Source organism: Ambystoma mexicanum, chromosome 4q (genome assembly GCF_040938575.1).
Source record: "Ambystoma mexicanum isolate Mex_15411 chromosome 4q, UKY_AmexF1_1, whole genome shotgun sequence".
NCBI lineage: Eukaryota > Metazoa > Chordata > Amphibia > Caudata > Ambystomatidae > Ambystoma > Ambystoma mexicanum.
In genome coordinates, this window is record NC_090928.1 from 1253461913 (window position 1) to 1253750270 (window position 288358).

General features: G+C 47.4%; 1 protein-coding gene across 8 annotated transcripts; it reads left to right on the forward strand.

Annotated features, from left to right (window-relative positions):
* Nucleotides 1-57692: 57692 nt before the first annotated feature.
* Nucleotides 57693-202450, forward strand: LOC138468332 (uncharacterized). Of its 8 annotated transcripts, none has more exons than XM_069608848.1 (4): nucleotides 57711-57816; nucleotides 58344-58506; nucleotides 135838-135943; nucleotides 201136-202450. In XM_069608848.1, the coding sequence occupies exons 3-4, from the start codon at nucleotides 135850-135852 to the stop codon at nucleotides 201996-201998; spliced, it is 957 nt and encodes a 318-aa protein (XP_069464949.1). In that variant the 5' UTR covers nucleotides 57711-57816; nucleotides 58344-58506; nucleotides 135838-135849; the 3' UTR covers nucleotides 201999-202450. The 8 variants fall into 8 exon arrangements, with proteins under 8 accessions (XP_069464947.1, XP_069464949.1, XP_069464950.1 ...); XM_069608849.1 differs by having other exon boundaries at nucleotides 57770-58026; XM_069608846.1 differs by lacking the exon at nucleotides 58344-58506 and having other exon boundaries at nucleotides 57693-57816.
* Nucleotides 202451-288358: the final 85908 nt, after the last annotated feature.

Sequence of the window (288358 nt, forward strand, 5' to 3'; positions counted from 1 at the left end):
CGATGCAGTCCTTCATCAGAGTCTGATAGTTTAAATTCAGTGGAGTGTTAAGGATCTTAGTTCCATAATCTCCTTTCAGGTACCAGATGATTCGGAGTCAGAAGATTCATTACTATTTAGCAGATATGCAACATACGGTCCCCAGATGTCAGGGGGCGTGCATGCAATGGTAGGGTTCTTATAAATTCGCTTTCCACGTCCTGGCAGTATGTTATGTCTTTTTTCCAGTCTTCAATTTTGGGTAGTGGGCCTCGGCTCCATGACATGGCGATCCTCCTTCGTGCCAGCACCAGAAAAAAGGGGTTCTAATTTACGTGATGCGGGTTGAAGGTATTTAGTGAGACCCAGACGGGGCCCCAGTGGTAGCGGGGTCACCTGTTCGCCTATGATGTCGTCAGTTATTTGTAGAACCAAGTTCCAGAAACGCATTATTCCAGGGCAGTCCCAGGCTAGGTGGAGGAAGTCCGCACGAGCCGCCGCGCATCTTTCACATTGGGGCGACGTTTCTGGGTGAAGCTTGTGTTTCCTAACTGGGGTATAATATATTTGGTGTACAAAATTGAAATGTATTAGTTTATAGCCAGTGTTTAGTGCGACCTTTTGAGTTTGACATAGGATATAGGACCAATCCTCTGTGGATATTGTCTCCTGAATGGCAGTTTCCCATTTTTGCTGTGTTTTAGGGTTGGGTTTCCCAATATCGATCACCAGGGATTTATATAGCAACGAGACCAACCTCCCCTCCCCTTGCGCCTGAATTGTGTTATGCAGTAACTCCCACGTGGGGGGTTGTTTGGGAAATGAGGGAAATATTTTGTGTAAGGTGTGGCGTAGTCCAAAGTAAAGGAATACATCTAAGGAAGTATTTCCGCCCCTGTCTTTGGCCATTTGTGGGGTTAGAAAGGTGCCCTCTGGGAACAGGTCTCCGAAGGAGTGGACATTGACCTTGTCAGCCCATATTAGGAATACTTTTTCATTCGTGAGGGGGATGCCGGGAATAAATCTGATAGGCAATAGAGGGGAGAATCTCACGTCCACTCTGTATTTGGCCGCCATCGTTTTCCAGATTGCGTATGTAGACAAGACTGTGTTGAGCGTGCTGTACGGAACTGGGATCTGACTTATAATGACAGCACTTAGCAGGTCGGGTGAGGCCAGGGCTCATTCCACCTGCACATGTGGGCGAACAAAATGAGTCATATACCAGTAGCTCAGGAAGTGAGCCTGGGCCGCCCAATAGTATTTTTCTATATCTGGGCGCGCCAGCCCTCCCTTCGACGTTGGTAGAACTAGTGTGTTATATGGGTCACGAGCCGGTTTACCCGCCCATATTAGCTCCAGGACTGCCGACTTGGCTTTCTGGAGAAAGGATTTGGGGAGGAGTAGTGGGATGTTTATGAATAGATACAGAAGCTTAGGAAGAATTACCATTTTAGTCAAGGATGTTCTACCCCATAGCGTTAGCGGTAACGATTTCCACCTGTGTATATGTTCCTGCAGAGAGTTTAGCGTGGCAACATAATTATCTTTGTAAATCTCATGATGGTTACGTGACATGTAAATACCCAAATAGCTCACCTTTGAGTGCTCCCATTTAAAACCATAATCGTCAATAAATTCAGTTGTATTGGGAGTCAAGGGAAATACTACAGATTTGGAATGATTAGTTTTAAGACCTGACATTTGGCCGAATCTTATCACTTTGCGCATTACAGGGTTAAGATTCTCTTGGGGGTCACTGACAAACAACACAACGTCATCAGCGTAAAGAGAGACAATCAACCTGTGGGGGCCTAGTTTAAGACCTCGGTGCAGTTGGTTTCTCGTAATATCGATGCCATGGGTTCCATGATAAGGGCGAATATCAGGGCTGAAAGGGGGCAACCTTGTCGTGTTCCACGCTCTAATGATATGCTCATGGATCTAGTGTTTCCCAGAGTGACATATGACCGTGGGTCGTTATATAACAGAGATACTAAATTGATAAAGAAATTGCCAAAGCCCATTTGTCTAAGCGTTGCCATCATGAATGGCCATTCTACAGAGTCAAACGCCTTCTCGGCGTCGAAAAGTACCGCAATTGCTTGTTGCGTTGGATCTATGGCCTCAATGACCCCGAACAGTCTTCTGATGCCGTATGTGGTGCTGCGTCCTGGGATGAATCCGGCTTGATCTCCAATCACCAGAGCCGGCATGAGAGGGAGAAGCCGTGATGCCAGTATTTTGGCAAGGATTTTATTGTCCAGGTTGATTAAAGAGATCGGCCTGTAAGATGCACGGGTATGCCGGCCTTGTGCAGCACCATAACGTTGGCTTTGCGCAGTGTGGGGGGAAGGCTTCCACGTTCGATTGCTTCTTCGTAAACACAGAGCAGGAGTGGGGCGAGGATGGACGCGTGGGTTTTGTAGAACTCTCCAATGAGCCCGTCTGGCCCTGGCGCTTTGGAGTTTGGAAGGGATTTTATTGCTTCCAGAATTTCCTCCTCTGTTATCGGTGCGTTCAGTGGTTCTCGCAGGTCTGCCTCCACCCAGTACAACTGGGTTTCGTCGAGATATTCCTGTATAGATTTCGGATCTGAGTTACCTTTAGAACTGTACAGGCTCTGATGGAAGTTCCGAAATGCAAGAGCAATTTCCTCCTCAGTGTATACTCGCTGCCCTTGAGCGTCTCTAACGCATTCAACTCGAGTCAGGGTTTTGTCCATCGACAGTAGACGGGCCAACAGAGCGCCTGGTTTCTGTCCCTCCACATATTGCCGGACCTGGTGACCGCTACCCAAGAATTTTATCTCTCGTTCGGCCGTTTCCTTGAACTTCAGAAGTTCTTCCTTTAGTTTGGCTTGAGTGTGTGAGTTTGGAGCAATGAGGACCTGAAGCTCTAGTGCCTTCAGACGTTGTTCACTGTTTGATAAATCTTTGCGGATCAGTTTTAGTATGCCATTTTCTTTAGCTAGGCATATGCCACGTACGAAGCACTTTAGAGCTTCCCAAATGGTGCCGGGCGAATCGACAGAGCCAATGTTTGTCTCGATCAAGGCCATTATTTCTTTGCGCAGTTCATCTGCGAAAACTGCATCGGCAAGTGAGCCAGGTTTGAATCTCCAGTTAAGGCCGGGAACTGCTGTGCTCGCTAGGGAGACGTCGAGTGTGACCATTGAGTGGTCGGACAAGGTGCGTGGCAAAATCTGACTCATCCCTCAGACGAATGGGCTGTGGGTGGACGCCAAGATGTAATCAATCCGGGAACTGGTGGAATGGACGGCGGAGTAGAATGTATAGTCTTTCGCATCGCGGTTGTGGTGCCTCCAAGTGTCGGATAGGCCAAATGTCTGGCAGATCTCACAAACTTGAGCGCTGGCTCTGGACGGATTCACTGCTGTGTTGTGGGATTTACCAAGTCTGGGATCAATTGGTGTGTTAAGGTCCGCTCCCCATATAATGGTTGCTGCGTTGGTCTTTCCTAGTTGGGACATCACCCAGTTAAAGTTGTCTGGGCCATCAATATTCGATGCGTAAGAGTTCACAATTATTACTTCCTTTCCTGCAATTATCCCCTTCACCAGCAGGGCTTTCCCCTCAGAGGCTTTTTGCGAGTCAATTACACTAAAGTTCGTTCTCCTATCTATTAAGATTGCGATTCCCCTGGCATAGGAAGAGTACGATGAGAAATACCTATGACAGCCCCAGGATTTGGCCAAGTGCAGTTCCGACTTTGGCAGGAGATGTGTTTCCTGCAGTATGGCAATGTTAATTTTGTGTTTGTGGAGATACTGGAAGATTCTCCTTGCTTTCGCTGGCTGGTTACCCCCACGATTGTTCCAGGTGGCGATTTTAAGTGTTAGCACTGCCATCAGAGGGATCTGGTGAGTTCATATTTGATAGGTCCGGATGATGCGACTGATGACTTGATCCATGTGAGTGTCTGGAGGACTTGGCTTCTGATCGGACAGCTTCGTGCTGCGTGATTGTTGTGGAATGGGAGTGCGGGGTGTAAGGCGGCCGTGCTGAACTCATATCCCTCCCTTGAGTGGGCAACCCCCAACTGGCCCACGACAAACAGTCCCTAATAAACCAAACTGTCAACATTGCTGTGCAAGGGGCGCTGGCAGCCCTCCAAGAGGAGGTTTGCTCCCTCCCACTGTTACGCTTCTATTTCGTGGTGATGATTGTATTGCGTCGACGGAGAATGGATGACTTTGATTTGTATTTGCTCCTGGAGATAGCTTTATGGCGGGTCTCTCCTCGGTTGGTTTCCCCTTTCTGGGTGACCATTATTTTGGGCCGATCTGCAGCCAGCACAATCCAGATAGTCACTTGTTTCTTCAGGTGTGCTGAAAAACTGGGTTTTTCCTTCGAATTGGATGCAAAGTTTCGCCGGGAATAGCATCGAATATTGAATTTGCTTTTCTTGCAGCCTGCGTTTCACAGCTGTGAACGACCGTCTTTGTGTCTGGACTGCTTGAGAAAAGTCTGGGAAGAACTGTATCTTATCTCCCTCGTATAGTAGATCCCCTTTGTCCCTTGCGGCCCTGAGGATTGCATCTCGATCCTTATAGTTTAGCAGCTTAGCTATGATGGGACGTGGGTTTGTCCCCGGGATGGGTCTTGAGTTAGGAATTCTGTGGGCTCTTTCGACTACGAAAAGCTTGGACAGGATCTCAGGGCCAAACAAGTCAGTGCAGATCTTCTCCACGTGATCCTCCATCTTGGTAGTCAGTTGGTGCTCCCTGACTCCGATGATCCTTATGTTATTGCACCGGGAGCGACCTTCCAAGTCCTCATTTTTGTCCATTACTACTTTCATGTGTGCCTCGAGTGAGGACACTCTGGTAGTTAGGGCTGACACCCCATCGTCAAGGTCAGAGACCCTCTGCTCGACTGCATCCAGCCGGTCTGCGTGCTTGTCCAGCCGGTGTTGGAGCTGGTCCACTTTGAAGGAAAGAGTATCCAGTTTGCTTCCCAGGCCACCTATGCCGGCTTTAAGATCAAGTAGTATTTCCCTGATGTCGAAGTCCTGCGTCGCTTCTTTGTCATGTGGTGGGACCTGGGTGGGGGATTATGATCTACTGTTGGGGGGGGCCGTTTTGGTAGAGGAGCAGCTTTCAAAGGTCAGCTTTCTCTGCAACCTATCGGTTTTCCCCATTCTTGTTGTGGATAGGGATGTCTGTGTCCCCAGAAGCGGTGTGGCGCCACTCTGTGCGGCGAGGTGGGGTGGTTGTGTTTATGTTCTGCCGGGTAGAGTGGTGTAGTGACCCGGCCAGGAGTCAGGGCCCTGTGCTGCTTCCTATGGTACGGTGTTGTCGTTATACACTGGATATTCTTGCTTCCGGGTTGGATGGAAATGGTTGTGCCGTTGGGAGGTTTGCCTCTGGGAGAGCACCAGTGGCCAGACACCACAGGGAGCCAGCAGCGATTTTCCGGGCTCAAGTCCGTATGGAGTGCCTCAGCTGTATATTCGGAGCCTCAGGGCCACTAGGGCACCCCGCTATATTTCAGTGCTTGAGCCCGAGGGTACCGCTCACTGCCGAGTATTCCTCCCTGGCCCCTCCGACATGTGCATCGGTGTAACGCCTCGAGTCCCTCTCCGCAGCTCTCCTGGTCTCAGGACAATGGGCCTCCAGGCCGGCGTAGCCCCGAGAATTGTGCCGCCGGGTCAGGGGCCGGCACCGCCTGCTCCGAGCCCGCAGTCACGGGACCCGGCGAGGCCCCGGCGGCTCCGTTGGCTTGCTTGTCACACGGGGGCGATCAGGGTTTTCAGCCCGCCGCGCGTGTGTATGCGGCTTAGGGAAGTGCAGGGCGCTTGTACCTGGGCTCCTGCAGGTCACGGCCAGCTGCCTCTATGTTCCACCTGGCGCCGGTGTTGGACCGCTCGCTCTTCTCAGGCCGCACCCAGATGCAGCGGTCGCGGAACCGCGGGGCCCATCCAGCAGTCTCAGAGCTTATCCTGAAGCGGGCGCCACCCGGATGTTGCAGACGGGAGGAAGGCTCCTCACAGCTGACTGTCTTCCTGCGCCCCCAGCCCTCCGTGCCCGAGCAGAGGCCGCGTCTCCAGGCCGGCAAGGGGAGCGGGGGTCCTTTCCTCCGGGTGTTCAGAGGCGAAGCGTCGGTTAACAGGCAGATTGATCGCAAACTTTGGTTCGCAAACGCTCTGCCTAAATATTGCTGCTGTCAGAGCTTAGTATCACCATCACGATAGCTGCGATTTATCAGGATCTCGTGGGAGCTTCACGGAGCTCACAGGGAGGCCGCCATCTTGGACGGCTCTCTAGTGCCCTCTCGTCCATACCTCTTCGAATGAAGGAAGGGAAGGAAAGGAAAGGAGAAGGACCTAAGAAAACAGGCAGGAAGAAGAAGACAGAGACCCAGGATAGCTCCACTGAAGAACCAGGTGAGGACGCACAGGGGGAGGATTCATCGGAGCATGAGAGCTTGCAACGGCCAATGACACCCATGGCATAATTGGAGCAGTATCAGGAACTAGTGGCAGCATTACAAGGCCTGACTGTGGAAGTACAGTCCCTTCGTGCAGAGAATATAGCTTTACGGCAGCAGATAGCCATCCGTGAAGACAGCAGAGGAGATCTGCTGCCTTTGACCTTCCCATTTGGCAAGTACGACGGGAACCACAGACATCTTAAGAAATTCTTGGATGCTTGTCTTGTATACTATACTTTCCGTCCAAGGGCCTACGAGTTAGACCGAGCCAAGGTTGGCTTCCTCACATCCAATTTGGTTGGAAATGCCCTAGCTTGGGCCACTCCTTTGATCACCCATTCAGATCCTGCCATGAATGACTATATATTGTTCACACAACTATTCAAGGCTAGATTTGACAGACCGGAAGTACAATATCCTTCCTACGAAGCCATGCTGGACCTCAAACAAGGAACACCAGACGTACAATCCTATGTCTCTGCCTTTCAAAAGCTATCAGTTGATGCAGGATGGCCAGATTCGGCTCAGCAAACTTTGTTCCAGCGAGGACTCCACAAGGACATTAAAGATGAGCTGGCCAGAGTGGCAAGGCCGGCCACTTTTCAGGAATTAGTGACTTTAGCCTTACAGATAGAGTTCAGTTTATCTGAACGAAGACAAGAGAGAAGAAGAGCCAGAATTTACCAGCCGCCAACGGTCAATCCTTCGACTACTTTGGAGATATCCCCAGGAGAGGAGCACATGCAGATCGGCATTGCCCGCGGGCCTTTGACTTCCGAGGAACGCAAGAGGCACAGAGAGCAAGGTCTTTGTATGTATTGCGGTTCATCAAAACATCTGCTGAGAAACTTGCCAGAGGTTCCGCCTCGTCGACAGGGAAACGCTTCACCCTGACCCTAAACAAGGAGAGCATCAGGGGTGATCACTCAAAACCCTGTAATAATACTCAACAAGTGGAAGATAACAGGCTGATGGTTTTTGAAATAAATGAAGCTACGCGTCAATTCCTTGCCTACACTAGAGGTATTGTCCATGCTTGACTGCGGGGCAGCAGGCAACTTTACTGACATCAATTGGGCCAAAGACCTCAACATTCCCCTACATGAGAAACCAAAACGCATTCCAGTGGAGGGGGTAGTCGGCTCCCCATTGACATCGGGACCAATCATTCTGGAAACAAACCCCATGCAGGTATCTTTATTCACTCATCAAGAGAGATTGGTGTTTGATGTCATCCGTGCAGCCCATTTCCCGATTATACTGGGCATGCCATGGCTCAGTCGACATAATCCTGAGATCAACTGGACTACTAACACGATTAATTTCAATTGTCTATAATGCAGTCAACATTGTTTTGTCCAACAAGTCCAAGATCCACAGGAAAGATTGAAGATCTCTTCATCGACTTCGGTGGTACAGACTATTCCCCCACACTACCAGGAATTCACAGAGGTCTTTGAAGATCAGGTTCCTCGCATTCTGCCTATGCACAGACCCGAAGACTGTTCCATCGACTTGGCACGAGACGCTTCAGTGCCTTTAGGCCAAAAGTACCCTCTGTCTTTGCCCGAAAGGAGGGCTCTCAAGGAGTTTTTGGAAGTGAATCTGCAGAACAGACTCTTCCGCGAATCCCGATCCTCAGCAGGGGCGTCTTTATTTTTCATACCGAAAAAGGACACACAGGAGCTCCGCCCCGCCATAGACTACTGTGGCCTCAACCATCTCACGGTCTGTGACAGATACCCCATGCCATTGATCAAGGATGTGTTAGAGGCGGTGTAAGGCTCATCCATTTTCACCAAACTGGATCTCCGGGGAGCCTATCAACTGTTGAGGCTAAGGAAGGGGGACAAATGGAAAACCACCTTCAGGACACCGCGGGGACATTATGAATACCAAGTGACGCCATTCGGTCTTGTGAACGCACCAATGCTGTTCCAGCGTTTCATGGACGATATTTTCACGGAATTACTGTATGCCTCTATAGTAGTTTACTGGGATGATATCTTGGTATTTTTGACCACACTGCCAGAACACAGGAGACATGGTCACGAAGTTCTACGTCGTCTGTACAACCATCAGTTGTTTGCCAAGCCTGAAAAATGCGGCTTTGAAGTCTCCTTAGTCTCATATCTGGGGTTTATTCTCTCCAATGAAGTAGTCCAAATGGATCCTAAGAAGATCAAGGCGGTGTTCCAGTGGCAAGAACTCAGAAATGTCAAGGACATCCAACGCTTCCTTGCTAACTTTTACAGGTGTTTCATTCCCCAGTTTTCTGAGGTAGTTCTGCCCATTACCTCCCTACTAAAGAAAGGTGTGAAGTTCACCTGGAACAAGGAAGCAAGCATAGCCTTTCGTACTTTCATGTCTTCATCCACCACCGCTCCTATACTCACCCAACCAGACCAGACACAGCCATTTATCATAGAGACCGAAGCTTTGTAAGGGGAATTGGGAGCTGATTTACTACAGATTTCCCAGGATAGCTTTGAACATCCTGTGGCTTACTTTTCTCGGACTCTCACACCCAGCAAAAGCAACTACTCTGTTTTAGAGAAAGAGCTCCTAGCCATCCATCAAGCTTGTGAAGAGTGGATGCCGGTCAGATAGCACAGCGAGTAGGAGTGCTCGCTTTCACATTCATGCAGAGCCTGCTGACGCAGGTTCGAATTCCGGCAGGGCCAAATTCAGCCTTTCATCCTTGCGAGGTCGATAAATGAGCACCACACACCGTGGGTAATAATAAGCAGCGCTCAGATACCCGAGGGTTCGTAGCGCTATATAAATGCTAAATTATTATTATACATCTATTATAAGGAGCAGCACACCGGTTTCTGGTACGCACTGGCCATAGCAATCTGTGAATTCTCCAGAAAATGGAATGTAGGAATGCCTGTCATTCCCGCTGGGCATAATTTTTCTCACAATTCGACTTTAATATCACTTATCTTCCTAGCAAGGAGAACATCTTGACTGATACCTTGTCTCGCAGCCTTGGGGTAGAAGCAGGTGATGCTCGGGGACACGCAGGACTTCTGTCAGGCAAGAAGTTCTTAGCCACAGTCAACATATTGCTACAAGGCGTGAGGCGTGGTACCAATAAGGCATCTATTCCTAACTTCTCCGCTCATCCTCTGCAAGAGATCGACAGGCTCTACTTTTGGAACCATGCCTTATTCTTGCCCACAAGGGATCCTCAGACCCAAGCCATTTTCTGGTGTCATGATCTGCCAACAGAGGGTCACAAGGGTCAAACTGCTACTCTAGATCTGGTGTCTAGAAGCTTCTGGGGGCCAGCGGTCTACAAGGATGTCAAGACCTACGTGGCAACCTGTCCCATTTGTGCTACCAGCAAATACTCTACTTCCAAACCAGTGTGGTTGCTTCAACAAGAAATCCTACCTACCAGACCTTGGGATCATGTGTCTACTGACTTTATAGTGGCACTCCCTCCTTCACGGCCTAATACTGCTATCATGGTCACGCTGGATACCTACAGTAAGCTTGCCCATTTTTCTCTTCTTCATAGTCTCCCTACAGCATCAGAGACTGCCAAAGTATTCCTCAGAGATATAGTCCAACTTCATGGTATTCCCTGCACGATAGTGTCAGATCGAGGTTCGCAATTCACCTCGTCATTCTGGTCTTCTCTCTGCAAACAGCTAGGAATACAAAGGCCACCCGCAAAGCAATGGCCAGAGCGAACGGATCAATTCCACCCTTGAGCAATACTTGCGTTGTTTCTGCAATCAAGAACAGGACAACTGGGCAGATTACCTTCCTGTGGCAGAATTTGCATAGAATAATACCAAACATTCTGCCATAGCGATGAGTCCCTTCTTTTGCATCTGCAGGTATCACCCTCGGCACTTTCCCATCTTGGGAACTATGTCTCCCAAGAACCCAGCTATCGACCACCTTCTGAACAACCTGAAATAGACCCATAAAACTACACTTCTGTCCTTAGAGAACAGTAGAAAGGCTACAACACCTGGGCTAACAAGAAGAGGAGCAAGAAGCCTTCTTGGAACAAGGGGACACAAGTATGACTCTCCACCAAATTCCTTCCTAGGTAGGTTCACGCAGGAAAGTTTGCTCTACGGTTTCTCTGACCTTATACCATAAGTTCTATGATCAATCCTGTGGCTTTCCGCCTTCATTTGCCCACCAGATTGAGAAGAGTACATCCAGTACTCCATTCCTCTCTCTTGAAAGAATACCATACAGACCAATATGGATGCATGAGTCCAAGACTTAAAGGACCCAAATATCAAGAACCCAAAGAATATGAAGTCTCAAGACATATAGGCCCTCATTACGACCCTGGCGGAAAGTGACTGACCGGACCGCCACAGCGTAAATAGCGTTTCCGCCATTGCACGATGGAGCAAAGTGCGGCTCGTTCCGACCCATCGGGCACGAGCACCACGCCATGGCGGAAGTGCAAAGTCCGCGATGGTGGAAATGACCCCAAAACGGCCCACACCGCCGCCGTACGGCGCCCTAGGTGCAATACCGCCACCCATCTCAGCGGACACCGCAGTGAGCGCCAACCGGAAAGTACGGTGACCGTAAATATACGGAAACGGAAGTAAAAGCATGGTCCCGGAACGGGAAACATCACGCCGTACACCTATAAAACCACTAAATCCACACAACCATTAAAAATACTACCCTGAGACACATCCCAACCCGTCATCCACCCTAGTGAAACCAAGAAAAATGGGAAAAGTAGCGAAGAAAGCGTGCGACCGCAAGCGGCAGGTCCACTTCTCCCGTGAGGAACTCACCGTACTCACAGAGACCCTCCAGGAGAATGCAGCCGCCGTCTTCTCCACGCAAATGACCAGGACGGCACTTGCGAACAAGAAGGCCATATGGGCCCTGGTGGCACAGCGGGTAAGTGCGGTGGGGACCGCACCCCGCAACCCACAGCAATGCAGAAAGCGATGGGACGACCTGCGGATACGCGTCCGTAGCATACTGTCTGCCAACCGCAACATTGCCACAGCCACCGGGGGAGGATCGGAATCACCCATCAAGTTGACCCCCTGGGAAGAAATCTGTGCCTCCACCATAGGAATGGAGAGCATAGAGGGAGTCGGAGGGATGGTGAAAGGAGTGCAGACATCCGAAGAATCAGGTAGGTGGCCCAAATAAAACAATGCCAAAACCACAATGTCCAATCATGTGAAGTACCATGTGCCCACATAGTGCAACAGTAACACATGTCCAGGAGAACGTCCACATACATAGGCCTGATAGCACACATCAAAACTCACATCAAATACATAAATAATTAAAAATCCTAAAAACACCCTCTACACGTGCAGCAGGCACACCCTAACTGCAGGCTGCCAAACAACTGCACCCTCACACCACACACAAATGAAACCACCTCCAAGGCCCCGACCCAAATCACCCTCAGGTACCACCCCAATGCATGTGATACATTGCCATTCCAATTCCCACAGACCCATCAATAACGCTCGCCCTCCTTTACTCCACCACAGGGTCCGATCCAAACGACGAGCTCCAGGACACCCCTACCAGCACACCTGCAAAGAGGGCCAAGACCAACGGCCAAAGACCCTCCACCTCAGCTGCACGCATCAAGACACGGCAGCAGCACAAATCAAGTGGCAGCACAGAGGAGGGAACTCCAACAGGCACCCCAGCAGCCAGCATGCCCACACCACCACCACCACAGGTCCCCCCAATGGATGCCACAGTAGGCACTGCTTCTGGTGGCAGCAGCACCATAGGTGACACTGCATTAATGGCAGCATGCTCCGACACAGAAAACGGGGATGTCGAAGTCAGATCCATCCATGACCTGTCCCAATCCCCCTGTCTGTTCCATCCCGTACACCATGAGGATACCACGCAGGGGCACCCACAAGACGACGACTGGCCATCCCCCACAAGCCCTGTGGCAGGGCAACATGAGGCGAACAGCCACTCTGTGACACCACCGCAAATGGCCATGGCCCAGCAGAGGCAACAGTCCCTCGACCAGTTAATCGTGCAACAGCAGCAACTGGCCACGCTCCTCAAGGACCATGCCGATGAATGTGGGGGCACTAAGGCAGACATAGAAACATCAACTGAGACACTTAGGGCAGAAATGGAGAGAAGTACAGAGACACTAAGGGCACAAATGGAGAGTAGCACCGAGTGCCTGAGAGTCCAAATGGAGAGTAGCACCGAGAGCCTGAGAGTCCAAATGGAGAGAAGCACCGAGAGCCTGAGGGGGGAACTGCATGCGACGTCCAAAGACGTATGTGCCGAACTTGCCGCAGTGCGCCGTGTGCTCACTGAGCTCTCACAAACCCTTAGGGACATGCATGGACGTGAGCAGGCAGAGACATCATCCGTTGCAAGTTCCGTCCAGGGCAGCCCCCAACGTAGATCTGGGAGGAACCTGCGCTCCACAGGCAGGGGTGCCCCTGATACCCGCAGAGGGGGCTTGCAATAGCGACTGCCCACTGGCAATGAGCATCTCTGGACACTGGTGTTCGGGGGGGAGGTAGGAGGGTGGAGGGGGGGTGTTGGGCTCACTTGGGTGGCGGGTCGATAGGGTGTTTAACATGATATCACATATGCCATAAACAATGCACGATCAACCAATGAGATGTGTGGACATTGATCTTTGTGTACGAGGCCATTATAGGCGTACAGTCCATATTGTGCATGTACCATACACACACAGTGCCACGAGTCCCGTGTCCATGTATCAGCCACCAGGCGTGAGTGCTAGAAGCATGCATCTATGAGATGCTGACGAATGTCACGGCCCTCCTGTGCCTCGCAGACTCCTTGAGGTGCTGCCACATCCCCACCCTCATCATGACCATCTTCAGGTGCTTGCAGTTCTGCGTCAGGGGGCATGGGCACATTTCTACGTACGCACATGTTGTGTAGCATGACACATGCCATCACCATCTTCGCAACCTTCACATGGCGGTACAGGAGTGCCCCGCCAGACCTGCTGAGGCACCGGAAACGAGTCTTCAGTAGGCCGAATGCCTGTTCTATGACTACACGGGTACGTGAGTGGGCATGGTTGTAGTCCTCCTCATGCTGGTCCCGTGGGTTCTGGACTGGTGTGAGGAGCCATCTCTTCAGTGGATATCCGGCATCACCTGTATGTGGACGATAAACGAATCATGTGGAATGCCATTGCTACGTACGCACCCCCCCCCCCTTCCTGCCAGGTCATTGCCGCATCACATACCCCACATCATCATGCATGAAATGAGACTCACCGAGTAGCCAGGATCTGTTCCCTGCGTGTCGCTCCATGTAGCGTGGTATTGTAGAGTTCCTCAAGATCATAGAATCATGGGTTGATCCAGGGAATCGGGCACAACAATGTGTAATGATCCTGTTGGAGTCACACACCATTTGTACATTCAGAGAATGAAATTGTTTCCGGTTGCGGTACTGGGCCTCTATGGCATGTGGGACGACCAATTCCACATGGGTCCAGTCGATGGCACCAATGCAACCCGGTATGCCGGCAAGTGCATGGAATCCCACTTTTGTGTTCGTAATTTCCTGCTCCGAGCGTGGTAGAGAGATGTAGTCGTCTGCGTGCTTCAGGAGGGCATCGAGCACTTGCAATAGTGTCCGTGAGAACAGTGGCTGTGAAATGCCATGCAACTGTCCGACTGTGTGCTGGTAGGTGCCTGTGGCCAGGAAGTGGAGTACAGACACCACCTTCAGTAGGGGTGGGATGGCGGTTGGGCTATCTATCATGCTGACAAGGTCAACCTGTGTCATGTCCACAATGGCGGTTATGGTGTCCCGGTCCAAACGGTAGAGGGTGTGGATCTGCTCATCAGTGAGGTTGAACGGATGTGCTCGGAGGCGTGGGATTGCGGGCTGCCTGCGTGGTGGTAGTGGCTGTGCTGGCGGCCCTTGCTGGCCCTGCCTTGCCCTCCTCCTCCTCCTGCGTCTCCTCCGTGCGGCCGGTTGTAGTTGGTGTTCGTCTTCTTCTTGAAGTTGGAGTACCTGCAGTGCTATCAGGTCCCCCAGGGCCAACATAGCTAGTCCTGCCGGTAGCATTTCGGAGTGGGTGTGGGAGGAGACTGGGCGTGCAATTTATGTGTTTTCAGGCTGTATGGCCTCCACCTGTGGTGATTCATTCCACCTGTGCAAGCTGCTCTCCCCTTTGGGCGAGCACGTCCCGCACACAACGCTGCAATTCGACGAATGGCATCTTGCTATTACAATCATGTATTTGTACCCGATGGCAGTGTAACATTGGTTGATATGTTCATTCGGCTATGGTCCCATTGTTTCACATACTATCTTTGCAGTCGCGAACAGACTTGTGAAGGGTCAGTGGAACGTAGTACTCGAGTAACGGTGGACCCTCATGCATCACTGCACCAAGGTTCAACGACGGGCGGGGCGTCCCATTTGTGAGTGAAGGCAGTTGCCATTTTCACACACAGCCGCACTAGATGGATTAATTTGTGATTTCAAGCGGCCACAGATGCCTTTTCGACGTGATGTTGCAAATGAGGAATTCGAAGGGCGGCGCTTTCGGTTTTCAGCTAGCGGCGAGGAGATGCCCACAGGTCTGACTGCAAATATAACGTTCTATTGTTCAATGTCCTTGGGACAGGGGCCATGGCGAGGATGCAATGATTGATATGAATAGTTTGGGATGCGCAATGGCGAAGTGGACGATGAGGCCGGACGTTCCCAAATACATGTTACTTCACAACACTGGAATTACGGGCTGGGGCACAGTGGATTTTGCAGGCTGCATAACGCACAGACTCAATGGAAATTTCACATGTTATGTGAGTATGGAAACAGGCGTTCTCATTACGGGATGAGGGAATGATGAATGGATGCATGGACAGATGAATTGATACAGAGTTTGCCATGTACAGGGCTTCTTGGAATCTGTCCGCCTCCCCTGCGCTATGTGATGCAGGGCTGTCATAGTGGGACCATCGTCTATCTGGCCTTGTTGAGCCCTCCCTGTCTCGACGCGCCTTCAGACACTTGTGTCTATGCACGTTACCAATCCCATCTGATGGATTCTGTTTTAACAGACGCATGCACAGGTACACTCGTTTGTGATGGTGTTTTCACCTCGATATAGATAGTTATGATTCGCAAGTGGTTTTTGGGTGGTGATGATCCTTTGGAGTGGGCTAGCATGCATATGGCTGTGGATTTGGTGTGATCATTGAAGTGAGTAATACTAATGAAGTTCTGATGGCCATACTGTTCTTTTTCATTTCATTTGGTTGACAGGTATCTCCTCCCCTTTTGCCACTGCCATCTGTATGCCACTCCTGCAGATGGATTTTACTCCCGACACCTGCTGCTTCGTGTTCATCAGTGGAGCAGCATTACGATCTTATGGGACGATCGCCAATGGGCCACATGCCCTTACGCAGTACTAGTGGCTAGGAGCAACATTTCGGCCTTTCAGCTGGACTAGTGCCTCCCTATTGGGACGGCCCTGCGGTTCTAGGCGCTTCCATGTTGCCTTTTCGTACGAGAATGTAGCCCCTGTGTACCATGAAGGAACAGGGCGTCACACAAGAAGTAGCTGGTCATTTATTGCGGATGCAGCCCACAATGGTGAAATGTGTTTTGGAGTTCATGGCCTAATGGCTGTATGGGCTTGGTGAATTTGTTGTGCATTAAATTTCTATTCTGATATGGACCGTGTAGCGTTCTTCTTTGCAAGTGATGTGGCATATTCCTATTTGGGGAGCGATGTATTGTGAGGAGATCTGCATTGGGTTCCAGCTTCGGAGTATAGTTGCGTGGTACTGTGCTGGGCGCGTTTGCCTACGAAGCCCAGTGAGGTCAGGGATGAGGGCTGCCAATATGACTGTTTTAATGATGTCCTGCTCATGGGCGGGGGATTTGCTTTTGTGTAACAGATGCCGGTCAGCCAGGTGGATTGGTGGAATGATGTGATTTTCGGAATATTGCTGGTCACAGGTGCCTGTGTTTGCGTGCGTTTTTTTGGTGGGAGACTGAGGTCATGTCCATTGGGATGGCTTCTGTATTCGTGCCATCTGTGCCCTGCAGCTCCCATTGGCCCCTCTTGAGATTCATTTGTTCGTTGGCAGGCATGGATGACTAGTACATTTCACTGGTTGCATTGTGTGACTTCATTGCACCTACGGGGAGTTGTACAATGTGGCCAGGGAGCGGTGTACAGGCACTCAGTGGGGCCGTTTACGGTTGATTCGCGATGCCGTACTTCTCACCATGGCGGAATGGTACTTTCCGCCGTGCTTGATGGCGTTAGGTGCATGTCCGCTAGGGTCAGAATTCGCGTACCGTTGCGCCATGGTGGTAATTACGGTTTGGCATGGCGCGCGCGCGCGTACTTGGTGCAGTTAGCGTTGGCGTTCACTACGGTGTCGCTAATGGCATCGTACTTTGCGGTGACGTGTCATAGTCGCACCGAGCGCTATTCGATGGCGGTATTGCATTTCCGCCATCGTTTTTCGGTTTCCGCCAGGGTCGTAATGAGGCCCATAGACTCCCAGTACAAGAGAGGAACTCTCCAATATCTTGTGCATTGGAAGGGGTACACAGAGGCTGAGAGGACTTGGGAACCCTGGAGTCACATCCATGCCTCTCATTTTATCACACTGTTTAATCTGTAGCATCCAGGAAAACCACGGGGCCCCCAATGAAGAGGGGTCATACTGTCATGCTTTGCCCTTGGAAATGCTGGCATCAATGGCGGCTCCACTAACTGGCTGTCTTGTTGTTTACGTAACACTAGACACGGTCTAGTGTTTTTACCAAAATAGCCGCCGCCAGTTACTTAGTTGTTTCTAGTGTGCTGGTCGCTGCGTTGCAACCCAGTTTGCTCCGGGTAAGACACTAGTTGGTTCTCTGTCTATCCTCAGTGCTTCTGCCTATTGCTTAGCCTTGTCTTCCCCCCTTATGGTAGTTGGTTCTCTGCCGCTCCGTAACCTACCGTCTTGCTATATTGCTTGCTCTGTTTCCCCGCAGCTTTCCAGGTGCCGCGCTTACTCATTTTACCTTCTCGTTCTCTGTCTGCTGTTCTTCCGGGTATCATGGGAGTGACTCTTTGGGGTACTAGGATGCTCTCTCTCTCTCTCCTTTCGTTTAATTACAGCACCTCTTGTCCAGATACCTGGCGGCGCCTCCTCCATTCTGTCATAGCTGCCATTCCGACGGATTGACTCGCCACACCTGAACCTTTGATCTTCACCTGCCTTAAATAAAGTAAACCCCATTAAAGTAGATGTTCACAGTGAATGAACCAACTACCCACGAAGCACAGATCATCCCGATTGAAACCTGGACTGCGATCAGGGTTTTTTCTAGCCGCAAGGCTTTTTCCCTGGAAGCAGCGTGCTCCCTGGGGTTCCTCTTGTCTGGAGTCCCCTCATTCAGTCAAGGTGGCCTCCGGGGGAGCATGTCCTCACCTCTTTGAACGAAGGAAGGAAAGGAAAAGAACCTAAGAAAACACACAGGAAGAAGAAGAAGGGGAGCCAGGATAGCTCCACTGAAGAACCAGGTGAGGACGAAGAGGGGGAGGATTCATCGCAGCATGAGACTGGTACAAAGTAAAATGGCAAAATACACAATGAAAGGGGCAATGATTGTGCCAGATGCCGCAGCAGTGGTGCCTGCAACCCAGGGAGGTTTTCTCGCAGGGAGCATGCCGCAGCAAGGGAGATGTATGCAGCAACAATACACTCCACAATGGGGAACACCACTGCAAGGGAACTACATGCACAGAAGATTTTTTTTCCTATTGGAAGAGGGTACCCACAAAACAGAAGAGGAGGCTGTAGGTGATCAGGATAGAGGGTCTTTGGACCGTGTTATATATGTCAGAACATGGGACATCTGGCGCACACCTGCCCATTTGTGCAGCAAGCCCAGGCACAGGCGATCCAAGTGCACAGCAACAAAGGTTTGGCTTTGTACAACCGCAGTGGCAGCAGATGCAGCTTCTCCCAGCACAACCGGCACAGGTGCCCGCACAGCAGGGTGGAACACAGTTACTATGGGAACGACTGATGGTGGTATAGCGGTCCCCAGCTGTGACACAAACTCCAGCAGCAGTGGCAGGAACTACTGTGGTGCTGGGACAGAACATAGTACCACACTACACACAGGTACCACACTACACACACTACCTTCAACTCTCGTTTCCCAAATATCTTCCTTCCCGAGCCCTTCGCTCATCCGCCTCCAACTCCCTCAGGGTCAGCCGCTTCTCGAAGCAACGAGCTGGGGGTAGATCTCTCTCCGCGGCAGGGGCCTCCCTCTGGAACAGCCTTCCTGCCTCCCTGAAACTTGAGGAGAACCATCTCCGGTTCCGGAAGCACCTCAAAACCTTCCTCTTTGCCTCTGCTTTCTCTCTCCCTCTCCCCTGCTGAACAGCTAATATTCTTCACTGAAACTGCACTGATTCTGCAACTGGACCACTCTTAACGGCCTCGGTCCTGGGCCCAGCCACTCTCCACTTGCACTGATGCCCTGGAACCCCTCTGCACTGCGGGACTGTCTCTGTACCCCTACAGCCCCCCCCCCCTTTTCCAGCACTTGTTCTGCACTTACCTTGCACTTGCCACCAGCTGGCCCTATTTATTTATTACTTTACGCCACTTACCTTGTACTGCACTTCCCCCCTCCCCTTCCCCTTGCACTTTTCCCCCTCCCCCACCCCTGCACTTGCGCGATCTGAATGACACCTGGCCTAGTAGGATCGTTGTCTGTCTCCCCTCGTTTCCTCCCCTCCCTGCCTTGTCGCGCCTTGAAACACCTGTGAATAGGCGCGTTACAAATGCCATATCATATCATATCATATCAGGTCAGCGCTGTAGGGGTCAATCTTTTTCCTTTCCCGCCCAGCAACATGCAACAATAGGGAAGCCCAGAGAAAGCCAAAGTGTGTCCAGTACTAGCAGTAACTGATGACCCCGAAGAGGAAACCGAGGTAGCAGTGAAAATAGAACCAAGAGAATTTTCCTTTCTTATGGACACAGGAGCAACCAAATCCTGCATCAGAGAGGGCGAATTCCCATTATCGAACAAGGTGATGGACACGCAAGGGTTCTCTGGGACAGCGGTCACGATTTCAGTCACAAGAGACTTGACACTAACAATAGGAACGCAACACATTGTAGCACCACTATTGTATTCCAAAGATACTCTTATGAATATACTAGGCAGAGATCTGCTTAGCAAGCTAAATGCAACAATATCATTCACATAGAAAGGGATGGTGTGCACCACTCCAGGAATTTATAACACACACTTGGCAGAACCCCTTTTGGCAGCACACACACAGTGCACCCTGCGAGCATAGCCCTTATACCCAAGTATCTTCCTGTACGGTGTCGAGATCCTATTAGGATGGGTCCCGGGGATATAAGGGAAGGTGTTCTGATTGGCCTGAGAATATCTATTCAGACTGCAGTGCCAGAAGGATGACATGAAGAGGACAACAATTGTGTTAAAGCTAGAGAAGGTAGTGATACACAAGGACATGGTCATCCTGTGTGGAACAGACAGCAACAACATGGAGTGGCGCACAGTGCTATGCATTGACCCTACACTGACAATAACAGGAGTATCGGATGAACAATTGTGCTCCGATGAGGAAGAGAAGGTGAAGATGGTGTTTCAGATACAGATACCTTGCCCAGTTCAAATAATGGTGCCAATATTAATACAGTTAGTGAACAAATTGAACAAACACACAGAAGATCTAAAATAAAAGTGCCAGGGAAGTTGTGTACTAAGTGGCTCCATAATGTAGGGGTACTGAAAGGAGTAGGGGTACTGAAAGGAGTAGGGGTGGTGAAGATAAAAATAAAAGAAGGAGCGATATTGCCCCATATAAAACAATATCCATTTTCCAGAGAAGCAGGTGATGGAATACACTCCACTTTACATGCACTGTGGCAGCAGTGCATCATCCAGCCATCTTCATCGCTATGCAACATGGCGATATACCTGATAAAGAAATCAAAGAGTGGGTCATGGCATTTCATCCAGGATTTGCACCCTCTAAACGATGTGGTTGAGACAGAATGTCCCTTGGTCCCGAACCCTGCTACAATATTGTGCAACATCCTGACAAAGGCGAAGTACTTCACAGTCATTGACTTGAAGAACACCTTCTTTTCCATTCCATTGCACCCCGACTCAAGGTACCTCACAGCGTTTATGTATAGCAGAACCAGATTCAAGCACACTCGGCTGCCTCATGGGTACTGTGAGTCACCCAGTATATTCAAGGGGGTTATCCAGATGGACCTGAGCAATATACAAATGGCAAGCACACTGATCCAACAGGTTGAAGACTTGCTGATATGCAGTGAGACGGTGGAAGAGTGTAGAACCGATTTTGTTCACCTTCTGCAGACAAGGGGTATAGGGTGAACAGAGCAAAATTGCAATATTGTCAAGAAGAGGTTGTGAATCTGGGACAGATACTATCAATTGAGGGGCGTAGGATAACACCAGAGTGAGTACAGGCAATACACTCCACAGTTCGCCCACATACAGTAAAGGAGATGCAGAAGTTCTTGGGACTGTGCAATTACTGCAGGGAGTGGGGGTTCGACTACACCACATACATGAAACCCTTGTTGCAGGGCCTTAATGAAGCACAAAAAGAGAAGAGGGAACTGAAATGGACATCTGAAATGAATGAGTGCTTCACAGAATTGTAGGAAGCACTGGTCCATGCACTAGTGCTGGCCACCCCAAACTACAGGGACATTTTTGATCTGTTCTCACACTCAGATGGCTATGTGATGATGATGGTCCTCACACAAAAGAAGCTGCAGGGACACAAGCCACTGGCATATCACAGTGGTATTTTAGAGTCCCAGGGACACTTCAGTTGCGAACAAGCACTTGTGGCTGCAGTGTTTGCTATCAAGAAGGCAGCAACGATCACCATGGGTTTATTCTGTAATATTGTACATGGAGCACTCACTGTTTGCCATTCTCGGAAAATCCAAAATCACATTAACCACGCGAAGGGCTTCAGATTACAAGGTAATACTGACTAACCCAGTCATCGAGGTAGTGAGATGATGTGTGGTCAACCCATCTATATACTTAGCAATACCTGTACAGGAAGGAGATTAGATACGCGATTTTTTAGCCGGCAATGGACATAATGAAGGGTAACATACAGGTAAACCAGGAAATAGTAGGGGCAAACATGATTTATATTGACGGGTCATCGAGTATTGACCAAGAGACAGGAAGGAAACATACTGGCTGTGAGCAGACCGAGCACATACCAGTTCTGCAACGCCATTAACCGGATGTCCCACAACTTTGATCGTATTGAATCCTTGTTCAGTGTCGTTCACCAGCTGTATCAGTTTCCATCAAACTATTTCTAGTCATTTGGCATTGGCCGCTGTTTGTATCCATAGCACTAACAGAGAAACGAAAAATGTCTCTTCTTTGTTGTACAGTCTATATTGATCTGGTATTTCTTGAAGCAATTGAGCTGAGTTTTCAACAGATTGTTAAACCCCCTTTTCCTCTATAAACGTATGTTTTCCTTTTTCCTTTGCAGGATTCGGAAAACAGGGGACTGCAGTGGTGATGCTGAGGCAGTTGGCCCTGGCGGTGGCGTGGGGGTAACCAAGCTCCTTGCTTTCATAGTTAGGTGTGCTTCAGGGACCAGAAGGAGAGCTGAGTGCTGCGTAGCCAGCGAGCAAATGCCCCTCCATGATGGTGGGAGATGCAGGAACACCTGCTGGTCATAGACCCAGTACATATCCATCACTGCTGCTGTTCCTTTCTTGAGGTCTGGATGTTTATTTTCACATTACACTTGTCATTGGTACCCACCTCCTGCATTACAGAAGCACAGTTGATATTTCTCTTGTTTCCACACCTTCACCAGCTTCTCCTTTGGTTTAATCCATGTTAGCTTTGCCGCATGGTTCGACCAGTACCCTCGACATTCCTCTTTCTCCCTCTGAATGACTTCCTTTGCATATCCTATGAGTCCTCATGCCATACAGCTCATCACAGTCCCTTCCCACAGATTGGACACAAACTTCACTCCTTCCAGCTGCATGTACGTTCTTTGTAAGCACTGTGGGCTTTTGGCATTAATAGCACACTGCTGTTCATCTGGGTCCATCATCACAAGGTGTATGCTACATAGTGCTAGATGGACAAGACATTGAGCATCCAAAGGCGGATCCTCTTGCGTTATTAATACATTGAGGGCTCCCGACGCGTTTGGTATTAAGAAACAAATATAACAACTCACATTTACCCTCCGCTCCCCTACCAAACTCATGTCCGTGTACCAACTGTTACTCATCTCTGGGTGGTGCACATTCTCTATCATATCCGACCCCAATCCTCTGTATTTGTCATACCCTTTTCCGTTGGTCTGCCTTCTAAAGCGTTTGAATATGCTTTGCAGCAGTCAATTTATTCACATTTAAGTTTCATTTTATAAACTTACGATTTATTGATGTATTAATGTTCTTTCCCAGGGTTTTGTTGTCGCCATTCTGATATGTACACCCGCCCATGGTACACCTCCCTCGGATATCCACCTTTTATATGTTCCACCCGTATGAAATTACATACTAAATATGTTCCCAAACCAAACAGAAAAATAAAAAAAATTTTCAATGTAAAATGCATCACACACATATATGCAGATAAAAACACAGTATGATTAGCTCTCTTCTTGACTGCACGTCATATATCCCTATGAGAGGCCTAGATAGGTCATTGTAATTTCATTGTTAGATCAAAAATGAAAAAGAGAGGGGGGCGTGGCCGGGACCCGACTGAATTGCATGGCTCCATGAATGCTCCTGGTCAATCCCGCCGTCGTAGGGAATTTTAGCAACTTGGAGATCGCATTGGGCCCTATAAACATACCAGCCGAGGCATGAACATCTCCTGCCTCCAGCGCGCTGGGTCGGGAGCCGAGTAGGCCAGGCCCTGCAGCCTGATTCACCTCCGAATTATGCTCCCGGCGGGGGGAAAAAAACCAAGATGGCGAGCGGGCGACCAGAGCTCTCACAGCCACGGAGGGGCCACGCTCTCCCGGGCAGCCCGAACCTGCACTGAACAGCACGGCTGGAGCATCGGGCCGCGGGCCAGGGGGAAGTCCCGAGCCCATCGCTGCCGGAGAGAGCCATCACCGGAGCCCCAAGCGTTGTCCCAGCTGCATCTCCTGTGAGCCTCCGACACCAGGGGATTCCCCGCAGCCGCACACTCAGGTGGCTGGCTGGCGGGGCATTTTAGGCGGCATCTTCTCCAACTGAACTGCGTTGTGTGCGGATACGGCACCCCGGGCTCCGGATCTCTGTCGTGGGATAATCAAGGGGGCAGGGCCCCGAGTCGTTTCCTCCTCTCCCCGGACTGCTGGGACAGGCCGCACCCCATGGGGGGCAGGCCGTGGGGGACTCCCGAGCACGCCTCGCTGGGGAGGGACTCCTGGAGGTCTGGCCTGGGCTCCCCATCTGCAGCGGGCATTTCTACACGCCTGGAGGGGCCGAGGCCGGGCACTGTCTTGTGAAACCCAGTACTGCCAAAGGGGCGACTGGGGAACCCCCGCTCCCACAACCCCAGCTCCAAGCTCCTATGATGGGCCCGGGAGTGTTTAGCTGGCGGTGCTGCCTGGCTTGAGTGGATCGGGACTACAAGCATTAAAAGCACACACAGACTCTAAGCAAAGGACTGCGACGTAGCACCATATTCCAGCCGCACCCGAGACATGGGGCCCCGCACAACCTACCAGTGGCTGGGCCAGATGGACAGAAGCCTGCACCCGGTGGGACTGCCAAAAAAAAAAGAAATAAATTGAGGTATCACCAGACTGTTGCACTGCGGAGTCACACTGGCAGCGTCACAGCCGCAGACCTCCCCGGGGTAGCCCCTAATCCCCAAACCGGGCCGGCCGAAGCAGCACCAAGGGGGTGTGAGCGAGCACCCCTCTGCGTGGGGTACTCCTAGCAGTGCCCAGGCATATGCCTCGCTTGGGCGCCTCAGAGTTCTGAGCTCATATGGGAAGCCTTACCATGGCCATCTCCACCCGTCTACCGGCAGCACGATGGCGAAAAGCGGCAAAGCGGCAAAACAAGCTGACATTGTGGCAATGATGATCAACTCCAATCAGAGTAAAGCAGGAAGGCCCGACCAAGCTACGGGTGCGACACCTGGGAGCACCCACACAATGGAGGAATCGCAGGCTGACCAATCTGCTACTAAATCAGATCTAAAAGATCTAAAAGATCTTCTACTGGTGCTTACCAAAGAGATCTAGAAGGGCACAGACGAGGTCACCAAGAAGATCGCCTCGCTGGACAGGAGAGTAGAGGAACATTCGTATCCGCGGGATCACCACCACAATAACCAACGCTGAGCTTGAGGGCTTCACCAAAGACCTGTTCAGCTTTATAATAACACTACCGGACAGCGCCCCCCTAGAGATTGACAGAGTCCACCGCACAGCACCGAGACAAGCGTCAACTTCTCCACCGGACGTCCTCGCAGAATCCATTTCTTTAGAGTCAAGGAGGAGATAATTAGGGAGGCTAGATCCTCAAAGCAAATCACCTTCAGAAGAGCTACCATTGCGCTATATCAGGACCTAGCAAGTATAACTCTTCAGAAATGCAGGGCCTTCTGAAGCCTAATGGAATGGCTGCAAGAACAGAAAGTGCAATATTGATGGAGCCACCCAACAGCCTTAACCTTCGTATGGGAAGGAACCCGCAGGCAGATCCGCAGCCCAAAAGAAGCAGATTGTTTTCTGGGGAAAGGATCCATCAACGAGAGCTCCGAGCCAGACACACGTTCCCAGTCACAGCCCGGGTCGCCATCATCCGGCCCATGGTCACAAGTCAGCAGACGTTGCAAGCCCCGGGGCCCTCAGAAGCGGCATAACCCGAGGTGACTCGATAGGGCGCTTCGGTATGCTCAGGGCCGATGCGGAAGGTTAGTGCCACACCTCTCTACACACCCTCAGGATGCACGAGCACCCCTTGCACTGGTACCCTATTCCCATCATGGGGTGGGAGGTTGGTCTAATATCCTTGGATGTATTCCCACTTGTGCAGCTAGGAGGATAATGCCACACTAATTCCAACTGTACTCTCCCTGAGCCCAGGATAGCGAACAATTCATTTCTCGCCGCTGCCGAGGCCCCGAAGATGCTCTCCATAATTCGCAAACCGCAATTAACGGATAGCAGGGTTGGCTAGCAACCCCACGGAAGAGCTTTATGGTCTCATCCCAACAGTTTTTGGGAGGGGGAAGGGGGAGGGGTAGTTAAGGGGTCTGGGAACAGTTCAGAATCCCAGATACCACCGTTAACAGTTAATGTTTCGCACACAGACATCAGTAATTGCGGCACATTGACACACATGCACGGGAACCCTCTCATGGCCCCCCGCTTAGTGCACATCGCTGTCCACATAGAACCAGGCAATCTCCCATAACCAATAGGCCCGGACAACGTTAGAGATGTCAGCATCCTGACCTGGAACGTCGAGGGTCTTAACTTTCCTAGGAAGCGTAAATCGGTGGAGAATAGACTAGTGGCATTAAATGGGTACCTAGTAATTCTCCAAGAAACTCACCTCCTGCCAGCCGATGAGCACCGAATTAAATTTAAACACTTCAAACAGGGTTTTTTCGCCTCCGGTCGTGAGAAAAAATGGGGGGTGGCAATCCTGCTAAGCGATAAATTCCCTTTGAACGACCCCTTGGTCAAAAAGGACCCAGTAGGCAGCTATCTCCTATGAGGGCAAATTGCTGAACAACCAATTACAATCGCAGGGATATATGCCCCCAATACAAACCAGGCCAGGATAAGTTTCTATGGGAACTACGCCCAACACTGCTAACTTTCACTACGGGATACCTTCTCAATGGGGGGGATTTTAACGCAGTCCTGAACCCCGTAAGGGATAAATCACTGTCTCCGTCTAACTTAGACGTCGCCCGAGGGCAGGCCATAGCTAAGCTGTTAAGAGAGTCAGGCACGGTTGATATATGGAGAGTGGCTAACCCAGAGAGCCGCGACTACATCTACTATTCAAACGCACACGGGGACACTCACAAATCGACCTTTTATTAGCCACTAGTACATTATTCCCCTGCTTTAGTAAGATCGAAATCCACACACGCATGGTATCTGATCATGCACCAGTCTCGGCGGACCTCTCGATTCAGGGGGGTCCTAACCCACCTCCTAGATACTGGAAGCTCAATGATTGCCTACTGGTGGACCAGGTGATCAGGGGGGAGGTGGAAGACGCCTTGGTTAATTACTTCAAGGAGAACAAGAGCCCCAAAATCACAATAGGGTTATTGTGGAAGGCTTTGAAACCAGTAATAAGGGGAGTGTTTATCAGCTCAGCCGCCAAGCAACTTAGAATCTCCAAGCTCCACACGCTAGCCCTGGAATCCAAGGTCTCCACACTAGAAAAGGAACTAAAGGCCCAACACACCAGAAAGGCGGGCAGGGAATTAAAAAAGGCCAAAAGGGCCCTAGAGATGCACTGGGCCTACCGCACCGCAAAGACCTTGGCGTATACAAAGCAATTTTACTATCATAAAAATAATAAGGCAAACCGCATATTAGCATACAAACTACAGAAGACACACAGCAGGAATAATATCCCCCTTACCGCATTTCGGGTCCGTGTTCCCGGAATAGGGACTTACCGGGTCATTCTGACCTTGGAGGACCCGGTAAATCCCCATTCCAGGAACCATTCCCCATTCCCATTTGAGCCCCCATAGGGCTCAATGGGAATGGGGATGGAGCTAATAACGGGCCTGCTATGAGCGGGCCCGTTATTAGCCAGGCGTTAGGGAAGGGACCCGCTAAGGCACCTTGTAGTAGGGCGGTAAGGGACTACCGGCACTGGTGCCCTTACCGGTGCCGGTAATCCCTTACCACCTACCATGTAATGAGGCCCTATGTGTCCAAAGTAGACAGCAAGACACTACTAGGCTGTGCCGTAGCCCTCAGACTCATCCAGTTTGCATTTGGCGTATTCCTGGAAGATGTACAAGCACTGCTAAAAAGATTCCACAAGGTGTTCACAGGGATTAGTCAAATAGCGGGATAACCGATTTGCCTGCACCCCATGTACTGTTGTGGGGTCAGTGGCGTTAAAACACTGTTGTGTCCCTTTCCACTTTCGGGACAAAGTGAAAAAGGAGATACAGAACCTCATCAACCTTGATGTCATTGAGTGAGTGGAGGGACCTGCCTCCTTGGTGTCCCCAATAGTTATCGCCCAAAAACCAAAACAGCCCGCCAGTGTCCGCATCTGTGCTGACATGAGGTTGCCTAACAAGGCAATAAAAAGAGAGCAACACTTAACACCAACGCTGGATGACATCATCGCTGAAATGGAAGGTGCAACCTTTTTCTCTAAACTTGACCTCCTCTCCAGATATCACCATCTCCTGCTTCACCAAGACAGCCGATCCATCACCACGTTTACAACACATGTAAGTCTGTATAACTACAAGAGGCTCAATTTCGGCATCTTGTCGGCGGCAGAATTTTTTCAAATGCCATACGTGATGGGGTTGTCTGGAACCTTAATTGTGAGCAATGATATCTTGATGTATGATAAATCAGAAGGCGTGCATCTGGAGCGGCTAAAAAAGGTGCTAACCAAAATACAGTCATTGGGACTAACCCTTCACTGCGGAAAGTGTGAGTTCCTCAAGAGAAGAATAGAATTGTTTGGTTTCATATTTCAGGAGGGAGGTCTGTCGGCTGATCCAGCGAAAGGAAGAAACATACGGGAGGCCAAAGCACCAGAATCAGTTTCAGATGTTCATTGTTTTTTAGGAATGGCCACCTATTATGAAACGAAACCTTACGAAGCAATCCACGATGTGGAGATGGACAGCCCTGGAACAGAAGTCTTTCGACGACATCAAGGGACCTTATCAGAAGAATGCACCTTAGCATTTTTTTACCCTCGAAAGGACACTGAAATCATTGTTGATGCTAGCCCGTTTGGTCTAGGGGCCATCCTCACGCAAACCAACCAAGACGGCACCCCATGTACTGTTGCAAATGCCAGCAGTGCCCTCTCCCCAACTGAACAGAGGTAATCTCAGATTGAACTCAAAGCATTGCCGGTACTGTGGGTGTGTCGCCACTTTCACATATACATTTATGGGAAGCCGGTTTACATGTTCACGGACCACAAGCCCCTACTACCCATTATAATGGGCGGCTAGGCCAACCCACCACCACGAATTGAGAAATGGCTGCTGGCGCTCCAGGAGTATGGCTTCAACCTTGTCTACAGGCCTGGACAAAGCAATGCCATGGACTGCCTGACCTGACACCCGCAAGCAGAAAATGGAATCTTCCAAGCGGATGACGCAGATGCAAAAGAATACGCAAGACTAGTCACGGAGCACCAACCCCAGGTCCATGGATGTCAAAGAACTCATGCCCGCATCTCGAAATGACAGGGGTTTCAGGATCCTACAGGTTAGGTCACCCTTCTGAATGGCATTTTATGACCTCAGATGAGGTCTAGAGAAAGGAGCTTGCCATTGAGCATTCTCCAGAACAAACAGAGCTTTAAATTTACTGTTCTATATGTAATAATTTGTGTTGCACTACTACGGTACCTAGATATGTGAAATTATAACATGTATGATAACCTGTCGTTTGTATATATATATGTTGATGCACTGTTTTATGCACTGTTAATTGTATATTTAACTATGACAAAAGAAAAACAGTCAAATAGAAAATAGAATACAATTTCTTTAAAAAATACTTGCTGGAAAAAGGAAAAAAAGAAAATAATAAAAGATTCACTAGCCAAATAAAAAACGCTATGTGAACCTAATCAAGTATAGTGTTTTTCTAACTGCATGATAGTTACAGTAGACATAGAGATACCCATGTCAAGACAAACATGATAAATTAAAAACATTTGCATGAATGAATGTGAATATTGAAAAATGATGTGGCAGGACGCCCCCTCTTGTTTCAATTATACTGAGCCTATAGTCCTCTCACAAATAGGGCTGTCCCTCTTGTTATCCCCTAGGATCCTACAGGAAGCCATGGAGTCAGGTCAGTGGAAGTCAGCACTGGAAAACCTCGGGAACCGCACCCAGAAAGCTAAAATGACACTTGAACAATTATGGAAAGTGAGGAATGAACTAACCTTTACCAATGATGGTCTCCTTCTGAGAGGAGCTCACATGGGGATCCCCACAGAACTGACTGAAAGAGCAATTGTCATGGCACACTATGGCCACCAAGGGGCTGCGAAAACAAAGAGCTGATTCAAAATCAAAGTCTGGTTTCCTGCCCTAGAACTCAAATTTGATGAATTCGTTAGAGCAGACAAGCCTGTGTCTCTGCGGCATCTAACGACTCGGCCAAACTCTTTAAAATCTGCCAGGAGCTGGCCAATCCTGCCGCAGTCTATACCTCTCCTGTCACCTCTCAGGACCACTGCACGGCCCTGGCTTCTCACTTCATCTCTAAAACTCAGGACATCCTGTCCTCTCGCTCTTCCTCTCCCCCTTCTCCCTCTAGTCCCTGCTCTTCCTCTGGCCCTTCTTCAGCCACCTCTCCTGCTTCCTTCTCTGCTTTTCCCCTGTTCTCCTCAGACAAGGTTTCTAGAAAAGTCTGATCTATGAAAGTCTCGTAAAAACAGGTTCACCCCTGTTCCTCCAAAACCATCAAGGACCACATTGACAGCCTGGATCCTATTCTGGCTGATTTCTGCAACCACTCCTTCGCCACTGGAGTCTTCCCCTCCCCCCTGAAGCACTTCCTTGTGCACCCTCTACTTAAGAAACCCTCTGCTGACCTTTCCTGCCCGGCTAACTATCGTCCAATCTCCATCACTCATTTCCTGGGCAAACTCCTGGAAATGCTGGCCATCTCCCAGCTTAATCTTCACTCTGAATCTGTTGGTTTTCTCCATGATCATCAGTCTGGCTTCAGAGTTGCCAGGAGCACAGAAACTGCTCTCCTGAACATCTGTGAAGACCTGCTCTCCAACCACAATTCCAACAGCCCATGTGTCCTCATCTTACTTGATCTCTCGTCTGCCTTTGACTTGGTCAATCATGTCATCCTGCTCAACCTTCTCCGTGCTAACCTGGGTATCACTGATCAGGCCCTGGCCTGGCTGACCTCCTTCCTCCCCGATCGACCCTCCCAGGTCCAACTTGGGTCCTTCCTTTCGTCTATCTTTATGTCTACCTGTGGTGTTCCCCAGGGGTCTAACCTCTCTCCCTAGCTGTTCAACCAATACCTGGCAATTCTTGCCCACCGCATTGCTGCTCTCTGCCCCAACTTTCAGTGCTATGTAGGTGACACTTCGCTCATTTTCAGGCTCCCTTCAGCCACCTCTTCTCCTTCTCTCATCTCTGACTGCCTGTCTGCCATCCAGGAGTGGTGTGCCGCCAATGATCTCTTCCTTAATGCCAGTAAGACTGAGATTCTCCTCATCGACACACCTGCTCCCCCCTTTCCTGTCACTCTCTGGCCAGCCTCTCTTGGCCCTCTTCCTACTCCCAGCTGTGAGGCTAAAATCCTCAGGGTCATCTTCGACTCCACGCTTTCCTTCTATCATCAAATCGCTGACGTCTCTAAGAAGTCACACTACCAGCTGCACCTCCTCAGAGGTATTCTTCCTTTCCTCTCCTTCCCCCAGAATCTCAGCATCTCCAGAGCCCTGGTTCTCTCGAGGCTGGACTACTGCAACAGCCTCTTTCTAAATCTGCCTGCCTCTACTCTCCGCCCTCTGCAACTCATCCAAAACAGGACTGCAAGACTTATCCTTGGCCTCAAGCCCAGGGATCATATCTCTCCAGGACTGAAATCTCTGCACTGGCTCCCAGTGGCAGCAAGGATTAAGTTTAAAATCCTCTGCATTGTCCACAAGGCCTTCTGGGGCCTGGGACCTCAATACCTTCAACTCTCTCTTCCTAAATATCTTCCTTCTCAAGCTCTTTGCTCATCCGCCTCCAACTCCCTCAGGGTTAGTCGCTTCTCCAGGCAACAAGTTGGTGGTAGATCTCTTTCTTCTGCCGGGGCCTCCCTCTGGAACAGCCTCCCTGCCTCTCTGAAACTTGAGGAGAACCATCTCCGGTTCCGGATGCACCACAAGACCTTCCTCTTTGCTTCTGCTTTCTCTCCTCCTCTCCCCTGCTGATCTCCTGCCTGTATCTGAAACTGCACTGGTTACCTGGCTACCTTATGATCTCAGTCCCATGTCCCCTCCCCACCAGTTGCATACCTGCACTGCCCCCTGGCAACCCTTGCACTAATACTGTTTCTGTATCCCTACAGTCCCTACTAGCACTGTCTGCACCTACCCTAGCACTTGGCACCAGCTGGCCGGACTTTTATTATTGTCCTTATTTATTGTCCTTATTATTGTCTTATTTATCTTTCTGTTATCCTTTGTACTGCACTGCCCCTCCCCTTTCCCCTTGCAGTTCTCCCCTTCCCCTGCACTTGCGCGATCTCAATGTCACCTGGCCTAGTAGGATTGTTGTTTCTGTCTTCCCTCTCTTTCCCCTCCCTTGCCTCCTTGAGCCTTGAAACACTTGTGTATAGGTGTATTATAAATGCCATATCATATCATATCAAGTGGTGCCAAGCAGCTGCCCGAAAGAGAAGGAATCCATTATTCAGTGCATGCCCAGGAGTGAGGAGCTGTTGGAATGTATCCACATGGACTTCGGGTCCACGCAGCGTGACTCCCATTTTCTTTTGATGATAGACCAATGTTACCATATCCCGAAGTTTAGTTCATACCCTCCTTGGCCCTACGCGACTAGATACCAGCGATGGAGAAAATGTTTGCTACACATGGGTTCCCCAAAACGGTATGTTCGGACAATGAAGATTACCCCTGCTATCTGCACAGGGAGTATTAATTCTATTAAAGACTAGGAGGTGAGCATTATGCTTCAACTTCATTTATTTCTACTCTTCAGCAGTTCAACAAACTTATATATATAAAACTCTGAAAAGTGCCCATCAGTAACTTTTTTCTTTCCAAACTACAAAACCCAATAGTCTCTGTAGTCCATGTCCTCTTATCCAGTAACTCTCCAGTTCATGTGCCTGGACTCCTCCTCTGCTTTTACTCGCTCTGAAAAGTCCACCAACTCCATAACTGATCCTCGCTAACGGTGCAAAGTATTCCTTGAACTTAACAATTTAACTGCTGGTGCTCCTCTGGATTCCTGAGCCACTCTGCTCTTCCTCAGCCTTCAGCTATTCTTCTGATCTTCCCTATGAAACATACAACGGAAGATTTTAGGGTGGTGTCTGTGTAGCGTACTCATTTACATAATACAATGCATTATAAACAGTATCTACTCGGGTGGGAATTTAATGCTCGCTTCCTAGTCTTTAATAGAATTAATACTCCCTGCGCAGATAGCATGGGTAATCTTCATTCTATGACAAGACTGGAGGCGAGCATTATGCTTGTTCAAAGCTTCCCCAACACTGTTCCTGCTAGACTTTCTGTTGGTTTAAAATAAAACTCTTTAAATGTACGATCACTCGACCAGTCTGCCGCTAACATGATCTCCTTAATGGTACCCCTGCCATCACGGCTCTAGAAGCCAATGCTCCTCTCACTGAATGTGCTCCATAAACACTAACATTCACACCTGCTGCCTGCATTATTTCCTTGACCCATCTTGCGATGGTAGCTGAAGTAACTGCGTGAAAAGGCTTCCTACGCGCTATCAGCATCTGTGTGGTACTTACTGCCCTGTTCTCTGCTGTCCTGTTTTCTCGGAAAATAGGGGTAATGGACTGATTATAGAGAAGGTCACTCCCTCTGGCCCGAAGGACCGTCTGTTAATCTCCAGAGCTTTAATGTCTGATACTCGTTTACATGAAATTAGGCATCATAGCATTGCTAGCTTCTCTGATAACTGCGTAAGGGAGAGGTACCTATCCGCTGGCCAGCCCTCCAATAAACGCAGTACTGCTGACACGTCCCACATTGTACTATACCTGGGCTCTGGGGATACTCTGTATCTCGCTCCTCTGATGAGCCTCACTACTGCAGGATGTTCTACTGCTGGGTCGCCCTCTATTGGGAGATGCCCCGCTGAGATTGCTGACCTGTACACTCCTATCGTACGGAAAGCTCTTCCGTTCTGCAATAGATTCGCTAAGAAGTTCAGTATTTCCACTACAGGTGCTGAAACGGGATGAACACTTCTCCCCTTGCACCAGCTTGTCCACTTTGCCCAAGCTGCGTCATAGCTCCTCCTAGTGGATGGAGCCCAGGATTCAGCGATAAGTTCTGCAGCGTGCGCTGAAATTCCTGGCAGTGCCCAACGTTTCCTGATATCCTGCATGCGGCTAACGGGAGTGTCCCTCTCACTCTCAGAGGATGACACGACCCAGCTGGGTCTGTGAGCAGTCACTCTCCTTCGGGGAGGACTCTGGGTTGATCTGTCACTAGTTCCATCAATGTTCGAAACCACACCTGCGACTTCCACAATGGTACTACCAAGATCAGTTCCGCCTTCTCCCTCCGACATTTCGCTAGAACTCTGCTCAACATCATGAAGGGAGGAAACGCGTAGTGAGGTCCTCCTGACCAATCTTGCAGGAAAGCATTGGTCCCTTGCGCTCCCGGGTTCAGCCTCCAGCTGAAGTAGTGGCTCGTCTGAGCATTGAGCCGGGACGCAAAGAGGTCTATGTGTACTGGCCCCCATCTCGTGTTCAGCATCTGAAACACTGACGGATCCAGTCTCCAGTCGCTGGAGTCTGTCAGATATCGCGGGTTCCAATCTGCCACTATGTTCAGTGTACCGGGCAGATACTCTGCTGTCACGGACGTCTCCGAGCGTAAGCAGAAATGCCAAAAGTCCTTTGCTAGCTCCGTTTTCAGCAGAACACATGATTTCACACTTTCTTTTGTGAATGCCTTGATCGCGAACGACCCTGCTAGGAGCTCCAGACAGTTTATGTGAAGGCAAAGCTCCTCTTCGCTCCACTTGCCTCTGGTCTCCAGACTCCCACTTATGGCTCCCCAGCCCTTCCGACTGGCGTCTGATTCTATTATCAGATCCGGTCTGCCTCCGAATATGGCTCACCCATTCCAAGCATCCATATTCTTCAACCACCACTCTAGCTCCGTAATTGATTCTTGATCTAGGGGCACCTGTTGGTGATACCTCAGGCACTGCTTTATCTTCAACCTCTGCAGTGCTTTATCTTCAACCTCTGCAGTGCCCGGTAGTGCAGGGTACCTGGGAAAATGGCTTGAATGGATGCTGCTAGCAATCCTACTATTCTTGCCAACACTCTGAGCGATACTCGCTGTTTGTCTAAACATGCTCTGATCTCCCTTTAGATATCCTTTATCTTCTAAGCTGGAATCTCTAGAGTCGCCTTCCTGGTATCTAGTACGAACCCTAGGAAATCTAATCTCTGCGCTGGCATGGTATTTGACTTCTCTATATTCACAAGGAACCCTAGCGATCCCAGTCGGTCCTGAACCCATCTCATCTGGTACGCTAGTACCTCTCGATCTTCCGCTAGGAGTAAGAGGTTGTCTAGGTAAATAATCAGCCTGATACCCTTCTCCCTGATCGCTGCTGCTACTGGTTTCATTAGTTTCATGAATGCCCAGGGTGCAGATGCAAGCGTGAATGGCATCGTCTTGAATTGCCAGAATTGTCCTTGCCAGTGAAAAGCTAGGAACGGTCTGTTCTCCCCGAGTACTGGGACCGTAAGGTATGCGTCCTTCAAATCCAGCCACGTCAACCAGTCTCCATCTCTCAGGGAGTCTCTGAGCTGATGGATGCCCTCCATTCTGAAATGTTGATATATGATCCATCCGTTCAGCTCTTTGAGATTTATAACCGGACGCACTTTTTCTTTCCTGTGCACTAGGACTCGGGGTTGCTTTGCATCTCTCTATCGCCCCTTTGTGGACTAACTGCGCTAGCCCGCTGTCTAGACATTCCTCTTCTGCTTGAGCTACCCTCTGACTCTGTGGCCTGCTCAGCTGGACTGGGGTCTCTATGAAATCTAGCTGTAAACCTCTGACGGTTTGCAATATCCAGGAATCGCCAATTCTCTAAAAATATGTGCGTCCTCCCCCCTACGGGGGGGATGCTGAATTGCTCTCACCTGGTGTAAATCCTTGTCCTCGTCCCGATCCTCTGGACATGTGGCCGCTCGGGAATCCTCCTCTGGATGGGAAGAATGTGTCCTGGTGTTTATTTTCCCAGTATTGTGCCCTGGGATTCGGGGGTATCCTTCCTCCTTGACTGCGACCGGCTGCACGACCCCTGAAGCGGCCGGTCCCGCCAAAAAACTCTGCTTGGGAATATTTTCCGGATAGATGCCTGGGCTTTTTCTAGTGATGTGTAGGTTCTGACGAATCGGCCCATCTCCTTCCCAAAGGTTTCTCCAAAGAGGAGTCCTTGTGCTCCTTCTCCTGCTTCGTACGATGCTAGATCGCTACGTTTCGGGTCTATTTTCAGCAGCAGACCCCTTCTTCTTTCCGAAGCGATTGCACAGTTTGCATTCCCGAGGAGACAGGCCGCTCTCTGCGCCCAGCCGGCGAGAGCATCAGGGTATACTTCCTCCCCGGTATCTTTTGCCCTCTCTGTTAGGTCCATAATCTTGGCGAGGGGTCCTGCCAAGTCCAACACTTTCTCCTGACAGCTCCTCTAAGACCTGTCAATACCCTTGCGGCGGTCCTTGCTTGTCTTTGACACGAAGGTCAGCATCTTTGGATCTAGTTCGGGAGTCTCTGCTACCTTTCCTGGGAGATCTGGTCACGGGCATTCCGCTTGCAGGCGCTGTCTCACGTCCTTGTCAGCGCCTTGCGCAGTCTTATTGTCATATATTGTGCTACCCGGGGGGATGGCTGCCACTCCGTGGACCTTGGATTCTGGATGCTGTCTGGATCAAACATATCATCTTGGGCTTCTTGGAGGTGTTTCTCCTTGCGCGCTCTTTAACCCCCACTGGGCTTTTCCCAGTCTTCCTCTGTGACCTCTTCTCCTTCCTGCGAGGCCTGATCTTCTGCCTGCTCTTCTTCCGAGCCTGGGTCATCTCCTGTGTTATCTTCCCCTGGAGAGAGGGCCATGAGGTCTGTCACTGCCTAACGCTGAAGGTAAGCTTGTTTCAGCTTCGCGAAAGCATCAGCTACCTCTGGGGCCTTTTCTTCTGCCCCGTCCAATGAGCCCTGGGGGTCGTCAGAGGCTTTCCTCTTAAGGGCTGTTTTACTCCTCTTATGCCCTCCTTTCGAGGGTTCTGTGGGTGTGCGCTTCAAGTCCTTGGTGCTATTACTGGGTTGTGAGAGCATATCCTCTAATGTAGGGGCCTGACCCCTTCTGCCACTGCATCAATAAGGGAGCTCCCCAGCACTTCTTTGAAGCTGGCAGCGAGATCCAGAGGCTGTTCCTCCTCGCTCCACTCAAACTCAGACATCTTTCTCCTGTGCTGTGTGCCTAAATACCTGAATCAGGTGTCTTAGAACGCCCACTGCTCCCCGAGTGATGATTCTTTATGTATATATTTTTTTTTTGTTAGAATGACTGGAATTGAGTGGAGGGGATTTAAGTGATTAGGCACTGATTAGGTGCATGTAAGAGCCTCGATGAGTTTTTTCTGGGACTGCACCAGTTGGAATGTTTCACTGCCTTCAGGGCTATTGCGAGGGTCCTCGCTCCTTGCGCGCTAGTCCTTGCCCACTAGCAGCCTGAGGACCCTATGGAGCTCCCATCTGTATGTCCTGCTGCTCACGTTCTCATGGGCGGCTGCGCTTCAGCAGCTGATTGTAATCTTGCTTCTGGGAATTGATTTCACCTGCTGTGAACGTATGGCGCGTGCGGTCTATTTGAATTCTGTCGCTTAATAGTGACGTCCGCACCAGTGCACTGTGCTCGCAGCGCACTGACTCCTCACCCCCCGAGGGTGGGGGTCGGAGCGCCGCGCACTTCTCCTCGTGAGCGCCTGCCTCCGCCCTCTCAAGGGTGGGGGCCCGGCGTCGCGAGTGTCCTGCGCGGGCTGAGGGCTGGCGTTGCGCCCTGCTACTCACGAGTGCCTTGCCCCGCCTACCAAAGGGTGGGGGCCTGGCCTCGCGAGTGCTTACTCCTCGCACTGAGGATGCTGTGTGCCCTGCGAGGCTGGCCGCACCCCTGAAGTGCCAAAATTGCGACACGGGCCCGCCAGCCTCGCAGGTAAAACTTAATACTTCACCTGTTACTCGTATGCACTGGGCTAATTAGATAATGTCCGTCCACGCATGCGTGCATACTATATTTTTTCCTCAGACTGAATCACTTCAAAGTGCGCTTCTCGTTAAACACTCACTCATCGAGGCTCTTACATGCACCTAATCAGTGCCTAATCACTTAAATCCCCTCCACTCAATTCCAGTCATTCTAACAACTGTCATACGGAGAGGAATGAAATAGTACTTATCTGCTTGAAGGGCAGTAAAAGACGAGGAGTAGTCCAGGCACAGGAAGTGGATAGTGACTGGATAAGAGGGCATGGACTACAGAGACTATTGCGTTTTGTAGTTTGGAAAGAGAAAAGTTACTGTTGGACACTTTTCAGAGTTTTATATATATAAGTTTGTTGAACTGCTGAAGAGTAGTAATAAATGAAGTTGAAGCATAATGCTCGCCTCCAGTCTTGTCATAGAATGGGCCAGCCTTCCAAAGCTTAGGTCTTGAAGAGTTCCTCACTGAAAGAGGGATTACACACCTGAAAAATCACTCTGGTGTGGCCTCGCACGGACAGGGAAATGTGAACGAAGAGCACTTTTCAATTTATGCTCGAGGATAGAATCACTGCCCCACTGCTCCAGAGGCGTGGCCCCGGCAGAAGCCCTCTTCCGAAGATGTTCATGCACCCTCCCCCCTAAATTGGAAGGGAGAACTCCAGGAATTATAGACAACAAGGAGGTCCAGGCCCGAAGAGAGACAATGATGAGCAAGGAAAATACACGCCGAGGCCTGCGTGACCATGACTTGGTGGTAGGGGACCCGGTTTTCGTGAGAACCTGACACCCGACAGGGAAATCTTCCCTCACACATGAGCCAATGCCCTTTAAGGTGGTCCGGGTGCAAGGATCGTAAATAACGTCTGGAAATGACCAGGAGCTATTGACGACGAACTAGTTTCTTCCACAGACTCTCTACCCCCCCCAGCTCCCACTACAGACTAGCTGGTATGAACGGGAAGGGACTGCTGTAGCTCATCACTTAGAAGTGACACTGAAGACACGGAGCAGGAGAGCCTTGCAGAGAGAGCAGCAGAGCCGATACCCCAGGGGTAAGACAGCCAGGTAGGTGGTCTCCCAACTGAATGGCTGTATCCCAGCCGTGAGCAGAGGGGGCCACCTGTATGCTTGAGGGATTATGACCTTGGCACCTGAACTGTTGCTTGCGATAGAAACAGAACCTTCCCCATGCTCTTGCACAAACCCCTCAGTGCCAGTTCCCGGGTGCTGAGTGTTTAGGACATGTGTCTATTGTTCACAAATGTATTGTTGTTTCCGACATGTTGTCGAGTATGTTTTGCTGTAATACAAATTTGGGAGGAGTGTTGTGTCATGTTACTGCAAGCCGTGACGTGGCACATCACGACGTGCAGAGTAAATAAATAGGCCCGGCTTGGCGTACTTTCGGGCAGAACGGAGCGGGGACCTGTGAGACCCACACCTGTGTGTGCGTAGTCATTCCAGCGCCACGCTGTGCCGCACAGGTTCCCCCACTGGCATCACAACAGCCCAATACATTCCTATGGGGAAATGTACATCTCCTGATTTCCCTGGGGATATGTCCCTTCGAGGTGCGTCTGAATGTTGGCATGTATGCAATCCTGTTGTGCCTCGCATAACCTTTATGATTTAGCTCACTGCTCGTTTAATATTAGTGTGGTGCTGAGAAGGAGCTTCAGTCATTAATCAGCCCTGTATCTCTTCAGAGCAGTGATCATTTCACCATCCCCCTCCTATATTCACAGGAGGGGGTTGTCTGAACCTTGTGGGATGTATTTACCCATGCATCCGAGCCCTACCTCAAAACTGTGCAGTACTGACATGGAAAACCTCATGATGGCCAGAGCTTCCCAGAAAATGCACAGGGAAATGCATGAAGAATAGGCTGCCACCCATTTTTGCCGATGTTATGGGCACAGAAGGACACTGCCTAAAACCACCATTGGTCTACCCACACAGTAGTCTGAAACCATTGGGAATGGCAATGCTGATTGCCAAAAGCAAACCCATAACTGTTGGGAATTCATTTTCTTAAATCCCAAAAAGGGGTGCAGTACCAGTACTCACCACTATCCAAAAGCCGGCGTTTTAAAACCACCAGATTTTGTAGAAAACTGAATAAATGAACCCAAAACAGGCCAAAGAAAGACTTACTGAGAGGTGGATCCAATGTAAAGTTATATTCTGAAGTGACTTGAAGGTTTATAACAAGACTGGCTGCGCTGTGGATTTCAGCAGTTTAAGTAAATTTGGACTGAAAGACACTAAAAAAAATCTAAATGTTTAAATTGACTGAGTGACCTACTTTTGAGTGTCACATAGGTTGCAATTGTTTAAATGTCATAGTTTTAAACTTAGAATCAGCCTTCTAGCTGCATATGTGAAAATGTTTAGTTTTATTTGAATGCAGAAACTGGGGAACAGAAATGACAGCTTAAAGAGATTCCAATTTGCCTGGCAACTACCCCCATCAGGAGTGAAACTTGAGTCACAGCTGTGTTCCCAGGCCTAGCTGCCCTTTTGCTGCTCACACTAAGGATATGCCATCTATCTGATAATTGAATTACCTGTGCTCTGCAGGAAAGTGAACAAAGCCCTGTCCTGGCTCAGGCAAAGGTTTTATTGGCAGGAGTCGTAAATGGTCGTAAAAAGTGGCTTCCTCCTGAGGAAAGGGGAGGAGCACTGCCTGTGAGAGCAAGCTGGCTTGGCAGAACTGGAAAAACCAGAAATTCAATCTTGTGCTGAGGGTAAACCACACCCCTTTGGAGCCAGAACATAACTTTAAAAAGATGGATCATTCATAGAGCGGACATGTGAAAATTTTATAAATGATACCATAATTCTTGTGATTTTTCTGCCCACAGTTTAAGAGGTTTTTCGACCCGGTGGCGTGTTCAGGGGGGTTTTAGCGGAAAAGTGGATATTACTCTAAATGTATGCATGTTAAAAATCTGAAACTTCATCAGTTAATGTCCCTACTCCCTGCACACATGTATGTAAAGTTGGGTCAATGTCAGAAATTGAAAAATCAGTTAAAAAGTGAAATATGTGCCATTTCTGAATGCAAGCTCTTAGAAACAGCAGATTTGGACAGAGACATGGCTAAATTCAGCCACACCATGTATATGTAATTTCAAGCAACTGTGTAACTGTGAAATATGTCTTTTATTATCAAATATAGAATGTGTGCAATCTGACAGAGGAGTGTCCTATCTGCAAGCCATAAAAAGACATCCCTCTGACTCACAGTTCATTCCCCAATCAAATAAGAAATGGAAGTTTGACCAATTAGAAGCTGAGAGAGAGGTAGGGTCAGTGATGCTAGAACACACCCACATTCTAAACACATAAAAGCAGACAGACAGGACAGATAGGGACCTTCAATTCCATTTGCTGCAACGCACTCTGCCGGAAAAATCCATACTTTACCTCCATCAACCTCCAGAGAGCCAAACTAGAGACTTCAATCTATCCAGAACTAAGAGACCAGAGAGAAAGCAGTGCTGTACCCAGAGAGACCCAGACCAGCAGAGAGAGCTGACCCAGATCACTGTGAAGTGCAGAGGCCAGACCAGACCAGACCAGAGTTCAGTTTAAAACCCTGACCAGATCCGTGACGAGGCCCATTTAATTCAAGAATATAGTGTGAGTACATAGTAAAACTGTGTAGAACCCATCTCTTAGTTAAAATAATATAATTCAATCCATTTTAACCTAAGTAGAACTGCAGCTTAGCAATTGTGTTATCCTGCCATCATTTTTAAAGCTGAAAAAGTGTGCGTTTAAAATTTCAAATCTGAAAAAACGACCTTTATTCAATCGTTCATATCTCCGCAACCGTTTGTGCTAGAGACTTGCAGTAACTTTCATTTGGAAGCTGAGATCCTAGGCTTTCCTAGGACCCCAAAACGATAGAGATAGTCCTTGTGGTTCCTCTGTAATAGCGCTCGGCGCATCCGCGAATTTTGCCGCGATTTGCAAATTTCTTCACGTGTAAAAAGACAGCAGTTTTGCCTTCCATTTGCCAGAAATTCGTTTAACCTGCTAACTATCCCTGCCTCATTGCTAGTGTGAGCCTGGACTAATATTAACTAGATACCACTCACCCTGAACCTCTGAAAGGGAATTAAAAAGCATTTCCAGCATATTTCTCATCCATTGCTAGCACATATCAAAGCATTTGGGCCTGTGTTTTCAAAACTCCTATCTGTGTTTTCAAAACTCCTATCTGTGTTTTAAACTTCTGTTGTCTAAGCTTGGGGGGGATTGAACTGATTTACATTGATTGCATTTCTGAGAACTGTGTGTTTTCCTTCCATTTCCTTGCCTTGCATCAAGGGGGGGAGGGGATTGCCAGAGAAAAGTGATTACATTGTTTGGTTGAAATTATATTGAGTATTTTCTGTACTGCATTCATTGAATATTGCATCCACCTGAGCTTACATAAAGCATCCTCTACCACATTATACTTTTGTTCCTATTTACCAGTGTGCTACCTTATCCATTTCATGTCAACTCATTAGTGATTATAAGAAGTGTGCTAGTGCCAGATTCTCCGTTGTTGATCTTTATCATATCAGATTAAGTGTGCTATTCAATTATTAATTTATTATAAAGTGTGATATATATATATTTTAAATTATCAAATAAACCTTTTAAACTTGCAAAACAGAACTACTTCTTGGCTCAGTGGGGTCAGGGGGATTCCAAGAGAGGGGTGTTATATAGGGGTAGTCATCCAGAACGCATGAACTGGACATAAAGATATATCAATAAGGGTTTTCATTCAGTATTCTAGACTAGGCGTTAACTTAGCTGTAGTGCTGAATTGAATCCTCTTACAAATTGGGGGCTCGAGCCGAGACGTTGGGTTAGATTTACCACTTGTGCAGCTTAATACAGTGTGCTAACTGACGGGATACATACATCCGGTCGGATCACCACGCTGCATTACGCTGTGAAGCATTCCTCAAAAGGGACACTCCAAGAAAAGTTCTGTTCTGCAAAAATAAAATACAAACTTCTGTAAGTCAGGACAGAGACCAATCTCTAGAATGACGACCTTGGTAGATATGAAAATAGCCAGAGAGCACCTCTTGCATAAGCTATTTGTGAGAGGTGAATGGACCGAACAGGGCCAGAATGCCTGGTTGCAGGCTATCACGCGACAGGTCACTGAAACAGGGTCAGACTTATGGAGAGATCAGGGTCCATTACACGTGGCCCTGAGTGAACTATATATGGCTCCTAAGGCCAAAGATGAACACGACAAGATTGTTAGGATAGCGGCATACCTGTACCTATATATGGGAGACATGCAGGATAGATGTGCTGAAAGCCAAAATCTGGCAAATAGGCAACAGATGGCGTTAGAGAAGGTCCAATCTGACCTGGTCTCTTCTGAGCAGAGGCTGCAGAGGAGCCAGGAGTCAGAAGATGATAGTAGGCAGCACATCATTAAAATAAAGAAGGATATGGATGTGCTGCAACAGGAAAAGGTAGAACAGGATACCAGATTTCTGGCCTTGCAGAAGGAATACCAAGAAGGTTTGGACTCCCTACTGCAAAACCAGAAAAAGCTGGAGCAACAACTGGACTTCAACAGGGTATGTGCTGAGCAGGTAGTCACCCTGCAAGGCCACCTAGATAGAGTGAAGGCAGAGAGCAACAAACTAATTCTGAAAGACCTGGATACCCAGGCAGAGTTTGATCAGGAGCGCCAGAATGCTGGTGCCTTCCAAAGGCAGAGGGACGACCTGGCGGCACAAATGCAGGCTCTTAGTCAGGAAAGGGATACCTTAGGCCAGGAAGTCTGCCATTTAAAAAGAAAAATGGAAGAAAATCACCTGGCCCACCAGGGACTGGGTGACCTCCAAAAAGAACACCAGAACTTGCTAGAGCACACCAGGAGGGTGGAGGATGCTCTAGCAAGAAAGGAGCAGGCCAATAGGGACACAGCTCAGGAGGTAACCCTCCTGCAGCAAAGACTGGCCCAGTGCTCCAGGACCAATCAGGAAACACAGAGAGAGAATGAAGCTCTCTGCCAGCACAATGATAGGCTCCAACAACAGGTAGCGATGTAGGAGAGACTGATAGAGTCGAGTAAGGCCTTAACAGAGGAACTGAAAGCACAAATGCAGGCTCTTGCATTGCAACAGGGAGCAGGGGCGGATAGAGATGAGGTCCGCTGGGAAAGAGAGATTCCTGACCATAACCGCAGGAGCCCTACCACCAGGGGCCTTCATCTCCCCCAGTCCCTGGACTCTACCACCCCCATGTCCCCTGGCGCACATGAGCACAGGGCCACAGGGATGGCAGATTACTATCCAGCTAAGAGTATGGGGCTCATAGGCCAGTACCACTCAGGAATGGAGGGGTGGGCATCCGGGTATGGGCACCCAAGTACAGTACAGTTCAATGGGGAACCCCAGGAGAGTAGGCCCATTAAGGGCATCCTGAAAACCTCTGCCCAGTTAGGTCAGTGGAGGGGGTACCCATCAAATCCTGGCAGCAAGGAGGAATCTGAAGACTCCTCTGAACTGCGCAGGACACAGGAGACCAGGTCCCCACATTCTGCCAGCCATTCCCAGGCTCGCAGAATCCGGGAAAACCTGGAAGAACAGACGGGAACCTCTGGGAGCAGTGCCTCTGAGTCCGAGGAAGAATGGGCAAGGGTTACCCGAACCAAAAAGGCCAATAAGGCAAAAAGGGCCTTGCTTAAGGACCCCTTAAAGCAGATTAAGGCGATCAGGAGCGTCATCACGCCTTACCATAAGAACGCTAAGTATTCTGTTTGGGAGCACTTAGAGTTGTTTGAACAAATGATGGAGACTTTCCATTTGAAGGACAGCCAAAGCTGTATTCAATATGTAAAGTGGACCTTCTCCCCGGAATACTCCAGTTTCTTTGCGGGGCTGGAGGACCAAAATCATTTAAGATGGTCCACCTATAAGGCGGCCATCTTGAAACATTTTTCTGTTCACAGAAATCCTCAAGAGGCTCGCAAGGCAGCCTACAATTTGCAATGTGGGGAGGATCAGGCCCCACAAGAATTTGTGCAGGAGTTAAAGCGTGCTTTTGCACAGACCACAAGAAGGGTGCGCACGGATAGCAGGGAATTTATTAATACGTTTTTCCATGCCTTGCCCAAATATATCATGACCCAGCTCGTGAGGGATTTTCACGAGAAAAGATCTTTAGACTGGGTCATTGAACAGGCTACCCGGATCTATGAGGTGCAGAAACCGATAGATAGCAAAAGTAATGCCCAGAAAAACCCCAAAGCCAACAGCACCCCTGCTGCTGCCAAGGTGGCAGAGGTAAAGGTCACCCCCGTTTTGGATTTGGAGATGGGGGGGCCTAAAAACCTGCCTGCACCTAATAATGCTAGGCCCAGGAGGTCCTCGGGTCAGTCACAGACAGGGAGCCAAGGAGGCAGCCCCACAAATGGGGTCCCTCGCTCTCCTGATTATGTAAGTCCCCGTTACATGGGAAATCGACCCATCCTGGGTTATGTGTGGACTCCTCCAGCCCTAGGGGGGGGATCCAGACAAGCACCTAACCCAGGGAACTTCCCTCCAAACTTCCCACAGGAGGGCAGAAATTTACCAAACCCTGGGCAGAACTTTTTCCCCAGATATCCACCCGACTTCCAGCCCCAAAACCATCCATCCTTCTTTCCCCAATTCCCTGAGCCCAGACCACTGAATCCGGGAGAGGGGAGGCCAAGGGTGGAGGGGTACCCAAATCTTCCCAACCCGGGGTATTACCAGAGGAGGGACAGCTACCCTTCCCGGGATCAGCCCAGGGGAGAAAACAGGGCCCCGTATCAGCCTGAGCGGGTTTCCCAGTTAGAGCGCCAGGTTCAAAACATGGCGCGGGACCTGGGTCACATACTGAGGGCTCAGCAGATCCCTCAGATGGGCGTGCCGGCGCAGAACGCACCCAACTCTGGACCTGGTGCTCCAGAACAATGACGGGGGCAGCACCCCGATAACTCACCGGTTCCCAGGGAGGAGGCACAAAGGGAAGGGGGGTGTAAAGCCTTGGAGGAAGCTTCCTTCCTCACTTGTAAACAGCCCCTGGAAACCCAGGAACCGGAAACGAAATCTCTTGCCCCTGAAAGTCTGCCTCCTAAGGAGCAGAGGGGGGGTAGGAGAAACAAAAGACCCAAACAGACTCAGTTTGAGGAGGAGGTACAGATCTTCCAATTTGAGGGAGAGGGATCCTCAGAGGATCCTGGGAAAAGGATCTTCTCCTTCAGAGAGGGGGGAACTCCTCCCAAAGAAAAATGGGTCCCTAGGGATGCAAATCCAGACTGGGGAGATGGGGAAACTGAGCTACCGCCGCCCACCATCTCATCCCAGAACCAACAGCAAGAAAATCCCCTGGTTGAAACCCATCCTGGGGACTGCCTCCAAAAAGGGGGGGGCGGCCCAGAACTGAAACCAGGGGAACCCACAATGGCTCTGATCTCCAGTTGCCAACTTTTTCTTTCAGATTCCCAAGACTCTCCACAGAATTCTGCCCAAATCTCTTCGCTAGCGATGTCCAAAACCAGAAAATTAGCCCACCAGTTGTCCAAAAATGTGCATTATCTGTGCCCCCTTGAGGAGAAGGAGGGAAGATATTATGCCCCGGTACAAGTACAGGGGCAGGGTACAATCTCGGCACTGGTGGACACTGGATCTCAAGCTACCCTTCTGTCCAGAAGGGCCTTTGATGAACTGAATGCAGGAAGGGGAGAGAATTACCAAATTCCTCTCACCTCTCTTCCGGGACAACTACAGAACTTTGACGGGAAGGAAATTCCCGTTGAGGGGACTGCAGACTTGGACATTAAAATTGGGCGACATAAGTTGAAACACCCGGTCATAGTTGTGACTCCAGAGGGCACCCCTTGTTTACTAGGGAATGACCTCCTGAGAAGGTTGTCACCCCTAATAGATTGCGTAAACAAGGTCCTCTGGACCCAGACAAGCCGACCAATAAAATTAAAACAGAGTGTCAACCATGTTAGTTTAAACGGCACCTGCCACATGGTTGAACAAAAATCTGACCAAGTAGAATTTCACTTCCAGAATAACCAAATTCCAGACGTGACAGTAATAGCAGTAGGACAACAGACTGGTGATGGGGAGTCCTCTCTCTTTCTGAAAATCAACCTTCCTTCCAGTCTAAAGTGGTATTCCACGCTGGAAGGAAACACTCTGAAATTCTATACTAATCCACAATCAGAAACTCCCACTCCTATAGTCCAGAAAGATGTGAAATCAGCTCAGAGCCTGGCTGATATTCAGCAAATTGGAGAGCAGTTGTTCATCCCTGTTCAGTTAAATGATGGGAAGGACTCTGTTATCGCTCGAGTGTGTGTGAACAACGGTAAGAGCTTCATCAGCGAAGCCATGTTTCGCCAACTCCCAAAAGATCCAGCCATTCCCCCCTTCAAACTGATAGACAAATGGGAAATGGACCTGGAAGCACCTAATTCCAAACATCTCCTGCCAAGCAGGTGTATGCTCAAAATCTCCATTGGCAACAAGAGCATAGTCCACAATTGTTGGGTCGTGCGAGACGTCCCTGCCGCCTTTTACTTAGGCAGTGACATTCTCAATCGCTTTGCCATTAGTTTGGACCTAATAAACTTCAAAGCTTGGTCCCGATTAGCGGATAATCCCATGGGCTTTGATGATCCAGAAAAAGCATTTAGGTCAGCTCAATTGCTACCTTATGCAGTTGAAATTCAGATCAAAGAGGAAGTCACCATCCCAGAAAGGACCCGACAATTCTCCCTGGAAGTGAAAGTTAAAAGAGGACAATATTTGCAAAACCCTGATGCTTACATACATCTAAATGCTTCTCTCCAACAGCAAGGGTTGGGGGTAAACCCAACTCCATTAGTCAACATAGAACATGACACCATTCCAATAGAGGTGGATAACAGCGACTTAAAGAGTATTACTCTAGCCGCAGGCACCATTATTGGAATGGCGGTTGATGACCGACATTTCTCCATTGATCTTGTAAATGAACTGTTAGGGCCAATCCCCAAGGACTGCGTTGACAGTGACAGTGATGACAATACAACACCAGACAGGATTTTCACCCGGCATGGGGGGAACTTCCTGGTGTACACTTCCTGCCCCTATGGTAAGGAAGATGTGACGTGTGACTTCAGGAGGGATGAGGTGATTTTCCAGGTACATGAGGGCTGCCTTTCCCACCTGAAGCCTCCGGTCCAAATCAGCACTCTGACCAGGGACTTCTCCACCCAGCTGGAGGAGGCCGCGGAAATAGCCAAACCAGAAGTCTTTCCAGGCTTCAGGCAGATGGTGGAAGAGAGAGTCAACCTAGCTGATGCCTGTGTGACTCTGCAACAAAAGCAAAAGTTGAAACAAGTTTTCTTGGATTTCCAAGATCTCTTTGCGGTAGACTCATATGACTGTGGTCGCACTGACATCCACACAACAACAATCCCCACGGACCCTGGCATGACTCCTGTGTTTGTGAAGCAATATCGCTTGCCTCTCGCATCAATGGAGTCCCTTACTGAAATAATTAAGAACCTTGAGTCCCGGGGAATAATCCGTCCAGTCCACAGCACCTTCAATAATCCGGTGCTGGGAATATTGAAGCCAAACGGCCAGTGGAGACTCTGCGCCGACCTCAGGGAGCTCAACAAACGGGTCCATACTTCCCGATGGCCTCTGCCCTACATTGACCAAGGGCTGGCCCAGATCCAGGGGTCACAGGTATTCACTGCAATAGACCTGACCAATGGATACTGGACTGTGCCTGTCAGTAGGGAGGACCAATACAAACTGGCTTTTACCTTTGGGGGCCAGCAGTACACATGGACCCGGACTCCCTTCGGATACCTTAACTCCGGTAATGAGTTCAATATTTTCCTACATAAGGCCATGCCCGACCTGGGTGCGAGGGGTAACCTGGCTTATGTAGATGATGTCCTCATCAAAAGTTCATCTGTGGAGGAACACATAGCGGAGATCCGTTATGTTCTGACACAGTTGAGGGCCGCCGGAGCAAAACTTTCCTTTCAGAAAGCACAGTGGTGTAGAACCCGTGTTAATTTCTTGGGGCATGAGATTACTCCTCAGGGTCTTTGTCCCCAGGAAAAGAAAGTGGAAGCACTTCAGAAACTGAAAGACCCCACAACGCTGCGGGAACTAAGGAGCCTCCTTGGACTGACTAATTACAGCAGAAAGTTCATTGAGGGCTACGCAGAGATCACCAGACCCCTGATTCATCTCCTGAAGGGGGGGGGTCAAGTGGGAATGGGGTCCAGAACAATCCGAGGCAGTAAGACAACTCAAGAGAAGCCTCTCACAAGCGCCTTGCCTAGCTTACCCTGTCAGAAACAAGGAGTTCTTCCTGGAGACAGGGTTCTCTAATACGTGCTTGACGGCCGTATTATACCAAAAGCATGACAAGGTCAATAAAGTTATCTCCTATGCGAGGAAAACTTTATCCTCTGTGGAGGAAAAATTCAACGATTGTGAGAAGGCACTCCTGGCAACGGTGTGGGCATTGAAGAATTACCGCCCGTTTATCCAGGGGGAACACATCATAGTGGAGACTCCACACCAGCCTCTGCAATATCTCCAAAGTGACAGAATCCGGGCCGGAAATGTGAGTAATTCCCGAATTACTTCCTGGATTCTGTCAATGCAAGGCTTTCCTGTGGAGGTCCGATATGGCCAAAACAAGAAGAGTCCCCTCGCGCAAGGTCTGGCTGACTTGCATGATTGTGCCAGAGAAAACTGTCTCGAGGACGAAAGTCTAAAAATCAAGGACAACATGGAGGCATACCTTAATTCCCCACACAAAGTCTTTGAAGAGGACAAGTGTGAGGGAATGCCCACTGTCTATGTGGATGGATGCTCTTACCATGTTGACAACGACGGGGAGAAAGAACTGGTGGCCGGCGTAGGGAATGCATGGGTGAATGAGTCCCCAGAACCCTCCGCTGGATACAAAATTGGTCCCCGAAGTAGTCAGGTGGCAGAATTGATGGCTGTGCATCAGGCCATCCTCACTGCTGTCCAGCATCAACTCCACGAACTGGTCATAATCACAGATTCGGATTATGTACGGAACGGGTTCGTGGAGCACCTGGTTAATTGGAAAACCAGAGGCATGTTATGTGCTAACAACAAACCCTTGAAACATGGGAAGTTGATCCAAAACATTGATGATCTGGTCACATCGAATGAGATGACCATCTATTGGAAAAAGATCAAGGGTCATTCCAAAGTAGAGGGACCAGACAAAACTGGAAATGACTTAGCTGATCAGCTGGCCAAAACCGGGGCCATCCAAGGGGATCTAATTGAGATTGAGTCCCTGTTGGGGGAAATCCAGGTCACTGCCATCACTAGGTCCCAGACAAATGCTCACAACGACCTTTCAATTGCACAATGGAGTAAGGAGACCCCTGATGCTGATTTGATTACTGCTCAGAAGGGGGATCCAATTATTGGTAAATTTTACCAGCACCTTGAGGACCCTGAGAACTTTCCCCTGACGGATACCGATTACATTGGGAAAGAGGACCTAAGAGTGTTGATGAAATGTCCAAAAATGTTCCGAATCCAAGACGGTTTGCTGGTAAGGAAATCCAAAGCTGGCCACGATCAGTGGGTGGTTCCTACCTCATTCCGAAGCCTGATGTTAAGTCACGCCCATGATGCGCCCACTGCCGGTCATAGGGGGTTTCACACAACATTGGAAATCTTAAGAGAGGTTGCATACTGGCCACACATGGGGCAGGACCTCGACCAATACTTGAAGGGGTGTCTTGTGTGTGCACAATTTCAGCCGACATCCCTCACACACCGGGCGCCTTTACAAAAGAGGGGAATGACACTGCCATGGTCAGATTTACAAATCGACTTTGTAGGCCCTGTGATTCGCTCGGCTAGGGGGAATAAGTACATGTTGACTGTGACATGCTTGTTTACCAAGTGGGTGGAATGTCTCCCAGCCCCAAATTGCAAGGCAGAAACTGCAGCTGCCTTGATGATTAACCACATCTTTTCCCGTTTTGGTCTACCTCAAAGGATTGAGTCAGACAGAGGTAGCCACTTCACCAGTGAAGTAATGACAAAGATGTGGGAGATACTGGGGGTCAAGAGAAAGCTGCATATTGCTTATAGACCAGCTTCTTCTGGGGCAGTAGAGAGATATAACCGGACAATTGTGAGCATATTAAAGAAGTTTGTGGCAGATTCTGGGCCAAGTTGGGATATCCGATTACCTCTGGTCCTAATGGCCATCAGATCTACCCCTTCATCTGCAACCAAAATGTCACCATTTGAGTTGATGACTGGGCGCAAGATGGTGCTTCCTCAGCATTTGCTCTACAGGACCCAAGAGCAGACACTGATAAATGCCTCCACTACTCATGAGTATGTAGAGAATTTAAGGAAACACCTCCAACATGCTTTTGCTTATGCTCAGCGGAATCTAGAAAGATCAGCTGATAGCATTAAGACCCACTATGACCTGAAAACTTCCAGGAAGGAATATCAGGTGGGAGACCGGGTCTATCTATACAACTTCCAAAGGAACCAGGCCAAGCAGCGCAAATTTTTGCCTACATGGAAGGGACCCTTTGAGATCATCGACAAGATCTCCCCTGTGGCCTACAAAATCCACATCCCCAAAGGTCCTTTGGCAGCGGGGGAAGACAAGTGGGTCCACATAAACCAGTTGAAATGTTGCCATCCCAGGCACACTCTGCAACAACTGGAGGAATCCTCTGGAATCCTAGCGGGTACTGTCTCAGACTAATTCAGTTCCAACCATAAAACATACCATATCTAGTCTCTAAAATATTGTGATTTGCATGAAACTGTCTCTTAGTTATACTGTTTTTATTTTTTTTCAAAATAAGAATGTAATGTTTCGTGATGATGAAATGCATATGCTGCCCCACTATCTCAACAGTGGTGGAAAAAGTCTATGAGTAGGTATTGCCGCTCTTCCTTTGTCGTCCTAGGAGAAAGAAAACCTGAAGCCGGGCCAAGGAGGATGATACGGAGACCGGGAACGAAGATCCAATGGGCCCAGTGGACCGCCCAATACTCCCATCAGGACTGGCGAGGAGAACCGATCGATCAGTAACGGATGGAGAAGAAGATGCTGAACTGTGCCATCTATTGGAAGAAGATGAGGAAACATCCCAGGTCTTGCGAGTCCCATTCGTGAAATAGAATGGCCATCGCAAGAGGGGGGCTTGTGGGATGTATTTACCCATGCATCCGAGCCCTACCTCAAAACTGTGCAGTACTGACATGGAAAACCTCATGATGGCCAGAGCTTCCCAGAAAATGCACAGGGAAATGCATGAAGAATAGGCTGCCACCCATTTTTGCCGATGTTATGGGCACAGAAGGACACTGCCTAAAACCACCATTGGTCTACCCACACAGTAGTCTGAAACCATTGGGAATGGCAATGCTGATTGCCAAAAGCAAACCCATAACTGTTGGGAATTCATTTTCTTAAATCCCAAAAAGGGGTGCAGTACCAGTACTCACCACTATCCAAAAGCCGGCGTTTTAAAACCACCAGATTTTGTAGAAAACTGAATAAATGAACCCAAAACAGGCCAAAGAAAGACTTACTGAGAGGTGGATCCAATGTAAAGTTATATTCTGAAGTGACTTGAAGGTTTATAACAAGACTGGCTGCGCTGTGGATTTCAGCAGTTTAAGTAAATTTGGACTGAAAGACACTAAAAAAAATCTAAATGTTTAAATTGACTGAGTGACCTACTTTTGAGTGTCACATAGGTTGCAATTGTTTAAATGTCATAGTTTTAAACTTAGAATCAGCCTTCTAGCTGCATATGTGAAAATGTTTAGTTTTATTTGAATGCAGAAACTGGGGAACAGAAATGACAGCTTAAAGAGATTCCAATTTGCCTGGCAACTACCCCCATCAGGAGTGAAACTTGAGTCACAGCTGTGTTCCCAGGCCTAGCTGCCCTTTTGCTGCTCACACTAAGGATATGCCATCTATCTGATAATTGAATTACCTGTGCTCTGCAGGAAAGTGAACAAAGCCCTGTCCTGGCTCAGGCAAAGGTTTTATTGGCAGGAGTCGTAAATGGTCGTAAAAAGTGGCTTCCTCCTGAGGAAAGGGGAGGAGCACTGCCTGTGAGAGCAAGCTGGCTTGGCAGAACTGGAAAAACCAGAAATTCAATCTTGTGCTGAGGGTAAACCACACCCCTTTGGAGCCAGAACATAACTTTAAAAAGATGGATCATTCATAGAGCGGACATGTGAAAATTTTATAAATGATACCATAATTCTTGTGATTTTTCTGCCCACAGTTTAAGAGGTTTTTCGACCCGGTGGCGTGTTCAGGGGGGTTTTAGCGGAAAAGTGGATATTACTCTAAATGTATGCATGTTAAAAATCTGAAACTTCATCAGTTAATGTCCCTACTCCCTGCACACATGTATGTAAAGTTGGGTCAATGTCAGAAATTGAAAAATCAGTTAAAAAGTGAAATATGTGCCATTTCTGAATGCAAGCTCTTAGAAACAGCAGATTTGGACAGAGACATGGCTAAATTCAGCCACACCATGTATATGTAATTTCAAGCAACTGTGTAACTGTGAAATATGTCTTTTATTATCAAATATAGAATGTGTGCAATCTGACAGAGGAGTGTCCTATCTGCAAGCCATAAAATGACATCCCTCTGACTCACAGTTCATTCCCCAATCAAATAAGAAATGGAAGTTTGACCAATTAGAAGCTGAGAGAGAGGTAGGGTCAGTGATGCTAGAACACACCCACATTCTAAACACATAAAAGCAGACAGACAGGACAGATAGGGACCTTCAATTCCATTTGCTGCAACGCACTCTGCCGGAAAAATCCATACTTTACCTCCATCAACCTCCAGAGAGCCAAACTAGAGACTTCAATCTATCCAGAACTAAGAGACCAGAGAGAAAGCAGTGCTGTACCCAGAGAGACCCAGACCAGCAGAGAGAGCTGACCCAGATCACTGTGAAGTGCAGAGGCCAGACCAGACCAGACCAGAGTTCAGTTTAAAACCCTGACCAGATCCGTGACGAGGCCCATTTAATTCAAGAATATAGTGTGAGTACATAGTAAAACTGTGTAGAACCCATCTCTTAGTTAAAATAATATAATTCAATCCATTTTAACCTAAGTAGAACTGCAGCTTAGCAATTGTGTTATCCTGCCATCATTTTTAAAGCTGAAAAAGTGTGCGTTTAAAATTTCAAATCTGAAAAAACGACCTTTATTCAATCGTTCATATCTCCGCAACCGTTTGTGCTAGAGACTTGCAGTAACTTTCATTTGGAAGCTGAGATCCTAGGCTTTCCTAGGACCCCAAAACGATAGAGATAGTCCTTGTGGTTCCTCTGTAATAGCGCTCGGCGCATCCGCGAATTTTGCCGCGATTTGCAAATTTCTTCACGTGTAAAAAGACAGCAGTTTTGCCTTCCATTTGCCAGAAATTCGTTTAACCTGCTAACTATCCCTGCCTCATTGCTAGTGTGAGCCTGGACTAATATTAACTAGATACCACTCACCCTGAACCTCTGAAAGGGAATTAAAAAGCATTTCCAGCATATTTCTCATCCATTGCTAGCACATATCAAAGCATTTGGGCCTGTGTTTTCAAAACTCCTATCTGTGTTTTCAAAACTCCTATCTGTGTTTTAAACTTCTGTTGTCTAAGCTTGGGGGGGATTGAACTGATTTACATTGATTGCATTTCTGAGAACTGTGTGTTTTCCTTCCATTTCCTTGCCTTGCATCAAGGGGGGGAGGGGATTGCCAGAGAAAAGTGATTACATTGTTTGGTTGAAATTATATTGAGTATTTTCTGTACTGCATTCATTGAATATTGCATCCACCTGAGCTTACATAAAGCATCCTCTACCACATTATACTTTTGTTCCTATTTACCAGTGTGCTACCTTATCCATTTCATGTCAACTCATTAGTGATTATAAGAAGTGTGCTAGTGCCAGATTCTCCGTTGTTGATCTTTATCATATCAGATTAAGTGTGCTATTCAATTATTAATTTATTATAAAGTGTGATATATATATATTTTAAATTATCAAATAAACCTTTTAAACTTGCAAAACAGAACTACTTCTTGGCTCAGTGGGGTCAGGGGGATTCCAAGAGAGGGGTGTTATATAGGGGTAGTCATCCAGAACGCATGAACTGGACATAAAGATATATCAATAAGGGTTTTCATTCAGTATTCTAGACTAGGCGTTAACTTAGCTGTAGTGCTGAATTGAATCCTCTTACAACCTGCCGTTGAAATATTAAAACATTGCCTTGACTTTTTGTGGACAGGTGGGGTCACCCCATGTTTTGGCCATGGCTTCAAACGCAAGTCCAAGAGCTAGCAACTTGGCCCTAGCTAATAGAGACTAACTGGGCTTGCCCTTTGCTACCCTAAAACAGAGCCAGAAAGAGAAGCTTATTCACACCATGGTTTTAAGGCTTAAAAAATATATATATTGGACTTCAAGTAGTTGCCTAATATATACTTCCAAGCTCTATTTTCTTCTTATAAAAGGCGGGGGTCGGTAAAAACACAGCAACATGTTCAATTTTTACAAATCTTTTCCCCTTTGCCCCTATCCACACAGAATTGTCAAGTTTTAAAATTCTGTTCATGAGAAAGCCATCCAGTCCCAACCTTTCCTTGGAATTCTGGGATTTGTAGTGATATACTTAAAATCAAGAAATAAAAATACAAATCCCAGATTTTCAAGGAAAAAACGGGACTGTATGGCTTTCTCAGGCATGGAACTGGAAATATTCCATTCCATGAGAACTCTGTCCACCTGTTTCTTCTCACCCCCCCCCATCCCATGTGATCTCAAATCTTGAAATGTTACATGACCCTGGATAATTGTTTCACTTATGAAAACTAACATCCAAAAGCACACAATGCCAATTCTGTCTTCTTGGAATAATCCCTGGCTTTTCAACCAATACCTGGCAACTCTCGCTTACTGCATCTCAATGTTCTGCTCAACTTTCCAGTGCTATGCTGACGACACCCAACTCATTGTCAGGCTTCCTTCAGCCTCCTCCTCTCCTTCCCTCATCTCTGATTGTCTAATCGCCATTCAAAATTGGTGTGCCGCCAATGATCTATGTCTAAATGCCAACAAGACTGAGATCCTCCTTATTGGTACACCATCTCCATCCTTTCCTCTCACCCTCTGGCCGGCCTCCCTTGGCCCTCCTCCCATCCCCACTTGCGCGGCTAAGAACCTTGGGGTTATCATTGACTCTACACTTTCCTTCTCCGCACACATCTCTGATGTCTCCAAAAAATCTAACTTTTTACTCCACCTCCTTAGAGGTACTCTACCTTTCCTCTCCTTCCCTCAAAAGCTCACTGTCTCCCAAGCTCTGGTTCTTTCCAGACTGGATAACTGTAACAGCCTCTTCCTAAATCTACCTGCCTCCACTCGCCGCCCTCTACAACTAATCCAGAACAGGACTGCGAGACTTGTCCTTGGCCTCAAGCCCTGAGATCATATCTCTCCAGCCTTGAAATCCCTTCATTGGCTCCCAGTGGATGCAAGGATTAAATTTAAAACCCTCTGCATTGTCCACAAGGCTTTCTGGGGCCTGGGTCCAAAATACCTTCAACTATCCCTTTGTAAATACATAGCTCTCAACTCACACGCTTTTGGCAGGTGTCATCCGCCTTGTGAAAGGCTGACTCACCCTCTCACCTGCCAAAAACAAAATCGGGTGATTACACCCGCCTTTGTGACACAAATGGTTGAGAGCTATGGTAAATACCTCCCCTCTCGGGCCCTTCGCTCCTCTACTTCAAACTCCCTCAGGGTTAGTCGTTTTGCAAAAAAACAAGCTGGGGGTAGGTCTCTGTCTTCGCTGGTGCCTCCCTTTGGAACAGCCTCCTGGCCACTTTGAAACTTGAGGAAAAACATCTTCGGTTCTGGAAACTTCTCAAGACCTTCCTCTTTGCTTCTGCCTTTGCCCCCCTTTTGATCTGTTTCTTCTCATGGTATTGTGCACCTGGCCACCCTCTGTTATTTCGGGCCCAGGTATCTGCTCATCCTGCCACCCTCCTGCTCTGCGTCCAGGCCACCATCTGCACTAGAGTTCTGTATCTGTACCCATACAGTCCCCCTCCCACGTTTCCTCTGCACTTATCAGATATACCTTTCTGACTAACTTTCACCTGCCACTTGCTGGCTGCACTACCATGGTTTAAAGCCCTTATTTATTATTTATTCTATTTAATATTTATGTTTCCTCTCCTCTGCTTGGCACTTTCCACTCTCCCCACCCCCTGCACTTCTCCCCCATTTTCCTTTCCCTTGCGCTTTCTTAAATGTCACTGGGCCTGCTAAGATCGCTGTTTTCTGTTTTTTTTTGTTCCCCTCCCTTTCTGCCTGGTCGCGCTCTGAAACACTTAAAATATCATTTCATTTCATTTGGGAATGTATAACCGCAGTTCTCAAGACCACGCCCAGAACAGCACGCTACTCAGCTGGGCATGCTCAATGCAAGCGCCGGGTCACGCTCAAAGGCAGCACCCGGGCACAGCACCATAGGAAGACACTACTCACTCACTACTCTCGCGCATGCTCAGAAAGGACGGCGTTGGTAAGCACTATGCAAAGAATCATCCTGACTGGGGCGTAGAGCGCGGCCCGGCAGAGCATGCGCATAAGAAGGAGATACTAGTCACCTGGCGTGCTCGAGCCCGTTGCCGCGTACCGCAGTAGAGCGCAGGCGTAGAACTTGGATACTTTGCCTCGGAGCGGGCATCGGTGACTAACGATACAGAGCATGCGCAGCACTACGGAGGACGTTTTGACGCGTGCGCAGTAATACAGGAACGACACATTTGCGCGTGCGCAGTGATACAGATACTACACATCGGCGCATGCGCGGAGGCCCGATTCGGACTGCTCTTACGGAGCATGCTTACACGGCAGACTTGCGGGAACATGGTCGGGGGCAGAAGCCAAGTTCAACTGCAGGGCAAGCCGTCGGGTAAGGCATTCACCCGCACTCGGCCTGTGACCGGCCAACGGTTCTGTTGCCGCTTTGCGAGCCCGACTTCTGGGTACTCTGTTAAGTTTCTAGGCGATATCCAGGAGAGCTAAACGCTCGCTGCCGATTCGGGCCTTCACCCTGAAAGTGAGGGTCGCATCCCTGGGAACACGCAAACTAGTGCACTACAGGCCGTCTCGGTCCATAACCGTGAGTCGCTCGTGCTATATTGCACTTTTTCTGTTTGCATTCTGGGACTTGCAGTCCCGCATTTTTCAATGAGGGAAATAAAACCAAATAACAACATTGAACAAGCCGCATTGTATTGCCCACTCATGCCTCACACTGGCAACCTCGGGGCCCGGAAATCGTTCTGTATTTACTTGAATATAGTGCTAAGAAAGCCGCAGTGGTATCCAGGCACTTTATACATGCATCACATATTTATCCTATTGTCAAGTTTGGGATATGTCAAATGTTTGGTTGGGGTTTTTGAGTGATTTTTTTTTTTTTTTTTTTTGTAATAGGAAACCTACACTTTTGAAAGAAGCTGCGTTGCGCGTTTTCCATAGTTACTACCAGCAAGTGCAGGCCCTGAGTGACCTTTTTTACTCGCCATGAACTTATTTTTATTTTGGTCTACAACTCAAAATACAAACGTGGAAACCGTATTGAGAGCAACTCAACGAGGTAAGTATTTACACTTTAAAAACGTGTACTTATTCCAAATTTTGTTTGGTTAAGTTTTGACTTCCTATAAGCAAAATACTGCCTGGGCAATGGTCGCAAGAGCCCCGTGGAGAGCAGGGCCCATGGATGCATAATAACTGCTGCAGGCTGGTTTCATATTGCGACTGTAGGGCAAGAAGCTCCCATTTGCCCCATCTTGTTTCCTTATCTCCCGGGCCCCATTTATTTCAAGGTCCTCCTCTGGCACAGTCTCTCTGTTGTTGTCCTAGTTTCTCATCTGTCTGGCTCCTCCGTTTCTCGCGCCCTCGAGGGTCATTCATCTACCCCCATATGCATAGCATGGTCTACTCCTGCTTTGCCTGCTCTCTGGGCGCATGGATCCATCCTTCTTTGGATATCCTCTCTCCCCCCACCCTGTGTGACAAGGGCTGGCTTCTCCACTAGGAGACTGGTGCAGGTATGAGCAGACGCTGTGGTTTTCTTCCTGCCTCCTGGGTTCCAGTGCCCTGCAAACAGCAGAACCAGCTGCCAGCTTTCTAACCTTGAGGCTGGGTAAGGGCCCTGCAGCACGTCAGAGCACCTGCTCTGGTAGCGACTGGGAAAGTGCGCAATTGTTGCCCTGCGGCAGTGGCCCTCAAACGTGTTTGGGGCCAGTTGCCCCTTTTAACAAATGTTTTTTCTACAATCGGTTCCCCCAGTAACTACCAGCACTATACTCTGATCCTGGCCACCAGAAGAGGGAGGCACGCAACATGCCCCATCAGTGGTCGAAGTGTATGAAAAGAAGTAGTGGAACTGTTACCTCCATTTCTGTCCTTGCTCCCCACAAACCCCATTGCCACCCCCCTCCCATGCAGCCATACAAACCCCAAATTAAATGCCCCTGTGGTTTAAGGGAAAGTTCAGTATAGTGAAGTGCAAGCTTCAATTTCTTTTGACACTTTTTTATTTATTTTAAAACTAAACCATTCAGAACCATTAAAAAAAAAAAAAAAGGATAGGCAGAGGCGTTGCTGGGGGTGATGGGGCTTGAGCCCCGGGTCTTCTGGTTGTAACCCCGGATAGAAGCTCTGGGGTTACAACCAAAAAGGCTAGCTAGCCCCCAGTCCGATAGTCCCAATATTAGCCTAGCCCCAGACCTTTTCCAGACCTAGCAACGCCCCTGGATATAGGAATGGTAAAACCGATCACTGATACCCATCCACCCTCTAACCCAGACCCAAAAGAGTGGTTTTGGTAAGGCAGAATTTCACAATAGCCCACTCTAAGGCAGACCACTTTTTGAGCGTAATCTTACAGAAGTCAATGGGTGTAGTTGGGTTTGCTGGGAAGGTGACAGAGCTGTGGGTCGGCGGGTTCGGGGTGGCGATCGGGGCTATTGGAAATAACGGAACATCTCAATGAATGGACCCAGTATTCCCATTGCAGGAGCATGAGAGACGGCATGTATACCACATGCCAGGCAGTGGCCACTGTGCATAGAATTTACACTGTGTGGCACAGTAGATCTGCCCATCTGGGTTGCACTGTGCCCTTTTCTTCCATTCCCTCACCTTGCCCTGTTCTCCCCACACGACCTGTGACTTCTTCACACTATTTTACGTGTTGTCTTTGCTTCACTCTCCAGTCCTACCTCACTTACCTTGCCCTTCACCCCCATCTGTGAATTCTTCACATTCTTTCCTTCAGTCTCCAGTCCTACCTCACTTACCTTGCCCTTCACCCCCCATCTGTGAATTCTTCACATTCTTTCCTTCAGTCTCCAGTCGTACCTCACTTACCTTTCCCTTCACCCCCCCATCTGTGACTTCTTCACACTATTTTACGTGTTGTCTTTGCTTCACTCTCCAGTCCTACCTCACTTACCTTGCCCTTCACCCCCCCATCTGTGAATTCTTCACATTCTTTCCTTCAGTCTCCAGTCCTACCTCACTTACCTTGCCCTTCACCCCCCATCTGTGAATTCTTCACATTCTTTCCTTCAGTCTCCAGTCCTACCTCACTTACCTTGCCCTTCACCCCCATCTGTGAATTCTTCACATTCTTTCCTTCAGTCTCCAGTCCTACCTCACTTACCTTGCCCTTCACCCCCCCATCTGTGAATTCTTCACATTCTTTCCTTCAGTCTCCAGTCCTACCTCACTTACCTTGCCCTTCACCCCCCATCTGTGAATTCTTCACATTCTTTCCTTCAGTCTCCAGTCGTACCTCACTTACCTTTCCCTTCACCCCCCCCATCTGTGACTTCTTCACACTATTTTACGTGTTGTCTTTGCTTCACTCTCCAGTCCTACCTCACTTACCTTGCCCTTCACCCCCATCTGTGAATTCTTCACATTCTTTCCTTCAGTCTCCAGTCCTACCTCACTTACCTTGCCCTTCACCCCCCCATCTGTGAATTCTTCACATTCTTTCCTTCAGTCTCCAGTCCTACCTCACTTACCTTGCCCTTCACCCCCCATCTGTGAATTCTTCACATTCTTTCCTTCAGTCTCCAGTCCTACCTCACTTACCTTGCCCTCCACCCCCCCATCTGTGAATTCTTCACATTCTTTCCTTCAGTCTCCAGTCCTACCTCACTTACCTTGCCCTTCACCCCCCATCTGTGAATTCTTCACATTCTTTCCTTCAGTCTCCAGTCGTACCTCACTTACCTTTCCCTTCACCCCCCCCATCTGTGACTTCTTCACACTATTTTACGTGTTGTCTTTGCTTCACTCTCCAGTCCTACCTCACTTACCTTGCCCTTCACCCCCATTTGTGAATTCTTCACATTCTTTCCTTCAGTCTCCAGTCCTACCTCACTTACCTTGCCCTTCACCCCCCCATCTGTGAATTCTTCACATTCTTTCCTTCAGTCTCCAGTCCTACCTCACTTACCTTGCCCTTCACCCCCCATCTGTGAATTCTTCACATTCTTTCCTTCAGTCTCCAGTCGTACCTCACTTACCTTTCCCTTCACCCCCCCCATCTGTGACTTCTTCACACTATTTTACGTGTTGTCTTTGCTTCACTCTCCAGTCCTACCTCACTTACCTTGCCCTTCACCCCCATCTGTGACTTCTTCACATTCTTTCCTTCAGTCTCCAGTCCTACCTCACTTACCTTGCCCTTCACCCCCCCATCTGTGAATTCTTCACATTCTTTCCTTCAGTCTCCAGTCGTACCTCACTTACCTTTCCCTTCACCCCCCCCATCTGTGACTTCTTCACACTATTTTACGTGTTGTCTTTGCTTCACTCTCCAGTCCTACCTCACTTACCTTGCCCTTCACCCCCATCTGTGAATTCTTCACATTCTTTGCTTCACTCTCCAGTCCTACCTCACTTACCTTGCCCTTCACCCCCATCTGTGAATTCTTCACATTCTTTCCTTCAGTCTCCAGTCCTACCTCACTTACCTTGCCCTTCACCCCCATCTGTGAATTCTTCACATTCTTTCCTTCAGTCTCCAGTCGTACCTCACTTACCTTGCCCTTCACCCCCCATCTGTGAATTCTTCACATTCTTTGCTTCACTCTCCAGTCCTACCTCACTTACCTTGCCCTTCACCCCCATCTGTGAATTCTTCACATTCTTTCCTTCAGTCTCCAGTCCTACCTCACTTACCTTGCCCTTCACCCCCATCTGTGAATTCTTCACATTCTTTCCTTCAGTCTCCAGTCCTACCTCACTTACCTTGCCCTCCACCCCCCCATCTGTGAATTCTTCACATTCTTTCCTTCAGTCTCCAGTCCTACCTCACTTACCTTGCCCTTCACCCCATCTGTGAATTCTTCACATTCTTTCCTTCAGTCTCCAGTCCTACCTCCTTCACCTGTCTACTCCCTTTTGTCTTCATTCTTTCCCTCTTGCACTTTTTTTTCCCTTCATCCATCGTCTCTTTTCCGTTCTCTCTCCTTCCTTCCTTCCCCGCACCCTCCCAGTCTACCCCACCCCCCGTCTTTTTTTCTCTAACTTTCAATTCAGTTTTCCCCTGTCCAGCAGCCACAGTAGCTAGGCTGCATGTCTTTCATTGGAGTCAGCTGATGACTCCACAACATACCCCCCCCCCCCCCCAGCCCCTGTACCTGCTTCCTCGCCTTTCTACTTGGCCACTCCACTGCAAAACCCTTCAACTTCCAGCCCTTCAGTAGAAAACTGCATGTAGTTTCACACAGAACTAACTAATGTAAATGGGAATGTTCTTAACTTGCCATGGCGCTAGGGCCTCTCTATTTGCCTTGGGTATATCTATTCTTAGTCTGCCTCATATATGTTTTACCGCAAAAATTAACTGGAAACATTCACTCAAATATCCGTCCCCCGTGACCCAGCCCATAGACTGCCTCTGTCAACCTGTGCTGCTTCCTATGTGTATTTAATGTTCGCAATAACAATCTCGATCAAGAAATAGAATAGTGAGTGAGTGAAATGTAGTTATTTCGGAGTTCCTTATGGCATATTTTTATTCAGCTGCAGACATTACATTATCCCGGGAGGATAGCTTAACGGCAACGTGCGTGCCTTGGAAGCAAGACAACACGAAGCAACACAGGTTCGATCCCCGGGTCCGCGCTTAGAAACCTCTGGGTGTTTAAGTGCGTTATAAATACGCAACTAAGACAACAAAAAAAAAATTACGCAACTGAAAAAAACAAACAATTCCTGTAACAGAGCCTCGATGCCCACGGGCTGTGTGAGTGCGTTTAAAATGCAAAATAATAATAATAAAATAATAATAAAGTGATTTATGGGACATGTAGTCTACCGAGGCCTCTACATTGGTTTAGGCAGAGTTTATTATTCAAAGGGATCCTCCTTTTTGTGTAATGAGGCAGAGTGCATTCCATGGCTTCCCTGTCTTGCCTACTAACCATCCCACCTAAAGACAATGGCTGTGGCCTAAAGAGCTCTGTGATAAATCTGATGATGTCATCACTCCTTTCCTGGAGGCAGCCTCTCCTCATGTGGCCAGTGGACGGCAGCCGCTGCCTGATCCTGACCCTCGGGGTGGCTATGCGAGGGAGAATCACATGAGGGGAGGCGGCCCTCGTCGAGAGACGGGGATCATCAGATGAGACATGGTATTCCCCCTTTCCCTTTTTGGGATATTCCCTCCATTCTTCATGCCTTGATGTCCCACTCTGATAACACCTGATCAATCATCTCAGTGTGAACCTTGGCATCACGGGTCAGGCTCTGGCGTGGCTGACCTTCCTCTTGTACCGACCCTCCCAGGTCCAACTTGGGTCCTTTCTCTTCACCACCTCTTTCCACATGTGGTGTTGCCTAGGGCTCTATCCTCTCACCCTGGCTCTTCAATGTCTATCTGCCCCACTGGACCACCTGATCTCTATTGTCTCCTCTAATGTTCAGCGTTATGCGGATGATATAGATTGAAAAAATTCAAACTTTACACATTACTTTTACAGAATCAGAATCAAAATACAAAATACATAATAAAACATTTAAAACATTTCACTCATTTTTAAATCCGGATGCCCATCACTTTTTCAATCTGGAGCCATACTTTGTATAATGCTATAAAGAGATGCATATTTGCTGTCTTAGTACAGTATAGCCAGAATTGATTTTCCGGTATGGATTCCAGATTATGGGCAAATTCTCGTATTTCACAATTGTGGGTCTCATTCTGGTGCATTCAGTTAGTAAATGCTTGGCTGTCTCCAGTCTTTCAGGTAGATTACATATACGACATATTCGTTCATCAATTGAGATCATTTCCCTAGGTCCCACATTGCACAAGGTCGGAAGTTGCTCCAGACGGAAGAGAATAATAAACCGTCTTAGCCTTGTGGAAGGGCATAGATACAGATATGCCTGAGGTTTCATAAAGTTGTAGAGTCGAAACTTTACAAAGGCACATGACTTTAAACACCCTAGATGAGAAAAGTTTTCCAACCAATCCCAGAGATCTATCTTTTTCCCCAGTGCTGTCATGACCTCCTGGGAAATAGATGTCCCTCTGTCAGTCCAGCCAATATCTCTCAGAAATTGGGTCATACTTTTCTGAAGAGGAGAGGTAGTATCTTTTTTGCTTAATTCTATCTGCATGGTAACCAACAAAGGGTTAGAAGAACTATTCTTCATCTTGAGATAATAGCCCGCTCTCTTTTTCAGTACCATTGCTTTAAGTGAGGGTAAGCCCAACTCCAGCCTTATGAGGGCCATGGGAACACTGGGGGGTAATCCCAATATGCGTCGCCAACATTTTCCCTCCACCACTTGCAGCCAGGCTAAGTCAGAAGAGGTTAGTGCTTCTAGGCCATACGTAATCATAGGCGCAAACTCCTGTATGTACAGGTGTCTCGTCCCCCATAGTGTAAAACCAGCCTGCCTCCTGGTAAATGACGCAATTAGAGCTGTAACTTGCAGCGCCCTAGTTCTCCTATTTTGTCTACACAGTGAATAATCACCCCATGGTTCAATTTCAACTCCTAAATATCGATAGGAAGGGGAATACAATATATTATTATTCTGCACCCAAAGCTCAACACGAGAGACTTTTTTCTTCGTGAATCTAATCACTTTGGTCTTGTCAAGGTTAACATCTAACCCATTGATCTTTGCGTACTCCCATAATGCTACCGCTGAGCGCCTAATACCAGCAATAGTGTTGTCAAAAATGACCAAATCATCTGCATATGCCAGTACTGCACATGTTGTATCCCCTACTTTAGGTGGGCAGTTATTCACTTCTGCCAACACTATTGGGATGTCATATACGTACAGATTGTACACCAGTGGAGCTGTTACACATCCCTGTTTTACCCCCCTGTCTTGTCTCACTTGTCTAGTCAAGGATCCCTCTTGATTTAGTCTGAGGCACAACATGGTGTTATAGTGCAGCTGTCTCAAATAGTGCAACAGACTAGGCGGGCAACCCATAGCTTCCAGCTTTTTCCATAACCTGGCTCTCGGTATAGAATCGAATGCGGTCTTAAAGTCAATATAAAGGGCGTATAGCGGGGGCTGTCCTTTAGTTAGTGCTCTAGTTCATAGTGTGTCCATCGCCCACAAATTATGTGTGGTAGAGAAACCACGCCGGAATCCACATTGGAACCTACTAAGAATATTAGTCTGTTCAGCCCAATTCTGTAGTTCCGTAAGCAATAATGCCGCAAAAAGTTTTCCCGTGGCATCCAGCATGGAAAGAAGCCTGTAATTATTTGGATCCTTTCGGCATCCCTTCTTAAACACCGGCACCAGTATCGCCGTTTGCCAAGAGCGGGCAGTCATCCCCTGCGCTAATACCTTTTTAAAAAGTATTGACAAAAGAGAAGCCCAAAACGCCGGGTGTGTCTTAATAACTATATTGGCTAGCCCATTCGGGCCAGGAGCTCTAGAAGCTTTCAAGGTTGCTATTTTATTCAGTATGGCCTCTTCCGAGGCCTCAAAGGGGGGAGGGAAGGGATTCTGAACTCTAGATATTATGGGTACGTCTACCTCTCCAGTGTTGCGGTCCAGCAGAAATCTTACCCAGGTTTCCTCTCCTATAGGATTGTCCAGCTGACCCTTGGCCTTCTCTCTGTTCTCTTTCAGAAGCTGCCATATATTACGCGAATTTCCAGCGCAGATAGTATTAACCAACCTCTGATTTCTAACATTGCTCTCTGAATCTCTGATAGTTCTGATACTGGCTCTATATTTATTTTTAGCTTTTCTGACTTTGTCGTAGTAAAAGGAACCCGCTATATTCAGTCTCCTAAGCCCCCGCAATTCTGCTCTTAGCCTTCTTTTAGCATCACGAATATCTTTATTATAAGGCTGAGTGGTACTTCCTGGATTTGTCATAGCGTTTTTCCTTGAGGTCGCATGGAATCCTGAAAATTCCAGGATCCATTCTTCTATTTCATTTACGGTCAGCTGTTCAAAGTCGGGTAGGGGGACCTGTGCCTGAGAAGAGAGTGCTTCCGTAGCCTTTTTAATGTTTCTCTCCGACCAGATAATTCTAGTGCCTGTGCAATTGGTTTGTATATTGCCTATATTACACTTTGTGGCGGGAGAGAAAAAGAGTTGCAGGGAGCACTCAAGAGCCGCATGGTCACTCCATTCATTGGGTATGATTCTCATATCATTTATTATCGGCAGCATTTCAGGACACATAAATATGTAGTCTAGAGTGCTGTAGGAAATGCCATTAGACCATGTCTGTTTCCCTGGCCTATCACCCATTGTTCTTCCGTTAATCATGGATAAGTCCCATGTCTCAAAGAATTGTAGCCATCCCAGCCCTTCACTCTCTCTTTTGTCATGGATCATGAGACATTTTTCATTCAGGGCTGGGTATTTGGCGACCAATTGGTCATCCTTCATATGACAATTAAAATCACCCATCACCACTACCGCTAAATTGCCGGTTCTTTGAGTCCAAAAAATCAATAACTCATGAATGGCTTCTTGTAGGGTTTCCCTTATCAATGCTCCCGGGGGATTATAGAGGTTGATCAGTAAGAATCTACTGTGTCCATTATCCGTGGGATAGTCGACCTCAACCGCCATATGGTAATCGGTGGCGTTGATTAGGATCTTCCGCGAGTTGACCGTATTTACCACCCCTATAATAAGTCCCCCATAAGGGCGACCCTTATCCCCTCTTTTGGCAAATGTCTGATGTATTACAAAACCGTCCAATAATAGGGGATTCATTGCCCATGTTTCCTGGAGACATATACAACTATGCTTCAGCAGCAAATCCATTGATCCTTCTGATCTCAAGTGATGGGCAAAACCCCGACAGTTCCAAGAAACGAAGGAAAAGCTTCAGCGGTTCTGTATCATTCTCGGTAGAGCTTCCATCAATGTTTTGAGGGCTTGTTGTATTTCAGCCATCGCCGTATTTTCTGATGTCTCTTGATTGACCACATTATCTGGTTCCACTAGCTTGTCCAGTGGAGTTTGTAGCTCCTTGGTCATATAGTCCTTAGTTTCTTTAGTAAGATCACTCTCCTGTGGATCTACATCAATAGCAATATCTACGGTTAGTAGTTCTTTTTTAAATTTTCTGATCAGCTGAGCTGAGGCTAGGAAAGAGCAATGGATGGCGGAAACATGTGGATTAGGGACCTGCAAAGGTTCGATGAAAAAGAAGTCGTCAGATTTCATGACTCTTAACTGCGGAATATGATGTAGTCGGGTTAGGAATTCTGATCTTGCCAGCCAGGGATTTTTACCACTCGGGTAGAGGTTCTTAATGTAGCAGATACGATTCATGTTGCATTCCTCATCCGTGCTAATTTGCTCGGGCCGTACCGGCTCTGGTGTTACTTCTATGCCAGCTGCGCCGATTTGATCCTCCAATTCAGCTGTGACAGTCTCATCTTGGACATTGTCGTCATCAGTGACGCCATCTAGGTCTGCCTCCTTAAATTTTTCTCCTGGTACTAACCAATCGGCCAAAGGTCCCTTGGCTTCTACGGCTCGAGCTACTGCTCTCGCCTTTCTTTTTCTAGCTTTTTTGGAACGTGGTTCCACGGATGCTTTAGGTCTTACACTGGGGGATATGGGATTCGTTGCTGCTTTCTTGCTTTTCAAAGCCCTTTTGGCCAATTTTCGTTGTTTCCTCGTAAGAAAAATCCCGGGGCTGTGCATGATTTCAGGATCCTCTTCAGTTATTACTAAAAGGTCTTCTACAGGGGGATTGACCTCCGAGATCTTGTCTAGGATCATCTCTTCCACCCCTTCTTCCATTCTCTCCTCTGCTGCTTTCATCTCCTCCATGGTATGAATCGCATCCGAGAGGTTCGCTTCTGTCTCATCCTGCAGGAATTCCTTCTGCTCTAATACCCTCGTAATATTATTCGTATTTGTCAGTATACTCCCCGTCATTTGCAACAGTATTTTAAGTGCAAATTGTAGAGACGCTACAGATGATTGAAGCTCCATAATGGCCGTGTTGTTAATATGCGAATTTGAATCTTCATTATCCTCCTTCTCAGGATCATCTTCCATGGAAGCCATCGCTAGATTAGGAGATGCCGAGAGACGTCCACAGCTAGACACAGGATTGGCTTCCTCTAGTGTTATATTATTACTTTCTTTCTGGTAAATAGAATTGTTCGGTGCCTTTGCTAAATTCTGCGTTACCATCCCTCTCTGAGTACTCAAGCAGAGATCAAGAAGTGAGTTATTATCAATATCCTCATAATTTGAGGAGTTACTCTCCTTGTTCCCAGGCTCGGCCGTTGCCTCATTTATTGTTGAGTTAGTCTCTGGATGTGAATTTACTCCAAAAAAGTCTGTGATGGCTCCTTGTGCCACAGGCGTTGTGTTAAAATTCTTTTTAATTTTATTGCCTTTCTTTCTATTTTCCTTGGCATCATTCAATGGCGTAGTCTTGCCTTTCCGCAGATTGTAATTTGATTGTAGTGCTTTTTTCCCTCGCTGCATTTTCTCCGCGTGTCAATTCAATCCGTAGGAAAATACTGATTAGGAATCCTGCTATTTATATTACTCTGTAGTGGTCAGCACGATTCTGATCCTGAGCAGACCAGTCACCTCTACAAGTCACGTGCCCCAGGAAAACTAGCGAATAGTGGGTAGTTCACGGGGGAATATAATTGATGTGGGCAGGGGGAAAGGGAGGGGGGGGAGGAGAGACAGGGGGTGTGTGTGTGTGTGTACTTAAGGGAACCACAGAGTACCCCAGTGGGCCCGTTAATCAGGGGCCTGCACACAACACACCACACCTTATCAGTCGTCCAAGACTGACTGTAATCCCCTACTCCAACCCCTGTCTCCCCAGCCAGAGCACAGCCCACTCCACTACCACTCCTGTGAAGGACAGTCACGTATGCCAGCACACTGGGGCACACTGGGGCACTCGGGTCAGAGAACTGGATATATCAGCAACACCGTCCCTGTCGCCCGTAGCCTCTACCACCTACTTGTGATATTCCGAGGTGACGCCACGTCTCGGTACACAGTGGGCTCTTGTGTGGGCTGCCTCCGTCCTGTTCTCCGTACTTGGAGCTGGGTCCTCGTTGCCTCAACCTTGGCGTCGCAGGGCTTCTGATTTTCAGAGCTCGGGCTCCACCGAGTATCCCGTGCTTCCCGCACTGCCAGCGCCGTCAGCAACCCGCCGCACTCAGCAACCCGTAGCCGCTCGCCGCCGCAGCCGTGATGGCCAAGGCGGCCGGTTAGAGTAAAGGACCTTCCGTCCACAGAGTCAAGCCGCACTGTCGTTCAGCCACAAACCGCCGCACAGCCGCTTCCCACTCCCTCCTGTCTCCAAAGCACCACACTAGGGAGTAGTGTGTCCTTCACTTGTGTTCCTACACCCATCAAACACATACACATGAGCTACAGTGAGCCGTATAGCCAGGAAGGTCGGACCCTGCTTGGGTTTTAAGGAGTGCATCTTTTATTCGTTGCTTTGCTCTGCTGCTGGTTTCTTCCCTGGGTAGTGCAGGACCCTCCAGTCTTCCTACTTCTCGTCAGTCCGACAGTCGCTTCAGGGACCGTGAGCCTGCAGGAACTACCAGTAACGTCCGCCTCAGCTACAGCTTCCTCTCCGATTTAAGGTACTGTGCAAATCCGGTTGTTCGTTTCGTTCAGCCGCGGTGAAAGTGTTTGAAATCTTTCTCCAATCCAAGGGCTTATCCTTCTCTTCTCTTTGAAGTAACTTTTCTACCAACCAACCTCGTCTGGAATCCGTGGCACGAACTTTACCACAAACTACCCTGAACTGTGATCTTGAACAAAATACTTTTTTGTCCTATTGACTTCGGCCCTAAGCCTTTTTCTACCTGATTCTCACTGTAGTTCCTCTTGCTCTATTGCCCCGAGTGCTTATCTGTTGTTTGGTTCAATTTCTATTAACTTTGTCTTTCCCTCCCTTTTAAATTACTGCAGTGCCATTTTGCTCCCAATTCATTTTGTGAGCTCAACTTGCCTGTGCTGACTCACCGACTTTGCTTGGTGTTCTCGGACCCGTTGGCGCTTAGGCGAAAATGGTTTGCTGCCTGCTTCCCACTCTGTACTGCTCTTGTGGTGTTAGTCCCTTTCTCTCTCGGCTTCACTTCTGTACGCCTGCTTTCATTCAGGTCCCAGTAGGTGAAACGCTGCCTTCTTCCGTTGCTGTATGCCCAGAAGTCTTCCACTGGCTCCTGGCATGTCTGTGGCATTTCCCGGCCTCACAGCATTTCTCTGCTTCCTCTCTGACTAACAGCTCGGCTCCGCCACAACTGTTTGTGCTTCCAAGCTCCATAAGCCTCGCAGAGAGGTATGACGACTTCTCCGAAACAGCAGCAGGCATTAAGAGTTTGCTTCAGAGCTTTAAATGCCTGTGCACAGGTGCATTCCAAAAACGACTAGAACACTTATTGAGCTTGAGGTTCCCCTCAGCATTGTTCTTTCCTTCTTCCTCGTCCCAGTCCTTGGGTGATTGTGGGAAACTGAGTTCATTGATGTCAATTGATACAGGCTACTTGGAAAATCACTAACAGTTACGAATGAGTCAGTTCTATAAAGTGGATAATTGTAGCTGGATAAGGCAGTTTTGGAGTTTTTACATTTTAGACCACGGATGGTAGTTTGGCCTGAAGGGTTTTGGGGAAATGTTTCTCTATTTTCCATAAAGGGTGTGTGTAGGGGGTGTGTAGAAGTATGGCAATAGGCCATTAGGGTATTGGGTTTCAAGGGTTTTTCTTCGGCAAATTGGGGGATACCATGTTTCATCCAATGAAGGATGACATCTCCCCGGAGGCTTTCTCCTCCCATGTGATCCTCCCTTAAATAGCTGCCACCAGGGTCACAATCAGGTAGCGGCTGCCGTCCCCTGGCCACATGGGAGTAAGTTACCGCCGGGGAATCGGTGATGACTCCATTGGATTCATCACAGGCATCTAGTGGTTTCCTGGCAGTGGGTGGTGCACAAGGGATCCTGGTGCTGGAACCTTCTTCCTCGCACTGCTGTAAGGAGTGGAATATGTCCAAGAAGGACATGTAAACATTAACGAGGCAATGGTTGTTAAGATGGAAAGGCATGGCATGAGATTTCCCTCCCCTTCCTCTTCTCCGCAGCCTTATCCACTCTGCCCCCTTCCTCTTCTTCCCGCTCATCTTCCTCCTCGGACTGGGAGGTCCTGTGGTAGAGAGAATGGGCAGTTTTTGAGCACATTGCCTTGACACTGCGAAGTGGTACTCGAACTAGGGAGTTGATGCCAGGCTGTTTGTCTCTGGAGGTGGCTGATATCTTGGCCTGCCTGGTCGGCAGGTCTTCTGGGTCTGTGGAAGGGTGAACTTTGTCACTCTATGAACACGATGGTGTATACCGATGCAGTCAGAGGGTCTACCGTCTCAAGATTGAGTATTGGTAGTTTGAGGCTTTCACGAAGACTCTCGTTCAATGGCCTTATACTGTTTGATGATGCTTGAACACCTGGGCTATTAAGTGTTTCAATGCAGGCACATGTGCCTACAAATTGGGGAGGCAATCCCCCTCTTGCTCACACAGTTTCTGGTCCTTTGTAAGATGTTGCTTCCCCGGTTCTTGAGGTGTCTGGAGCGTACCAGGCTCTAAGGCCATTTGATTTCTGTTCCTGGTGTGTATGGTTGGTTTGAGTGCCTCGTTGCTGTAGGGCGTAGGCTTTACTCTGTCTTCCTGGTGCTCCATGCTGGGAGTGGTGGGGGGGGGTGTGTTTCCACTTCCGGGTCCCCCACTCGGCCCCCTATCCACCCTATGGGAGCATCCCTACATCAGGGAGTCCCTTACTTAGTCCGGGGGATGGTCGGGCCAAGGTCTGGATAGCGGTCCTGCTACACCTATGGAGGGTTTGCTTGTCTCCGACTACCTGGGGATTCCGATTAGCTCTTGGTTCCCTCTTAATCTCTTTGGTACTATAATTCATTGCTTCAGTGGGGACTCCACAGGATGTTTCAGTATTGTTCTTCTGATTCTGATGTGCTTACTTGGAGTACGTGGTGGTGGTGGTGGTGGTGGAGGAGGATTATTATTGGTGAGCTGATTTCGGTACAATAGATGGAATGTACACTTTCCTCAATATGGGATTCACCGGGCTGCATTCCTTGCTACTCTACATTGTCAGCAGGTGCTGGGTAATGGTGAAGGCTTTTCTGACACTGTGGTCGATTGGCTTTTTGTGCGTTTGTGGTCTCATGGTCCGGGCTTCTTGTGCAGCGCCATCTTCTCCAATGGCAGATGGTGTCAGTGCGGCTTCTGAAGTTGAAGTCTCTGGCCCTCTCCGGAAGTTCCATTTTGCGGGCCCTCCGTTTCATGTCCACTGACTGGTGTCAGATATTTCTTACCACATTTTCCAGTACTGGAGGGTGGGAGGGGGGGTGGTGGTGGTGGTGGGTGGTGGTGGTGGTGGTGGTGATCATGATCCCGGGAGGATAGCTCAGCGACAACGTGTTCGCGTTGGAAGCAATACGACGAGAAGAAACACAGGTTCGACCCCCCGGGTCCGCGCTTAGAAACCTGTAGGTATTTAAGCATGTTATAAATACGCAACTAAGACAAAAATATAATTATTACACAACGCCCGCGGGCTGTGTTAGTGCTTTAAAAATGCAAAAATAAATAAATAGATGATGATTGCTGCTGCTCAGGGCTGTCTGCCCTGGTCCTGGGAGGAAAGGTGACGCTCCTCCGTTAAGATGGGTCTTGCGGCTTTGGGCGGGGCATGGGTGTCTTTCCGGCACATTGTTCAGACCCGAGCGGCTGTGGTGCGTGCCGTCTGTGCTACTGCTCTCCCGCTGGATTGTTTGAGGTCCTGGTTGCTGGGGGACTTGGCGATTTCAGTTCAGTGGAGGACGGTGCATCATCTGTCCTCTCTGTGGGTGATCCATATCTGGAGTGTGGATGTTCGGCACCCAGGCAGAATGGTCTAGGTCTTCCTGTGAGTAGAGGGGATGCCTCTCTGACAGTCATTAATTTACAGGAAATTCGGGGGTCAATGAATAGACCTGTTTCTGTGGCAGAGCTCTGTCTGCGGTGTCTAGACTGCTCCAAGGATATCTGGCATCTGGAAGGCTTCCTGGTTGCCTTTGGAGCTGCTGGAAGTCCTATGGAGGCTTCTGTTAAGAGGGATTTCTGAACTCTGACCTGGAGGGGCAGAGGTGCAGAAGGCCAACCTAGTTTCTTGGAACAGGGTAACCTCTGAACAAGCCAGACCAATCAGGGTAGCTAGGGCAGGCGGTCACGACTAAGTCTCAAGAGGGGTTACGTGACTGAAAGACCTCAATGAGCACACAAAGCAAGGACACTTACAAATTACTCCAGACAGGTGTTATATTAAAAATATAGACACATTTATTACAAGGCCTTTGTAACATCGACCGTAGCAAAGAATCACAATAATACTAAAGTAAACCAACACATCACAATCAACACAATATATATATACAAGACCAGAGGGGTCTAACGAAATGTGTAGACCACCTAGATGGGGAGGAAAACCGGTAGTGCAAGTAATCTTTAGACCCAGTACCACACAAGAATAAACCTAACTAAGAGGCAGTCCAAGCCCTACAAAGAGAGGAGCCTTATGCTCAATAGTACATGCACGCGCTTGTGCCAATGGACAAAATGGGGTCTCTTCGAGGGTCACTAGCAGCTCAGGAAGGTGGATAAGGTTGATGAAGAACAATTCCCCATTATTCATGCAGGACCTCCACTTGCGGGCAGAGGCAGGTTGAGAGTGCGGGATGAAGTCGCTATTTTGCAATAGCTGTGGAAAGGAAAGGGGCCCTCGGGGGCCACTTTGTGCGTAAAATGGGCTCCTGCGCTAGGGGCATGGACTACTCACCGGTCCCCGACGCAGGCAGACCCAGACTTCGCCAGTACAGTCCACTTCGCTGGCAGGTTCGAATGCGACAATCTGGACATCTCGACACCGTGTAGTTTCCGCGGTACAGCGGGGATTCCCAAACGGGACAGGGGCGATTTCTTTGCTCGGGGTGGAGGAATCAGCCCAATTCTACTGCAGCAGGCGTCCAGGTGAAGGGGGTCACAAGTGCAGCGAACTTGCACAGGTCGTTGCCACAGATGGGCAACACGGTAACCGCGTTTACTCCGTTCTGGGATTCCTCGAAACTGCGGCGGTAACAGAGCAAACGTCCCGCGTAAGCTGGTTGGCCCATGGACACTTCCGAAGAGGCTTTCTTGCAGGGTTTGATGAAGGTGCCGAAAATAGTATATCGTACTATTCCAATGGGTCGAAGCATCTTCGAAGACCTTCTAGGACGATCAGATGCAGAGGGGTCTTGCCGGACGACAGCGGGCTCAGGGTGCCAAACCTTCCAGCGGGTCACCAACGGTTCCTCGGCTTCTTGTTGCAGGATACTTGGCTCCTTATCCTTTGTTCGTGTGAACTCAGGAGATCGACATGGTAGCAGTGTTCTCGGCCTCCTCTTATCCAAAGTTCCCTTTGCGCCAAAACGGAGAGGACCCAATGGGAGATCTGCTCACAAACACTCACTCCATACGTGGACCAATCACGGCCCACGGTGGTCCCAGGCATTCAGGACACTCCAGACTCTATGGCACCCAGGGTGTGTATTGGGAACAGACATCCCAGCCCACATCCTGGAGGCACACACACAAGGCATGCAGAAGCCCGCAAAAGCTTTGGGTTTCGCGGGAAAATGCATGACCAAATAAGGACTGACCCGGGTCGGCTCGACCTGGGGAAGGTGAAGGGGCAAGATGGCCAAAGGACAGGACAAAGAACCTCGTGGCATGGCCATTTTGGAGCCAGGCCATCTCTTCATGCCAAACACGGTAAGCACGGATAACATGGCAAGAAAGGGTTCAAACATAAGATAAATGATAGCTGCCACCAGTCCTGTCCGTGACACATCTGCAGAGTTCATAAAACGTCCAGCGAGAGTTTCTAGGGCCTTTGGAATGACTAGAGACCCAAGGGTGCGGTAAAGTAAGTTACATTGCACTCTTGTTACATGTTGCACAAAAGCTGCAACTTGAGGAAAGGACTAAGGGAAACAAAGTCTCCCAGTACTGACTGTCTTAAGGGCATGTCAGTTTCCCCATAAGAAGTGAGCGAAAGCCCAGGGGAGTGTGGCTGAGGGCTGCGCTTCTCTGGCAAAGGTTAGATCAGGGTGTAGAACAGCAGCAAAAAGTTTGGGGGTTGACACATGGAGGGAAAATTACATTTGAATATGAAATCTTTCCTAACAGCCTCGTCAACCACCGTTTGGATCCGTACAAGGACTGGCTCTGACTGATCTGAGCAGCTCCCTAGGGCCCAATTCTGGGGTGTTCTCGGGGGGGCTGGTCTCCTGTGCTCAGGTTGTCTCCTCGTCTGTCATATGTAGGGCTGCTACATGGGCCGTTAATTGGATATTCTGGTTGCATGGTTGGGAGTGTTACTATGTATGTCTAGTGGTCTCTACACTTACGTTGTGTTCTGTCGGCCCGCTATGCTTGGTTCTGGGCTGATTGGGCTTTCTCTTTGGTGTCTGGTGCATTTTTCTGTCATTGGCCTCTATCCGTGACCTGGGCTTTGGTCCATCTCAAAGGCAAGTACTGGGACGAGGAAGAGGGACATGGAGGTAATTGTTGAATTACTTGGTGATAATATTCATTCCCCAAAACTCTCGTAGAGGCCAGACATGCGAAAGCAAGGCATTTCTTCCACTCGATCAGCCGACTACTGTACTCTTGCTCGCCCACTGACGCTTAATGCACGCCACAGACCTCGTGTTGCCAAAGATTTGGTTTCACTTCATATACGCACCAGTCTTCTCTTAAAAGGGAGTTTGTCTGTTTTATTGCTTGTTTTAAGATGAGTAAGCGTTTGGGAAGAGGTAGTGCCCGCTTCCCTTCATAGGGCAGCCATGTCATCTATTTGAGTCTTGTGGAATTGAGTAACCAGAGCAGCCCTTTGCTGCCAGTTAGTTGAATTCACCAGCAAGCAGGGGATGGACCAGTGATGGTGCAATACCCTCCTGAGTGTGGACGTCGGTTGACTAACATTCATTCTTGGAGGGATTTTCAAGGATTTTGCCCATTGCCCCCACTTCCCCCTTCCTTGTCTCGCAAAAGCCCCATCTGTGAGGAAGTGGCAAATGGTGCAAACGCCAACACAGTTTGCCACTGCTCACCTTTACCCTGTTTGTTTATGCTTCTATACCACCAGTTGGTTCAATGAATACCAACTGTCCGAACCCCCACCCCAAATGAGCCAGCCACAGGATTCCCCACATTCAATCTACAGTGTTTGATGAAGGGTTTGGGGTCTGCCCGAGTCATGGCCCTGCAGATTTCCTGCATTGATGCCCCTTGGGTGTCTGCCCATAAGGCTGCATTACCTCTGGCTGATCTGCCCTGTTTGTGACGTGGCAGAGGCAATCCTGATGCCTTGTGCCCTGGAGATTACCTGTTTACTCCAAAGACTAATCGACGCAACAGCCTCTTCTGGGGTGGGAAGAAAGCTTTCAGTTGTCGTAGTACTAGTGTCCCTCATCTCCCTGATGTGTGGACGGTTTCATGTTCTAATTGGAAATGGTAACGAGGGAATTGTGGGCAGATGGAGGTATTATACCTTTGGTCAATGAGTTACAGAACCAGTAAAACCTGCGGAAGGCTTCCTGATGGTGCAGTGGGACCTCAAAGTTGCTACAGGGAAGAGTAAGGCTAGGAGTAAAGGAAGATTGCCAGTAAGCAATCTCACAATACTCTTCTTGCTTCTGCATTTAAATGCTTGGCCGACAATGAGGAGTGAAAGGGCATTTGTGAGTCCCCCATCCCTTCTCCACTTCTCATGTAAGGAGAGCGAGTCGTGAGGCACACAGGGCTGCAGGGGCCTCAGCAGCCAGGCTCTGGGCAGGTGGCCAGAAAAGGTGTAGCCAGGCGCACTGACTTTAAATGCTATATCTGCACAGGTGCAGCTCGTCCATATTGGGTGAAGGGGCATCGATCCACTGGCCCCCTCGCCCATTATGGAGGATCTGAGGAGCCAGACCATTGAAACACTGAGTGCTCCCCCAGCTGCTTTTTCAAGCGGAGTGAGCGCTCCTTGGCTGGCTGAACTCTCAAAGGGGAAATTGGTTTCCGTTTGGCAGTTATGTTCCCCAGCTCTGCATGCTCAATGACTAGGCATAAATTTGTTTTCAAAAATTGATTAGCAGAGTTTGCTAATTAAAATATTTTTGATTAGCAAAAAACCCCATTTGATTAGCAATGGTATACTCATATTTTTAATGTCACTAGCAGTTGTTTGTACCCAAGGCATAATTCGAGCAGCAATATAGCATTTTTATGTACTGCTGAAGACCTTTGTGAACAAGAGTCAGGCCATGCAAATTCTTCAAAATTCCACTAGACCTACAGATCTAGTAACTTAGTTTACCTACTTGACCTAAGAGAAATGCACTTTAACCTTGCCAACAGATGACAAAAAATGTAAATGAGCTTTCTGTAAAATGGTGCATGTGACCAAAAACCCACAATGTTTGGTACATTGCTGCGACCTAGAGGCCAGCCATGCATAGTGAAACTTTGATTTGACATTTACTACAAACAATGTAAATATTAAAGTTTTAAATCTCCTTTGCAAATGGCACTCGCCCTTCATAAAATCTACTCGACTACGCAAGTGGGCAAGTAGACTTTGCATGTCCTGGATGAGTGTATGTAAAAGGTTTAGCTCTGTGAATGGACACAAATAGATCTTATAAAAAGGCTCTGAAAACAGTTTGCCCACCTCTCTCATGTTTGTGTATTATACAAGGCAATCATAATCGTAGAGCAACGTGATCTCTGGAGGCTAAATACGGTGGATGGTATGGCAGCAGATCTGTAGATGTACAGACTGGATGTCACTACTTTGTACACATATCTAATTAGTTTTGTGTATTCATTAAGTAAGAGGAGGGCAAGTAAGAGACTAAGCAAAGTGGATGGCATAGCCGGCAAATAACTGGACAAACTAGGTGGGAAATAGTCATTTGTGGCCATCTCACTTTCACGGTAGCTGGTATTAAGCAACAGGGTGATCAGATAGAATATACAGGAGTATGGGTTAACCTCATGGTTTGAGCACAAGTTGCAGATGTATGCAACCAGTAGGTCACAGAACTAGGTTTGCCATCAAATGTATTTGGCTGTGTAATCCTGGACATTTTCAGAAACGTTCACCATCTTCCCCAATAAGATGAAATCTAGTTGACGCTGAGATTTACGTATACTAAACTTTACTGTAAAGCATGAAGACACTGCAGTGTTTTACAGTAGCAATACTGCAATTATGCATTATGTAAGGAATGGAATTGCTTGACTGTCTATAAAAAGTTAACACATACTGGTCTTTGCAAGATTAGATAAAGTTGGCAAAATAAAAGTCATCCCAATTACTTCTAGCTTGCAATTATTTGAAGAAATAAAATAGACTAGCACTCCCACACAGGCATTTGGCACTTAAGAGTGGAGGAGATTATTTCTGCAGTGAACAGTGGAATAAAGAGTGGAGAGAGGCCCGAGGGCAAGAGAGGAATGCAGGGTGAGCTGTGCCCTCATTGAACACAATAACTTAAATAGCTATCTGTGCTACACATGCGTCAATGGCAAACCTACAGAATTCCATAGCAAATTGCTATACAACACTGCTTATTTTATGACTTGAATGAGCCATGCAAGGCCGGGGCATTTTGCTACACAAGCGCGCGCACACCCACCATCTCACCTCTACCCCAATAAAAACCCATACCTGGGTCCTACATTTTCTCCATTTGGCCATGTTAGGCAGAAACATGTGCAGTTCCCTTAGGGACCACTGCAAAACGTTTAAGACCACAGGAGTTAGCAGTAAACCCAATTGGTACAACAGTCTGCACCACCCAGATTTACCTGGTAGCTGTGGCTGAGCAGTCAGACTTCTCGCAAGAAGAGTTAGGCAGTATACAGAGCATACACAATAGGGCAGGTAAATACAGTAAAACAAGAAAACACTGACCAGAGCTTTGGTGTATAAGATATATAATTATTTATTTAAAAACACATCTATAAAAACACACTGGCACTAATACCAAGCAATTTCAAAACACAGTTACTAAAGTATATACACTCCCTTCAAAGAATATTAAACAAGACTTAAGTAAAGCACCACTTATTTTCAGACATCGGTGAGCGCTTTAACGCAGCTGGCACTCTAATAATTCGTTTAAAAGGGAGTGAAAGGCAGAGCATAAATTGAAACAGATCCCAACACTTTCAAAAGAACACAGCAAGAGTGTAAGGCAGAATCAAACCATGAAGTTGAAGTTCAGAAAGCCGGATCCACTTTAAGAGGATCAGAACAAAATGTGTCCAAGGTCACACGGTTGAAAAGTGCACAAAAGTCTCAAAGGTTCAGAAAGAAGTTGGACCAAAAGAAAGGGACCAGTTAGATGGTCAAGAGACCAGCCCAGTCCAGAAGGTTAAGGATTTACTGTCACCTTGTAGCAATCTATAGAAAGGGAGGCCAGGCGGACACAGTACCTTGAATTGGTGAGAACACTCAAGCGGGGGCAGTTGTTCCTGGCAGCGGTTGCGAGCCAGTGCTCCGTCCGGCAGAAGAGAATATCTTGTCAGGGAGGAAAGTAGAAGGTCGTTGTACTGCCAGGGAAGAAACCAGCCACAGAGTTTCTCGATTCAAAGGAGCGGTCCTTTTATTCGCGGTTCAGTGATAAGTGGCTATCCGGTTGCCGGGGTGCTTGGCACGGGCAATTCGACCACTAGACGTCCTGGTAGGCGAAAAGGAAAGCGAACTGGTTGTCCCCACCAGCTCAAGGGGAAGAGACTCTCTGGCAAGAAGATCTCCTCTGTCGTCGGGAAGTGGTGAGACGGTTCAGCAGGGCTCCACCGGTGGTGTCGTCGTTGCAGGTCGGCTCAGCTTCTCCCTCTTCGGATTTGCAGGTCCTGTGGCGACTTCTGAAGTTCCAGTCCCAAAAGCCCTGCTTTTATGCAAGAAACCCCCATTCATTCAGCCTAGCTGTCAATCAAACATGCTAAGTGGTGAGCCGGCCGGCTCACCATTTGGGCCAATCACACAAGAGTGCGACTTGAGTTGCCAAGGCAACTCAGTCCAGGGTGCCTAAACCCCCCTACCACACCCCCCTGTGGTACCCAGACAGAGTGGCACCACATTTGGAGGCTTCTGTGGAGAAGCCTGCCAAAAAGTGGAACAAAGGGCTCGGCTTGGGTTGGAGTCACAGAAGAGAACACAAATGCCATTTTAGAATCGAGTTCTGGCAAAAAATACCAACCGTTGAATTAATATAAATAACCCGGCGGTATGTTCAAGGCTATAGGAATTAAATAAAGTTGGTAGCCTCGAACAATGGGAAAATCCCATCGGGATATATTCGCGGTTGAATATAAAAAGTAGTATCCACTGCCACCAGCCAAAACGCTATCAGGGGGGGACGGAGACGTGCCCCCTCGAATAACAGACCCCGGGGCAATCGAATTGCCCCGACCAGTACGTCCACAATATGATGGTTTGTACTGGTTTCTGTTCATAATTTGGGACTAGTAAAGCCAATGTTGACTTTACATGCCCTGGGAGACAGTAGTCAGACCCAGGGCATGGAGTCTATGGTGGGGTGTCACTATGACACCCCTGTGTCACTGCACTGAGGGTGCTGTGTAACACACATAGTAAAAACACATGAGACCCTATGGAGTAAAAGACCCCATAGCCCATAAAACACATTCACAGTCAAAGGAACCCCTCAAATCATGTCCAAGAGCGTGAGGAAAAGAGTCTCACTCTTGGCAGGAGGAAAAAAACAAACTCCAGAAATCCAGCAAAGCTGCTGGGGGACTCGCTAGGTTAGGAAATTCAGCCTAAACAGAGAATTCTCTCCCACCACTGTGTTTTATAAATGAACTATCAAACTGAAAGAAACAGTGATACAAAATGCACATTAAACTACCAATAGCATGCAGCTTTATGCACCGTCCCCTTTCAAAATCCACCACAATTGACACCTCTTGAGGGACATGCCGAGGGCTTTAGCCCCCACCCCCACTTTTGCCATTGCATGCACACACAACTATGCCTGCAGTAATTTCACGTTAATCGTGCTTAATTGCAGAAGACAGATGGGCATCACTGCTGCGTGGGGCTAGCTCTGGAACGGCCGTCTAGCACTAAGCAGTCTATTCCCTGGCCAAATCCAAGCAGTTCCTGTGAGAATAGCTCAGCAAGATGTGAGACTAGAGTGTTCCGGTCAGGACCCAGGTTCAAAAACCCAAGCAAAAAAACAACAAAGGCTCCCTTCCATGCCACGCAGGAATGGTGCTGCGGATTACCAAAAGTAAGGTAACGATGATGGATTTTTCCAAAAAGTAGAGTAACATCAAGCCGTTTAGTTCACTCCCACTTTGACCTCTGGTTTCATGCAAGCGGACAAACGTAAACTGCAAGTGTTCACTATTTTATAGTTTGTGTATTGTGTAGAGTGCTGCACGAAGTGGTCAAGAATTCTAGGTAAGGGGTTGAGTAGTGGCAAAGCAGCACGTCAGGCATGGGTTTTTGTGTTGTGGGGATGGCTAGGCAAGGGCCCAAGTACGTGAAAGCAGGGCAGCAGTTATGGGTCTTGCAGGGAGTCGGAGTGGCCGGTATGGTATTGCGTGGTGTGGCGGAAAAGCAGGACCCCCAGGCATGGATTGTGTGGTGAGGTGAGAGGCAGGCCAGGGCACGGCATATCTTTCACCCTTCTTAATCACTAACCAGGTGAAATCTGAGGTTTTTGGTGGTAGAGGGCCCATTCACGTCCCTGGCATACCGATCATGCTGGTATGGTGGGGGCGGGGAGCAGCTTGCCTGGCACTGCTCTATAGTCGAGAGAATCAAGACATCTTGGAGCAGTCTGGGACACTTCTAGCTCATTGGGCACTAGCCATTCGCTAGTGATAATTGACTCTTGGCTAGTAAGAAATGACAGAACATGAACCATCCAAATAGTCTTGTTATTTTGTGAGGCAATTGTATTTTTTTTAAATTATTATTTACAATGCCTTCATGCTATTGCAGTCAAGTTTGTACCTTGCGCCAAGAAGCGTCTGTCTAGTAACCGCATATGCATAAGGGTCATTGGGCAGTGCCCCTCTACTATGCTCGTGTTGCCAATGCTTCATGCAGTAAACCCAAGAGGAAAGTGCTCTGCCTGACGCACCTTGTGTCTACAGGCCTCTGCAGGCCGCTGTGTGAGAGGGGCGCCATCTCGCAAGGGGTCCTGGGTGGGGGTCTCTGTCCATGCAGGCAGTAGTGCTTAGCTGCCCCAGTCCAAAGGAAGCCAGGAGGGTGTCTAGGTTGAAGCACCAGCCTGTGTGAAAGAGTATTCTGGGGCTCCAAGTCCTCCAATCCTACTAGACCCCTTTTGGAGGAAAGACTATGATTTCCAGCGTGGGTTGGAGTGAGGCTGTGGGAACGGGCAGAAAAAGGGATGTTTAAATAATATATGTAAATGCATGTGTTGAAGCTGCAGTTTGTGGGTAATGAGAGCGATGATGCAGAACTGGGGCCGTGCAGGCATGTGTTGAAACAGGATTTTACTGAAGCACTAACTTGTCATTGAGACAAGTCTCATGTCTTCTTGAGGCACTGGCAGCATAAAAACGTGCTGCAGAGGCAATGGTGGCACATATTGTTCTTGAGCCTGAAGTTAGACAATGAAAAATGGTGGATAGAGAATGCATGGACTATAGTGTACCAGATACGCATGTTAGTTCCCCTGTATGGGTCATGTGATGCCTGTACCTGTAGCTTCCATGACTTACTGCTTTAATTGTGTTGCTCGTTTGCACAAAGTAGTATGAATTCGCTTCAAAATGTGTATTGTTGCACATTGTGGAACAAAGCATAGAAGTCATTGTTTACAAGCATATTTTGCACTTGTTACTACTATCAGCAGAGAGTGTGAGTCCTTTCAAATGCTTTTTCGTTTTTACCTGTGCTAATGTGAATTGCTCACATGTGTATTTCACATGTTTACACAGTGAGGTGATTGGGTGCACCAAGCAGACTTGCATCGAACAAGCCTAGGTATGGGATAGTAATCCATACAACCCCATTTTTTTGAGCAGTTCAAACACTAGGTCTATATTAATACCTATGCCTATTATATTACTCACCGGCCTGATAGCAATTTTATAGGTCGTTCTATTCTTTCAAACCAAGAAAGCAATTCGTTTTTTTCACATATCGCATCATAAGTTGGTGGGGAGTGCATGATGTTCACAATGCATTTTTTTTTAATGTATTTCACACTGGCTGATTTAAATTGGTTACATTTGTTCTCCTGAGGAAGGTTCGGCATTGATTAGTCAAGAACCGAAACTTGTTGAGCAGTCGATCAGCAACATATTTACTGTGTTGTTGGAAGTTATTGTACCTAGGAGAAGCTGACTAGTAACACATTAGTTTGGATATTAAAATTCAATGCACTTGAGATGTACTATGCAATTAGGTGTTTAGAATTTACACACTTTTTTCCCCTTTGATTTTTGTGATGTATGTTGGGCTGTTTTTTTTTTTTTCAAAACATCCTTGTTTTATATAAAGACTACCATTCCTGGTCAACATACGCCATTCTAGCATATCTTAAAGACCATATAGGTTGGTAATTCATAGTGTCACTTGTGTCCCCTAAATATCGCTGTGACTTATTAATGGTCATTGAAACTGTTAAACATATAGGAAAGTATCTTCTTTGGAATTTGAAAGGCATATTTTTATCAGACCGAATGTGAGGTATGCACGGTATAAGAACAGTATCCAAGTTCCATCGATTAACGGGCCTCTGTCTTTGTAGATGCACAATTGTCAACCATGTTCCATTGCAGAGTCCATGTGATGGCATACGATTTACTTAGTTGCATAATTACAGCATCTACTTTCAGTTTTAGCCCGTGAGGAGGCATTCATCCTATAGAATTTCGCTCTTTAGAGACTGAAACGTTGAGCTGGTAATTAACGGTTCATCGTCACTGGAACCGCCGTGCCTTGTGTGAGGAGGAATAGGGATGGAAAGAAGTAACTTGAAATAATTTTGAATATTTGTGATGGTGATGGTGACTGCGTAGAACTGTGCTCATTCTGTTTGTTAAAATGATAGCTGTTGAAATGGAAGGGCACACAGGAGTGGACATTGCCATTTGGACAGCAGAGGGTAACCTAACAATTATAAATTGCTTCAGCTGAGCAAGCATTGTATATAATTTTCTAATCAAGGCTAATAGTCAGTGCTCCAGATAAGATTTTGAAGTGGAAGTATTTTACTCCCTATTTTTTTAGGTAGTAAAAATGTAAATCCAATCCCCAATGGGAGTATTTTATAAGTGAGTATGTTTTAACTGGAAAAATGACATGTTTTTGTAAGTATTCCTTTGCACGTAGATATTTATACACATTAAAATATATGTTTACTACTTCCAATCAGGCAGTAATAATAGTAGTTCCTTCCCGTGGCACTGTGTGCACTACTGGTCCAAACATATCCATTGAGCTGTGTGGGTGAAGGTGCACTACTGGTCCAAACCTATCCATTGAGCTGTGTGGGTGAAGGTGCACTACTGGTCCAAACATATCCATTGAGCTGTGTGGGTGAAGGTGCACTACTGGTCCAAACCTATCCATTGAGCTGTGTGGGTGAAGGTGCACTACTGGTCCAAACCTATCCATTGAGCTGTGTGGGTGAAGGTGCACTACTGGTCCAAACCTATCCATTGAGCTGTGTGGGTGAAGGTGCACTACTGGTCCAAACCTATCCATTGAGCTGTGTGGGTGAAGGTGCACTACTGGTCCAAACCTATCCATTGAGCTGTGTGGGTGAAGGTGCACTACTGGTCCAAACATATCCATTGAGCTGTGTGGGTGAAGGTGCACTACTGGTCCAAACCTATCCATTGAGCTGTGTGGGTGAAGGTGCACTACTGGTCCAAACATATCCATTGAGCTGTGTGGGTGAAGGTGCACTACTGGTCCAAACCTATCCATTGAGCTGTGTGGGTGAAGGTGCACTACTGGTCCAAACATTTCCATTGAGCTGTGTGGGTGAAGGTGCACTACTGGTCCAAACCTATCCATTGAGCTGTGTGGGTGAAGGTGCACTACTGGTCCAAACCTATCCATTGAGCTGTGTGGGTGAAGGTGCACTACTGGTCCAAACATTTCCATTGAGCTGTGTGGGTGAAGGTGCACTACTGGTCCAAACATATCCATTGAGCTGTGTGGGCGAAGGTGCACTACTGGTCCAAACCTATCCATTGAGCTGTGTGGGTGAAAGCAGGAGCACAAGGTCTTGTGTGTCCCATTCCTATTTTTTTGTTGGGAGTATTTTTACACCCTATTTTTATTTTCTGGGAGTATTTGCTTATTTCTAGGGAGTTAAAGTGGCTGGTACACCCCTTGGCTGTAGTGCTGCCAATAGTATTTATTTTATTAAGACTGTTCTGTGTAGAGTTAATATTGTTTTGTGTAATAAAAATTGTGAACTGGTCGATTCTGTCTAAATCGCATCAGGCCTGCAAGTTCTGTTTTAGGGTGTGAATTTTGGTAGCCTAACTGATTTGTAAATTGCCATAATGAATTGGTTCGCACTGTATATATGCACAACAGTATTGGAATTGTCATAGGTGTTAATGAATATTTAGCAGTGTTTCACATACGAGTGAATTTCCTCAAATAAATAAAATAAATAACCGTAGAGAAGGACTGCTCTATTGCATTGTGATGTTTTTAGGAGTCATTCATAGCTGTGAACGGGAATTGCATTGTACCTGCTGCCAGGAACACCCCTCACCCCTTGTTTAAGTATAGCTTAGAACAGCCTGCTTACTTTCTTTGCCCTCAACCAGCGTGAAAGGGGGAGCAGAGGTCAAAATGCCATTGTGTCCAGTTGGCGACCTGGCATTTGGACTTTGGAAGGTGTTGCGGACTTTGGAAGGTGTTGCCAAGTACAATCCGTCATTTCTACGGATTGTACCTCAATTTTAGGTGATTTGTGCTGCAAAAGGCATGATTTTGGCTAATTACGAAAATGTCTTTGGTGGGGGGGGGCTGGAGGGAATGCCAAAAACCTTACTGTTTGTTCAGGCAAAATTGGTTGTGCCGATTCTAGAACGGCATTAACAACCCTGCCCTTTACAAATTCAACGGCTGTCACTTCTCTAAGGTCTACTGGTATTGCCATAGGGCATGGAAGACCAAGGAGGTGGCTGGGTAGGTCTCGCTTGCTGCTTTGACCACACAGTCGGCCTTGGGCGGGCCTGGGCTCGAGACCAGGGGGCATCTTGAGCTGCATGCCACACCCCTCCCCATTCAGTTGTTTACCCACTGATGAAGTGGGGGGCCCCCCGCAGCTTCCACGGTGCGGGGGCTACCCCATGTCCTGGAGGGCCCCGGACATTTCAATTTTTTGTGGAGTGCACACGCTTCGACTTCACAAAGAAATTATTGTATTTCTTTTTGCAGTATGAGGGCATTCACTCCAACTTCCAGCGTCGGGCGTTTCAGCCCCACTGCACAAGACTGCAACCAGTAAGCTTCCCCCTGGTTTCCATCTGCATGGCGAGAGCTGGCCTGCAGGAGCCTGCTGCAGGAGCCTGCTGCAGGAGCGGACGCTTTTCTCTGGGTAGTCTGATTCAGGTCTGAGGCAAGGAAGAATAAATTATGTGCGTGATGCAAGTTTGATGTATTTGTGTGTGCTGCAAGGGTGTGTTATGTAGTCTGTGATGGAGGAGCGAGTGTATGATATATGGGTGGCTGGGTACGTGTGTGCGCACATGTTTGCACTGGGCTTGCGCTGGGTCGGTGTGGAGGAGCTGATTTTGGCAGTGGGGAGTGCACGGCTCCATTTTTTTTTTTTAATGGGCATCCATTCATGATAACGCACACATGTAATGTGGCTAGACTGGCAATTTTGGTGGAGCTAGGCTAGCTATTTGGTACTGTGGCATGACATTATTTTTTTTTTAATGGGCACTTATAATCAAGAAAGCATTGTAGGTGTTCACTGGCTAGACTGGCATTTGGGTGCAGGCAGTCCAGCTAATTTTTACTATGACCTGTTTTACTGGGCATCTATATAGTTAAAGCATGATGTGGTTTGATGCCTCCAGTATAGCCGTTTCTTACTGTGGCACTATTTTTTTTTTTTTTTTTCAGGCATCTATAATAAAGTAAGCATAAGTGTTCTGTTGCTAAATGGCTTTTTGTGTTGCCAGTTTGGACATGTTTTGTTATTGTGGCATGGCATTTTTAATTGTAAAGCTAACGAGTATGTCCTTACATCGGGATACTGCCATATATTGGCAGAGCCAACCTGGGCATGCATTCTTATAGTATAATTACTGGCATTGTGCTCAAAGCCGACATGAGTATTTTTGTTAAATGGGAATACTGGCATATTTTGTGCAGGGCTCGAAATTAAGATTGAATAAGCAGGAACTAAAAGCAGTTCTTGGGGTTCCCAGCATTAACTGGTGGCCAGGAGCTACCACTGGGGAACAAGGGGCTAGTGCATAGTGTTCTGCAAATGTAACTTCCACATAAGGTGGAACCATATCATTTTGTCCATTACTTATGACTCCTTATGCTCCAAATGTTGTATAGATGTGTCCTCGTGTTTATTTATAGATGGTCCCAAATGCGCAGAGTTAAATTCACATACATTTTGTCAATGCTTCCTTCAATTCCATTGTGGTCCCAGCTAGCATTAAAGAAGCCTGGGGTCACTCCTCTCCTAAAAAAACCTACTGTAGATCCTACTGTGCCCACAAACTATCAACCAATAATGACAGTCCAGTTTTTTCTCAAACTCTTAGACAAAATAGCCTATACTAAAGTACAAGCCCATCTGGAATATCAGTTCCTTGGAACCAGACAATCTGGATTTAGGCCCAAACACAGCACGGAAACGGCCCTCCTCGATTTTGAAAATCCAGATGGACACGCGTAGGGACACAGGAAAACTCTGCATTCTCCTTTTGTTAGACCTATCCGAAGTGTTCGACCTTGTGGACCACAATAAACTGTACTCCACCCTAGCTAAAGATTTAAACTTCTCCAATGATGCCACCAAGTGGGTGAAATCTTTTCTAGCCGAACAAACATCCCGAATCGTTATAGGTAAAGAAGCTGCAGACCCCATACCAGTCCCCATTGGAGTACGCCAAGGCTCATGCACATACAAAGCTTCTCTTCTCTGCGTTAGACGACATGGGTGTCATCTACACCAACTTTGCAGATAACACCCAGATCCTTACCTCTCTCAGGAAACTACGCCCAAGACACACCGACCATCAATAAAATCTATGCTATAATACAAAACTGGATGGCTCTGAATAGCCTCTGCCTCAACGATAAGAAGACGGACATTCTCATCGTGGGCTCCCAAGCTAAAATCGGTGCTCTCCACTCGGACTACTCCGCCATCAACATTGACGGCACGATGATTCCCGCACTTAAGCAAGTAAAAACCTTAGGAGTGTTTTACCTTGACGCCAACCTCACAACGGCCAAACATATTAGCACCCTTGTATTATACGCTGTTAATGGTACCCTTCGGTACATGTATATATGCGGTATATTTTTGTAACTCACTGTAACTACTGCTTTTTGTAACATGTTTAAGAGTATGTGCCCGGTTGCCCCTGGGCCTGGTTTTTTGCGCTTTATAAATCAAATCAAAAAATCATCATCCAACTCCTACACCGCTAAATTAATTGCACTAAGCCGCCAATTCCTGACACCGACCAACTGTATCACCCTGGCCAGGGGTTTCATTTTTATCAAACATCGACTATTGCAATGTGTTGCCACTTGGAACCACCAACCTCAACAAACTCCAACTAATACAAAATAAAGCATTACGGGCCACATTGGGAATACAAAAATGCGATCATATCTCCAAGACAAGGAGAGATTCCCACTGGCTGCCCATCAAAGCAAGAATCATTTTTAAAACACTATGCATCGCCTTCAAATGCCACTACAAAACAGTACCCACTTACCTGAACAATGCCATAGCTAAAAAAGAATCCACTAGATCCTTAAAATCTAATAACCACCTTCTTATGGCCACTCCCCGCTACAGAAATACCAGAGCTGGAGGGTAGTAGCTTCCAATGTCTAGCCCCTAAACAACGGAACTCCCTCCCGCTTAACATCAAAAAAGAGGAATCCTTCGTTGGCTTTAAAAAACGGCTAAAAACTTGGTTATTTAACCAATACCAATAAAGTCGCAATTTCAGAACTTGTAAATACTACTGCACATGTGTTGTATAAATACTTTGTAAATTCGCCCGTATCACTGTATATTTGTTGTAATTTCCCCTGACCAATTATTACCAAGCTGTCTGTAACCTTGCTGTGATACCCCAGGTTCTGGGCGTGTAATTAGTTTAATAAATAAATAAAATAATACATACATTTGTTCGTTTGGCATCAGATGGCCTGGGGAATAAAAGAACCTCCCGGAGTCAAGCAAACCAGGCTATTCTAGGCAACAAGCAGTAGCTAAATAGCTCCCAGCTCCTCTCCGTTTCGTACCCTATTGTGGGTAAAAGGCATCATGGAAAAGGCGTTGAACTGCTCCTGTGCACTGTTGGTGAATTACATCTGTTGGATTTCTTGGTTTGGAGCCGTCCTACAACACCAGTTGCAAACTGTCTGGCTAATTACCCAATATGTTTTATTTTTTTTATTTGTATTATTGTGTTTTAGTTTATAATCAAATGTGTCCACAATATTTAACGTATACAACGTAGACAGTAGTCCATAGTAATCTTATAAACACGTGAATACACAGTTAATGATTGTAAAACCTATATGTGCATGCAAACTTTAAATTGATATATTCATTCTAAAATGTACCCTCTCGACCAAAAATACATGAATTATTTTCAAGGATCAAGTTAGTGAAATTTAAGGACGTGAGCCCCCCCAACGTGCCCACAAGAATTTACTGCACCAACATCCTAAACTAATACCCATTTTCAAATTGTGCGGTGTAATGCACAATTTTAACCCATTATTCAAAAAATGTTCTCTGGAGGAAGGCGGCGCCAGTAAGGGGTGTGAAACCCCTCAAGCTTTCTTTGGTTGTTTCAGGCTCTCTCGTTACACTCGGTTGCTCTGGCATATTTGTGGGAAATGTTTAGAGTACTCCAATGAGAATTCACCAGCTGCCACTGGATGAGTGGCTGGTGGGTGAATGGCTATGAATGAGTGTGCATGGCTGGGCCCTAGGCAAGGGGTATCACCAGCCGCCACTGGATGAGTGGCTGGTGGGTTAATGAGTGTGTGAATGGCTGGGCCCTAGGCAAGGGGCATTGGAGAATGTAAGTTTTCTTACATGTTTTGTTGCTATTTTTGGGCAACGCCAACATGATGAACTTACTTGGAGGGTTTGGGGTGGGGTCGGGGGGTTGTTACACAAAGGGTAGGCAGACTGGACATTTGCTTTCATGGCATTTTTTTTTCTTTTCTCGCATAAGGGCAAGGCCAATATGTTGTGTGTTCTCCTGCTGGGTGGAAGCATTTGTGCAGTCAAACAAGGAAATGGTTCCTTACTGCAGCATTGCATCTTTACTGGCATTGAGGAGGAAATGGTTCCTTACTAAAGCATTGCATGCTTACTGGCATTGAGGAGGACATGGTTCCTTGCTGCAGCATTGCAGGTTTACTGGAATTGAGGAGGAAATGGTTCCTTGCTGCAGCATTGCATGCTTACTGGCATTGAGGAGGAAATGGTTCCTTGATGCAGCATTGCATGCTTACTGGCATTGAGGAGGAAATGGTTCCTTGCTGCAGCATTGCATGCTTACTGGCATTGAGGAGGAAATGGTTCCTTGCTGCAGCATTGCATGCTTACTGGCATTGAGGAGGAAATGGTTCCTTGCTGCAGCATTGCATGCTTACTGGCATTGAGGAGGAAATGGTTCCTTGCTGCAGCATTGCATGCTTACTGACATTGAGGAGGACATGGTTCCTTACTGCAGCATTGCATCTTTACTGGCATTGAGGAGGAAATGGTTCCTTACTCCAGCATTGCATCTTTACTGGCATTGAGGAGGAAAATGTTCCTTGCTGCAGCATTGCATGCTTACTGGCATTGAGGAGGAAAATGTTCCTTGCTGCAGCATTGCATGCTTACTGGCATTGAGGAGGAAATGGATCCTTACTCCAGCATTGCATCTTTACTGGCATTGAGGAGGAAATGGTTCCTTACTGCAGCATTGCATGATTACTGGCATTGAGGGAAAAGTTAATCTGAGGGGTCTAAGGGGTTGGGCATGCATGCATTGTGCAACAGCAATAACCCATTTTGTTCCTGTGTTAGGAGATTTTTGTATTGGCATTAAGGGCAAAGCCAAGCAGCAAATGCTTGTGCATGGGGATACATGCTGAACCAGTACCAGTATGAACATGTTCTCTGATGGTGGTATTACTCTGTGTAATATTATTGGCGACACTTAGAGTTGGCTAGCACAGTTGGGTGTCACCCCCTTGCTTCTACACTAGGTGAAGAATTGAGTTGCTTACAAAACTAGCTTCATGTTTCCCCTAGTGCAGGGCGCGGCGTGCCCCAGCAGCAGCAGCATGATCAGGCCCACTGCGCATGCGTGCTGGCGGCCCAGCTCATGGAGTGTAGCACGGCCCAGGCTTTTGTTGTTGAGCTTGTGGGATGCCCCCTCGGCATGGCTCTGAGATTTGCCCTCCCCCTCCCACGTGCCAACAACTGACACTATGTGCTGGGTGCCGGGCATGGTGTGGTGTGGGTCTGAAATTCCTGCCTTTCATTTCTTAAACGCACCTGACAGCCCCCATGCAAGGCTGCCTGCCTGCCTGCCACTCAGATAGGGGGGGGCACCGCATCCTGCAGTGGGATCAGCTGTGTGCAGCCAGGGCAGCCGTTCATCACCTGGAAGTATGGATGGTCTGCCTGTGCCTGCCCCCCCACGCCCCCACGCCCCTTTCAAAGCTTCCGCTCCGCAGCGTGTCCCCTTCCTGGCATTCGGCGAGGCCCACCACGCCCAGCGGGCAATCTGCAAAACCCGGCCTGGCCGACGGTGCAAAGGTGACCTGGGGGGGCTTGGGAGCTGTGAGGACGCCGGGCAGGAGCACTGCAGCGGGCATGGGTTCATGGGAGGCAAGCGTGCCTCGGCACTAGCAGCCCTCTGGCCCCCACAGCCCCCTCCCCAGGAGGCTCTCTCCTGACGGTGCACACGCTGCGCTGCTCGGAAGGAGCTGATGAGTTTTATTACTTGTGACACAGGAAGGAGTTATTTCTCTTCCTCCCCCCCCCTCCCTCGCCCCCTCCCTCAAACGCCCTCTCCGACGCGCCCCCCCCCTTCCTCTGGGTGTTTACTGCAGCCGAAGCAGGGGCTGTGGAGTTCCAGTCTCCATTCAGACAACACCCCACCCAGCCCCTCCCTGCCCCCTCCCCAGCCCACGGCCCCCCTCCATGTGGGGGAGACGGCGAGGAAGCGCCCGAGCAAGTTTCTGGAGAGGTAAAGGGAGTGCAGGCTTTAGCTTTGCCTTTTATTCACCCTGCTGAATAGTGGGGAGTACGGGGGAGCGTGGGGGTCAGCTTCTGTCCTGTGTGAGAGCAGGGCGGGGTGGCGGTAATCCTGGGGGTGGGAGTCCCTCCTGTGCTACGGAGACCATCCTGAGCTGGTCCCACCACGCGCAGGTGGTATCACGCATGCTTCATGCATTGCTCCCTGTATGTGGCACAGCCCACGAATGAAGCATGTGCGGCGTGCACACGGCCCTCACTCTGTGTGTCCCCCTGCGTGCGGCAACATTGCACAGGCATCATTCAGAGTCTCGTGTGCGTGGACCACTTCTCCGGTGTATTCCTGGCTCTTCTCCCGCCCCAGAGTTTCGAGACTGGCCTAATATGTGACTTATTCTACCACGTTTATAATCTAGTGCATGTATGCCCATATGTGTATCTGAGTTGAGTGTACCCGTGGCTGTCTGGAGCTGCGTGTACGCCTGTGAGTGGAAGCTTTCAAGCTGCAGCTTCCCTGTACGATTTCCCCTTTGGACTAAGTTGGAAAGGACTGTGGTGCAGAGCCGCTCCTCTTTAGTGCTGAGCAGGCCTTTGTGTCTTCAGTGCTGTGCAGAATACATACGTTCCTCCTTTTCATGTATGGTGCTTTGAGTCCTAAATTTACTCTCGTGTCTCGAGAAGATATTACCCCTCCCGAATTTAGTGACCATGTGAATCTGTTGGTCTTTTTGCTGTCCGTAGCACGTAACGCCCGACTTTGAAATCCAAAGTTCGTGCCCTCCCATTGCTGAGTGCAACGTTGCTTATTTCTCATAAAGCGGGTTTTGTTACGTGTTAGCGTCCTGATGCCCCATGGCTTGTTAAATGGCGCTATACACTTAATAATGAAGGTGGCCTGTCCACGCTGGCTGGCCACCCACCCTTTAGAATCCTGCTTTCCTCCTAAACGTCGCGCTCAAAATCTAGCCTCCTCCAAAAAACTGCCCCCTGTATTAAATGGAAAGTGATTTCTTCCCAGCACCCTCCTGCTGCTCCCCCTTCATGCGTTGGTTCCCACAAAATCTGGGGGGGGGGAAGCTGAAACTTCAAATGCACGATGTTCCTCAATTCCCCCACATCCCACCCCCTATATGACTTCTGGTCAGTATTTTGAATTCCACAAGTCTTCCATAGGGGTAGACTCCCTAACCGATCAGAAGGACCAATCGATTCTACCCCCGGGATGCCTCGCTCTTAGCCACACTGCTTACCTTTTGGAGAGAGTCCCAACAAGTCACCCTGAAGAGTCGTCGTCGTCCTCCTCCTCCTCCTCCTGCTGCTGCCTGCACCATCTGCAACCCTGCCAGGTCAGGGAGCTGCCTGCTTTCTTGATGGGTGCTGGCGATGGAGTCCAGGATTGCATGGGCACTTAAGGGTGGGTGCTGGACACAGAGGGTCTCCTGGCGAGGATCATGACTCGCACGCAGGGGGCCTTCAGGGAACACTTCACTTGGGTCACACTACACCAGAAGGGAAGAGGAACCGGCATTGAAGTGAGTGACCAGGTCGAGTTTCCAGGGAGACTAAATCCTTCTCTTCTGGTTGGGGCATACCAATGGGCCCTCTAGGATGGGGCAGGGCAGGGTGGTAGGCAGAGGAGACTTCTTGGCCAAAGATGGAGTCTTTTACCATTCCTTCTGTTTTTTGTGTTCCCGAGGTGGTGAGCTACCCTTTGACCTTTTTAGGATCCTCAAATACTTTTTTAAATGTAATCTATAATCGAGGTGTTGGGGGGAGGGGGGAGCCACATGGGGAATGAATGGAGTCCTTACATGAGACAATGAAAAGGGTCCCCTCTGTATTTTAGGATCGTCCAACAACTGAGATTCTCCAGTCCTTTAGTATGCAGCGTTGACATTTCAAGAATTTTAGCACATTCACTTCAGTGCCCCAGTTTATTTTGTATTCGTTGTGCTACATCCAGTAGCAATGATGTATAACTCATTTTTACTCAACACAGTTGTAGAAATCTTTATTTCGGGTGACTTTTACATAAAGAGCATTTTTTGTCAATGTCCTTCCCTCCAACTCAAAATCTATTGTCGTACCACTCAAGCTGAACTGGCACTCATCCACTGGACCACCTGTCCTTGTGCCCCTTCTCATCCCTTTGCACAGAGACCATCCAGGAACTGCTACTTCCTGTTCCTTGCACTCCTATCAATTCAACCTGTCCCAGTCCTCTGGTGAAACATCTGTCAGACGCCAGCAACCCTGTTGACTACTAACATGTCTGCCTTTCAACTCTATGGCATTAAACTGATTTATACTTACTGTAGGAGCAGAGACTCTGTGATTCTCACCCCGCCCTGAAACACTAAATCCTCCTCCACCAGTCTGGGTCCTTCAGCGGGACTGTCGTTGTTCCTCTGCTTTTCATTCTCGCCCCTTGGAAAACTCCTTTCTTTGTGTTCACTGATCTTTCTCTTTTCCCCCATCTCCACCCGATGCTTTCTTCTCGCATAGCTAACTGCCTGACACCGTTAGACACTGGATGGCACTTTTTCTGCTCAACAAACGATTGACACTAATAAAGGAAAGAACAGGCCCCCTGGTTTCTGCTTCAACCCTGTTACTATTGAAGACACCATCAAAATCTTAGCTACCACAAGACCCACTTCTTGTATAGGTGATCTCCTTCCTGCTAAAATTATTCTCAAACACTTCAGTAATTTTGCTCCTTTTTTACTAGGTTTATAAATGCATCCTTCCTGCTCAGAAACGTACCCACTATCATCAAGGAAAAGCCTGAACGTAGCACAAAGGTTCCAGCAAATTGACGACCAACAAACACCCCATTCCTACTTAAAATTCTGGATAAGGCAGCCACATTACAATTGCGCACACATTTCGAAACCGCTTCTGCCTTCCATCATAAAGAATCTGGTTTCCGAAGTAACCATGGGACAGAAAGCGCCATACTGGATTTACAAACACACATGTTAGAAAGGCCGGAGGAAGGGAAAGTTGGCTTGCTCATTCTATTAGATCTCTGCTGCATTTGATTTGCTGCATCTTCCTCGCCTCTTAGAAAGACTCGCCACTTCAGGAAGCTGTTCCAGCAAGGCCACAGAATGTATTAATTCCTTGAGTGGAAGCACACGCAGAGCCCCAGCATATTCTGCTTGCTCAGACGCAGCTCCTATCACCTGTGGAGTACCTCAGGGGGCCTGCATTTCCCCGACCTTTAACATATACATAAAGCTCCTATGCGAGTCACTAGAAGCAAATGGTCTACATTTCAGTAACTACGCGGATGACTTCCGACTAATCATGGATCCAAGCGGTGACTATCTCACGGATACAACTAAATTGAATGACAATCCTGTTCATCCAGGAATGGGTGCTTAATAACTGGATGTGCTTAAACAGTGCAAAGACAGAGCTTATGATCTTTGGGACCAAGCAAGCTATTAACAACCTCAATTCTAACTACGCCACCTTCCAACTTGACAATTGTGCCATACAGGTCGTTGAAGAGGTAAAAGCATTGGGATTATACTTGAGGCATCTCTGAACTCAGACACTCGCGTCAAAAATGTTGTTAAAAACACCCATTATCTTAGACTTCTGAGACAAATGAACCGACGCGTGTGTGTGTGAAAAAAAAACTGCACATCTTGCACGACTAGACTATTGTAAAGCCTTACTCAGTGGAGCCAGCAAAAGAAATATTCAGAAGCTACAGATCATCCAAAATGATGCTGCTAGGATAATACATAATGTATCTAGGAAAGAACACCACTCCAACTATCGAAAGAAACTTCCCTGGATGCCAGTAGAGAAAATAATTCAGTTCAAGATATTATCGTTGACCCGGAAGTGCATACATGGGAAGGCGCCAGGGTATCTAAAACGCACCTTGACACGATATACACCTAACAGGAGCCTTAGTTCAAGTTCAGCACAAAGGTAGATCCTTCCCCCACAAAGCTGCAGGTGCTTGGAATGCCCTACCAACATCTGTTTGAGTAGAAGAAAAATACAATACTTTTTGGAAAAACTTAAAAACCTTTCTCTTCACATAAATAGTGGCTGACCATGTTTTGTCTTTGACTTATTTTTGTCTATCTGTGGGCCCTGATGCCTGCGGGCTATGGCGCGTTATAAATAAATAATAAAATAACTTGGTAAAAACTCTACCTGCTCACCATACTGAATACAATCGCTCTGCACACGTTATGCCACTCCCCACGCCACACCATACAGAATACGATACCTTTGCACACTTTATGCTAAACTTTTCTTTCAATTCTCCCGGTAACAATCAGTGTTCCTCCTCTTGCTCCATCTCAAACCATCATTGTCCCCATGATGGTGCTGTGCAAGTCCCATCCAGTCGAATAGTTCAGCAGTTCCATGCAGTACACATGTCTACAGACATTAGACCGTGTTACCGTCATTCCGTTCAGCATTCTCCCCCCCTCGAATCCCCCCCCCCCCCCCCAAGTATATCCGTAACAGCCCCCAGTAATCTTTAGGGCGAGGGGCTGACGCCACCAGCTCTCTATATGCATCTTTTTGCGTAAGCACCATGTCAGCTTGCGCATCCATTCAACGAACACTGGCGCCCGCTGTACCCACTAGTTCATCGCAAAACATTTATTGGCTTTGAGGAGGCACTCGCCCATTAATCCTGAGTAAGCCCTAAAAGCGCTGTCTCTGGGCTCAAGCAAACATTACTACCAAGCATCTCACAAGCTGGCAAAAGGAGGCCACCTCCCCACACCCCCAGGCCATGTACAAGAAGCCTGCGTACTGCATTTTGCAGCGCAGGAATGCACCTGGCGAAGTTGGGTCAAATCTGTTCATATTCTGTGCTGCAACTTATTTATTTGAGTTTTTAGGTAGGGCGCTACATGCCCTAAGGCCTCAGAGCGAAGCAAGTAAGAGGAAAGCGGAGCAACAGAGGAGGGCAAATCAGAAGATTGAGTTAATCGTTCCTATTGAAGAGCAGGGTTTTTACGCAAATGATTATGGAAGGCAGTTTTAACAGCAGGAGGAAGGGCATTCCATTCCCTCATTGTATGGTAGTCGGTCTTTTTGTAAAACATTTTTTATTAAACTTTTATTTTTGTTGGCAGAGGCAAATCACACACACACACCCCCCCGCCCCGCCCCACCTCACAATCTGGATAATCAACAGAATACAGTGGCACATATGGATAGTGAGAAGGAGTTACATGGAGATTGCAGCACTACGGAGCATCTGGTGCCGAGGCATAAGGCAATAATAATTACGGTGAGTTATCTGCCGAGGAGATGGCATCAAGGCCATTAAGATAACTGTTAAAGGCAGTCCAAATGTTTTTAGGCTGGGATCGGGCCGGGCGGGTACTAATGTATTCCTCCTCGCAGTTCCGAGACCAAGTCCAATAAATTCAGCCATTTCCGGAAGGTAGGAGGAGCGGAGCACTTCCAGTTCTGTAAAACACACTTTTTGGCAATTATACAGCACACATTTAAGAATGTAGCTGCCCCTCTGGCTCCCTCACCCGCACCCCCCGCCCATGCCCCAAATAGTACACCCAGCGGATCGGGCTCAATAACAGTATCTCAGATTTCTGACAGTTTTCAGGATCTCCTCCCAGAATGGGGTTAGCCGCGGGCAGTCCTAGAACAGGTGTACGTGGCCTGCATCCTCCGCACCACAGCAAGGGCAAAGCTGTGGGTCGGAGCGGGCGAACTTGGAGAGCCTGCGCGGGGTGTAGTATAGCCTGTTCAGTAGTTTATACTGTATAGTGCGGTATCGAAAATTCAGGGCGACCCTATTAGTGTGGGAGCACATTTTCCCCCATAGTTGGTCCGTGAGTTCTACCGCCAGTTTGGAAGCCCAATCGTCCCGCACCCTAGAAAGCTGAGGTGTGGCAGTTGTGAGAAGGAGTTTGTATAATGATGATACCACCCCGTGGGCCCCACCCAAGTTGGCGATGTAGGAAATCCCAGGGGAGTTGGGGGTGGGGGGTTCGTTGGGAAACTCGGATCACGTGTCGCGGAATGCAGCACAGAGTCTGTAGTACTGTAGCAGTTCCATCGGTGATCCCGAGTCGCCCGGTTTCCAAGTCTGTGGTGTTATGAATAGCCCATCCGGGTAGAAGTCAGTTAGGGGCTAGGTATCCCAGGGACCGCCAGTGTCGTGCCAAGGCTATGTCATTAGTGGGTTCCAACCCGGGGAACTGCCAGGCGGGGAGCCACTTGTAGTATGGGCGTTCTTCAACGCCTGCAGCAAATATCCGCCTCCAGGCCGAAATGGTGGTTCGGACTGGGTCTATAGGTGAGTCTGGCTCATATTGTCGGTGTAAAATTAAGGACATTATATTGGTGCCAGAGGCAGCAAGGGTTTCTAGCTTGACATGAGGGGGTTGGGGGGGGGGGGCAGGGTACCAGTAGGTGGCAAACTGTGCCTGCGCTGCGATCCAGTACCGCATCAGGTCAGGAGCGGTGAACCCGCCTTTCTCGTAGGGAAGAGTCATGGCAAACCGTTTTTTGCGCACTGCTCCAGAATGCCACAAACTGTGCGCACAGCTTCTGTAAATCATAAAGTACTTGCCGGGCCATATGGGGACATTTGTGAATGTGTACAGCAGTTTGGGGAGCAAAATCATTTTAACCAGTGATAATCTCCCCGCCAGTGACAACGGGAGAGAGCGCCAACGCGCTATCTTGGTCTCTGCCAGTTCTGCCGCGGCCAGGTAATTGCTAGCTAACAGAGCTTCTTTGGTCGGGGGACACCTGAAACCCCAGATATTTAATCCCGTCAGGGGACCACCGGAGCGGGTACTCCGTGGCAGGTTGAATTGTGGAGCCCGTGAGGGTGAAGAGTTCGGATTTGGTATAATTGATGGTGAAGCCAGAGTATGTACCGATACGGGTGATGTCACGCAGAATAGGGTCAAGGTGGAGGTCTGGGTCTCTGATGAACAATAGTATGTCATCTGCGTAGAGTGAGAATTTCGGGGGTGCCCTGTAGTCGTATCACTTTGCGTGAGTGGCGTTCCCTGACAAACTCCGCCATAGGCTCAATGGCCAGTGCAAACAGGATCGGGAAGAATGGGCATCCCTGATGGGTGCCTCTGAAGAGTGGGAACAAGGCGGACGTTTGAGAATTGACACGGACCCCGGCAACCGGGGAGGTGTACAGCAGTCTGATGTATGCATTCATCGTAGGCCCAATGCCCATGGTTTCCAGGACCAACCACATGTACTTCCAGGACACCATATCAAAGGCCTTCTGGGCATCCAGGGTGACCGCGACTGCACTCACATCTTGATTGATTCGTGCCAGAACGTCTCCTGATATTCTGTGACGTGGATCTCCCGGGCACAAAACCTGACTGGTCGTCGTGCACCATGTATGACATAACAGGTAGGAAGCGATAAGTGATCACCTTGGCAAAGATTTTTGTATCTAAGTTCATGAGTGAAAGGGGCCGGTATGATCCACAGTCATCGCTAGGCTTACCAGGCTTGAGCAGGACTGTAATAACGGCCTCGCATAATGTCGGGGGAAGGGATCCCAACCGGAGTGACTCATTCCACACCCTGAGCAATTCGGGGGCCAGTATAGCCACATGCTCCTGATAAAATTCCGCTGTTAGCCCGTCTGGGCCCGGCGCTTTCCTTTTCGGAGACTAGAGATAGCCTCCACTATCTCATCCAATGTAACGGGGGAGTCTAACTGGTCTCTTGTTGCGGGGGAGACGATGGTGGTGGGAATCTGTTCCAGGAGCTCCCACATCTGGGAGTCACTATGTTCGGTGGGCTGGGAGTATAGATCAGAGTAGAAGCCTGTGAAGACCTCAAGGATATGCTGATTGGACCACTGTATTGTCCCCTGCCTGTCCTTAACACAGGTGATTTGGGATTGCCCCCCCCCTCCCCATCCCTTGCCAGGGCGGCCAGTGTTTTGCCAGGTCTGTCACCCTTGCTGTATTTCCGTGCAGCCTGTGGGCGGCTGAAGTACTGGACTTCCCTATTGGCCTGCTTGTTGAAGGTCTTGAACTCCTCACTAATCTGGGAGAGGACACCAGGGTCAACAGAGGCCGGGTGGGCTCGCTCCAGGTCCCGTAATTTATTCAGTGCGGGACAGGACGGCTCTTATGGTTTGGAGGACTCCCGACTCCCTGGAGATGGACGCCCCCCTGATGAAGGCTTTGAAGGCATCCCAGCGGACCCCCAGGGTGGTGGACTGTGGCAAATTGTGCTCCAAGTAGGACTGAATGTCAGCAAGGATGTCTGCCATAAACACAATGTCCTGCAGCGCCATGTATTGATGGTGGGAGCCGGAATTCCTAGTTCTAGGGATATCGAAATCGGTGAGTGGTCAGACAGTGTGCGTGCAAGTATATGTGTTTCCACGACCCTGCCAAGCATAGGGCCAGATAATAGGAACAGATCGATCCTTGAAGAACTGTCATGTACTGATGAGTAGTAGGTGAACTCCCGCGCTTGCGGATGTAATGCCCTCCATGCATCATTAATGTTGAGTGTCGCGCATTGGGTCCGGAGTCTACGCGCTGCGCCCGGCAGGCGTCCGGAGGCTGTGCTAGTCCTATCCATCATGGTATCAAGAATGAAGTTCATATCTCCACCCCAGATGATCTGCACCCCCACGTACCCTAGTAATATGGATACCATCTGATCAACAAATTCGGGAGAATCAACATTAGGGCCATAGGTATTCACCAGCAAATAGTTCCTGTTGGCAGTGGTGCAATACAACACAATGTATCTCCCCTCAGGTTCTATGTATATTCTCTTGTGGAGAACAAACTTAAGTGACTTATGGATCAATGTCAACACTCCTCTGGCACGGGTGGAATATGAAGTGAAATATCGGAGGCCCCCAGGTTGGCGCTATACTCCTAGCCAGTGGGCCCGTGGAGTGTCTCCTGCAGAAGCAGAATTTTGCAGCCGTGCCTGCTGGCATATGCCATAATCTTGAGACCCTTGGTGTAATTACTTAGGCCCTGCAAATTCCGACATTATCGTTACAGGCATTTTAAGGATCTAAATAACCTACACTTAACCAAAGGGCCCATGGGGTACATTTCTTGCATACATAGTATTTGCGCCCATGACTATTGACGTGTGCCATAACCTCTGGAGCCCAGACACGGTTGCTCAATCCCCAAGAGTTTCTAGACATCGCAGTTCTAGGCATCACAGAAGTCTAATGTACATCCCACCACTGTTGTCGTAAACCAGATGCGAGACGGAGCCATCTCCAATGCGGACGCCCCAATGTGACATGGTCTGCCAATCCGCCTCCGCCTTTTACTATAACATTTCTCCAATCCCCAACAGTACCACCCCCCCTCACTGCCCACCCCCAACTTGCAGTGTAGATCCCCCTCCCCCCAATGCAGGTGAAACGGAAGATGTGCAAGGACATCATCCAACGGGGATGTGCCCCTGCCATGGCCCAACTGGGGCCAACCATCAATAACACCCAACCAAACATTAAAGTTGCCATTGCAGTGGGGTGTGCTGTTGCCGTGAGGACGGCCGCTTAAGCATCATGTGGGACAGCAGAAGCCATCCGGTGCAGGTTCTGCGGTAAGCGGATCTTGTGTCGGGTCCCAAGGTCAGCAGCCCATTGAAAGCAGGATGGGAACTAAGGAGTACCAAGTGGACATGGTCAGTTCCATGCTCTGAAAGCGCTCAGGAATCAGTGTCCAAAGTACCAGCGGTGAGCCTGAGGCCAGATGACTATAGATGGGGCCAAGCATGATGAGTTTACAGTACATTATTGCTAGTTATACATTTACGTTAATGAGGAAAAAGGGGATTTGCTAGATGGGTTGAGTAGGCCGCATTAGGACATGATACATTAGATCAGTCTCCATTGGCGTGTCCACCAGCTGGATCATGGAGAGGAATGTGTGTTTCAATGAATTTCACCGCCTCGTCAGGCACAGTAAAGAAATATAATTTGCCATTGTGTGTGTTTTTAAGTCTTGCGGGGAACAGGATGGCGTACGGGACATTACGCTCCCTGAGCAGTTTCTTGACCCTGAGGAATTGGCGTCTTTCTTGCTGTACAGCTATTGAAAAGTCTGGGAAAATCCTGATGGTATTGGCCTCAAGTCATAGGTCGCCCTTCTCACGTGCCAGGCGGAGGATAAGGTCTCTGTCGCGGTAGTTTAGAATTCTGGCAATGATGGGCCTTGGAATGTCGCCTGGTTTGGGGCGCAGTGAGAGGGCTCGATGGGCACGCTCCACTGTAAAGTAGGGCAAGCGGGCCGGATTGTCGAGGAGATCTGAGCAATGCTTCAATGGCGTCTTCCATGCGCCCTTTCAGGGCGTTTTCGGGGATCCCGATAATTCGCAAGTTATTTCTACGAGAGCGCGATTCTAAGTCGTCACACTTGGCTTTCACACTTTTCGCGTGATAAGGAGGTGACTGTGTTCTGCAAGGCTCGAATGTTATCCTCGTTTGTCGAGATTCTGCCCTCAGCGTCGGTGATCCTGGTGGCAGCCTGATCCACTCGTGTTTTTAGGGAGGCCACATTGGCGTTAATGTCGTCCAGTTTCTCGTGGAATGAGGTGAAGTTTTTAGCCATGGTTTCCATGAGTGTAGTTAGATCAGGGGCAGTTGCGCAGGGGTGGGGGTCCGGCTCTGGTTCCTCCAGTAGGGGGGGATGTGTGGGCGGATTCCGTCCGCGGGACAGATTTGGTGAATTTGTCCATGGCTCCCCCTTTCGAGTTCGCTCTGGGTCTGTTAGGCATTGCCGGTATAATTCCTGATAAGGCAGAGTTCTCAGTTGGGGCTAGTAGAGCAGGGCGGAAGTGCAGGGCTCAGAACGAAGGAAGGTGGCAGACGCTGCCCATGAGGCAGTGGCATGTGCAGATTGTGGCAGCCGTGAGGGCAAGGAGGCTGCAGCAAGGTAGAGGGCGTGAAACTATTTGGGGGCCAGATGGAGAAGGCAAATAGTCCATAAAGGAGTAATTCTCCTGGTGGAGAGATATAGCGGTTGCTGTGTGGGGATTCACTCCTCAATCAGAGGGCTCTGTGCAGGCACTGGTTACTGGGGTGCCTCCAGTGGGGTGGGGGGACAATGGAGGCCAGACACTCAGCTGGTCAAGAGGCCCCCCAGTTCCAAGTCCCTCGTGCAAGGGGGGGGGAGCCCGGGTGTAATCAGGAGCTCCGATGAAGGGAGGTGCAAGAATGTCCAGCAAACGGGTTCCCCCGAGGCCTCCCACAGGCGCAGGTGATCTGAGTATGGTGCCCCCTACCAGAGCAGAGCCAGAGGCACCAGGCCTCACTGGCAGCAAGATAGGGTAATGAAGGCCAGCCCAGAGGAGCCACGAGCGCCGCAGCCTGGGCCCCCCAACCCCTAACCTGGGCGTCAGTGTCCGGATCGTGGGCTGCGGGTTTCAGGTGGGCAGCCAGGCTCCTGCACAGCCGACCTACGGCACTGTGATGAGAGCGCTCCAGCGCTGCCACAAGGGAGAGCAGCGGGGGCACGCTCCAGCGCAGACCACCCCCTGGCGGAGTCTCCTCCCCCCCCGAAGGGGGTGTGGGGTGAGCGCTACAACACTGTTGTGAGGGAGAGGGGTGGGGGCGTGCTCCAGCGCAGCCTCTCCCCCCCCCCCCCCTCCCCCAAAGCGGGCCCCGTGCAACGGCGCCCCAGGGAGGGGTGGCCGCAACCAATGAGTGTCTCCCCCGGGGGGGGGGGGGGGCGGCGCAAGGTGAGCGCCCCAATGCTGGTGCATTGAAGAGAAGTGGGGGCGCGCTCCCGCACAGGCCCCCGGAGCAGCCGCCCGCGTGACAGCACACCCCAGGTCAGTCACCCCCAAGGGGTCCGCTGCCGGCCGTGAGCCAGAGGCCCTCGGATGGCAGACAGGGCCCGCAGGCACTGCACCCAGCAGTCGCCGCCTGCCCCCGCGAGATCTGACAAGGAGGAGGCGGGAGGAGCCGGGCGCACACGAAGGCCCCGGCGGCTGACCGCCAGCTGGCCAAAAATGCTCAGTTCGTCGGGTTCCCGGGACCGATTCAGGCCGGGATTGCTGCAGGGCATGCAGGAAGGTTGCACATGCAGATCCACGAAGTGTTGGGCTGCGAGCTTATGTAACACCGCAGTTGATGGCGGATTTCGGCCGGAGCCCCACGGAGCTCAAGGACTAGGCAGCCATTTTGGGCTGTTCAACATCGCCACCTTTCACTAAACTTTTTCAAACGAAAATGCGGTTGAGTTAGCTGCATGGTGTTTGATCGCATATTCCTAATGGAAGTTTTAAGCGAACCTTTGGGATAAATGAGGAGGCTCAATTATTTTGGCATTTAGAAACGAGAGAGATTTGTGTTGTATTCTCTGCTTGATAGGAAGCCAGTGCAGTTTCCTCCTGAAGTCTGACATGGTCTTGTCTGGTGAGCCTGCAGACTGCCCTCACAGCCCCATTCTGAGTGGTCTAGAGGCGGTGACGGTTGCCTTGTGATGTGCCCAGTAATGGGCTATTACAGTAAACTAGCCTAGAGTTGAAGAGTGCTGATGCTAGTAGTAGTGCTCTGTTGGAAAGGATAGTGCCTAATCTGATGGAGCAGATTAATGACCTGTCCACAGGATGAACGTATTTGGAAAACTTGTTTTTTCATGGATAGTTCTGCACCGAAAAAGACTAGGTAATTTGCCAGCAATGTCGAAGTGTGAGTATTGGGTATCACGTTTCTTCAGACGGGGACCAGAAGCCATAATAAGGAGCTCCATCTTGGCATCATTCAGGGCAAGGGAGTTTTCGGCCATCCAAGTCTGAAATTGATGATAAACCACGTTCACTTATGCTGGAGTACTCACCCGAGAGTTGGAAGCAGATCTCGGTATCGTCCGCTTAATTAGCAAATTGGACACCCAGATCTTCCAGGAGATCAGTGTATGGTCTTAAGTAAATATTAAACCAGGGTGAAAGACACGACCCCTGTGGCACACCACAGGAAAGAGTTCTGTAGTTGGCTTGCGATCCGGGCCTGGCCCCTCTGGATGTCCTAGGGCCAAGAAAGTAGGCCAGCCAGTTGGCGGCACCTTCTGGGCAATTTGCCACAGTTGGCAGTCTATTGTACAATAATTCATGATCAATAATGTTGCAAGCCGATGACAGATCAAGCAATAAGTACTACTGGATGGTGCTTTTTTTTCGATGATTTCGACGATATTGGATTTCAAATCCAATAAAGGCGGTCTCAGTACCATAGTGAGGCCTCAAGAAACTTCAGAATGTTATTTTCCTCTGTAAAGGTTTGGAACTGCAAGTAGGCAACTCTGCCCAGTACAGGTAGGGGACATTAGTAATAGGCCTGTAATTATTAGGTGCTGCAGGATCAAGGGTTTCTTTAGCAGGGGGGGTAACCATACATCCTTCAGGATGTCGGGTACAGTCCCGGTTTCGAAGGAAAGATGGATAGTTTTCGTGATCCATGGAATCAGTACCTCTAATGAGTCTCTTAGAATATCCGGAGGGCATGGATCACACAGACCAGATGTGGAATTCCGGTTCATGATAGTATCCATAACCTCCTTCTCAGTGCATCCATGGAAGAAAACCAGGGAAGCTTTTTAAAAAGTTCTTTTGAGTTGGACTTGGAATTATTGATGCACTAGTTATATGTTGCCTTTTTTGCATCAATAATGGTTTGTTTGTACAATTGGATACTTTGTTTGTAGTACGCTAGCGTTGTTGGACAGGGATTTTCTTTCTCCGTTTTCGTTCTAGTCCTTTTTTGGCTCGTCTGGCTTCCACAATTTCATCTTTAAACCAGATTTTCTTCATGGTTTCTAGTTTCTCTGGTGCAAGGGTATCGATGGCTTTCCTAATTGCAGAGGATAAGTGCGTGGCCAGATCAGATGAGTTAGTACTACTGTCAATGTGTCCCATGTTTGGAGGAAACCAGTGCAGAAAAGGCCGTAGCTGAGATTTTTTTGTATCTTGACAGATAATTTCGGTTCATGGGTTCATGTCCAGTGTAAGGAGCAGTATAGAAAGTAGAATGGAAGTACTGACAAAAATGTTATCTGACCATGCGCATGGTACTGTGCTGATTTGGGGGGGGGGTACACTGAATATTGTGTGTCGAAGTCCAGTCCAGTCCATGACCTTCCTGATGGGTGGGGTTCTTGACTAACTGTTGAAATACAATTGTTTCCAGGGAGGAAAGCAAGGAGTTGGCAGGGACGTCAGTTGAATCATCGGCCCATGGAGAAGTCACCCATTAAAAGAACCAGGGATTTGGCTTTAAAATTGCTGCCAAATGGGTCCAGAAGTTGTTCTTCAAACCTACAAGCTTGCAGGGACTTGTACAGGGTAACAATATTAAGGGAGATATTGTGTTTCACTTTCATTTTAACCACCAGAAGTTTAGTCATCTAGTATGTTATGAGAAAGATGACCGTCAAAATGATCTTTCAGAATAAGTGCAGCCCTGTTGGGCATCACATCACGGTCGACATGGAAGATCTTGTAGCCCACTGGTACTGCATTATCAATAGCAAATTGAGCTGCATCATGTAGCTATGCTTCAGAAATGACGACAATATCCATATTATTGGGGATATGAATTCCTCGATCTCAAGGCAATGCTTAACCAGGGAGCGTGCATTTAATAGTGAGATGCGCAGCTGATTTATGTTAAATTGCACGGGTAAAATATCATTGCTAGGACTACATTCCAATGGAATATGCATGGGTGGTTCACAGCAGGGTGCAAGTGAGAGATTGCAGCCAGTATCATCACAGGGCTGCTCATTAGGAGACTCCCATAGTGAAGCCTATGCTTACCCCTCTGTCTGACGGATCCAAGGGAGAGAGCCCTGCGGGCAAATGGCGCTATATGAAAACCGATATAGATAGAGATGGGGTGAACAGCATTAGCAGGTGTTAGTGGGAAGGTTGCCATATGCGCTGCTTCAATATTCCCAGGAGAACTGTTTTTTTTATTTTATATGCGTAGACTTCATTTAGCAGTCCGAGTCGAAGCGAGGAATTCCAAGCAACTAAGAAATGAGTTGCCTTGTGGCTTACAGGAGGAAGAGTTGCATGAGCAGGGGAAAATAAAGGCAGCCGGGAGGCAGATAGGTTCTCATCCTTCTCACCCTCCCTTGCACAAACCGACACAAGGTGTTTCTAAAGGTGTCCATGGAGGTTTGATTGAACTCGACTTGCTGTATCCTCTCATCCATTTTGTCTACATGTTGATTCAGTCTATCCAGCTTGCCCTCCATATCGGCTCTCATTCCCCTAACTTCTTCCATCAGGGAGGCAATGTCTTTTAGTGGAGGCATGGCCACTTTTTCCTTCCTCCATGGCTCTGCAGCTCATTGCCTGTGGCAGGGGAGAGTATGCTGCATGTATTGGAACTGCTTCAGGGTGGTTTTCCAGTCCATGCAGGGTGAAGTGCCTTATGCAAAAAACTGGATCACTTTGCCCCTAGGTGGTGTACTGCCAAATCCTCTCCCCAAGAGGGGGGGGCTGGCGGGGGGGCTGCGGGCAATGTGTCTTGCTGTGCCGCACCCTCTGGTCAGAGTGCTCTTTCCCATGCAAAGTCAGTGGATAGGTTAGTAAATGCAGTCCAGGGACGGGGCCACTGGGGCAGGGAGAGGTGCGCGGGGGGGGCCTCCTCTATAGCCTGCTGGATCCCCCGGGTCTGTGCGCGCCTTGTGATAGAGGTGCCTGGTCCCTCTCCAGCACGGAGCGTGCCCCTTTACCTTTTAACCAAATCCGGTACAATGCGGCCCGCATCCCCTGTCCCCTGGATCCTCCTCACCTGGGGCAGCAATGAACAGGCTCTTTTGGATTGGGGTGGTGGGGGGGTGGGAAGACGCCCACCGCCTCGTCTGTTAGTCCCCTGGCTCTGGGTGCCCCGACGGGGCGAATCTAGACTCCGGCGAGGGGCATCTTCTCAGTGCCCAACTTCATATGGCTATATGACACTATTGACAGATACATATAATAGATAAATGACCTCATTATTTTGGACCTCGGCAGATCATCAAATTTTGAGGATATCAGAGTGATTCCAAATCGAGAGGAAATCTTATTGACACAACCTACTTTCACCACGCTGGTGAATCCTGTAGGTGGGCGCTCTACAATTTATTTACTCCACCATAGACATCGGGGTTGACCAGATATATGGTAATACAACATTATATAAATGTTTTGCAGATTAATTGCTTAATGATTATTTAGTCATACAAGAAACAAGAATTGGACCATTTGAATAAAATGGCACTATTGGGACCATCTCTCAGTAGATTTTATGCATTTTGATACATACATTTCTTGACAAATAGAAACCTGTGAAAACCAGTCCCTAATAATGTTCGTTTTAAATGTATGGATACCATAGGAAAGTGGAAGTTAGAAGATTTACTCAAGCTTGTGAAATTGATACAATTGATAAAATTAATGAATTTAAGTTATGTCCCGAAACGCATCAAGCTCTTTTACATTTTTTGATGTCTATGCATTGTTGAAGTCCCATTTGGAAGTACATTGAGCATGCCACTATCATCCCCATTCTGAAGAAACCTTCTGCTGATCCCCTTCTTCCGTCAAACATCCGTCCAATCTCGCTTCTCCCTTTCCTTTCTAAAATACTTAAACGCCTAGTCTACTCCCAGCTCTCTGCTTTTGTCACCGCCCTTTCTCTCCTTCCCTCTTCTCAATCTGGCTTCCACCCTAAACACTCCCCTGAAACTGCTCTCACTTATGTTCTCAACTCCCTCCTCACTGCTCGCTACTTTAAGCAATCATCGGTCCGCATCCTCCTTGACCTCTCTGCTGCCTTTCATACCGTCGATGACCCCTTACTTCTCAATACTCTTTCCTCTTTTGGTTTCAAAGGTTCTGTTCTCAACTGGCTCTCCTCTTACCGTTCCTCCCGCTCTTTTGCTGTCTCTTGGGGTGGTCATACCTTCTCTACTCTTCCCCCTAGTCTATGGAGTACCCCAAGGCTCTGTTCTTGCCACTTTTCAATTCTCTTTACACCTCCCTTCTTGCCCCTATCATCTCTTCCTTGGGAATTTCTCACCATTTCTATGCTGATGACACACAGCTCTTGCTATCCTTCTCTTCTTCACTCCTGATCTACACTTTAATCTCTCACTCCTGTCCTACTGCTATTAAAAACTGGATGTCTTCCCATTTTCTCTCTCTCAACACTGATAAGACTGAGGTCCTATTCTTCCCCTCCAACACTTTCCCCCTCCCTCCCTCTCCTCCTTTTATTCACTTCCCCCCTCTAATCTCCATCTCTGAATACGCTCTCAATCTAGGCATCCACTTTGGTGACTCCCCTTTCCTTTTCCCATCACATTTCTCTTACCTGTCGCTACCATCTTTTTAACAATCGTAAAGTGCTCTCCTCTCTCACGTTCCACGCTACTAAACTTTGAATCTCCTCCCTCATCTTCTCTCGCCTCTTCTATTCTTCTATCCTCTTTGGACTCCCTACCTCTCATCTCGCCCCCCCTCAAATCCCTCTACCACTCTGCTATCCGTACCCTTTGTCTCCTTGCTCCTCATGACTCCATTTTCTCCTCGCTCTCTTACCTCGGCTGGCTTCCCTTTCATTCCCAACTTAAATTCCATTTCCTCTGTCTTGTCTTTAAATCTCTTCACGACCTTGCTCCCCCTCATCTCTCCTCTCTCCTATCATTCTACACCCCTTCCCGCTCCCTCTGTTCTGCCGACCTCTTCCTACTCTGTTCCCTCCCCCATGTGCCTCTTCTCGCTTTTGCTCTTTTCAGCTCCTTGCCCCCCTACATTGGAACTCCCTACCTCTCTATCCGCTCCAACCCCGCCTTTTCCTCCTTCCGTGCTTCCTTGAAATCTCTCCTTCTCCATTCTCCACCCTGCAACCTTTCTCTCTCCCCTACTTACCTCTACCTACCTACTTCCTTTTCTCCTACACTCGCCTGTCACCTATCTTACGGGCAAATTGCTCTATACACTGTATTGTTGGTTTGACTCATGTTTTATTAATTGTGTCAACTGTTATAATGTTCTATGTAGCTTGTTATGATGTGAAGCGCTTTGGAGTAAAGAGCTATATAAATACAAATACCATCTTGTAGTAGTTATTCCATTAAATGGTACACAAGGTTAAATGTATTCATTTATGAGAACCTATAGATCACAAATTACAATACTTATTACATTGAATTGTGCCAATTATCCACTGACTACACGGTCAGTACACGAGGTGTGCATGGGATGGCAATGTCCACCAATTTCGGACACTCTATCCTCTGTTATTGTACATTAACGACCTTTAGTGCCAGAGCTGTATTTTTCTCCTCAGCACCTGTAAATCTTAAAATCCTAAATTAATATCACACATAGTTACTAAGGTGTGCGTCCCCCATCGGTGTAATTTTAGTGGGGGGCAGGGGTGCTTGTCCCCCCCCAACTTTCATGGCACACCATTTTGTCCCCATTCATTTGGCTGGGGCACCTTTTCTTCAGATGTCATGTCTGTCCCCCCCCACCCCCCCAACATTTTCAGCAAAGTTACTCCACTGGCGTCCCCCCTCATATCCGTTTTCATGGAGTGCAGGGGCAGGACTACACAGTGAGCCAGGCTGAGCCAGACCCCAGTGAGAAAAGTATCACAATTGGAACTCGTTAGACAGGCCTCAAGTTGACATTTATTGATCCAAAACTTAGTTTCAAAGGACGCTATTGCTTTTCTTTTCATTTCTTTTATCAATAAATTATTTTAATGCTTATTTTCATGTCTTTTAATGTTATTTAGTGGTCGAACTCTGTACTGTTGGATGCTTGTTGTTCTGCGTGTATTTTGATGGCGAACGCCAAAATAAAGTATTTGATCATTCCTTTACTCCACTCTTCGCATTGGGATTTGTCGCTGCTCTTCCATTTACTTTGAATCTGCTTTGTTGTCATTATCGGCAACGTTTAGATCCATTTGCTAGTTTTGAAAGGGAGGTGCGAGTCCAGTGGGGACAAGACCCAGTACCCAGAGCATTGGGGTATGTGGTACAATATAGCTTCCCACCGCTCCGTTCATTGGAGAACCTCGTCCCAGTACCCCCAAAACATGTGGAAGCTTGCGCCGGTCGCTGGCGGGAAGGCGGGACATTACACTTTTGTTCCCTGTGCTTACCAGTATAAAGAGTGAATAACTTGTTTTGGGGTATTTCGGAGCTCTAGGTCCACCCTCCTTTTTATTCTGCTCCTGCACACTCTCTCACAGTCTGCTTCTGTGATGGCGCCTCTGTTAGGCAGAATCCCGTGCAGTGCCCTTAGGGACCACTACACACAATTAAGACTACAGGTGGCAATACAAGTTTACCTTTGGTACAAGCCTGTACTACTATGTCAGAGTGGTAGCAGTGGCGGAGCAGCCAAGCTTATCTCAAGAGTATATGAGCAGTAGCAGAGATTACACAAAGGGACCACAATTACTGTGACTCAAGCAAACACTGATTCAAGGTTTCAGGTAGAAAAATATAAGTATTTATTTTTAAACCATCGGTTATAAACACAACACTTCTATTAAACCTTAAATAAAACCACACGTTAAATACACTACAATTAACCAATTCACTTTGTACAGTATGTCTCAAGGTAAGTACCCAGTGTTTGAATGAACCGGTGTTATGAACAAAACACGATACAGCGAATACGATTGCGATCACTTTTTGACAGTCGGTCTACTAAACAAATGCGTATCCGTAACATGAAATGCTACCGGGGCAAAAACACACTTAGCACCTGAGATACCCAGAGGGAGTTGGAGGCAAAAATCACAGGCAATAATTTGGTTAGGCAGGCAGAAAAATCACAGGCAATAATTTGGTTAGGCAGGCAGAATCAAGAACCCCTCAGAGACAGGAGTTCAGAAGTCAAAGGGCCGAAGCCAAGTTCAAGTGACACTGGAGGCCTGTTACCGAAGATCACACCGTTAGACAGTTCACGATTAAACGTAGCCAAGAGTACTTTGATATTGTCAATGTTCGGAAGCAAAAGTTATAAGAAGGAGGTAAGACAAGGGCAAGCCTTGAAGATGAAGAAAAGGGATTCACCCTATTTCCTCGAGCAGAACACAGTACCTTATTCCAATGGTGCAGCTTGTGCCCTGGCAGTTGTTCCTGTTGGTTTCCCACAGACCCACGATTCCTGGAGCTTCTTTGTGAAGGACGACGTCTGAAGGGGGTCTGCACCACACAGGGATGAAGCCAGCAGCAGCGACAACGAATAAAAGGTGTGCTCCTTAAAAACGGGAGAGGCTCATCAGGTAGCTATCCGGACAACCACAGCAGTGTGCAGCGATTTCAACCACGACGCCGACCTCTGGCTGAAGAAGATGAGCTGGTTATCCACACCAAGCTTACCGGAAGAAGACTCCGGACTGGATCTTCTTAGTCGTTGAAGGGTAGATGGCTCAGGACTGCAGCAGGGCATCACCGGGACGGGGTAGTTGCAGCAGTCGTCGTTCTCTCCGCTTCTCTTCAGTTCCTTGTAGTTCCAGTGGCGACTCTGACTTCTAGCCCAAGAGACCTGCCTTTTATGCGCAAAACCCCCATTCACACAGCCTGGCTGTCAATCGCGCAGCAGGGGGGGTTGTCCAGCCTGGACAACCACCTCAGCCAATCATTGCAAAGTGCGACTTGTGTTTCCTAGGATACCCTGTGCAGGGGGTGACTACACCCCTTCCTCACATTCAGTCTACCTAGACACCCAGGCGCCAAGAGGAGGGCTTCTCTGCAGAAGCCTGCCAAAAGACGGTGAACAAAGAAGGCGAACCTAGTTTGCAGCGCAAAGTAAAACACAAAAAGGACTTTAACAAAAAGAAATGGCGATCAACCCAACTGGAGCCAAAAGAAAGACGATTTGATCAAGCGGGTTTATGTTCGAGGCTAATATAATAGCCAAGAACAGTACCACGTTTATCTAATATAATCGTGGTAGAAAAGTTAGGGTAGATACCACTGCCACCAGCCAAGTCTAAATGTTAAAAGAGCGAAACAATGCTCAGGGAGGTACAGACAGAAAAGGGGTACAGATTAGCCCTTTCCAGTACTCCATGTAAAATGGGGTGTACTGGGTCTGTGGTAAAAGTGACTATGTAAAGTAAATGGCAACTTTACCTTTCTCTGGGGGACAGTAGTCAGCCCCAGTGAAATGGAGTCGGAGGGAAGTCTTAATGACAACCCTGGGTTACTACACTGAAGTTGCTGTGTAACCCATACAAGAATAGGGGCACCTGGAGTGGTGTGCTCCAGTGCCCAAGATCACACAATGAGTAAAACACACAGGCCAAAACACATGTAAGAGAAGTGAAAAAAAGATGTACACTCTTACCAGGTGGAAAAAATAAACTCCAGAAATCCAGCGAAGCTGCTGGGGGACTCACTAGGTGAGGGAAATTGGCCCTAGAAGGAGAATTCTCCCTAACAGCCTCCTGCTGTAGTTTCCCAGAATTCTCGTTCAGCCTAGTGATCTGTGATCCAGAGTTGGAGGACCGACCTGGTTAGATCGTTGCCTCTGTGATAACCATCTCTTTGCACATGCCTAAGGTGGTGAAATGTTTGATGTGAAGATGAGTGCACAATCACTTGACCTGTATGTGGTCATCTGTATGCATTTCAAATGTCGGAAGCAAGATCTACGAGTGAAAACCCGCCCAGAACTTGTTTAAGCTTCCAAATACATGCTGTCTGCCGTGACCACCAATAAGTCGCTTATTTTCGTGCACACTTTCCTGGTCCCGGGGTGCCCAGACAGGATATATTTCTCACCCAAGCCTTTATTCGCATTTTCCCATTCTGCCAGGGTATGAGTTGCCGGCTTCTGGTAAGGTGATCCGTTGGTTCTTGGCCGTTGTTTGGCAGTCTAGGATGTAGGGGTCACTGTCCCGAAACCCACTTACGTGGGTGCAGTGGCTGTTCTGTATCACTCTGGGAAAATGCTGGGTGCAGTGGCTGTGATGTATCACCCTGGGAGAATGCTGAAACCCACTCGCGTGGGTGGAGTGGCTGTGATGCATCACTCTGGGAGAATGCTGAAACCCACTCGCGTGGGTGCAGTGGCTGTGATGTATCACTCTGGGAGAATGCTGAACACTCGTGTGGGTGCAGAGGCTGTGATGCTGAAACCCACTCGCGTGGATGGGAGTGGCTGTGCTGCATCACTCAAGGAGAATGCTGAAACCCACTCGCGTGGGTGCAGTGGCTGTGATGTATCACTCTGGGAGAATGCTGAAACCCACTCGCGTGGGTGGAGTGGCTGTGATGTATCAATCTGGGAGAATGCTGAACACTCGCGTGGGTGCAGAGGCTGTGATGCTGAAACCCACTCGCGTGGGTGGAGTGGCTGTGATGTATCACTCTGGGAGAATGCTGAACACTCGCGTGGGTGCAGAGGCTGTGATGCTGAAACCCACTCGCGTGGGTGGAGTGGCTGTGATGTATCACTCTGGGAGAATGCTGAAACCCACTCGCGTGGGTGCAGTGGCTGTGATGTATCACTCTGGGAGAATGCTGAAACCCACTCGCGTGGGTGCAGTGGCTGTGATGTATCACTCTGGGAGAATGCTGAAACCCACTCGCGTGGGTGGAGTGGCTGTGATGTATCACTCTGGGAGAATGCTGAACACTCGCGTGGGTGCAGAGGCTGTGATGCTGAAACCCACTCGCGTGGGTGGAGTGGCTGTGATGTATCACTCTGGGAGAATGCTGAAACCCACTCGCGTGGGTGGAGTGGCTGTGATGTATCACTCTGGGAGAATGCTGAAACCCACTCGCGTGGGTGGAGTGGCTGTGATGTATCACTCTGGGAGAATGCTGAACACTCGCGTGGGTGCAGAGGCTGTGATGCTGAAACCCACTCGCGTGGGTGGAGTGGCTGTGATGTATCACTCTGGGAGAATGCTGAACACTCGCGTGGGTGCAGAGGCTGTGATGCTGAAACCCACTCGCGTGGGTGGAGTGGCTGTGATGTATCACTCTGGGAGAATGCTGAAACCCACTCGCGTGGGTGCAGTGGCTGTGATGTATCACTCTGGGAGAATGCTGAAACCCACTCGCGTGGGTGCAGTGGCTGTGATGTATCACTCTGGGAGAATGCTGAAACCCACTCGCGTGGGTGGAGTGGCTGTGATGTATCACTCTGGGAGAATGCTGAACACTCGCGTGGGTGCAGAGGCTGTGATGCTGAAACCCACTCGCGTGGGTGGAGTGGCTGTGATGTATCACTCTGGGAGAATGCTGAACACTCGCGTGGGTGCAGAGGCTGTGATGCTGAAACCCACTCGCGTGGGTGGAGTGGCTGTGATGTATCACTCTGGGAGAATGCTGAAACCCACTCGCGTGGGTGCAGTGGCTGTGATGTATCACTCTGGGAGAATGCTGAAACCCACTCGCGTGGATGGAGTGGCTGTGATGTATCACTCTGGGAGAATGCTGAAACCCACTCGCGTGGGTGGAGTGGCTGTGATGTATTACTCTGGGAGAATGCTGAACACTCGCGTGGGTGCAGAGGCTGTGATGCTGAAACCCACTCGCGTGGGTGGAGTGGCTGTGATGTATCACTCTGGGAGAATGCTGAAACCCACTCGCGTGGGTGGAGTGGCTGTGATGTATCACTCTGGGAGAGTGCTGAAACCCACTCGCGTGGGTGGAGTGGCTGTGATGTATCACTCTGGGAGAATGCTGCATGATGCTTCCTTACATTATGTAGCCAAACCCACCATACTTAGCCAGGCGCGCCAAGACCGGTGTTGGAACTGGAGTCCGGCCCCTCCCTCCTCTCTAAAAGTTAAGGACTGGGGGTGGCAGGTGCCAGTACACTGAATGCTGACAGCAGTCTGGGTAGTAATGCCATCTTCTTCCCATTTCGCCCCACAATGTGAGGTATAATGGTCTCCATCACCTGCATCAGAGGCAGATTTCTCCTTACATCTTTTGCTAATCTCCAGAAGGTGTGCAGGATCTCTTTGGGTGTGAATTCCAAGATACTTGACTCCATCCATACCCATTGAAGCCCCTGTCCTTACAATTGGCTTCTGAAGTGCGCCCTTGTAATCGGGGAAGAAGTGCGCCCTTGTAATCGGGAAAATATTCACCTAAAGTTCAGTTCGAGAGTTTCCCAAATGTTGTGAACATTTTAGATATTCTTTGTTATGGCTGTTGGGTCTCATTGGTGAGCCCTACATTAATTTCCATTCTGAGTGCACATTCTGGAGTACTCTGGCAATGGCAGTGTTTGAGGATTCTTGCAAGCTCATGCACCGACAGTTCTCCACTATAAAATGAGAACACTAAACCAGATTTGTTTTAAAATGTTAATGCGATCGGCTTGGCCTGAATATCAAGAAGGAGAAGCTGGCACTCCCTCTTGCTACAGTTGCCAAGTGAGCATATAAAGCCAAGTGCTGCCTCCAGTGCATGCAGTGGTCTGCACGAAATAGACCCGGGTCCCACTCACCCTCGTTACTCCTACAGATCCAGGCCGTGATCGCGCCTACAGGAGGAGTACTTTAACTCCCTATGTTTTTTAATGTAATAAGGCACACATATTTGATCTTTAAAATAAGATCTCAATTTTTGGTAATCCGCTCCTTAATTTAATTCTTTCAAGTTCCTGTTCTGATCCGTCAGTTGTAACATTGACTGCTTTGCTGGTACCACTGGTCCGTGCATTACTCGTGGAGCTCTTTGGGTGGATGCAGGGGAAGGCTTCAATCTGTGTAGTTTCCCATTGTGCGTGTTGGGAATATGGGCATGATTTATGAAGTAAAAAGTCCTGTTATCTGTAAGACTGGCCATTAGGCTTTATATTGAGGACGTCCAAAATACATTATTTATTTTTGGGTCTGAGGACACGTTTACTCTCTATCCCTCGGGGCGATGTGGTGAGGATTGCAGAAGCCCCTGCATAGAGCAGGTTTAGGTTTCCACACGGAACAACTTGCTCCCAATAACGATGCCTATTCAAAATCCCATTAGCAAGAATATGATCTGGTCCATGGAGTCCCTGGCAGACTCCCTAAAGTCATGTAGGAATCTTGCGTTGTCCAAGACTTTCATATCTGTATGCGCCAGAGCAAATGCCAAGCTGAGCCTGGTGAGCGCATGGGAAGCTTCATTCTAGGGAGTCCAAGGCTGGAGTGAGGCCTCCCCGACTCGGACATACGTCGTAGTTTGTGTTTTCACGATCCATGGTGCGTGGTCCAGGTCTAGGTCCACCTTTTGATATGAGATTAAGGGGTTATTATGAGCTCGGTCTTGCAAGCACTTTCACTGCACGGGCCCATGAACCCAAGCCGAGGAATTGGGCGGGAGCCTCCCAGGCTATCCATCCCCTTGTATCCCGACCACTGCCACTAATTGGGATCCTTAGTGTGCAGGCAACAATTGCCAGTACTGATTCGTAATTCTTCTCCCTGCCAGCCCCCCCCCCCTCCGCCCCCCGGGTGCCTTCTCTCAACTTTCCCTATCCTATTAGTCTAGTTTTCCCACAGCTTCTCATCAGTGCATGCAATGGCACTTGTTTGTTTTTGGTCCCCTCGTCATTGGGCCCGTTTGTCAGCTGGGTTCAGCAATGTCAAATTACAAGTTAAGAGAGGACCACGTCGCTGTGTACCACCAGGTCTTCTTCTTTTCTGTATTCCTTGTTTCCCTGCCATATTCACTTTGATTTCTTGCCAGCCTTCTGTTTCTTCTTCAGATTTGGGTTCCCACTGCTGGCAAGGGGGCAGAAGCTTGCCGATCGGAGCCGGTCCCCCCTCTGTAGCTGGAAGGGGGCATTCTGCGAATCGTCAGGCCTGCAGGATCTGCTGTCGGCCATGCTGCGAGACCAAGGGACATACTGGCATCCCTGTCCCCACCTGCACACTGAAGGGTTGAGGGAAATGGCATTGGGGTCCTTGTGCCTGGCTCCTCCCAGGGACTGAAGGACATTGCCTGATACCCCATCAATTCTGACCTTCACGGCAAGGCTCTGGAGCTGGCCACTCCAGGCTGAGACAAGCCTCTGGGGATCACCTCCTTGCTAGGAGTGCTTGTAGTGACCCCTCTGATGTCACAGAAAAACGCAACGGACAGCCTAATGTGATGGATTTCTTGACCCCACTTGAGAAGAAATATTCTTTTAATGAAGCGAAGCAAATCCTTCTGTTCCCTTTTTTGTTTTTTTTTGTGGCAACTCATTGTATGTGTGGCCCTGGGCCCCTGGATGCAATGACTCCCCATAGGTTTGTGTGCAGTGGCATGAGTGGCTATAGCTAGCAGTGTTCCTGTAACTATGGCAGCAGGTAGCAAATGCAGCAACTGGTTGGCTTTCCCAAATCTATTATTGCACACGCCTCGTGCCATGCTCCTCCGGTTTCCAAGTGTAAAGCTCGGAGTGGATCCCATGTTTCCTGCATTGCCGGGCACGTGGCCCCGCAGCGATACTCCTTTCTTGGTGCCCCATTTCAAGTAGCACAGACGCGAGGCACTTGCTGTTCTGCTTCTTTAACCCAGTTTGCACCTTCTCAACAGTTTTCTTTGTCCTTGGGGTAGTTATTTTGACCACAAGGAATTGTATTTAGTAGCAAGTGTTCCCGTAGGCTACTAAAACAGAATACGATCAGTTGTGGTGAGAGAAACTTTCCAATTCTGTGGCCTCATGGCACTACTGCCATCATTTCTCAAAGGTGTCATAGCCGGGAGTTTTTTTAGCACAACTTTATATATGTGCTTGGGAAGAAAAGGAGCGTCCTCCCATATGGGATCCTTTGGAGCGAGGTCACGAGGTCTCTAGAACCCGCTGGGAGTAAATGGACTTATTCTAGTTTAGATGAAGGCCCGACAGGTTTGTCGTAGCTGTAGTGTTCAATGTACAATACAGAAGGCTGGACGGACAGCCAGTGCAGAAAAAGGCCAAACTAGTGAGCTGTGGTGTCCAGGGGGCAGGCTGCCACCTTCTGTAACCCCGCCAGTTTCTGGAGCGCCATGGAACATGGTATTTGTTTAGACTTGTGTGACTTGGAACGAGGGCATCTCTGCTTGTGTCTGATGGGGATGCCTCATGTAAAGGAGTACTTTGCAAAGCCGGAATAAAATAACGATGGGGTCTTGGTTACTTGGTTTACACGATATTCCAACAGTCGTGCATCCAAATGGAGTCTCTGGTTTTTCACCCTTTTTGGGGTCGACTGCGGACATGGGCCATGAGATGCCTGAACATCTCTGGAAGATGTTTAGCTGGGTTAAGCCTACCTACAATCTGTTTTCTGAGGATGAAACTTTAGGACATTCTTGCTCAACCATGAGTTGCGGACAGTCGTGCAGTAGGTAAAATGATTGGGGTGCTGAGATTAGGAACTAGCAGGGACTTGCGCATACATTTGCGGTTTACCTGCATAGTTAATGAATTCCATATGCGCTAGTGTGCTTTGTAGGATGGGTGTATATATATATATATATGGTAAACGGGATTTCTAAAGGCGCTGAACCTTATGGGCCTCTACAGTTCGCAGTAGATCAGTCGGCGGAAAATGTAGGGATCGATGCATTTTGAGAGAGATCCGAAAGAAAACCTTCCAGCCATTTCAGCACAATGATTCCTTTAGTTGCATAATCTGTTTAAGGTTCGCTGTGCTGAACGCTGCAGAGGTCTCATAAAACCAATAATCTGTGTACGTCGACAAAGCCCAAGATTGCGATTAGGATTGCTTACTTTGCTCTTTTTATTTGTGGTAGGTGGTGTGGTGAACCAGATGACCAGTTAATGACCTGTTCAAAAGGGTTATATTAAAAAAAAAAATGTCCCAACTTGCCCTATAGCTTTGGAGGGGATGTGCCTACCTAATAATAAAAGTGAAGCGAAGGGTGCACGTCCAGTCCAAATAAAGCCTGAAACCTAAGCAACTAACTGGCCCTACCACTTTGGAAAAACACATAACTAAAAAGAAAATGGAGGCTTGAAGGATGGCCTCGGTATGGACTTCTGCCTGGCTCATTGCACATCACTGGTTCTCAGTCTTCACTTTCTTTTCGCTTGTCTTCACAGCTTTAGCATAACATCCTTTTGGAAAATAGTTATCGTTGGTATGAGTTTCTCTCTCTCTCTCCCTTTTTATAAGTAAATCAGTTTGTTTTTCAATATACCAATCCCTCCAGGGCGACTTGAAAAATACACTTCCTCCTTTCCACCTTCGTAGCATTGGGACTTACCAAGTCCAGTAACTCTGTGGAAAATGTCTTATTTCTTGTGACCAAATGAATCTTTATAGTTTTCTGTGATTTCATGCACTAGACCTGGTCGCGTTTACCGAGTGTTCAACTTTACTTCACTCTCTTTCAACATGGGACCTATGCTTGTACTTCTTTGATACTCGAAGTGGTTATTTCCACTTTGATATACAGAGAATGAAATGAAATTATATTTTATTTGTATGGCTCTCATACACAAGTGTTTCAGAGCGCGTCCAGGCAATGGGAGAGGAACATAAAACGGCGATGTTACTAGGCCCAGTGGCATTAAGAACGTGCATGGGAAAGGGAAATTGGGGAAAGTGCATCGAAGGGGGAGAAGTGGAAAGTGCGGAACAGAGGAGAGAACAGAAAAAATAATTAGTAAAATAAATAAAGGCGGTAAGCAGTGGTAGTGCAGCCGGCAAGTGCTACATTAGTCAGGTAGGGTATATCTGATAAGAACAGAAGAAAAGTGGGAGGGGGACTGTATGGGTACAGATACAGACCCTAGTGCAGAGAGTGGCCCGGAGGCAGTACAGGAGGGTGGCAAGTTGAGCAGGTAGCTGGGCCCGAATGACGGGGGGTGGCCAGGTGCACAGTGCCGAAAGGGAAAATGGATCAGCAGGGGAGACGAGCAGCAAAGGCAGAAGCAAAGAGGAAGGTCTTGAGGTGCTTCCGGAACCAGAGATGGTTCTCCAAGTTTCAAGGTGGCCGGGGGGCTACATAACATTGTTTGTTCCCCACTCTCGCGTAGTAGGGCCGTGTTTTTTCTTGTTCACTTCACTTTTCATACTTTTGTAGTCTATTCCAGCCTTGCAAAACATAGTTTGCATCCCTTTCTCTCTGGATAAGTGGGGCTGTGTTCCCGTTACGTTCTTAGTGTTTCATACTTATGTTGATTTTGGTGCTTTTGGAAACCCTGCCATTGTGGATCTCTCTCGCCTCCACACTGTCATAGCGTCTTTCCCAATCTGTTACTCTTCTGGCAGGAAAGGTGCTTGTCTGCAGGAGCTTGGGATCTTGGGCTTCCCTTTTCTTGCATCTCAGCGTTTGTTGCTGGGTGCCATGTCCACCACTGCTCTTCAGTGGTCACACCACCCAAGAAGACGATTGTCTTTCCCCTTCACTAGAACCTCTTGTCTGATCATGGTACATCCAGCCTTCAGCTAGTCGGTATTTCGCTCTCCATGACTCAGCGTGACTCTGCCTCTCCAGGACATATATACTCCAGGGGCTCGCCTCTGCATAGTATTTGCTCGCCTTTCAACGTGGGAGAAGTTTTGTTTTCATATATACATCATTAAAGTTAATGAAAGGATATCTGTCTTCATTGATCATGACACTCAGGCGAGATTCACCATTACTTGGAAGTCAAAGGAAGGATCTTTGTGAATTATAGTTGTAACGGGGAAAGCATCTGTTTTTCCAACGACATATATGGAGAAAGGGTGGCTTAGTTCGGGAGTTCTATGCTGGTCTGGGAGCTCTTGTCCCCAGGAAGGGAGTCACAGGGAGGTCCCGCTTGCCTTGACCCCTAAGGAGGGGTTTGCATAGCAGGCTCATCTCCCTAGCCTCAAATTGGGTAGCTTCCCTCTGGGGAGAAGGGGCCAATTGTCCAGATTCGTCACACTGGTTAATTATCGCTTAGTTTCGCAGGGAAGTGTAGTTGGAGATGGGGTGGAAATTACTAGGGTGTGTGGTGTCCAGACCAGAAGCCCACCACAGTCTTTAAAGATTAGCTTGTGGTAAGGTTGAGGGGCTTATTGAATTATCTCTCGTGACTAGGTACAGATGGTACAGTCGAGTAGCTTGATTTATAAATACTTGGGCGGATCTGCAGGTGTCTACATGTAGCTGTTGTAGTTTGGTAATGTTCTGCGGGGTTTATAGTCAAAACCTCGAAAATCAAAATGTCGAAAGTCAAAATATCGAAAAAAAAAGGGTCGGAAAAAAGGTAATTTTTTTTATAGCGTTTTTTATTCGAAATGGGGGGGTTTCCCCCCAACTCCCCTTTTTACATTTTTTTTTTTAATTTTACCTTTTTTTTACATACAAGAGCCAAAAAATAACTATAAATAAAAAAATAAATGATTCGACTTTTTTTTGACGTTTTTTTCCACATTTTTATTTTGAATGCACACCGTTCTGCGGTGCGCAGATGGTCTAGTCTTAAGCATGCTCTTGGTGTGCCGGCAAAATAATGGATTCCTTAAATGAATGCCTTTAGTCCTTGTATTTTTCTTTTGCTTTTCTTGTGAAGCTTATCCATACCTTGGAAACTTGACTAGGGCCCCCTATTTCTCAATGGAAATAGTTTGATTATCTAGGATCACATGACCTCGCATGACTCATGATACCTTCAGGAATCCATCCTTTTGCCAGCACACCAAAAACATGCCAAGGACTAGCCTGTCTGCAGCTATGAGCACCAAGCAACCCACAGTGGCCGCCTGTACACACCTGCAGATCTGGACAAATGCCAGCACTGCTGCCATCATGTAAGATTCATGATCAATATTCCCCTCAAGCTATATACATATCTCAATAGTTCTTTTGCTTTCCTTGTGCAATATATGTGAGAAATACCTTGCAGAGGTCCAGGAACAACTCATACTTTACTATGATGGACTTGTTGACATAATCGTCTGTAAACTGTACCTTCTCCAGCTAATCTTGATAGAGTACCTCAATATAGATATTTGATCCACTACTCGTAAAGGTTTGGTTTTGTGACCAAATGATGCAAAGACATATATTCTCGAACTGTAGAATGTGGAAAGGTGTTTAAATTGAGTGTTGTCACTGGCAGAAGTAGTGAGAATAGTGCACTGGGCAGCCCGTGGAAACTGTGTGCTGGAATTAATACATATAGTCTTAAGGTCTACTAATCATCTAATAAGCCCAGGCTGCCTGCCCTTTGTTTGCTTCACCAGTCTGCACCAACATATTAATCTTCTGTGATGCTGGAAATGTGTTGTAGAGGAACAAGCCCGCCAGTCATTGTCCTACCATTTCTGTGTGTGTGTTTTCTCTATTTTCTGCCACTGAGGTCCAGCCTGGACCACTGGTAGTGCAGCGCTTCAGTTTTATCTTTTGGTGAACAACACCCATGGGGATACCCTTATGTCACCCATGGGTGGGGGGGGGAACACCCTTGCACCCCTTATGTGTTGTTGGGTACCTGTGTTGCCCACAGAACAGGGTATGAGTTGGTGGCAGCTACATGCTGACTTGGCAGTGGCTCAGAGTGGCCTCCATTTTTGGGGTACCCAGGCCTTCCATATTAATCAATGGATGCCTAATAGAAGGCAAGAGGGCCCCTTGGTCTATATATATATATATATATATATATATATATATCTGAGGCTTGTGGAATCTGCTTAGATCACATGCTGTGCATAGGCCGACATCTAGTGGAAACTGCGGAGTATTACAGTTTGTTTTTCGAAAATGGGCGTCGACACAGGGCGTGCCAGTAATACTATGCCTAGTGTGACGTCCACTGTACCCAAGATCCCTCACGCGTCTAGGATCCTCATTGTTTTTTTCCGCAATACTGGTCGGAAGCATTTTGCGGAGTCCCCTGGCCTTAGCCATACTTTTGCTAAAATATTGATTAATTTACATCCTTTCCCCATCCCAACGTCGAACTTCGACACTCGACGCCGGCTTGGAGAAGAAATCGACCGTCGGCTGCTGCACGACGGATTTGGGCCTCGGAAGGCCTCTGGCCTCGGCCCTGCAAGTAGTGAGAGTGGGGGGTTGGACATACTCTACACTCTTGGTATATAGGTACACCTTATACATTTCCTACACTTACCAGCCCGCTGCCTCAAGGTGCGTATGGAGGGTACCCCTTTTCAATTCTGCCCCAAGTGCAATTGCAAATACCCTTGGGTCGAAAGGCATGCCACGTGCAATCTCTGCTTGCCGAGGGACCACCCCGAAGCGAACTGTAGAGCGTGTAGTAGGTTTAAACCTAAGACACTTAAGGACCGTTCGACGAAGCGTTGGGTCCACCACGCCATGCAGGCGGCCATGGCAGCGGAGGGCGCCTTCAGCGATGGCAGCGACGCCGTGCTTTCGGACGGCGAGGGCATTACGGCGTCGAAAGACAGCCGAGCGCAGGTCCCCGACCTCAGAAGGTCGTCCGACAGGGCGGCTATGGGGAAGACCCCCGGCGACACAAGCGCTTCACACACCACTCCCACAAAACACACGAAGTCCAACCGAGACTCGACGACGTCGAGTTCTCGTAAAGAGGCACAAACGGAACGGTCCGAATCGGTGTCCTCTGGGCGTTCTCGATCGAGATCGCCGCATGACTCCAGGCAATCATCCACTCTTGCCAAGAGTGCCTCGCTCCCTAGGCTAACAGAAGTTCGATCGTCGGAGGACGAAGACGACTTCCACCCCCAGGCCACTCTCCAGGAGTCGGAGCCCGCAGACAAGATCAGCGCGGCCCCACGTTCGAAGGACATGGACTCTACCCCCGATCCTCGACGCCAGGCGTCAAAAACCTCCGGAGCCACAAAGGGGCAGGGAAAACACTTTTCCACTCACGGGGAGGGGGGAAAACAGCAGCAGAAGCAGCCACTGCACTCTTCCACACCTGTGAAACACTCCACTCCTCCTAAACAGACAGACAAGACCAGGTCTGCTGATATTTCTAAAACCAGCAAATCTACTCAAGATAAATCTCCTAGACTTTCTGAGAGAGTCATTCCCAGTTCCAAAAAATGGTCGAGTCAAGGATGTCTTCTTTGGCAGACTTTTATGATAAAAATCCAGACCACTTCCTTTCATATAATCCACAAGGGGCTACACCCTCAGGCTCTAATGATCCTATCCCCCCCCCCTGAGTAAGAAGCCCCGGTTTGAGACACCGATGAGGTCTGCAGACCCCTTCGAGGTACAACCATACTCACGGCCATACTCACTGTATCAAGGAGAGACTTCCTTTGGTGAGGACCAAGATTTTGGCATGGTAGAAGAGCAAACCGGGACGGGCTACTATGGGGATGATGACGACCAAGAAGAGGAAGATGAAGACCCTGAAACCTACAGAGTAGATTCCCCGGTAGAGAATGAAGCCCCGGTTACCGACTCCCCTGTCGATAACCAACCCCTCCTGAACGAGGTTCTAGCACGAGCAGCAGAACATTTCCATATTGACACCCACTGTGTCCAGGAAGAGAGGGACTTCGCCGAGGAGTTAGTGGGAGAAAGGAGGCCTGTTGCACAGACCATCCCTATCCTTAAGTCTATTCAGCGAAGAATAGACCCGTCCCTGGTGAACCCGAACCTCACCAGAGCAGTCAATCCCAGAGTTGAAAAACTTTCAGGGCAGCCCAGTCTGACCCTCTCTATATAAGAGGACATCTGAAACCAGACTCCCTGGTTGTCACTAACACTCGTAAGCGGGCGGGAACTCCCTTGTCATCCCCCGAAGCTCCTCCGGACAAGGAGAGCAAAAAACTATATGGTTTCGGCAGGAAAGTAGCCTCAACGTCCGCCTATCGGGCAAGGATTGCAAACTCCACCACCCTGTTGGCCAGCTACAACTGCCATCAGTGGGAAGAAGTCTCGGCACTCATAGCTTCTGCACCAGAACCCTTAAAGGACCAGTTAGCACGAATTTCCGCAGAGGGTAGAGCCGTGTCTGGTTGTATTTTAAAAGCAACTTTTGACGCCGCGGACAACGCAGGCAGATTGATAGCAGAAGGTACTGTTATCAAGAGACATGCGTGGTTACGGCAGTCTGGTTTTAAGGCAGAAACCCAGGCATCATTGTTGGACAAACCGGTGGAAGCCGATCTGTTTGGTAAGGCAGTCGAGGACGCACTGAAGAATGCCAAGGACGAATATGAAACACTCAAGTCCCTTGGCCAGTTAACCAATAAACCCCCTAACCAGAGAGGGAATAGTAATTTTCACCGCCCACGCGGCCAAAATTCCCAGAGAGGATCAAACTATTCCCAGGGGCAGGGTACACAGTGGAACAACAGCCAACAGTCTACCCAGGGTTACGGCAGGGGTAATAAGAGAGGACGTGGTAAAGGCGGAGGCAGCCCCAGTAAAGGAGGCGGCACGCCTCCACCAAAGCAGTGACGCTCAGTTCAGAGTCCCTTCTCACGCAACCCCAGTAGGGGACGCATTTCCAACTTCACCCAGGCTTGGGAAGGGATCACATCAGACAGATGGTGCTGTCAACAGTATCCGCAGGGTACTGTATAGAACTACTGCAGCGTCCCCAGAACCATCCTCCACGACAAAGAGTACACTCTTTAGAACATCAGAAGATTCTTCTCGAGGAGATCGCCAATCTGCTAGCAAAGGACGCGATAGAACTCGGGACACCAGGTAAACAAGGGTATTTATTCAACTTACTTCCTTGTGCCAAAAAAAATTTGACAATGCGCCCAGTATTGGACTTGGCCTGCCAACAAGTATGTCAAGCCCCAAAAGTTTCGAATGACTACGCTACAAGAGGTAATCCCCCTCCTAAAAAAGGGGATTACATGGCAACCTTGGATATGAAAGATGCCTATTTTCAAATTTCCATGTTCCCAGCGCACAGAAGGTACTTGCGCTTCAAGGTGGACAGTCGGCACTACCAGTTCAAGGTACTGCCCTTCGGGATAGCTTCGGCACCAAGGGTATTCACCAAGGTACTGGCGGTGGCGGCTGCACACCTACGCAGGGAGGAAATCCCGGTGTACCCTTATCTGGACGACTGGCTCATAACGGGGGAAACCCCAGTAATTTGCAGAACAAACATTCAAAGGACTATCGACCTCCTCCATGAATTGGGCTTCTCAATCAACGAGAAAAAGTCCAGCCTGGTGCCAAGCACCTCCAAACAGTTCCTAGGAGAAATCCTAGATACTCAAGAGGGGTTGACATTTCCTTCAGAGGAAAGAATTCAGAATATACTACTGCAAATTCCGCAATATCAGTCCGGTCACCAAATAACGGTACGCAAAGCAATGCGTTTGCTGGGCATGATGGCGTCATGTATTTACCTGGTCCCCCACGCGCGCCTGCGCATGCGTCCCATGCAGGAATGGTTGGCGAAACAGTGGTCTCAGGCAAGTGGTCAGTGAGACGATCTAGTGGTCTTTTTGCCAACACTAGTACAAAGCCTTCACTGGTGGACAAGAGAGAATCTTGACAGGGGAAACCCTTTTACGATCCTGAAGTACAGGCAGTAGTCACTACCGATGCATGTCTGACAGGATGGGGAGCTCACCATCTCCACCACACAGCTCAGGGTCTCTGGTCTCCCTCAGTGGCCAAGAACCACATCAACCTGCTAGAGCTTCTTGCAGTATTCCGAGCGCTTCAAGCGTTCGAGCACCACCTACTAAACCTGTGAGTGCAAATCCGGACGGACAGCACGATAGCCATGTTCTACCTGAACAAGCAAGGAGGGACTTGTTCGCCAAATCTGTCCAAGCTTGCCCAGAAAATCTGGATATGGGTACTCAGACGGAACATCTTCCTGTCATCACAACATGTTCCAGGAGAGCTCAATTCCCTAGTGGATGCTCTGAGCAGAGATTCCCTCCCAGAGGAACATGAATGGGTTCTACACAGAGAGGTCGTAGAAGATATCTTCTCTCAGTGGGGTTTCCCCACTATAGACTTATTCGCCACAAGCGAAAACGGACAATGCCCAGGATTTGCATCCAGGTTCCCCCAACCAGACTCCCAGGGGAACGGCCTGTGGATGAACTGGTCAGGGATGTTTGCGTACGCTTTTCCACCAACTCCTCATCAGGAAGGTGGTCAACAAGATGAACGGAGTCGATGACCCTCGTCCTAGTTGCTCCCATGTGGGAAAGACAACCATGGTTCCCACACCTACGCAGGATGGCGGTGTGCGAGCCCATCAAACTTCCGACCTGGTACAACCTACTGTCCCAGCACCAAGGTCAAACAGTGCATCAGCAACCCAACTCAATGAACCTGGCAGCATGGCTCCTGAGGTCATCGAGTTTGGACATCTCAATTTACCACAGAGGTGTATGGACATCCTAAAGAAATCTAGGAAACCAAACACAAGGCACTGTTACTTTGACAAGTGGAAGAGATTCGTTATCTGGTTCCAGAGTAGACAAATCAACCCAGTTGATTACACTCCTTCCACTATTGTTACATACATGCTCCACCTGCTAGATGCAGGATTGGTTTTTAACTCACTGAAAGTACACCTGGCAGCCCTGTCGGCATACACCACTTCCCATAACAAGGTCTCGTGGTGGAAAGTACCAGTAGTTAAAGCCTTCATGGAAGGAGGAAAGAGACTTCACCCTCCTATTTCAAACCCACCACCAGGGTGGGACCTTAATGTGGTGCTATCTAAGCTCATGGGCCCCCCTTTCGAGCCCATGCATAAAAGCAGTCTCAAACACCTGACTTATAAAACTGCCTTCTTAGTAGCTATTACTTCTATAAGAAGGGTTAGTGAAATGCAGGCTCTGTCAGTGCAGGATCCCTTCTTTACTGTTCATAAAGACAAACTGGTTTTACGCACACACCCTAGGTTCTCACCTAAGTTTATATCTTAATTCCACGTAAACCAGTCCATCGAGGTTCCGGCTTTCTTCCAGGACCCTCAAAGCTCTGCTGAGGTGAAACTACACACCCTAGATGTGCGTAGGGCGATCCTCTACTATGTAAATAAAACCAGACCGTTATGGAAAACAGATCAACTGTTTGTCTCCATAGCTACAGGCAGAGAGGGGGATCGCGTCTCTAAAGATGCCATCTCGAAGTGGATTATTAACTGTATCCAGCTGTGTTACTCACTCTCTGAAAGAACTCTGCCTTTCACGCCAAGAGCCCACTCTACTAGAGGCATTGGGGCCACTCTAGCTTTCATCGCAAATGCACCCCTTGACACCATTTGCAAAGCAGCTACTTGGAGCTCTATTCACACTTCTACTCAGCATTACTGCATTGACGCCCATTCCAAGGCAGATACACAAGTGGGACAAGCGGTTCTAAGACACTTATTTGCTCATGACCCTTCTCACATCCCACCTCCTTCAGGTACTGCTCGCTTATCTATGCACAGCATGTGATCTAAGATTCCACAAGCCTCAGAAGGGATACATTATTCACCGTAATCGTATTTCTGATGCTTGTATCTGCTTAGATTCACATGCCACCCACCCTTCCTCCCCTCTGAGAGAAGGCACATGGTTGCTTGTAGTTTTACCTTTCTATCTATCTGCTTGGATTATCTGTACTCGCGCTACTCCTCATGCTACCTCATGTCAGAAAAAATACAATCTGAGGATCCTAGACGCGTGAGGGATCTTGGGTACAGTGGACGTCACACTAGGGATAGTATTACTGGCACGCCCTGTGTCGACGCCCATTTTCGAGTTTCGAAAAACAAACTGTAATACTCCTCAGCTTCCACTAGATGTCGGCCTATGCACAGCATGTGAATCTAAGCAGATACAAGCATCAGAAATACGATTACGGTGAGTAATGTATCATATATATATCTGCCTCCTGTCAGACGGAGCCTTCCCAGGTGTCGTGTGTTGTGGGTATACCGACGGGGTGGGACCTGTGTCAATGGAGTTGGGGAGTCCACTCACATTCTCTGTTGTGGGTGTCTGCTTTCTGTGTGTATGATATAATGAATGAGACAGCGTTGATTGAAACTGACATAAATGTAGTGTGGTGTGCTGAAAGGCTGGGTACTAGCCCCAATCCCCATCCTTTGTTATGGGTGTTTGGGTGGAGTGAATGGCTTGAATTCCTGTGAAAACAAGGGGGGGGGGGGTTCTGGGAGTTTCTCTACTACAGGCCTATATCTCGGGTTAGAGTCTCAAGCAGAGTCTTTCCCCATCCTTTCACAGAAGAGAAATGTCCCTACATATCAGTCTTTGTCCTACCCTGGGGCAGTCCAGCACCAAAATGCCTGGAGATTCTCCTCTGAACAAGAGTACCAACAGCAACCCCAGACACGTGTTACGGCCTGGTTGGCCCTCATCAGTGAGGTGGAGCTGTGCAGTATTTTTTATAAACCAAGCCTGTCATATTTTGACTAATGTTAAACTTGGAATTAATGGCTAACAATACAAGCATTACTTCATACGTGTTAGTGAAAAGAGTATCAATGCATACATATCGTTGTCTCTACGGGGCCGGTTTATTGTCCCATGAGTGTGCACCATGCGCTCAGGTCAAACCCTAAGGCAGGAACCATAACATTTAGATTTACAGCACTTCAGAATTTGAAAATTCTCAATGTTGCTGAGCAAAATCAACCAGCATGTATATGTGATGTCATCAATGATGCCATCTTTGTCCTGGGTGTTAGTCTTAGCAGTGCATGGTGGCGGCGTGAGTTATGGTTCACTAATTGCATCACTAATTAACAAATGACAACAATGATTATTTAACTGATGGCATCAGACGATCTTTCTGGGCACTTGCACATATGTAAACCACTTTTACGTTTCTACATATGTGATTTTTTTTTTTTTTGCATTTTAGATTAGTTAATAACAATGAGTACAGTGTGAGAAAGTCAGCAGCTACAAATACATCCCATCACTACTTGTAAAGCATTCATTTGTAGTAGTTTGGTAAAAGATTATATCCGAATTATAAGTATGAAGGAGTTGAGAGTTAGAGGAGACCCACTGCCCCCAGGAGTTGTATTCCACCACCCAGGGCTAGATTAAATGGAGTAGGGGAGTAACATGGCAATGGAGGACAAACTGAGTCCCACAGCAGCGGCAGAAGTAGGGCACAGCAGTGTCATTGAGAGAAGCATAGAGACAGCACCGGCTTTCCTAGGACCGGGTCTGCAATTTAAGAACCATCCATAAACCGGAAGAAAACTGTGTCCATGTGCAGGAGTTCTACTCGGCTGATGTTTCCAGGGATGTCCTGGTATATTTTTTTTTTCATTTTTATTGTTTACTTGTTAGGCGCTTATACAATAAGAACATCTTTTAAAGCACCCACAGGGCAAGGGAGGGAGCAGGAGTGGGACATGCATTATTGTATTTGCAGCGTCTTACCCAGAGAGAGCTCTTCATGTGGGCCTCATAGCAGCTTGACCTTTAGAGTGCAATACTTTCAAGGACGGATAGTAACACGGTTTTAAAAAGAGTAATGCAGATGTGTTTTTCTTAGTGTGTTATGAGTTATTTAAAACTATGAAAACACATGGCATCCAGGACTGTGGGCTGTCTCCCATCTGTGCAATAACCGGGACCGACCCTGCGTAGCTTCAAAGGGAGGAAGGGGCTGGCCCCCTCGGGCCATGTTGCTCTAATTCGTTTTGTCACTTGTGCTCATTTATTGGGTAACATGTCCCGAGGGGGGCAGCCCCTTCCTCGCTTTGAAGCTAACCAGGGTCTGTCCTGGTTAGGCATCCGGGGCTCCTATCCATACAGTATTGTCACTGGCCATGGTCATGACTTTTTTTTTTCTTTTTTTATACACCCCAAAGTTACTTTAGCTGGGGCGCCATTTTAAAAAAAAATCACCTTTTTCCCCATAACATGGCTATGAACTACAAATACCCTTTGTTATTATTTTGTAGCCCTTATACCTGCAGTGATCAGGAAAAGTGGAGAAAATGTCTTCTCTTCCCCTCCCAGACCCTCAAGAAGTGCCCCCCACATCAGTGCCTAGTCACCCCACTCCCGTGATAGCCGCCTCCACTTATTCCCCCCCCCCCCTTAGCACAGTTTTCCTATGAAATGTTGGCTATTTGCAGCTATTCTGTCTGATAGCCGAGGTTAAAGAAACGTTTTGTGTTGCAAACACTGTCCAACTCCCAAATTGAACTTGGTGTCCTAGTACCTCACCCCCACACCTCCTACCCTTACGGTATTTCCCACATTTTTCACCTGGAAATAGTATTTTCCTGCTTTTTTTTTTGTTTTTAGCTAACCGAGGTCATGGCCACGGCTATCGCTTGCATCAAGTGAAAAAAAAAAAGATTCCGACTGTTTTATTTATGAACACCTGGTTTTTTGGTGACGTATACCTATTTTGGAGAAGGGCCCCCCCCCTTCATCAAATATTTCTAAAACTACTGGACGGAATAACCACAAACCACAAAGGCAAAGCTTCATGCCACAGGTTTGTTTTGCACCTGGTACAAATTCATCCAGCGGTTTGGGCTGTGTTGTCCGGCAAAAATGTTCAATTTTATTTTTTTGTCTATGGGACAATGAATGGGAACTATGCCGCAACTTCGTTTTTGTGTGTTTTTTTAATAACGTTCTTATTTTTAAACTAATCCTTTCAAAAATGTGCAGTCTGGGGAGGCACGGGCATACAGTTATATACAGAATTTTGACAAAATCTGTCGCACAAGTTAGTTATTAGCAATTTAATTGGAGCCTGACTCACCTTTTGGGCGGCCCTATAATATATATTAGAGTCGAATATATCTTTAACCTCAAAACAGATATAGGGTTTGATTACATGCACATCATTCATGCAGCCATCCTGGGACCATGGAGTAGTGTGGATGACTGAGGCAGGACCCTTCATGTCCATTGTTTGCTGTTTTTTTTATCTATAATATTTTTGTTTGCCATTGTTAATTTGTTTGGCGTATTCTTTTTAAAAGCTTTTATTTGCTTAATTTTAGGGAGGTAAGTGGCTGGTACGCTGCCTATCCGTAGGCACGATATATTTGACCAGAAAGATCCCTTAATAGATCCGGACAATATAGACTTATTCATAGCCATTGGCTAGTGATAATGTACTCTAGTCAAGTAAGAAATGGTGTGCTGAGTGTATATGTAGGATTGAGGTTGCACACAGCTTTTTATGCCTGGCTAGTAGCTTGCAACCTGGGGTTTAAAAAAGAAAGATAAAAATGTTTTAAGCCTTGCTTTAATTAGACTAAGAAAGTAATTTGGCGTGTGAGTTTTTGTGGTCTTGACCACTTCCTCAGGCAGTGATGAAATGTAGCATTTGAAAATCCTAGTTTAACTAGCCTGTTCTTGTAGTCCTGATTTCTATGTACCTGACTTGTGGCTTGTTCAGGGTTGCTTGAATTACAGATGTTCAACTCCCCCGGGCTCCTGCATTCTTCCATTCTTGAATGGTACACTGTGAGTGGGGAGAGGCCAGTGGAACTAAAGCGAAGGGAGAGCAAAGAAACGCAGCCCATCCTGTTGGAATGCTCCCAGGAAGGCATGAGGGGATGGAATAGTGCCTGCAATTGTAGGTGCAGTCTTGATGAAGCTTGATATGTCGGGCAAGTCCCTTTGCAAGATCTGTGGTGGTGCATCATCCACACACCAAGCTTATGCCTCTAGAAGGGCAGTACCTAGGAGCGACAAGGAGGTACGTTTGTATCAAATACCATATCAGCCTTGTGTTTCTTCACATTCAGCAGGAAAGGGTGGGGACAGGCCTCAGGGACACTTATGGGGTTGGGGCTTTTGAGGACTGATTGAGTTGGGCTTCAGCGAGTCTGACAATGAGCCATTACCTTGGAGAGGTTGGTGGGGGCGGGTTCAGTGACGGGCTTTGGAAACATTGATGGAAAGTGCCTTCTCTGAATATTGTGCCACCCCTCCAACCCCACGCTCCAAGTGGAAAGAGTGATTCATGAAACCATGATGTCTGTTCAAGCCCCCTGCCCGTGGATTGAAAATGTGCATCTAGTGGTATGGAGTTGCTTATACATAGTTTCGTGGTTGAATTTGTAAGTGTGTACATTGCGTGTTTGTACCTTAACATTGTTATTCCAGTTCTTTCTGCATTTAACTTTTAGTAAGATTTAATCTTCCGTCTTGATTCACAATATTTAACTGAAAAGTACTACTATGGCTCCTGTCCTAGAGGTTTTGCTCCATGTCTCTCGACAGTATGTGTGCCTCAGTACGCGTACAACTCCATCTGTGAATGTACAATCGAGAGATGTTGTGTAGTGCACATGGAAGTGAATGGCCTGTATGCATGTTTACATCAACCATCATCTAATTAAATGGAAGACATTTCAATTTGGATGAGTTTATGATCAAGTTCACATGTTCCTGTCCGATTCCAGGATTTTGGGTGCCCGAACGTAGTGCTTGATTTCTCTTTTGGACATTAACTACCTCATGCTATGATTAGTTGAAGGGTCTGGTTTCTGTGAACTATTATGTATTTCTTTTGGCATAACCACTGTCTGCCAGTCTCTCTGCCACCAGAAACTCCAAGTTCATTTATGCATTAAGCCAGAAGACCTGCATTGGAAAAGGCAGCACAATGACTGTCCTGTTGTGCTGTGAAGCCTTGCGAGTGGCCTGCTGATTGTACACAGGTTGTGTCCTGCATGGCCTGGAGTTAGAAAACGGAAACACTTTATTTGCTAGTATTTTGAATCTGCCAAAGATTTTATCTTTGTGTTCTTTGGACGAGAGCATTTTTGACGCTACTGGGTGTGTGCCAAATTATGTGACCTGTGAACAGATGATTATAACCATAAGCCGTTTATCAGAATCAGTAGAGCATAATTGCCTCTTGGCGAAAGTGATTTGCATTTATCAGAAAACAAATGACTGCCACCATATGGAGCGCTAACACTCCTACAAAAAATGTTTCAGGGGACTTCTAAAATGGAAGAGGATGCACGGAAGCTGGAACTAGTAGAGCCGCTACCGAAGAATGTCCAAAAATCCTCAATCGAAGATGAGAAAATAACGCCACAAGGTGAGAAAGTCTTATTGAAAATCCTTTATACATTCATTTTTTTCTATGGAATGTGCTGCATTTACATGAGTAAACCTATCAAACTGCAAGCCACTAGCCATACATAGTCTGTTTCCTGCTCTTCTCTCCAGATCCCACCATTTCTTACCTGCCAGGGGCTAGTGTCGAGTGCCATTGTCATTTAATATCCTGATAAACCGGCTGATGCCCTAGCCTGTATCTTTTTCCAGATCTTGTCCCTAAACTCCCTGGTAATGCACCCAAATTGCTGGTCTCCATAACCTCCCTAGACCCTACCCTTTCTTACATAATCATTCAGTCTCTGCTCTGTTCCCTAAGAATAATTGAAAATATGTACGCAACTCCAGCAAAAGCCATCTGATAATCCTCTGTGTCCTAGCCACTGATTTGCCCGCTATTTGCTACTGAACAACTCTATCCAGTTGTTTAATTTTTAGTTAATATGAATCTTCAACCATCTCATCAATTGTAATTTCAAGACCTATAAAATTACAGAAAGAAATGCAGTAGAAGATGCTTATAAATGGAAAAAATTTACTTAAAGGTGAAGAGTAACAAATCATCCTGATTTGAGCACGATCTTTGCCTATTTCCGGAATTGGACACAGTGGTAGAAGTGGTGAGGTACAGGGAGTGAAACAAGGGTCAAAGCTGAAATTTAGGGGAGAAATGTAGTTCTGAAATTCAACCCTCCCTCCAGGGTCAAGACATTCCTCAATGGATCTTCACCAAATTAAGCAACGCACACGAGTGGGGCCAGCTGCCAACTTCTCATCCAGGTTTTATGCACATTTCTCCAGTGTTTTATTTATTTCTTTTTTTTTTTTTTTTTGCTGTATAGGGGACAAAAGTTGTGGGACACCCTCCCCATACCTTTCTCCCTTTTATAGCTTTACACTGCACTCCCTAACTGGGGAATCTTCACAGAAGTACTAAACATATGGAAAAGCGGTATTATTGGGGTTAAAATTACATAGTTTGTTTATAAAGCACCCGTATCCCATTACTGTGGCCTCAACACGTTTGTGGTGGGAATGCCCTCTGGGGACCGAAGTGCAAGGGATGGGAACATTGTCAGAAGGATTAGAATGCGTGTTTGTCCAAGATGAAGCATTGGATGCGCTGGCTTAGCTGCAGTAAGCTACACATGTCGGGCATATGGATTGGTGCTGTGGTGGTCAGGAGAGGTGCAAGAGACTCGTTAGGTGTCCAGCTAGACTGAATTTTTGCCATAGGTCACTGCTGCATTCTGATGGTAGAGGTGTTGTGCTTTGGTCTGGTGTATGGAGGAAAGTCATGTGTCCTGCTAGACGGAACCTTTTTCTCGTGGGTCGTCACTGCATTCTAATGCATGCAGGTGGGTAGCCATGCTTGTGGCACATCTTCACCAAAGTGGTGCGTGAATACATCCCTTGAGGCTCAGATGGAGCTTTGTCGTTGACCTAGCTGTGTGATCAGGTTGTCTGTATAATAGACTGACTACCCTCAAAGTCTTCTAATCGCAATAGACTGGCTACCTTCGGAAATCTTCCAAGTGCAAAATGAAGGCTACCCACCTATATCATACATATGAAATTCATTAGCTATCCTCACAAATCTTCCAAGCGCAATAGACAGGCTAACCTTGTGAATCTTCTAGGTGCGATGCCAAGACCAAGTGAAATAGACCGGCTATCCTAATACATCTATTAAGAGCACAAGACAGGCTGTCCTATCTTCACGTGCCATAGGCAGGCTACCCTAGCACTCTTCCAAGCATAAAAGACTGGCAATCCCTATACATCTTCTATTGTAATAGATCGTCTCTCCATTTAAGTGCAATACATTACCCACACCTAAAATTCACCAGAGTGAAAACACTGCCTGCCCGCAAAGTTCCTTCCCGTGTGAGACCCTGGCCACCTGCACGATTCCTTTGAGAGCGCAATACCCTTTGCCGTTCTAGTGTCACATCATAGCTAAACCTCACAGTAGTTCCAAGTTCCATACACCGCCTACCCTCTGGATCATTCGGAGTTGAACAGTGTAGGGCAACATCAGGTTGGGCGCAGTTAATTGTAATGAATAGTGAAAGGGTTGTACCAGAGCATAGTAAATTGGTGTGCTCCCCGCCCATACCACCTTACTTGGGGGTGTAGCTGTAGTTTATCTGAGGTCAACGGAGGCAAACTGGGAGTGGGAGCTGCCCCTTTGGCTCTTGCCCTTAGCTGGCTGCCCAGGCAAGGCTGTGTGTTCTCTCAGATAGCCCTTTAAGATGAGTAGCAATACCCTTGAGGTGGATGGGGATGCAGATTTTATTCATACATCAATAATCAAGACAACTCTAATAGTTTGGTAAAGTGAGTCTGTTTTATTAACCAGTCTATAAAATAGGGAGCACAACGAACATCAGCAATTGCTCTATCTTCTCACTCTCAATACTTCATAAAAAAACTGTGCTCTTCTACCCAAAATTAGTCCTCACGGATGTTTTGACCTGCGTCATTACCAAAGTCATCCTACGTGGCAAACTACAAAAACCTAACGGAGGGTGTGATTGGGTCTATGTGCATGTCCAAGTAAGAGTTCTATGTCTGTATAGAACAGTGGAGGAAGGTGGTAGGATAATTAACATCAGGTGGGGCAACCAAGCCCTTCCCTCAAAATGGGCACTATGAATGTCACTAAATGTGCGACGTCCCATTGGCTACACAAACTGTAGGAACCTTAATTACGTGGTCTTCTACAATTGGTTGGCTTCTAACCCCGTCAGTACTTTTCCACCTATGTCTAGCAGCACGCAGGCTTAACAACCAGGGGCGTATGAGCTTGTCTAGCACTAGCTTCCTATCAATTATTGTAGCAATCCATCACCTCAATGGTTCAGTGTCCATTAGTACTTTGAAGATTGGCCTTGAGCTTGTACTGTGCTCCAAGAATTTCAGGGAGTGTGGGCACCAGCTGGCCCGCATGCGTAGGTGTGACCTCCTCGACCGTCCAACTTCCTTCTACCATGTAACTGGACAGCATGAAATGGAGCTTTTCGTGCATTTGATTTTATTCTCCAATAGTCCTCTGACGTCTTGTTTTTGTTTGACCTTTCTGAATAGAAGCCGCTGTTCTTTCATACTCATTTTATCCAATGACAACCTATTCCAGTTTGATAAGATCTTGGCTCAGTCAACTCCTTAGCTGAGCTTTTATTCTGTTTAATTCAATTGCTTTTCTTAACTGCAACACTGAAATGAGGCCTTCTTGCTTTGTTCAGTACTGCTTTATAACATAGTGGATTCATCCATCCTTTACTGATCCATATGGATCTATATATGTATTTCTGATGTTTGTTAATTTGCTTAGAATCACATGCTGTGCATAGTCCGACTTCCAGTGGTCACGGAGTATTGCATCTTGTTTTTCGAAAGTCAAAAAGGAGACGTTGACATAGGCGTGTCTGTAATACTATCCCTATAGTGACGTGTAGTGTACCCAAAATCCCTCATGCATCGAGGTCCCTCAGATTGTTTTTTTCCGCCCAGAATACTGGTCGCCTTATGCGCAGCTCGTAAGAGACATTGCCATTGCCATTACCATTTATTCGACCCTTGGTCGTTTTTGTCAGTTATCGTTAATTCAAACGCCTCCAGCCCTCTTTCGACGGCTAAGCAACTTCCCTGCCGAGTCAAGATCTTCGGCGGGGGTTTCGACAGAGGCAATCCTATCGGCACTGCCGAACACGTGGCCCGGCCTTGCCGGCCTACACAGTAGAGAGAGTGGGGGTTGTTGTGGACATTTGTTATCTTCTAGAATGCCTTTCTCTCCCCCCTCCCTTTCCTTTGGGGTCGTAATCACTTATTATTATTATATCCTCAGCTATGGAGAGGACTCCTTTTAGATTTTGCCCTCGTAACTACAAATTCACGTGGAAGGATGAGCATACCGCTCGACCACAACTCGTCCGGCTGTGCGGCCTGTAAACTCCTTCGTCCAGAAACTTTGAAGGACCGCAGGGTCAGAGGTGGGCAGCCTACGCTATGTCGAAGGCTGGTTCCTCACCCGCCTCTGCCGAATGTGACGAGGGGGATAGTGATAACGCTACCTCCGTATGGGAGGTTGTCGACCTCTCTAAGGAGTGTTCCTGCTCCTCTGCGTCTGTCCCCGGTCCCGAAAAGTTCGGCTCACGCCCTACATATGGGGATGTACACCCCGGCGATGCCGACGCACATGAAAAAGTGAAAACTAAACACACAACCCACGGCCCTTCCTCGACTAAGTCGAAGAAGGCACCAGCGCCAACGGAGACGCTGAATCTACCGGCAGCCTCCGCCGACTGTAAGGGTCGCCAGGCCTCCCCGCAACCGCATGCGCGACTACCGACTGGGCCGTCCGTAACTAAGGGCGCTACCACCAAAACGTCGGATGAAACGCCTCGTAAGAGAGCGACCGTCGGCGAAAAGGTTCCGGCACCACCGAAAACCGTTCACGACCAGTCTTCGACGGACAAACTAGTCGTCAAAAGCTTGGCTAGAATAGTCTCTACTAACGCTCATAGATGGATGGCAAAAGAGCCGCCGACACCCGCTCACAAGCCCAGAGAGACGCCGAAACCTACGGAAGGTATGCCGGAACCTTCCCCCGTCGAAGGGAAGACCTAAAGATACATCCCCACTGTCGGGCCCACGAGAAGGCTTCTCAGAGGGCGACGGGAGGTATATCCTCCACGCTACCAGAGAGATCTTGATGCCTAGAGGTGGAGGAGCACACCTTTCCGCCACTAGACCGTTCAGGGTTATCCCAGTGGACTATGGAAAGATTTTACTCGTGTATGGACAAACTAGATTTAGGTTTATGTCCACCCCTGAACACGTTACACCCAAAAGGCCAAGAGATGCTCCATGAAGACCCTAGGGCCAAATATTCAAGACTCTTTGACCCACTTGAAGAGGAAATTGATACATATGACCTCACTGAAGAGGACCCACATTTTCACGAAGATGAGGAGTTCCTAAATGCTGAGGATCTACAAGACCCTGTAGGGGACTTTGAAGAAGACCCAGACATAGGTGGATTACAGCCCTGGCAGTCTCCAGGGGCGTCAACAGACCCTGACGTTTTAGATCTGTCCTCTCCTCTGACCACACCGGTCAGAAACCCGTCACCTGTGGATGACCAACCCACTTTCAATGCATTGCTGCGCAAGGCGGCAGCACATTTTGAAATTCACACAGGGGAAATTACTCCAGAAGTGGATTTTGTGGAGAAAATAATTAAGGATAAACCACCTACTAGCTAGGCCATCCCCCTTTTTGCCTCAGTCAAGAGACTCCTTGTTCCATCTTTATCCACACCTGCATTGGTTAGAGGTGTCAACCCAAGAATTGAGAAGCTCTTTAGCCCCCTCACCGTCGGATCCCTTATATATTAGGGGTCACTCCATACATGATTCCCTGGTAGTAACCACCACGAGAAAAAGCAGGGGTTCCGCTATCTACTAGCGAAGCAGCCCCAGACAAGGAGGGGAAGAAGCTTTATGCCTTGGGAAAGAGGATTACATCCTCGGCAGCTTTCTCCACGCGGATTGCCAACCACAATACTTTGTTAGCAAGCTACGCTGATGCCCAATGGGGAATGTTGCATGAAGGCCTAAAAGAATCTCCTGAGCCCTTACGAACCCGTTTGTTAGTCATTGTGACAGAATGTACTCTGGTAAACCAAATCATCATTAAGAACACGCTAGATGCTGCGGAGACGGCTGGCCGGTCACTAGTGCAGGGAGTACTTCTTAAGCATCATGTTTGGCTCAGACTCGGGTTTCAAGCCAGAAACCCAGGCGTCCCTCCTCAACAAACCCATTGAAGACTCAAACTTGTTTGGTAAGGCGGTTGATGACACACTGGAGACAGCTAAGAAGGAATTTTAAACTCTAAAGACTCTGGACCAAATCACAAGACCTCCTAATAAGTGAGGTTACGGCAACAGGTGCTTTTTTTCGTGGCCAACGACAAAACCAACACCAACAACACTCCTCAGCAGGCAACTGGTCCTCCACTCAGGGAACCAGTGGTCAATATATGCTCAGAGGACAACGTCGTGGCAAGGGAAGAGGTCGGGGCCCCACTCCCAGAGGTTCCCCGGCTGCCAACACCAAATGACCCGAAAGTTCGGGTCCCCTCCCATGCATCTCCGGTCGGGGGCTGGTAAACCTCATTCCTACAAGCATGGGAGGGAATTACCAAAGACCGCTGGGTACTGTCAATAGCCCACGGTTACTGCATCGAATTCAGTCGGTCCCCTACATTCAGACCCCCAGGGGAAGACGCATATCATCAGAACACCTCTCCATCCTTCTTCAGGAAGTCGAACTGCTTCTGGAAAAAGGAGCAATAGAGGTCATGCCTCTATCACAGGTAAAAGAGGGTATTTATTCAGTGTACTTCCTTGTACCCAAAAAGGATTTAACCATGCCCTTGTATTAGATCTTCGCCCAGCGAACAAATTCGTTAAACCTCAAAAATTTCATATGGTCACTTTGCAGGAGGTAATTCCCCTACTCACACAGGGGGATTACATGGCAACACTGGACATGAAAGATGCATACTTTCATGTTGGAATGTTGCCAGCGCACAGAAAATACCTCCGGTTCACGATAGAAGGCAAACCATATCAGTTCAAGTGCTACCCTTCAGCATAGCTTCAGCGCCAAGGGTATTCACAAAGGTACTGGCAGTGGCAGCGGCACACCTGCGCAGGTTGTCCATTCCAGTCTACCCTTACCTCAACGACTGGCTCATAACAGGGGATTCTTACGAAACCTGCTTCTCAAATGCCCAAAAGACTGTAGACCTTTTGTTCCACCTGGGCTTCTCTATCAACGAGAAGAAGTCCAGTCTAGACCCCAGCCAAGTCCAGTAATTAATTCCTAGGGGCTCTAATTTCGAACAAAGGACGGCCTCGTCTTCCCCTCCAACGAGAGGGTCCAAAACATACAGTTTCAGATCCCTCAATGTACACCCGGTCGGGAGGGGACGGTACGCAAGGCCATGCGGTTGCTAGGAATGATGGTGTCCTGTATTTATTTGGTACCTCACGCACGCCTGAGCATGCGCCCAATGCAAGAGTGGCTCAACAGCCAGTGGTGTCAGGCCAGCGGACAATGGGACGATCTAGTGGTGGTCTTGCAGGCCTTGGTTCTCTCGCTGCGATGGTGGTCGAAAGAAAACATTGTGTTGGGGAAACCTTTCGCAACCCCCGCAGTGGAAGCCACTCTAACCACAGACGCACCCTTCTCAGGATGGGGGGGGGCTCACGTATCCCATCAGACTGCACACAGAGTTTGGACTCCGACTACACTACGTCGCAACATAAGGTGTCATGGTGGAAAGTTCCAGTTATTAAAGCCTCCATGAAGGGAGTGAAAAGGATTCACCCTCCTATATCTAACCCAGCTCCCGGATGGGACCTGGATGTTGTACTAACCAGGCTATTGGGCTCCCCCTTCGAACCCATGCATAAAGCAACCCTTAATCTCACTTTTAAAACTGCTTTCTTAATAGCCATCACCTCCATTAGGAGAGTGAGTGAACTACAAGCGCTCTCTATACTAGATCCCTTGGTTCACAAAGAAAGATAAGGTGGTTCTACGCACACACCGTAGGTTTGCATCGAAGTTAATTTCAAAATTCCATGTCGGTCTATAGAACTACCAACGTTCCTTCAAAACCCATCTAACGTGGGTGAAAAAAGCCTGCACACACTTGATATGCGCAGAGCGGTCATGTTTTAAATGTAAATAACTAGACCACTGAGAAAGACTAATCAGTTCTTTGTCTCAGTGGCGGCAGGAAGAGAAGGAGACGCAGTTTCCAAATCCACTATATCTAGATGGATTGTCCAATGCATCAATCTGTTTCTCTCTTGCTAAGAGAGAACTGCCCTTCAAGCCGAGGGTACATTCTACTCGAGGCACTGGGGCATCCATAGCATTCATTGCAAATGTGCCCCTTGAGTCCATTTGCAAGGCGGCAACCTGGAGTTCTGTACACACCTTTACAAAACTCTATTGTCTAGATGCCCATTATAGATCTGATTCCCAGTTGGGACAAGCAGTACTACGACATCTTTTCTCTACTGTTCCTTCTCACAACCCACCTCCAACTCCGGGTACTACTTGCTAGTCTATGCACAGCATGTGATTCTAAGCAGATTAACAACATCAGAAGACCTGCATTACTTACCGTAAAAGCATTTCTGATGGTTGTATCTGCTTAAATTCACCTGCGCCCACCCTTCCTCCCCGCTCGGATGGAAGGAACATAGACGTCTTATTACTTTCTTTCTTTTGGGTACTCTCTCACGTAGTGATAAGGCTCCCTCATGGCAGAAAAAATACAAACCGAGGGACCTCGACGCGTGAGGGATTTTGGGTACACATGCCTCTATAGGGATAGTATTACAGACATGCCTATGTCGACATCCCCTTTTCGACTTTCGAAAAACAAGATGCAATACTCCGCAGTGACCACTGGATGTCGGACTATGCACAGCATGTGAATCTAAACGGATACAACCATCAGACATGCTTTTACAGTAAGTAATGCATGTCATCTCATGTGGCTAGCTTCATGATTATTTTTCTGCTTGCGTATCTGTAGCATCTGTACACGTTTAAATTGAGTATCTTCTTCGGGTCTGTGGCATAAGCTTCTTCACCTTGATCCCAAGATGTCACTTATCCTTAGCTTCATCTCTATATTTTATAGATTGTCTGCATTCTCTGATCTGTGTATCTCTTATATGGGTGTCAATTCGGTTTTGTATGACGTCGCCATTCGCCTTCATCCGTCATCTTCTTTGCTTCTTCAGGGATTTTATTCAAATGGCCATCATATTGTCTGGTATGTAGGTATGGTTTCCTCAATGGGTATCTTGCCTCCCAGATTCTCTTAGGTATGGTTATCCTTATAAGCACTGCACAGAGCCCACGCTCTGCTCTTTGCTGGTTCAACTGTTCTGTATACGTCACATACTTCGGTTCCCATTTTTCAGGTACTGGAAGTGGGGCAGTTGGAGTGGGGGTACTTGGCTCCGCCTCTACAGCTGCGTGGGGGCCCTCTGTAAAGAGGGATATTGCCTTGTTTGGGAAGCCGAGCGGTGTGTGGGTTAGGATGGAAGGGCAGCACTCTGGGGCGAGGGTTAGGAAATAAGGTGGCAGCGGAGGGAAAACACACTAGAAAAAGAAGGCTGTGGGAAAATAAGTATTTTGAAACTTAGGAGAAAGTAAATCAACGCAGGCTAAATAATGAATGAGACTAAAATACGCACGGGAAGTACAAGAGCGGGAAAAGTGGAATGTGAGTGCGGTTGTAGTCGCAATGCCAAGCACTGAGGTATAGGAGATGCAGGACCCGCTGTTACAGGCCTGCAATCTGGGTTGGGTTTGCTTCCTTGTGCAGGCGTCGAGGTAAGAGGACAGGTAAGTGGGTTGGGATGGAAGGGCACTATGGGACGAGGGCAGGAAATAAGGCTGGCGGTGGAGGGAAAAATTTAAGAAAATGAAGGCTCTGGAAAATAAGCAATAAGTGGGAAAAGTGGTAAGTCGGTGGAGGGTGTTTAGGGGGGGGGGCAGGCAGGAGTAATACTTGCCACCTGAGGGCAACGTCGTGCTGAACAAGAAACAAATCGAAGGTACAATCTGATGGAAAAAAAATCAATTTTACCTGAAATTATCAGATCACTGTCAATAGAAAGCATACCGATACACTACAACCTAATTAATGTCAAAATACACAAACTACTAAGCGTTGGAGGAAAACTGATAATATTCCTTGCTGAAACCTGGCTAACTCAAATATTCAAGGTAATTGCACACGATTCCCTACCCAACAAAATTTCACATTGCAACGAGCCAGCCGAGAAGGAAGAAGAGGTCTTGCTGTTGCATACCACGACCAGCTAAGGAGAACACCACCACTAAACATCCCAAACTGCAAATCACTCCTCTTCCACCAACCAACCTATCATTCCTACTTATCATACCACTGACATATACATCCATACTTTCAGACCCTTGGGACGCCATCACCAACATCACCATAAAACATGATCAACTGATCATACTGGGAGATTTCAACATCTGGTTTGAAGAAGAAAAACATTGATTCACCCAAAATAACACATCCGCTAGCAACGATGCGTCTATAATAATTGGTGAAGGGAGCACCACACACAGCAGGCCACACCCTAGATGCAATCTTCTGCAACCAAAACCTGGTCACAACTGCACCCGCAATGCAAATCCTCTGGAACGACCACCTCATAATGCCCTCATGATACATCCGCCAAAGCAAATCTAACCTCCTGAAAACAAAATTCTCCAATTCAGAAAAACTGGAAATCCATAAACATTGCTGACCTTAGCACCAGACTGGAAGCCACAACACCATCAATCACCATCTTGTACTCTTCCAGCAACGAAGCAAGAACTGAGACAACCCAAAAATGGATCACGAAAACACTAGATGACATTGCACTTGAAAACCCATTCACCCCCTCACTAAAGAGAACAATGGCAAGATAGTCCACCCCTCCTGTAACCCCCACTCCCCTCGGAGCAGTGAATAAACAGTGAATAAACAAACAGGAAACTGCAACAAGAATGGAGGAAAAACTATGATCAACAGAAAAGTCACATACCAAAGACTGATACCACTATCCAAAGCAAAAATGACCTATTACAATGAGCGAATCACAAACTGAAGCAACACCCAGATAGAGATGTTTAACATCATCCCCGAGCTAAGAGACCCAACATGTAACAACGCATCCAAGCATCACAAAAACTATAAAATGACATTGCAGACCTTCAAAAACATCCCACAAGTTATCAAGAGCATGCCTAAACAAAAAAACACTAACAATGTCAACACCCCCTCCCCCCCCGCCCCTTTCCCTACAGCCAATACTGGAACCATCTACAAGACTAAAAATCCAACAGCCTAGTGAGCAAAAGCTCACTAGTTACCTCCGGGTTCGGTGCACAATATAAATAATAATAATAAACAAGACTATCCTCACCCAGAAAATACTTGCAGAGTATTTCCTCAACCTCTTTAACCACTCACTAGCAACCACAACCCTTGACATCCTACGTCAGACCCATCGGGAAACACTGCAGACCTAAGCAACTACCGACCAATCTCAAACATCCCATACCTGGTGAAACTCCTAGAAAGCTATATGCACAAATGAGTCCTTGAACATGTAGAAAACAATCGGATACTTCAGACACATGAGGAACAGAAACTGCATGATGATTGATATGGGATGACGTAAACTCAAGAGTCGAATATATAGGAATAGGCAACACAGCGTACTTTGGCTCAAATCCTTCATGGCAGAAAGAAGAGGAAAATAACCTGGCCAACCCGCTTCTAGCCCCTTCAACTTGCGTAGTCCCACAAGGCTCATCCCTCTCATTACTGCTACTCAACATCGACATGAGTCCTCATCAACCTCCTCAAAAGACACAGCCTCACCTGCTACAATTACATGGATGACGCACATCTACAAAATTGGCGCTAGTGAAGAACAAAACCCAACCCTTACCAACTGCCTCACAGATATAAACCATTGGGTGAGTACCAACAGCCTTAAACTCGGCCCAGGCAAAACGGAAAACATGATTGCGCCCAATTACCCGTTCAACCAACGCCACATTCCATGGCCTACTGAAATGGGAAACCATCTAAGTGGTCCAAAATCTCAAAATATTAATGGACAACGAACTAACACTTGAACCGCAAGTCAATGCAGTAGTAAAGAAATGCTTCTCCCACCTACCTGCAATCAAGCAAATATTCACTTTTCCCCATAAAACACTTGCTGTCATTTCTCTCATCACGTCAATACACTATGCCAACAGCATCTATCTCAGAATGCCACACAACCTAATAAAAAAACTACAACAAATACCAAACTCGGCAGCAAGACTACTCCTCAGGCTAAGAGCACACATCACACCAGAACTGAGAACCCTAAACTAGCTCTTGGTCAAAAAATTTTCTTCCAAACGCTGCCTAACAGTGCAAATCACGGCCAAGGATCAGAATTCCTACAAGAAGAAATGGCCATCTACAAACCAAACACAACACTATGGTCCAGCAACGACATTCGGCTCGAACAGAAACTATACTCAAAGCAAACATTTGGGGGAACTTTGTTCTTCTGCATCACGGCAAAACTTTGGAACTTTCTCCCAAAGGAAATGCAAACAGCGGTCCCCTAAAGTTCAGAAAACTGCTAAGAACATGGCTTTTTAACTTGGGTAAATGGGGGTCTCGAAACAACGAAGGAACTGCCATGGCATCCTAATAGAAACACCAAAACTAGACCGCCAAATGAAATAAAATAGTCCACTACAAATTGGCATAGATTAGTCAATTCAATTTGAAAGCTTTTATTTGGTGTACGCCATTAAGCACAATTTGATTCATTCAATGCAAGAAACACATTTAATACATTTAATATAAATATTGGAAATTGATTGCCTTTAAAAAAATGACAAGATAAAATGGTTAAAAACAAAGTTGCGATTCACAAACCAATTGGAGAAAACCCATAGAGGCGAACATGCTCTCAGCCTCTAGGATGACCATCTGCTCAAGCTACAGCCAGATGCTTCTCACCAATCAGCTACTTATACCTTGTGGGCACAGGGCACGTATTTACTGGGGTCAGTCTAAGAGTTTAGGCTGCTAACACGATTGGGCCGGTTTTCCAAGGCCGTCTTTCTCGGAAGCCAAGCGCTCAGAGTATATCTCGCAGTAGCAAAAGCAACCTTTCTTTCGACAGTTTTGTATCAAAAACAACATTGCATCATGTGCTTTTCGGATGCCTTTTTCCATCAAGAGTAGTCTTATATACACACCTCTTGGGTTCTTCGGTACAGGACAGATTAATGCAGGATATTTTCACTTGCCACTCTACACAACAGACAGACTCCCGAAATTCTGGGGTGACATGTCGGCGTATACCAAGCTGTGTGTAAAATGGCAAGTTTGAGGCGAGCGTACAAAGATCGCTCGTATGCTGAAACTATTTTGTCCAGAAATGCTTTGCTGTTACCCAGTAAGTTGACGGGTAGGTACTCCTGTTTTTTTCCTTCAGGGGGGCCAACCTGTCAACCAATTGTGACCTCATTTGGGCATTTGCTTTCAAACATGCAGTAGAGGAGGGCCCACAGCTACCAGCTAGATCATCCCATAAAACACCAGCACCCAGCTCGATCAATATAAATTTGACATGAACAGACTAGCTGCCGCGCTTCCCCCCCTCCATAGACAAAATGTTTCCAGTGCTTTGCAGTATAATTCCAGTCTGTGGGAGCGCCAAAGTCTAATCCAGTATAGGACTGGCTTTATAGCAATTTGGTTTGCTATTGAGAAGAGACTTGGATCCAGGAATATCAGGGCAGTGGGTGCACCTTTTGGCAATAGGAGCAATTTCCTAATCCACTTATTTTCTAGTGTGGCCAATGACACTACATTGGCAAAGCCCCAGACCTCTGACCCATAAAGGGATGCTGAGATTGCTTGTCTACTGTTCAGGTACAGGGCCGGGGAACTTGCTTCGCTGCCATGACGAACAAAAACGGATTTGGTTACCCAATTTATTTTAGCTGTAAACAGCTGCTCCGACCATCCACCTGATTACTGGAATTTAATCCCTGAATAGTCGAAGTAAATGACCTGTTCTAACCTGCTACCATCAATTTCAATTTTCAGTGAACTACTCTTGGCAAACCTTGGTTTAAAAAACCATCACACCATCACTTTCATCTTGCTAATATTAAACTGTAGTGGAGTTCGTTAAATTTATTAATAAAGGTGTCTAATGAGTTCTTCAAACCTTTTGGGGGTGGTTGCCAAAATAACTGCGTCCTCTGCATAGAAGGGCTGGCCATTTCCTTCCCGCTAGCCTTGGGTGGTGGTGGGGGGGAGGGGGAGATATGAACAACCCTCCAAGTGCATCCACCATTTCCTGAATGTACATGCAGAATAGGAGGGGTGCCAGAACACTCTGGGTGAACACCGCCCCCGCCCCCCCAGTCCCCATTCACAGGAAACTGCTTTGCTTGTTCACCCCTATCCAAAGCGTACAGACTGAGTACTGAGTACATCAGTTTCACTAATTCCACCAGTTGAATGGGGGCATTCCAACTAGATGACATTTGCCAACATTTTTTTCTAGATACCGAATCAAAAGCAGTTTTCAGGTTCAAGAATATTGCGTACAATTTCATTCTGGACAGTGTATCGGCAGAAACAACAAAGCAATGGTCAACCGCCCCTTTACCGGTGCGGAAGCCAGCCTGTAGATCTGTGATAACTAGGTTATCATCCGCCCATGTTTGTAGGCGGGGGTCAGAATCACTATGCTGTGGCACTATAGAGCAGCGAGATGGGGTGATAATTTGCTGGACTATCTCTACCTCCCTTTTTATAAATCGGAACTGTGGTAGCGCTCTGCCATGGTTTTGGGACAGTACCTGATGTGAGGATAGCATTAAACAATTTGCAGAGAACTGGCACCCAGATCGGGACCTCATCCCTGTAGAAATCTGCTGGGATGATATTGGATCCTGCAGATTTCCCAGCTCTCTGGAAGGTCAACGCCATCACTACTTCGCTGGAGGTGATCTACCAGATCTCTTTTTGGGCCGCATTCTCCGGGACATTGGGCTGAGTGGTCATATAGCTGAGATAACTGAGCTCATCAGGCTTCCTCAGGGATGCAGCAATACTGGTGGTTACCCCCATCAGGTCTCTTTCTGTAACAATATCCCGCTCCTCTAGGGCCAGTTGCATAAGTCTCCATCTCTCTCGAACATCCAATTTATTTTTGATCTGAATTTAAAAACCTTATTTTTAAGTGACTGCAGTTTGATCTCGTCTGTGTCAACAATAGATCTTGCACAGATAAATCGTTCTTTCTTTGATTTTCTTTTTACAGTCCTCTTCATACCGGGGATTAAGCTCCCTGGGCTTTTTTTTATTCTTTCCAGAGGAATGTCGGGTAGAGCCATTCCTACCCAACGTTGCAAATTCAACCGTAGTCTGTCATATTGTTGCTACAAAAATTCCCCAGATTTACCATAATTGCTGAATATACCTTTTTTGTGTAATACTCCACTCCACGATATTAACCCATTTAATGGCCTTCTGAGTGTGACCCTCTATTGCAAATGCCTGTTCATACCCAAGGGAGTAATGGAAGATGCTGCTATGCTCAAGCTTTGCATAACTACCATGATATTAGTATGCACTTGGCAGATCAACATAACCCTGTCCCAAATGAACCCAGACAACCCTGCACTCGCCCCACCAAAAACTCCTGCATGCTCACCCTCAAACACTGAACAAAACGCACTGGTACCTCTACCGCGCCTAAAACCACAAACTGCACACACTCCACCACTCAACAGGGAACTAAGCCAATTGCACACCAACCACCCATAAACACTCATACGCCAAACACACAACTCCTACCACTTAATAACAAACCAGCACACAGTGATCGGTTGTTCTGAAGGGAAACTAGCAACAGCAAATCAAAGCTCATTTGCACCCCCCTCCCACATACCCCCACACCCCCTCTCAATCCCACTAAGTCCTCCCAGACGATTCGTCAGAGTGCCTGAAAACCATGAAAAGGACAGCAGTGGGCTGTATACATCGCAACAGAATGCCTCTGTTGGACCCGCCCACAACATTGCCTGGTTATCCCTATCATGACTCACTGGTGCTGCAATGTTTATTTGATCGATGAAAGTGGGTGAAAAACGTCCAAAGTGTTGCTAGGCGGTTGTTTGTATGCCCGGGCTGCCTCCAATGCAAACTGAAAATGAGTGCTGTTGAGAGGGGTCCTAAGTGAAACATGGTCATAACTCTCGCCATACCAGGTACCGACTGCACGCTTTCTACTAATCGATGTACACTACTAATGTAACAGTTGGAGAGAAATCCTGGCTACCTTGCACTGGTATATTGGAAAGGATGAGTATCCACACAATATTAGGTTGGTACGGTGCAGATTTATTTGGGTGAAGACATTTAGTCTTGGTAGTGGTCAGCCGACACGTGTTTTGACCTCTAGGGTATTTATCAAGGCTGATATTAAAACTTTACATATCCTTAAATTATTCAATTTAAGTGACAAGTGTGTGTGTAACAGGTGTGGTAGTGGGTTGATTAATTCATTAATATTGTACATAGTATGCATATTGTAGTGCAGATCACAAGATAATGACAAGTTGTATACAATTTGTGTTGGTGTGGATTAGAGCATTGTCATTAAGATTAAGCAGGAAAAGAGATGGAGAGAAGAATAGGGATGGGTTAGCTTGATTAACCTCTTGTGGTGTATGTTAAGATCATGATGTTGTAATGGGCTTACCTATGATTGAAATGAGTGGGCTCTGTGGTTCACGGTTTGGGTCCCCGATAAGGAACAAATTATTTAATTTCAGTTTTGGGTCCTGGAAAGGCCTAGTGGCTAAGGATAAAATTGCATGGTGGTGTTGGATTTGAGGAACCAGGTCGTGCCAATTAGGTGGTACCAGTCCATTGCTCCGAAGCATGCCTGGTGTCCAGTGGGGTCAGCCATGCGTTCAATAGCCCTTGAAGGGCTGGTAGTCCAGTAGAGTTTGTGATTCTAGTGCTTAGGGCCTTAGTTGTATAAGATACTGCTGGGTGCGGGAAGGCGTGACTGTGCCTCATTTGCTCTGAGCGTGACTTGGAGTCACCCCTAAGATAGTGCTGCTTGTTAGCCATTCGTTGAAGGCCCTGGAGGGCTGATAGTAAAGTATGTTTTTGTGCCAATTGCTATGGGCCTTATTGTGTGACGAGCACTGGGTGAGGCAAGGCCCGACTGGGCTTCAGTTAATCTGAGTGTGACTGAGTCACCCATGAGATGGTGCTGCTATTGGCAACATGTTGGCTAGTGGGTTTTGGTGGGTGAGTGGCATGCGTTGTCTCTAGTCTTGGCACGGTCCTTGTGAGGTGTACGAGTGCTAGGTGGAGGACGGTGAGTTACCAATTCTGTGCTGCTCCGACGTTAACCACATGCTGTGTTATTTCCCGAGGTTGGAATCTGCACGCACGCCGCACGCACAGGCTGCATAGAGACTAGTGCAGCCTGCACAAGCCTGAGTACCGGCAACAGTGGCTATGGTTTTTCCATTAGTAAAAAGCCTGAGCGGAGGCTCAGTGGTGTAGGCAATTGTTGAGAACCGATATCTTAAATAACTAGGTTGCAAGTTAAGGTCTGTGAGTTGAGGGTACGTATAAACCTTTCAATGTGCGCAGTGCAAGGTTCGGTACCTGGCTAGTTCTAGTAGGACATGCCAGTGTGAAGGGTTATAGTATGAGCCCAACATTGGTTGTCGGGGCAATGGCCCTCTCCGGTGAGGGGGTGGGCGGGTGGGGTCTAATTCAATTTTGTGCTTCGTACCGCTGGAGAGAGAGAGCCATGGTAGTGGGGGCAAGGTCATTTGGTGGCCCGAGCCTTTGTTTAGTGAGCTTCCATGGGGTGACAGGGGTAGTACCCATCTCTTGGTTGGGTGGGAATAACTAGGTTAAATGGAATTCAAACCCTGGTCAGTGCGGGGCGAGCAGTGTGGTCACAATAGGTGGTGGGGATGCTTGTGTTTGCATCAAGGGATGCCTGCATGTATTTCTTATCTGTGAAACCTGGTAGGTTTATCATTGTCTAATGTGGGTGTGCCTGTGAAGGCAGGTAGTGGTGGTTGGTCGAAGTGGGCATCATGGGGGCTTGGAGTGGTGGGTTAACCCAGGATGATATCATATTCTAGTATGGGTTTTACTGAAGTCCTAGAGGCTGGTATATACATTCTATGGTCATCATAAAAAAATACATTATAATCATGATCTGAATTTAGGCCATTCTTGACGCATCTGAAATGGCGAATGCTTCTTGTCGTAGCTTGCGCTCTTTGTTGCCGCCTCTGGTTCCACACTGGACAGTTTGTAATCCAATGACGCGGATCTGTCTTTTGTCCTCAAGTTGGTGTTTCTGTTGCCAGTGGCTGGACAGAGGAAGCTTGGGGTCTTGGCAGTGAATGTTGTTCAAATGCTCTCTGATTCTGGTGAGGAGTTCCCTGATCGTACTGCCGATGTAGATTTTAGCACACACGCAAATAACCTATATTACATACTTTGTTTTGCAATTAATGTGCTCCTTAATCACCACCACTGCTATCTGGATAGGCCGAACAGGTGGATTAATGTTGCCACTTAGACTGACAGCAGGCATGTGCTGGGCTTGTTCGTAGATGGATGAATGCCCCATCAAAGATGAAAGCCTCTAGCATAAAAAGTAACAAAGTACACAACGCCAATATCTGCTATGTTCACTTGGTGCACATTTCCTGTCACTGCAATAAAGTGACGACTGCATTATAGTTGAAAGGGGTTATTGGTAGGTCAGCCAACCTCTGACCAATTTGCCCACTGGCCGAAGAGCGAAGCTCACACAGAACCCAGTCATGAGGGTCTAGATCCGGTGTCTGAAAACTCTCTCCAGGTGTTTTGGTTTAACTTCCAAAGATCCCTCACCCTTGGTATGCTGGCTAGGGCTGATGGTAGTTGTAGTTCAAAACCTCTGGAGAGCTAGAGATTGCAGATCCCTTTCTAAAATATGAGACCTAGTTGTTGAAATGCATGTTCTACCATAACATCCCACATGTTATGGGCAATACTCTTGATCTCATCTTTGCCCCTTCAGCTATTGCCTGTTTTCTCCGTGCCTCCTGTAATTTGGTCGACCATATGGTGGTGCCCTTCTCAGTGCAGCTTGATGGTTCCTTTCTTCTTCCTCCTCCTCCTGGCAGTATATTCAGAAACACTGCTGGCACACTGCTTCTCATCAGGATCTGAGCCTCTTAATTGCCAATGGCTGTGTGAACACTACTGACTGCACACTGCCAATCCTGTCCCGGGCACTTAACACGGAGGCAAATACTCTCGCCCCTTACCAGCACTGTTTAGTGAAAAATCGCAGTTCAGAACCGTGGTACTCAGCCAGACTTAAAGATCTGAAACTCCACTGCAGATGGGCTAAGAGGAAGTGGAGAACTGGCTATTTACTAACTGATGAAGACCTTTCGTTTAGCTACTGCAAGATACGCTAGTACTATTACAGTGGCCAAACAACAATTTTGTCATGGAATAATTGAGCAGGCTATCAACCAACCTAAAGCTCTGTTTGCGGCTGTTCAATCGCTGACTGCTCAGTTGCTCAGCCTAAGTCTCAGCCCAGTTTCTCCTCCTTGCAGGAGCTTTGTGACTCCTTGTCTGTTTTCTTTGATAAGATGGCTGCCATTTGTAGTGAGATCACTACTACTCTCCTGCATTCCCCCGTACCCTATCCATCTGTGGGCGATTGTGGAGCTTCAGCTGATTGGTCTACTTACCCAATTTATACGGGCCAGAACATTTTCGCCACTATTAAAGGGCTAAGATCGCTGTCACCCTCTGACCCTATCCTGCTTTCTATATTGAAAGATGTCGCGTGCAATCATTCCGTGGTTGGTCCAGGCAGTCATCGATTCACTTTCATCAGGTGTTACCCCTGATGACCTAAAACACGCCCTTTTTAATCCCCCTTCTTTCAAAAATTGTCTTTGGATTCGAAGGTCCTTTCTAATTTTCGCCTCCATTTCCCTGCTCCCATTTCTTATGAAACTACTTGAGTCTTTGGTTTCTTCTCTTCTAGGCTCTTTTCTTGAACTATCTTCCTTCTTTGACCCCTTTCGATCGGTGTTTCATCCTGGCCTATGTACTGAATCAGTCTTGGTGTCGGTAGTTGATGATTTGATGCAGTTAGTGGACTGGGGGTTGGAGGGTATCCTTACCCTTATTCTAGATCTTTCGGCAGCATTTCACACCGTGGACCACCCCACCCTGGTCTATCGTCTCTTCTGCTGGCCTATATGGCCAGGTTATGGCCTGGTTTGCTTCTTTTTTTGGCGGGACGCTCTCAATCTGTCTCTGCCACCTTCCAACCTGCACCTGTTATGTGGAGTACCTCAGGGCTCCTCGATGCCTAACCCTATGTTCAACGTTTACATCCAGCCGCTTCTTGGCATTATCCACGCACATGGTTTCCTGTGCTACTCCTATGCCGACGACGCAGATTATTCTGCGGCTCGATCTGTCTCAGCCTGAGATGGCTGATGGATGGATGGCCAGGAACTAGCTTAAATTGAATGGGGAGAAGACAATGGCGCTAGTGGTTGGCTGTTCTGGACCCTGGAGTTCAGGCCTGCTAGTTTGTGCCCTTTTCCCACACCCGTCTCATCGGTCAAAGACCTAGGCATCAAGATGTTGTCTTTATCCATGTCGGAGCAGATGTCAGCCACTTATCAAAAGTGTAATTTCAAGCTGCGGACACGAAGCAAGGTTTTGCCTTTTTATTCCTGTTAAATTTCGGGCCCCTGTAGTCTCCTTTGTTAATCGGTGGAATTGGTTATTGTAATGCACTTTATTTGGTTGCACCGCACTGTTTGCTCCACTGTCTCCAGCTGCTGCAAAACATGGCTGCTAGAACGGTTCTTCGGCCACTGCCCCCGCCCCTCTCCTTCCCCCAGATGGTGCCCATATGACTCCTATTCTTCAGCAGCTCCATTGGCTCCCAGTTGATCAATGTGTGAGGTTTAAGTCTCTGCTTGGTACTTTAAAGACTGGAGGGGGGGGGGGTCTGTACTTCTGCTCTCTATATGGTAGAAGAGAGGCACAGAGGACCCCAGCCTAGATTCTCTATTGTTGGTAGCAATGGACGAGCAATCAAGGCCTAGCTTCTCAGGAGGTGATGCAGGCTGGTTCTTAAGTACAGTGTAGTCCCCAAGCCCCCACAAAGGAATGTCCACACACTGTATTGGTTAAAACAGTCTTTATATAATTAAAGTTTCAAAGTTATATACACAATCGCAAGAACTCAATTTGTGCTCAGGAAATCTACAATGGCAAATATATACAGTTCTAATTGGTACCACAGTTATAATCAGATTTCATTAAAGTGCATCAACTGTACGCTGGTTAAATGTCACACAAATCACTTGATAAAGGTAACCAACAATGTACATAGGAGGGAAAGCAGTTGGTTAGAACAATTGGCAGAATACTGGCCCCTACCACTAGACACAGTTCTGTGTGGAGATCCACACCCCCATCCCCCAACCTGGGCACCCTGTAAAGTAAAGATATATCACAAGCCCAGTCCATATATTGTTATATACGTTTTATTCCCTTCTAAAAGGTTTTCTACCACCCCAAAGTACCTGGAATAGCAGAGTTCCTTGAGCAGGCATCTAGGGATCTTTCTTGAGTGACTCCCTTTAAAGCAGGAGCCACGGATCGTCGATGGGCCTCGAAGAAAGTGAACTTAGCGTCGTGAATCCTCGATGGAAGGTCTGCAGTGTCGAGGCAGCAGCTTCGGTCCTGGCGGTGCTTGTCGACGGGGAGTAGAAGACGTCCTGTCAGGAAGAGGCATGCGGGGCACCTCGAAGTCGATAGTTCAGGACCGCAAACAGTGTTTGAAGAACTGTGGCCCAGCAAGGGCGTTCAGTCGTCCGGCGTCGCTACGGTCTTTGGGTGGTGGGAAACCCACCGGTGGATGCTCCTCAGCGCGTCGATGGCCTGGCCTTCTCCGGCAAGAGAAGGGGCGGCAGTGCGGACGAGCGTGTCCGTGAATCAAGTCTTAGGCAAAGGAGCGTGCGGCTCCGGTCGTCGATGGCACGGCGTCAAGTGGTCCCCACTTCTGGGCAACACGGCTTCGACAGACATCCAGCGGTTATAACAAACTTGCAAACCCTGGTCCACGACGGTGGAAGGAATGTCCAGTGCTTATCTTCGTTCGAGGGTCTGACTTCCAGGGAGCTTCGGCGAAGGTTAGCTGTGCTCGATGGTCCCTCGGAGCATGGGAAGATGGTGCCTAACCAGGTCCTCTCTCAGATCAGTACTCAAACTCGACCGCTTTCGGATCGGGTTGAAGCAAATGCAACAGCAAATCTTCCAGTTGGGCTTCAAGGATAAGCTTCAAGTATCAACTTCAGCTTCTGAACGAATTCTAGCAGTGAGAGGCCCCCAGATATACTAGTTGATCCCCCATTCCTTCTGCTGGGTCACAATCAGGCAACCAATCACTCAGAAGGGCATTCAGCAGTCAGTCAGCCAATCAGGCATACAGTGCATTCAGGCTGTTCTCCTCCCTCTCAGACACTCGCAACAAGGAATGTGTATTGGGACAAGTACCTAGCCATTCAACACTACACACTGACTGAGACAGCCCTGCCCGAAACTGGCATGAATGCCAACACCTGAAACCAGACATCCGCAACAAGAAGTGCATATTGGTCACACTCCATTCACCCAGGTCTCACCCACAGGGTGTAACCAAAACATACAGGCACTGGGAAAGCTCCAGCCAGTCTGGCCTGGACTTCACAACACCACCATATATGGAACTTCCACCCAACAGCCAGTCAGGGGGAAGGGACAGAGTCAGGGCTTCCCAGGACTTTGGGGAAAAAAAAAGGTAACGGGCAATAGAAAGCAAGAGGCCACAGGGGCAATCTTGTTTCCTATCAGGAATCAACTGATTCCAATGGCAGGGCCTGGGTATCCCAAAATGGAGGATACTCAGGGCACCTGTCAAATTCAGCATGGAGCTGCCACCAGCCCACACCCTGTTAGGTGGGTCACACACAAGTGCCCAAAAACATACACTAGGGGCACAGGGTTGTACCCCCACCCATGGGTGCCATAAGAGTATCCCATGGGTCTGTACACCAAACCAAAAAACAGGAAGAGCTGCACTGCCAGGAGTCCCACATGGACTCCTAGGCAGAAAACAATACAGAACACAAATGAAAAAGGTTTACAGGACAAGAACAGTGAGGCCTTGTCCCTACAATGCATTTCCAGCATCACGGGTACAAAGAGCCTTTACAACAAATGGGCAGAATATCTTCAGGTGACATTTTGCCCTTACGTTCCCCCGAGAGCACCGTGCTCCCAGTCCTCTTTGACGATCTCAGTTCCTAGGTGTAGGCTCTCTCTGGTTGGAGGCCATGCTTTCTCGGTGGCTGCGGCACGGGCTTGGAATTCCCTTCCTCTTCGCCTGAGTGCTATTGAGGTCTATTTTTCTTTCTGGCGGGTCTTGAAAACCTTTTTTTTGTTTCCTGTAGGTACTCAGCCAGTGCGTACATTACCTAGGGTATAGCGCCCTGATGCCTTTGGGCGACTGATGTGCTTTACAAGTGTCGATAACCTAACGTGTTAACTGTTCCCCATTTCCTGATAGTGCTTCGTCCACCCCTGTGGCTTCTTGTGCTTCAAACAAGAACGCCAAAACCAGAGTAGCCCTCTGATTACTTTCTCTTTGCACCTATTAATTTCTTGGTGCAAGTCTCACTTTTATTACCACATGTTCTCCACGGATTTCCCCCTTCTAGTGATATACTTACTGCTGGAATTTCTAGGACTTCTTGGCTGGTATTTATGCCGGAAAGCCCTTCACCAGCTGCCTTGCACGTGTTTTGCTCTCACCAAACTACCATTATGCTTGTGAAAACACTCTATTTTCCTGCCATTTGCAAACCTTCTCTAGCACCTTTCATGTAAAACCGTCTGCTAATCCTCATGTCCAGCAACTCGGGATTTAATTTAGTGCATTTTGTCCATCCTCTTATCGTGACTGAGCTTGCCACCCCTGGTAAATATCCCAATATGACTTCTTCGAGGACCACTTCCCTCTCTGATCGCTAGCTGACTCTTTCCTTTGTGGAACAGATTGCCCATGCAATTAAACGATTTGTAATGCCTTTTTGGCTGTGCTTGATGTCAGTCTCAGAAAACCCTGTTTTGAACACCTGTGTAACATACTGGATTATTATGCCCCTGCTTACTCGAGCCATGCTCTCCCACCCACTCAAAACATTTACAAGCATTATCAGCCAACACTATAAGGTGTGCATTGCTTTGCTCCGGAATTGCTAACGGACTAAGACAATCCCCCACACCCCCCCCCCCCCCAGTACCCCTCCAACTAAGACTTTAAGACACCATGACACCCCTCCCGCTCCGGTGTGTTAGTTGGTTGTTTCTTGTATTTTCTGTCTCACAATGTAACTAGCGCCTAGAACCCAAGGGTTCAGTGCACTGCTACAAATGCAAAGAACATTTAAAATAAATCTCAAACTGCCCCATGATAGCCAACGTTGCTGTGTTCCAGACTTTAGATTGGACAGGGATAAGTGTTGGCATCTCTTTATTAATGGCCAATAGTGCAAGGACTGCACTCTTTCAGGGGACTTGATCTGTGCATCCATGTTCTGTCTTGCTCTTGGTTAGGATGCACCCCAAGAGGCCCTATTGGGCAAGTCTCAAAATGTCATATCTTGGATGGGAGGCACCAATCCATGCCTCACTCTACCCCCACTTGTACAGACCTTCGTAACAACTCAACCACCCCCTCCAACCCGAAATCCGTCTTTTAAATGCACTTCAGCTGTTATTTATTCATGCAGGTTCTCACACTTCCATGTTCTGGAAATGTTGACAAGTTCCAAATGGTTTCTTTTCCATAGTTCCTCCATCCCAGTTCAGGTGTTGGGTGGCCTACATAAACAGTCTTCAAGTTTGCTATTTCCTGAACCATGTACCACCCTTAAATGGCACTCCATGAGTTCAACCACAACTTTACAAATTCTTAGTAAAGTTGTGGTTACGCTTATAGTGGAAAAACTATTGATGAAGTGCTTAAGATTGGACCTCCAAATAATCCTAGGACCACAATGTAATGCCTGGCCCTTAAACTGTTGCGTGGCAATAGCACCCAAGCCCCACTTTTCCCCATGCACCGGGAGATGTCTTAGATTGTCGGCACAAACCCCTCTAGTATCTTGGCTTCCTCCGCTATGTCTGAGCTCAATAGTCTGGGCTCCCCGATCTACCCGCCCCTTCCTCCATTACATACACTTTACATATTGCTGCCCTAGCTTGCCATTTAAGAGTTGTCAATATATGTCTACAATAATGGTGCTTTGTATTCAAATGCTTTGGGGTTGGTTTTTCGAGCCTCAGAAGATTTTGAACCGTGCCTTCTAGAAACATGCCAAACAGGTGATCCCGGAGCAAACCGCCACCCCTCGCTGGTGCCCAGTGATTGTCTGCTTTCTTTACTAATGCTTTACTAAGGGTATCGTCTCCTGCTCCTGTCCTGCAGCTGTCCTGCTGCCACTCTCAATTATGCACATTTTGTTGTCGTTGCCTACATGGCAGATCCCTGCCCATTGGTCTTTGTCCACACTTCTGGCATTTGTGACCCTTGCTGTTTGGCCCTTCTTTTTCCTTGTTGGCTTCACCCAGAATGTGCTGGTTTTACTCCAATTATAATTGGTTTTACTCTGGCTCCCTTTGACTGTTCTGTGTTTGATCACTAGTTGGCTTCCCTAGGTGTTTGTGAGAGCTGTAGTTTTCCGAAACCTTTTGGGATGGGATGATTGGACTTATGTACTATGATCTGGTCCCCCAAAACTCCTCTTGGTTGCGATTAAGCCCATCACTGTTGTGAGCTAATTAGCCATTCAACTTATTCCTAGAAAACTACTTCTTTGTTGCCAAAACGAAGTTTATTTGGAATTTGGGCTTTGTCATCTCAATGTGCCAATCGCCTCCTAATCTATCATTCACAACCTGCGCTTCTTGAAGCTGCTGTTAGGGAGAATTCTTATTATATGGCTAATTCCCCTTACCTAGTGAGTCCAGTCCCCCAGCAGCTTTGCTGGATTGCTGGAGTTTTTCTTTCCGCTTGGTAAGAGTGTGAGCTTTTCCCTCACTCTTACCCAGGTTTTGCCATGTGTATTTCGTCTGTTTTTGCAATTGTGGACTCTGGAGTACACCACTTCAGTAGCCCCCCCTTCTTTTGTGTGTTACACAGCACTTTCAGTTCAGTAACACAGGATTGTCTTTTAGACTTCCCACCGATTCAATTTCTGAGGCTGACCACAGTCCCCCAGAAAAGGGTAAAGTTGCCATTAACTTTAGTCATTTAACCACAGGTCCAGTACACCCCATTTTACATGGAGTACTGGAAAGGGTTAATCCTTGGCCCTTTTTTTATCTGTACCTCCTAGAGCGTTGTTTCGCTCTTTTAACATTTAGACTTGGCTTGTGGCAGTGGTATCTACCCTAACTGGTCTACCGTGATTATACTATATAAACGTGGTATTGTTTTAGGCTATTATATTAGCCTTGAACTTAAACCCGCTTGACCAAATGCTTTTTCTTTTGGCTCTGCGGGTGTATTCGCCATTTCGTTTTGTTAAAATCCTTCTTGTGTTTTACTTTGCACTGCAAACCAGGTTTGCCTTCTTTATTCACTGTCCTTTGGCAGGCTTCTGCTAAAACGCCTTCCTCTATGCCCCTGGGTGTCTAGGTGGGCTGAATGTGAGGGAGGGGTGTAGTCACCCCCTGCACAGGGTATCCTAGGAAACCCAAGTTGCACTTTGCCATGACAACCCCCCCCCCCCCCCCCGCGTGATTGACAGCCAGGCTGTGTGAATGGGGGATTTACGCATAAAAGGCAGGTCTCTTGGGCTAGAAGTCAGTCGCCACTGGAACTACAAGGAACCAAAGAGAAGCGGAGAAGAAGTCTGCTGCTGTACCTATCACGCCCCGGTGAAGCCCTGCTGCAGTCCTGAGCTAGCTACCCTTCGACCAGAGAAGATCCAGCCCGGAGTCTGCTGTAGTGGTCCGGATAGCCATCTGAAGAAGCCTCTCCTGTTTTTAAGGAGTGCACCTTTTATTCACCGTCGCTGCTGCCAGCTTCAGCCCTGTGTGGTACAGACCCCTCCAGACGTCCTCCTTCGCCTCTGAAGTTCCAGGAACCGTGGGTCTGCAGGAAACCAACAGGAACAACTGCCGTGGCACCAGCTTCTTCATTGAATAAGGTACTGTGTTCTGCTAGAGGAATTTGGGTGAATCCCTTTTCTTCGACCTCCAAGGCTTGCCCTTGTCTTCCCTCCTTCTTATAACTTTTTAACTTTTGCTTCCTCTGTTGACAATATCTAAGTACTCCTGGCTACGTTGAATCGTGAACTATCCGACGGTGTGATCCTCGACAACAGGAACCCGGTTCCACTTGACACTGGCTCCGGCCTATTGACTCTTGAATTTCTGTCTGAGTGTTCTCTGGTTCTGTCTGCCTTGACAAAAGTATTGCCTATGATTTTTGCCCCCAACTCTCTCTGGGTATCTCGAGTGCTAAGTATGTTTTTGCCCCGGTAACATTTATTGCAACGTGGATACGCGTTTCTTTAGTAAGACCGAACTGTCATTACTGTCAAAAAGTGATCGCAAGTTTATTCCCGGTAACGTCTTTTGTTTCATAACACCGGTCCCCTAAAAAAAACACAGGGTACTTACCTTGAAGTATACCGTACAAAGTGAATTGTTTAGTTGTAGTGTATTTTATGTGTGGTTTTTGAATTAATAGAAGTGTCATGTTTATAACAAATGGTTTAAAAATAAATGTACTTATATTTGTTTACCTGAAACCTTGAGTCAGTGTTTGCTTGGGTCACAGTAATTGTGGTCCCTTTATGTAATCTCTGCTACTGCTCATATACTCTTGAGATAAGCCTGGCTGCTCCGCTATTGCTACCACTTTAACCTAGTAGTACAGGCTTGTACAAAAGGTTAAACTTGTATTACCACTTCTAGTCTTAATTGTGTGTAGTGGTCCCTAAGGGCACTGCACAGGATTCTGCCTAACAGCTGCCAGGAGAGCCTTGAACCATTGTGCACGCAATGCAGATGTGCTGTTTCACTGCCTTAAGTACACATGGAAAGCATCCAGCCTTTCCAGGAGGGGATTGGTTCCCCTGGAGTCGGAAGGAATGAAGCCTACTGTATTTGTAGTCTTTGTATTTATTTGACACTTATATAGCGCTTTCCAAAAAAATTAAACTACAGTACAATATTACAAGCTTCAATTAGCAATGGAAAAGATGATTATTCAAAAATGTACGAAATAAAGGATAATCAGTAATGGAACAAAGGGAATAAGCAAGGGAATTGCAGTGCAGAGGGGTAAGAAGGTAAAAGGGCCGAAATCGTGATTGGGCACATGGTGTCGTGAGGTACTGATAATAGGAATTGAGACCGAGATTGAAGAATGAGTGAGAATGAGAAGGCAAATGGAAGGAAAGACTAAGAGCTAGATGGGTGCAAGACCATAGAGCGATTTAAACACAAAATAAAGAAAAGTTCAACTTAAGACACGAGTGGAACTAAAGCCAACCAAGTGAAGATAAAGTAGGAGAAGTAAAGTCACAAGGAAATGACAAATATAAGAGACAAATGGAAGCATTGAAAACAGACTTGAGAGGGGCCAGACAAGATACAGGAAGGCCAAAAAGAATAAAACAGAAGTTTAGTGGCACAAAAGGTGTGAAAAGGACGAACTTCAGGGAATATTAAAAAGGCAAAAACGGCTAGAAAGAGAAATTGTAGAAATTGTAGAAATATGGCACAAAGGATAAGTCATTGTCAAGATAAATGCTGAGATTACGAGCAATACTAGAAATGGGGAAAAGATGGGAGGACAAGGCGGTGGAATGGTATTAGTGAAGAAAAGAACTTCTGTTTTAGTTGCTTTCAAGACAAACTGTTCTGACATGCAGGACTTGATAGCTAAGAGACAAGAAGTTTGATTATCATGAATAGAAGTTGAGAAAGAGGAAAAAGAAGTTCAGTATCCACATAAAAAATGTGATATCCCAAAAGAGGAGATAACCAGAAATGTATACAAAGGAAACAGAAAAGGAACAGGAACTTGAGGAACACATTGAAGAAGAGGTAAGGTTTCAGAAGAATACCCAGCACAAGAAACGGAGTAGGTGCGATTGGACAGGTAAGAATGAAACCATACTAGGACAGAACTAGTGAAACTGAGTGAGGAAAGAGCAGTTGAGAGTAAATTGTGGGCGACCGTATCGAAGGCAGCAGAAAGATCCAATACTATATGAAGGGAAGAGTGTTTAGGGTAACGATCCAAAAGCAGTCGCACTCTGATAGAGCAGTTTCAGTTGAATGCCAAGTATGAAAACCAGACTGAAAGCACAGAAGAATAGTTATCTGTGACATAGGTAGAGACCGTAGAATAGTCTAGATGTTTACGTAGTTTAGAAAGATGAGGAAGAAGGGGATTTGGCGGAATTGGAAGAGACATATTTAGAGATGGTTTCTTCAGAATAGAAGCATGCTTGAATGAAGAGGGAAAAGTCAGTGAGGAGCGAAATATTAAAAATCGTGAGAAGAGTTGAGAAGGATAGACTTTCGGTATTAGCGATGAAGGAATAGGATCAGAAGGAGAGCCTGTGGGATGAGAGCAAGCTAATAAGAGAAGGATCAAAGTTGGTAATAGAAGACAAAACAAGAAATAACAGAAGTGATGTTGGAGGACGGCACAATAGTTGCAAGAAGAGAAGCCACTTTAGAAGAGAAATAAGTTGCACAGTCGGAAGCATTTGAAGTGGAAATAAGTAGGTAGTCTGGAGAAGGTGGGGAAAGTAAACAAGACTGATTGAAACAAGCTCCTAAGATGAGCAGATTGAGCATCCAAAAGGTTAAAGTAATTAGCATGTTTAGCTGAAAGAAGAACCCATCATAAAGTAAATGATTAGATGAGAAGGACTGACGGTCGGAATCTGATATGGATTTACACCAGTGGCACTCAAGAGGAACCTGTCGCATTGAATGGGGGTAGTAAACCCGTGTTGAGGTGGTTTCTGAGAGGGAGAAAAGGAAGTAGCAGGATAAAAGTGTTGAAAGATGAAGAAAGAGGAGAAGACGCTGCATCATCGGAGATCAGAATGCGACTGGATATACAAGATGAAACAAACCAAGGAGTATTAAGCGCATGTAAATCCTGAACGAAGTGGATAAAAATAGACAGGACTTGGAGATGGTGATCAGAACAATAAAGCAGAAACTGGAGACGCAGATGGTGAAGAACAAAAATGAGATCCAAACATTAGGAGTAGAAAGAGCAGAAAGGTGATTAGAATCAAGGATGGAAAGAATTGGGAGTGAAGACTGAATAGAAAAAAGATGAAGATTAAAGTCCGAGTATAAAGGGAGTAGAACAGAGTATGTGAAACTCACAAAGGGAGGATAGGGGCCTCGACACTCCCCCCCCCCCCCCCCCCCCCCCCTTCCTCCCAAACCACTGAAGCTGAATAGATCGACCCTCCCACCGTGGTTGGCACGGGTGCCTGATAATGGATACACAGGAAGCCATGTGGCAGCCAATTGGGGGGGGGGGGGAGACTGAGTTAGGGAAAGGGTGTGGAATGACAAAGGGAAGAAGGGGAAAACCGAGCAAGTACATGACAATAGTTAGTGTAAGTCAATTATACCTATACCGATATTCTCAATCCTGCACACCTAACCTGACCTCCTGAAATCTCCCTCCTGCATACAAGATAAAATACGTATCGTGCCTAGCATGACATATCCTGTTTTGTGATCATATAGACCTCTCTCTCCAGACAAAGAACATGGTGTTAATATGTAGACATAACACAATACTGAAGCAAGTAGTGGAAGGTTCCACTTAGCACAGAGGTTTGCACATAAGCGTGATGGCACAAACAAAAGGGATGTCCCTTACATGAAAACACAAGACTCATGGCCCATGGGGCACAGTGAAGCGACAAACCATGAAGTACAACAAGTTACACTACACACGTGCCCTCTTACTGTTGGACACAAATGTTCCCCAAATCAAATAAACCAGAGATGAATCTCTCCTTGTAACTGCATAATGAGTTAGGCGCAATGTTTGTCAGTTCTTAGATTACTGGTGTGTTTTCTCCGACGCTCGCATTAAGTTTGGTGAAACAAAATAAGCAATCAAATGAACACATACTTCATAAACAATATCACTTGAAGTAATGCCCTTAACTGTCAGTCCGGATGCCTCACGAGGACACCCGCACCCTGAAGTCTGTTGCCCAACACGAAGTGTAAACTGATTCACCGCCGCGGCCCCGGCTCCTTCTCTTTCCTGCATAGCATGCCGAAAATCACCGTCGCGGCCCAGGGAGTAGCTTCACAGTACTTCGGCGTCCCAACGCGATCTCATCTGATGGCGTCCGCAGCTGCCGCCGCCCGTGCTGATAACTGTAATTACCTGCACAGGTGGCGGACTTTAAGCAACTCCTCATTACTCCCAGCTGGAGTGCCGCGCGAAAGCTCTGAACTACACCCTCCCAAGGCATGCTGGGAAATGTCGTTTTTCCTTATTTAGCGTCTTTTTGGGTACAGGAAACGCCGTCCCTTACCCAAAACCTTAACCCTGACACAGTAAGACAACCGAAAGTAAAACATCAATATAATCGCAAAAAGTAACAGTAGATCCAGGAGGATCGGTAAACAAGAAATTCAAAGAATAAGGTTTAGAAAGAGGTTAGGGAATATTCAAATTAAGAAAAAGTAGGAAGCGATAAAGGAGAAACCTTAAAGATGAGAAATAGAGATTTTTTGTAAAAAATTTCAAATGCAGATTGGTTCATTAAAACCTTATACACTATATATAAAAATATCAATACAAAATTCATTAATTTTCCTATATCAACAATTAAACATTTTTCCATATCCACATCATAAAACATATTACATATTGCCTTATCTCATATATCAATTAATTTAAACATTTACTGCCAAAAAGAGAATTCACACCATAATATCAATTTAAAACCATTTACAGGCAACAACCTACCCAGTGGCACAATCCCATGAAACCCCTCTTTATAACGATTACTTCCATTAGAGGTACTAGTTCGTATAGGAGAAGACTGCCCCCCCCCCCCCACTCCATGATAACCTATTAATAGAGGAAAATATTCTCATTTTTGAGTTTTTTTAGAGCATATTTGTTAGACCACATCCATCATTAAAAGGTGAGTTTGAGGTCGCTCTCTTCATATATAAAAAGCTGCACCCACATATACCATAGTTCAAGCCTTATGTATGATCGACCAGAACTGATCAGACATTATCATTCTTAAATCACTCACAAAGTTGCCATAGCCCTTATAATGCCATTCTTGTAAATTCTGGCACCCAGTGAGCATATGTTTGATCGTCTCAGCCTCACTGCAGCAATGCCTGCACAATCTTTCTTCTCTAGGTATCCCAGTCGTGGCCCCTGTATATTCCTGACATGGTAGGACATTAAACCGGAGGAAGATGATGTATCTTACTAAGTCTCCGTTTCCAGCCTTTAGGAGATGGCTCCATGGGTTGGAAGGTTGGTTTTAGCCCTTCTAATGCGTAGAGAGCATAACGCTTCTTTTTTATAAAGGCAAGTCAAGTCTTCACTAACGTCCCACTCTACGGCTTTCTTCTTGAAGCATTTATGCATAGTCTTAATCCCCCCCTACGTTCATGGGCAGCTTCATGTTGATTTCTTTAAGAAAGGATAGAGCTACGCCTTTCAGATTATTCACATGTGTTCAGTTTATTCATATAGATGTTCAGTTTATCTCTCTTGTTCATGCTTTTGCCGATTAGGCTTATTAGACTCCATCACCATCCCACAACACAATTTTTACATAGTGCTTGCAGCAACGTATTTTCCACTGTGTATTTGAAGCAGTTCACCCCGGTTCACACCTTATTGCTTCGATCGGGGTAGACCTTGGTAAACCTAGCACCAGTCTCCATAGCTTCCCCTCTAATTTCCCTAGGTTTTCCATATATTTTTCTCCCAACGATTCAAGTGCACATAGTGCTCCTGGGATGATGCAGTTCTTATACATTTCCAGGTAACCTTTTATGGAATATCCACCTTTTCTAGACATATACTTTCTCAATTCCATTTCTTGGTCACTTTCGATTCTACCATCTCATGGTAAAAGTTGCAGGGTTGGGGGGGCTATTCATAATTGGTATCCCCAGGTAAGGGTAGAGTTCCACCACCTCTAGTATTTCTGCATTAATCTTCCAATTAAATTAGATATTGTCGTTCTTCCTTTTAGATCCCCCAAACACCATAATCTTAGTTTTATTTATATTGATACTTGAGTTGTTTTCATTGGAATACAGATATAACACATAAAGCATCCTCTGCAAACACATTGGGGGTTTTGTCTAAAAGTATCGTATCATCTGCGTACATCAATCCGCTGATACCTAACCCTCCAACTTTAGGTGGAAAGTTTATTTATAGTTAAGAACCTTTCCCACTGGTCCGACACATAGAGATTATATAGCACAGGTGAACTAACAGTCGTGTTTCAGGCTTATATTTGTTTTAATTGCAGGGGAGATCTTAGCACCTTTGCCCAGAATCACCTTTGACCAGACAGATAGTAACTGCTATCTCTGTACATTTCTCTGAGTGCAAGATCGCTGGGCATATCTTCCAATCCGCCAGTTTCTTCGAGTGTCTCTATCGACACTATCGAAGGCCTTGGAGTAGTCGATGTAACACACATATAATCTAGTACCCTTTGTATCCACAATATCAGAGATTAGATGGTTAAGCATTACCAAGTTATCAAGTGTGCTGCATTCTTTTCTAAACCCGGTTTGTTGAATTGGAAGTAGGCTGTTCTTTTTGTTCCATTTTATTTATACTTCCCACCAACAGTGAGCAGAAGATTTTACAACTGCTATCGGCCATGGACCGTAAGCGATAATTGCCAGATCTTTCTATCCCCTTTTTTGAAGATGGGGACAACTATGGCTTTTTGCCAGCTATCGGGTATAATGCCCTTTTCCCATATAGCGGTGAATAGATTTAGCAGTAACACAGCCCATTTTATTGGGCTACGTTTTATTACAATGTTTGCCAGCCCATCATGCCCAGGGGCACGGGATGCTTTCATTTTATTATTTTTATATATATCAGATCTCATATGGGAAGATCTGACTCCTACTCTCCCAGCTACTTCTGTGTATGTGGCTTTTTCCATTCTCTATATAAAAGATCATAGAGATATATTCTCCCCATTTATCCTGTCCAACTACATTATTGTCTCTATTTTTATCTTCCAACAAATGCTGTCGATATAAATAACATTTCTTAGTCATGTGTTTTGCATAGCATGTATATAATTCTCCAATTTGCATTATTCACACTATGCTTATGGGCTTTCAGCCAGTTGTTATATCTGGTCCCCTGTGTTTTCTTTTTTTTTTTTTTTTTCTTCTTGGATCTGGGTATCGTATTTATTCACATGACGTTCCCCATGTTTTTGTATAACACTCAATCAACCATTATTTCTTTGAATCCTGCCCAATAAGTTGCATACCACCTTAAGAGCAATTAGAGCGATCTCCTGACCCACTAAGGGAAGTATATTAAACATTTGATCACATTTTTCCATATTTGTCCACATAATCCTATTTCCCCCTGCGGAACTCTGGATGTCCATGTCATCACCTGCCTCCCATTTTTGTTGGGTTCCTTTGGTAGGTGTGCATTTAAGTACTTTATGGTGACTCATGGGGGTTTAAATATGTTCAAAATAAGCCATCTGATTCATTATCCTTTTACTAACAAACATATAGTCTAGGCGATAGCTTACTTTTCCGTTTGACCAATTGTTCTCCCTTATCCCCCCGGTACCAAATATTCCAGGCCCCCATTTTGGAACGATTTCAGCTAGGCAATACCATTCACTATCTGCATTTGTTGTTTTTGATTTAATCTACATTTACCCACCTCAGGGTGAAATATTTATCGGAGTTCATTCCACTTGTCCATTTCCATCTTCGCTACATCACAGTAGGCATTAAAATCTCCCATTATCAGTACTTCAGACTCGGGTGATTCCAATGCCAACCTTCTATTGTATCACTTACAATCTCTCCTTTGTCTAACATATTAACCCTCCCCCCGGACGAGAGTAAACATTAATTAGTATTTCACCAAAGCGGCCCATATTAGCTATGATGGCACACATAGCAAAAGGGGAGCTCACAAACGATCCTACTCTTAAAGGGATGTGGTTTTTAGCCCATATAGATAGACCACCCGCTGGGCGCCCCTTATCACCACCAATAGCTGGTTCAATGTTATACCCCTCCAATGGCATTTCTCCACTCGCGTTTACTGAAGGGCGAACACATCACATTGTTTCAACAATCTTATTCCATCAGTATGGAGCAGAGGGCGAAATCCCTTGCCATTCCAAGAGAGAAAAGTGGGCTTATCGCAGGATGCCTCATCTCAACAATCCGTAAAGTTGGCCCTATCCGTGATCCACAGCTTAACTTTATTTCCCCCTCTTGCGCCCCCTATTTTATGGCTCTTCTGAATCTGGGGATTACTTTCTTTAGATTCAGTATTAACAATATTATTACATATTAAGATTTCAAATCATTTTCCCCATATGGATTTGGAGTGCTCTGTGATCAGATCCAGGATCATTGCTGTCCCACATTGAACTATTGTCCAATTTTCCCAGCTTCTTAGTCCTGGCAGTATCACTCTCTCAACATCTGTTGACTGGATATTTTGTAGTTGTGGTGTCCTATGCAATTGATCTAACAACCAGATTCATATAGGGGCTCTCCTCAGTGTGTCTTTCTCAATTATTTTAATAGTTTTATCAAAACTGCAGATATCAAACTCCTTACCCCTTAGTCCATAAGGCATGTTATTACATCATCTATATTCTTTCCGCTCATTGCCAACCTTTCCATTTCTGCTATATATATCTTTTTGTCTAATTCTAAGAGATTGGACCACCTTATTGATGGGGAATATTTAAACATCTCACCATTTTCCCCATCATCATTGTCCTCATTTATCGATTCCCTTTCCACCATTTCTGGCCCATGGAATTTCCCCTCTCAGCCACTTTTCTAAACCCATGTCTTTTTTAATGGGGATACTATTGTTTTCCTCTGTTGCCTTTTGGTTCTGCGTGATCTCAAATCTATTTCCTACTTCCATATATTCTGTGTAATCTGGGGTCGTCTCTGCTAGAGCTATACTATTCCTATTTTACACACTTATTTTGTCTAGCTTTGACCATGTTCCCCTTACTTCTAGTACCTTTTTTGTTATTTCGTTTTCGTCGTGTTCATTTCTTAGACCCATGGGAAGGTATTTGATCACCTTCAAGACTGATGTAATTATCTTATTTTCCTATTATATCAGACATATTTCCCTCAGGCTCATAGTAAATAACCTCCAGGGCTTTCAATTTGTCACTTTCTTTATCTACTATCAAACACAACTCACTCAAATCACCCATACTCTCCTCCAAAAACCCCACTTTATTTTTATCTTTCTTTGGTGCTCCATTTTTTAATTCAACCATCTCATTCAGGGCTTTTGTATTCTCTACAGCCAATGCCACTCTCAATCTCTTCTTGGGCTTTCAAACATTTAGTACATTTCTGATGCTTGTTAATCTGCTTAGAATCACATGCTATGCATAGGGTCCGACATCCAGTGGTAAACGCGGAGTATTGCATCGTGTCTTTCGGGGACCGAACTGAGATGTATGCATAGACACTATCCCTATCATGATGTGTAGTGTACCCAAAATCCCTCACACTCCGAGGTCGCTCAGATTGTTTTTTCCCGCCCAGATAACTGGTCGCCCTATAGCAGAGCTCTTAGATAATAGACATTGTTTATCTTAAACCGACTTGTCGGTTATTTCCCGTTAAGTCACTTTGACGGCAGGAACAACTTCGACGAAGACTGCAGGGGATTTGTCTATGGCGGTGGATTTCGGCACCTAAGATCCGGTGGCTGAAGCATCCACGTGGCCCTCTAGGTCTGGTCATCTTTCCCTTTCGCTATAGAAAGGACTCCTAAGTGTAGGGTCAGATATCCATGGAAGGACAAGCACAGGACGTGCAACTCCTGTCTCCCCTTAGATCACGACGAGAAGTGGTGTGCGGCTTGTAAACTCTTTCGGCCTAAGACGTTTAAGGAGCGCTGTGTAAAGCGGTGGGCCGTGCGCGGATCACTTACTGTCCCCTCCGCCACACCTGCTGGAAGTGACGGGGGCACCTCCGATGACCAAACATCCGTTGCGGATGCGATGGACCTCGAGGCGGACACTTCTAGGTCCGCCACGCCTGTCCCCGACCCTTCAAGGCCTGAAGCTAGTCTCGCTTCAGGGACAACACCTGGCGATATGGGCATACAAAGAACGCATTACACTAAACACACAACCCCTCCACCTATTTCGACAGGTAGTCGAAAAAGGTGAAGGCGCCAGCAGGGCCGTCGAAAATTTCGTCGGATTCCTCTGATCGTTCAGATCAACAGTCTTCGCCGCATCTGCAGCAGCGTTTTGAGTCTGGGCATTCCAAAACAAACCAGGGTGCTACCCCTAAATCAGGTTTACACGTCGAAGCGCGGAATTTCGATGCAAAGGCGGTCCCGAAAGGCCAGGTAGGCCCAGAAATACGACTAGGCCTCAAGGTGAAAAACCGGCCGCTAGGCAGTAAATCTACCGATAGACCTTCGGACCCACTAACACACGCCGACTCGGCGGTAATTGAACACCGTATGAGAAGAATTACTTCGGGGGTTGGGCTTATACCTATTCTGTCGAAAAACATGGGGCAGGCCGCAGACAAATCTATAGATGCACCATGGTGCCCCGATTCTCGCAAAACCTACGAGGACAGCCAAGAGCCTCTTTCCAACACCCTGAGTGACACATTTCGGCGTCAAAGGGCGGAGTACGACGTTGTTCCACCCGTAGGCCCTTCTGGTTCCTCTAAGTCAGGGGTGCACAACTGATTTTGACAGAGGGCCGAAAGTACCTTACATGAGGGCTATAGTGGGCTGAAAAGTAAATGTGGGCGGTGCGGTAGGCAGGGCGTGGCAGGAGGCTTTTTCAACCCCCAATTTGTATTAAACACATGGAAAAATGTTTTTGAGGGGTAACTATTTTTATTTGCATTTCAAACTTACATTTTTTACTATACATTTTTCATTGTTATCATTTATTTCTATTTAGTTATTGTATATCGTCTCTTTAATTAAATTATATATATTTGATTGACCCTTGATTGGACATTCCGTTATTTTGGACTGCTATAGTTTGCTGTTTGGGTTGCCCAAGAGGAGTATGGCCTTCCTTGAGTCTGGTTTCCTCAAAAAGCAAAGGATGTACATCTCCTAACTGCCTGTTTTTGCGTTATTGGGTTCACTCTTGGAGCGCAACACTATGCCCCATAGCTACCACCCCCAACCAAACACTATGCCCCATGGGCCCCCTCACCCCAACCAAACACTATGCCCCATGGGCTCCCTCAACCCCCAACCAAACACTATGCCCCATGGGCTCCCTCAACCCCCAACCAAACACTATGCCCCATGGGCCCCCTCACCCCAACCAAACACTATGCCCCATGGGCTCCCTCACCCCAACCAAACACTATGCCCCATGGGCTCCCTCAACCCCCAACCAAACACTATGCCCCATGGGCTCCCTCAACCCCCAACCAAACACTATGCCCCATGGGCTCCCTCAACCCCCAACCACACACTATGCCCCATGGCCCCCTCAACCCCAACCACACACTATGCCCCATGGGCTCCCTCAACCCCCAACCAAACACTATGCCCCATGGCCCCCTCAACCCCAACCACACACTATGCCCCATGGGCTCCCTCAACCCCCAACCAAACACTATGCCCCATGGCCCCCCTCACCCCCAACCAAACGCTATGCCCCATGGCCCCCCTCACTCCCAACCAAACACTATGCCCCAACCATACAGACCCGAACCCCCCCACCCCAAGCCCAGCGCACACACACTCAAGCATGCACCCATACAGACCCGAACCCCCAACTTGGCACACACACTCTCAAGCATGCACCCATACAGACCAGAACCCCCACCCCCCAAATCAGCATACAAACTAACAAGCATGCCCACATACAGACCCTGCATCTCAACATACACCGCACTTAAAATCCAAAACAAACATTCATACACATCCGACACCCCCCCACCCCCGCATCTCAACATACACAAAACATTCAAAACCAAACATTCATACACACCCGACACCCCACCACCCCAACATACACAACACAAACATACAGCCAAATAGACCCGACACACAAACACAAACAGACCACTTACCGGAGATGTGCTGGAAGGCAGGTAAGCTGGAACGCTGGCGAGGTAATTGGAATGGTACTAGGCTGGCGTGGTCCAAGGCTGAAATGCCTTCCGGCATCAAGCCTTATGAACCACGCCAGCCGTAGTGCTGGCACTCCATTGGTGCAGCACACACGCACTACGTGGCTCGTAGGAGCGACGTGGTGCGTGTGTGCTGAGTCAATGAGGGCCAGTGTTTTGTCCGGCCCGGAAGACAACAAAGACTTTCCTAATGGAGGGCGGCCGATGCTGCTTGCGGGCCGCCCTCCATTAGGAAAGTCTTTGTGCCTCGCGGGCCGGACAAAACAGCATGGCGGGCCGCAACTGGCCCGCGGGCCGTATGTTGTGCACCCATGCTGTAAGCGGACAAGGTAGAAATTTGAAGGGTCCATGGATCGTCTTGAAAGAATTATACATTTTTTTGAACATCCTTCCCCGAAAAGATCTTGTGGCGAACCTAATCTTAAATGTGCTTCACATTTCCAAGAAGATCAGCCCTCTGTCCCCGTCCATCATGAAGACATTGTTCAGATGGATACTTGTCAGGACATTTACAGTGAAGATGAAGAACCTTCCTTCCTGCAGGGCTACAATGAGGACCAGGCAGATGCCACAGACAATTGGGAAGAAACCCAGCAAGTGGGGATGGAACCATGGACGCTCCCACAACAAGATCAGGACACTGATGTCCTGTGCCTGGATTCTCCTCCATTCACCCCGGCTCGCCAGGCCTCACCTGTAGACGACCAAATGGCCTTTAAGGAAGGCAGCTGATCACTGTCAAATCACTACTCAAGAGGCGGTACCTGAGCAGGACATTGTAGAAGACATTCTCAAGGAGAAACCCCCCTCAAGCCAGGCCATTCCCCTCCATAATTCTGTTAAAAGATTATCCCCCTCCCTGGTGTCGCCAGCTCTGACCCGGGCAGTGAACCCAAGAGTAGAAAAATAATTTCGGCCAGCTCCTTCGGACCCTCAATCCATTAAAGGGCACGCCACTCCCGATTCCCTGGTAGTGACTACCACCCAGAAACGGGCAGGAGTACCCCTTGTTACGGGGGAGGCGTCTCCGGATAGAGAATCCAAGAGGTTGTATGCCTTAGGTAAGCGGGTTACCTCAGCTGCCGCATACACCACACGTACAGCGAATAACACTACGCTGCTGGCGAGTTAAGCTGACACTCAATGGAACCTAGTACAGGAAGGTCTCCAGGAGGTCCCAGAACCCGTCTGGTCCAAGCTTCTCACCAATGTGGCCGAAGGCAGACCAGTAAAACCAGAATGTAATAAACACTCTGGACATGGCTGAAACATCAGGCAGGTCTCTGGCCCAGGGCACTTTACTTAAGCGGCACGCTTGGCTTCGTAACTCAGGTTTTAAGCCTGAGACACAGGCCGCTCTCATCAACAAACCCATTGAAGAAACTAACCTCGGCGGTCGATGAGACCCTAGAAACGGCCAAAAAAGTGCATGGGACGCTTAAGTCTCTGCAACAAATTACTCAAAAACCTTCACCCCAAAGGGGAGGTAATTCCCGTTGGTCCTTTCGAGGGCAGTCCTGTGCAAGTCAGAACAATTATAGCATGGGAAACTTTAATGCTGGAAAAACATCATGAATCCCCGCATACTACCCACCAAGGGGTCGGCAACGCGGCAAAGCCAGAGGTAGAGGCCCCAACCATAGAGGAGCCGCAGCCTCTGGTCAGAAATGACGACCAGATCCAGGTCCCCTCCCATCTCACCCCGGTCGGGGGCGCTTAATATCTTTCCTCACGACATGGGAAGGGATAACTTCAGACCAGTGTGTCATAAAGACGGTCACCCATGGGTAATGCATGGAATTCGGCCGACCTGCACAATTCAGACCACCCCGCTCACGGTGCCTCTCACCAGACCATCTGGAGATCCTGAATCGAGAGGTGGAAGCGCTGCTGGGAAAGGACGCCATAGAAGCCGTCCCTATTCTTCAGGTAAATGAGGGTGTTTATTCAGTGTACTTCCTTGTACCCAAAAAGGACCTCGCCATGCGCCCTGTTCTAGACCTGCGCCCAGCGAACAAGTTCATAAAACCTCAAATGTTTCGCATGGTAACGCTACAGGAGGTGATCCCACTGTTGAAACAGGGGGACTACATGGCACATTGGACATGAAAGATGCATACTTTCATATTTCAATGTTGCTAGCGCACAAGAAATATCTAAGGTTCATGATGGAGGACGGGTATTACCAATTCAAAGTGCTCCCCTTCGGCATTGCCTCGGCGCCAAGGGTGTTTACCAAAGACCTGGCAGTAGCACACCTGCGCAGACAATCCGTTCCGGTTTACCATTACCTCGACGACTGGCTCATAACAGGGGACTCGTACAACACATGTTTTTTGAACACCCAAAAGACAGTAGACCTGTTCATTCTGGGATTCTCTAGCAACGAGAGAAAATTCAGCCTAGTCCCCAGTCAAATAAACCAGTTTCTGGGAGCTTTAATCTGGACGAAAGACTGCCTAGTCTTCCCCTCCAATGAGGGGGTTCAGAACATGCTTTTTCAGATCCCTCAATTAGTAGCCAGTCGGGAGGTGATGGTGCGCAAAGCCATGCGTTTGCTAGGAATGATGGCGTCATGCATATACTTGGTTCTCCACGCGCGGCTGCACATGCGTCCCATGTAAGTGTGGCTCAACAGCTAGTGGTGTCAGGCCAGCGGACAATGGGAAGATCTGGTAGTTCTCGCCAGCCCTCCTTCTCTCTCTGCCGTGGTGGTCAAGGGAAAACCTTCTGAAGGGGAAAACCTTCACCACTCCTGCAGTGGAAGCCACTCTTGACAGATGCATCTTTCACGTGGATGGGGCGGGGGAGGGGGGGGTTGGAGGGCTCACCCGCTTCAGCAGACAGTGCATGGAATGTGGTCCCCACAAGTAGCGTCCAACCATATAAACTTACTGGAGCTATTAGCGGTGTTCAAGGCATTAAAGGCTTTTCAGATGTAACTACAAGGGAAGACAATGCTGATTCTAACAGACAGCACTAGAGCCATGTATTACCGGAACAAACAGGGGGGCACACACTCTCCAGGGCTATCCAAGCTGTCCCAAAGCATGCTTGATGTGGGCTCTCAAAAACAAGATGTCTGTTGTCCCAACATGTTCCAGGGGAACTCCATCTCCTGGCAGACGCACTCAGCAGAGATTTCCCTGTGCCCATAGAATACGAATGGCGTCTGCACAAAGACCTTGGGCCTCATTACGAGTCCGGCGGTAACCGAGGCGGTAAAACCACCTGGTTACCGCCGGACTCGTATTACCATTCCGCCTCCGTGATTCCCGGAATTACCGGGGCATTACAACCCCGGTTTCCCGGGAATCACGGAGGCGGAATGGTGTTAATCCCTTTAGTCCTATGGGAATGGGGATCATAGAAACACCGGCAGCATCTCGTGATGCTGCTGGTGTTTCCTTGTCCGCCTGCAGGCGGGCGGTGTTTAACCCGCCAGGTTAAACCTGGCTGGAACATCACCTCCTGCCTGCAGGAGTCGGGATCAGGGCGGTCGGAAACAACTGTGGCGGCGGGTTTATCGCCAACGTTATTTCCGGACCGCCTCATTTGTAATGAGGCCCCTTGTGTCCAACGTCTTCGCAGAATGGGGCTTCCCAGAGATCGACCTGTTCGCGACTCAGGAGAATGCCCAATGCTAAGACTACGCCTCCAGGTACCCCCAGAAACGATCCAAAGGGAACTGTCTCTGGATAACATGGTCAGGGAAATTTGTCTACGCTTTTCCGCCCGACTCCCCTTCTCAACAAGATGCTGCACAAGATGAACCAGTTACCATGATACTGCTGGCCCCATGTCGGCCCGCCAAACCTGGTTCGGTCATCTAATGTAAATGTCCTTCTCCCCACCAGTAAAACTACCCTGCCAGTACAACATGTCTCAGGACAGGGGGGAGACCCTACACCCATGCCCACAAACTCTGAACTTAGCCGTCTGGCTCCTGTGGTCATGGAGTTTGGACACCTACAGCTCCCTCAGATGCATGGACATACTCAGGGAAGCTAGAAAACCGAACACCTGTTATTGCTATGCCAGCAAATGGAAACGTTTTGTCATCTGTTGTAATACCAAGGGCGTCAATCCCATCGATTGCTCACACACATTGTGCTGTACCTAACCCATTTGTTGGACACTGGCTTGGTCTTCAATTCTCTAAAGGTTCATCTGGCTGCTCTTTCAGCCTACACCACATGACCACAAAAGTGTAGCGGTGGAAGATACCGGTGATTAAGGCCTTTATGGAAGGGGTTAAGAGGATTTATCCTCCCATTCCTCACCCAGCTCCTGGATGGGATCTAAATGTGGTTTTAACAAGGCTCAATGGATCTCCCTTTGAGCCAATGCATAAAGCAAGTCTAAAATACCTTACTTATAAGACGGCCTTCCGAGTGGATCTCACTTCTATCAGAAGGGTTAGCGAACTACAGGCCCTTTCTGTGCTAGACCCCTTTGTTACAATCCACAGGGATAAGATAGTTCTGCGCACTCATCCCAGATTCGCATCTAAATTCATCTCGAAGTTCCATGTGAAACAATCGATTGAACTACCTACCTTTTTCCAGAATCCCACTAGCATGCCCGAAAGAAGCCTGCACACACTAGATGTGCGCAGGGCTGTCATGTTCTACCTGGAAAGAATGAAACCACTGAGGAAAACGAACCAATTTTTCGTTTCAGTGGCAGCTGGTGGAGAGGGGGACCCTGTCTCTAAATCAGTTATCTCAAGATGGATTGTCAAATGCATCACACTATGTTTCTCTCTTGCTAAGAGAGAACTGCCCTTCAAGCCTAGAGCTCATTCTACTCTGGGCCCTGGGTCGTCCATAGCATTCATTGCAAATGTTCCCCTAGAGTCCATTTGCAAAGCGGCTACCTGGAGTTCTGTACATACCTTTACAAAACACTATTGCCTAGACGCTCATTCTAGGTCTGATTCTCAGGTGGGACAAGTAGTACCAAGACATCTTTTCTCTACTGTTCCTTCTCACAACCCACCTCCAACTCCGGGTACTGCTCGCTATTCTATGCACAGCATGTGATTCTAAGCAGATTAACAAGCATCAGATGACATGTGTTACTTACCGTAATAGCATTTCTGATGATTGTATCTGCTTAGATTCACATGCGCCCTCCCCGCTCGGGGTGGAAGGAACATAGACGTCTTACTACTTTCTCTCTTTATGTACTAACTCACTATAGCCTTGGGCTCCCTCGTGGCAGAAAAAACACAATCGGAGGGACCTTGGCGCATGAGGGATTTTGGGTACACTACACGTCACAATAGGGATAGTGTTACAGACGCGCCTATGCCGACGTCCCCTTTCGGTCCCTGAAAGACAAGATGCAATACTCTGCGGTTACCACTGGATGTGAATCTAAGCAAAAAAGCAGGATTCTTGCTGCCGCTGCCATCAGCCTTGAGGAGGCTTTTTCCATTTCCAAGATGGCCGATCGCCATCACTCGCCGAGCCATACCAGCCTGCTGATGCTCTAGGGCTGCTCTGATTGTCCCACTGAGCCCTCATCAGCCAATCCAACTCGCCGGCAGGCGAACGCCGGCCCTACCCTAAGGCCACACACACACACCCCAAGGCTTCCTGTCTGGAGCCTGTCCGGAGCCAAAGGAGCCTGGGGCCAGGAACTCTGTCTGTTGCCGAACCATGGTACAGGCCACCTGCGCCTCGAGACTTGTCGGGGTAAGTGCCTATATCACGACCAGCTGATCCCGTAATCCAGTCATCACTTGCATACAACTTTAAACTTCACCGAACTTGCGCGAGCATCTTACATGTGACATGCTACGCTGCCACACCTATTGCATCTATTGTGTATTAATTTCCTCTATTCACATTGTAATTTACATGCGCCGCATACTCTTTTGCCCTCCCTCCCTAACATAGCACAAGCTAATACTGTATTCTTAACTCGCCCCCCCCCACCACCTTGTCTACTGTTCTCCTGATCACTGTTACTGCCTATAACCCCTACGACTGATTGGCCCATACTACTCCAATCATGCTATGTACTCTACTCAAATGTGCTCCACTATGCCTCGCAATTTCAAGTTTGGATGTGCCTTCAACCTAGTCAGCTTGTCACTGTTGGTCACTAAAATGCCCCAATGTGTACTCTGACCAACTGTACTGTTGAATCTAGCTGTGCTTTTAACCTAGTGTGCAATTTCGAATCTAGTTGTGTTTTTAACCTAGTTACTATAGAGCCAAGGTGCACTTTGACCAACTGTGCTGTTGAATCTGGTGGTGTATTTTAACCTATATGCAATTTCGAATCTAGTTGTGTCTTTAACCTACATGCAATTTCGAATCTAGTTGTGCCTTTAACCTAGTGTGCAATTTCAAATCTAGATGTGTCTCCAACCTAGGTACTATAGCGCACCAGGGTGTACTCTGCCCAATTCTACCCAGCCCAAACTAGCCACTAACTATCATAGCCTGGCCTGCTCCCCACTAGTGCCACTAGCCTCCAGTAGTACGCGCAGTTACCATCAGACCATGATCTTCTGTCTTGCCCTAATCATGTTCCCTTTCTGCATAACGCTGGATAACGTACCCTGTAGCAGCAATAGCTACATAGCCCACCAGGACGGCCTGGCTAAACTAGGGTGCCCCAGACACCACCCCATCCCATGCCCCACTCCGTTCCTACCCTCTGCATCCCACTTCCTCCCACTCACCACCACCCTCTCACCTCCATTGTCAACCAAGGCCCACCTACCAACACTACACTCAGCCACCCCAGTCCCATCGCTAAGTCCAACCAAATTAAACTGACTACCAAACCTCCCGCCCACTCTAGGCCTCCCGGCCTAACCCCCACCTTACCCCCAACCTCACAGCCCGCAATGACAGATTAGGCTCCAGGTTCCCCACCACAACTACTAGACCCAAGTCCAAACCTAACACCAAAACCAATACAAAGCACAATGCGCCAAATAAGCCCACACCTCCCCCACTAAAAGGCGCCCTACTCAATGTCAGATCCCTCGCTGCCCACCCCACAGAAATTGCAGACATCATCCTTACCAACGACCTCGACTTTCTAGCCCTAACAGAAACCTGGCTTCATGAGGCGTCTGGACCACATTTATCGCTAGCCATCCCAGACAAATACTCTATCCTCAGAGCTGATAGACCTAACGCCAGAGTTGGAGGTGTAGCGATCATTTCCAAATCCTCCCTAGACCTCAGACTAGCTGCTACAGTCTCACTCACATCCTGCGAGATACTCTCAGCCAAACTACAAACCTCCCCCACAACCACGATCACCTTCCACCTCATATATAGACCCCTGGGCCCCCCTGGGAACTTTGAAGAAGACATCATCCCTCATCAAATCCTGATCCTCGGGGACTTCAACCTCGGTTACCAAGACCCGAACGATGCACATGCTGCATCCCTAGCCAATGTCCTAACCGATCATGATCTCACTCAACTCATTGTACTCCCCACCCACCAAAAAGGCAGAACCCTTGATTGGGGTAGCAACCCACAATTGCAATACAACCTGTAAAGACCCCCAACCTCTGGCATGGACCGATCATCACATGATCCCTCTTGAGGTCAACATCAATCAGGTACTGCCCAATAAACACCCCCTGGCACCAGCCTGTCCCACCAGGAATAAACGCAACATTACTGCTGAAGCCCTACTACCACTGGTCCTACCCACCCTCGATGCTCTCCCAGCCAACGCTGACCTAAACCTGCTGATCGACACCTTCAATGATTCCATGGCTAGAGCAATGGACACCGTTGCCCCCCTGAAAATACTCAAAGTCAAACCCAAAGCTCATCTGAACCTGTGGTACAGCCCTGAGCTCAAACTACTCAGAAAGGAGAAGGCCAAGGCTCAACACACTTGGAAGACTAACCCCACCGCGGAAAACAAATCCAACCTCACAAACTTATCCTCACTTTACAAAGGAGAGATAATCTTCACCCAAAAAGATGTATACAAAACCAGGATTGTTCAGGCAGGTTCCTCCACCATAGAATTATTTAAAATTCTGAAGGAACTAGAAAACCCTATTTCACCTCCAAACACCTGTCTGAAAGACAAATCCTGGTGCGCCAGCATCCAAAACGCCCTCAACAATAAAATCTCAGGACTCCAAGCCAAAATTGAGGACAAACTCCAACAACTCTCCAATAACAAGGTCACCAACCCTAGTCTACCCACGCCCAACAATACTATCTTGGGCTTCTCGTTTAAGAAAGTCACCATCACGGAAGTTCAAAAAATCATCACCTCCTTGAAACCCTCAAACTGCAAAGGAGACAACTGCCCTGCCCAGATCATAAAAGATGCAGCTAGGGAGCTCTCCCCCTTCATCACCAAACTGATCAACCTATCCTTCACCAATAACTCGATCCCTAGCAACCTAAAACAATCATGGGTTCTCCCACTCCTGAAAAAACACTCTCGACCCAGCCATACCCACCAATTACAGGCCCATCACCACAGTCCCCTTCCTACTAAAAATCCTGGACAGTCGCCTACATCCAAATTCAGGAATACTTGGAATCCAACCAACTGTTAGGAATACGTCAATATGGCTTCAGACCTCAACATGGAACAGAAACCGCCCTTGTTGATCTCAAAAGCCAGGTTGATAAAATTGAAGATAAAGGCAATGCCGCAATCCTACTCCTCCTAGACCTCTCAGCGGCTTTTGACCTGGTCAGCCATGAAATTTGCAATCACCTTGCCACCGCAGCCCACTTCTCCTCTGCCATCACATGGATACAATCCTTCCTGGCAAACAGAACCATGCGGGTCTTCTACACAACAGCTGCAGCAGACCCCATCCCCATCACATGCGGGGTCCCACAAGGATCCTGTGTATCCCTCACTTTGTACAATATATTTACAAAGCCTCTATTTGACCAACTGGACCGTCTGGGTGTCACCTACACAAACTACGCAGATGACACCCAGATACTCCTCACCATCACAGGTAATTACCAAGCAGACTCTGCCCGCATCAACAAAATATTCTCCATCATTCAGGCATGGATGGCCTCACATGGCCTCTGCCTGAATGATGAGAAGACAGAGCTCCTAATCGTCGGCTCCCCCAACACCCTAACTAAACTTAATCCTAGCTATAATAACATCACCATCGATGGCCACACCACCTCTATAGCCAAAAGCGTGAAAACCCTTGGCTTCTATCTAGATGCCAACACCAACCTCACCAAAAACACCAACATGACCGCCTCAGCCGCTGCCTACACTGTCAAGCTCATTAGGGCCAGCAGACCATTCCTATCACCCAACAGCTGCCTCACCCTTGCCAGGGCCCTCATGCAATCCAAACTAGATTACTGCAACAGCCTGTACCTAGGTGCTAATCAATCCGTACTCAACAAGCTGCAGGTAATACAAAACAACGCCCTGCGCGCAGCCCTCAACATTCCTAGACGAGAGCATATCTCCGCTACTAGGAAAGCCTGCAAATGGCTATCCATACGCCAAAAAATTGATTTAAAAACCATCTGCCTCACGTACAAGTCCCTCAGTCATCTAGCACCCCATATCTAGCTAATAAATTCACCATGAAACCTGCTACTTGATCCACCAGATCCTCCAACACTCTGTGCTTGACAGTGCCCAGGTTCCACCTAAAAAGAGCTAGAGGGGCAAGCTTCACAGTACTTGCCCTCCAACTCTGGAACACCCTACCTCTCAACATCAAAACTATCGAATCCTTCCAGATCTTCAGAAAGCAGGTCATCAGCTGGCTCCTAAACAAAGAATAGCCCCACTAACACCAGACCTTACACCCCTGTGCGGAAACTGGTTAGGTACTGTATTCACATTGATAATTGTATATTGTGTGTGCACTGTATATTGATAATTGTGTTTCTGATGTTTGTTAATCTGCTTAGAATCACATGCTGTGCATAGGTCCGACATCCAGTGGTCACTGCGGAGTATTGCATTTTGTTTTTCGTAGTCGAAAAAGGGCACGTCGACAAGGCGTGTCTGTAACACTATCCCTATAGTGACGTGCGTTGTACCCACAATCCCTCACGCGCCGAGGTCCCTCAGATTGTTTTTTTCCGCCCAGCTTCTGGTCGCCTTACGCGGAGCTCCTAGAGAGACATTGCAAATACTTACTACGGACCTCGGTCCTTAATTATACTTATTATATTGTTAAAGATCCCTCCCCTCGATGTTAGCTGTGAAGCTGTTTCTCCGCCGAGCAAGTTTTCGACGGAGGGGAAGAGACGGAGGAGATCCTTCGGCGCTGCCGAACACGTGGCCTGGCCTCGCCGGCCAACATACAGTAGGGAGAGTGGGGGTTCGAACTTTTATCTTCTCTTTGAGAATGTCTTTCTTTCTCCCCTATCTTTCCCTTGGGGTTGTTATCACCAGTTATTATTGCCTCAGCTATGGAGAGGACACCTTTTAAGTTTTGCTCACGCTGTAGGGGCAAATACACTTGGAAGGACAAACACAAGCTCTGTAATCGTTGCTTGCCCCTCGATCATAAGGAGGACAGCTGCGCGGCCTGTAAGCTCTTGAAACCAAGAACTCTTAAAGAACGAAAAGTTAAGAGGTGGGCGGACTACGCTATGTTGAAGTCAGTTTCCTCACCCGCCGCCGCTGTTACAGAAAGTGACGAGGAGGGTGATAACTCGACGTCCGTTACGGAAGTCATTAACCCCCAGAAGGAGCGCTCGCGCTCCTCGACGTCCGTCCCCGGCCCCGACGGGCTCGGCTCACGCCCTGCTTATGGGGATGAACACCCCGGCGACAAGGACGCACATAGACCCCATAGGCCTAAGCACACAACCCACGGCTCTTCTTCGTCGAAGACGAAGGATCCATCAGCGCCGAAGGGGACTCAGGGCACTCCGGTGTCTACCTCAGACCGTAAGGGTCTCAAGCCCCACCCGCAAACGCAGCTGCGACCAGCGATTGGGCTTTCATCAAACACGGGCGCTACCTCAAAATCATCCGACGTAACGCTCCATAGAGCGGCCGTCGAGGAACAACGCGTAACGCAGGCAACGTTGACACCAGAGCCCTCTACTGACAAACTCGTTGTCGAGAGCCTGGCGAGAATTGTTTCCGAAGACAAACGTAAGCGGACGACGAAACAAACGTCGAATACCGCACAAAAAGCTATGGAAACGCAGAATAAGCGCAAGAGTAGCCAGGAACTGCCCCCTTTATCTAAGGGCACTTCTGAACTACCGGAGGGCTTTTCAGAGGGCGACGGAAACCTTTCTTCGATGTTGTGGGAGCGTTCTAAGCGTTTTGAATGTGAAGACCCTGATTTCCCCCCTCTAGACTATTCAGGGGTCCCCCATGAGATCCTTGAAAGACTCCATTCTAGAATGGAGAAAATGGAAAGGTTTTTGGGAAGCCAAAACGCCACCCACACCCAAAAGACCAAGAGAATGGCCCCTGGATGACCCTAGGGTCAAGATTCCTAGGCTGTTTCCCCCTTCTACAGACGTATATGGCCTCACTGAAGAGGAGCAATACCTCCAGGAAGATGAGGAGTGTTTGGGTGGAGAGGAAGTACATGAGGAAGAGGGGTTTGAAGAAGATCCTTACACTAGTGCAGGAGCTTTTGAAGAAGATACAGCTACCTCGCAGCCCTGGCAATCCCCATCAGTGCAGCCTTGGCAATCCTCATCAGTGCACTCAGACCCTGATGTCTTTCACCCTTCTCCTCCCAAGGATTCACCTATTGGAAACACCTCTCCCATAGATGACCAACCTTCACTTAATGCACTATTGCGCAAGGCAGCAGCGCATTTTGAAATAGACACAGGGGAGACTCTTCCTGACATAGACTTTGTAGAGAAAGTTATTAAAGAAAAAGCCCCTGTTAGTCAGTCTATTCCGCTCCTGGCTTCTATAAAGAGAAGAATAACTCCTTCCCTTTCCAATCCTGCCTTAGTCAGAGGGGTCAACCCTCGGATAGAAAAGCTCTTCAGCCCTTCGTCCTCTGACCCTTTGTACATCAGAGGACATTCTATTCCGGACTCCCTCGTAGTTACTAATACAAGAAAAAGAGCGGGGGTACCACTATCCACTAGTGAGGCACCGCCTGACAAAGAGGGCAAGAAGCTCTATGCACTTGGGAAGAGAATCACGACCTCCGCCGCCTTCTCAACTAGGATTGCAAATAACAATTCCCTACTAGCTAGCTACGCAGATGCACAGTGGAGCAAGCCGCGCAGCGAAGCAGAGGACGCACCAGAACCCCTGCGTTCACGCCTGTTAGCTATAATCTCAGAGGGAACTCTTGTAAACCAGGGCATCGTAAAGAACTCCTTAGATGCCGCAGAGACGGCTGGCCGTTCCCTGGTTCAGGGAATACTTCTCAAACGCCATGTCTGGCTGCGCAATTCGGGATTTAAGCCGGAAACCCAGGCTTCCCTGATAAATAAGCCCATAGAACAAACACATCTATTTGGGAAAGCAGTCGATGAGGCCCTAGAACATGCGAAGAAAGAGTTTGATACCATCAAGACTCTTGACCAAATTTCTAGGCCCCCTAACAGACGCAGCTATGGCAATAGACGCTCCTTTCGTGGCCAACGCCAGCAGCAAAACCAACAGCAATTTTACTCTGCTACCAACTGGCCCTCTAACCAGGGTAACACCCAGTTCAGTCAAAGAGGCCAACGCCGTGGCAAAGGAAGAGGTCGCGGCTCCAGCCCCAAAGGTTCCACGCCCAATACCAAAAAATGACCCGCAGATTCGGGTCCCCTCCCATGCATCACCGGTCGGGGGCCGGCTAACATCGTTCCTTTCAGCATGGGAGGGAATATCGTCAGACCGCTGGGTATTATCCACCATAGCCCACGGATACTGCATCGAATTCAACGGTTCCCCCGAAGTACAGACCCCCACGGAACCGACGCATGACACCGGAACACCTCACCGTTCTTCTTCAAGAAGTAGAAGAGCTACTGAAAAGAGGCTATAGAGGCTGTCCCCCTATCTCAGGTAACAGAAGGTATTTATTCAGTGTACTTCCTTGTACCCAAAAAGAACTTAACCATGCGCCCTGTATTAGATCTGCGCCCAGCGAACAAGTTTGTCAAACCCCAAAAGTTTCGTATGGTGACCTTGCAGGAAGTAATCCCACTGTTATCACAAGGGGATTACATGACACTAGACATGAAAGATGCATACTTTCATATTTTAATGTTGCCAGCGCACAGAAAATACCTCAGGTTCAAGATAGAGAACAAACACTACCAATTCAGAGTACTACCCTTCGGGATAGCATCTGCACCAAGGGTATTCACGAAAGTACTGGCAGTGGCAGCGGCCCACCTGCGCAGGTTATCCATCCCGGTATACCCTTACCTCGACGACTGGCTCATAACAGGGGATTCTTACGAAACATGCTTCTCCAATACCCAAAAGACCGTAGACCTTTTGTCCCAACTGGGCTTCTCCAACGAAAAGAAGTCCAGCTTAGACCCCAGCCAAATCAAACAATTCCTAGGGGCTCTAATTCGAACAAAGGACGGCCTCGTCTTCCCCTCCAACGAGAGGGTCCAAAACATGCTGTTTCAGATCCCCCATTATGTGGCAGGTCAAGAGGTGACGGTACGCAAAGCAATGCGCTTGCTAGGGATGATGGCGTCATCTATTTATTTGGTACCTCACGCGCGCCTGCGCATGCGCCCAATGCAAGAGTGGCTCTACAGCCAGTGGTGTCAGGCCAGCGGACAATGGGACGATCTAGTGGTGGTCTTGCAGGCCTTGGTTCTCTCGCTACGGTGGTGGACAAAAGAAAACCTGTTATTAGGGAAAACTTTTGCCACACCCGCAGTGGAAGCCACTCTAACCACAGACGCATCCCTTACAGGATGGGGGGCTCACCTATCCCATCAGACTGCTCACGGAGCGTGGACTCCGAGCTTAGCATCCAAGCATATAAACCTGCTGGAACTACTAGCGGTGTTCAAAGCACTGAAAGCCTTTCAGGAACACCTACAAGGAAAGACAGTGATGGTCCTCACAGACAGCACCACAGCCATGTACTACCTCAACAAGCAAGGGGGCATTCACTCTCCAGGACTGTCCAAGCTGTCCCAGAATATATGGAAGTGGGCTCTCAAACACAACATGTTCCTACTATCACAACATGTACCAGGGGAACTCAATCTGCTAGCAGACAAACTCAGCAGAGACTTCCCCCTGCCCTAAGAGTACGAATGGCAATTGCACGAAGACATCGTCTTAGACGTCTTCACGCAATGGGGGTTCCCGGAAATAGACCTGTTCGCAACTCTGGAGAACTCACAATGCCAAAGTTACGCCTCCAGGTACCCCCAGAACCAGTCCAAGGGGAACGGTCTGTCGATTCAATGGTCAGGGAAATTTGTTTATGCCTTTCCCCCGACTCCCCTTCTCAACAAAGTGTTGCACAAGATGCACCAGGAGCAGGTTTCCATGATACTAGTGGCCCCAATGTGGGCCCGGCAGCCATGGTTCGCTCACTTGATGGAGATGTCCCTATCTCCCCCAGTGAAACTTCCCTGCCCGTACAACATGCTGTCACAGGACAAGGGCAGGACACTGCATCCATGCCCTCAGACCATGAACTTAGCAGCCTGGCTCCTGAGATCATAGAATTTGGACATTTACAACTCCCGCAGAGATGTATGGACATCCTCAGGGAAGCCAGAAAACCTAATACTCGCCACTGCTATTCTAGCAAGTGGAAAAGATTTGTCATCTGGTGTAGAGGTAAGAGCATCAACCCGGTTGACTGTTCTTCCACTAACTTTGTTCTGTACTTGACCCCAGCTCCCGGATGGGATTTAAATGTGGTACTTTCTAGACTCATGTGCCCTCCTTTCGAACCCATGCACAAGGCAACTCTTAAAGACCTCACTCTTAAGACTGCTTTCCTAATAGCTATCACCTCCATTAGGAGAGTAAGTGAACTACAGGCTCTTTCTGTACTAGACCCCTTCGTAACAGTTCACAAGGATAAGGTGGTTCTACGCACACACCCAAGGTTTGCACCAAAATTCATCTCGAAATTTCATGTAAACCAGTCAATAGAACTACCAACGTTCTTTCAAAACCCTTCCAGCTTGGTAGAAAAAAGTCTGCATACACTAGATGTACGCAGAGCTGTCATGTTCTACATGGAAAGAACCAGACCACTGAGAAAGACTAATCAGTTCTTTGTCTCTGTGGCAGCAGGAAGAGAAGGAGATGCAGTTTCAAAGTCCACTATATCTAGATGGATTGTTCAATGCATCACTCTCTGTTACACTCTTGCTAAGAGAACTACCCTTCAAGCCAAGAGCACATTCCACTCGAGGCACTGGGGCTTCCATAGCGTTCATTGCAAATGTTCCCCTTGAGTCCATCTGCAAAGCGGCTACCTGGAGTTCTGTGCACACCTTTACAAAACACAACTGTCTAGATGCACACTCTAGATCTGACTCCCAGGTGGGACAGGCAGTATTAAGACATCCTTTCTCTACTGTTCCTTCTCATAACCCACCGCCAACTCCGGGTACTGCTCGCTAGTCTGCACAGCATGTGATTCTAAGCAGATTAACAAACATAAGACAATACATTACTTACCGTAAAAGCATTTCTGATGGTTGTATCTGCTTAGATTCACATGCGCCCACCCTTCCTCCCCGCTCGGATGGAAGGAACATAGACATCCTTTTCTATATTTCTCTCTTTTCTGTATTCACTCACGTCTAGAAGGCTCCCTCAGGGCAGAAAAATACAAACCGAGGGACCTCGACGCGTGAGGGATTGTGGGTACAACGCACGTCACTATAGGGATAGTGTTACAGACACGCCATGTCAACGTCCCCTTTTTCGACTACGAAAAACAAAATGCAATACTCTGCAGTGACCACTGGATGTCGGACCTATGCACATCATGTGAATCTAAGCAGATACAACCATCAGAAATGCTTTTACGGTAAGTAATACATTGTCATATATGTATATATTAGAAGTATGTATGAAGTATGTAACACAAAGATACTTCTCAACGCTGTAATCATTCTCTTAAGCCCCCTTCTACCCCTGGGTTTGGAGCGCTATACAAATAAAATTAACAATCATCAGAAATGCTATTACGGTAAGTAAGTATTATATCTATCATTGTCTATGGAGCATCACATTTTTCAATCAGATTTAATTAATTTTATGTATTGTTTATAGTTAAATTATGCATTGTTGTAAAAGTTTTTTTTTTTAACATATGAATAAATACAAACTTTAACAACAATAAATTGTATTAGACAACAATGCAATAGAGATACATTTACTATATTAATACTGCCATTCATTTCATTTCAATTCATTTCTTCTTTGCATCAGAAAACCAATAATGGTTCTCATAGAGAACAGACAGCACCTGTCCTGTAGTGTCACACAACTCAGCAAGTCTGACCACCATACAAGATCATGTAGCATTATAAAAATAGATCTAAACACATATATTAATTAACCACAGATCACATAAAATGGAGATGCTAATACTAATTATCTAGACAAAATTAACATCTTAATTAATGGAAAGCATAGCGGTCTTCCAAACTTGGTACATAGATATAATCATTCTATCAGACGATGTATTCAGACATGTATGCCAAAAATGGGATGAGGCAATATATTCATAATTGTGAACGTAACTGCTATATTGGCATCTATATAGCGATAATAACTTGGGACATTCAGTTAGAATATGTCTAATAGTTTCGAGGTTATTGGCAATATTACACAGACGCCAAGTCCTTTGGTCAATATGCAGCTGCCATTGTGTGCCATACGTGGCTCTCACTGGCAGCTGATTCAGACGTATCCGCATTCTAAATCTGCGTACCAAAGGATATGGGCATCTTATCCGATATTGTTGTGGACTACGATGTTTGTGAATTATCCCTTCTAAGAATACATAATTATGCAGTTTTGTCATCTGCTCAAAATTGTCCAATCTTTCATCTGATATTTCTTTGTAAGAGCTTTCTTGATCACCCCGTATTGACCACATTTCAAGCGATTAACTGCCCAATTCAAGGAGGAATAAAATTCCACACATAATTTGTCATATCCTTTCATATTTTTGTCTCGCACTAAACAGAAATGTCCTTCTCCCATCATCCTTAGCATCTCGCTGGGCTGATGGCATTTGGATTTCAAAGCTAATCGATCTCTGATACTGTACCATAGCCTTTATGGATGTTGGACCACATTCTACCCAAATATATCGTATAGGACAAGACCCCGAGAGGCTAAATATTGATCGCCAAAAATGGCCCTCGATTTTGTCGAGCCATGATAGATTGTAATAGTGAGAGCTTCTAGGCCATATAAAAGTACAGGTATAAACCATTGGCGATCTATCCGCATAATTCCCTTAAAGGTATACCCTGCATAGCTTTGGACAAATTTGCGAACTAGATTAATGATATGCCTAGCTTGAAGGGTTTTCCTCTCAATTAAAGATGCGTAGCCTAATTTACTGTCTATCTCCACCCCAAGATATTTATAACAGTGGGTATATTCAACATTTCCCCAGCTAGTTTTCATTTCAGGGTGGTTAACAGGGCTAGAAGATATCAACATTGTTTTCGTCTTACTAAGGTTAATAGTCATGTCATTTTCTGTCGCAAAACATCGATGAATTACCAATTGTGCTTCCTGGGTCCTCCCAAGAACCATCCTCCATTACTTTCAACCTCTACTTAAGCACATTTCTCCAAATTGGGCATACCCGAAAATCCATGGCAATCGCATTGTCCATATTTACCAGATTTTCAATACTTGTTTCTACATGGGAGATACCGAGTCCGGGCCGAAAACCCTTTGACTGCAATCTGAAGCCGTGTACTTGATTTAATGAGTTATTATCAATCATTGAGCTATTCTCTGGTGCCAAAGGGAATTCATCATTCAGGTGCTCTTTGGGTGTGTCCTTTTCCGTTGGGGAACTTTTCGGTTGTCCGTAGAAGATTTTACATTTACCAAATTTGTTTTTATCAAAACCATTATTCCCTTTCGCTTTTCTAGCTACCCCTCCATCTGTTGTCACTTGATTTGAAGATATAGTCCCGTTACCTGTTTTCGTTCTCAGATTTTGAGCGCAACTTGGGTCCCATCACTACACACCTAGTAATATAGTTGAAAAGACTACTAAGTCAATGAGAATATATTTGAAAGAAAACGAGTACTGAGGTTTTTTATTTTATACTTCCAACACCCTCTGTGTCCTCATCTTACTTAATCTCTCTTCTGCCTTTTTTATACGGTCAACCATGCCATCCTGCTCAATAACCCGGGTATTACCGATCAGGCCCTGGCTTGGCTGACCTCCTTCCTCTCCGATCGACCCTCCCAGGTCTAACTTGGGTCCTTCCTCTCTATCTCCTGTGGTGTTCCCCAGGGGTCTAACCTCTCTCTGGCTGTTCAACCAATACCTGTCACTTCTTGCCCACTGCATTGCCACTCTTCCCCCAACTTTCAGTGCTATGCGGATGACACTCATCTCATTTTCAGGCTCCCCTGTGCCAACGCTTCTCCTTCTCTCATCTCTGACTGTCCATCATCCAGGGGTGGTGTGCTGCCAGTGATCTCTGCCTTAATGCCAGTAAGACCGAGATTCTCCTCATCGGCACACCTGCCCCCTCCTTTCCTGTCACTCTGGCCAGCCTCTCTTGGCCCTCTTCCTGTTCCCACTTGTGAGACAACCTTGGGGTCATCATTGACTCCACACTTTGCTTCTCTCCTCACATCTCTGTCTCTAAAGTCACACTACCAGCTGCACCTCCTCAGAGGTATTCTTCTTTTCCTCTCCTTCCCTCAGAAGCTCACTGTCTCCAGAGCTCTGGTGCTCTCCAGGCTTGACTACTGCAACAGCCTCTTTCTAAACCGGCCTGCTTCTACTCTCCGCCCTCTGCAACTCATCCAAAACAGGACTGCGAGACTTGTCTTTGGCCTCCAATCCAGGGATTGTATCTCTCCTGGACTGAAATCTCTTCACTGGCGGCGAGGATTAAGTTCAAAACCCTCTGCATTGTCCATAAGGCCTTCTGGGGCCTGGGACCTCAATACCTCCAACTCTCTCTTCCTAAATATCTTCCTTCTCAAGCTCTTCACTCATCTGCCTCCAACTCCCTGCCTCTCTGAAACTGAGGAGAACCATCTCTGGTTCTGGAAGCACCTCAAGACCTTCCTCTTTGTTTCTTTCTCCCCCAGCCCCTCCTAAACCCTCCCCCCCTGCTGATCTCCTGGCTGAATCCGAAACTGCACTGGTTACCTGGCTACCCTCTGATCTCGGGCCCAGGCCCCTGCCCTGCCAGTTGCACATCTGCACTGCTCCCCTGGCAACCCTTGCACTCAGGGATTATTTATGTTCCCCTACAGCCCCCCTACTATCCCTTGAAACCCGATGACTGCACTTTCCCTTGCACTGCCACCAGCTGGTTGCTCTTTGTCTTTATATTACTGTTATCCTATGTACAGCACTGCCCCTTCCTCTTTACCCCCTCCCCTGCACTTTCACGATCTTAATGTCACCTGGCCTAGTTAGGATTGTTCTGTCTTCCCTCTGTTCCCCTCCCTTGCCTCGTCGCGCCTTGAAACACTTGTCTATAGGCGCGTTATAAATGGCATATCATATTGATCAATGTATGGCGACCACATCACATTATAGTTGCCATAATACTTATATTATTTTATAATCGGGCCGCTAGAAATGCGTCGATTTGTAGCTAAAGGGATGGAGCAGAATCAAGAAAATATCACTTTATTACAACCAGTAAACCTATAAACACAGGCAGTGGTTAAGGCTTAAATACAGCGTTTACACATCAAATATGCTGTTTAAAAAGTTACAAAGCCCTTCCCAGTCCAGTTTTTGGGCTAACCAGCTAATCAAGAGTGTTGTACCGTCGGCTATTTCCGTGTCGGGGATCCTAGGAGCTAACAAAGTTGCTTATAAAAGAATAGATTTACCATCGCTCCGAATAGCTACTTTCGTAGCTACTGCAGGAGCGTGCATTTCCTGTGTAATGTAGTCTTTCAGAAAGGGGGAAGGTGCCACAGTTACAACACCCCGCTGTAATGGCAAAATGCAATTCCAACGTTCCAAGTCAATTTCACAATCCAGCATCGGCGTCGTCCACCAGCAAACAGCTACTTGCGTAGCTACTTCAGGGCGTGTGTAATAGACCCGCAGAACGAGTGAAGAAAAGCAATAAATAGCAGAAAAGGAATCGGGAATAGATGTATTAGAAGATGAAAGCCACGTGATTCAAACAAAGAAAAATATCCAAAACAGAATGGGATTCATTACAGAGTGAATAGGCATTCCAGAGAGAGCAAGATTAATAGAGGAAGGGTAAGAAGAACAAGAAGGGTGGTTGAGATTAGTTAGATTTTGCGCGGAGAAACAGGGAGCAGGTGAATGAAAAGTGCAAGGAGTAGCAATAGCAACAGACTTATCGGCCATAGTCCGAGAAAGTAATATCCAAATAGGAGTAATAAAATGGCCAGCACTGAAGTGGAAAACTCGCTTAAGCAGCAATTGAATGGGCTGGACGTGTGCAGCATTAGGAAAAGCCGGCAAGCCAAATAGTCTGAGCACATGGAAAGAGCTAAATTGCCACATTAGACTAGAGAAGAATGAACAACCAAAAGAGGAATAAACGGTGGTAATGTGGCGACCATCTGCGGACAGCTGCAGTGCGATGAGCTCCGACTATGCCATGGGCTTCACCCAGGCGAAGTCATCGGAGGGGCAGGGGGGGCGATGGGAAGGCAAGGGGGGGGACGTGGCCCCTGTCCGTAGGATGAGAGGAGCAGATACCCGGACAGCAGATGAAGGGGCTCCCCCTGTCCTCCAAAAGGAGCAACAGCCTACACCCGCACACCAGGTGTAACAGCCCAGTTGAGTGCAGAATCTTTCAGGCACTTGTGATGTTCAGCAGGTCTAGCTGCGCGCACTGTTGCAGCGCTACCCATTGTCTCAGATGCAGGCAGCAGCAGAGAGACGAGACGAGCTGTGACTTGGCTGTGGGCTTTGCTCAGGTGAGATGATTTAATGTCAGTGCTGTCGATGGGACAGTCTGCGGGACGAGAGGAGCAGATACCAGGAGAGCAGGTGAAGGGGCTACACCCTGAAAGGAGCAACAGCTGACACCCTTACACCAGGTAACACAGCCTAATCTTTCAGGACCTGTTGCACATCACCGGTCCAGCCACCAGCACTGCTGCATGCCACACGATGTCTCCGCTGCAGGCAGCAGCTGAGACACCAGCCATGACTTTGCCGGAACTACTGGTACTGTGACAGTTCCTCTTGTCCCCACTCCAGGTACCGTGAGACTATGTAGGATGTTATTGAGTTTACAGAAAATGAATGTCCACGACAACAAAGATTTTTTTCATTTATTGGATGTTTGTAAGGCACCTATACAACGTGTTGTTTCAAGGCGCCACACACTCCTATTGCCCATGTTTCGTACAGAAATCTGGAGGTGGTTACCAGGCGATAAGATGTTGAAAAGGGATTAATGTTTCCAATGTCCATGTTCGGGTGCTATTTTTGGTACTTTACAGTCAGACATTTTCTTTCATTAGCTGATGCTTGACCTGCAAAAGTCCATTGTAAAATCTGGCTGCCGGTCCACCCCTGTGATGTGAAACATGGATGACCAAGCATGTTGGTAAGCCTGCCTGATTTGCACTACAATTACAAAGTTGCAGTGTTTAACACAGGCTCTGCGACTGGCAACCCCTCAGGTCGACTTGCTTGCCAAAATGATCCCGGCTTTGCAGGCTGACTTGCCTACCATTCCAACTGGTGAATCCTGCAACCACTCTAGAAGCAGCACTGCTAATGGATGATGATGGGGTGTGGGGGGGGTTGTTCATGGCTGGTGGACAGACATCTAGCAGCCCTCTTTTTCACCTTGGATTCCAGCTATGGGTTTGGGCTGGGCTCATGTTTTGGACATACATTTTATGTTGGGTTTGTAGGTGGGCTTGGTGAGTAGTAGGATCAGTCGGGTGTGGGGGTGGGGATGCATGGGGTTAGAGGCAACTGTTTGGGTGGGAGTGAAAGATGGTGCTTTGTGGGGGATGAGTGGGTGGTTGTGGGTGCAACATTCTTGGATGAGAGCAATACATAATTGGAGCAACAAACAGTGGATGTGGGACAGATTGGTTAGTGCACAGGGTGGACAGATGAATGTGTGGGGGCAGTGGTGGGTGGAAGATGGTGACAGGTGGCTGGCGCACAGGTGGGTGGAGTCGTACTTCACAAATGGGGTTAGGTGGACAGAATGTCAATGATATCTGTGTGGCTCAGAAGTGGGATAGTGGCACCAGCGAGGTGGAGTGACGTATGAGGAGTGAAGTTTAGTGGGTCAAGGCAACAATGCTACATTTGGATAATGGGTGTTTTCAAATGGAGGGGGTTAAGGTGAACAACCAATGCGGCAATGTGTGTGGAGGTCACCTGGATAGCCAATTGGATGGATGAGTGACTTAAGTGGGGATTTCGTCTGGCAGGTTCTTGCATGAATGACAGATGGTGGTGGTGTTGACCAATTGGGATAGTGTGTGATGAGAGGTGGAGTTGATGGCATGCGTTCCAGAATTTTTAGAATGTCAAGTAGTTGGGATTGTTGTGGATTTCTGGTAGGAGGAAATTATTTGTTGCTTGGCTAGGACTGAAAACATCTACCGCCCGCTCTCTTCTGAAGTGATATGTGGAACAGATGTGCTGTGCTTGAACTCAGATGACGGTTTGGTTGACTGTGGGTGAGTTGTATGTGCAATGCATTTGAGCCCCACGCTGTGGAAGGTTCTTTGGGCAATGCTTAAGGATTTAAACTGTACCCTGTGAGTGACGGGAAGCACCAGGATGAGGTGTGATCTCTGGCGTGTAGGTGAGGAAGTGACATTGTGCCATCTTGTGTACTCTCTGGAGCCATGTTGTGTGGTGGGAAGTTTGTTCACAGAAGCTGTTGGTGTGATGAAGCTGGGAAAGGACCAGATATTGGCATGCACCATTTTGTGCGCAAGCCACACAAGGGCGTGCTGGGAAAGGGAGGTTTTGACCATTGCATTGGTCTGTGGCTCCAGTGTCGGATAATGCCGTTGTCTTTTACTTGGTTGGGCTGTGGGCTGTGGGCTGTGGGCTGTGGGCTGTGGGCTGTGGGCTGTGGGCTGTGGGCTGTGGGCTGTGGGCTGTGGGCTGTGGGCTGTGGGCTGTGGGCTGTGGGCTGTGGGCTGTGGGCTGTGGGCTGTGGTAGGGGATCGGGAATGTGATCGGCTTCTTGCAAAATATGATTTGGGCCTTGTTGAAAATCATTTTACGGTAGTTGTTGAATAGCCAGTGTTCTACCTTTTTAGAGGTGTCTTAAGAACGGTCTAGAGAGGAAGCCTCATCCATGTTGTTGAATCAAAGGATTATTTGCGTGCCACCGGCATAGTTGTACCATAGTTGTACCACTTGAGGTCATAGGAGTGGGGTTAGCTTAATCCAGGGTGCCATGTACAAGTTCAAATAAAGTTGCAGGCTCGGTTGGAGGGCTGTGGAATGCTACAGCTGACTGATCCTGGCTTGCAGAGGAAAGGTGGCATGTTTACCAATTGGACTCAACCAGGGAGGTTGGAGGAGAGCCAGTCGAGGGAGGCATCAAAAGGCAACTCTTTGATGCCCCATTTAAATCCTATCTAGCATAGAAATAAAGCCAAGAGATGTTTCTTTTCTGTGATCTGCACATTGATAGAAGTTTCTCAGGTGCAAGAACCCTATTGTCCTTTATGTAGCTTTTTGGCTATGACATTTAATGAACCAAACTTATTGCATGAATATTACATTTGTGTACAAGTGGGGGCTCAAAATGTTCACTCTCCTCCTAGCCATTGGCTAGTGATGATTGATTCTTGGCGTGTAAGAAATTGAATGACATGTGTATATGTTGGATTGAGGTGGTGATTGGCTTTTTATGGCTGGCTATTAGTTTTCTACTTTAAATGTATACCTGATACAAGCTGGAGAGAGACGAATTCATGCACTTGCAGGGGTTTTTCTGTGGTTTCAAATGGAAAGACTTTTGACGCAAGAATGATGTAGCACCCATGTGACCACTCTTTATAGGAAACTTGATTTCTCATCGATGATGCTGACCAAAGTGGGCAGCTGGGTTCATGGCCAACCTTGACTTGATGTGGTGCACACCACAAACTGGATGGACACTTGATGCTTAAGTAGTTGTATATGAATCAGCTTGACGGCTCATATTGTATTGTCTTTGTTGTTCTACGTAGCGTAGTATGATTGGCTATACTATCCTTCAAGCTGTGACTTGCAGACGTATCTTGCCACCCGCTACTGCTGCAAGTCTCAATGGCCCAATCTGTAGCCGATGACCAGCTGGTTTTGTATCCACGGCCTTCCTGTTCACACTGTTAATCCGTTGCACTCCCTGGCTGCCTTTTGTGTTTCACTCTTAGAAAGCATTCTCATCCAGTAGTGACTGTTTTATGTTCATACTACTACTACTCCTCTCTTGCATTTTTCCTTGCACCCTGTTTTTCCTTCTCTTCCTCTAGTCACTGCATCTTGTAACTGCAGTGCCCTACCCGCATGCAGTGCTATATTTAGTTAATGAAGGCGTATCTGGGTCTGCTGAACACAGTGGATCACTAACTACCACTGTCTAGCGGGCCCTGACCAGCCCCTGCCTGTAAACAATTGCTTGCCAAACTTGCCAGATGACTGCGACAATAACACACAGCGGCAATACACAGATCTAGATAGCCCTAACTTAAACTTAAATACAGTTCAGAAAATAGTCCCAGAAGCAAAACGAATGCCCGCTGAAGTGGCTGCTGTATAGACGGCCAGCGGTGTAGTGTTTGTCCTTATCCTATGCAGGTGCCTCCCTCTGGAACAGCCTACCTACCTCTGTCTTGAGCCAGACCTCCTTAAATTCAGGAAACTCTGCAAGACATTCCTTTCTCTTCCTCTTTCTCCCTTGCTAACCTCCCCTCTTCTCTCCTGCGTCCATCCCTCTTTTCTCTACCCCAATCTGTTCAGTCAACTGACTGGTCGCCTGGTGCACTCTAGAGATTCTCACATCTCGGGCTCCCCCACCAGTCTTGCGCTTGCCTCTGGGTCGCCGCACTCTGACTGGCATTACTGTACTCAGGAAATGTTCCATGAGAGTGACACCCACTCGGCACTTAACCCTGGCCCCTGCCGGACTGGGTGCACTTGCCCCCCCCCCCACTTCTGTCTGCGCACTTGTATGACCTTGAATGCACTAGGCTTAGCATGTTTGTCCTGTCCTCCTCGCACTGAAGACCAACCTTTTTTGTCTTGCATGTTCATCTTCCCCTCCCCCACTCTTCGTTACACACTTATACTAGTAGAAATGCCGCAGCCTAGTATGCTAGTTATTGCTGTTGGATCATTCGGATTCCTAAGAATTATCCCCTAGTCCCCTTCCTGCCTTGACGCGATTTGAAGCACTTAAATGCTTTACAAATAATTACTAATGCAACAGGCAATGGCATTCAAGTGTAGTGTAGCAGAAATTGTTGGAAATTGATACTGTGATGTTGTGCCACTGCTTGGTTTGTTATAAGTGCAGTTGCGGCCAGCACCACTCTATGATGAAAGGGCATGTTGCATGACAAACCACCACTGGCCCCCAACGACCAACAGTCGCTGCCCAAATGTGCTGAAACGGTTTTGCCATGGGCGTTACATGGCTGCGCAAGTATTAGTTCCGACGGTGGGTGTGTGGTGGGGAGGTATAGTCACTGGCCACACTGATTCTGATGTGCTTTATACTACCATCGGCGCTATATTGTACTAACCTATGTCTTGTCACTTTACAGATTCTGAAGAACCCGGCCCGAGCAATCATGTCATACATCCTGAAGCAGTGCCAGTAGGTGCAACCACGAGCGAAAGTCTTCCTAATGCCACCCCTTGTGTGACTAGTACACAGAGGCAGGATCCACCGCAACTGCCGACACCACAACCTGCGCTGCTCGGAAGTAGCAGCAGCAGCAGTAGCAGTGGTAGTAGCGGTCGTAGCAGTGGTGGAAACAGCAGCACTGATGATGCTAGCAGTGATGAGATGGAGAAGGACGAGGACACTGTGAAAGCCGAGCAGGAACAGACACTGATACTTAACAATATCAGAACAGCTATGCGGCAAGTAGCGCATACGATTCGCCTAAGGCACATGGAACTGACCAAAGTCAACTCAAACCTTTTGCGTGTCCTTAAGGACCATGCTGCTCTACGAAGGGACATGGCGGCAATGGGACGGGATATGGCGTCGCAGAACAGCAGAATCACAGCGATTCAGGGTGACATCTTGGGTGTGCAACGCGCCATGCAGGAAATGATTACAAGGGTGTCTGAGATCATATCCATTCAGGCACAGGCAGCCGTAGCAGCCATGTTTCCTTCCTCCTTTGCCACATCCGAGTCAGAGGATGGTTATTCCCCACAACCAATTCCAGAATCCTTCAGACCACGAATGCTACCACAGTCTGCACCAGCGATCACTACAGCTGCAAGAGGCCACTATGCACTGGCTGTGCCACCACAGCAAAGTATTGCCATGCCGCCCCATGCGTCCCGCATCAATTCTAGAGACCGACGAATGAGACAGGGCAGGGCTCCCATGAGGGGTGCCAAGCCCTATGCAAAAGGGAGAGGTGGGTGGGGTAGGGGGAATGGGGTATGATGCCACCATTGTCACAAATGACGGAAGAGCACCAACTAAGTTGGTGTTGGCAAGGCACTAACCATGCCCACATCATGGTCTGAGAAGTAGGCGTAAAGAGGAAAGGCTGGCCCTGGGATTGCCTTTTGTGTGGCAATGTAGGATGAGGCGGTGTGGGCTTGGCTCATGTGCTCCCTTGGTGAGGGAGCAACTGCTCTGGGTGCTTTGTTCCATCAGAGAGGAGGAGTTATTCGGCCATTGCTAATACATGTTTATTTGTATGACTACAGGAAGGGGAGGGGAGGACTTTTTATTTTTTTTATTTTTTTATGTTAGCATCATGTCTGATATTGATTGGAGGGTGTCTGTTAGCCACAAACAATTGTGTTCAAGGTGTGGGTGATGCCTGGTGTTATATTTGACACAATTCCTGTTTCAACTATGTTGCATAATACATTTCATTGGCACAACTATCTTGTCTGTTCTCATTCCGTGACTATGCCCATGTGATTAAAGGAAGCGAAATGTCATATGAAGCATGTGGGAATGGGATGGGATGGGAGCGTGTCCCCATGAAGGCATCGACTTGTCGCCATCATCCCAGTTGACGTCTATGTATGGTGACATTGTAGAAGATGCAGCATGCCAGAGTGAAGCGGCTGGCAATCCCTGGGTTGTGCTACAGGGCATGATTAGGCAGTGAAATTGCTGTTTCAGTATTGAAAATATGTCCTCTTTCTTGCTTCAGTGTGGGTAGCATAAGGGAGCCACACTTGTTTTGTTAATGAATTTGGTAAATGTTCCAACGGATGTTGGTGCATCGGTCTGCCAGCTATTGGCAAATGGCACAATTGAGACCAGCATATAGTTGTTAACAGAAAGACAAAGGAGGTGTTCCTGCACTTCAGATAGTCTCCCTGAATTTCAAGCCTGCTTCTTTGATCTACTCTCCGACAGTATGTGGCGATAGTGCTCACTATAAGAGGTCATACTTGTGTCCCAGATTGCGTCTTGTGGCATTGTCCATGCCACAGATGGTGGTGGTTAGTCCAAAGTCACCTTAATGCACTTGGCTCCACTCGTCCTCGTCCCAGCTATTGCTTATTTGAATTTGGGTTGTAAGGCTGTTGCTCAAATTTTCGAGGGCGAAAAGACAGTTATTTTTCCAAAAAATAACTTTCGGTCTTCTCTCCCCTGAACATTTCTGACTCTGCTGTTGCCCCCCGTCCTCCTTACCTGTGGGTGGCACACCTCCTTGTGTGCCTCTGTCTCCAATATCCCTCTGCAACGCCTGTTCCCTTCACTTGTGCATATGGCAACTGGTGCAACAGGGTCCGCTTTCTTTTTTTGTTTTTTTACTTTGAGTCGGGGTTGCGGGGACATGCCCGCAATCCATGTTCACATTACAGGGAAGAAAGGTGCGTGGGTCACCCCAACCCGCTGCCCTTCTTCACTGTAATGTTTCGACATAGCATATTTGTTTGCATTTTTAGGCAATAATATATTTCGTATAGCTAAAATGTAGACAAATATGGCATACTTATTTCTTTTTTTTTTCTCTTTTTTAAACTTACTATGTCGCGGAGGAGGAGGAGGAGGAGGAGGAATAAGACCTCCCACCTCCTCACAATCCTCCTGCCATTACTTTGCTCTCGGTCATCAGACAAAAACGTATGGTGACCTGCAGAGTGGGTTTCTTCCATTGTCAAATGAAGAAGTGATGTGGTGGTGCTCTTCTTGGGGGATCTCTGTGCAGGAGTCCTGCGAGGCCTTGGCCGAGGAGAGAAACTAGGTGATCCTACGGAGATGGTGGCAGAAGCGCTACGGTAACACCGCATACGGCTAAGACCAGGGCAGACGGCAAATGAATTCTGTTTACTGCTCTGATCCGCTTCAAAGCGTAGTTCCGTGCCAGTGCGGTGGATCCACAAACTACTTTATTCGCTATGAAGGTTCAAACATTATGCAGAGTTTGTTTTGGATGTAGGGGTTTATAGCACAATTTAGAAATTGCTTTCTGGAAATATTCAAACCGAAGTGCCATCATCTGGGACGGCTAAATGCAAGAACTGACCAATGGTTCTTCCTCCACTCACGGCTACATATTCTTAGTCCATTTTTAGCACAGGGTCGAGCTTGTCTCCCACTCGCGGCTTCTTGATTACATGTGCATGGGGGATGCAGGGGGAGGATAATTGGCGATCTCCCTTCCTGTGTATGCTGCATGGGCCTCCCCTTGATGCTTTCTTTGGGGGGGTAAGTATCACCCTGCCCCAATACCTTCCAACCCCAACTGGACAAGCCAGTTTCCAGCACTGGATCCTTGGAAGCACAGGGGTACGGAGGAAGAGGCCCTGCAGTGGGCAATTGGCAGCATCCCTTCATATTCCTTTCTTCCTCCACCTGTGACATAGAGCACACTTACTCTCCATGGGCCGGCCGGAAGCGACCGCAGGAAGCTGTGGTCTGCAACACATGGTCCAGGGCATTGGGCCCCTTGAGGGGGTGTCTTTTTTTTTTCTTCCTTTTACTTACCCATATCCTCCTACTGTGACAGATGAATGTTCTAGAGGGGATCCACACCTGCTGTGGTGAGTTTATGTTCAACCGTTGAGAGGTCTACACTGGTCTACACTGAAGTAGGTGAGCGCTTACTTTGCAAGCAATTGTTCAGCAATTGGTGAAACTGAATCTGTGGGATGGGTTGGTACCAGACACATTAAGTAATGTGGATTTATTCCTCCTGGGCATCCTAGTTCCGACCCCCCCAAAACCCCTGGCCCCTCCAACCCAGATTCTCTATACAAAACAGTCACAGGGTTCTAGCACTCGCCCTCCTCGTTGCCATACTTCCACTTTGCAGGGGTGCAGAGTACAAATCACTGTTTGTAATCCAACCAAGAGGGATAGTGCTTGGTTCATTTCTTGCTGAGCCCCCGGTTAAAGTTCCCAGTTCACTGGAAAGGAATGTGGTGCCTCTCTCGCTCTCAGTAAGGGACCTGGGGCCTCATTACGAGTTGGGTGGTATTCTGGTGGTAAATCCAACGGAATTACTGTTACTGCCACTTTTATTTTATTTAATTTTTTTGTAACGCGCCAACATGCCCGTGGGCCTCAGGGCGCACATAGAACAAAACAAGACGAGGACAAACAAGAAAGTGGAAGAGGAGAAATGAGTCAGGACATTATTCCAAGTTGAATAAGTGAGTCTTGACGGCACGTTTGAACGCGGTGTAACTCTGGATCTGCCGTATACCTGCTGGAAGTGTGTTCCACAAAAGGGGATCCTGAGCATCCAGTGTTGTGCCTCCAAATTTGGCTGTCCTGAATTTGGGATAATTGAGAGTGACCGCCAAAGAAGGAAGGTTCCTCACGTTGGGTTTGATGCCTATACGGGATGACAGATAGGTTGGGCTGCTAAAACTGAGGCATTTATGGTTCGTAGTAAGCATCTTATGCGTTATGCAGTGTTTAACGGGTAGCCAGTGGAGTCTTTTCCTAAAAGTAGAGATGTGTGTGCGACGTGACTGATTGAAGATGTTACGCACGGCATTGTTCTGTGCCACTTGTAAGGATTGAATATTAGAGGCTGTGGTGCCCAGGAGGCTGTTACACTAGTCCAATCTTGAATTTATCAATGCAGTGGACAATAGAGCACAGTTCTCTTCCGATATGAATGGTTGAATATATCTGATTCTCTTGTTTATAATACTACAACTAGATTTTATGCTGGAAATATGAGGTTTCATGGAGAGTACCTCATCAAGAACTACTCCCAAGGTCTTGACTTTCTTTTGAACTGTGATGGTGTTGTTGGCAATATGAAAAGAGGCGTAGTTAGGATCCAGTTTTGCCCGGGTGTTTTTAGATGCCACAATAAGGAGTTCGGTCTTTTTGTCATTAAGGGCCAGGGAATTACAAGCCATCCAATCTTGTATGGCTTTATATATTTGGTTAATGGTTAGAGTCACTACTGTATGAGCCACTCAACTGAATAACAACCTGAGTGTCATCGGTGTAGTTTGTATATTGCACTCCTAGTTTGTTCAAAAGATCAAGAAGGGGCCGGATGTAAAGGTTGAAGAGCAGCGGCGACAGACAGGAGCCCTGAGGGACGCCACATGTTTGAGAGATAGGGGACGATTGTTTATCACCCACGCAGACCCTTACCATTCTGGGACCCAGAAAGGAGGCGATCCATTTGGATGCAATTGCAGAGCAGTTGGCGACCTCTCCGAGCCTTGACACTAGTAAGCTGTGATCAACTAGGTCAAAGGATGCGGAGAGGTCCAATAGCATGGGCAGAGCAGCTTGGTTTTTGTCAGCTATGCTAGCAAGTGTAGATTTGAGATCAAGCATAGCTGTCTCAGTTCCATGACGAGCCCTATATCCAGACTGACGGGTGCCCAAGATATCGTATTTTTCAACATGGGCCTGTAGCTGTAAGTAGGCCAGTTTATCAAGTATTTTGAGAACATAGGGCATGTTAGTTATGGGTCGGTAGTTGTCATTATTGGCTGGGTCTAGGCCTTCTTTTTTCAGTAGAGGAGTGATCCATGCCGAATTAAGCAGGTCGGGCACTAGACCCTCATCAAGGGAAAGGTTAACCAGTTTGGTGATCCATGGGACCAGGGTCTCTAATGACTCCTTAAGAATACTGGTGGGGCAGTCATCTGCTGGACAAGATGTAGCTTTGAGATCCTGAATGATTTTGAATACTTCCTCTTCAGTGTAGTGCGTGAAAAAGAATGGGGGGGGGGGGGGATAGTATTTTCACAGGTGTTGGGTGAGGTGGTATCAGGAGTGGATTGTGTAATGACTACGTTATCAAGGGCTTTGCTGATTTTTTTCTTTGTGAGAATCAATCTTGAGTAGAAAGGCATCATGAATGCCCTGACACCACTTATCATCCTTGATAATGTTGTTCGTGGGAGGTGGCTGATTTTGAAATTCCGCTAAGATTTTAAATAGCTCCCCAGTGTTAGATTTAGCCTTAACTATTCTGTCATTATAGTGTGTGGCCTTCGCTTCAGTGATGAGCTTTTTATAGTTGAGGACAGATTTTTTGTATTTGGTTAGGGTGTTATCAGTGGGGTCTTTTCTGCAAGCTCTTTCAAGAGCTCTTTTTTCTTGTCTAGCTGTGAGAATTTCATTATTGAACCACCTGTTCTTTGTGGTTTCAGTCTTTATTGCCTTCATCTTCAGAGGGGCAAGGTCGTTTACTACTACTTTGATGTTGGTAGACAGATGGTTAATCAATTTTGTGGGATCATCAAAGTTGTCTAGGGATTGAAGCTTGATTAACAGACGTTCAGTGAGTTTTGGTGCTGTTAGATTCTTTAGATTGCGAGACATTTTTTGAATACGTGAGTTCGTTTTAAGTTTGGGAGGAGGAGACGGTAGTGAGATCTTGGCTTGGATGAGAAAGTGGTCCGACCAGATGCACGGTGTAACCATGATGTCAGAAATATTGGTATTTTGGGACAACAGCCAATCTAAGGTATGTCCCTTGATTTGCGTGGGAGACTCTATCCACTGGGTAAGGCCAAAGGAGGTGATGGTATCCATAAGGTTGGTACCTGCTTTGTCCTGCTGGTCATTGGCCCAATAGTTAAAATCACCTTGGTCTGGTGGATTTGCTGCCGGGTTACAAGTGGTGGTGGTGGTGGTGTTAGTCGCCATTAATTTGAAGTCCATAAGACTCCAACAGATATTTTGGCAGAATTACCACTGCTTTTAATTCTGCCGACTTTTGCCAATTTCTTAGATGAAAGTGGGAATTTATCTCCAGCGCGATGCCAGAGGTAAATCCCTCCCCTCGCCCCCCCCAAATTCCAGGGTCAAACTCGTAGTATGGCAGAGCGGGAAAAGTTGGGTAATTATGTTACTGCCACTTTTTTCCTGTACAGCCATACTCTTTGAGGCCCTTGGTGGCCCCTCTAGCCCTCATGTGGGGGATGTGGTGTCCCCGCTGGCCCTCATGTGGGGGATGTGGTGTCCCCGCTGGCCCTCATGTGGGGGATGTGGTGTCCTTGCTGGCCCTCATGTGGGGGATGTGGTGTCCTTGCTGGCCCTCATGCTGAAAAAACCCCAGCAATGGTGGACGTCTGAAATGCATGGTCACAAGTATCTTCTCTCTAGGTTGAAATAAGAGTTGTCACTTGAGGTCATATGCTTTCCTTTTACAATGTATTTGTTTAATACTCGCGCATATCAGTGCGGACCAGGAAATCGGATAGTTCTCCAGAAGTTAATCCACTCCCAGAAAATCACGATTGACCTGGTTGTAACAGTTTATGAATAAGGGAGGTGGAGGGGCGGGGGGGGGGTCCGGAGTACTATGGATCTTGTAGGCTAGGATATAGCTATGAACAGTCAATAATAGATAATAACAGAGAGCTACGCAATTCATACTAGTGCAAGGCATGGATAAAGCTTAGCGTAGGGTTGGGGGGAGGGTAGAGAGTCCCTCTATCACTCTCCTCTTGCTGGCCCTCCCTAGAATTGGCACTTGGTCAATGGAAAAAGATTAGTTTCTTCCTGTAGGGGATATGGCAAAGACGGCTATAACTGTAGTCTGCAGGCAATTGTTACAATCTGTGCAGGTCTTGTAGTTGGGTGCTGGAAGTAGTATTGTGCTACTTCAGGGTTGCTGCAACACATCCCAGAGCCTGGCACCATCCCGATGATGCCATCTTTTGTACAGACACCAGGCTTCAGAACATCTGGCCCTGTCGATCGTGTTACTGTGGTGGGGATGCTCGGAGTGCTCTCGTGCGACATGTAAGTGCAGCCTGGTGACCCGGGTTTGTGTGGATGTTTGATATGCACAGAGCAGGGAGGGTGCATGTAGATACATTGTAGGTTTCCATGTCCTGTCTTCAGGACCATACCCTTCTCATTTAGTAGGTAACTGCGTATTCCCTTGCCATCGGGAGGCCACAATTCTAGAAACCTCATATTCTTATAATCACATGAGCTAGTCTTGGGTATGCATGACTGACGGTCTGTGAGATTCGGCCCAACTGCAGCAAAGATAAACTGGAATACAGGATGCATTTTCATGGAGAGGTAATCTTGACTTAACTTCCACAGGATTGATTTTTTTCTTGATGCTATATGGTCCAATGTAGCAAGGCTGGAATGTCTTAGAAATTATGGGAATCTGGATGCACTTGATGGATAACCAGACCCTTTCTCCAACCCTATGTAAGGGGTCCATACATTGAAGATCTGCACACATTTTTTTCATTGAACGGATGTGTTTCACTTTTATAGTACACATGTACACTTGCTGCTCGTGACACACTATAGATACCATGATCACCTAACCCTCTTGTTTGAGTACTTTCTAAATTCGGGTAGAATTTAGGATGGCATATTATCTCTAAACAGGTGCGCCCCGGTGTTTCTCCTTTGTTTTTTTGCATACCCTCTGGCCATCACCCTGGGGTGATATCCTGTGGATAACTGCAGGCCTACCCCTAAATGACATGGACCTGAATTGCGACCCTTGAACTGAATCAATGGCCTCTGCAAGCCCATGGTATCGAAAAATCCTTTGAAGGAAGGACTCTGCTAATCCAGTGGGCACTAGTGGCATGGGTTCAAAGTAAGACAGTTTTTTGAATGAATCCACTATGGTCCAGATGGTACTTTAGTCCTGGGATACCGGAAGATCTGTTATGAAATCCATTGGAAAGCTATGGGTGATGTGGTATGGGGGAGAAGACCTAGAAGGCTAGAAGGTTTTGGTAGCACTCATTTGCTCTGATGCAGGTTTCACATTGGGTTATGTATTCTTTGACATCCTGAACAACCCTTGACCACCATGCATATCCTTTCTCTAGGTCAGTTTTTCTTTTGCCGTAGTGTCCAGGTAAGGGGCTATCGCAACGCCACTGATTTGCTCTTATTCTTTTCTATTCACTAGTAAGATAGCCTCAGGATTACTTTGCTTGTGTTTCTTTTGCATCTCTACACGTGTAAACCGACTTGATATCGTCATCAGTTCTGTGGCATTAGCTTCTTCACCTTGATCTCAAGATGTCACTTACCCTTGATACTTTCTTGATGCCTTATAGAATATCTGCTTTCTCTAGTCTCTGCATATTCCCCATGCACGTCAGGTCAGCTCTGTGTGATGTCGCTATTCGTCCTTGCCATTCATTTGCTCCGCTTTTTCCGGGATTTCATTCAAACGGCCATCATATTTTCTTGTATGCAGGTATGGTTTTCTCAATGGGAAACTTGCCTCCAGTATTCTCTTTGATATCGGTATTCCCACTGGTACTGCACGGTTTTCGCATCCGGACTCCCAACATATAGGCAATATGGGTGAGGTGGTTAAAGTAGGGGTACTTGGCACCTCCTCTACACCCCCCCACACCCCTCTGGGCGATTTGTCGACCACTGGCTCGTCATCCTTCACATCCAGATATCTTGGTCTGAAGAAGAGCTTCCTTGGGGCCCATATCTTCATGACTCCCTTCAGGCATCCTGCTGATTTCACATGCTCATCTTTGTTCCATGTCATGAGCCTGCACTGTCCACTTAGACTGCAATAGATCCATTTTACCACATACTTCTTATGATTCCTTGGCTACAGGAACTTTGTTCCCTCAGGTGCATGGATACTGGCCTTCACAAAGTCTCTAATTTCTTCAACTGTCAAGTCTTTGGCCTGCTATCCTGGTTAAACATCGATCATAATCTTCATCCCTATGGCTTTTTTGGCTGTTTTCTTGCATTGGGAGTTTATCTTGATCACACAGAATCCAAGCAATCGTATCAGAGCTCCAAGGAACTTAAAAATGTCTGCTAGCCATTGTGAACCCAAGTGATGAGTGATCCAAACCAGCTGTCATCAGTAATATCTTCTACTTTGTCGATCATCTGGCAGTGGAGCTTTGTAAGCATACCTATGGCCTCCGGCAAGGTTCCATTCTCGTCATGAAAAGGTATGAACATGCAACATGATTCTCAAACACCTCCATCCATTGCTGTGATCATGTCCAAGACACAACTGTTCTGGAGTCATCAGTCGTATGTCTCATCTCTTCTCTGATTGCATTGAATCCCTTTATGACCATGTTAATTGTCTGTAGCAATTCCCATCTTGTAATCTGCAGCCATTTGGTATTCGCTCCAACCTGGACACTTGGCATGAAGATCAACAAAAGCACTGAAGCTGTTTGGCTAAACAGTCTGTGCTTATAGGGAATAGCATCAAAAGCTTCTACAGATTTTGCTGAGAAATAGTTCTCTCTCCTCATTCTTCTTATCAACACCACAGATCTTCCCCCCCCCCACCCCCCCCCCACCCCCCCCCCCCCCCCCTCAGGTGAGCATTTGGAAAACTGTCAAGGTTTAAGTCACTTTTCGGAATCACCAATGCTGGAACATGAAAAGTCACTAATTAGCATCGTCCTCCGCAATTCTTGGGTAGCCTCATATGTGGTCTGGATTCACAAGCCCAATAGTGATCCATGATTACTGCTGTTCCAAGTATCATTCCTGGTACATCAAATATTCGAGCACAGTTCTGATTCTCTCCAACTTTTCTTGTGCCATTGTTTCTGAAGCACAGCTTTGTGCACTCCAAAGGCACTATCTGCAAGGGTCCTCCCCTATATTCGACCCAGGTCAGTAGTTTAGCAAGTCTTGGCCATAGAGGTTTGCAGCCATTCTGTACTATGTCAATGGCTGGTTTATAACAACCAATGAACACCCAGGCTCTGCAGATCACCACTCCTTCTTCCCATCCATCTAGTGATAGTACTGAATCCCAGATCTGCATTTGGCCTCTGTTCTTCCATCTACGAATTTCTTCTGCAGATTTTCCTGGACTCTCCAGTCTTTTGTTTACTTCCCATCTGATTTCAGCTCCTTTTACTCAAGTACCTGATCATATGATTCTTGGTGTGCTCTGTTTCTTGTTTTAGAGTCTTGCACGTAATCCTCTTCATCTGGTTCCTCCCATTCAGTTGCCCATTTGAGATGAGTGTCTCGGCCTATAAACTGGCCTCTTGTTCGGCAAGTGCAATGTGGGAAAGACACTGTGCTGTCTGGACGTCTATTTCAATTGCTATGAAGATCTTCGACTTTCCCATACTCTAAGGCAGGAGTGCGCACACAAAGCATTCCTCCTGTTGAGGTTCTTCTTCCCACGTCCCTCATATGTTTACCAATTGTGCTGTACTCTCCAAGTAATCAATTAGCTCAAAGTCAAATCCCTCCCACCTTCCCCAGGTATCTCTCTTGGGTCTCATTTTTCTCGTGTGACCTTCTGCCATCATTTCATGAACTATGTCCACATAGTTTCTTGTAACTGGACCAATCTCAGGGACACTAATCGGTGGACTAGGTGTATTTGCATGCATTAACTGAGTAGGTTCTCTTTTCAACACCCATTTCTTTTGTCTCCCTTGTAAAGCCTGTCTCTGATGTCCAAAGATAATCCCTAAAACACTTTTCGCACGTGACTGACTGTAAGTAACATTAGGCTCAGACTTGGGTGATTCTTCATCATCCTTTGGAACAGGGATAACTACATAGGGTCTTGTTTGCCTAGTAGTTGCCACGTTTATACCTTCCTTCTGCTTAGGAAGATTCTCATGAGTTTTTGCTCAATGTACATCTATGTAACAAGATGTGCGCACAGTGAGTGAAAGCAGTATTATGAACAAAATGCAAGCATAAATAACAGAGGTATGAGAACGTGCAGCATTGTTTTTTTATTTTATTTTTTAAACACATCTTAGAATTCTCCCTGGATCTGGCATGATGATATTGCTACTAATGCTGCCCGTTTTAATGTCTAAGGAATGAAAACATTTAACTTTAATATGACATTATGTACTGCTTCTGGAATCTGCTGATCTCACTCGATAAACTTGACTGCTTACTGGACATGAACACGAATTCCCAGTGGATCCCACGAATCGACCTTTCACCAGACGACATGATTATTTTCTTTCAGCATGGAGTTCTTTTTAGCCAGTAATCCCTCGATCTGTCCCTCACTCCGATCTCAAAGTTCTCTCGGGATAAGCATTTGCTTGTATTGTAATGTCTCTCAATCTCATTCAATGCTACATTATTTCTCGGGTCCCTTAGAAAGGTTGCGGACATCTGTGTCTATTAACAAGCTGTGGGCCTTTTTCAGTCAAGTAGTAAAAAACTAGACTGACCAGTCTATGCACGTTTATTAGCTGAAAGGGGCATTTGCACTTTCCCCACTGTACTCAGGAAGCTGCAGAACTTGCTCAATTATAGCTGTGAGCAATCTCCTTACAATCGGACCATTCTTAGCATCTTGCAGGAACATGTGATTGCTAGTAGTTCTCCCCACAATTGCAGGATATGTGCGCAACACAAAAAGAAAAACTTCAAACATGATCTGTTAAATGTTGTCATTGGGAACCACCATGGGCAAATCCAAACAGGAACTCGGTCAGAAATGAATCTGGGTACTGTACCCTCTTCCAGTTGTCAAACTAAATCAATACCTGGCATATTGTTCTTATCAAGGCTTAAACATGCCTCAGTCTAATGTCACAAACTCCTGCGCTCAAGAATGAATATCTTCCCTGGACTCCTTCCCAAATGACTGAAAAGAGTGTTCGAAATAAGCCACAATCAATATACTCTGTCTTTACTCGACAGCTTCTTTGTTCTTATTTCTCGTCATAGACCTAGTCTGCACGTGCTGAGGTTCTTCCCCGATGCTCACTTCCGAAGGGTGCGGGGATGAAGGGGTCTCTCCAGCATAAATCTTTGTTTCCCAGAAAAGTCCAAGCACTGCTGCCCTGCACCTTGATTGCAGACAGCGTGACGTCCTCCACGATAAAAGGACTGTTAAAGCGGGGCTCGTCCCACTTTTTCCTCATATAGTTGCGAATTAGGATTACATCTCCGGGAACACTTTAGGAACACAGTTCTTGAAGTTCACTTGTTGAAGCATCTCCTTCTGTGTTCTGTACTGCCGCACACCCTTTTGGCCGAAGCTGATCTGAAATGGCAGAGATACTTGAAGTCATACAAGTAAGGTAGTCACGTAACTCCATTCCTAACAGTTCTTCCTTGGCTGGGCATCACTTCCAACTCTGGATGGAGGTCTGAGGGCTGTCCTCATTCGCCTCCCTGTCACTATTTCATGGGGAGTAAGATGGTGGTCTGAACCTGGTTGGTTCCTCAATGCATATAATGCCAGTGGTAGGCAATGCAACAAACCTTTCTTCAAGGTAAGCTTCAACTTGGCTATTCTTTCTTTAAGCAAGCCATTGAGCCTCTCACAGATTCCATTTCCTTGTGGATGATAAGCCAAAGAAAACGTGTGCTTTATACCAAGCAACAAGCTAATCTCTTCAGGTAATGTTCCTCATTTTGTGAATCAAATCTTTGATCTTAATACTTCACATATACCCCATCTAGGGCATACTTCTCGCACTAAGAATTTCGCTGCACAAGTAGAGTCTGGGTGTGTATACGGACCAGCCTCAATCCATCGTGAAAAGGGACAGACTACTACAATCATGTATCTATATACATTACGTACTTGCAGCATATCGGCATAGTTGTTATGCAAATGCTGAAAGGGGCCATTAGGTCTCGGGATAACTCCTCTAACTGTGCGCAGTGTGTGGCCAGCAGTGAATTTTTGACAAACGATGCAATTCACTACATAGAATGCAACATGTTCTAACAAATTTGGTACCCACCACTCCTCTGCAATAGTTGCAGCAAGGTTTTCTCTAGTTGTATGCGATGGGTAGTGTAGCTGTTCCAGCGCCACCCTTAATAAGGCTACAGGCATTACTGGTTTACCAGTGCTGTCTTGTCGCGATAATGCTTCAGAGGGGTTTAAAGAACACCCTCTTTGCATACATAGATCCTTCTCATCTTGAGATGCTTCCCCCTTCCGCCCCCCCCCCTGGACCTCGATTAATTGTGTCTTCGAAAGATTACTGTAGGATTCAGAAAAACTCATCATTACCACCATTTTCATTAGGCGTATCAAATGACATGGTAATTTCCGAACATGCAGCGCATTTGGCTTCGACTGCGCCTTGATTTCCACGTGAGATAGTCTGTCTTTTTAGTGTGAGCTGCGTATTTAACGACTGCGATGGATACTGGGAGTTGTAGTGCCTTAATAAGCCTGTCCAATAAAGCGGCATGCTGCACTGGAGTGCCATCCACTCGGAGGTAGCCCCTCCTTTTCCAACATGCTAATCCTGCATGTACTGTCAACCTCACATAGGTGGAGTCACTGTACACCGTTACTTCCTGGTCTGCATGATTCTCGAGCGTGACGGTCAGTGCGACTAACTCTGCAGCCTGTGCTGAAAAGTGAGACGGTAGTTGTGCACTTACCAATGTTCGAAACTCCCCATTGGTTGTGTGGTTTACCACAGTTGCACCTGTATATCTGTCCATCATTTTGATCGATACTTGAACATTCGATTTAAAAAAAAAAAAAAAAAAAAAAGTCTCCCCCTGCGAAAGCATTTTTTTATCTTAGGGATTTCATCATAGAACTCTTCATAGTTTGAACAGTCATGTGCATGCTCAACCTCTGCCAGTGGTTCAGCTACAAACATGGCAGGATTCACTAGTTTGCATCAAACTATTTTGATTACCGGATTTCATATGATCACCTCGTAGTCAGAAGCCCTTTGTGAAGTCAATGTCACTTCGGTTTCTCCAAGATGGCAAATAATGCATGCTCGACAAACAACGTCATAGAGAATCCCATCGCTATATTTGCAGCCTTTTCAATGGCAAACGAGGCGGCTGCCAAAGATTGTTCGCATGGAAACTGACCCCTCATTACTGGGTCTAAAATCCCTCTGTAATATGCAAGGGGCCTTGTACACCAATGTGGTTCTCTGTGTGAGGACTGCTGTCATAACGGTACCATCCGTATGCGGGAATAAAAATAATTCCTCAGCATAATTAGGAATCCCTAAAACGAGCTATGCAAATTGCCTTTTTCAATTCATCAAACCCTTCTTCCATTTCCTCAGTCCAAACTATTTTCTCTTGTGTTGCCTGTGCTTTCTTTAGAGACTACTTTCTTATATATGAGCTGTAGTCAAAGACCCATGCTCTGACATAGTTATATAGTCTCAGAAATCTTTGCATGTGCTTTATCGTGTGTGGCTTCGTGGTTTTCAAGATAGCCTCAGCTCTTTCATGAGTAACCTTTTTTCCTTCATGCTAAATCAACTGACATATATACAACACTGGACTTGACAATACTGTAACTTCTCCTTGTCAACTTTTATATCCTTTATCAGCAAGCGTAATAATCAATTGAATAGAATCACGTCTGCACTCATCCTCAGAAGTGCTGCAAACTAAAATGTCATCTATGTATTGCAACACAACGCTTTACAGATTAGTATTTCTTAAATCCATCTGGAGAATTCTATTGATAATCGATGGACTCACAATACCCATGAGGTAATCTTGTGCTTTTTAACTTCATCTGTCTGAGCGTAAATGATGTCTTATCCTGTGAGTCTTTGTGGAAGGGTATTGAGAAAATCGCATTTTTCAAATCAATCACAGTAAAATATCATGCTTCAACAGGTATTTTACATAAGATTGTAGCTGGATTAGGAACTAGAGGGAACTCGGCCTCTAGTCTCTGATTAATTGGGCGAAGGTCTTGAATTAGCCTCCAAGACTCCACCAAATCCCCCCCCCCCTTAGATTTCTTGATAGGGTACACTGACGTATTACACAGTGACTCTGACGTCACCAAGATGCCTTGATCCATCATGGCGGAAATTGTCTCAAAAATACCTTAATCTGCCCCTCGAGCCATAGGATACTGTTGTGCTTGAGGTAAAATTGCTCCTGACTTCAATTTAATCTTTGTCTCCTACCCCCATTCAATAGGCCTATGTCATAAGGGCCTGTAGTCCATAATGACACTGGCACTTTCGCCATGTCTTCATCAAAATATTTGGGATGCTTTTGCGCTATCATCATTTTTTGAGGAACCTTTCGTTTGATGACTCGTACCCAATAAGTAATGCTCATTTCAAACACTATTTCATCATCAGATGTGTGATTCCACAAACAGATCTTCATCAGTGACGTCAGTTAATCTGTGTCACTCCCCGATGGTGATTACTGTGCACCATCGTCTTCCTTCATAATCATTTCCATCAAGCAAAGCCATTTCTCCTTGCACTAGGGCTGCTTGCAGTTCTAAAGGAAATATTTGCCCTTCCTCTTCATCCATAGGTATCTTTGGCCTGAACAGAACCTTATCAGGTATTCTCACAGTTCTGCCTACTAGGCTTGGTAGCCATGTCAACACAATGCGTACCCCATAATGAAAAACTTCAGGTTCCAACGGAACTGCTTGTATGGTCACTTGTCCTGCAAACGCCATAATAATTTCACTCCCGTTTAAATAATGCATTCCTGGTGTTGAACACACTATACCTTCATCAGTAAACTAGATTGTTATATTCAACTTAGTCATCAAATCTTGACCTAATATATTGTCAGGTGTCTGCCTTGAATACAGCAATGGTACCAACATGTCACATTCTCCTATAGAGACTGGTAATTCTTTAGTAAAAGGAACTGCTGCTCCTGTGAAACCTTGAGTATTCATGGCATTGCTGGACATTGAAAATGTTCCCTCTTTTATTCACGAGCATGTTGCACCTGTGTCTACTAAGAATGAAAAACGTTTGCCTCCTATACTGACGTCTATCCTCAGTTCATTGTGAGGATTCGGCGTCACGGATAGTATTGATCACATCAATTCTCCCAGTGAGGTGTCCTTTTGTGGATACAGCCTCCTTGTACCTGTAAAATGATTCCCTCTACAGTGACACCCCCTACCCTACGAGTCATTAACTGCCCCGTGCTTGTGCTTTGCTGTATCTGCATAGTTGAATGCTGCGACTGCCCTGGCGGTGGATTAATTGCTGCTTGCTGCGTTTGCAAACCTTGCTGCATTCTCGGTGCTTGTGCCTGTTGCACTGTTTGACTCTGAGCAAACCCATCTCCATTTTGCTGTGAATATGCAGGTGGGTTTGAAGTCCCCCTCTTGAAAATTGACCATTCTGCACAAACCCTTGACTTCTACACATACGAGCTAAATACCCTGTTATTCCACATGCCCAACCTATAGGAGGTGGAAATCTCCTACGCTGCCCATCCTGCATATCTTGATTGTCATTTGGCATATTTTGAAACCTACCTTGATTGCTCTGCCAATTCCCTTGATTATATTGAACATTTCTACCTTCGAAATCCTCCTCGTGGAGCAAATCCATTATTGCCCTGGTCAAACTGCCTTTGATTATTCACCTGCGGCATGTTTGTTACCTGCTGTGAATTTGACCCTTCTCCACTAGTTATCACCCCCCTTCAATAGCGTACTTAAATAACTTCTTTTGCACTAACTTTGCCTCTTCGACTTTCCGGATATCCTCTTTTTTGCCATTCTTTTTTTTGCCTGCAATAATGTGCGATGGTCAGCGGAATTTCTGACCACGGTTTTGCTTACATACCCACTAACTGCTTGAGCTTCTTTTGTACTGGGTCTGGCAGACCTTGGCATTATATATGATCAAACACAGGTATAGATTTCCCCCAAGCCTTGCGTGTCTCCAAGGTCCATTGCTCTTGAAAATCTGAATATCAAAAAAGCGGGTCTTTCCCTTCCTGCATCTTTTTTGTCATAGCTTCCATATCGGATGTGTCTGGATACAGTACTCTAAGTGCTTTCCAGACTGCCGCTCTGCAGTTATTGAACAGTGCTCTGTCATGAGCATTGTTAACCATAGTAACACCAGCATACCCTGCTCTGGACCAAACGTCATCAGCTCTCGCTCTCTCCAAGAATAGCAATCGAGAGACCCTTGATGTTGACTATAGTCAATGTATGTATTTCCTTCTGTCATCTTGTCTAATTCATGTATCCATTTCCCAGCGCCAGATGTACGGAAGTTTACCTCTTAAATGATCCTTGTCCATCTGGGGCCAAGGTATATACACTGTGGTCTAGCTCCCCCTTTCTCTAGCAAGGGTAACTGTGAAACCTCAAACTCACTCATAGTCTGTCTATTCAAGGCAGGGACAATATTTCTGCACCGCCTTCTTCCTGGTACCATCCTTAATCTGCTCCCATAAGGTGCCGACTCTTCCCCCTCTCCTTCCCCCCTTCTTCTCTCATCATGGGGTTGCACTTTAGGTTGGTCTGACTGTGTCAATGATTTTGACACCCGAGGTATAGGCACATCTAAATCTGACCATATCACTTCCTTATCCATTCTAAAACCACCATCAGGACTACATACGTCACCCCTCTCTTCTCCACGGAAGGTGTCTGTCTTCATCTGACATTTCCTGTGACAAACTCGTATAACTTCTCTCCTCATCTCTGTGCAGAATCAGTCTATCTAAAGACAACTCCTTGGTGGGGGGCGTGGCCCATGCTACATGAGGCTCCCTCTGTATCGTACAACTGTGTACTCTCAAGCTGATGATTGTTTCCCTTCCCCCTTTAATTCTTTCTATGCTCTCATGTCATGATGAACTTTATCAATCGCTTCCCCAATGCGTCTAGAGTCAAACTCGTTCTCTATATTGACTCTAGATGGGCCTGGTGATTATTTTTTAAACCATCCTATGTTATTCTGGGAAGAACTCCTCTGTCCTCCCATGCTACTTCTGGATCAGGATTCCTTACCCCCTTCTCCAGGCAATCAAGATCGTGTGCTCTTTCCCTTCTTTTTCGTTCTATGTCGTCATCAGGCACTCTGCTTTCTTGCTCCCCCCCCCCCTTACCCTGTCTTCCTCTTTTTCTTCATTTCGTTTGCCCTTCGTATCTCCTCATCCTTTCGTCTTTGTATTCTCTTATCCCTTAATTTCTGTTCCTCCTCTTATATTCATTTTCTTTCTAACCTTTCCCGCTCATTGATTGCCCTTTGTCTGTTATCTTGTTTTCTTTGTTCCTCTAGTCTTTCCTGCTTCAATTGTTCATATTGATATAACTGCTCCCGTCTTTGTTTCTTTTCTTTTTGCCTCTTCTTTTGATCGTTCCTCCCTTTCTCTATCCTTTTTATCTTGCCCATCTTTATCTTCTTTTTGTCTTACATCGTCGATGCTTTTTAACATCGAGTTTTAGCAAAATCTGTCCACCCATCCATTTGTTCTGTAGAAGTGGTAACTCATCGGCTTGATTTTTCTCCCTTCCATCTCTTCATTTCTCTTTCTATATCTAAAGATGTGCTTGATCGATCACTTCTCTCCTTGTCGCATCTCTCCTTGTCCCTCGGGACCTTAGGGACTACATCTTTCTCAGTATTCTTTTTCGAGCCCTCATCACTGCTTTGCGCAGGCGACTCATATGGCAGGTTGTTGTACCCTGTTGCTGCCTTAGGCTCACTCAATGGGTACACCCCATCCTCGTTCATATTTTTGCTGTATATTTCAGGTGGGGCGGGGGAGCAGAAGGCTCCTCACCCCCCTCTTTTCATATATTAAGGATCCAATCTATAGGAGGCAGCTCTTCTTTCCTCCTGGTACATTTTCCAAAGTTCTAAGCTTGCTAGTCGCTTGTCTAGCTTTTTTCCCCATATATGCTGCATGAAAATGTCGTCATATGCTGCAGGACTACCTTCAATAGTGACCCTCCTTGCGGCCACGGAATAAACATTTTGTCTGCGGTTCCCTTAAAATTCTGTGCTATACTGTCTAAGCTTAGGTGCATGTTTTGTCAATTGCTTGCAGAGGTGCACAAGTGGAGTAACATCCTCAATTTTTTAACTTGTCACTTTTGACCATCAAAACTCGTTTTGAATTTGTCGGATTTAGAAAAAATATGTTTCAGAAAAACAATATAATATGAGCGTGCACCAGCAGGCTCCAATCCCTATAAATCATGTTTTTTACTTTAATCTTGCTAAAAAAACACCATCAGCTTAAATTTCCAACCTCGTGTTTATCCTTTTTTCATCAATCACTTTGAACTATTACATCATCACCAACACATAAATACAGAAAACAAAACAGACAGACAGACATACTCGACCGGTCACATATATCTCTTACAATCTTTTCTCTAAAACTCATCTTGGCCTCTAAATCAATACTTCTGCAGAGTTTAAATCAACCTCTTTTAAGTTATGTCTTTAACCGAATTCTTCTCCTACGGCTCCCACTATGGCATTTTAGGTTCAGATTTCTTCTGTTCCGTTCTTTAAAATGCAGGCACAGGGGGTATTCTATTATTGTGGCATTCTCCTCACGATACCTCTTAATTGCTTGGCTGTGCACAAGTCAATTTTTATTCAATATTTAACGCTCTTATTCCCAAGTTACATTTACCCTGCCGCCCTCCGTTACTCTTCTTTCACTTATCACTCGTTGCCCATACACAGTTTTGCCACCTTGCTCAGTTTTTACACACCATTCGCATGTTCGTCTTCTGACTCTCGGGATCGTACGCCTCTTTTACCGCCTCTTCAACTTCCCATTTGTTCAGCTTCTCGTATACCGTGGGAGCGGATTCTGTCAAACTGCTGGGACCCATCACACCCTACTTGCAAGATTTTAGCAATTTAAACTAAACCACTATCTACCGGGAGCTTCACGTCCTGTTAACCGAATGGCAGAGGTTGTGCGATATTGCTAGGACTCCAAAGTTTACTTATGTCGATGGATTTTTTTTTTAAACCATCCTCTGCTACCAAGTGAACTGAATAACCTCAGCCCTTTAAGATGAGTAGCAATTACCCTGGAGATGGATGGGGATTCAGAATGTATTCATACATCAATCAAAACGACTCGGGTAGTTGGCAAAAAGGATAACTGTTTTATTATCAATTGTCTGAAACAGGGAGTACAGCTAACATCAATGAATTTGCTTGATCCTCTTACTCAACTAGTTTCATAAAAAACAGAGCTTATATATCAACAACTCGTCGTCTTTGACCTACGTTACTACCAACATCATCCTGTGTGGCAAACTACAAAAACCTAGTGGCAATTGTGATAGGCTCTTAGTACCAACCGTATATTTAGATGTTTACTATCTTAAAAAGTATGAATATGTGATTGGTTACTTATCAGGTGAGGCAACTAAGCCCTGCCCCCCCCCCCAAATGACCACTATGAACGTCACTAAGTACACAACGTCCCATTAGCTACACCACCTATAGGACCCTTAATTACGGGGTCCCCTACAATTGGTTGAGACTCTAACCTTCGTCAGTACTTTTCCACCCACTTCTAGCAGCATGCAGGCTGGCCTTTCAGGTGCTGGTGAGCTGGTCTTAACCATAGCTTCCCACCAACTAGCATGTCAATCCATCACCTCAGTGGTCTGCTGGCTTTGAAGCTCGGCCTTGAGTTTGTTCTGTACTTTGTGCCTTTCCTCCCCTGAATTCGCCAATCTACCCTCATGCGTAGGTGTGCGCATCTTGCTCGTCCAACTTCATCCTTCCACGTAACTGAAGACCATGATTTTGAGCTTTTACTGTCTTTAAAATACTATTTTTAATAGAAATCTGATGTCTTCCTTGTTTGTTCATACATCAATAATCTAAACGACTCAGTTAGTTGGCAAAAAGGATAACTGTTTTGTTATCAATTATCTAAAACGGGGAGTACAACAACCCTCAACAAATTTGCTCGATCCTCTTACTCAACTAGTTTCATTAAAAAAACTGAGCGTATGTATCAAAAACTTGTCATCGTTGACCTACGTTACTATCAACATCATCCTACGTGGCGAATTACAAAAACCTAGTGGCAATTGTGATAGGCTCTTAGTGAACATCTAAATACACGGTCTATACTATCCTAAAAAGTATGAATATGTGATTGGTTACTTATCAGGTGAGGCAACTAAGGCCCCCCCCCCCCCCAAAATGACCACGATGAACTTCACTAAATATACGACGTCCCATTGGATACACAAACTATAGGACCCTTAATTACACAGTCCCCTACAATTGGTTGGGACTCTAACTTTCGTCAGTACATTTCCACCCACGTCTAGCAACACGCAGGCTGGCCTTTCAGGTGCTGGTGAGCTTGTTTTAACCATAGCTTCCCACCAATTAGCATATCAATTCATCATCACATCAGTGGTCTGCTGGCAATTAGGCTTTGAAGCTCGCCCTTAAGTTTGTTCTGTACTGTGGGGGAGGGAAGGCATGCTCTGCCCTCATGCGTAGGTGTGAGTATCTTGCCCGTCCAACTTCATCCTTCCACGTAACTGAAGACCATGATTTTGAGCCTTTACTGTTTTTAAAATACTATTTTTAATAGACCTCTGACGTCTTCCTTGTTTGTTCATGTCTTTTGAACAGGAGTTTTGTTCTTTCCCACGATTTTGTATCCAATGTCAGTTAACTCCAGCCTGATAAAACCTTGGCTTCATGGCTAATCCAACCTCGCCTTTTCGAGATTCACTTTATTTCAATTTTTGTTAGCTGCGACACACTAGTAATTAGGCCTTCTTTCTAGAGTCCAGCACTGCTACAATACGTAGTGGAAACGGTTTATAGTCATAATGTCGACAACAAAAATGTCGACAGTCAAAAAGTCGAAAAAAAAATGTCGGAAAAAAAATGTCGACTTTTTTTTTCAATGCATTTTTTTTCGAAATGGGGGGGTTCCCCCCCAGACCCCCTTTTTTTAATTTTTTTTTTTTATTTTTCCCTTTTTTTTTTTACTCCCGAACCCCTAAAATAAATATATAATTAAAAAAAATGAAAGTCGACAATTTTTTTTTCGGCATTATTTTGTCGACATTTTTGTCTGTCGACATTTATTTTTCGACATTATGACTCCCCACCGTGGAAACATCATCCTTCACTTATGCATATATGTATATACTGGCGCTTGCGCAATCTATTCACTATTAAGCTAGCCTCAGGATTACTTTGTCTGCTTGCGTTTCTTTTGCATCTGTACACATGTAAACCGACTTGATATTGTCATCAGTTCTATGGCATAAGCTTGTTCATCTTGATCCCAAGATGTCACTTATTCTTGATACTTTCTTGATGCCTTGTAGAATATCTGCATCCTCTAGTCTCTGCATCTTTTACATCCACGTCAGCTCAGCTCTGTGTGATGTCACTATTCATCCTTGCCATTCATTTGCTCTGCTTCTTCCGGGATGTCATTCAAATGGCCATCATATTTTCTTGTATGCAGGTATGGTTTATCTCCATGGGAACCTTGCCTCCAGGAGTCTCTTTGATATTGGATTCCCACTGGTACAGCACGGTTTCTGCATCCGAACTCCCAACATATAGGCAATATGGGTGAGGTGGTTGAGGCAGGGGTACTTGGTGCTTTCCCTACACGTGGTGAGCACCTCTGACATTGATGACTGTCATCGCCCTCTGTGTGAGCTCCATCTCTATCCACCTTCACTCAATCAAATAAGACCACTGGGGCCATTTTGGGGGCCAAATGCTTCGGCCCCTTCAATCCTGGCCCACCTCATTGGCACATGTCCCACTCCGTTATGCTGTTATTAGGACCCTTGGTTTCAGGTTCAGTGACTCTCACCCCAGATTAATCTGGTCTCCTTTTCTTCTATGGAGCCAATGGTCATTTTGTTATAGCCCGCGGGCTGGCCCTTGCCACCAAGCATGCAGGGAAGTGACACTACCACTGCACTATACCCCTGTGCAGCTAGGGAAAACATGACAAAGTAACGACGAATGAGGTTAATGGGAGTGGGGCTACGTTCCTGAGTTCTGCGACTCTTGACAGTTGGCATGGTCCCTGGTAGCAGAGACTATGCCTTCAGCCTGAAAATAAAATTTGCAGCACAGATGGACTGATGGGAATACCTATTTTCAATTTCAAACCTACTGAAGGGAGCGCCAGTCGTTACAATGTCCTTTGTTGGGCATTTAAGTTGTTTAGTACCATACCACAAGCGATCTTCCAATAAGAATGTTCTATGTATTTGTGTGGCACAATTCCAGTCCATAAATCCTAGAAAGAGCTTGAGAATTCAACTGGACTGGGGAATGGAAGTAGAAATCTCTTCTTGAGGGAACGACCCTCAAAGCCATGGATATAAGGGCACCGACTCTGAAAATGTGCGCTGATCACTGCTGGGCTGTTCCTCTGTGTGAATGTGGCAACCCATCGCGGAGTGCACCCTGATGTAATCCCAGTCTTCCACTCCTGCATCCATAGCACATTCCCTGAGTGCCCATGCCAGTTATCGGGGACGGCTCTTGGCTGATCTGAGGGTGCACATGTTCTCCTGCTATCTCATGGTTATACACATGCAGTTTCCTGGATGTCCCAGGACAAGCCTTGCTTGAAACTTGTCAGGCTGCATCTCCCAAGTGCCAGTGCAGTCTTGTGGCTGGCTCTTTCAGGACAGTTCTAGTCATGCCTTACTGCCATGGCCCCGTGTAGTACAGGGGCTCATCGCACACGTCATGCCAGAAAACTTCAGAGCCGCTGTCCGAGCCTTGGTCCTCTCCAACCTGGATGGTGGCAATGCTCTTTTGGAAGACCTTCCAGTGACTACCCTGGCACCAACGTGCCCACCAACGTCATGCTGCAGCTAGACTCCTTAAAGGACTCTGCAAATTTGACCACATCACCCTGACCCTCCTTGAACTGCACTGTCTCTCACTGCAAGTCGGTATCTGTTGCATCAACTACACGGCTGTCATCCTGAAGTCCCCAAGCTACCTCGCAGAGAAGCTCAGCCTCTCCGGAAGCCTACGATCCACCAAAAGTAAGCAAATGTGCAGACTTGAATTACAACAGTGCAGGACGGAAAGAACCAGAAGACAGGCCTTCTCTGTCAACACTCCAGACTCTGGAACCTCCTCCCCGTCAACATCCGACTATCCCACCTGCCCCCTCGCTTCTACAGTTTAGGAAGGAGCTCAAGACCACCCTCTTCAATGAATGGCTGCTCATTACCATCAAAGTCCACACACCCTGCATTGCCAACCCCTACCTGAGACTCTGTCCCTCACTGTCTCCCCCACCCTGTTGCCAATTGCCACTGTGAGAACCCTGAGGGTATTCTCCCAAGTAGACCTCAGGAATCCCTTACTCAGGTGGCTGGAGAAGGGCTGAGGCTCTCAGATTCCAACCCTGGGGGAGGGCGAGCGAGTGCTGGAGGATCACCTGTGTAGGGGATCCTGGGTTTATGGTCAGGGGAATGCCCCAGGTGAGATGCGGTACTATATCGGAGAAAGGGACGAGGAAGACTAGGTCCTCAAGGCTTTTGTGGGGCTGTATCAACTCGACCTCCCTTCCACCCAATGCAGCTCCTTTTCTGAAATCCACCATGTCCTCTGCATCTGGTGAATTCATTAGACACCCTGTTGCACTTAGAAACCACATTTCCCCAGAATCCGTGTCTCCTACTTGAATACTTCCAGCCGTTATTCTGCACGTCCCCTTGATTATTCTTTCCAGAACATCCAATCTACCTTGAGAAAAACACTACCAATCCCGTCCCTCTGATTATTGGTCCCACAAACCCTCAACCCCCTGTTTATTTTCCGACAATAAACCCGGTCATTCCCATTTGTTCCAGACACCCTACAAATCTCATCCTTCTGAACTTGCCCAAACAGTTAGTAAGAGATCTATAATCCCATACAACACCTCTTCCTCTCTATACCCCATAGGATATTGGAACACGCATAATCCCCCCCCTCTTTCCGACATGAACACTTTAGCACAACATGAAAGACAACAGACTAATTCTAGAACTGTTCACCTGACCTGATCCAATGTAAGGGTCAGGCAATTGACCAAAATCTCACACTTGATGGTCCTTTCCCCACATGGATAAAGGGTGGAGCAAGAGAGCACAGGCGGAGCAAGGTAGATTGCACGACGTGAGAGCTAACTCAACATGGAAGTTCGAGAGGAGGAGAAAGACGGCGCAGACAGAGGGTGAAGAGGAGAGAAGCGACCTTGCCCTCCGACCAAGGCCTGTGAAACCTCAGCAGAGAGAATAAGTCTGCGAGCAATGGCTAGCGTGTGTTGCAGCAGATGTCCACGGTACATGAGACCCATCTCTGCTGATAACCAAGCCAGGGAGAAACGCAGGTCTCTATGGTACCCACCTTAACTTGGAGAAGAAAGCCAAGCAGTTCATCACAGCCGGTGGGTCGAGGGATGAGCCGATAAGAAACCGAACTGTGTTGAATGTTAATTGGCTAACAGCTAATTTGAACTTTTGAAAAGCATAAAGGTACAGTTGACGAGAGAGGGGGAAAAAACAGTCTGGCACCACGTGGGTGCTCACTTAGGAAAATATGGTGATTACCCGATGTTTGAAACCATGAGAACCAGAAGGCCTTGGAAGAAGGCAAAAAGGGGGGGTTAATAGAGGGGTCTTGCAAAATCTTCTGTACCGTCGAAAGTCTTTGACCGACAGATGATTGTGAAGCAAAAGGGAATGAATCTTGCTTGGTGAAATTAGCAAGTGAACCCGGCGGAGGGATGCTAACAAGAAGGGGCAAATTTTAAAGTCCCATGGTGAACTGTTATAAAAGTTGGTGAGAGTGAACCAGGCAGAGGGGAGCAGACAAAAAGGGGTGAAGCCTAAAGAACTGTTTTAAAAAAGAAATTAAGATTTGTGAACGAAAGAAAAGCCACAGTGAGCCTGGAAGAGCGTGGTGAACATCAAAAAGGGGTCTGAGCCCAAAAGGGGGAGATCCGAGGTGGAAAGTTGTCACCCAGAGTGCATAGAAAAAAGGAACGGTTTAAATCAATTTGTTGAAAGGTCAGCGCCCAGAAGAGGGGGTCCCAGGGGTGAAGTCATCACTTAAAGTATACGTGGAATGGAACTTTGTGTTTATTTGTTGGCTACATCAGGCCTCGAAGGCAAGAGACTTTTGAGAATTAACCATTGAAGAACCTGATAGCTTGAACGGAACTGTCGCTGGTGCTGAGAAAGCTTGAGTGTCTGCTGTGCTTCAAGGTTCAAAAAGCCATTCCTGAAATGTAACTACAACAATCTTTTGCTAGATTCAAATCTTTTGAAATGAAAATAACCCACGATGCATTTCAAATTGTTTAGAGTGGTGCATCGTTTATTAGTCAAAGAAGCATCATGCATCTAGCAAATTCTCAGTGGTCGCTCAATGATCCCGTGTTCGGCCATATGGACTTGTTTTGGGTAAACTATCAGGAGCAGCAGGATTAGAGCAACTCTCATTTTCTAGAAGTTGAAATACTGTGGAAAAATAACTATTGGTGCTTAAAGAGTTAATCAGTATAATCTCATATTTATCATTTCTTATGCACCAATCTTTTATGTAAAGGAATCTTCAAGAAAACAGCCCAAATCTGATTAAGTATGTATGGTGTTTAATATGCTCCAACCCTGGTTATAACCTGATATGTACTAATGATACATATATTGGAATAAGAGCTACTGTAACTCAATGTCCTCTAAACCGCAGGGTAATCCCACTGGAAGCGATTCAGTTTGCTGAGAGTTTGCACCAGGCTGTAACCTGTTTGCGATGCTTCTACGGTAAAGGGATCTACAATCAACAAAGATTCCTGTATCTCTATAAAAGTACAAGCAAACATCCATCCAGGTCCTGCTAATGCCGGTAAAATTACCTTTGAGTGCGCTCCACAATGTTTATTCGGCCTAAACCAATGCCAGGCTGTGTGTGAAATGTGAACGCCCCAGAAAGTATGTTTTTCCAAGCAAAGATCAGTCAAGAATATGGAAGTGTCCATAGCCCTGATTCAACAGAACAATGAATAACCCAGTAACATGAAATATTGACATGAACAGCATGGTGTAACTTCGTACTGTTCGCGGTGGCAGTGCACCACACCTATAAGCAGCACCGCTATACATATACGTGCTGTGGCCATAGCACCTGTATGGCAATAGCACCCCTGACATAAGTGGGTTCTGTTTCAGCCTGAGGCTACAACTGGCTTTGCCAGGTTGGTCTCTACTCAGGACTGAACTAGGCAGAAGCAGGCAAGTCCCACCTTGCCTCTGCAAACTCTCTCTGCCTCTGGCGCCCTGCGCGCAGTCCGTCCTCTGCGGGCCATTCAGAATGCAGCTTCTAGGCGTACTTCACGCTTCACTGCTTTTTTGGCTACGCCGAGAAGCAGAGAATATAATGTAAGGTGCTCTGCGCCCCCTCTCATTTTCCTTTTCGGCACTGGTCACTGTTTCCTGACCTCTAGGCTCACTCCTTGCCACTCTGCAGGATCTGTCTGATCGTCTAGTCGTGATCTTCTCTGGATCCCTAGGTTTCCTCGCGCCTGTACAGTGGGTGCTCTCCACCCCCCAACCCCCCCCCCTTCCCCCCCTGGAATTGCCTTCTTATTTTTAATCCTGTCATTTTCCTTCTTGCTATTTTGTCATGGACGTGGCTGTTCTGTGTTGCTTTCCGCTGCTAGTGTTTTATTTCTCTATGCCTCCATGGCTAGAGGCAAGAGCTCGCATTGCGCTCTACAAAATGCACTGGACCTACATTAGTCCTGCTCCTTTTTTTAAAAAAAAAATCTATATATTTTTTTTTTTTTACAACTGTCCGACACTGGTGGCCTCTTCCTGCCTATGCACCTCACTGGCAGATTTCAGGTCTAAGACCCCTGGAGAAGGTCTGCAAACCCTGACGCAACACGGTTTTATCAGCAACTGGCAGAAGTCTGCACTATCCAGCTCACAGGACTAGACCTTGTATGTGAGCCCAGGATTCCCAAAAGCAGGGACAGTGGCCCTCCCAGCAAACCGAGCTATCGGACTGCAGGTGCACCTGCATTCAAATCTCCAGGCCCGCTTTGCCGCAGCAGGGATGTGAATGGAGGGCCAGGGAAATGTCAACATGGGTCTTTGACTTCATGCGCCCCGTTCTCCCCCTTGTACGGTGCATGGACATTGCCTTTACGCAGGAGGTCCAGGTGTCTTATATGCTGTGGTCATTACACCCAGAGAACCCACAGACTGGTTTCCCCTCTCATTCATCGTGCCCCTTGGATAATGGCCACAACCTCAAGCTTCTTGTCTTTGGGAGCCTAGAACTCAAATGATCCCCAGCATAGGCCATGGAATCATTCAGCTGCTGGGGACCATGTACTGATGAATTAAGGCAACAGTGACTTCTGCCCATCCATTGTGCAGAAGCCGGTCACTCCACTGTGGAGATGGTTCCATAACCTTCTACGATGTCAACGAATGGTCTGCCACAACGCCTTGTACATCCTGACCAACATGAGTAATTACAGCGAAACCAAGAGGTATTGGGCTTCTCCAGGCTTGTGATGGTACCTTTTTTAGGTTGGAAATTTCAGTCTGGGTGCCCTCCCTGGTATATAACCCTCAGGGCAGTGAGTGACTGAACTGATATGTCCCCACCCACCAGGGGTGTTGCTAGGTCTGGAAAAGATCCAGGGCTAGGCTAATGTCTGGAGTGGTGGGGATTCGGGGCTAGCTATAGTCTTTTGGTTATAGTCCCTGAGCTTCTGTCTGGGGCTATAGCCCTCAGCCCCCCACCCTAGCAACGCCTCTGCCCCCCAACCCACACGTCTTTTGTGTCTCCTTGATCGATCATACACCTATGTGCTCATGGACAGAGGATAGCACAGGGGCAACGTGCTGGTCTTGGAAGCAAGATCACGCAGAGCAACAGAGGTTTGAATCCCAGATCTGCATTTAGAAACTCGGGTAGGGTATTAGGCATGTTATATAAAAAAAAAAAATTATCAAAATAAAATTGGAAGGACTAGCTCGCAGGGACCGTACCAGAGCCATTTTTTCAAGTAAAGAAAACGTCCCTCTGTTTGATTTGTTTCAATGCTGTGCAAGCGGCCTTCCGCCACTACAGCCTTGCCCTGCCAGTCCTTTTCTCCACATCAGATGATTTGAGCTATCAGCATTGTTTATCACTCGTTTCCCTTGTTTTTTCTATTGTTTTTATTATTTTTTTTGCTGAGTTTTTTTTTCCCCTTCCCAGTTTTGCTGCAGTTCTCCCTCTGTCTAAGCTGGTTACAGCTGGTTTCTCCTCCCACGCCAGCCTTGACTGCGAGATGCTAGTCTCAGGTCTGCACAGCCTGTGCCTCTAGCGTCGGGGGTGGTCAGAGGACAGGTGGGACTGCTAGATGCTAGTCTCAGGTCTGCACATCCTGTGCCTCTAGCGTCGGGGGTCAGAGGACAGGTGGGACTGCCAGATGCTAGTCTCAGGTCTGCACATCTTGTGCCTCTAGCATCGGGGGGTCAGAGGACAGGTGGGACTGCTAGAGGCTAGTCTCGGGTCTGCACATCCTGTGCCTCTAGTGTCGGGGGCCAGAGGACAGGTGGGACTGCTAGATGCTAGTCTCGGGTCTGCACATCCTGTGCCTCTAGCGTCGGGGGTGGTCCGAGGACCGGTGGGACTGCCAGATGCTGGTCTCAGGTCTGCACATCCTGTGCCTCTAGCGTCGGGGGCCAGAGGACAGGTGGGACTGCCAGATGCTGGTCTCGGGTCTGCACATCCTGTGCCTCTAGCGTCGGGGGCCAGAGGACAGGTGGGACTGCCAGATGCTGGTCTCGGGTCTGCACATCCTGTGCCTCTAGCATCGGGGGCCAGAGGACAGGTGGGACTGCCAGATGCTGGTCTCGGGTCTGCACATCCTGTGCATCTAGCGTCGGGGGCCAGAGGATAGGTGAGACTGCTAGATGCTAGTCTCAGGTCTGCACATCCTGTGCCTCTAGCGTCAGGGGCCAGAGGACAGGTGGGACTGCCAGATGCTGGTCTTGGGTCTGCACATCCTGTGCATCTAGCGTCGGGGGGTGGTCAGAGGACAGGTGGGACTGCCAGATGCTAGTCTCGTGTCTGCACATCCTGTGCCTCTAGCGTCGGGGGTGGTCAGAGGACAGGTGGGACTGCTAGATGCTAGTCTCAGGTCTGCACATCCTGTGCCTCTAGCGTCGATGGCCAGAGGACAGGTGGGACTGCTAGATGCTAGTCACAGGTCTGCACATCCTGTGCCTCTAGCGTCGGGGGCCAGAGGACAGGTGGGACTGCTAGATGCTAGTCTCAGGTCTGCACATCCTGTGCCTCTAGCGTCGGGGGCCAGAGGACAGGTGGGACTGCTAGATGCTAGCCTCAGGTCTGCACATCCTGTGCCTCTAGTGTCGGGGGGCCAGAGGACAGGTGGGACTGCTAGATGCTAGTCTCGGGTCTGCACATCCTGTGCCTCTAGCGTCGGGGGTGGTCAGAGGACAGGTGGGACTGCTAGCTGCTAGTCTCAGGTCTGCACATCCTGTGCCTCTATCGTCGGGGGCCAGAGGACAGGTGGGACTGCTAGATGCTAGTCTCAGGTCTGCACATCCTGTGCCTCTAGTGTCGGGGGGCCAGAGGACAGGTGGGAATGCTATTGTTGCTCCCATTTTTAGTTTCCTTGCTCGGCCAGAAAGCTTTTATGATGGGAGATCCTCTGCGGTCACTTCTATTCCTTTTCACTCTAGAGGAAAAGCTTGGTGCCTCAACTACCTTCTCTCAGTGCACCCAGGCTTGGAAATCCTTTGCGGCAGTTTCTTAGTTTGGGAGGGGATCTTCAGGCCTTTCTAATACCCACCAAAAGGCCAACGTTATTCTAGCTGGGGTTAAAACTGGGGCTTGCTATGCGTATCCCCTATTTAGGCACCAAGATCTAGTTCATTCCTGAGTTTCTCTTACTAGTGCCTAAACCTAGGCAGGGGCTGACTGTTCCCTGCCAAGGACTAAATCGGGGACTATGCCGTCTGGCTCATTTAAGGGGGCCAGGCGACTGTTACTTCCAGTGGGCCTGATGAGTTTCCCAATTGGCAGCAAATAGGAAATCGCCTCAGAACACAATGTCTGGACAGCGTGATTCAGACCGTGAAGGTTGATTACACAATGGCAGACAACTTTCCAGAACAGGACAAAATGGCAACCACTTCTTTCAATACCGCTCCTGTAATGCAGGACCTCATGGGGGTCCCTTGCAATTGCTTCAGTGAGGGAACATAATGTCTCATCTCAGCTTTTGCACCCTTAGTCCAATGGTTGGGCACCAATTTGGATGTCCTTACCACCAACGGTGGACTGCCCGCATCGTAATCACTATTTTATTCAAACCTTTAGTTGAAAGGGCTGTCAGGCAACTGCTTTCCAAGGCTTCCGGGACTCTGCCTGATCTGAAGGGCCTGGATTGCCAACTAGTAACTCAAGGTCCACAAACCTCACTCCTAGCTGAGGACCGCTTCTTCAGCAAATTTCAGACTTGTGCAATGGCAAGCAAGAAGAGGGTACTTCTATTTGATCAAGGTAATTTACACATATGCCCTCAGAAAATGTATCCTTTGGCCTCATCCACCCCCTCACTCCCTTCTAAAGTGGGGGTGGGGGTGGTGGTAGTGTCCTCCAACCCAGTGGGGCCCTGTGTTCCCTCGACATCCCACTTCCCCCATTGACCTCTGGGCTGTCCCTCCCTGCCAGTTTCCTTGCTTATGGCAACTCTGAGGTAGGGGGATGGGCCACACAAATCTGAGGAAGAGCGCCTGCCGTTAGCTAGGGTGTTCTGACGGGCTCTCAATGCTCCTAGCATTCTTGGCCATCCCAGTTCCAGAGTCCCATTCCTCTAACCGTGGGCTCTCCTTGGTTTTGGCAGCTGGAAGTGCAGACATAGCGGGTGTCCTCATGCAGCAAGCCATCCTTGCAGAGGCGTGGAAACTGTGGCTCAAATCAGTCTGTGGTAAACGGACACATTGACCGAAGACAATGCCACACTCATCTGAGAAGATGTTTTGCATCTGTCCGCTACCCCTGAGGGGGGGGGGTTCTATGTCAGTCTGTAGTAAATTTAAAACTTTGGAAACAGTTAGCCAACTTAGAGTGAATTCTCTGCCCTCCCCTGGAATGGCATGCAAGAGCAAATGCTTGATTTTGCTGTTCAAGAAAGCAGATATTCTCTATTTGTCCATGGACGAAGACCAGCGTGTGGACTGCCAAGTTCCTTTTCGGTGCGGATCAAACCTGCCCAAATGTATTTTCTGCGTGTAGAGCGGGCCTTTCAGAATAGGTCAGGTCTTTTCTGGGGCTCAAAGTCTTCCATGACTGCGGAGACAGCCAGGCAGGCTGGCTGATCTCCTTCGCAGCAGAGCACGGTTCTATGTTCATTCATCCCACTTTTTGTTTTCCACTGTTTTTTGGCCCAAAAAGCTCATCACATTTTACCCTCATTTTATTCCCTACCCATTATATGCCCTTACGCCCCCCCATATTTGAATTTCTTTCCTGCAAAGCTAAAATACACAGGCGGTGAATGAACATCGTAACCAGAGGCACAACCCGGCAGGGCATGTACTAGTTCATGCTTCCGTCTCCCCTCTTTCCCAACACCGCCGTTTTGCCCTCCCCCCCCCCCCTCCTCCCAGAACATACAGGCTGTGTAAGGGTTTCCTTACATCCAGAGGGATCAGGAACTTATTCTCCAGAATATTCACTGTTCCAAAGTACAGTCAGGCAGGCCTGACCCCTAGTCAAGACCCATCTACTTCTCTCTTCCCTTGGAGGATTTCAAGATGATAATGCTGGCAATGGCATAGATCAGGGCTGCCCTTCCCAAGAGAGACTGGCTGTGCCCCATGGATATGAAGGACGTTTGCTATCATGTTTCAAGGTTTGGGAGCTCCTACCACTGATTCCTACACTTCTCACTGGGAAGCCCTGTTCCTCCATTCCCGCCGAATTCAGCTCCCAGGTTTTCACTGAGCTGTCTGCAATTGCTGCCCATCTCTGATTGAAGGGTGCCAGTGTACCCTTACCTGGAGGACAAGCTGGTCAGCGCCCCCAGTCATTCGGAAGCAGATTTTTCCCCCTTGGAGGTGCTCTTGGGATTATCAGTAAGTCCTGGGAAATCCTGCTTGGTGGCCTTTCGGAACTGCAAAACCATTGGATATTTGGAATGTTCAAGTGGCTACGGTATACCAGAGTCAGCAGAGGGTCCAAAATGTGTCGACTTTCTGCCAATGCTTCTTTAACAGCGTCCCTGGCTTCTTTCAGTGTCGCATGCAAGTCTTCAATTGTTACCGGACCTGGCTGTTTGGACAGGCACAGCTACACCGTAGGGTTCTCGTATTAGTCAAACAGTACAGGGGCCCTAGAGGTGGAACCAACCTTGCTGTGCTCTATTTGAGTATGCTTGTTTCTTGTGATTATGGTGGCAAGGTCACAGGTTTGTGTTGAGGTGTAGCCCACACCTCATTTGTTTAGTATAGAGAAGGGGGGTTAACCTGGATACCTCGCATCTGTTTATTTTCAGAGAAGTAGACTTTCCACGCAGTTATCGCACGTTTTGTGCTTGGTATCAGGAGGGTTTTTGTTTTATTACATCTTATTGTTTTGAGAAAACCTCTTATAAATACAGTGGGGGCTCTTATGTCCCAAATGTGGTCAGCCGACACGTGTTTTGACCCGTAGGTCCTTTTCAAGGCTATATAGTGTGGTCCGGCGCCCCCTATGGGTTCCTTGTGTGATAAGTTGCGTTAGTTCCTGTAATTACAGCTGGGCTCTTGTTGTGCCTTAATATTCCATGTTGCTCCGCGTAGTAGCGTCCTGCACGAGCATATTGGGGCCCAACAAGAGCCCAGCTGTAATTACAGGAACTAACGCAACTTATCACACAAGGATCCCAGCCGGACCGCATTACATAGCCTTGAAAAGGACCTACGGGTTGAAACACGTGTCTGCTGACCACTTTTGGGACATAAGAGCCCCCACTGTATTAATAAGAGGTTTTCTCAAAACAATAAGACGAAATACAACAAAAATCCTCTTGCAACCAAGCACAAAACGTGAAACAACTGTGTGGAAAATCTACTTCTCTGAAATAAAACAGATGCGAGGTATCCATGTTCACCCTCCTCTCTTCTGGTATCAGTCCAGTGCTGCGTTGTTTGCACTGGTTCCTGTGCAACAAACAATAGCCTTTAAATCTCTATGCCTGGTCCACCGGGCGTATTATCAGGGTGGTGCAGATATCCTTCAGGACAAGTCCCAACCCTATATTCCCCTTTGAGTGCGTTCCAGCAGTGATCACTTGGTTCAGGTCCCTAAATTCCGTCTTCAGAGAGTTTGTGCCTTTTCAGTGGCTGCTAGTAAACTATGGAATAGTCTTCCTCTTAAACTGAGACAGATTGAGAATCACTTGCGTTTTTGTCGTCTGCTCAGAATTGTGCTTTTCTGTTAGTCCTGGGTTAGCTGTGGCTGTGCTATAAACGTCCTCGAGCCAAGTTGCCTTTGGATGAGCGTGTGCTTTATAAATTCAGATAACATAACTCAAGATGAGGCTAGTGCAGCTATGCCTTTCTGTGGCCTGGAGCCATGCGGGTCACCCTCAGGCTGCGGTCCTCTCCATTCCAGAGCACCCACAGCCGGTTCTTACGTGGTGTTCTGACCCGGGCAGCTTGTGGAGGGTGGAGGGTTTTCAGAACTCTCCTCCGACAACGATTATTATTTGATACTCCACCGTTGTTGGGGTATAGAGACCTCCATGGAGAGTTTCAGATCAGCACTCGGGTGTCTGGAGGACCAGTTACTACTCCTATGTGCTTGCGTCACAGATGATTTTCAGCACCCCTTTGGTCCTTTCTGCTGATGATCAAGGGTGGGGACTGTTTGGCTTGATGGACAACACTGCAGCAATGTTTGATATCAAGGAGCCCCTCCTATGTGCCCCTCTATATCCTACCCCCCTATATATCTGCTTTGTTACCTCTGAAAAGCGCTCTGTTGCTTCTCGAAGTAAGGTCCGTGCTCAATAAATACCATAATAATGATGAACAGGCGCCTCCAATTCCACCCCTCCCCCTCATTCTCTAGGTTGGCAGTCCATCTCCATCTTCCAGGGGATTCATACATACCAGTTGACTCCCTCTGCAGACTTTGATCCACAAGTCGAAACTCCACCCCTCCATTAGTGCATGACTTTTTCTGCAGTCGTCAACTCTTTACCTTGGCATCTCCCTGAGACCTCTGGGAGATGGCCTGTACATTCCCTGGCGGGAGTTTCTCATCTATGCCTTTGCCCCGCCCCAACCCACCCACCCTTCACAAGGCCAGCACAAAGTTCTTATGGTTCAGTCCCCATAGGATGGTGTTTGTGGTCCCCTAATGGCCATCAGGTTTTGGTTCTGTGACCGTAGGGGGGTGAGCAGCGCTCAGTATCTCCTGCTGGATGTGGTGTTGCAGGAGGACACTGCATAATTGTCCTCAGTCTGCAATTGTCAGCCTTGTCCCTGTGCATCTGACACTTGGCCACCTATGGTTGTCTGAGGGCAATCTTCAAATCGAAGCGGCTAGTAAGGATTTCTCACAATACAAGAGTAAGGGCTCTTGCTTTTGTTCGTTATTGGTATCCTCTTGAATGGGGCCTTTTATTTGAATCGGATTTCGCAAAATCGTGCAAGCCCATTGATTCTTGTTAAACTTACTTAGCGGCTTTGGCTGCAACAGGAATTCAGAAGCGGCTTCTTCTCAACGCTCCGCTTCTGTGGTCACCCGCCACTTTATAGGGGGGGGGATTTCATTTCATTTATTTTATATACTCCCAGCCTAAAGGCTTTGTATATACAACACCGTACATAATACCAGGTTTACGAAACATGACCATTTCCACAAACCTGACACAGCATTCATCTAATTAATCGTAACCGTTATCATACAATCAGTTCAAACCTATTCCTATTAAAAGGCATAAATAGAAATCGCACTAAAATCGGTTACATAAGTTTCAAAATGTGCACGCATTTCCAATAAAATGTCGCCATATAAAATATCACATTATGGTCATTTCCTTGAAAGAAGGTAGACTCAAGCAGAGGCGTCTCAGAGCAATCATAGCCACTGTTAAAGCTTTTAATATAGCTTAGCCTGATTTGCTGTAGGCTCTCACATACAGTCACAACGTGGACCAAAGTTTCTATGACAGGTGTACCAGATAAGCTACATTGTCTTTCAGATCTAGCAATGCCATCGAATGCACCTTTAGTTGCAAGTGCATCACTAATATTAAACTTGAGTAACAAGTACTGTCGCATTATTGCACTGTTGGGATAGGCATCAATATAAGATGGTTTTGACAAGCGGGCAGTTCTGTACTCACAATAGAGGCCACTATTGCTTTTCGTATAGAGGTTCATTCGGTTTTGTTCATAGCTGAAGCCAGTCAATTCTTTTTTCAAGCGGTGTTTAACCAAGTACGTCCCTCCCATCCTAGAGACATTCGGGCATCCAACTTGCCATTTACAGTATAACGATAAGATTGTACCCGTAGTCCCCAGCGAGTTGCAATTCTGTAGCTGCAAAAATGCATGCAGGAAGCTGACCGTTATGGGTCCGCTATGGAGCACCCGGAGGTGCTCATAACACATGACAGCTTTATGTATAAATTCGTGGGCTATACCATTAAGCTCAAAATCTAAATCCAAGTACTCAATTGACAGGGCTTGATCCATTCGAAAAAGTATGTGTAGCATTGTTACCTCGAAACATTTTAGTGCTGTTAGATAGTGATGGCCCCAGACTTCGATACCGTGGTAGAGGACAGGCAAGACTTTTGCTGTATACAGCAACAGAATTGTCGAAGTGGAGAGACCTCCCCGTCGCCCAATAGTAGAACCAATGGCTCTCTCAGATTTCATACATTTGTTTTTACTTTCTAACCAGTGCACGGACCAATTGAGGGTATTTTCGACATAGAGACCAAGGTATTTATAGGAGGTGACGCACTCAAGGAGGGAGCCATTTAGCTAACACGCGATACTCTTGCGCAGAGGGCATTTTTTGGTGAAAATATCATGATTTTGCTTTTATCAATATTAACCAAAAGGCCATTTAAAACTGCATACGTCCCGAGGGCAGTTATCAGACTTTGAAGCCCTTTCCGGGTATGATCCATTAGTAGGTTTTCCGCATAAGCCAACCATGGGCTATACCATTGATTCTTGCATGGGCTATAAGGTTATCCCAGACAGTACACACCTGTAGATGAGGAAGATGAATCTTTGGAGTTCCTCTGTGCACGTAGTTACCCCTTCCTGATCCCCCATTCACTTCCTTACCCTTTCATGTTTTTTGTAACAAAAGGCACAATTTTGGACATAAATAATTTGTCCATGTCAGTAATAGAGCCTAGTGATATCTTTAGATACACCTATTGAAAATAATTGAGGTCTAGCAGTAAATAATAGTAGAAGATTGAAAAGGGCACAGTGTGACCATCCCTCTTTTTCTGTTTTTCTCTGACTCTTGTCCTATAGGAATAGGAACACACACGTATGGGTGCAAGACAGCTATCTCAGACAGGGAGTAAAGACTGTACATAAAACAAAGTCCTGATGAAGATGACCAAAGCAAGATATGGTTATGAAACCGGTCGACCTTGATTCAGTATGGGCTGGTCTCATGCTTTTTTAGATCTGTGTACAGAATTTTTTACATAGACTGTGTTGAAAATCTGGCATTATACTGTTTTTTGTCTGTACATGTTTTAGATGTTGAAAAAAGGACCCTAAAACTAGGGTGCCTTTTATAATCCATGTATTGTGTGTTATCGGTACAAGTTGTTAGATTTTTCTAGTTGCTGGCACCCAAGTGGCCATTAAATTCCCATACACTGGTTTGCAGACATAGCACTAGAAAACTCTAAGCACTTTGGCATTATCTAATGTAAAATGCCTTGTGTTTGTTCAGCTCTTATTTATACACTTGGTACTGATTTTTAACTGTTGGAAGTGAACAAGTGGCACATTCTCTGATGTTGGGAAAGATCCACTGACATATAGAAAACTTTTTTACTGCTCTATATGATTGATGGAATGATTATACATATTAAATGTGTTCTGAAAAATCGTTTTCTCCATAGACCGTGATTGAGTGTGACTACCTCCTTACTCTCACCATTTCTCTTCACTCTACTCTTACTGCCTCCTTCTGTATTTCCTTCAGTCGTCCTCTCTTGCAACCTCCACCAAGCCTTTCTCCTCCTTCCTCCCATTCTGCTCCATGTTGGCTTGCTGCTTCTTTGGCCTCAATTCTCCACCATCCAGCCCTCCTCCTCGATATTCCAGCTTATTTCGTGCTTTTTATTTCCTGAAACGCCCACCGCTGGCCGCTTCTGTAGGTACGCCGTCTGGGCTGAGTGCTTGCATCTGTGAATGGTAATTAGTATAGTGCATAGCTTGGTCCAGCGGGGGTCGGAGACCTTTTTCACTTATTTGTATGTTTGCAATGCGGCAGAAACATGTTTGGGGATGCTTGTGGTCTCGTGCGGAAGGGATGTGACCTAGAAGTTCACGGTGGGACCAAGCCTGATTGGCATATGGTCTTTCCTCTTTCTGTAATGGCTTGGCAGACTAAGGAATGATGGGTTGGAGAGTTGCCCAGGGCTGTGCCAGAGGGTGAGCTTAATTCTAAACCTTGTAGCCATCACCTTTTTGTTTTGCTATAATTGAGAGGTGCCATCCTTAGCAGCTCTGTGGACCATGTAGCCTTTAGTCTTGTCCACCATCTTGGTTTTCCTTCCTGTAACTGCCGCTGTCGTGTGGACCTAATTTGCAGCCCTTTTTCTCCCCTGTGCTCCTGCAGCAATCGTTATACGCGCCTCGCTGCTGGCTTGATCCGTCTCGCATTTGGAGCTTCAAGTAAACTTGCATCTACACTTCCCACCGCGGGGCAGATACAGCTGAATGAGGATACCTCCGTTAGCTCTGGGCCCTGGTCTCCATGTTAATCACCACCGGAGTGGTCTCCTGGTGCTCTGGTGGCTCTGAAAAAGGGAGGAGGGGTGAGTTAGTGGGAATAAGCTGGAAAAGTGCAAGAGAGCAGTGATGTGCCTTTGGCAGCCTCAGCCCGGTGGCTCCATTGGCTGGGCTTGTGGTCTTTTACGGTCAGTAGTCGTCGTGTGCTGTTGTACAAGTCTGTGTGGTTTGTTTTGTTGTTGTAGTGTAGTGAAGTTTGTGGGGATTGCTGTGTTTTAGACTTGTGGTTGTGTGTGTTTAGAGTTTGAGACGTGTATGCAGAGAGATTATGAGGCAGGAATACTTTGTAAGGGGAAGGTAGTGGGAATGTTGATCTTTTGTGTCAGTCTCCTGTCACAGCCCTGAGGGGGTCCACATGGGGCTCACATGAGGCTCACCATCATTGCATATGTGACCACACCTATGCCAACGGACCACCCCATCCACCAACCTCCAAACACAGGCATTTGACGAACTGGGCGGCCTGCTCAGAAAATGGACATTCGCTTACAAATGACCCTCCTTCTATGGCTCAATAAGGGTATGGGGCTGTAAAGTGAAAAACTGTCTGAGTACCCATGCATTGGTGCCTTTGTTTCTGGCCAACCATGCATGCGGCGCATGATAGGTCACCTGTTTAAACTTATGATCAGTCTGGTACCATTTCAGGACTTCAATGACCCACGTAATTACTAAACACAGGTTCTTCTACTGCGTAGTTTCTCCTTCATGGTAACAGCGTTCGGCTAAGGTTTAAGATGGGCTTTTCGAGCCCATTACTTTCTTGGGAAGCGACTGCTCCAAGCCCTTTTACTTGGAGTACATGCAGGGGCCACTTCAAAGGGTTTGCTTTGAGCAGCCTAAGCTGTTACCAAATCCAGATGGTGCGTATGTTCAGCCTGAGACTTGCTGTCAATGATATCATTGAGGTAATCATGCCATGATCGTGGCGGAAGAACTTAATCAATATCCCTTCGAAACATTGCAGACACCTAGTGATGACCAAAGGACAGGATGGTGAACTCGTAGCTCAATTTTTTAAAAGAAATCGGAAGCTGAGCTGTCTGATATTGTTCAACACCTCAAGCCATCCCCCTGCGCCGATGACATCTGTCCCCTGCTAAGATCAGGGACGTTTTCTGCTGCCTAGCACCTTTTGGTACCAGACTAGTTAATTATTCTTTTACTAACTCCACTGTCCCTGCCTCCCGCACAAAACGTCTGGATCTCCCCTGTCCTGGAAAAGGCTGCTCTTGATCCTGCCTCTGTGGATAAATATCCTCCTATTACTAATGTCACCTTCCTGTTCAGAATTTTTTGACAGCGTTGCATACTCTCAACTACAGCAACACATCGAGAATAATCATCTACTGGGCTTGTTACAGTCCGGTTTTCACGCTTCACATGGCACTGAGACATCTCTGGTTGATTTAAAAGCCAATTTGTGTCACATTGTTGACTCAGGACAGATTGCCCTCTTGATGCTCCTAGGTCTCTCTGCGGCCTTCTACCTCATCTGTCACTTACTGCTGCTGTAGAGACTAGCAGCCATCATGGAACTGCTTTAATAATGCCTTGTGTTGGCTCTCCTCATTCCTAGGTCCCAGATCCGCCTGTTGCTTCTGGGGGCTACAAATCTCCTATTCAATTGTTGAGATGTGGTGTCCCTCAGGGAGCATGCCTTTCTCCCACTCTTTTTAACTTACATATTCAACTTCTTTTTGACCTTCTTGACGGCATCAGCATGTGTTATACCAACTACACCGATGATATTCAGGTGGTGATCAAACGGACTGCCATTCATGATTTGGATCTCATTAAAATTACCTCTGTCTATGCTACCATTGAGGGTTGATCAGAAACTCCCTTGCCCTCAATGGCAATAAAACTGAGAGTATGCTCGTTGGCACTCCCCAACGTCTTGCTAAACTGGATCCTGGATATTCTGCCTTTAACATCTCCATCTTTCTTGTATCTCTTTATCCTTCTGGTGGGGTACCAGTTGGGATATTTGCTGCCTCTATTTTTAGTTTTTCCATTGCATTTCTGTGTGGCCCTTAGTTCACAATGGTTCCAGATCCGCAGTCACAGACCCCCCCCCCCACCCCCCGCCTCTGGTCCAGCACCCCAACCCCTGGGGAGGGATTCATTTGGGAAGTGACACAGGGTTACCATCTGGTATTCCATTGCATTATAATATGGTTTTAGCTGGAGATGCTTTGCTTCTGTGCCATCCTGTGTAAAATGTGATTATGGGTCTTTGTGATTTTAGGTTTGAAATGATGCAGGTTTTCCATGCATCCATGCTGTCTCCTATCTAAAGGGATCTTCAGGGAGAAGCAATGGACTAATAGAGGGTCATGACCTGCTTATTTTCCATCCTAACGGAATGTCTGAATCTGTATCATGATGTTCCTCGAATGGGCTCACATATAAGTGTCAATGTGAGCAATCCTGTTTCAGAGTTCCTTCCGGTTTTTATTGCAATGTGTAATATCGTGTTTAGTACTCTTCTGAAGACGATGTGTGGATTCCTACTTCTGCGGCAAGAGGTTGTGTTTCTGCAGGAGTGTTGCTAGGTCTGGTAAAGATCTAGGGCAACCATAATGTTGGGACTCTGGGCTAGCTAGCCTTTTGGTTGTTGTCCCTGAGTTTCTGTCCACTGCTACAACCAAAAGATCCAGGGCTATAGCCTCCTCAGCCCCTTCCCCACCCCCCAACAACGCCTCTGTGTTTCCATAACATCCTATATGGTGTGTCTGTTCTTTTGGATTCACTGCACCTGTGCTATGCGTACTGTTAGGGAGGTTTGGCTACAACACTCTGGTGAGGAGGAGAGTTGAACAATCTATCCTAAGGGCAAGTCCGGGTACCAATCAAATGATAGACCAAGCTGCTCTTCTGGAAAATATATCCTCTTCAATGTAGGCACAACGCGCACATAGAACCCCCCTGCCCCCTTGACAGACCCTTTCCACACCTAAGCTACATTTAGGACTTGTACCAGGTGCCAAACTCTTACAAGGCTATCAAGTGGGGAGAAAAGTGAACCCTAGACATCAATAAAACACGAATGTGTGCATATTTAGGAACCAAAATGCCAATCCATGAGCAATTGCTGTGAATCTCACAAACTCAAGAATAGTTTGCACACAGGTAGAGCATATGTACTCGGCCCACGGCCTAGAGGGAGGGAGTGTGTCAACACTTCTAGACTATACCCCAGAGGGGGCCTCCAAAGGTTAGAACAGCCTTCCAACACCAGACTCCTGTGGTCTCACCAGGGACCTAGAACTGGCTAAATTAAATGTAATGCATTGTACACACAGACACCTAATATGTTTCATAAGGCACGAGCACAGAGATTTCTTTTTACATTATATTCTAGGAAAAAGCTCAAATTCCACTCTTTGGTGACCAACTACAGGGATCCACAAAACATGTAGCCTTTTTATTAACTTGGGAGTAGTTTTTAATTTTTAAGCGCTTAATACCCGAGTTTGGTTTCCACGCGTGCATCCAGGATTCAAACCTCTGTTGCGCTGTGTGGTCTTGCATTCAGGGCCAGCGTGTTGCACAGGATTAAACAGAACAAAGTCTTAGGCCAGCCACTGTTCTGGGATTAAGCCAGGTAAGCATTTGTTCTACCCCAGGCAAAGCAGCAGCCAACTTATGCCAGCATGGCGTACCACATCGACACGTGCACAACTTCTGAGTGGTTCCCTTTCTGAGTGCATAGAATGAATGCGTAGAGTGCTTCTCTCGAGTGCTTCATTTTTGGTGCCCCAGATCTTTTCGCACGCCGTGACTGCCTTTGTGGCTGCTGGCCTGTTCAGCCCTCTTAGCAATATACATGGCGACTAGTCTTGTCTCCTATGAACCTATAATTCTGCCCTGCAACGACGTGCCCTGAGACTCCAAGCTCAGGCTTCCAGGGCCCAAGATACATTGTCTGGGTATCTGTGGGAACGTGAAGGGAAGCCCTGAGAATCCAAGCTCGGGCTTCCAAGGCCCAAGATACATTGTCTGGGTATCTGTGGGAACGTGAAGGGAAGCCCTGAGAATCCAAGCTCGGGCTTCCAGGGCCCGGGATACATTGTCTGGGTATCTGTGGGAACGTGAAGGGAAGCCCTGAGAATTCAAGCTCAGGCTTCCAGGGCCCAAGATACATTGTCTGGGTACCTGTGGGAACGTGAAGGGAAGCCCTGAGAATCCAAGCTCGGGCTTCCAGGGCCCGGGATACATTGTCTGGGTATCTGTGGGAACGTGAAGGGAAGCCCTGAGAATCCAAGCTCGGGCTTCCAGGGCCCAAGATACACTGTCTGGGTACCTGTGGGAACGTGAAGGGAAGCCCTGAGAATCCAAGCTCAGGCTTCCAGGGCCCAAGATACACTGTCTGGGTACCTGTGGGAACGTGAAGGGAAGCCCTGAGAATCCAAGCTCAGGCTTCCAGGGCCCAAGATACACTGTCTGGGAACCTGTGGGAACGTGAAAGGAAGCCATATGTCCTTATTGAATGTCTAGTTGGGGAATTCTTGTTTCTCGGGTAAAGCGCTTCTGTTCGTAGTGCTCTCAGCAAGGCGGCATTACATTCACAAGGGCTCCTGCCAAATAGTGCTTCATTGCGAGTTTCCATCAGAGGCACGCCTGCCTGTGTGTGCTCATCAAACTCTTCCATGCGAAGCACTCCTGATTACATTAGACTTATCTTTAGTCAAGGGCTAGTGCTGTTGCCTGTAGAACGGCCACCAAGCCAAAGACTAAATAGTCCTGCTCGTCTATTATAGGTGAGTGTTACTGTGACGTTAACACGTTCATCTCCTTTTTTACATTTTTTGTGGGTGGTGTGTTCTCATGTCACTTCCACAAAGGTCGCAATGCAAGTAGTTATTGGTTAAACCTTACCACTGATATTGGACATTACATGTTACTGGAGTTAGCTGAGGATTCACATACTGGGTCTGTTCTTGTTTGAAGTATTGGTGGATAAGTTCCCGAGTGCATATTACTGTAAGAACCCCTCACCCATCTATAACCTCTTCCTGAACCTCTTTCCAGTGTTCTTATACACCCCTATTTATCCACAACGTCTCGCTAACCTCCCTTCTGCCCGGCTGCTTCGTGATATCGGTCCCAGGCGCCCGTGCCAACCATGGTGGTAGGGTAGTGTCGTACGGCTCCTGAGATGATGGCGGTGGCGTGCCTGTATACACGCTCTACCCTTCCGCATTCCTTGGCAGGATGCATTCCAGAAAACCAATGACCTTCAGGTCCTCTTAATGCCAAGTGGGGCTAATGTGTGTGGTGCACTTTGGGGCTGTAGTTGATGATGGTAAAATAAAGCCAAAGGTGGCCTGTGTCGACCAGGGCTACCTTCATCTGATTGTACTCAGCCTGTCCTCAACCAGGCTGGGGGTCTGCAACCTGCCGGCCCCCAAATATTCTGGACCAGATCCCAGACTGCTGTAGGACAAAACGTCTAGAGAGCCAGAGCTGTCCTGGGGGTGAGGGCAATGCTTTGATAGCCGGAGGGCAACGGCAGTGACCAGACGGAAGCATCCGTCAGCTGCCACGTCATCGAAGAAGAGCACAGAGGAGTAGCCATAAAGCGGGCCAAGCTATTATTAGGGCCTTGGAGCATTTTAGAGCCTGTTTCAAGATCCGAATAGGACTCCTAAGTTCCTTAAAGTAGTGAATCCTAGGTTACTCTGATGGTCCATCAGCCTTAAAGAGCATGATTTCCTAGATATATTGTCCGTGGACCAATAAGACCAGGACTAGTTATTGGAATGCAGATGGGCTTTCTATGCGGAATTGCAGCGTTCCCGGTATCCCATTGGGAATTGGTCCCAACTGCTCTAGGCTGGGAAGGGGACAGTTGGAGGGAAATAAGTGTGAACACCTGATCCGGGGAGTCGTGGGGGGAGGGATTGGGGGCGGATCGGATTGGGTGTTATCGGCCTGAGTTAAAGACCCGAGCAAAGCCAGGGTGTTTAACAAGGGTTCCTGGGGGAGTTGGGAGGGGGGTCTGAGCCCATGGAGTGAAGAGGTGCCTGGGTAGAGCGCCTGTCGCGATCCTTCTTAAGATCCTGAAAGCTGGTGGTGGACGGTGAATTATGAGACACCAGACACACTCGCAAATGCGAGAAGTTATTCCCCTGCCCTGCCGTGGAACACTGGCGAAAATCGGAGCTACACTGCAGAGAAAAGAAGCCCTCAAGTGAGGCTTAGGTGCCAATCCGCCACACACGTGGCTGGTACACAAACGCCTTCACAGCAAGGGTAGAACACTGCGGAAACCAGTTATGTCTTTCCAACCAACCACAGCATATCTGGCCACTATAGTGCCAATAACTCTTGAGGCAGTAATGTAGCACAGCACTTCCACTGAGCTTCGTTCTCGTGGCAGCCCTGTTTCTGGGCGGGACGGGTCTTTCAGAAACGTATAAGATAGGGTTCGAGTGCAGCTAAGTCACAGCTCAATGCGTAGATATTACTGCCACGTCAGCGAGTGCTGGACCCCCGCTTGGGCAGTATTGTATTGCTTGAATGACTTGTGCCCTCTCACGTAACTCTAACAATGAACTTGTTTCTGCTGTTTTTACTCTGCCTTAGCGACCTTTATATCACGTATTGTCCCAGCACCGCTCTGTGAGTACACTTTGACTATGTGCGTGGTATCAATCATCCACTATACTCTGCTGCCTTGGTTAAATGGGTGGGCGACCTGAGACGATTTTAATGATTAGGTTCAAATGAATATCGCAGCTCCTCAGGCCCCCTCAGCGCACCCCTCACCTGATGATTGGGGAGATCTTCACAATTTATGTCTGTCCGGGACCACCCACACGTTCCAGGCCGCGATTGATGAGCCGCCTAGATATCGCTGCACCATCAACGGGTGTTCTACAGCCTGCCTGTGCCATATTGCATTGCTTGAATGTATTGTGTCCGCTACACAGTTTACAATACAGCCAGCGGCTGCTACAATATATTGAGACAGCTCAGGGTCTCGTATAGAGCCCGCTCCTCGGCCCGGTCACGCTTAAATTAGTATAAATATCCAAGTCAATAGGGTCCTCTGGGTGCCCCCCTCCGCGGACCATTAGTAGGATACCCACAGCCCCAGGGTCCCACACAGCTCGCTGGATATTCCGCCTGTCCCACTTGCACGCTACCGGCTTGGGCCGGACGTGGGATACGTCCTTCTGAGATCAGCGTTAGAGTTTCGGGGTGCGAGCATGCAGTTTTCAACACGCCACAGTACGAGTCTTTGAGTAGTCTTGTTCAACTCCTGCATACGGCCGGCCGATCATCCACTGCCGCAGGACCGGGCGGGGTGTCTTCCCCCTCCCGGGCTACAGTGCCGCAGAGGCACACGCACTCTTCCGAGTAGTTGCTGCGTATGTTGTGGGAAAGCCTTCATGCTTTTTCCAGGCGGCCGTGCAGTCTCCGCCCACCTTGTGGCCTCTGAGCGTTTCCCAGTCAGCAGGCTCGAGTTGCCACAGCGCGGTACTCCTGGCTTCTTGCTCCCACCACACTCGTCGAGTCTCGTAAAACGGATTTTCCAGCTAAATGTTGTACGTTTTCACCCGGGATTTTTACAGGAGGTGCACCCGTATTTGGGGGCCAGGCACACATTGTGTGGGTTTCCCGGTTGGCTCCGAAGCAGGATCTTTACTTGTTCAGGATTTTAGCTGGAGAGGAGTTCACACCTCAGGCAGTTATCTCGTGTGCGCGCAACAGCGCTACCCCTACAATGGTCATGCTGTTTACCTTGAAATTCCGGCAACGGCCACTATGTGGCTGGAACACAATAACCTAGCTGGAGGACAAGAAGCCGTCACATGAGCAGCAGTTCGGTGTGAGCGGGGAAACATGGTAGTTCACTAAAATGGTTATTATGGTTTAGCTGGATGGTAATTGGTGCTCAATGAAACCATGCTTCTGAAACTTTAGTTTTACGTGGGGATTCCGGGCCACTTACCTTGGCCTCACAGGTCTAACCCACGAAACGGTTGGTGTCGGCCAGTTGCTGACACGATACAGCTTTGCACACGACCCGGATGGGTCAAGGTGGTGTGAGGGCGCCTGAGCGCTGCGTGGAGGGAGCAGCAGCTGGGTGACAATGTTTGGTTTTGTTTGTTGTTCAGAGTGTTTTAAGTTCTTCACGTGAAATGGTAAATGCAGAAGAATGGTCACATGAGATGGCAGGGAGACGAGGGGAGGTTGAGGATACTGAGATGGAGGATAGGGGAGGCTGTTGGTACATTGCGTGGGGAGTGGGAAGATGTGGGGGAACAAAAGGGGACTGCTTCGCACAACCATGGCTGCTAATGTTAAGGTACTAACGTGCAACATACGGGGTATGGGTACATACTTGCGCAGGAACCAAGTGAAATCCTTCCTTAACAGGAGAAAAGTATCTATTGCACTATTGCAAGAAACCCATCTAACAGAGGGCGCTATGGCAAAGGTGAAGGAACACTGGTGGGGAAGGGGGGGGGGCAGGGGTATGCAGTGGCATATTCCAAATATGCTTGCATTGTCTTTACATGGATAAATGCTGCTGTGCCCTTCCAGCTACTAGCGATGGAGGCCGATGCGGAAGGAAGATATTTGATACTAAGGGGTTACATAGAACAAGCAGAAGTGTGTATAGTTAACGCTCACTTCCCCAACAACGGGATCCCAGTACACCTGAACATGTTGTGGGCTAAGATAACCCAGCAACGGGAATGTTTTTTCATCTGAGGAGGTGACTTCAATTGTGTGAGGGACTTAAATCTAGGTCTAGCCCACCAGTGAACCGGGCAGCGACCGCTTCTGTGGCACTGAACGCATTACTAGGGAGCCTAGATCTGGTAGATTTATGGAGGGAAGTACACCCTACTGATAGCTTTTACTCCTATTCCTCTCCACCCCATGGCCTGTACACTAGGATAGATTACCTATTTATAGGCAAGACCCAACTGGCGCAAATAGAATTGGCGCAATATCTAGGCAGGTCTGTCTCGGACCACTCCCCGTTAATGCTGGAGAGGAATATGCTGGGTCCAAGGCCCCCATACCATTGTGGAGTATGCCTACGGATGACCTGACAGACCAGGTTTTCAGAGATGAACTCAAAAATAAACTAGAGGAATATCTGGAACGAAATGTCGGAAGTGTGAAAGATTGGAGCACAGTGTGGGAGGCAATGAAAGTAGTGGTGAGGGGGGAGGTCATTGCCCGTGCAGGTGGTATCAGAAAGACACTAAGGACGGAGCTGGAGAAGTGGGAAGAGGATATTAAGCGGATGGAAACTCGCACACTAGGAAACCAAGAGAAGGAACTAAGCCTAGCGGAAGCCAGAAGTAACTGCCAAGATGCCTGGGGAGGCTCTCAAAATGCCATTACACTGTAAAAACTGCGAGAGCACACGCAGAAGGGGACAGGCCAAGCAGGTTGTTATCATGGCTGTGCAAGAGGGAACACCCGAGACATTTAACCACCAAACTTAAAAATGAAGAAGGAATTGTACACGAGTCACAACAAATGATTAATGACACCTTTATGGAATTTTACTCCCAACTATACAGACACGAACATTTGGTACCCCAAGAGGATATAGTAGGCACACTGGAGGAAATGGTGTTTCCTCGATTGGGTAAAACGCAATGTGAGGTGCTAGAACAGGATAGAACAGCTGAAGAAATAGGTGAAGCAATCAGATCACTAGCCACCAGCAAGACTCCTGGGAGTGATGGACTCCCCCAGAGTGCTATAAAGCGTGTCAGTTTTGACCCTGGTATTGCTTTAAGTGTTCAAAGAGGCCTATGAAAATGGGGTTTTACTGAAAAGTATGAGAGAAACGCTTGTGATCCCGATACCAAAGCCAAGGAAAGCCACTAATGAATGTGATTCGTATCGCCCACTGGCAATATTAAATTATGATATCAAGATCTTGATGACTATACTAGGCAAGTGGCTTTCCAGGGTTATTGGTGATCTGATACAGGTATCAAAATGGTTTCATCCCAGTTCGCAACACGGCTATGAACCTGCGCCGATTACAGCATGTTATAGCACAAACGTCAGACTCACAGGCGCAATATGCAATAGTCTCACTCGACGCAATAAAAGCATTTGATTCGCTGTACTGGGAGTGGCTACTCGCAGTACTGAGTGAATTTGGGTTTGGTGAACAGTTTATTAAGTGGATAAAGACACTATACACTGCACCAGTGGCAAGGGTCAAATCTGGGACGGTGGTGTCATTGGTCTGGGATATACAAAGGGGCACCAGGCAGGGGTGCCCATTGTCGCCCATGTTATATGTGCTGGGGCTGGAGCCGATAGCAGTTTATCTTCGAATGTAGTTTCCGGAAGCGGGCATTTGGTTGGGAGGAGTTGGCCTCTTGTATCGCTATATGCGGACGATGTATTCCTATACTGAAGAGACCTGTACCATAATGTTCCAGTGATACTGGAGGTGCTAGATAATTATGCAAAGGTATCTGGGATTTGCTTTATCAGAAAAAGATCATGTATATTCCCACTGTCGGGCCTGAAGGGAAAGGGTGTGGAAGACTTTCCTGAAAGTGGGGCTCAAGTGGCAGCTGGAATCATTCAAATACCTGGGGTGAACATAAGGCACACACCAGAGCAAATGCATGATAGCAACATGTCAGCTGTCGTAAAGGGCTTAAGGAGATCCATGACATTCTAGTCCAGGTGGCCGCTATCACTGATGGGCAGGGTGGCCATCACCAACATGATCCTGTAGACCCTACCTCTCCAAAACCAACTGCCTCACTCTAGCGAACGCTTTGGTAATGTCGAAGCTGGACTATTGTAACAACCTCTATGCTGGCACCAATAAAACCATCATGAACAAAATGCAAATGCTGCAAAATAATGCTCTTAAAGCAGCCTTGGACATACCTCGCAGAGCGCATATCTCTAATATCAGGAAAGACTAGCATTGGCTAACAATCAGTGACAGAGTTCTTCTCAAGACATTATCTCTCACCCACAAAGGACTGAACAATACAGCACCTCCTTACATCTCGGCCAGACTTACTAGAAAATCTTTCAGTCACCACACTAGAGCCGCTAACCATTTCCTTCTAGAAATTCCTAGATTTAGGCGAACAAAAGCGGGTAGAGCAAGCTTCCCTGTTAGACCTGCCAAGCGTGTAATGCACTTCCCATTGCATTGAGAGCTAATCTACCCTACTCTAGATTTAGATGCAAGGTGAAAAGTTGGCTCTGGACTAACGACTACTAATCTGAACCCTTGCACTAGGCCCTGGATCACTGCACACAACTGCCTCGATACTTCTGCAATCTGGATTATAGACCTTCTCACTGCCCTTTGTGGGCTGCGAGACACCCTCACCCTGTACTTTTTGTATATATATGGTACTTTTGTATATATGTACTCTAAATATGACATGTATTGCATCAGCTGTCTGTACTGACATGTATTGTATTGACATGTATTGTATCCACTGTATGTAACCGAAGCCTAAGTAATCTTGTACCTGCTGCGCCCGGCTACCCCAGGGTTTTGAGCACATTATCAAATAATAAACATAAACATAATCCTGCCACAGTTTTTATACTACTTCAATAATGTCCACTGCTATGTCAAAGCCTCTGCTTACTAGAGGTATTGCTACAAGAATTCCTATGGGGCGCGGCCCGACATAACCTGTCACTTGTCACACTATGCTTGCCTTATAGGGAGGGAGGGATGCAACTGCCAGATTTGGAAAAATACTACCTTGCAGTGCAACTTAGTTTTGTAACTAGATGGCTTTCAGATGGGGCTACCTCGGAAACAGAATTGCTACAGCAACTGGTATCCCCTGCACGCCTGAAGGAAATACTATGGGTACCATTGGGCTGCTTGGGGAATGCCCCATGATTGTAACATTGGGGGGAAAGGAGTGGCACAGAGCCAAGACATTGCTGAAACGTGAGCACCCTTACTCACCCGAGACTCCAATTGCTGCCGACGTCTGCAAAGATAGAATGGATCTAGCGGTGGTGAGGTACTAGGAAAAATGGCGTATCTACACTTAGGGCGATGTGTATGAAGAGGGTGTTTTTAGAGTTTGGATCCCTACTTGAGAAGGAAAGATTGCCTAAAGGGCAGTTCTTGGGGTACCAGAAGGCACAGAAGGTGGCGGCAAAGGGGAGATAGGAAAGTTGGCCCGAGGAGCCGGTAACGAACCCCCTAATGGCCCTGATGCACAACTTGAGCGATGGGTGGAAACCGGTGTCCACACTATATGGCCTACTGATAGACAGACTCAACCCCAAAGACACAATGCTGAAAGAGCGGTGGGAGATGGACCTGGAGGGAGACATAACAGAAAGGGAATGGGAAACTATACTGGTATACCCCTGGGAAGTGTCAAGAAACTCTCGATTTAGGCTAATCCAGCTGAATATCTTGTATTGCACGTATATGATGCCACAAAGGATAGCTAAATTCAGCAGCAATGCACAGCCACTGTGCCCCTGGTGTGGAACGGGGGAAGAGGGGCTAATGCTCATGTTCTGGGCATGTGAGCATATACTGCGGTTTTGGGCATGAATAGAACAGGCCTGCAGGAATGCTGAAATAGTAAGATATGATTGGACTCTGAAAGAATGCTTTCTGGGTGCATACCCTTGGGTTAGCAAATTTAAGCATGTGGTCAAATTCATGGCCATGGCATGCATAGTGGCCAATATATCCATTGCAATGGCTTGGAAATCAGCAGGGGGCCCACAATATGCACGCTGGCACAAAGAATTTGAGCGCTGGGCAGAGGCTGAAACCAGAGTATGAAGTGAAGGGGTGGCCAGGTCAGAGGTGAATGAGACCTATACCTACGAAGCTTGGAAAGCACTGGTTTGGGACATGTTCCATCCCTCTGATGACAAACCACCATGAACACGCGCATGCTTTTCCTATGTTGTCTAAACCACGATACCATAGACAGCAGCCAATGGAGGGTGCTGACCAGGGCGCTTCTCCCATCAGATTACAGTGTGTGACACAAAGACCCCTACTCACCTGCAAGGAAAAAAGGGATGCTTAATACTGTATGTTGCCTGATGAGGGAAGAAAGTTTCTTGGTTGTTGTTGTGTTATTTGGTTGTTAACTACAAGTTATTGCATATGCATTGAAATCTACGGCAAGATATGACACACTTGATAGATGTATAACTTCTACTATTTAAAGGCTAATAAAAACATTTGAAAATAAATAACCAAGGGTCAGGGGCGTTGCTAGGGGGGGCTAAGGGGGCTATAGCCACTGATCTTTTGGTTGTAGCCCCGGATAGAATCTCAGGAGCTACAGCCAAAAGACTAGCTAGCCACCAGTCCCGACAGCTCTGACATCAGCTTAGCCCGGGTCTTTTCCAGACCTAGCAACTCCCCTGCCAAGGGTCCCCGGGCAGATAACACCCGATCCGGCATTCCGCAGAGGGCGTTAACGCTATTAGCACTCCGTGGTGCTGAGAGTTGTAACAAAATACTGTCCCATGATGGCTGCCACAACGATACAAGAGGGGCTCTGTAAGGAGCCCCTGCCTTCCATTTCTGTGGTGACCTGGAGGGAGCACAGCAGTGCCCTGCTGCTGAAACAAAAGGCAAGTGGGGTGGCAAGATGGCGGTGTGGGTGTACGGAAGGGCGGAGCGTCCTCTGACTGGCCCATAGGCCAGAGCTCACCCTCGAGTACCTGTAAGACCAGATAGCTGCACCTTGAGGAGGTTGGGGTGCAGGATTCTCTTACTCTGACACAATTCAATAAGGACAACTCAATCGTTTGGCAAAGGGAAGTCTGTTTAATAACAAGTACAAAAAATGGGGAAACAAATGGTAATCAACAGTGTCGTGATCACCTGTCTCGCTTCAACTCCCCCATTCTTCATTCAAACAGCAACTTTTATGGGCAAAATTCATCATCATTTGATGTGTAAAACTTAAAGTTTGTCATGCAATTCTATTGGTTGGAAAAGGTAACTTAAGTATAGGTGCTATATCTGTATATCGTAACAGAGCATGCAGATTGGATAACTCTTATCGGGTGGCTGTCTACGCCCATCCCACTACATCACTTGTGATAGACGTCACTACAACTACGACGTCTTATTGGTTCTACAAGCTATAGGACCCTAGATTATTTGGTCCATTGTGATTGGGTGGGTTACACCCCTAGGCATAAATCTCCACTTTAATTAGCAGCATGCAGAATGTACACCCCGGTGCCTTGTGCCCCAAGATTCACCCTGCCTCCTTTCCATCAATCAGTACTTTTAGGGCTATGTGTCAATTAGTTGGCTGAGGATGGCCTCGAAACTGTAGCCTCTTATCTTGAAAAGTTATGGCATCCTGGGTTCTGGGTGACATCAGACGTTGGTACCTCTTCGCACCTGGCTGGTCACGTGTCTGTTCACTGTGAATCTGCTTCATTTTCCTGTTCGTGTATTTAATTCTTCCGTAGCCTCGCCACCTGCCTGGGGCCTCTTTATCTCGACCTTCACTGGCTGGCTGGTATGCTCTGAAGTTTCGATTCTCAGAGGTTGCTGCTCTCCTCCCTTCCTTGGGTTGACCTTGAATTTTCAGGCATGAACTGCTTCTTTGCTAAGTTTAGATTCCGCGCTTCCCTTTGGCTTTGGCCGGAATATGAATCTTGGCCTTGTTAGTCTTTTGCAACATGGGCTTAATTCTGCTTTACAAAATGGAGTCGCACTTGTATAGTGTGCGTCATTGAGGTAGATATGTGGTTGGCGCTTGCCGCTCTATTCTTCTACTAAGCATTGCAAGCAGTATCGTTTTGTTAGCTTCTTGCGTTTCAAGCCTATTTACACGCGTTAGCTGGTTGGATACTTCCATTTTGTTCCACAGCAATGTTTCCTTACATCTCTTTATGTATCAACATCGTTTCTTCTTATAAATCCATTATATTATTATTCTTTCCACTTTGTTCTTGTGCGTCATCTTTCGATTGTTGTTCGTGTTCATGTTATCCTTTTCGTTTGTTGTTTAAGTGCATCTGTACAGCTGTCTAGGTTCTTATGTCGTCACCATTTACCTTCCATTAGGACTCTTTGAGTCTCTTCGTGGACAGTCTGTAGGTACTCTTCATTTCGTGTCAGCTGCTAGTACGTTTGTCTAACAGGGTACCGTGCAGCCCATGGTTGTCTGGTTATGTTTGCTCCAACAGATATTGCTCTTCTGATGTGCACCGGGCAGAGTCCAAGTGCAGCGCTCTGTTGGTTCATCTGCTCCTCATACGTCACATACCTTGGCGAGTACGTTCCTGGTACCTCGAAATGGGGGGCAGGGGTGGTCCCCTCTGGTCGGTTCATCAACCACTTCTGCTTCCTCCTTTGGATTCAACTTCCTTGGTTCTTATGTGTCCTGTTCGTCGTCTTCAGGGTTTGTACACGTGGTGTGAACGTGTGTATCTTTGGAGTCCATATTTTTATCACACCTTTCAAACTTCCTGCTGTTTTTACGTGTTTGTCTTTCTTCCAGGTCATTAGCTGGCATTGCCCATTTAGGCTGCAGTAGATCCATTTCCCTTCATACCTTCTTAGTTTTCTGGGGAATGCAAACTTTGTTCCTTCTGGCGCAAATTTGCTGGCTTTCACAAAGTCTCTTATTTCTTCGTCAGTCAGATCTCTGGGCTTCCAACCTGGTTCGACGTCGACCATGATTTTCATCCCAATGGCTTTCTTCGCAGTTTTCTGGCACAGTGTGATGATTATCTTGATAACACAGAATCCTAGCAGTATCATTACTAGTAATGCTCCCAGAAACTTGAATATATCTGCCATCCATTGCAGGGACCCATGAGAATAGTGCTCCAAACCAGCTATCATCATCCACTTTGTCAGTTTCATCGATCATCTGGTTCTTCAGGTTTGTCAACATACTTATGGCTTCTGTTAAGGTTCCATTTTCTTCATCATGCGAAGGTATAAGTGTGCAACATGATTCTCCAATTTTTGCTCCATCCATCGCTGTGATCATGTCAAGTAAATATCTGTTCTGGAGGGTCATCAATCGGATTGCTCTCAGTTCTTCTTTGATCGCGTTAAATCCTTTTATGGTGGTGTTGATGGTCTGCAATAACTCCCATCTGGTTATCTGCAACCGTTTAGCATTCACTCCGATTTGGATATGTGGCAAGAGTAGTGTTGTGAATACTGTTGAGATGAGGCTAAACAGCCTGTGTTCGTATGGGATTGCATAGAATGCTTCTTCTGATTTGGCAGAAAAGTAATTCTCTCTCTTCATCCAGGATACCAGTTCCACAGATCTCCTCTTCCTTAGATGAGCATCTGCTTTCGGGAAACTGTCAATACTCGGGTCACTTTTTGGGATCACTAGTGCAGGAACGTGGACGTTCACTAGTGTGCATATGCCTCCCCAGTTTTTTGGTAATCTTATTTCTGAGGCTTGTGGAATCTGCTTAGATCACATGCTGTGCATAGGCCGACATCTAGTGAAAGCTGTGGAGTTTTAGTTTGTTTTTCGAAACTCGAAAATGGGCGTCGACACAGGGCGTGCCAGTAATACTATCCCTAGTGTGACGTACCCTGTACCTATGGTCCCTCACGTGTCTAGGACCCTCAGATTGTTTTTTTCCGCCATACTGGTCGGAAGCATTTCGCGAAGTTCCTGGCCTAAGCCATAATTTTGCAAAATACTGATCATTTTACCCCTTTCTCCACCCCAATGTCGAGATACCGAATTTCTACACTCAACGCCGGATCGGAGAGGATTTCGACCGTCGACTGCACGACGGATTTGGGCCTTGAGGCTTCCGTCTCGGCCCGGGCCTGGGCCGCTGGCCAACGCCCTGCAAGTAGGGAGAGTGGGGGGTGGTCATACTCTACACTCTTGTAATATATAGATACACTTATATATTCCTACATTTACCAGCCCGCTGCCACAAGGTGCGTATGGAGGGTAGCCCTTTCCAATTCTGCCCCAAGTGCAATCGCAAATAACCTTGGGTCGACAGGCATGCCATGTGCAACCTCTGCTTGCCGAGGGACCACCCCGAGGCAAATTGCAGAGCCTGTAGTAGGTTTAAGCCTAAAACACTTAGGACCGTTCAATCAAGCGTTGGGCCCACCACGCCAGGTGTCAAGAGGCCATGGCAGCGGAGGGCGCCTTCAGCGACGGCAGCGACGCCGTACTTTCGGACGGCGAGGGCTTTATGGTGTCGAAAGACAGCCGAGCGCAAGTCCCCGACCTCAGAAGGTCGACCGGCAGGCCGGCTATGGGGAACACCCCTGGTGACACGGGCGCTTCCCATGACACTTTCACTAAGCACACAAAGTCCAACCGAGACTCGACGCGTTCGTCGAGTGCTCGGAAAGAGGCACGAAGAGAACGGTCCGAATCGGCGTCCTCTGGGCGCTCTCGATCGAGATCGCCGCACGACGCCAGGCAAGCATCCACTATTGGCAAGAGTGCCTCGCTCCCTAAGGTGATGGAAGCTCGAGCGTCGGGAGACGAAGCAGACTTCCACCCTCAGGCCGCACTCCAAGAGTCGGCGCCCGCAGACCGAATTACTATAGATCCTGAACCCCTACCTTCACGCTCGAAGGATAGGGTCAAGACCCCCGAACCTCGACGCCAGGCGTCGAAAAGCTCAGAGGGCCCTAAAACACACGGGAAACGCTCCTCCAGTCACGGGGAGGGAGGGACACAACAAAGGAAGCAGTCTCTACCCACTTCCAAGCTCGTACAACACTCCACTCCTCAAAAACAGAAAGACAAGTAGGTCTTCTGATAACACCAAAACCCCTGCACAGGCTACCAAGTCTAGTCAGGATAAAATTGGGAAACTCCCAGAAAGGGTCATTCCCAGTTCCAGAGAATGGACCAGTGTTGACATAGATAGGGTAATGTCAAGAATGTTATCTTTGGCAGATTTTTATACAAAAACCCAGAGCACTTTCTTGCTTATACTCCCGACGGGTCAGCACCCTCTGGCTCTAAGGATCCTATTCCTCAAAGTACAAGGTCCCACTTTGACACACCAACAGGGTCTTCAGACCCCTTCTACGTCCAGCCCTACTCTCATTACCAGGGAGAGACATCCTTTGTTGAGGATCCAGATTTGGGCATAGTGGAGGAACAAACTGGGACAGGCTACTATGGGGATGATGAGGATCAAGATGAGGAGGAGGAAGACCCCTACAGGGTAGACTCCCCAGTAGAAAGAGAGGCCCCGGTTACCGACTCCCCTGTCGACAACCAGCCGCTCCTGAATGAAGTGCTGTCTCGAGCAGCCGAACATTTCTACATTGACACCCAGGGTGCACAGGAGGAAAGAGACTTCGCAGAAGAGTTAGTGGGGGAGGGGAGGCCTGTTGCTCAGGCCATCCCTATCCTAAAATCTATTCAAAGAAGAATAGACCCATCACCCCTCAATCCTAACCTCACCAGAGCAGTGAACCCTAGGATTGAAAAACTTTTCAAGGCGGCCCAATCAGACCCATTATATATAAGGGGGCATCTAAAGCCGGACTCCCTGGTTGTTACTAACACCCGTAAGAGGGCTGGAACACCCTTATCGTCCGAGGCTCCTCCCGACAAGGAGAGCAAAAGACTGTACGGGTTAGGCAGGAAAGTGGCCTCCACTTCCGCCTACCAGGCAAGGATTGCCAACTCCACCACCCTGTTGGCCAGCTACAACTGCCATCAGTGGGAAGAGTTCGCGGCACTCATAGACTCCGCACCAGAACCCTTAAAGAGCCAATTGGCACGAGTTTCAGCGGAGGGAAGAGCCGTGTCCGGTTGCATTTTAAAGGCAACCTTTGATGCCGCGGATAACGCCGGCAGATTAATAGCAAAAGGAACTGTTAGTAAGAGACACGCTTGGCTACGCCAGTCTGGTTTCAAGGCTGAAACACAAGCGTCATTATTGGACAAACCGGTGGAGCCGGATCTGTTGTTTGGTAAGGCGGTTGAGGACGCACTAAAGAATGCTAAGGATGAGTATGAAACACTCAAATCCCTAGGCCAGCTAACCACTAAACCCCCGAATCGGAGAGGGAATGGCAATTTTCGTCGCCCACACGGCCAAAATTCCCAGAGAGGTTCGAACTATTCCCAGGGGCAGGGTACACAGTGGAACAATAATAACCAGCAGTCTACCCAGGGTTAGGGCAGGGGTAATAAGAGAGGACGTGGTAGAGGTAGAGGCAGCCCCAATAAAGGAGGTGGCATGCCTCCACCGAAACAGTGATGCTCCGTTCAGGGTCCCTTCTCACGCAACCCCAGTAGGGGGACGCATTTCCAACTTCACCCAAGCTTGGGAAGGGATCACATCAGACAGATGGGTGCTGTCAACAGTATCCGCGGGGTACTGTATAGAACTACTAGAGTGTCCCCGAGAACATCCTCCACGACAAAAAATACATTCTTTGGAACACCAGAAGATCCTCCTAGAAGAGATCGGCAATCTGCTAGCAAAGGACTCGTCCCGGGACACCAGGTAAACAAGGGTATCTATTCAACTTACTTCCTTGTGCCAAAAAAAGATTTGACAATGCGCCCAGTATTGGACTTACGGCCTGCCAACAAGTATGTCAAGCCCCAAAGGTTTCGCATGACAACTCTCCAAGAGGTAATCCCCTCCTAAAAAAAAGGGGGATTACATGGCAACATTGGACATGAAAGATGCCTATTTTCATATTTCCATGTTCCCAGCGCACAGAAAATACTTGCGCTTCAAGGTGGACAGTCGGCACTACCAGTTCAAGGTACTGCCCTTCGGGATAGCTTCGGCCCCAAGGGTATTCACCAAGGTACTGGCGGTGGCGGCAGCACACCTACGCAGGGAGGCAATCCCGGTGTACCCTTACCTGGACGACTGGCTCATCACGGGGGAAACCCCAGTAATTTGCAGAACAAACATTCAAAGGACTATCGAACTCCTCTTTGAATTGGGCTTCTCAATAAACGAGAAAAAGTCAAGTCTAGTGCCAAGCACATCCAAACAATTCTTAGGAGCTATCCTAGACACTCAAAAGGGGTTGACCTTTCTTTCAGAGGAAAGAATTCGGAATATACTGCTGCAAATTCCGCAATACCAGTCCGGTCGCCAGATAACGGTACGGAAAGCAATGCGTTTGCTGGGCATGATGGCGTCATGTATTTACCTGGTCCCCCACGCGCGCCTGCACATGCGTCCCATGCAGGAATGGTTGGCGAAACAGTGGTCTCAGGCAAGTGGTCAGTGGGACGATCTAGTGGTCGTTTCGCCAACACTGGTACAAAGCCTTCACTGGTGGTCAAGAGAGAATCTGTCCAAGGGGAAACACTTTTACGATCCCGAGATACAGGCGGTAGTCACAACCGATGCATGCCCGACGGGGTGGGGAGCTCACCATCTCCACCACACAGCTCAGGGTCTCTGGTCTCACGTAGTGGCCAAGAATCACATCAACCTGCTAGAGCTTCTGGCAGTATTCAGAGCGCTTCAAGCTTTCAAACCCTACCTTTTAAACCTGTCAGTGCAAATCCGGACGGACAGCACTACAGCCATGTTCTACCTGAACAAACAAGGAGGGACTTGCTCGCCAAATCTGTCCAAGCTTGCCCAGAAAATCTGGATATGGGCACTCAGACGGAACATCTTCCTGTCATCGCAACATGTTCCAGGGGATCTCAATTCCCTAGCGGATGCTCTGAGCAGAGACCCCCTCCCAGAGGAACACGAGTGGTGTCTACACAGAAGTCGTAGAAGATATCTTCTCTCAGTGGGGTTTCCCCACTATAGACATATTCGCCACAAGCGAAAACAGACAATGCCCAGGATTCGCATCCATGTTCCCCCAACCCGACTCCCAGGGGTACGCCCTGTGGATGAACTGGTCAGGGATGTTTGCGTACGCTTTTCCACCAACTCCTCTAATCAGGAAGGTGGTCAACAAGATGAACAGAGAATCGATGACGCTCGTCCTGGTTGCTCCCATGTGGGCGAGACAACCGTGGTTCCCACACTTACGCAGACTGGCGGTGTGCGAACCCATCAGACTTGCGAACTGGTACAACCTATTGTCCCAGCACCAAGGTCAAACAGTGCACCCTCAACCCAACTCAATGAACCTGGCAGCATGGCTCCTGAGGTCATAGAGTTTGGACATCTCAAATTACCACAGAGGTGTATGGACATCCTAAAAGAGGCTAGGAAGCCCAACACGAGGCACTGCTACTTTGACAAATGGAAGAGATTCGTAATCTGGTGCCAGAGTAAGCAGGTCAACCCAGTTGATTGCACTCCTTCCATTATTGTTACTTACATGCTCCACCTGCTGGATGCGGGGCTGGTTTTTAACTCACTGAAGGTACACCTGGCAGCCCTGTCAGCATACACCACTTCCCATAACAAGGTGTTGTGGTGGAAAGTACCAGTAGTTAAGGCCTTCATGGAAGGAGTAAAGAGACTTCACCCTCCTATTTCTAACCCACCACCAGGATGGGACCTGAACGTGGTGCTATCTAAACTCATGGGCCCCCCATTCGAGCCCATGCATAAAGCAAGTCTCAAACACCTGACCTATAAGACTGCCTTCTTAGTAGCCATTACATCCATAAGAAGGGTGAGTGAAATTCAGGCTCTGTCAGTGCAGGATCCTTTCTTTACTATTCATAGGGATAAGCTGGTTTTACGGACACACCATAGGTTCTCACCTAAGTTTATTTCCAAATTTCATGTAAACCAGTCCATCAAGCTTCCGGCTTTTTTCCAAAACCCACAAAGCTCGGCTGAGGTTAAACTACACACCCTAGATATGCGTAGGGCGGTCCTTTACGACGTAAACAAGACCAGACCGCTTAGGAAAACAGATCAACTGTTTGTCTCCGTAACCACAGGCAAGGAGGGAGATCGCGTCTCTAAGGGTGCCATCTCCAAGTGGATTGTCAACTGTATCCAGTTGTGTTACTCTTTCTGACAAAACTTTGCATTTTACGCCCAGAGCCGACTCGACAAGAGGCATTGGGGCCACTCTGGCTTTCATTGCAAATGTTCCCCTTGACACCATTTGCAAAGCAGCTACTTGGAGCTCTATTCACACTTTTACTCAGCACTACTGCATTGACACCCATTCCAAGACAGATACTCAAGTGGGACAAGCGGTTCTAAGACATTTATTTGCTCATGACCCTTCTCAAATCCCACCTCCTTCTAACACTGCTCGCTAATCTATGCACAGCATGTGATCTAAGCAGATTCCACAAGCCTCAGAAGGGATACATTACTCACCGTAATCGTATTTCTGATGCTTGCATCTGCTTAGATTCACATGCGACCCACCCTTCCTCCTCTCTGAGAGAAGGCGCATGGATGCTTGTAGTCTTATCTTATCTATCTTCTATCTGCTTGGATCATCTGTACTCGCGCTACTCCATGTCAGAAAAAATACAATCTGAGGGTCCTAGACGCGTGAGGGATCATGGGTACAGGGGACGTCACACTAGGGATAGTATTACTGGCACGCCCTGTGTCGATGACCATTTTCGAGTTTCGAAAAACAAACTGTAATACTCCGCAGCTTCCACTAGATGTCGGCCTATGCACAGCATCTGAATCTAAGCAGATACAAGCGTCAGAAGTACGTTTACGGTGAGTAATGTATCCCATATGCCTTGGACCTACATGCCCAGTAATGGTCCATAATTACTGCGGTTCCTTGAGCCATTCCTGGAGCTTCAAAGATTCGTCTGCAGTTTTGATTCTCTCCCATCTTCTTTGTGCCATTGCTTCTGAAGCACAGTTTCGGGTTTTCCAGTGGCACTATTTGTAAGGGTCCTCCTCTGTCTTCGACCCATGTCAGCAGCTTTACCAGCTTTGGCCATAGAGGTTTGCATAACCTCTGTGAGTTCTCTATCGCTTCTTGGCAGGCTCCAAGGACCATCCTAGCTCGGCAGATTACCACTCCTTCTTCCCATCCATTTGGGGAAACCACTGTTCCCCAGATCTGCATTTTGCCTCTGTTCTTCCAAATTTGAGCCTCTTCTGCAGTCTTTCCTTGGACGTTCAGTCTCGGGTTTATTTCCCATCTCGTTCCTGATCCTTTGGTTTCTGGCTTCTCATAACTGATCACGTGATTCTTTGTATGCGCTCTGTTTCTTGTCTTGATATCCTGGACGTAACCGTCTTCATCGGGATAATCCTTTTCAGTTGCCCATATCAATGAGGCATCTCTCCCCAAAAACTGTCCTCTGGTGTTGCACATCTAGGAAAACATTTGGTACCAACACATGACATGTGTGACATACAGTGTGCTGTAGGGACATCAATTTCTACAGCCACAAAGATCTTGGATTTTCCCATGCTATATGGTAGAAGTGCACAGACGAAGCTTTCTCCTTCAGTTTTTCTTCTTCCGTCCTCCTTCATGTGTTGGTACCAAATGTTTCCTAGATGTGCTGTGCTGTCCAGGTAATCGTTTAGTTCATTATCATCTTCGTGAGGGCTCCTTTTGATTCTTAGTGTCCTTCTGTAGTTTGCTATGACTATATCCTTAAATGCCTCGGTGCTACTTTTCCAAGCCGGGGGTCTCTCGGGCATGCTTTTCAGTGGGGCAGGTTTCATTATCTGCATCGCTGTGGTAGGAGAAGTCTTTATGGTTCCTTTCCTCTGACTTTGTATTCTTTCGTAGATCTCCTTTAACCACCATTGGTTTACCATCTGCCCAACGTGTGGCTTTGTCGTGGGCCTGGTGCTTGTTCCTTTCATTGCAACTGGTGTGCTTGCTGCAATAGTCAATGTGGTTCTTTTTTTGCAGTTCCTAATTAGTTTCTTCGCTCTAGCTATAAATGGGAACAAATGGTCTATCAGCATTTGTGTCTTTGCAGTAAATTCTCTTGTAGCTGTCTCTGTCTTCTTGAGGGCTTTTGTTATATCTTCCTTAGTTGGTCTTTCACTTGATTCCTCTTGGTCACTTCCACTATTTTTTGGAACTGGTTGTTCGGTAGGCAGTCTCTAATTTTCTGTTTCCATCGTTCGAGGTTCTGTAGCCATTGACACTTTCCCTTGTTCGTGTGCATTCAGTGTGTGTGCGCATGTAGTGGTCAGTGCTACATTTTCATTCATTCCGCGCTGACCCTGTCTCCAGATTTTCTCTCCATTCGTTACCTCAAGTGTGTATGAATCACTGCTAATTGCATTCAATTTTAATTTGTTTACTTTACCATCAGATTTTCTTGGGACTGGAATAACAATATAGGGTCTAGGTGCCTTTGTGGGACTCATGTGTACCTTATCCGGTGGGTGCACTGAAATTGGGACGCTTTGTGCACCAATGAAAAAAGCAGTTCTGATTGTTATTGACAGAAAAACAATGATAATTACTATGCATGTACACATAATAGATCTATATGAAAGCTGGCAGCATTTCCTTCCAGGGAAGTGGGGACGCCCCCACTGTTTGCGGTAGGACCAAGTTACTGTTCTGGGCCTCCATTTCAAACATGAGTCTATTGTCAGTGTTCAGTTCCTTTCACTTACTCTGTCGCTGTTTCTCAAAAGGTTGTATCATAAAGTGTCAAGTGCCTTAAGGAGTCCCCCCCTCTTGAGGGTGACAGTAGTCTCTGGTTCAGCGAAACAGTTCTCCTACTAGACTATGGAGAAAGATTAGATTAACACCTTTGGTGAATCACATTCATTATGTGTATTCAAAATAGGTAAGTTCCCAGTGCACTCCCCGAATCTGCTTCAGTCCTGAGGACATGCTGGAATCAGTTTAGATGTGGAAAAATGCAAAAATGGTAACACTCAGTCAATTATAAAAATAAAAATAAAAGTAAAAATAAAACAAAATGGTGAAGTTCTCTTCTCTGCTCTTCTCAATCTGTCCCACGATGAAAAGATGAAGAACTGTGTCTCTGTTCCCACGATCTGTCCCTCGGCGGAAAGATGAAGAACTGTGTCTCTGTCCCCTGGATCTGTCCCTCGGCGGACGGTTTCACTGGAATCGCCTTAGGTACCCTATTTGGGAGTTGGACAGCTCCACCTGGAGCATGGTGCCATGGAGAAGTGTTCTCATGTGTGCGATATTAGCTGGATCTCTGAGGAAGGTGATGACGTCAACCTCTGCAGGCCTTCCCACCATTTCGGGATAGTCAGTGACTAGGCGGAATAGGACATTGTGAGCCAGTTGGCTGTCCTCGGGTGATGGACATTTGTTCTGCTTGGCTGGTTTCAGGATCACAGGCCTTTCTTTTGATGGGAACAGTCTCTGCACTTTCCTGCTGTGTGGATTGCCACCACGTAGTTTAGCATGATCCACAGTTGGTTCAAATGTTCAGTGTTCCTTGGATCTCTGATATACGTGAGCGTGTCTGTGGTTCTTCCGAATAGTCCTGGGCTCTCCTCTATGATGCGAAAGAATAGCGTGTACGTGAGTTCATCTATGATTACTTGTGGTGGAAGCATTTGTGTCCTTTTCACGGGCAACTCGGCGAAGGCTTCTGCAATGACAGTCAGTAGTTGCCAGATTACTTTCTTGTTAGCAGGATCTTGTATAAAGTCTGTGACACTGGTTACTCTCCCTACAAGTGACGGATATGATATTACTACTAACTGGAAGTAGGTGAGTACATCCCATGTGAGATTTCTGCTGGGAGATACCATAAGTTCCATAAAACAAAGTCTTGGTATTGGCTGTTTCAGGATACTGTGTTAAACTCTCAGAGAAAAAGTCTTGTCTGTAGTCTATCAGAGTCTTGGTTTTCAACAATGCTTAAGTGTGGCTTGATTCAGGAGTTCGTTTTGGCTTAGATGCGCATTTCTCTCATTCACCCTGCAACTGTTATGCACAGAGTGTCCATTTTATTGCCCTTTATCACCTTTCCTTTTTTTGCTTAGAGGAAATGTCCAGATTAAAACCACAATTTTCAAACAGTGTTCATTTTGTCTTGGTTTTGCTGCTCATGCGTCCTTCTTCCTCATGGATCTCGTCTGCACGTGCTTAGGTTCTTCCCCATTGTCTGTGATTTCTTCGCGGTGGGGTACAGCTTGAGGGATCTCACCGATATAGGGTTTAATGTCATTTATGAAGATCCACGCTCTTCTTCCTTGCAGTTTGATGGCTGAGGGAGTGCAGTCCTCTACGATGAACGGACCATTGAATCTTGGCTCGTCCCACCTTTTTCTTGTGTGGTTTCTTACCAACACAGCATCACCAGTGAAGATGAGTGGCGCACACAGACCTTGAACTGCGTTTGTTTCAGTACCTCCTGTTGTGTTTTGTGCTGTGCTGCACCCTTTTCGCCGTCGCTCCAGTTGGTCTGAAACAACAGAAAGGCTTGATGTAATGCAGTTCAGGTACTCCTGAATTTCGGTTCCCAAGACCTCTCTGGTTGGCTGGGCATCACATCTAGCTCTATCTCAGGGGGTAAGGAGGTTTTCATTCTCCTTCCCGTAACTATCTTGCGCGGCGTAAGATGATGGTCGGAGCCTGGTTGGTTCCGAAGAGCATACAATGCCAGTGGAAGGCAGTGCAACCATCCCCTCTTTAGAGTAAGCTTCAACTTGGCTATCCTTTCCTTTAACAAGCCGTTGAGCCTCTCACAGATACCATTACCTTCCGGATGATAAACCGACGAGAACTTGTGCTTTATACCAAGCACCAAGCTGATCTGTTCAAATACTGCATTAACAAAGTGAGCCCCGTTATCTGACCTCATTACCTCGCAAACCCCCCATCTAGGGAACACTTCCCTCACCAGGAACATAGCAGCACAGGTTGAGTCTGGGTGTGTACAGGGACCTGCTTCTATCCATCTAGAGAATGCACGCACCACTACAATTAAGTACCTGTACCCGTTGCACATTTGAATCATGTCGACATAATCGATATGTAAGTGCTGAAAAGGCCCATTTGGCCGGGGGATGACTCCTCTCACTACTTTTAATGTGTGCCCAGCAGTGAATTGCTGGTAGGTTATGCAGTTCACCATAAAGAATGCAACATGCTCCACTAAATTCGGTGTAAACCAGTCTTCTGCGAGCGTTGCAGCGAGATTTTCTTTTGACATGTGAAAAGGGTAATGTAATTGCTCCAATGCTATCTTTAGTAGGGCTACAGGCATTACTGGTTTACCAGTGCTGTCTTGCTGCCACAAACCGTCAGAGGGGTTTAAAGAACACCCTCGACGCTTCCACAGATTCTTCTCATCCTTAGGTGCCTCCCCTTGGAGCTCCATTAGTTGGGTCTTCCCCATATTGCTATAGGCTTCTGGTGTGGCTCTCTCTACCATCATACGCTCATGAGTGTGTGCCACTTCCATGATCGTTTCACTCTTGGATGCCATACGCTTGGCTTCCGTGTCTGCTGCATGGTTTCCGCGTGACACAAAATCTGTCCCTTTGGTGTGGGCAGCGCATTTCACGACCGCTGAGAGGTGTAGTGCCTTTATCAGCCTGTCCAATAAGGCTGCATGTTGCACTGGCGTGCCGTCCGCTCGGAGGTAGCCCCTCCTTTTCCCAGCGTGCTAGTCCTGTGTGCACGGTTGACGTCACATAGGTGGAATCACTGTACACCGTTACTTCCTGGTCTGCATGATTCTGAATGTCGAGTATCAACGCCAATAGTTCTGCAGCTTGTGCTGAATAGTGAGATGGTATTCGTGCACTGACGAGTACTTGAAACTCTCCATTCGCTATGTGTTTTACCACAGCCACGCCTGTGTATCTTTGTCAGTCTTCTTGGTCGATTCTTGAAGAACCGTCAATGAACATGATCTCTCCACTTGCCAGGGCATTTTCCTTTACCCGGGGGATTTCATCATAGAATTCCTCATAGTTTGCACAGTCGTGTATAGGTTATCCCTCAGTGACTGGCTCAGCTATGAACGTAGCTGGGTTTACTGTTTTACATCGAACTATTTTGATCGATGGGTTAGAGATAATCACCTCATAGGCAGAAACTCTCTGAGCTGTCAGTGTGCCGTTTGGTTTCTCTAGAATGGCGAATAATGAGTGCTCGACGTATAACGTCATGGAGCATCCCATTACAACGGATGACGCTTTCTCTATGGCGAACGCTGCGGCAGCTAGACTTTGTTCGCATGGGAAGTGGCCTCTCATAACCGGGTCCAGACTCCCACTGTAGCACGCCAGGGGCTTATATCCCAACGAGGTTCTCTGAGAAGAGTACTGCCGTCATAACGCTGCCATCTGTGTGTGAAAACAGGTAGAATTCCTCCACATAATTAAGAATCCCAAGAACTGGGCCTTACAAATCGCCCCCTTGAGTTCTGCAAACCCCTTCTCCATTGCCTCAGTCCATTCAATCTTATCCTTTGTCACCTGGGCCTTCTTTAGCGCCTGAAGCAAGGGCTTGGTATAAGAGCTGTAATCGAAGACCCATGGTCTGACATAATTGCACAGGCCTAGGAAGCTCTGCATTTGTTTTAGTGTGATCGGCTGAGCAGTGTTCATGATAGCTTCAGCCCTTTCTGGGGTTACCTTTTTCCCTTCATGTGAGATTAGCTGGCCTATGAACAGCCCCTTTTGTTGACAGTATTGTAACTTTTCCTTGTCAACTTTATATCATTTCTCATCCAATATAGTCAGTAGCTGGACAGAGTCGTGCCTGCATTGCTCTTCAGTGGTGCTGCAGATCAGAATGTCATCCACATACTGCAAAACAACACTGTCTACTGCAATGTTGCTTAGGTCCATTTGCATGACTCTGTCATTAAGTATCGACCCAAAATGTTTACTGGGTTCTGGCGTGAATATAATAATGGTACATTCATCTCACAATGCCCTACTGAGACTGGAAGATTGTCTGTAAAGGGAACTCTGCTGTGAGCTCCTGTAAAACTGAGTATCTATCGCCTGGCCGGACAAGGAAAACTTCCCTTCTCGTATGCACGAGCGTGTTGCACCCGTGTCAACTAAGAAGAAATATTCTTTCCCTCCTATGACGACATTTACCCTAGGTTCCCCGTTAGGGTCTGGTGTCACGGATAGGATAGAACACATCAGGGTTCCCAGCGAGCTCTCCTATTTCATGTATAAGTTCGGTCCACTGTATACTTGTGGATTTCCTCCATTTCCAGGGTTGACTCCTCCTCCGGGGTTTGTTCCCTGAGATATTTGCGGCGGTGCCTGTTGGGATTTCCCCTGTGGCAAGTTCCCCATGTTCGAGGGTTGAACCCCTTGCTGTGCACCCTGCTGCAAGCCCGGTGCTTGCTGCTGCGCTGTATGATTCTGTGCACCGCCCTGTTGCGGGAAGGCAGGCTGGTTCACCATGCCTGTTCCCATTCCTTGTCCATTTTGCCACGCACGTTGGCTTCTGCATGCGCGTACCACATGTCCTGTCATTCCACACAGCCAACACACTGGCGGTGGTCGGGCCATCTGTCCGTTTGGCATATCTGGACTGCCCATTTGCGTGTTTTGAAAGCCCCCTTGATTATTATGAAGACCTCCCGGATTACTTTGAAACCCTCCCTGATTACTCTGCCATCCTCTTCCTCTAAATCCCCTTCCTCTCGGGTAAAATCCTGCGTTACCCTGGTTATTCAGCGATGGGTTAGTTGCTTGCTGTGCACTCAGTTCAGCCGGGCTTGTCAACATGGCTCCTTCGAGAGCATACTTTGAGAGTTTCTTTTGCACCAGCTTTGCTTCCTCACCCTTACGAGTTGCCTCCTTTTTTTGATTCTTTTCTTGCAACAATCTGCAGTAATGTGCAATTGTCAACTGTATTTCGGCCCATGGTTTAGCTTCTACTCTATACCAATTTCTTGAGCTGTTTTTGCACTGGCTCAGGCAACCCTTGGCACAATATATGGTAGAATACAGGGATAGATTTCGTCCAAGATTCATGCTTTTCGAGCACCCATGTGTCTTGAAAATTCTGGCTATAAATCAACAGATCCTCTGACTCTTTCATTTTTCGAGTCATTATAGCTCCCATATCGGAAGTGTCTGGGTACAGCACTCGTAGCGCTTTCAACACTGCTGCTCAACAATTATTAAATGGCGCCCCGTCATGGGTAGTGTTAAATATGGTTACCCCAGGATACCCTGCTTGTTTCCATACATCGTCTGCCCTTTCACCAAGTATGGCAATCAGGAGGCCCTTAATGTCCTCTATAGCTAAGGTGACACCCCCTGTCATTTTTTCTAACTCATGTATCCACTTCCCGGCTCCCGAAGTCAGCATTGGAAGTTTCTTTTTCAGGTTCTCTCGATCCATGTGTGGCCATGGAATATATTGTGTCTTGCTCCCCCCTTTTCTAGCAGCAGGAATTGGAATGCACAGTCTTCCTTCTCTTTCCCCATAGCTCTCCTGTCTATCGCTGGGGTAGCATTCCTGCATCGCTGTCTACCTGGAAATGTCCTCAATCTGTCTACATAGGCAGGTGCTAGGCACCCCCCTCTGACCTCGGGGTGTTCCCTCATGTCAGCCAGGCTGCGCGGCAGACTCCGATGCCCTAGGTGCGGACTCACTAGCGTCTGACCATCGTACCCCTTGGTCCCTTGGGAGCTGCTTTTCGCGCCGTCTCCCTTCTTCGTGTGTCATCCTCCATCTCCCCACTGGAGTCGGACGCTGATTGTTCCCAGTTCACGCAACTCCTTGTATCTTCTTCATTCTTACTAATTTCTAGCCTGTCCAGGGACAAGCCCCTGCTCCCACTACTTCGGGTGACATCCTCGGTGTCATATAGTTGAGTGCTTTCCAAGCGCTCGTCTTCCCTTCCCCCTTGGGGAATTTGTTCCAGCCCCATTTCATCGTATATTTTATCAATCGTTTCCCAGATGCTTCTGGTGTCGAAGTCATCTTCAATATTTGCCCCACTCATGCCTGGTACTGAGTCATACGCAGGAAAGAATTCTTCGATGTCTTCCCATTCTACAACAGGATTGGGTTTTTTAACTTCCCGCTCCAAATATTCAAGATCCCGTGCCCTCTGTCTACGTTTGCGTTCTATATCATCATCGACTTCCTTGCGCTTCCTCGCTTCTTCTCTAGTCTTATCTTCTTCCCTTCTTTCATTTCTACGTTCCTTTGCCCTTCTAACTTCCTCATCTTCCCATCTCTTTATTCTCTTTTCACGTACTCTTTGCTCTTCTTCCAACCTTTGCTGATTCTGTCTGTACTGGTCATAGGCTGCCTTCTGTTTGTGATCGAGCTGTTTCTCTTGCTCTTCACGATATAGTTGTTCTCGCCTCAGCCTATCCTTCCTTTTTATCTTTTCGTCCCTCATTTCCTTCTCCTTTTCTCTCTCCCTTCTTTGTGTCTCATCAGACTTCTCTCTCGGTCTCACATCATCACTTCCTTTACCATCGAGTTTTAACAATATCGGTCCTCCCATCCATTCGTCTTTTGCGAATGCGATCTCATCAGTTCTGCCTTCACTTCCTTTCCATTTCTTTCCCTCTCTCCTTAACGAGAGGTGCACAACTCTGTGCCTGATCCTTCCTTTCATCATCTCCTTCTCCCTCGGGACTGCGGAGGTAAGATTAATTTCCTGCTCCTTCTCCTTGATTTCGTCACTACTGTACGTAGGTGACTCGTACACGGGGTTGCTATATCCTGTGGCTGCCTTAAGTTCTCTTAGTGGGTAGAGTCCCTCTGACTTCCCTCTACTTCTGGCTCAGGCGGGGCTGGTGGCGCGGTAGGCGTCTCACCCCCCTCCGTGCATACGCTTAATATCCAGTCTGCAGGTGATTCTTCCTCCTTCGTCTGTTCGAACATCTTCCACAGTTCTTGAACAGCAAGGCATTTCTCTAATTTTTTACCTGTGTATGTAGCATGCAGGTAAGTCATCATATGTTGTAAGACCGCTTTGGATAGGGACCCATTCTGTGGCCACGGCATAAACATCTTGTGGGCGGTACCCTTAATCCACTCTGTGCTGTACTTTTTAAGCTTGGGTGCATGTTTGGGCAACTGCTTAGATAAGTGGGCAAGTGGGGTAATCTCCTCCATTCTCAAATTTCAACATGTCCAACAATATGAGCGCGCACCAAATACGCAAGCTCCAATCCAATCTTTCCCGCCAAAATTGTATATCATCAATTTACTCAAGAACATCAATCCATTGGCGATTCCCTCTTAGTTACAGAATTGCGTACAACCCAAACTTCATTTCAAACAATCAGTGATACAGTTCTTTACATTTGACACATAACAGTATATGCATGACAGACATTTGACTGATTAGACAGACACCAGCTGGACACATGTATACCTGCCTTCTAATCAATACCCCGACATGGAGTTCAAACAAACCCCTTTAGGGCCATCTTTACTCGTCACCGTAGTCTAATCGTCCCCATTATGTGGGCTCTGAGTTCACGTTTCTTCTGACCGCTATATTAAAGCGCAGGAACAAGGCGAATCCTCTTACTTTTTTTTATCTCAGGTGTCCTTCCTGGTATCCTTCTCGTTTTCTCTCGGGTGCCCCTCCGGTAACCACTTGTTTTTTCTCTCGGGTGCCCTCACGGTAACCGCTATTTTTCTCTCGGTGCCCTCACGGTAACCGCTATTTTTCTCTCGGGTGCCCTCCCGGTAACCACTATTTTTCTCTCGGGTGTCTATCCCGGTAACCACTATTTTCTCTATTATACTCAAGTCATTAGCCACTTATACATATATATACAGTCTTCTCTACTTCTGACTATTTTTATTTTTCTCCACCACCCTCCGTTACCTATCCCTTACTTGTTCTAATGCCTACAAAACATTTGCCATAGTAATGAGTTTATTGTTTCACTCACCACTCACATCTTTTCCTCTCTGCAACCTCGGAATCACCACCCCTCCTTTCCCGCCTCTTGCAGTCTTTTCGTCCGATCAGCTGCCTGTGGGAATGAGAAGGGTTATGCTTTGAAAGGCAGGTTCCTTCAGACCCACTGCAGATTTTTGAGTTAGACTATCATTGTCCAAGGGAAGCTTCTCAGTCTACTCGGCCGAATGGCGAAGGACTCGTGATACTGCCGAAAGCCTAGAGTTACTTCGTGCTGTCAGTCTATGTGTGGAATTGGTGAAACGAGGAGCCTGGGATTGTTATGATTAGAAGAATCATAACACCCATTAGAAGAATCCGTACTATCTGTAGAGAACCATTACCCATTATTAGACTCACTGTTAGAGAATCATTAGAGAATCATTATCCAATCACCATTACTTTGCTATGGAATCATTCCATTAATGCATTCTGTTTAGTTCTGATTAGTACATTGCTGAAGTAGACACTATCTACATATTAGACTGTCACCTTTGTATGCATTTGCAGATTTGCTTATAGATTGATATGTATGCATATTTTGCTTGCCATTAGGAGAGAAACATGCTGCCACTTTGCACTTTGCCATTTGAAATAGAATGACACTTGCATATATCTGAAGTGCCATGTAGTGTTTTAGAGACACGATATATACTCACCATGATATGCTATGTATTTATGTTTGCATTATAAATAGCGCTTAGGCTGTGAGTGAAACTTATGTTTGCACTAGAGAGAAACGAATTAGGCCTGGAATGACACACACACTGGCATATTTGAAATGCACGTAAAGCCATTCACACATTGTTATGCTTTGTAGCGACACATTTAGAGACTGTCATGTATGTATGTATGTTTGTATGTTGAGTCACTTAGAATGAGTCTGCATTATGTAGTGCTTGTATTGGGAGAGAAATCGTAAACGCTAGAAAGCATTAGGCTGGCATTTGGATCCATTCTGATGGAGCAGAAGTTGCCTGCGCCACTGGGCTCAGTGCGGAGAATTGTTATGAATTACACTGAGAAGGAATTCGTAAACATTGGCAGAGAGTACAGATAACATGGACCCTTGTCCTAGTAGAGACAGCCTAGGAAGCTTATCAGCATGGCTGGTGTGCTTCGCGGAGAGAACACGAGGGTTGGGGCCATGAAGGGAGCACATGGAGAGATGGGAGAGGTGCCTTTTGTATGAGAGGAACGGGCCCTAAAAGAGCATTTTATAATGAAGAGTGATGCCTACAGTGCAGTGAATGGAGAAACAGGGAATAGATGGTGTTTCGCTCACAGAATGGCCATGAAAGAAAGATATGATGTTCTAATGTCACGCTGACAGCACACGAAGTGACAGGACATGCCGCGCAAGGAACACGCAAGCAGACAGGCAGGCATTGTTATATGCTGACAGAGAGAGAGAGAGACATTCTTAGTAGAGTAACCATAGAGATCTGTGCGTCATTGGGGACTATAACCAAGGAGGAGAGGAGAGCCCGTTAGAAGTTGTTTGCTGGAGCTAGTTCGAGGGAGTTCAGGAGAGCCAGAGAGTTGCGGTGAGTTCCAGTTGTTGATTGCTGAAGGAGAGTTGCCAGAGAGTTGGAGAGAGCCACAGAAGGGTTGCTGAGGTTGCTGGCTGTTGGCTGGAGATGGTGATGAGGCTCTGATGAGATTGGGAGCTTGGCAGTTACCAGATCTTGAGGCCTGGCAAAGACAGAGTTGGAAACAGAATGGGAAGTATGGTTTTGCCCTAGGCTAAACTGATGAGACACACACACGCACGCGCCCCAGCCCCAGCCCCAGCCCCAGCCCATGGATATTCAGTGTTTAGTCACAGACTGTTTGAATAGTACCCAAGGGGTTGTTTTTTGTTCTAATGTAAACAAATGGTGATATTTATTCAGCAACAATGGTCAAAACTACTAGCTGCATAATGAAGTAACTCCTCAAAATGACCCACATTGGCCAAAAAAAGTGGCCCATTTTTACTGGCCTATACTAGCATTGTGCATTTTTGGTACAGTCATCTCCCTATTGCCCTATAGGCCAGTCCGAGCCTGCCGGCTCATCCATAATGGGTGAGGGGGCGTCCACCCACTGGACACCTCACCCATTATGGAGGAGCTGAGGAGCCGAGGAGCCAGCCCAGTGAAACACTAAGCACTCCCTCGGCTGCTTTTTCCAGCTGAGGGAGTGCTACTGGGCTGGCTGAACTGTCAAAGGGAAACTCTGTTTGCCTTTGACAGTTTATTTCCCCAGCCGCACATGATCACTGAGCCATGCAATGCTGGGGGTGTTTTGATTCGCCAGCCTTACATAGCTCATTGGAAATGCTGGCTGGGGAACTGCATGTATGTATGTGCGACGGGGTGCTCCTGAGCCTCCTCGCACATACGGGCAGAGCAACCTGGAGCGGGGCAACCACGCGAGGTACGTTTATGGCGGTTTTTTTTTTTTTTTTTTTTAAAATATGCATGGATGTGTGTATGCTTGTGTTATGGGACTGTGGTGGGAGCAGGATGGGCGGCAGCACTGGGATAGTGCTGGGAGTAGGGTGGGGAGAGCCCAGGGTCTGTTCTGGGAGTAGCGTGCGGTGACGGCACGCAAAAGTTCATAGCGATTTCTACATACTGTCCATCTGGCACTTTGGGGGTGGGGGGGCCCGGCCCGCCAAACTTCGCTCAGGGGGGGCCCAGGCCAAAAAAGTTTGAAGACCACTGGTCTAGAGTGAGAGTGTGGATTGGTGTGGATTGAAGGAGAGGATTGTTGGATGCTTGAAGCTTGCATTTGTTTGCATTAGAACCACACACTTGCAGCACAGGCTTACATAGTTACTGCATGGTAGCTTTGCACTAGGAGTATAAAAGGTGCAAATTAGACATAGCATTAGAACTGCCTGCATTGTCATGCATTATGCTTAGCTGTGTGTATATAAATAAATGTATCCCAATGTTATAAATTGAATCGATTCTTTGTGTTTCTTTGTGTCTTAATGTTATTTGTTAGTATGTTATTGTGTTGTTAGCAGTAATCTAGGAGTAAGTAACCACAGTGCACATAGGGCCTGATACGAATGCAGTCAAGGGGGGGTATAGTGATCTATAACCCCCTAAGAGATTGTCCAAGATTGTCTGAAGACCAGAGCGTGCTTGCCCAAGGGGCGGGCAACACGACGGTTAGGGGTTTGGTTTTTTCAGGCTGACATATGGGTGTCTTAGTATTAATTAAATCAATAGTTGATGGTCGGCAACCATCCTCTGCTACCAAGTGAACGGCAGGGCGGAGCATCCGCTGACGGGCCCATAGGTCAGAGCTCACCCTTGAGTACCTGTAAGACAAGATAGCTGCACCTTGAGGAGGTTGGGGTGCAGGATTCTCTTACTCCGACACAATTCAATAAGGACAACTCAATCGTTTGGCAAAGGGAAGTCCGTTTAATAACAAGTACAAAAAACGGGGAAACAAATGGTAATCAACAGTGTTGCGATCACCTGTCTCGCTTCAACTCCCAAATTCTTCATTCGGACTGCAACTTTTATGGGCAAAATTCATCATCATTTGACGTGTACAACTCAGTTTGTCATGCAATTCTATTGTTGGAAAAGGTAACTTAAGTATAGGTGCTCTATCTGTATATGGTAACAGAGCATGCGGATTGGATAACTCTTATCGGGTGGCCGTCTACGCCCATCCCACTACATCACTTGTGATAGACGTCACTACAACTACGACGTCTTATTGGTTCTACAAGCTATAGGACCATAGATTATTTGGTCCATTGTGATTGGGTGGGTTACACCCCTAGGCATAAATCTCCACTTTAATTAGCAGCATGCAGAATGGACACCCAGGTGCCTTGTGCCCCAAGATTCACCCTGCCTCCTTTCCATCAATCAGTAGTTTTAGGGCTATGTGTCAATTAGTTGGCTGAGGATGGCCTCTTATCTGAAAAAGTTATGGCATCCTGGGTTCTGGGTGACAACGGACGTTGGTACGTCTTCGTGCCTGGCTGGTCACGTGTCTGTTCACCGTGTATCTGCTTCATTTTCCTGTTATTCGTGTATTTGATTCTTCCGTAGCCTCGCCACCTGCCTGGGGCCTCTTTATCTCGACCTTCACTGGCTGGCTGGTACTCTCTGAAGTTTTGACTCTCCAGGGTTGCTGCTCTCCTTCCTTCCTTAGGTTGACCTCGAATTCCCAGGCATGAGCTGCTTCTTTGCTAAGTTTTGATTCCGCGCTTCCCTTTGGCTTTGGCCGGAATATGAATCTTGGCCTTGTTAGTCTTTTGCGCATGGGCTTAATTCTGCTTTACAAAATGGAGTCGCACTTGTATAGTGTGCGTCATTGAGGTAGAGATGTGGTTGGCGCTTGCCGCTCTATTCTTCTACTAAGCATTGCAAGCAGTATCGTTTTCTTAGCTTCTTGCGTTCCAAGCCTATTTACACGCGTTAGCTGGTTGGATACTTCCATTTTGTTCCACAGCAATGTTTCCTTACGTCTCTTTATGTATCAACATTGTTTCTTCTTATAAATCCATTGTATTATTATTCTTTGCATTTCGTTCTTGTGCGTTATCTTTCAATTGTTGTTCGTGTTCATGTTATCCTTTTCGTTTGTCGTTTAAGTGTATCTGTACAGCTGTCTAGGTTCTTATCTCGTCACCATTTACCTTCCATTACAACACTTTGAGTCTCTTCGTGGACAGTCTGTAGGTACTCTTCATTTTGTGTCAGCTGCTGGTACAGTTGTCTAAGAGGGTACCGTGCAGCTCATGGTTGTCTGGTTATGGGTGCTTCAACAGATATTGCTCTTCTGATGTGCACCGAGTGCGAGTGCAGCTCTCTGTTGGTTCATCTCCTCCTCATACGTCACATACCTTGGCGAGTACGTTCCTGGTACCTCAAAATGGAGTGCAGTGGTGCTGGCCATGTCTGGGTCCTCCTCTACATGGGGCAAGATGGTGGGTGGGGTAAGCAGCCAGCATGCTGCTCGGAACACAGGCTGAGATGAGCGGTTTCAGCCTGTGCTCTGAACAACCTGATTGGATGACTCCCCCGCCCAGGGTGCTAACATTCTATCCTGCCAAGCGAGGTCAAGGTCATGTATTTTTCAATTTCCCAGCATGGCTCACTGACATTTCCCCCTATTGATTCCTTATCTGTGGCCTCATCAGAGCCACCCCAGAAAGACCATAAGTCCCGTAGGATCAGGCTAGTCATGACCTACTTTACAGGGAAGGGTGTTTTCCTTCCTGCTTTAAGCATATCTTTAGCCATCCTCAGCTCCAGCTACTTCCAAACCCCCTAGATCCTCTTACCCACTTACTTATTGACTTTCTTGTCCAGGGCGCGAAGACACTGCAGAAAATAGCAACCCCTGAATGTCAAGATTGTGGAATTCTGCACGTCATCCTTGACCCCTGTAAGTTGGGCTTCCATACATGACCTGGAATGAAATCTGCTCTATTGATGGTGTTAGTAGATATGCTCTGCTCGGTTTACTGGACCTCTGTGCTACATTTGGGATGGTGTGTAATGAGGTTCTGGTAGACAGGCTTGAAAGGTACTGGTGAACACATGTTTCCATGGATATTCTCTTTCCTATCGGGAAGACCTCTGCAATTGCTTATTAGGGGAGTGCTCCTTCAGAGTGATTCATACCTACTATGGTGTACCACCAGGCTCACCCATTTTGCCACTATGTGTCAATTTTTATACAACCCTTTTCAAGCACTTTCAAAAATATAAATTTGTGGATCACTGCAATGCAGACGACGCTCGATTCTATAGCGCCGTTTCCAATGTCAACGATGATGAGCAACTAATGGATTAATTTCTTTCAGATTTTTTTAGCAACTGCCCCTGTGCATTATCCTGGGGTCTTGATGGGTGCTACCATGACCCTAACACCACAGGTTAGTTGAGTGATAAAGAGCTGCTTCTTCCAACTCCAGCAACTACGGTACATCTTCCCTTTTATTGCTTGGGAGGGTGAGGCTATTTTCTCGCTCTCGCATAGACTGGCTGCTGACTACTATGCCCACTCTGAATTTATCCCCAGGACATTGTATTGCCACAGCCTACAGATCGCTTCATTGATTGAAAATAAGACAATGAGCCTCATTACGAGTTTGGTGGTAACACGGCAGTAAATCTGCCACAGTATTGCCATAACTAGTTTACTGTCATGGCCACTTTTTGGGTTTAGCATGAGATTACAGGTAGTGGAAGGGCAGTGTTAATCCCTACTGTTCATTTGATTCCATGGGGATTTTGGCAGAATTACCATAAGTGGAAATTCTGGCAATTCATGGCGTTCGAGTGGAGGATGCTCGGAGCAAATCCTCCACTACAAGGTCAAAGTCTGGATTTGACGATGTGCAAACCAGTGGTGCTTCTGTTGCTGCCAACAAAAGTGGAGTAACCGAATGACCACCACCTTTTTCCTGCAACAGCAAACTTGTAATGAGGTATAATATTCTTTAAAGTTATGTGAACTATACATGCGTCACTATGAATTGCGGTCCAAAATAACTCCCAGACAAATCTATAAATATCTTCTTTCTAGATACCTTATGTCTCTGGGCCCCAGAGGGCCCCTATGGCGCACTGTTTCACATGGGGCAGGAGGGAAGGAGTATTGTTCCATCTGGGATTCACGCCATTGGAACACTACACTGCTGGACTGCGGACTTTCCTCCAATCATGGTCTCTTCAGAGCACATCTTAAGAATTAGGCACTCGTGTTTGCATGTACACCCCCTGCAGTGTTGAACTGCATCAGGCGGCAACTTAATGCTGAGTGTGTGCTTTCTAAATGATCCCACTCACTGTTTCCTTGCATGAACCCCCATACTTTTCTGGGGCTCATCTGGTTGAGGCTATTGGGGGACACCTTGGGCGTCTCTTTACCAGGAAACCCATGCAGAATCCAGTACCCCGATCAATGACTAGACCCTTCTCTCCTGGAAGTGATTGGGGTACGGTGCGGCCCTGTGTGGTCATTACTAGGGCCTGCTTCACGCTGCAACATCTGCCAGAACAGATGGCATCTGGGGTTCAGGCCTGAATCCACATCTGTGAGTAATTCCTGAAAGAAGAGTGCACATGTTGATAGCAGTGGCCCCCCACTTTTTGGGAGGCCCCTAACATGTTATAATGGGTTCAGCCCTGTGATTGCCATCGGAATGCCCTCTTTAGCTGCAATCCTCTTTGGAGTATTGGCTACTCCAGATGTTTTAGAATGCATCTCTCATCAGCCCTGGCCAGTATAGTCAGCTGGTCATTTACCCGCAGTTTGGATTGTGACCATGACTTCCCTGGGAGCAGACGCCTTTGGCTGAGCTTCCTGAAGTTTCCTGCGTCCTGCTAGGACCTTGATGGGAATGCTTTTGGTGGTGTGTGAGGCAGGAATCCTTCGGCTTGATGCTAATGGGAGTTAATTTCCATAATGCAGCCTTTGACTATCATGTGAATGTTTGGTGTAGGATCTAGTGAACAAATTACATTTCCAGGCCTATGCTCTGATACGTGATTTTTCTTTACCTGGTACATATGTATGACCACTTCTACCTATACACTTGGAGTTTCTGAACTGCCAATTACTGACCCATATCCCCTAGATTTATGACATATTAAGTAGATGTTCATAAGCCTCTTTGTGGACATGCCTTTATCCCTAGGTGTACTGTTACCCGGCATTCTTGGTTTTGTGAACAAAGCTTCCTGTAGCTTAGCCTGGGTGTAGCCTGTTTGCCTACGTTAGGCAGGGGTCGCTAGACCATACGCATAAGGTTGAGCAGCGGCCCCTAGCCCTGCTGCCTCATGCTTAGCTGTGAAGCTATTGTGTATTACAGGGGACGGTGTGGTCCTTGGACGCGTGCAACCTAGCTTATGGTTCTGGGCCATTATCACTTTTAGCCAATCAACCATTTGAGTGGGTGGAGCGCCAATGATTCCTTACTGGAATTCAAACATACTCGCCCCTAGCACTTTGTAAAAGGGACATAATGTTTAGAATAAATAGCAGGTGGTCCGTGTCAAAAGTAGTAACTTGATTACATCTGTCTGAGAAGATCTGCTCTACTATGATGGATGAGGTCCATGGAGGACACCATCTTTTAGAGTTATTTAGGGCACTGGAGAGAGGGGCGTGGACATCGAGGACGGACTGGGATCATGGCTCTGAGGACCGGGCTGATGAGTCACTTCTTAGCATTGTGGATTAGCAGACGGATCTCTGTCCGCGTGGAGCATGATTGGTCAGTTTAAGTGTCTGGCTTTTGCATGTGGGGGAACCCTAGGGCCCTAAATAAATACACTCCTACCCGTGACACACAGGCATGCGGATGATTGGCTAAGGTGGTAATGGGGCAGTAGTGTGAGGCCTGTGGGCACTGGCACAGTGGATACTCTTGGCACTGACCGGCTTCTATGCCCGTGCACAGGTACCAAGAGTGGGGTGCAGCTCACTGGAATTCAGCCCACAGGCCTTTGCTCGCGCATGCGCAGTGATGCGGTTAGCAAGAGAGATGGCCATTAGTAGCTGTGTGGGAAGATGCCAGAACCACAGTGCTGAAAGATGGGGAATAAAAGAACTGGACTGCAGTGGTTACACGCTGCCCTTAGAATGGCTTCGCGTGGAGCCTGTCCCCTCAATGACATCACACAACATAAGATCCCGCGACATCTTACCCCAGGAAAAGCTGCCGCAGGTCTGGATGTGAGGTCATACTCCTAACATCAGAAGGTGGGTGGAGTGACCCAGCCCAGAGAGAGGAGAAGTTAACTGTAGATAGTAGTTGAGCAAAGAGTAGTGCGGATGCTTGGAAGAAGAATCCTGCAACAGAATGGAAAAGCCCATGCAGCGTCTGTCATAGGGGGTTTCCTTGTTATTCAGTGGCTGGACCTTGCTCTACTAGATAAGGGAGGCCCTCGCCCCAAATGCTATGAAAATGGTATGGATGTGACTTGTATGCTTGGGTTGCCGATGTACTGTGCCCTTACGGTGCTCCTCCCCAAAAATGTTTTGTTATCCGTGTACTTCAAGCAACTACTGCATCTGCCCAGTATGTACATTACAGCAGAGAAGAAGATGTCAAAGAACTACCAATAATATTTCCAAAAATTAGTTTTGTTCTAAAAGATTTTTTTTTATTTTGGTTCTTTTCCTTAATCACTTGGTTATGTTGATTAAGAGGGCCAGGTTAATATTTCTGGCGTTCCTGCGTTTGCTTTTACACCAAAACGCATTAACCTGGCTTCCTTATTGAGCGTAGCCCATTGATGAAGACTTAAATGTAGCCGACAAATATTATTTAGAATATCAGACACCGATCAAAAGATATCATCCTCCTGAGGAGCCACTTAATGTGGCGAAACACGTGTCGAGGATGAAAGAAAAGAACAATTGTTTTAAACTTCTTTGAAGATTAAGGAGCAAACCTAAGTAAATTGTTTTTTGGAATAAAACCATCCTTTTGAATTGGAGGATTAAAGAGAAGACTAACAATAACAACTATTTTCCTTTGGTGGATATGATATGGCATTTATAATGCGCCTGTACACGAGTGTTGGCATGGGTCTGACCCCTTACTGCAGCGCCGCCCAAGACCGTGAATGTTCTAGGGTTAGGGCAGGGAGATCCTCTGGAGAGGTTCTGATCCCGAGGGAATCTGGGGACGGTGACTGGATAGAAGCCGGTGTGTTTAATAACATGACCCCCTCCAAGTGTTATTACCTGAGGACTGGTCACTAAAGCTCTTTCCCCATAGAACGGAGAGCAGCTGCACGTCACTGTCTGCTCTTTCTAGTTCCTTCTCTGGTAGCTGAATGTGTCGGGGCTCAAATAATCTTCTCAAGGATAGTCTGATTATATCCATCAAAGTGCCTCTCAAACTGACCAAAGAGCGGGATCTCAGCAAGAGGCCCTGGCCCTGTTTCCTTCAGAAGGCTAAGGAATGGCTCAACCCTGGATATGAAGCCCCCCTGTACCCTCAATAATGCCCTACTGTGGTATGGTGTGTTTGAAAGCTTTTATACTGTGTAAAATCCCCATAATACTGGTTTATAGGACTGGATCTGGTCTTGATGTTGGCATATTGTGCCCTCGCCAGCAGTATGGAAATGGCGGTCTGTGCTTGGAAAGGGAAAAGGGGACAAGGAGTGAGATGAACATGGAGCATTTTGGAGACGGGGGTGTTCAGGGCTGAGGGCAAAGGCAATGATTGTCAGCTTTTAGATATATGTTGATATAATGGATGTATTGGAGAGTGAGTGCAAAACTGCGAGTGCCTGCCAGCTATATTTTATGTATTTGGGCATTCTTCGTGAAGGCATCTTCCTAGTGATCAACTCAGAGGAGTACATGGTGATGTTATGGTCTTGATGGGCTCAAGCAGTCCCTTGTAGTGGGGGGCTTATTTGTTTAAACTTGCAATTACTGACATGACAACAAATCCCAGTGTACTAATCCAGAGACTGCCCAGCCTGGCTGCCAAAAGTAGCAGAGTCGGGTGGAGATGGTATGTACAGCCCCAACATGAGAAGGTAAAAGCTGTCTGAGATACACCAACTCCCGGGACCAAAAGAGATCTTGGAGCTTTTCTCGGGTTAATAGGATAGTACCATAGGTTTATCCCCACCTTTTCAGACCAAACAGCCTGGCTGACAGATAAACTTAAGAATGCCGAACCCCAAACTTTTCATTGGAATGACGAGGAGGAAATATGCTACACCTTGAAACAAACTCTGTGCCAGAACCCAATCCTGAAGGTAATTGACTTCTCTAAACAGTTTGTATTACAGACGGTTGCTTCCGTTGCAGGGTTAGGAGCCGTACTGTCCCAAGTTTGCAATGGATTAGAACACCCCATGTTATTCACTAGTCGCAAGCTGTTCCCACGTGAACAAATTACTGTGTTGGAACTAGAGGCACAGGCCATCAATTGGGCCATTATCCATCTCTGATACTACCTATTAGGATGAAAATGTACACTTGTTACAGATCACTCACCCCTAGTTTGGATTAGCCAACGCAAAGACTCCAACCCTCGGGTCATGCAATGGTTTCCAGACCTAGAACACTTGTTTCACTGTGGAACACAAAAAAGGAAAAGACCAGGGAAATGTAGATTTTTCTTTCCTGGTTCCCCTGTGAAACAAATGTGCCTCCATCGCATGGAGGAAGGGTATGTGAGAATCCTGAAGGTGTCTCCCTGACTAGTCCCTGGGTATCTGTCATCCAGGTGACCAGGACGGTCACACTCACCTGTGTCTCTGCAGGAGCGATGGATGAGCCTCCATTGACCCCGAGTTCTCACTTCCCCTGTTTTCACCCGGAAGGATTCCTGTCAAATACAAGATGTACACTCAGACCTGAATTCACCCGATTCCCCTGGGCCCTTCCCTTCTCTTTACTGTGTGCTGTTATGTCCCCCTATGGGCTTACCTTGATATTTAGTAAAGTGTGCTCTCCATCCTGCATTCGCAGGGGCGCGATTCGCTCATATGAATGATGCCAATGTCTGTAGGCTGAGTTCCGATGCCACACGCTGTTATATGCCTTCACAGCGAGGCTGAGTGTTCAAGGCACCAGTTTCTTCACTGGCTAGAAAGTCTTTTCCACAAGTGAACGTTGCGCGGAGAATGTTTAGTGTCCTGAATGGTCTGTATTGCTTTGTTTGCCAAGGTATTTTGTGGGTGAGCAGCGCTGCGTGTAGAGGTCAGCCGCTGGTAGGTAAGCGCAGCGTCTTAAATTCGAGCGCGCCTGGTAATGTCTCTCCCTTTTCCCTTGCAGGAGTGGATTATGTGATATTAGCGCCTCGAGTCTGGGTTCAGTGCTACCCGAGACTTGGTGGTTTGGTAAGTTTGCACGGAGGCTTTGGTAAGTATGTACTACGTTATGAGAGGGAGCGCAGTGCAATAGTCTCCGCGTTATTGGGGCGAGCGCAATGACTAATGTCTCTTCTTTCTTTTGCAGGGGTTTGTGCGCTCGTACAACTGACCTGGATGCCAGCGTTGCGGGAAGATTCGGTGAGTATGCGCAGCGTTATTGAAGTGCGCGTGCTAACGCTGTTCTTCTTTGTTCTTACATGTGCCAGTGTTGAAATCCCCTCTTGACCGTAGATAGCTGCAGTGTGGAGAAAGCACGGAGTACCTGTAAGCAGAAGCAGAATGAGCCGGAGCAGGTAAGCAGAAGCGGGAGGATCCGGAGCAGGTAAACAGAAGTAGGATGTTCCGGAGCAGGTAAGCTGAAGCAGGGTGATCCGGAGCTGGTAAGCAGAAGCTGGCAGATCCCGAGCACGGCAAGTGTGTTGCTGATGCAGCTCACAGTAAGCAACACGAAGCACTGGAAGAATCTTGGGTGTGGCTTATATAGCCAGCCAGACCCAAACACAAGTGAGCTCATGAATTGTCATGCACTTCCTGTTTGGCAACAGGAAGTGGTAACCAGGAAATTACTACAAACACTAAAAGGAATTAAGTGGAGGTATCTGCTATGGGCTTTTTGTGTGCCTATGCCAGGCCTGCCAAGCCTCCATCCAGCTTGCCCCAACTACCTGCCTGGTACCCATGACAAGGACATGGGGGTGGACCAGTGAGGAAGGATCTCTTGGATATGGTTTGGGGGGTCTGCAGGGAGTGGAAGTCAGACACTGATGGGTGATACGCGGTATCCTCCTTCTTACAAAACCTTTCCCCATCCTATCACATAGGATACTCAAACACTCTATCCCTCCCCCCTTTTCTGACATGAACACTTTCGCACACCACAAAAGACAACGGACTAACACCAGAGGTGTTTACCTGACATGTCCCAACACAAGGGTCAGGCAATTGACCAGAGACGTGCATACCTGACAGCCCTTTCCTTCCCCACAGGAATAAAAGGTGGAGCACGAGAGCACAATATGAGCATGGTAGACCGCACAACGATTCGGCTATCCAAGTACGGCAGTACAAGAGGAGGAATAAGGTGGCGAGAACCAAAAGGGTGACCAGGAGGGAAGTGACCTTGCCCTTTCCGACCAGTGAAACCTCCGGAGAAGGAATCGTAAGACAGCAAACAATAGCCAGTGTTTGTTGCAGCAGATGTCCGGGGCCCTCCTCTGCTTATAGCCAAGCCAGGGAGAGAAGCCCGCTACCGTGGTACCTTCCTTGACTCCAGAGACCAGAAAAGCCAAGCAAGAGGTTCATCAGAGCTGGTGAGTCGAGGGGAGAGCCGATAAGAAACCGAACTGTGTTGAACAAAAGAAGCAAACGGCTAACTGAAGAAAATTACAAAGGACCATTAATACGTGAGGGGAAAACCAGCTGCAGAGGAGTCTGGCACCACGTGCATGCCTACTCAAGAAACTGGGTGACTACCTTATTGTTGAAACTACCGTTACCAGAAGGCCTTTGGAACAGGGCTATAAAGGGGTCAAAGTGTTCATACAGGGGTCTAGCAAAATCCTCTGTACACTCAAAAGTCTTTGACCAGCAGATGATTGTAAAGCTAAGGGAAGTGAATCCCGCATCTTAAGAAAAGTAGAATGAACTGTAGGATTGGCAAATGTTGGCAAGAGTGAATCCGACGGAAGGATGCTGATGGAAAGGGTCAAAGTCTAAAGTTACAATAGAACAGTGTGTTGACAAAGGTGGACCCGATGGAGGGATGTCCACAGTGAACTGTTTAAAAAGACATTAAGATTTTTGAATGCCATAAGTGAAGTTTATTGAAGAGGGAGGCTTACATTCAGGAGGGATCTGAACCCGAAAGAGGAGGATCCAGGGGTGAAAAGGCATCGCCCAACGTGCAAGCAGAACAGAACTTTTGTTTATTATGTGAACATATCAAGTCCTCGGAGGCAAGAGATTTCTTTTTTGTAAGAAAAGAGACTTAACCACCGAAGGTTCGGTTCGCTAAAAGCGGAACTGTCGTCTCGTGCTGGAGAAGCTCGAACGTGTGCTGTGCTCAGGAGTCCCACTTTGTCCTGTTATCAAAATGTGGGGAAGGCAGACCCCCGGCTAACACACCCTGACTTTTTTGTGAACACTTCTTTCTTGTGAACCTCATCCCACACTCTTTTGTATTTAGTTTTAAGTATTGGCAATATATATATATATACATTTTTTTTTTTTTAGCATAGGCCCTTTTTATTTGACACCGCGTCAATAGAAGTGCCTCATTTTAATTTGATGTTCGTAGCTTGCTCCCATCTTAGATTTAGGTTTCAACCTGTAAAATACAGTTTAATAAACACTCTTGAACTGTGATCACTTTGAGTTCCTTACAGGCGAGAGATATGGTTTCAGTGACCGTGTGTTGAATTTGTGATCAGGCAATGCATCTACATGTTACCAAAGGCATCTTTGCTTGAACTGTTAGTATGAAAGAGTGATTTTTTTTTTAAATGTACAACTTGATGTTGCTTTTTTAGGGGACGTTTCCCTGCTTCTCCACCACACACACACACTCATGGGTAACTTTCGCTTCCTCCCTTCACTGCACCTGACCCACCCCCTTTTTTGTTGTTGTTTTATATCACCTTCACAATTTCGATTTTGTAGCTAATAGGTAGTTTTCGGTTTTACAGGAATTTTCTGTTTACTTATTTTTTTACGTATTCATCCCATCGCCTTCTCTCATTTTCTTGGGACATAATGCCATTTGTATTATACTACCATCTTCTGATATGATGTATTAACCCCCATAAGAGGATTAGAGCACGGCAATTCTCAGTCGCACTGCGCCCAAGAGTGCAATATAGGCATGTGTTGCAGGTAATTGAAGAGAGATGTGGTTATAAGTCCGATGGATTTATTAGCAAAGTAGCCTGACACGTGTTTCGAGTCTAA

Coding starts and splice junctions, on each gene's coding strand:
- LOC138468332 (XM_069608842.1), top strand. CDS start 92,307: ATGCAAGGCTGCCTGCCTGCCTGCCACTCAGATAGGGGGGGGCACCGC. Junction 92,559..135,837: donor GCCTGGCCGACGGTGCAAAG/GTGACCTGGGGG, acceptor AAAATGTTTCAG/GGGACTTCTAAAATGGAAGA. Junction 135,944..201,135: donor TGAGAAAATAACGCCACAAG/GTGAGAAAGTCT, acceptor GTCACTTTACAG/ATTCTGAAGAACCCGGCCCG.